Genomic DNA, 288,358 nt, shown 5'->3' on the forward strand with positions numbered 1-288,358 from the left:
ACTTCAATCTTGAGACCCTGACCCTGTTTTAAAACCCTCATTTAAAAGACTTACCCTGTCTTGAATCCCCAACACTGTCTTAAAGCTCAATTTTGAAACCCCAACCCAGACTTCAAACCTTAATTTGAAACCCTAACCCTGACGTTGAACCTAAACTTGAAACGCATTCTAATACCCGTCTTGAAACCCTAACCCAGACCTAAAACCCTAATTTGAAAGACTAACCTTGTCTTGAAACCCTCACACTGTCTTAAACTTCCATTTTGAAACACTAAACCCATCTTAAAACCCACATTTTTAAACCCTAACCCTGGCTTCAAACCTTAATTTGAAACTTAACCCTGCCTTAAAACCAAAACTTGAAACTCTAGTTCTTGTTTGTCCCCTTTAACCAGGCTTGAATCCCTACTTTGATTTCTTCTCCCTGGCTGGAAACATTCGTCGTTTCTTTGAAATTCACTTCAATCATTTGACATTTTCTCTCTCGCATATATCGACCTGCAGCTGCGTTACACATTTTTTAACAAATGGCCCAAAGTTGCCGAGGAATGTCAAATGCGTGCCGCGTTGTTCCGTGTGTCATTTTCGTTATCTGTCACCGAGGAGCTCATCTTGAACCCGCGTTTGAGCATTCTGGCTCGGCTCCATCTCCAAATCCGCTGGTGAAACTCAATCGGCAAGATCGCAGATGCTCCGTCTGGTGTTGTGAGGCAAGCATCTGCGCTGTCAGTTATCCCGAGCTTGGATGACTCGATGGAGACCGCGGGGAGGATTCGCGTTCTCCTCAGACACTTTTATGAGTCCGGCAAACAGACGCTGTCCGACTATTTGCTTGACTGCAGCAAGTAGGCCGTTTTGTCCATTGTTAAATTCCTCCACATGTGGAATAACAATAATCACATTATTTTGAAAATAGTCGTGCGTTTCAGGGTATTCAGTTGTAATGTTGACAGTTAAGTAGAAATTCTCTACTAGGAGAATAAAATTGAAATCCAAAGTCCTTGTTTGAATTTAAATCCCAAACCCTGCGTTAAAGCCGATACCAGCTTTGTTTTAAGGTATCAGGTAGGAGAAGGCAAATAATCTGACATTGAGTAAGTCCTCCTCAGCAGTAGATGGCGCTATTCTGCAGCAGTTTGACATATCAGTGAATCTTCATCTGCATCAGAAAGAAAAAGATTTCACAACTTTTTGTCATTCCGTTACGTCTAATTTTAGGTATCGGGAGTATTCAGAGATCGGTATCAGTCTGGGGGGAAAAAAGTGGTATTGAACACACCTAAATAAAACCCAAATTCAAAACTAAGCTGAGGGAGTTTCATCATTATTTCCAAACTGGGGAAAAGAGCTTGTTGCAACATGGCCCTGATTGATCTCTTATACTCTGCTGTCACCTGCTGGCCGTTTTTGTGATAACTACTATTGCTTTAAGCAACCTCCTCAGGTCAGAGCCTGCATCAAAGCCTTTTTATGCTATAGTATAAAAAAAAAAAACATAAAAAAACAACAACGTATTAATATGTTTTTGGGACCATGGCAATATTTAAAATATAATGTTGTTATACATTTTGGGGAGCAAATGAGTTAAATGTGATTAAAAAATAAAGTAAATGTTTTGTGAAAGTTACTCATTTTAACTCATTCACTGCCTTTTGACGTCGAAAATTCATTTGAACTATTTCTATTAGTTTAGCATTTTTTTCCACTTTTGTTAACAAAAGTATGAAAACCTAGAATTTTTTAATTGTACATTTAGAACAGATATACAATTTTAAAATTATGCGATTAATTAAAAAAATTTATCTTTTTTTTTTTAAATGAATTTATGGCAGTGAATGAGTTAATGTCTTATAAAATGACTTCATTTGTGTAAATTGTGACTTTATTGCTTTCCCCCCCTCGTATTCCATTTCAGCGTGAACGGCACACAACTTTTGATTTCAGCGAACATTTGACTACAAAGGAAGCAAGTCCCTCTAATCACACGACATCTCCAAATTGACGCCATGGTTCTCGCCAATTGGGTGCGTGTGTTTTTGGGATTCCCCCGCTTTGAAGTCAAAGGTAAAGTGATTATGTCGTCAGTTAGCAGTCAGGTGACAGCTTCTTGTAACCTGCTTTTGATGATGTCACGGCCGAGGTGGGAACAAGGATGTTTGATGTGTGCTTGTCAAACACAATTTTATTGTGCAAAAAGTACTAAAACATTAAGGCGTGTGCCTTCAAAAGTTTAGAGAAGGTCAAATTAAGATGACCTGTAAAGGTTACAGTTCATTTAAGGTGTATTCTTAAAATATACTCAAAATTGTTTGTGAGCAGTAAATACAATTACAAGGTCTAAATTAACGGTGAAATTGAAAGAATTTGGGTTGTTTTTGCAAAACCACACATGACCATCACATATTTCACATGTTTAGTGTTTCTCCCGAGGGGGAAAAAATAGAACATGAAGCTGAGAAAAAGATGAATTTCACGACAGCGGTTTGTTTGTTTGGCATAAACAAAACAACAATTGTGTTGCCGGAATGAGATGTTAGCGATGCCAAAAAGCAACAAGTTTGATTGACAGATGGTTTCTTCTTCAGAGTGTAAAAAAAAAAAAAAAAAAAAAGCAGGAAGGAATGAGAGCAGTGGTACGCCGCCCCCTATGGTCAGGATGAAGAATTTCATTTAGGAGATAATTAATTTGACTAAATGTATTTATTTCAGGCCAGAAGCTCATGTAAAAATGGTACAGCAAAAAACAAGGAGAGAATAAAAATAGTAAAAAATAGAAATATGCTACGCCATATAATGGCATATAATCATTATCAAATGGCGGATTTCATATTATACAGGGTACTTAGTGATTATGGTTAGTACGGTAATAAGATGCATTGCAACTGATTTGTATGTTTTTAGTACAATTGCATGTCATTAAAATACTATTAAAATAAATAAAATATCTTCTGGATAATTATAACTTACACTTTTTTTCCCTGCAGAGGACATCATCCAAAACTGAAAATAAAGAAGACGGGGGGCAAAGTTGCAAGTCAGTGGTTCTCAACCCCAGTCCTGGAGTACCCCTATCCAGTCTGTTTTCCAGGTCTCACTCAGCCAACACAGCTGAGGATCGTTATCAGGCTTCATGCAGACCTGGCTGATTAGTTGATTGTTTGAAACACCTGTGTTGGCTGAGGGAGACGTGGAAAACAGGCTGGATAGGGGTACTCGAAGACCGGGGTTGAGAACCACTGTTTTAAGTCATAAGGGTAAAACTAAGAAACCTTTAATGATAAAAGATACAAATGTAAAAAATGAGCAAGCTTTATAATTTGATTTTATTAACTTCTTTTTTTTGTTGCATTCATTTAGTATTTTCACCCCTAATTTAGTGTTTTCCCCATTTATATCAATTTATTAATTAAATCTGTGGCTTGATTTATTTCACATAATAAAAAATGTAAAACAAATAATTGTACAAAAACTTTTTATTATTATTTTTTTATATTATTACAATATAATTAATGTATTACTTCTAATGATTAAATTATAATTAATAAACATTGTTGTTTATTATTTAACTTATCTATTTTACGTGCCTTACCTACGCATTTGAATTTTGTTATTACCTCATCGATGAACGAACCTGTCACTTAAAAAAAAAAAAAGAATCATATTTTAAATACTCATTGAACTCAAGTCTTGAATGAAATGCATCTTGGCAGTCTTGTATAGTAGATGGTCATTTTTGGGCTGCTTTTATACAACGTTAGAAGTTTCAGAAATGTTTTACTTTGAGAGACTCAAATTCAGTGTCTGTGTTGCTTGAGGTATTTGCTGTCAATCACTGGAGCCAAATATTTAACCACCCACGGCGTGAGTGTGACACTCGATACCTTCCTCCCTTGTTAGGAATGACTCACGTTGCACAGTCCTTGTGACAGTGAACCCTCGTTCCTTGCAGGGGATACGTTACACGCCCATCTGCTATAGTTGAAAATCATAAAAACCCTTTTATGCAACTCCAACATGTGTTAAATGCTACTTTATTTATATAGCGCTTTTCCACCATTTGCCATTTTGACTACTCGTTCATCTGCTGATGACGCAGCATCAGGAGCAGCTGAGAGTTCAGCATCTCGCTCGAGGAAACTTCAACAAGGTCACAATGGGCTGGGATCGAACCCACAACCTCAGTGTTGCAAGATGACCACTCTACCACTGAGCCGTGCCACCCATTTAAACGCAGATAAACTTAACACGTCTTAAACACATCGTAAATATATTTGAACAAAGAAAATACTACAAGTACTGTAGGGTTAGGGCTATGGCTTTAAGGGGCGGGGCCTGCTGGGATGGTGTATGACATCAGCAAGGGCTATAGCGGTTGCTGCCTGCATTTAGTCATTGTGTTGTGGTGTTTTGCTTTTTTTTGTTCTCACAGCTTTTATTATGGCTGAAAATTGTATTTAACTCGTTCGCTGCCATTGACGGCTATAGACGTCAAAAATTCATTTAAACTATTTCTATTAGTTTAACATTTTTTTCCACTTTTGTTAACAAGAGTGTGAAAACCTAGATTTTTTTATTGAACATTTAGAACAGATATAAAATTATTGATTAATTGTGAGTTAACTTGTGAAGTCATGCAATTAATTCCATTTAAAATTGTAATTGCCTGACACCTATAATTTTTAATAATCTTTTCTTCTTTTTTTTGATTGCATCATGCGATTAATTTTTTTTAATTATAATTTATCTCATGACTTCAATAATTAACTCACAATTAATCAATAATTTTATATTTGTTCTAAATGTAAAATATATATGTTTTAGGTTTTCATACTCTTATTAACAAAAGTGGAAAAAGTGTTAAACTAATAGAAATTGTTAAAATGACTTTTTGACGTCTATAGCCGTCAATGGCAGTGAATGAGTTAAGTACTGTAAAAAAAAGAAAATAAAAAACCACGAGACAGAATTTCTAGATATGTTGCGCATAGAAATCTACAATATAGGTGGGGAACGCTGGAGCACTTTTATGATGACGGTCACTTGTCGGCATGTAAGGGGAGCAGCCTGACCCCTCCCGATCTCCCTGCGGGGAGTAGCAACTACAGAATAACAGGGAGCGTTTGTTTTGCGTCAGTTTGACGGCTGCACTCTAAAGGGCTGCAGGCGTCAGGTATCGAGTGATAAAACGGGGCCCCGTGTCCCATTAGTCAGCACTTATGCATTGACATACAGGAGCCACGCAGCGCTCCTGCTTTGTCTCAGCACTGTTAGTGGTCTAGGTCAGAAGACTTCAAATTGCCACGTGACAAAGAGAAAGTGACAAAGAAACCCCCTAGGATGCAGAAAACAAAGCGATGTTGGTGTTTGTGCTCAGCTCAAGTCTAGCGCAGCGAGCAGTCTTACATTGAAATCGTGTTGCACCATCTGCACCACAACTTAGACCTGCTTTTATCTGGCGTAAGGTCTAGGCGACTTTCTGTTACCAAATTGTCAGGGTGCCGGCGGCGTGTAAATGAAGACGCCACGCCCAGAGTCACGCAAACGCGGGCTTCCAAATTCCCAAACACGGTAAACTAGACTTGTCCCGGCACGAAAAGGAATATGCACCGGAATATGAAAATAGAGCCTGGCCTGGGGTACTTGTGTTGACCAGCTGTGCTTCCTGGGTTGACCCAAGGTACACAGCAAAAATGTCCAGTTTTCAAGTTGTTGGGGTGGCGTGGCTCAGTGATAAAGTGCTTGTCTTGCAACCCTGAGATCATGGGTTCAATCCCAGGCCAGTGTGACTATGTAAAAGTATCCTTGAGCAAGATATTGACCCTGCTGATGCCGTGTCATCAGTAGTCAAAATGTGAAGCACTTTCACGGCCCGTTAAGGAGGAAAAATGCTATATAAAGGAAGTACCAAGTGTACTTTGAGTTCAATTTTTAACACTGACGCTAGTGCAATACACACATAAGTGTTTTAACACTAGAGTTAAGTGTAGTTTGGCATAATTAAAGGTTTAACACTGACACTAGCGTAGAGTACTTTCAACACTACTGAGTGTTTACCAGTGTATATTTTTAACACTATACAGTGTTGGAGTAACACTGGTGAAGTGTGGAAAAAGTGTAAGATGAATGCTGAATTCGAGGATGGTCAGAAGTCAGGTATATCCGAGTTGGTTTTCCCCAACTGAAAGCGTTCGAGGCCAAAGGAACCAACCAAAATGGTGGATAGTAGGGGGGTGCCAAAAAATAAATTCTTATAAGAATCGTGATTCTCATTTAGTAAGATTCAAAATCGATTTTAAATGTCCCCAAATCGATTTTATTAAAATTATTTTATACTTCCCTTTGTTTGTGTGTGCCTTTTTTGGGAGCGCTGTTCATGTTGTACCCGATTTGGCTACTTAGGGGCAGTGTGGTTCCACGCGGTCTGATACACTTTTAAGTTGTAGCCACGTTAGAGAGTAGAAGGAAAAAGTCACGATCAAGTTATTCCAATAAAAGTTAGTTCGTTTTTTTGCAGCGTGGAGACGTTCTTTTGAGAGCTGAAAGTGCAGCGAGTAAAGCACTAATTAGCATTAGCGAGTCAGACTGGAGTAAATCATTACGATTCCTTGAACATCTATAAATTGAAGCAAAAATCATTGTCAATCAAATCATTTTGAATCAAAAATCATTCTTAATCGAAAATCGATTCTGAATCGAATCGCAGACCCAAAAACCGAAATCGGATCAAATCGTGAGACATTCAAAGATTCCCACCCCTAGTGGATAGTGATAAATAGTTTTTTATTTTGGTCCTCAAAACTCGTTTTGACCTCCAGCAAACTTGCCTTCTCGCAATTTTGCTTCATTTATTGCTTTTTACTTATTTCATAAGCATTCCATACAGTTCAGTAGTTCACCGTATAATTTCATGTACGTTGTGTTACGTGAATTTATGTCTAATATTTACGAATGAAGAAAGCTATCTAGTTTTATACTCGAGTAAATTGTGTCGATGAAGTCGCGCGTTCTTTTTTTTCGACTTGTGGAATTTCTGAGTTTGAACTCGGAAAAGTCCAACTTCCGGCCATCCTCAAATGCAGCATTCCACTCATTGGTGTGGACACATTTAAACACTTTCCTAGGTGTTAATCTAACACTGGCGATTTTGCTGTGTATTTGGTGGTGAGCTTCATGTTGCTTTTAAGGTTTGACCTAAGGTGCTTTTGAACCATGACCCTATATGGGTTTTGACTTCATGGGTTGACACATGATGCTTTTGACCCATGTTGCTTTGAGGGTTGACCCATCAGGGTTTTAGCCTCGGATCCTTTCTGGGTTGACCTGTGGGAAACTTGACCCGTCGTGCTTGTGTATTGACTCATGGGGATTTTGACATTAGGTGCTTAATGGGTTGATTCATGACGTTTTGTGAGTTGACCAATGTTGATTTGACCCATGATGCCTTGTTGCTTGATTGAACCATAGTTCTCCATGTATTGACCTCTCGTAATTGGTTGGTTGAGCAATGGCGAATTTGACCCCTAATCCAATTGTGGTCGACCAATGGTGATTTTTCAGTTGGCCAAAGTTGATTAAGACTCATGATGCTTCATTTGTTGTACCCGTGATGCCTCGTATGTTGACCAAAAAAGTCCAAAATGGCGTGCCGCGCTTCCCCTGGACCCACCGCCTCGCTCGCTTAACATCTCGTGCTCTGATTCACTCAATCAGATCAGATGCTAGATTTTTCTCACCGACGGAACCGATCGGCCATTCAGCGAGATCGATGGTCCGCGAAAAGTTGTCGATGCAGCCCAACGAAAGACCCCGTCGCCCGCCTACCTCCACTCGGACCGGGCCTCAGTGACTCACTTCAGAGGTGATGAGATAATGAGGGCCGATCCAGGTCTTGTGTTCTTCACCACGCCACAAACACAACTGAGTACTCAGCGCCTGCCAAAGCACCCCCAAATCGCACCCTCCACATATCTGTTGGCTGGATCGCAGCCGTGGGAGGGATTTCCCGACTTCTTTCCCCCACAGATCCCACCCACATCCTTGGGGGGACGTGACTGAGTGCAGGTCCCCGTGGTGGCAGCGCTTAATTGAGGCTTGTTCTGCCTCTTTTGTCCCATGGCGCCATCTAATTGAGATGATTGGCTCGACCTAAAAGCGATATTTGAATGATGGATTTATTCTTGGGCAGCACGGTGGTCCAGTGGTTGGCACGTCTGCCTCACACTTCTGAGTTTTGTGGGTCAACTTTCAGCTTCGGTCTACTTGTTTGCATTTTGCTTGGTCTCTGGATTTCTCCCACATTTCAAACTTATTTTCATTTAAGACTCAAAATGGTGCAATGGTGTGAATGTGATTTATTTTAATGTTTTTACTTTTTAAAAAAAAGTGGAAATGATTACTGATCGGGCCAATACACCCATTTTGAACCCGCAAATAGGGTGTGGCAGAAAGGTAAGGACCAACCAGTGACCTATGTCAGTCGAGGTGAAGGTGTCAAACATTTCTAATATATAAAATGTTACAGTAAAAAATATATATAGTTCCCGTGCCTACTCTTGTTGGAATTAACCCTGACAACAAATTTAGACCAAAACCTAACCTAACCCCAAACACTACCTAACCCTAAACCCTACGCTCTAAAATCAGTTGGGTCAAAAATAAATAGCCTAATTATGGATCAAAAATGGACCGATCCACTTTATAGGTCAATTTGATGCAAATTTCTGGGTTGTTTTATACAAAATGACCCAATTTTTTGACCCAATTAAAGGATCTGACAAATATTTCTGAGTTGTTATATGCTGAAAGACCCATTTCTTGACTCAAAGTAGAGGATCTGTCCTTTTTTTACCCATAGTACCCACTGTGTTTAGAGTGTACCACCACACCCCAAAAACCCTGAAACTGTGGAAACAGATGGGTTCATCAATGTCAATCCCAAAAATAACTCATTCACTGCCATTGACGGCTATAGACGTCAAAAATTCATTTGAACTATTTCTATTAGTTTAACTCCCCCCCCCACACACACTTGTTAACAAGAGTATGAAAACCTAGAGTTTTTTTTATTGTACATTTAGAACAGATATAACATTTGTGATTAATCCTGAGTTAACTAGTGAAGTCAGACGCTCCTAATTTTTAATAATCTTTTCTTTCTTTTTTTAAATCACGTCAGGCGATTAAAATTCTTAATTGTAATTAATTGCATGACTTCAATAATTAACTCACGATTAATCACAAATTTTACATCTGTTCTAAATGTACACTCATTTTTGTCTAGGTTTTCATACTCTTAACAAAAGTGGAAAAAAAATTTAAACTAATAGAAATAGTTAAAATGAATCACCCACATACAAAAAATATATATATATATATATATATATATATATATATAAAAAAAGAAAAGAAAAAAAAAGAAATAAAGAGCAATGATGATGACATTTCCGAATGAACAATACTGAGCTCTTTATAGAAAATAAAATAAAAAAAAATAGTTAAAATGAATTTGTTGACGTCTATAGCCGTCAATGGCAGTGAACGAGATAAAAAAATGTTCACCTCAGATGCTTTAGGCCAGCGGTTCTCTAATGGAGGTTCCAGAACTCCTGGAGGCCCGTGAGCCATAGCTTGCGAGTCTGCAAAAAAAGAGTTTACAGTTAGATCATTTTATAACGTGCATACCTGTGATGTATCATCACTTAAACTTGACTTCGCATGAACTGTCAGGCTATTTTTCTTCCAAGAACAAAATGCATATTTAAGTCCTTTTTTTCTCTTTGAAATATGACTTGAACCACTATGACCTTGTCTAACAAAAATGAAACTTTATTCTGGTATTATTCCATCTTTTTTTTTTCTCGGAAAATATGACATTATTGTCATAACTTTACATCTTGCAGGGACAAACAAGCCTCTGAGAGTTCTTAGGCGACCCATCACCAAATCCGACATCTCCGTCGGTGAAATATCGCGCGGTCGGGGCATTCGCAGAATCCCCGTGGCGGTGGTCGGCCGCCGCATGCTCTCTCATTCTCGCTCTTTCTCTCTCTTGCTCTTTTTCCTCCCTCCAGACGGACGGGCAGTGAGACGGACAGACGAGGCCAAATTACAGGATGGAGGATAAACATGTCGTGTAAAAATACACGCGGCAGCCAGCAGGTTCATCAGGCCGCGACGGGGGTGAGGCTGTTTATAGAACGTATCTTCTCGCGGATAATCTCATCCTCTTCATTTGTGGCTCCTCTGGAAGGGAAGGGCCATACTTTGATGCGTATATATATATTTAAATATAAATACGCATCACTTGTTTTTGGGAAATGCACCGTGAAGTAGAGGGCAAGCTGAAAGAATGAGAAAGATATGTATTTTTGTGTATTTCTGAGATCACGAGACGGCTGGAGAAAAGAAGGAACATTCAAAATGTTGCGTTAGGAACAATGGGAGAGTCGAGAACATTCACAAAGAGAGCTTTGGTGTCACCATTCTTCATTTTTTTCGACATTTACCCCGATATTCCTACGGGTGACATCGACAGACCCGCAGCATTTGATATAAATAGAAAATCCAGCAGGATTATGTCGAAAAACGTTTCTGCCAAACTTGCAAAAATGACGACGCTTAGAAATGAGTGAAGGATGAAGTACACGGTTTTTTTTACAGTGTTTGTTTGTTTTTTCATCCATTGGTTGAATAGTTAGCTCGTTAGCTACTAAAAACTGCTGAACTCAGCTTCCACCAAACTTGTCACAAAAATAATTGAAGATGGGCGGGGAACGTCAACGACGAAGTTTATTAAAGTTTTTGTCATAATTTTGTCATCTGATTGTATTTTATGTCTAATCCAATTTTAGTCAACGAAAATAAAGAGCAATTGTAGTCGACTAAATTGACAGTTTAGTCGGTATTTTCCTTCAGGATACATTTCAACTTTTATGCAGAAAATGATAACACCTATTTGTAACTGTAGTTTAATATTTAAGACACTTCAAATACAATGTTGTCTTTATTCATTGTTTCAATGAAACATGTTGAACTGATAATATAATTTAGTTTTCACCTAAAAAAAAAAAAAAGCATAATTGCTTGAGATTAATTTTACAGCTGCACAATGAATTTTTCAACATTAAAATAAAGTGTTTAAACAGTTTCTGTTCTCCAACCCGTGTTTCATTCCTTCTGATTGCATTGTGTGAATTTTCGTCACTGTGTTGTTTTCATTTTCGTTTTAGTCATTGACCAAATTGTCAGTCAATTTTAGTTACGTTATCGTTATCAATAAATGGCCTCTATTGTAGTTTTCGTTTCATTTTCGTCTGACAAAAAGTCTTCGTGACGAAAAAATGTACAAAAATTTTTGGCCGACGAAATTATCACTGGTCTCAACTGTCATCGGTCCGACAACATCAAAAAAAGAGTATTGATCACGTAATATAAATCACTAAATTCTTGTCAGTTCTCATTCCCAACTTTAGCGAGAGCCCTTCATTTACAGTCTGGATCGAAAGGGAGCCAACATCGGCTCTTAAGTTTTAATGGCGCCACAAAAAGCCAATCGATTTCTTGCAAGTCCTATTTTGGGGGCGGAATAGCCGACAAGTTGCTAAATAGAGCAACAAAGTTGCCAAGTTGCCAACATAGAGTCGCCCTCGCTTCCACCTCGCCAAGTCGCTCTCTGCTCTGCGGAAAACGACTGATTGATTGATTGTTTTTTTAAAGTAATGTGAACCACGGTACATTAACAACGATAAAGTAAAAGAATCGGAAGAGCAATATATTCCCAATCCATGGCCTTATTTAAGAAAATTTACTTCAACTGATCCCCAAATGTCTGATTGATTGCATGGTGACAAAAAAAAAAAAAAAAAAAAAAAAAAAAACACCATCCTCCGCGACCCATGTTGACTTTTCTTGTCATTGCTTTCTTCTCCCCACACAAAGGTGACAAAAAAGAATGGAGGACGGGAGGTCAGTGGACACAAATGTCCATTGTCCCGGCGGAGCAGGACATTGCAGCGGCATACAAGCAAATATGCTGAGCAGCTTAAAGCTCACGGCCAACATTGGAAGCTTCTCAAAGCTTGTATTGAAGCAAAGTCAAACAGTCTTTGGGGGTCCTTCCCACTTACGGACAAAAGTGTGTGTGTGTGTGTGGGGGGGGGGGGGGGGTTTGGGGGGGGGGGGGGTTGTTTGGTTTTTGTATGTTACTTCCTGGTTCACGGAGGAGCAGGTGTTCTATCATGACGCGAATGGCAAGAAAAAATGATCTTTAAAAAAAAAAAAAGTGCTAAAAACGATAGTATGTATTTTCTTGATGGTGGACCTTCAGTCTTCATTGCGGTGCGAGTGTGTGCGTGCTGTACATCAGCGGGCATGAAAGCACTTCGCGTGTGATTTGGGCCTTGAATGTAAAACCTTTTTGTGTGTATGTAAGACAGAAGATGATATGTTCGGTATGCGCTTTTCACCGCGTAGGTTGAATGTTTTAAAACAAAGTCAAAGTATCTCTTTCCGCGCCATAAATCCCAATCAGCCATGCTGTTTTTTTTTTTGTTTTTTTTTTTAACGGTGGGAGACGACCTCAACGCGCCCTAACGAGAGCAGGCATCGTCTTTGATGTTTATAAAAGTACGTCCGTTGCGTTTGTTGAAGATTAAATTGTCTTTGATGTTGCTGAAACAAACGCGTACGTTAGGTTTGTCGAGGATTCAATTTTCTTTTCTTTCTCTGATACTTAACGATGACGTTTTCTTTGACGGTTACTTAACCAACGACTAAATGTGTCTTTGATGTCTACAAAAATTAATTTCACTTTATTTATTGATGATTCTACATTATCTTTGATCTTTACAAAACATACACTGGGTTCACTGACCATACAACATATTTTTTTGTTTGTACATCTAATTTGGCCTGCTACGTGCGTCACTGAAGATCAAAGACAATTGTGTCTTCGATTAACTGATTCTTATTTTTAATAAACATCAAAGACAATTTTATACAAAATGGTCACTAATGTGCTTTTCCTTGTTATTTGAGCGACTGACCACGCAAATGAGCCTTTATTAGATCCTTGTCACGGTCGCGCCGTGCTGTTTTGGCGACGACGATTATGATCTGTATGTTATGACGAACAATGGCGGCCTCTGACTTGTCAACGTGACGTTAATGGCGTGTGACGGCGGCACCGCTTTTGATTTTTTTCGCACGCGTTCTCATGGCCACAAAAGGGGGGCTGCATGTCAGCGCGACCAAACACCGGCGGCGCTAAATAATGACAGCCAGGGCCATTGCACATGAGCTCATCAAAGACCCCCCCACCCCACCCCACAACACCCCCCCCCCCCTCCACGCGGGCTGCTTCAAAGCCAACAATGGAGGCCCGACTTGTTTCGTCTGATGCCACCGACCACTTTCAAGCGCCGCCGGGCCCACAGGAAGCCAGTCATCCGGGCAGTAGAGTGCGAGGGAGTGCGGAGCGGGGCCGGGCGGCGGTAAATGGGTTGGGGGGAGTGGGGGGGGGGGGTGTTACTCCCGGGTGTACGTGGGGTGGGGCGGCGGTGGCTCTTGTCTTGCAATTTTCCGCCCTGATTGGACTGAATGAGCGGGCATTCTGTGGCTCAGCTGAGCGGCTGCCTCAGCGGCTTGCGAAGACTCTCACACAGCCGGAGACGTGACATCACCTTGACACGCGGTGGCAAAAAAATGGCTTTTGTATTACGACTTATTTCACTCACTCTCTTTCCTGGCAGCTCCAGCCTCATCGCCCTTACTTCACTATCTCTCCTCTGGATGTGGCCAAAGCATCGAAGTCTGCTTCGTCTGATTTATTTCTCCCAAAGCATCTCACCTTGGCTGTCCCTCCGATGAGCTCATTTCTAATCCTATCCAACCTTGGCCACTCCTAAAGTAAACATCAACCACCTCCACATCGACTTCTGTCATCTCTTCGGTGCCTCTGTCTGTAATCTGCACATCGTCGCTGTTTTATAAAATGTTCCCTTCTTTGCAGACGTTCTTTAATCACACAACACACGTCCACCCTTCTTTCTACGTGTGCCTCCACTGACTGTTTTCACGACAATCCAATCCACTTTATTTATATAGCACATTTCCAAAGTGCTACTATCATACACATAAAATCTAGTAAAACTATAAAAATAAAAATAAACAGTCAGTAAAATACTAAAATACAATAAGTAAAATAAAAAATAAATACATTAAAAATATTTTTTTAAATATAGTAATAATAAAATTAAAAAACATAAAAAGACCCCGTAAACCCCATTTTAAAAAAAGTCAGTAAAATACTGAAATACTAGGGGTCTTAGAAAAAAATCGATTCTGCAATATATCGCGATATTACAGCGCGCAATTCTCGAATCGATTCGATATGCGGCCAAATCAATTAAAAAAAAATAATTTATGGTAATATTCAACTAAACGTCTTACTTAGGGTTAGGATTCACACATTAAGCATGGAAGAATGTTATATTAATGGAACATTAAGCCTTAATATTTTATTTCAGTGCTGTTCAAACATGAAACAGAGTGTGGCTCAGTTATAAGCCTGAATTTTCAGATAAATAAATACATTTTCATACAAATCTTGCAGTGTACAAGTTTACTGATTAGTATTTTCTAAATTTGAGTAAAAATAAATAAATCGCAATAATCAATTAATAGATTTGTATCGGGATTAATCGATTCGTGACCTATGAATCGTGATACGAATTGAATCGCCAGGTAGGCAATCCCCACCCCTATAAAATACTATAAGTAAAATAAAAATAAAAACATTAGAAATAATTTCCAAATAATTTAAAAACAAATAAAAAAATAAATACAAAAAAAAATACTAATAATACAATTTAAAAAAAAAACATGAAAAGACCCCGAGGACCACACAACTCACGCTGAACTAAAAGCCAAAGAATAAAAGAAGGTCTCAAGACAAGACTTAAAAGGAACCCCGACTGTAATGACAAGTTTGCTCTATATGATTTATTTGGTTGTTACTAACATAACTATGAGATTCATTTTTCAAAAATCATTTCCAGTTGAATATATTTTGTTGCAACTTTATTTGGACATACGCCGCCATTATTTACGTCGCAACGCATTCAGTGCGTAGTGACATATAGAATGGCGGCTGGCTCTCTGCCGAGCAATGTCAAACGCATATAAAAAAAAAAAAAAGCAAGGCTTGTAGCGTTCCTAAAGAAACAACATGCGATCGGGAGAGTCACCCTCCCACACGCCGTGCTCTCGGCATTCACCAGTCGCATTCAAGAGTTTTGATCTTCCCTTTAGGAACGCTACGGAGGCTTACCTTTCTTTCTTGATATGCGTTTCACATTGCTCGGCAGAGAACCAGCCGTAACGTAAATAACAATGGCGGCGTACGTCCAAATAACGTTTCTACAAAATATAGTAAACTGGAAATGATTTTTGAAAAATTTATCTCATAGTTATGTTAGTAACAACCAAATAAATCATATAGAGCAAACTTGTCATGACAGTTGGGGTTCCTTTTAAAAGATGATCACATCCTAGGGCCACAGTGAGGGCCCTCTACCCCCCCCCCCCCCCCCCCCTAGTTTTAAGTCTCGTCTTAGGTGCGTGCGTGCGCTGGCGCGTACTTCTGGAAGAGGTCTGACAAAACTCTGGACAACCAGTATAGACATTTCTCTTCCTCTTTACTGTCCAATTGTTTGTTTGGCTTTTTACCTCGATTGTCTTTTTTTTTTTTTTCTTCAGCAGTCTCATTAAATAAACTTTAAACAAGAACACTTGTGTTAATCACTTAGAATCCTGTAAAGATGTCTTTCGATAACAAACAATTACTTTGTATACAAGGCCATGGCTAAAGATGATTGTTTACATGTTTTTTTTTTTTTGTACTCCTGCTCACATCCTGCCACACGGGCCCCGCCAAAACATCAAAAACATGCAATTTTCATCATGGAGTCCACCCTAGCGATACCGCATCCATCGTCTGGTATGCGGGACGCAACATTTAGGACGCGTCGACATATGAGGAAAGCTTCATTTTGTTTATGGACGAATGCGGTCGGTGATTCAGACTTTCTCAGTGGGCAAAATCTGGAAAAACATCAGTGAAAAGTGATGAAATGGAAGACAATAAATTATACTGTCTTTGATGTTTAGGAAAAAGGCGGATGCGGAGTTCATTGAAGGCAAAATTGTCTTCACACAAAGTTTAGCTCAGTTGAGAGCTAAATTGTCTGATATTCCTCAAAACGAATATGTTAGGGTCAGTGGAGGTTTTTTGTTTCTTCTTTTCACTACCCGTGGACGAAAAGGTGTGTGTCACGCACCAACTCCAACCTTGTCTTTGATATTAATCAAAACTTGCTTGGTCCGTTGAAGACAAAATGTTTCTTGCCGTTCACCAAACATGTTTAGCTTTAATCAAACTTCTAAATGGTCTATGAGGTTAACATACGCACGTACATCGGTCTTATTGAAAAAACAAAAAAAACACTGAATTGTTTGATGTTTCCGGTGGCTCACCTTCTCCAGCAGGTTTTGCAGAATCGCTGAACGGATTGAGTGGACCTCATCAATTGTTGCTGTCTGCCACCACCTGGTGGTTGAATGTGGTACTACAAAAATTGCAATCCTTACACAACATGATTATTATCGTTGCATTATCTTACAAACATATGATTTAAAAAAAAATAACACAGATAAATATAGCAACTAAATTGTAATTCCCTTCATAAATTGTATCTGAAAATCACCAACAGAATCAAACCATCATTCTGCAGTATGCAGTTCGAATTTATTTTTTATTTATTTGTTGTTGTTTTTTTAAACACATTGTCTGGTCAAAAAAAAACATGACAATTTATTATTGTGCAGGCAGTTTACAACTGCACTGAATTGTCTTTTTTTAATATAAATAATAAATATTTTGGATATAATTGCAGCATATCTTTTATTATTTACTTTTAAAATAATAATTAATTTAATAGTTGGAAAACGACCTCAGAAAACTTTTAGTTATTTATTTCATGAGTAATTATAATTATTATTATAAATTAAAAGAAATGGACTACTTAATTTGATTTTGGGATGCTTTGCTACTTTTTTTTATATATAGTTACAGAATATCAGAAAAAAAATCTAATATATATTAAGCTAAAAAAAACATTTTATTTAAAAAAACGTGCACACGCATTTCATTGCTTTCGCTTACAATATATTCATTCAACGTTTGTTTTAGTTTTGCAAAACATATTGCATTATAACGCAATAGTATTGCGTTATATTGCAAAGTATTGCGTTATAATACAATCGTAAATATTTTCGTGATGTCACCTACCGGGCTCCGTAGTTTATAATTGTGGACAACAGCATACATTTTTTTTTTTTTTTTTTTTTAACTTAACTGTATTTTTGGACACAGTTGCAACCACAACTGTTTTCATGTACGAGTACTATGCTTTCAATATTGTCTGCTGCCGTTACTTACAAAAAATTAGACATCCATCCATCCATTTCCCGAACCGCTTATTCCTCAAGGCAGTTATTTAAAAAAAAATAAAAAATAAAAATTTTGTCGCACTTCCATACTTTGCCTGTAGATGCCACTAGACTGTTTCCTCTATTTAACATGGAGTTAAAAGTCCTTGCAGTTAAATCAATGTTTAATAGCTGATGGATGTGTTGTTGCCATGGCAACACAATGATCCTCCTTTGTCATCGTCACGTAAGAAAACAAGTTGAAACAAGGTCGAAAGCTCTAAACAGCTGCGTCGCTAAGTGATCCGCCTTTATCGTCCCGGGTGGCGATGCTATTCAGCCGTGGTTCACGACCTTCCCAAATTTGGTCCTGCTTATTAATATGACATCTTGATTCATGGGTGTCACCTTGGACCGGATGCGGAGTTGCAATGCTGAGACGGAAAGCATCCCTTTAGGGCGTAGGACTGGACGAGGCATTCATGCCTTTGAGAAGGATCGAGGCCCTGATAACTTGTTGGTGTATCCAATTGGGATGGGAGTCATAGATTGGGGTCCCCAAAGCACTTGTCAATTTTTTTATTTTTTTTTTTGGGAATGATTGCTTTCACTAATCCAAACATCTCCACCAAGCCGTCCGTCAGATTGCTACCCAACCATTGGGATTTGTCTCATCAATGTTGGCATCTTGATTTGACCCACTCGTTAATCAATCCATGACAACTCCATTGAACTGATATAATGATATGTAAAATTGCCAACCAACCGTTTGGCAAAAAATAAAAAATAAAAACACACCCATCGCAGCCCCCAAATGATGGTTAATTTTCTGCGGCTTAACAGCGTTCAACATTATGGATCCCCGCTGTTTGCCAGGAGGCGTCTTTGCCTCTAAAAATAACATTATCTTTGTTTCAAGGTGCACAGCCCATTAGCGACAAGAAGAAAAGACAATTAAAGCGCTGATTAAAAATTCCCTCCAGGATGTCAGGCGCGGGCGACGTCTTATTTTGTAGCTTGGTCTGACTAAATACTTTTTTTTTTTTTTTTTTTTTACAAATTAACTGCTTTTTGGGGGTTTTGGGTTTTAGCTTGTGTATCTTTTCTTGCCAACATGTTGTCGATTATGAGTAGACCCACAGAAAAGTCTCAAAAGCCTGTCAGAAAAGACACGGCAAGTCAGCCATTGTGATGAGAAGCAGACATTTTAGCCATTTAAATGACTCACCACCACCAATAAAAGACAAAACTCTAATAGCAGTTCTGACAATATGCAATAACACTTTTAAATAAGTCTTTACTTGAATTACTGCCATTGAGCAGACAAAAAGAAAAATAAACTGTGCATGCAAACATGACACATTAAACATTTAGCATGTATCCAAACACGATGACGCAATTCACATTCAAAGTGGGTGATTGCTAAAAAAATCACTTTGTACTGGATTAGCAGCAAAACATGCTTCTGACAGTCGTAGGCACCATTATAAGCAGGATGTTGTGATGATGATTTAACTGCTTCATTTCAGCTCGCTTCAGATTAGCATGACACTGGCGGCTAATAGCTAGCGTTGCTCGGGAAAATCAGAGGATGTGGTTCGGTCAAAAATGTCTCAAGAAACCACGATGTACCGTCTCTAAAAATTAGTTTTTTTTAAATACAGCCAGTTTTAATTCGCAAGATGGAATTTGTTAGGCATGATTAGATCCATAAAAATAAAAAAGTAGTCAATAGATGAATGCTAAATTAGTCATTTTAGCCATTTCTAGGCATCTTTCAAAAATGAATTTGGCTCAAAGAGCTTGTCCGATTGATACCAAATTGGAATTACATATACTAGACAGATGGATGTTGCAAAGATGAAATTTAGTTGGAATTTCTATCATGTTCAGACCCACAAAAAAGTCTTAAGAACCAAACTGGACGTCAGCTATTTTAGTTTGAAGAGGCCATTTGCCTTTTTAGGCTGATGTTGACCATTTCCAGGCATCTTCCAAAAGTGATTTTGTCTGATTATAACCAGCAAATTGGATGTGGGGTTCGTAAACGTTTGTTGTTTGCCAAATTAGCTACTACCAAAAGTGTCTAGGCATAGCTTAGCTTACTTTAGCTTAGCACAAAATGCCAATTGAAGAGCAATCGCTTCGAAGCTCATCTTGCTAAGCGGCCCATAGCGTTTCTGAGACATCTGCCGAGTGTTGAGTAGAAGGACTAAAAAAAAAATTTAGTAGCTGCCTTTAATTGCAAGTTTCTCAGTCTTACGCTAAGTTAGGATTGAAAGACAACAAACAAAATGACTAACTCATAAGCTATGATGCCCTCGCGTTTAGGCTGCCATCAGCCACGTGGTATTTCTCCACGACTAAAATCCGCTCAGAGTGGAGTGCGCGTGCTAATATTAGCAAAGCGGCTAATCTAGTGACGGAGCGCCGGCATCTGCGCTTCTAGCTAACAGAACACGGGTCATCCTTGCAGGGCTTGACGTCCCCCTGAAGCAAAAGGGTCATGACGGCCTTCGTCAGGTAGCTGGAGGTGCCTCCCCGGCCCACGGGTGGCGTGTTGTAGAAGGCCTGCATGTCGTCCTGGAAAGACGTCGTGGAGGAACACGGTGACTTTTCACCACGTCGACGGAGGGCAGAAGGCTTCATACCTGCTTCTCGCCGCCTTCTGAGCGACTGCGATCCCGTTGGAAGTCGGCAAAGGAATCCTTGACGACACTGTCCAGGTCCACCTTGTCAGCAAAGTCCACTTCCGGGTTTCTCTCCAGCACGATGGACACCACCATCAGCAGCTGCTCGCACAGAGACAGAAAATATGATGCTAATTTGTCCATGAATTTTGCTTAATTTGATTTGACGTAGTATTTTCTTTCTTTTTTTTAATGTCACCTGAATAATTGTTTATTATAATGTTTCTTTCTTTTAATCACAGTAGTTTTATTTTCTAATTAATATACTTTTATTTATTTGACAATAGCAAATATTTGCACTTGTTTCATTTTATTTGACCAAAAATTAGACACATTTTAAAATAATCTGAATAAATGGTTGAATGGGAATTAATCGAATATTCCCCATTTATTAACTTAAATAAAATGTAAAATTTTAATTAATTATTATTCCTTTTTTTATTTTCCATTTGGCGGCTATGAATTCTTACAATTCTTCAATACCATTAAACAAAAATACTATCTATAAAAATATAAATTGTAAAAAATAAATAATGGTGTTTTAATATAACACTGTATGAAAATACAGTCATTTTGTTTAATAACATATTTCATTTTTGTGACAACTGCAAATCTATGTATTATTCATTTAACATTGTAAAAAACAAAACTCAATAACTATAAAGTCACATAAATACATAAAAAAGGGGAATAAATAGAAACATTTCTTGAAAATTAATTATAAATTAATTATTATATTATAATAATTGCAAATTATAATCAGAAAAGCTCTAATCTTTTCAAATGTATTTTTCTGAAGTATTTCATTTGACTATTGAAAATGTTTGCAAAATTCTAAAAATAATAATAGAAGTCACCTAAATTAAAAAAAGGGAATTAAAATACAAAATTATTTTACTTTATTTTTATTATAAATCATTTTCAATACAATTATTTTATTTATTTATACATTTATTTTTCATTTATGTCACAGCTAGGATTTGACAAATGAAATAAATATAAAAACATTTAAATAAAAAAGGTAAACGAATGTAGAAAACATCAACAATAACCACACCGAACGCAGTTGTTTACCTCCACGATGGTCTGTCTGTATTCGGGCAGGACGATGCTCTTCAGCGTGTCCTCAACCAGCAGAGAGAAATTCATCTCGTACATGGTCATATCAGACAGCGTAGGTTGCTACAAAAAAAAGATGGAAAGAAATATAAGAAACGATCAACCTTTGGTCCAAGTACTCCACCACAATGAAGTCCCCTGCAGGCGGCACCTGCGGCAGGTGTGTCCCGCCGACCAGAAACCCGTTGGGGGTCCTCTCCAGGATCTGCCAAACCCGGTCGTAAAACCCCAGAGGGGTTCGGTTCAGCGAGCCGTCGATCTGGCGGCGGTGGAGCCAGGACCTGCGGAAGGTGAGAGCAGACCGAGCTGAGGAAATTGTCTTCCCGAGTTGATGCGCATTCCAAGAGATAAGATAAATAGAAGAAAAAAAACGTTAATGAAATCCCCAGAAGTGTTGAAGCAGATAGTGGAAGATGGATGCGGACAAGTTAGAAATAATTAAAAGTGGAGCGGATTACACAATAAGGCTTGAGATAAGGAACGCATTTGAGTACCTGCCCGTGTGCTGAGGCTGCAGCACGTCCAGTAGGAGCTGCTTGATATCACTGGGAGAAAGCTGGTAGATGTCCTGGGGGGGCATGTCTCCCGCACGGATTCTCAACTCCTGTTTCATCGCCTGGACAATCCACCTGCAGACACCACGCGTGACGATCAAGCTCACCAAGACAATTTCGCTTGGACTCAGAGGTCCAAAGTGTTGCTACTTACACTCTAAAAACAGTAGTGTCGAAAATAACCCAACTATGGGTCAAAAATAGGCCGATCCTCTACTTGGGTCAATTTGACCCAACTTTGAGTCAAGAAATGGGTCTTTCAGTGCAAAACAACTCATAAGCATTGGTCAAATCCTTTACTTGGGTCAAAAATTGGGTCATTTTGTATAAAACAACCCAGAAAAGTTGACCCAATTTAACCCAATTTGACCCAACTTTGAGATCAAGAAATGTGTCTTTCAGTGTAAAAACAACATATAAATATTGGTCAGATCCTTTAATTTGGGTCAAAAAATATTGTGTCATTTTGTATAAAACAACCCAGAAAGTTGGGTCAAATTGACCCATAAAGTGGATCGGTCCATTTTTGATTCATAATTGGATTACTTTTGGCCCAACTGTTTTTAAAGTGTAGTAGCAGAAGAAGAAGTACACTCTAAAAACAGTTGGGTCAAAAATAACCCAACTATGGGTCAAAAATAGGCTGATCCTCTACTTGGGTCAATTTGACCCAACTTTGAGTCAAGAAATGGGTCTTTCAGTGTAAAACAACTCATAAGCATTGGTCAAATCCTTTACTTGGGTCAAAAATTGGGTCATTCTGTATAAAACAACCCAGAAAAGTTGACCCAATTTGACCCAACTTTGAGATCAAGAAATGTGTCTTTCAGTGTAAAACAACTCATAAATATTGATCAGATCCTTTAATTTGGGTCAAAAAATATTGTGTCATTTTGTATAAAACAACCCAGAAAGTTGGGTCAAATTGACCCATAAAGTGGATCGGTCCATTTTTGATTCATAATTGGATTACTTTTGGCCCAACTGTTTTTAAAGTGTAGTAGCAGAAGAAGAAGTACAGTAATGTAGTGTAATAGCAGAAGAAGTACACTCTAAAAACAGTTGGGTAAAAAATAACCCAACTATGGGTCAAAAATAGGCTGATCCTCTACTTGGGCCAATTTGACCCAACTTTGAGTCAAGAAATGGGTCTTTCAGTGCAAAACAACTCATAAGCATTGGTCAAATCCTTTACTTGGGTCAAAAAATTGTGTCATTTTATATAAAACAACCCAGAAAGTTGGGTCAAATTGACCCATAAAGTGGATCGGTCCATTTTTTATCCATAATTGGCTTGCTTTTGACCCAACTGTTTTCAGAGTGTAGAAGTAGAAGAGATCATTGTTTTCTGTCATGTCCCTGCAGCTATTCGAGTCCTGACTAGAACTAAGAGAAGAGCTCCTAGAACCAACCCAACTCGGATCTTGAGCATGCCGCTGAAGAGCTCCGGGCTGTTGGAGATAATCCATCCGATGTGGATGACCAGCTCCTGCTGCAGGACCGCCTCGCGCTCGCCCCCTTGTGGGCAGCACTTGCTGTAGATGATGCCCTGGATAACGCTGGGAGACAGCGGGTTGGAAATCACTTCCTCCTCGTGGCCGAACACGCCCAGGGTCACCTGGGAAAAGAAATGCAGAGAATTAGAAAGTTCTACGGATATCCCATGGGGGGGGGGGGGGCGTTGTGGATGGTTTGTTCATGCCACGTACATGCAGCTATTTCCATTCTCCATACATTGTGCATTTAGTCCCTAAAGCAGGGGTGTCCAAACTTTTTCGTCTGAGGGCCACATACAGAAAAATCATATGATGCAAGGGCCACGTTGGAACTTTTTGACTTGAGATTTATTTTATAAATGTAGAGGGCATTACAAATAAAATCTATTACTATTATTATTATTATTATTATTTTTATTATAAAACAAATGTATTAGTGGCAGATGCCATTTTTAATAAATGCTGCAGGCTGCTTAAAAATAAAGGGCGGGCCACAAACGGCCCCCAGGCAGATAGTTTGGACACGCCGCTGCCTTAAAAGACTCTCCAAATGGTCTAAAAAATTGTGCTGCCCAAGCACTGACTCAAAGTAGGAGGAGTGATCATAGTTCTTTAGCACTGCACTTGCTCTTTAATGATCTCCATTACCAGAAAGTCCCTAGAGAGTCTCCAGCTGAACCAAAAATGCTCCTGCCTGAGAAGAAATTATAGTCACGCAGTCAGGTGCGCAGATGGGATTTTTCAATTGGGGGACCAAGTGTCAACAAATGATCGTAACTCAATCAAGTATTTTTGTCTATTTTGAGCTTTGTGTTAAAAATTGTAACCTGAAGCTCGGGCCTAACGACTGGAACGTTACCATTCAGTTTTACCGGATATGTTTGTTGCTTCATGTTGGGACGGGAGGGGGAACACAATCTGAGTCACTTTCAGTCTGAGGGAGTCATATCTTCCCTCGTGGCTTCTGCGCTCATGAATGCAGCATTACATTCATATTTGTCTTGAATGCTATTCTATTTACAGCAATTTCCAATGATTCCATCGCTGGCCCAAAATCCTGCTACCCGAGTACTGACTACTAGACTACTGACTAGTACTGACTAAGAGAAGAGATTACAGTTTTCTAGTACGAGCTGCACTGCACTACATTTGGTCATCACTGTCTCTATTAAGAGCAAGAGTCTAAATACTCTGAAGCTGGTCCAAAATGCTGCTAACTGAGTACCGAAAAGAGTTAGGTTAAAAGAACAAAGTTATAGTAGTTAGTTAGTTAGCATAGCTAGTCTCCGGCGCTTCTTGTCAACAATGCATTTGGCTCTTCAATGCTCTGCGTGAACAGTTCGTCTTAACAGACTTGAGTTGGTCAAAAAAAAAAAAGTTGCTGCTCGAGTACCGAGTAGAACTACGAAGAAGAGATCATCATTTTTAAGCATTAGCTTCACTACCATGCATTTGTTTCGACATGTTGTCAATAGAGAACACTTAATGCAGTGCTGCCAAGCCCGTCGAGAAGAACAACAAACAATCTGTTCGTCAAGTTCTCGTCAGTACTTAGGTAGCAGCATTTTAGACCAGCTGGATAAAGAATATTGAATAGCAAATTTGGTCTGGTAAAACTTTTACTGGAGTTCTAGCTGGTGCTCAGAGAGCAGCATTTTGGACCCCCTGCGTCATGCAACTGACATTTTGGGCCAGCAGGAGAGACTTCAGGAAGTTTTTGTATTAATAGTGAATATTGAAATTCTATTGCCGGAGTACCGATCAGAACTAAGAGAAGAGAGCGCCAAATTTGCAAGTAGCTTGTGTTGGGGCAATCTATATGCAGATGCACACCTTGAGCTACTTGAGCATAATGAAAGGCTAAAAGTGCTCACACGGGTATGAAAAAAAAAAAAAAAAGAAGAAAAATGAGGCGAGATAAGCGAGGCTCTCGGAAGGAGGAGGCTAATCTGCAAGAAACACTTGTGACGCCAGACGATGGCCACGGCAGACGCACTCGATGGGGGCCACGAGAGGATCGGGCGGGCACGTACACGGCGATGACGCGATGCAAAGCGAGCGCGGATGAGGCGACCAGACGTTCCCGCAAGAGGAAGCGGCACGAGGAGCTCCAACGTGATTTTTACTATCTTTTCTTTTTTTTCCCTCAGTGAACATTAAAATGAACAATACGATAATCAGAGAGCAAATCAGTCGTTGTTGTTTTATTGAGGCCACACTGGGGGGGGGGGGGGGGGGGGGGATTATGACAACAAAATCAGACAAAAATAAAAAATAAAATAAAAACAGCTAAGAATAAAATGTAAACAAAATAAATGGAAAATTGGAAAAACATAATAAAATGTAATGAATCAAAGAAAAAATACTGATAAAATGTAAAAATGCAGTATATATATATATATATATATATTTTTTTTTTTTTTAAGTATTTTGAAACATCTACTTTCCACTCATTTGTCAGCATTATAAGTAGTTTGATGCACATGCACTGCATGTCATTATCTCGTCTGATGTGTTGTCAACCAATTGTGTGTTTAACAAATAAAATATACAACGGCTGACTTAGGGCCACATTCTATGTGCGTAAAAGGGAAAAAGTGCACAACTGTGCGTTTTTTCTACTATAAATGTATTGCAAGTCTCAAAAGAAAGATGCCATGATAAATCCCCCCCCAGTGTCTCCTCTGTGTCTGTGTGTCCACTTACCTGCTTGCCATGCACTAAAACACTAGTAATACTGGGGGCAAGGCTGTCCACCAGCTTAGTTAACAGACTGGCGGCAAGACGGACAACGGACCTAGTGGGCGAAAAGACATTGGACGTCAGACAGACAAAACAGCTCCCACTGTTGCTTTAGAGGCGATTAACTGTGAGGGCCTAACAATTTGCATGTTTAAGGCCACAAATAGATGTCTGGAAAAATATTTCTTCAACCTCGCGAGATCGAAGTTCATACTCCAAACCAACAGGGGGCAGCATATCAACGAAGCCAATTTTAACACATGCTGTAGGACCTTTTCAATGTTCACTCGTGTGGCAACAATGTTCAAAATGTTGTCCGGTGTCCTTATTTACCTCGTGAAAATTTAAAATCAAACTAAAGACAAATGATTTAGCCTAGCTGGAAACATGAACAACACAGTCAACCAAACCAGCCTTCTCCAATTATTCATGTGAAGCGGATCACAAGTTTATACGTGATATTTTAATGTTCACTCATTATATTTGTTAAATTGGTCATCAGAGTGCCTCGTCTTGCCTGCCTCCGAGGGCGAAAAGCAGCACGCGTTGCCATTGGCAACCGTGGAGCCGAAGCCATCCTCACTGAAGAAATTAAATCATTTCAATAATAAGCCAGGATGAATGATGAGCGCGTGTGTGCGTGTTTGTGTGTCGGTATTCAGCGCGGGAACACAAAAAAGCAACACAGATGAATAAAAAGCAACAGAGCCACGGCGGCGTTTATGAGGCATGATGTGGTGTCAATCCGCCGACACTTTGTTGGCCAACCTATTTCAAGCTTCACTTGCTGGCCAATGTTAGGGAAATGAGAAAGTAAATTGAACCCGAAGCGCTGATACCATTTCCAAGCGGGGCTAGAGAAAGGAAAAAAGAAAAAAAAGAAAAAAAACAACAGCCTGGGGGCTGTCTCCTGCCTTTCTCTCTTTGGCATAATCACATCTCGCTGCTGTGTGTGCAAATACGCCTTCAGCCAATTAATACAAACAGCGTACAGGGCAAAGTTGTCGCTGTCAGTCAGGCTAGAACACAGACACACACACTACGACACTTACACACACACACATATTGATGCACACATCTACTGGGTTTGGTCCAGAGTGAGTCGGGTCAGTATGATTTCGAATTGAATGAATATGAAAGACAGCGGAACCTCTGAGGAAGAACGCAGGTCACGCTCATACGATGGGAAAGGAATTCTGACATTTCCAGATGAGGTAATAATGAGAAATAAAGGAAGTAGGAAATACAAGGAGGAGATGAAAGCGATGCTGAGACCTTTACTGATCTCCTCAAAAGAGAAAATTTACTTGGAAATACCACTCCTTACTTAGTAAAGTCTACGAACGGTGAACTGGATCTTCTGCATTTACTATTAAATTACTCTTACATCGACATCCCGAAAGGAGATCACCAGACTATTCTACTTGCGCTAATCTCGAGATGAACTGGAAAATTAAGCAACAACGAGGCTATAGGGTCATCGTGCTAGCGCGGCTAAAGAGGCCACCATCAAAACTTAGCTAAAAGCAGGTCTAAGTTGTGGCGCAGCAACAGAACCTGCAGGACCGTACATCTGTGTCCCCTTATACTAATTTCTGTGTTGACGTGGACAAACGTCTCTTGGCGTGTTCCAACCAGAAACCATGGATGTCTGTCCATGCCACACAACATGACGTCACGTTCAAATCCAGTTCAAGTAGCCTTGAATTTGTTGTATTCTTGTATTGCTCATCTCCATGCAGCTCAAGGGAGTGCTCCTTTAGTAGACTGCAATTGCTCAACTTGGCATTGCAAATCGTGCAGTTTGGATGCTGACTCCCATCATTCAACTCAACTCTATATTTATAGAGCACTTTAAAACAGCCACCAGATACAGATACAATGAAAACAGCAGAGGCCCCAGAATTGAACCCTGTGGAACACCATACTTCCCATTTTACATGTTGCTGTAATTCATATTGCACATTTTTGTCTGACCACTTTGTTTTTGCTCGACATAGAATGAAGGGATTTCAGTCAGATGTGCCGACCCCCTGAGATGAACTCACCAAACCCCTCGATCAAATTCAGGTTAAGTCCCACTATTAAACATTCTAACATTCTTAACTCATATAAGAACTCAACTGTCAAAAGTGTCAAAATAACTCTACAATCTTGAGGGATGACGGTGGATTAACTTTAGAGGTTCCCCTGTACATGTTCCAAAAGTCTTGTCGTCGGAGTGCACAGCCAGCCAACAAGGTTCGCCGCGTGTGATACTCAATGAAATGAAAGCAAGCTAACCAGCTAGCTAGCAAGCTCACACGTGGGCATGATGTTTACTCTCACAACATGGTGAATTTGTCTTGACGGATGTTTTGAGCTTAGCTTGTTAGCGCGGCGCCAACCGAGCCGCTAACGGCTAGCATGCAGACGCCGCCTTTTCCGGCGGGACCCGTTACCTGCTTGCCCTTCACGAGTATGGACGTAATGTGAGGCGCGATAGAGCTGGCCAACTTCTTGGTGAAGGCGGCGGCATCGCGCACTGCCAGCCTGCGCGTCGTTGAACACAACAAACTGTTAACTGTGTGTACGTGTGTGTGCGGGTTTTTGGAGGTGTGTTTGTGCCTCTGTGTGTGTGTGTGTGTGTTCTTGTTTTTGGTACATAGTGGGGCCAACATTTCGGGATTTCCCAGAATTGTGGGGCCCACCCGTCCATGTGGGGCCTTTTTGCTTGGTTTCAGAGTTTAGGTTCGAATTGGGTTATGGTTGAGGTTAGGGTAAGGAATAGGGGTAGGCAATAAATTTTTGATGGTTGGGGTTAGGGGGAGGGGCTAGGAAATGCAATGTCAATGAGATGGCCCCACAAAGATGGTAAAACAAACTTTGTGTGTGTGCGTGCGTGCGTGTGTGTGTGTGTGTGTGAGTGTGTGTATAAACATCAGACCAAAGTTTTCGGCTTCCAGCTTGTCGGTAGATCCTCTCCAGCTCTTCCATCAGGTTTTCTGCAAGTAGATCAAGCCGTCGTCCATTGAAGGGAAAAAAATAAACGCTTCCCTCAAAAATATTCATGACTAATATGAATAATAATAATTAATTATTATTATTATTATTATTATAAGTGCTGTGTAAGTTTTTATTTTTATATACATGTTTGAAATAAATTCATTCATTATAATAATAATAATAATAATAATAATAATAATAATAATAAAAGAGAAAAATGTGTTCTGATCTTGGCATTCATCGGCTCCATCTTACCGTCCTTGGTGATGAAGTGCGATCCTTCCCTCCTCAGCAGGAATCCGGCGAGTTGAGCCTGGCTGGCCAAGCAGTCGCAATCCTGGATGGTGACAAACACAAGATGCAGTTAATCCATATTGTGTATACAAGAATACAAAAAACAAACACGCGCGTTTTCACCCACTCGTGAGAAGCTGCCATGAAATTGTAATGAGGCGACTCGGTGCCTCGCATGACGATAATGCATAATAGCGCGTATCGCCTCATTTCCATGGGAATTAAATGAGGAATATGCATGAAATGGGGGAGATAAACAAGGCATTCTCATGCACGACGGCAACAAAGTTGCTGTCAACTTTTTACTCGCTTCCACTTGCACAGGACATTTCATTAGGTACTGTTACATGGTATCTAATACGATCCATTATGCCAATGTAAAAATGTGATATAATCGTATTTTTCCCCATTTTAAATGAGTCAGCCTTTTACAACCGTTTCAGGCTAAAAATGCCTTATAACTCTTTATTATTGAATAAAATGCAATGTGGGCTTCGAAGAGAAAGAAAAGACACTTTCTTTTTACATATACACTACACCATTATCCGACAACAATTATTTTTATGTATACCACTGCACATCATTGCGCATCATTATGGTAGGAATGTAGCAAAAACATACCATTATTCTTTTTGGAATCTTGACAATGCTTGTAAAATGAGTTTTCATCTCTAAAATAACTAACCTATGTTTTACCTCGGAAAAATGTGAGCTTGTAAAATGAAGTTTTCAAAAAATATTAAATTTTGAATGATGGTTAATGAGGCGAAAGCAGGCTAACTAGCTAGCTAGCAAGCTCACTGATTTCCTGATGTTACTACTTTTGATGGGGAAAAAAAATCTCAAAATATTCTCATAATTTCTTTTTATTGTTATTATTTTTAAGAAAATACTTTGGCCTTTTCATTTTGGTAGCAAGGCCTGTAAAATATTGCTGCAAGTGTTGAATGGGGGGAAAAAATAGCATATATCTGGTGGACATACCGTATACACAAATTACAAATTGAAAGCCAACAGTCAGAATGGAAATCTTACCATAAGGGAGGGCAACAACGTATTACCGATAACATGAATGTGGTGTCAGATATAACAACAAAATGATCTTTACAATAATATGTTTTATGCGGCCCCACTACTCCAAACACGACATTCAGATGAATGCTGTATTTGTGGAACTTGCCCAAGGGCACCTCTTTCCTGAGGTTTGGTCATGTGACTTTACCAAACTGAGCCATGAGGCGCTGTAATGTCATTTTCAGTCGACAGCAAGTGCCAAAATGGAGATCAAAACGGGTGAATTTTGCTGCTTCATTCATATTCCACAAACAAAATAATAATCAGAATGCGTGGCTTGATTTAATAACGCAAATGGTGACGCAATTTGTGTATCTTAGGTTGTACAGGTGCCCCCAGGGTTGCAGACTCACATGGAACTTCTGGAGGATCTCGTCGGTGGGTTTGTGCATCCACTCGTCCAGGCTGATCTCGGGCTGTTGTTCCAAATTGGAGGCGTTGGGCGTGCTCGTCTGTCGCTTGACTTTGGAGTGTTTGGGAAGTTCCAGCTCCTCGAAGCTCTTGAATTCCGGGATCCTTTTTTTAAGAAATGTACGCATAAATTGGGTGTACATAATATAGTGGTCGGTGTTAGTTATGGTTCTTACTCGGCCTCGTTGACACGCAGGAAGTCCAATTGTTCCACCACGGCGCCAGAGATCAGTGTCTGGGTGGCACATGCTCGACATCGTTAACATCAATATCAATTTCACCTTTGTCCACTTAATATTGCCACTTTTTTCTCAGAAAATAGTTGATACCAAAATATATCATTTTATTTTCTTATTTATATATATATTTTATCCTGAAAATAGACTATTAAAACCAAACCAAACACATTTTTATAAAGAAAAAATATATGACTGTTCTCATAACTTTATATATATATATATATATATATATATATATATAAAAAGGCACAATTATATATTTTTAACATTACAGCTTTTCTCCTCATTAACAAATGAGTTTTTATCTGGGAAGAAAATACAGCCTCCAAAAATTTGTTCATCCGCCTTCTCATCACATGCTGGAAGAAAATGCACAAACCTGAAGTCTGTCCACATGAACTTTGACCCCTCCGATGTGACCCTTCTTGAAGGACGCCAGCATGTCCAACACCGGATTGAAGCGACTTCCCCTGAACACACAAGTCCAATCATTGCAGTATCGTAAACAAACAGTCTTTGCATCGCCGCAAATCCGCAATCAATAATCAGTAATCAACTATCCTGATGTTGTTTCTTCATTATGATTTGTTATCTCTTGCTCTCTTTAAAAAATAAATAAATAAATAAAATTCAGCTTGAAAACATACAACTATTTAACCATTACCTTAATAACTCATTCACTGCCATTGACGGCTATAGACGTCAAAAATTAATTTGAACTATTTCTATTAGTTTAACATTTTTTCCCACTTTTGTTAAGAGTATGAAAATATAAGGGGGGGGGGGGAATTATTGTACATTTAGAACAGATATAAAAATTTTGAATAATCGTGAGTTAACTAGTAAAGTCATGTGATTAATTATGAAACATTTTAATCGCCTGATGCCCCTAATTTTTAATAATCTTTTCTTCTTCGTCTTTAAAAAAAGAAAAAAAGAGTAATTTTTATTAAAAAAACTTTTTTTAATATTCTTCTTTTTTTTTTTTTAAGAAAAGAAAAGTTTATTAAAAATTAGGGGCATCAGGCGATACATTTTTAAAATCATAATTAATCGCATGACTTCACTAGTTAACTCACGATTAATCATAAATTTTAGATCTGATCTAAATGTACAATAATTCTCCCCCCCCCCCCACCCCCCCTAGCTTTTCATACTCTTGTAAACAAAAGTGGGAAAAAATGTTAAACTAATAGAAATAGTTAAAATGAATTTTGGACGTATACAGCCGTCAATGGCAGTGAATGAGTTAAATGACTTCATTCTTATAATATTCAAATTGTCTTTGGAGAAAAAAAAAAATTCTCCCAATATTACCATTTTTACTTGGATCGTCATATTACGACGACTTCTCTTATAATCTCATAAAAAATACTTCATTCTCGTCGTGATTACAACTTTTTCCCTCAAATATCTAAGACATTTTCTGTCACAAAAATACGCCCCGAAAAGTCAAACATGCATCGAGAAATTAAACACACAAAAAAACATTTATACGGCATCTTTAGATGAGGTGAAGCAGCACGTCGCTCACAGTCTAAAGTAATTTTCGTCAACAATCAGATGTCTGTTTGTTGCAAGAAATGAAGTGAAAACCCTTCTAGGAGATTGTGGATGATATTTTACTTGATGTTGTCCTCGTGGATGAGCACCAAGAAGAGAGGTCGTCCCTGCATCTTCCAACACTGCTTGATGAACTGGAGGGCATTCTGCAACACCAAATAGCATTTGGAAGAACCTTTGATTTCCAATTTTTTTTGAGAATGAGATAGTAAACAATACTTTTTAGCGCACACAATTTTCAGTCAAGCAAACAAACTTTATTCACGTCATGCTTTTGTCTTCTAAAAATACACAATAACATATGCATATTGTCATATTATTACTTTTTCAATTGATGGTATTTGACTTAATTCCCACAATATTTTTCTTTTTGTTTTCCTAACTTGAAAAAAAGATTTTTGTTTTTTTTTCTTAAAAATATACGTAGATCTTTTTTTCTGAAATAACAAATTTCAACCATTTGTCTCAAAAATATTGCTTATTATTAAAAAAATACCTTTGTAAATATCAGAACCCTTTTTCACAGTTGTACTTTATTTTGGCAAGTGCATTCTTTTTTCTTAAAAACAAATTTTTTATTCTAGTTATATCTGATTTAAAAAAAAATTACAGCATAGCTTCCATAATTTTGCCCCTCATATCTAAAAAAAACAACATACAACTAGATTTTGATATTCAGACTGTTTTTTACTTTATTCCTGTCATTTCTCGATTTTTTTTCTCTCCCTCTCGTCTTAAAACGTACTTATTTCGTACGTTTTTTCCATCCATTTTGTCTTAAAAAATAAATGATTAAAAAACAAACTTTTGATCGTTTATAGAGAATATTATATTGGTTGTCATTTTCTTTAAATGTTAAGTGTCCAAGAAAGAAGGTTTAGAATAATGTCCGATCATGACCGATAATTTGATGAACGACACCAAAGCCACCACATTATTTTAGTCAGCATTCTACAATGAGCTGTTAATCAGAGATGCATTTGCTGTCATCAGGTTATTTGACGATTTGATGTGCGCCTTTATAAGGGCTCATTTGCACATTGTATAGTTTTATTCCTCTTGCGATCATAACAATTTTATGGCCAGCCTGTCGATGAAATAAAGGTTTAAGCCGAGTTAGCAGACTGTAAACCTTCCGACATTTTGACCTTCAATCGGAGCCGGGAAGAAGGCCACCAATGTCAGCTTGTCAGAATATATCGACGACGGGCGCGTGGCCGTTTTATCAATCAGCAATGTGCGCGCGCGTACCTTAATGTCGTCAATCAGCAGCATGACATCCTGAGAAAGGTAAAAGTCGCTCAGATCAAAGACAATCGGGTAGCACACCACCGTCTTGCCCAGGATGCGGTAAATCTGCAACACACACACACACAATAAGATGGCTGCTCACAAGGAATCACATGTACACCCACACACACAAAAAAAAAAAAATATATATATATATATATATATTAAAAAAAAAAAAAAAAAAAAAAGCAATGATGATGACATTTCCGAATGAACAATACTGAGCTCTTAAAGAAAAGAAAGAAAAAAAAAAAAAAAGGAATCACATGTACATTATTGTGGGCCACGTATAAAACCAGCCATCAAGCTTACCATAGAGCAAACCCGTGGGATAACACATTCGCACCCATGGAACAAAACACCTGCTTTACCATGCACACACACACACACACACATGCATACAGACGCAAACTGATGATGAGAATGCCCTCTGGCAGGCAGCCATCTTGCCGCCATAAATGTTTCATCATAATATTGTCTTTGTGATGAGTTGTTGGCGGTTGTGGTTGGGGTCCTGATTCGTTGCTCGGGCAGCGGGCAGCGGTCTCCGCTGTTCTAGCCTCATTTTCAGGCAGAAACAACATCAGCGGAAATGTGTGTAAGGAAATACACAAACAAGTTCATAAAAGTGTCTTAACCTTGTAGAATAATATGTAAAATTCGGAGGCAGCTATCACCTCCCAACTTCAGGCTGCCTCCAGTTCTGGAAGTTATTCTTATGACTGTCAAACAAAAGAGAGCTGTGAATATCTCATCACCGCGAAAGCCCTCTGCTGCAATTGCCTCTTAGTAAAGTATGACTTTGCATCTAAGAACAAATATAATAATAATAACAACAACAACAACAACAACAACAACAAACTTTATTTGTATAGCGCCTTTAAAAACAAGTGTTTATAAGGTGCTTTGGCACCCCCCCCCCAAAAAAAAAAATCCAGATCCTAAAATGCAAACAACTATAAAAGCAAATAGGCAAATCTTACATACATACATTCGCACATAAACACATAAGAAGTAGGAAACAATACAGGAATCCCACCACCCACCTGAGACCAGGAGGTGGTATATGAAACGAGTCATTCCAAAAATAAAATTATGTCCATAAAATAAAATATATTATTTAAAGGATGAAATAAAGTAAAATAAATAAAAGAAAAAGAAAAGTTAATTAAGAACCTTGTGATTAAGAAAGCATTAACAATTAAAAGCCAATTTATAAAAATGGGACTTAAAAGAGGGAACAGAATTAGCACGTCTCTGATCCAGAGGCAAGTTGTTCCAAAGTCGAGGCGCTCTGACTGAAAAAGCTAACTCATTCACTCCCAGCCATTTTCACTGAAGCAATCCCCTTCACTCCTTTCTGGATTTTGACAGATTTTGCAAGGCCCACAGAATATTGTGTTCTATTGCTATAAAAACATGAAATCTACCAAAAGAAAGATTAAAGTCTCTTCTTTCATCAGGGAAAAAAAAAAAAAATTCTATCTGTTTCTGTTTTGCAGCAATTAGCATTGGAATATAGCCAAGTTTTATCATTATTCACTAATCTATTTAGAGTTCTGAGTAATTTAGTTTTTTTTTTCAACATGGTCCTGGTCCTCTGTTGCCACCTGCTGGCCGTTTGTGTAATAACTACAATTTCTTCAACTGTTGTTTGCAGTTGAGAGGTTGCATCAAAGCCTTCTGTATGCTCTAGCATAAATAAAATAAAATAAAAAAATCATAAAAACGTATAATTACGTCTTTGGGACACTTAAGCTAATCTTTAACATGAAGTAACTTTGCACTTACAAATACAAATTGACCCCAGTCTCCACAAATATATGCATTATTACTGAATTTATTATGACTAAATTTTGACGTGGGATGTGTCAGCTGCTTTGTGACTGGAATTCAGTACAGGCTTTCAAAGTAAGGGAAGGTAATTCATTGCACGTTAAAAAAAAATGGTGGCGTTAAAGGAACTTCAAATTAACTCAAAATTAACGCACTCATTTTGACACGCCTAATTTGAATGAATGTATTAAACAGATAATACATAAGTGGCTATTTACCACTCTGAAGCCAAGACTTTTAAATGCTTTTTTTAGGTGATGTGTCTTTCCTTACATCAAGCACATTTTGAGTTGTTCATTCATCATTCATCATGCACCAACGTCGGCACTTGAAAATGGATTAATATTGCGGGCCGCGTGGATTCACTCAGCTGCAGCCTCCGAGCGCTTGTCGACACTTTGACACGTGGGAGGCAGCTGATAAAATACAAGCGAGCGTGTGTTTGCACGTGTGTACCTTGGAGGTCCCGATGCAGCCCACGGGTCGATCCGGACGCCCACTCAGGCCCAGCTTGTTGTTGACGGCAAGGAAGCGGTACGCCTGTAGGAAGACACGCAAAACCCGTATTAATAAGAACACGTGGCGGTAGCGGGAAGTAATTCGGTCCCCAGCCGAGACGTTTCCCGCTGCTGCAGAAATTACCTTCATACAGCAGCGCGGCCCACCCACCGGAATTGTTATTATCATTAGCGCTTATGAGATGTGGCGCTAATGAAAAGGTCCCCGCCACGCCATTAGCGGTGTCCTTAGTGGACCCCCATGGGGCTTAAGGAGCAGCAGCAGCAAATGACACACTGTTGATAGGTAATACGTGGAATGGTGGATGCATTGAAAAACGGACTCAAACACTCATTGTTCCGATTCATTTGCGTCCCCTTCCATATTCTAAAACAGATCTTCCATTTATGATGATGGTCTTCCGGTACTATGATACTTAGCGATACTGTTTCAATTGGTAGTCAAGTTTGGACAACTTTTCATGGTATGATTTGCACATGTGGACACAATTGTCTGTTCATGAAAGAAAACAACAATAATGAAAATTAACCAATGAAAATAAGACAGAATTGCGGTTTTACCAATTTTTATTTTTTTTTTTAAACAAACTCATGAGGCTCACAGGCCTGGACGAAAATGTACCCTCGACTTCATATTTTGAAATTTCAGGGCCCCAGGTATTGTGGTTGTTTGCCAAAGGGCAAGTCTGCTTGTGAGGCAGAGTACTGTCAGCCTCACTTCCAGGAACAGAGCCTGGGGTGGCCGCGGCAACCCGAGACTAAACTCAGCCAACTCAAAAGGCCACGTCAATTGCAAGTGCATTTTTGCGATCAGAGTTGTATTTCTGCGCCTTGTCATGGTGTAGGAATCAAAAGTTATAATTCCGGTATTTTCCACTGGCCGGTACGACTACAGAATGGAGCATGTACAAAGGCAACGTTAACTGTCATTTCGTGGGTCCGATGTCATGGCGGGGGGCCAGCGCCAAAAGAGAGGGAGTGGTTGTTATCGAGTAGTTAGTTGCCTTGCACAGTTGAGAGTGCGGCGAAGTCAGTGTACGTTACAGACTCGCAAGTGCGCCACGTCTTGCCAAACGAGGTGTATATATTTGCCCAACGTGTGAATCACCAGTATATAAATCAAAATCGCCATTTGTGTTCGCAAAGTGTTAAGTTGGTGAAGTACAGTCCCTCATCCGGCTGACTTGTGTACGATAATGTTAGCTTGCTATGCTAAATTAGCTGATGCTACGTTAGCTTGGCAAGAGCTCCAATTTGTGCCTGTATTTATGCTTGTAAACGTGCCTTATCCACTAGATGTGTATTCTGCCTTTTTTTCTGCAATAGTATAGTCTTTAGTTAGTTAGTTTTAGTTTAGTTAGTTAATCACAATACATATTATGTTACAACTTAGCTAAGCTGGTTCATGATGACATTTTTCGCCTCTTGTTCTTTTTTCTTTTTTTTATATATATATATATATATATATATATATATAAATAAAGATCTCAGTATTGTTCATTCGGAAATGTCATCATCATTGCTCTTTATTTTATTTTATTTATTTATTTATTTATTTATTTTATTTATTTTTTTATTTTATTTTATTTTTTTATTTTTTTTGTGTGTGTGTGGGTGAGGATGTGTATGTGCGTGCGTGCGTGTGTGCACCGACCAGACACCACCCACCAGAACTCCTCCCCAACCCAAGAGCTCCAATTTGTGCCTGTATTTATGCTTGTAAACGTGCCTTATCCACTAGATGTGTATTCTGCCTTTTTTTCTGCAATAGTATAGTCTTTAGTTAGTTCGTTTTAGTTTAGTTAGTTAATCACAATACATATTATGTTACAACTTAGCTAAGCTGGTTCATGATGACATTTTTCGCCTCTTATTCTGAATACTACACACACACACACAACTATTTACTTGTGAAATCAAAGCTAAAATCAAGATACACTTTCAGAACTCGACCTAAAGCCCGTACAACTCAATTGAGAAATAAAAAAACAAAAAAACAAAAAAAAAACATTTTAACTTAAAATACTAATTAACCAATACTCATCTAAAACAAATTATTATCTCTGAATTGTATATAAAAGGCCCCAGACTCAAAATTTTGCTTCGGTTCCCAAAGCAAGCACAGCCAGCTCTGGCAGTCAACACACGTTTTAAACAAACATAACCCCTCCGCTAAGTGCATCAGCAATTACGAGGCTGTTGTGCGAAAGGGCGAAGCAGGGGGAAAAGGTGGTGAGCTTCTATTTTTGAACGTGTCTCTGAAGCATTTAAAGACGCCGTCGAGTTGAGCAAAGACTCGTGTTTCCGCTCTGCTGCTAAAAGCCTCTTCTGTGTCACCGGCGGTCTGAATGCACCACATTGGAAGATGCAAAGAGAATCGAGTCGGACATTGATTCCAACCTACACCCCCCCCCCCCCCCCCCCGCTACCTTCAGCTCAGAGGTGTGAAATCCTCAACTGCGACGTGAGCAGAATACATTGGACGAGCAGCTTTGGTGCCCTTGAGATCGACTTGGAATGTTGCGCTTAAAGGAGACGCAGTGTGATCTTTTGTTCTTTTAATTGAAACGGTCTCAGGTGTCTTTTGTATGAGTATGTTGGTGAGTGGGCAACGTTCTTTTTTTCTTTTTCTTTTTTTAAACATTATATACCTTTCGCTTATCAGTAGTCAACACGAATCCATGTATCCAAAAAAAACGACACAGCTCTGCTCAGATTTTAGCATTGACACGATGCCGCTTCTTCGTAGACCAGCCGTTGAAACACGGATAGGTATGTTGATAGAGTTATAGTACAGGTACATTCGCCAACAGGGGGGGGGTTGGTGTAAATTATTGATGATTATCACAACTGCACATGTTTTTAAATTGTCCGTTTTAAAGCATCTGAACAGAAAACTCATGTAATTAGAGAGTACTGTAAGATTTGAAGAACATGGGGATGCTATCCATCTTCAGGACCTGGATGACTTGTTGTAATTGAAGGAACCGTGAATTTTGATCTTTACCAGAAAAATCCTGAGGGAGAATGTTAGACTACCAGTTTGTGACTTCAAGCTGAAGAGCACAATTTGAGAAGAAGGCTAATACCTTTTCACAACTCTGTATACAGTATGCACAGCGGATATAAAAAGTCTACACACCCCTGTTTTTTTTTTTTTTTAAGATAAAACCAAGATAAATAATTCAAAACTTTCTCTGCCAATGTGACCTACAACATGTACAACTCAATTGTAAAAAAGAAAAAAAAATGATTGCACAAGTAAGCACACCCTCTTATAAATGGACATTTGACTGCGTTCAGAATTAGCCACCATGAATATGTTCCCATAGAGTTAGTCCTTCATTCTCAAAAGAGCTGCAGTTCACCAAGTTGGTCAAAGGGTGGTACTGTGCTCCTCCGTTGCCAATCCTCTGCAAAACCCACAGCGACTAAAAGGTTGTTCCAATTAAAATAAAACACACTTACAAGTAAGTAAAGAGCAGGGCACTGTATTAACAGAAGAAAAAAAAAGAGGCATCTGTTCATTGAGGATGAAGCAGAATTGCAAATGCATGCACACGGCACACACACAGGGAGGTGAGAACAACCTCTGCACCCGACTCGGCTCCCATGTGGAGAATGCCAATGAGGCAGCTGGTCAGCACGGATTTTTAATTCACGCGAGTGCTTGACATTACAAGAGTGTCCCAAGTATGAGCGATTTGAAGTTGTTGTATGGTGAAATATTTTCTATATGACGATGTTATTAAAACCATTGGGTTGTTTTTTTGAGTTTTATTCTTGCAAGGAAGAGGTTATTAGATTGGTAGCAAAGACAAAAAAATCTTCAAACTCTCACCTTTTTAAGTTGGTCTTAACATGATTCCATTAGTGCTTATTCCAGAGTGGATGAGAGAAAAGAAAACAAATGAAAGCATATTTCCATATAAAAAGAGCATACATAACTATCAGAGCTGAATATTTGATCATGACCTGCAGGGTTAAACATTTATGAAGTCTTGAGTTGCGTGTGCACAGGGGCCAATTTATTTGTATTTTTTTTTAAATCGTAAACCGAGTTCAAGTCAACTTTAGCATGCAATAGTCAGCTTTAATCAACTCATTCACTGCCAGGAATTCATTTAAAAAAAAAAGAGAGATTATTAAAAATTAGGGGAGACAGGCGATTAACATGTAATTAATCACATGACTTTACTAGTTAACTCACGATTAATCACAAATTATATATCTGTTCCAAATGTACAATCAAACAAATTGTAGGTTTTCATACTCTTGTTAAGAAAAGTGAAAGAAAAAAAAAAGTTAAACTAATAGAAATAGTTCAAATGAATTTTTGACATCTATAGCCGTCAATGACAATGAATGGATTAAAAAGAAAAGAAGAAAACATTATTAAAAATTTGGGGCATCAGGCGATTAGAATTTGTAATCATAATTAATCGCACGACTTATCACAAATTTTATATCTGTTCTAAATGTACAATAAAAACTCTTGTTAACAAAAGTGGAAAAAAAAATTAAACTAATAGAAATAGTTCAACTTAATTTTTGACGTCTATAGCCGTCAATGGCAGTAAATGAGTTAAACAGAATTATCCAACAACAAAATTGTGTTGACGGAAAATTCTGTGTGCTTAGTAAACTCTTGGAAACTGTAAATGAGTACAATACAGGCCAAAAGTTTGGAGACACTCACACACACACACATCTCATTCAATGTGTTTGCTTTATTCGCATTACTCACTCAAAAATAAGAACGAACACGTGGAGTTACGTACTTAACAAAAAAAGTGAAATAACATGTTTTATATTCTAGTTTCTTCACAATAGCCACCCTTTGCCCTGATTACTGCTTTGCACATTCTTGGCATTCTCACCTCTGGGAACTCCTGTTGGAAAACCATTTCAGGTGACTAATGTTGAAGCTCATCGAGGGAATGCCAAGAGTGTGCAAAAAGTCATCAGAGCAATGAGTGACTATTTTGAAGAAACTAGAATATAAAACACGTTTTTCATTATTTCACCTTCACGGCAAAAACTGAATTCTTAAGTAATAAATAATTTCTTAAATGTAACCAAAATTTACTCATTTTGCTTTGACAAGTTATTTTTACTTAAAATAAGATTGTCAGACAAAATCATTCTGCTTATTAATTAATTAACTTAGGTGATTAAATGTTTTTAATTGTAATTAATCACATGACTTCACTCGTTAACTCACGATTAATCACAAATTCTATATGTTCTAAACGTACAATAAAAAAAATCTAGGTTTTCAAACTCTTGTTAACAAAAGTGGAAAAAATGTAAAACTAATAGAAATAGTTCAAATGAATTTTTGACGTCTATAGCCGTCAATGGCAGTGAATGAATAAAAAAAAAAAAGAAAGAAAGAAAATATTATTAAAAATTCGGGGCGTCAGGCGGTTAAAGTTTTTAATCATAATTAATCGCATGACTTCACTAGTTGACTCGCAATTAATCCCAAATTTTAGGTACAAAACTAAATGTACAATAAAAAAAATCTAGATTTTCAACAAAAGTGGGAAAAAAATGTTAAACTAATAGAAATAGTTACAAAAAAAAATTATAGCCGTCAATGGCAGTTAATGAGTAAGGTAAGGTAAGGTATAGGTAGTTTCCCACTGTACCACTTTGAAACAGAAAGAAAAGGAGGTGAGTCAAGTCTCGGTTTGACTCTGGATGTTCTCCGGCGTGTTCCACTGTTTGCTCCAGCGATGCATACAGTGTGCTTGCGCGGTCGCCTTTCATCCGTTCAGAAGGATTACGCAAGCGGCAGGCTGAAGCTCAGGAAAAGTCCATTAAGCGGCAGGCAGAAAATCGAAACGTGTCTTTACAGTTATCCACTCTACAAAGTGCTCTTTTAATTTGTAGTCCGTACTAAATCCCGCCGCTTGCTCCGCGATTCCCGCTCTGACCCCCAGGCGGGTAAACAACGCGCAGAGTGAATTTTGCACTAAAAGGCGTTGAAGGATGCAGAAGAAATGTGACAAAGTGGCAATGACATCCGCCGAGTTCCCCCCCCCGACGCTTTTCTTCATCATCATCATTGGATCGTTAACTTCACTTTCTGCTGAATCATCTCTGAACGTTTTGCCTCCAAGTAACGACTGCGAGTGATTATTGATCATACGCCCGCAGAAGACGTATGGATCCAAACGCAGCCTTCTTCGTACCGAGTATATCCCGTATGAGCGCGCACAGCAAACAAGCAATTGGTGATGCAGAGGTAAAGCCGGGCCAGGCAACATTCGCAAGATGGCTGACGGGCGCGTCGGGGAGAACATTTCTCAAAAAGCTCTCCATTCTCAGCCAAGACGGATTCTGGTTTGTAAGGAAGGTAAGGTAAGTTTTCGAGAGATGAAGTAAAAATAAACAACTAAGATCAAGTGGTTGCACAAGTGTGCACACCCTCTTATGTGCTGTGCTCGGGATTTACCAGTCACATTCAAACTCATGTCAAATGGTCAGGCCCGCCAAGGGGTTTTAGCCGGCCCGCGACATGATCGTGTAAAGTAAAAAAAAAATTGTAATGTCAGACAATTTAGATTAGATTAGATATAACAATATATTTACAGTTGAGATCCGCTATTTAGGGCTGGCTTGCACATCTTTGTATAAATGACACAGTGATGCCAATTGTTTTGAAGTTATATACCACGATTTTACCGGTCCGGCCCACTTGGTAATATATTTTCCTCCATGTGTCCTCTCAGCTAATATGAGTTTGACACCCCTGGTTTAGCTGTTTGAGTGTCTTTTTCTGACATTGTTGTAGTCACGTCTTACAGTGCAACATCTCATCATTCTTTTTTTTTTTTCTTTTTTTTTTTTTTTAATATATATTTTTTTTAATTTTTAATTTTAATTTTTATTTATTTTTTATTTTATTTTTTTTATTTTATTTTTTTTATTATTTTTTTTTATTTTATTTTTTATTATTTTTTATTTTTTAAGAGCTCAGTATTGTTCATTCGGAAATGTCATCATCATTCAAAGGTGTCAGTCAGCAGAAGCAATACTTTTCCAAGAAATGAATATACCACGGAAAGACAGTAATCATCAGGTGGAGAAAATAAGGCACTTATCAAAAACTGGACATCGCTTTAAAATGGATGAAAAGACGAGGAGATAATTGGTCTGAGAGGCTGCCAAGATCAATAAGCTGACCACTATTTGGCTTCATGTAGAATATGAACATATCTTTTTTTTTTTAAGTGAAATATTTGCTACTTGAGCATTCACTAAGATGATCAGTCAGGGTTTCATTCAATAAAATGTACACGTATAGATATCTTACCCGACACACTTAAAAACACAAGCAGGACTAAATCGTAAATGTTAAAAAGTGTGAAGAATTTGATTGTTGAGTGCGTCTTGGATATGATTGTAACAAATGAGCCGTCGATCAACGGTAGGCAAAATGGCGTCGGCAAGTCAGCGACGATTGATCATTCTGATTGACTGGCAGCGAATCAGATAGAAGTTGACTCTAAGAAACGGTAAAACGTCGCTTTTGACATCGATTTGTATTATAGGTTCTGTATATATGTGCATTTTAATCATTCTAATCAACAAAATCTTCTCTGCCATTTGCGATATGATGTTACAGAAATGCGAATGTGCGTGTTTGTTGTCTGTACTCGAGTGTTGCCAATTCACGCTTAACATTTCTAGCGGAGCATCAAAGTATGACGTTCTCCAGGAGGGGAAAAACGGCAACCGGTCGCGGCCATTATGCTGATCAATAGTGGCTAAGTACGGCAGCGCTGAGGGGATCAATGGCGTGGAAGCCGACAGCGTGTCTTTGATGAATGTGACAATCAAGACGAGGAAAGGCTGCTGACATGCAATCTGACTGATTGCAACATTGATTAGAACTGCGGCGGTTTCGATGCTATTTTTTCCAGAACTCCTCCAATTACTGTAAACACAAAGGGTAGGGGAAGTAGCTTAGCGATGCTAACTTGCTAGTGCCACTTGGCAACAGACGGGCAATCACTTGCACAATGTTTACCACTCATGGACTGAAGACATGTTTGTCTCGATTTGTTTCTACGCGAATGAAACCATTTAACTCGTTAACTGCCATTGACGGCTTTAGACGTCAAAAATTAATTTGAACTATTTCTATTAGTTTAACATTTTTCCCAATTTTGTTAACAAGAGTATGAAAACCTAGAAAAAAAGTTTTTATTGTATATTTAGAACAGATAATTTTTTTTATTAATTTTAACTATTGAAGTCATGCAATTAATTACAATTAAAACTTTTTATGACTTGACAACCAAATTTTTTATAATCTTCTTTTTTTTTTTTTTTTAATATAAAAAGAAAAACAGAAAAAAACGTCAGGCAATTAATTTTTTTTATTGTAACTAATCACATGACTTCAATAGTTAACTCACGATTAATCACAAATTTTATATCTGGTCTAAATGTACAATATTTTTTTCCCTAGGTTTTCATACTCTTGTTAACAAAAGTGGAAAAAAATGTTAAACTAATAGAAATAGTTCAAATAAATGTTTGACGTCTATAGCCGTCAATGGCAGTGAATGAGTTATTAGCAAGCGACACAAAGCAAAAACGTCAGTTTCGATGAAATGGCGATTAATAGACCAACAACTATTTACTTTTTAGAGCCAAGAAAGGAAAAAGGCTGTTGGCTTTTGGGCCAGATAAACATTTAATTGAATGTTTTTTTCCTAAAGAAGGCTAAATCTTGAAACTTCATCACACACAAGATGTTTGGTCAAGGCCTGACCTTGTCAAGTTAAGGTCCTTTGCAAGCTTCTTACGGGTCTAATCGTGATAAAAAGCCTATCAAATTTCATGTTGCCCAGGCTGAACTCTCAAGTTTGATGTGAGGATTCCATGAAATCCGATGTCTTGGCCATTACCTCTCAAATCTGCTGCTTTCACGAATACGTGTGCATCTGTGTGTGTCTGTGTGTGTGTGTGTGTGTGTGTGTGTGTGTGTGTGCGTGTATTACCTTGACCAATTCCTTCTGAGGCCAGATTTGGATGGGTTCCACCTGCTGCGGCGTCTGCGTCTGAATACCGTATGTGTTCAGGAACACCTGCAGTCTACACACAAATACACAAAATGTGTATAAACAAATCTTTCTTTCTTTCTTGCTCACTTAAAATGTAGTATTTCTGTTTATTCCTTTACTGTCACCTCTTTGATCACAAACATAAAGTTTATTACTACGGACTGAATGTAGGGAATCATACATGCACAACGTACCTCTGGCTTTCAGCTATCAGTGACACGTGGACCACAACATCATTCTCTATAGGGCCCTGTGAGGGACACAAAAAAAAAAGCCTATGAGGATCATGTCAACATTAAATTTAGCTTCTCCATTGATCATTGAAAGGTAGCTTGTTGATTAGGCCGGTAGCTAAGTTTCATCATTATTCCCAAATGTGTTTAAAACTGTGGGGAAAAGAGCTTTTTGCACCTAGTTGGTCTCTTATACTCTGCTGCCACCTGCTGGCCGTTTTTGTAATAACTACCCATTGCTTCAAGCGTTCTTTTCAGTTGCTGGAGTCTGCATCAAAGCCTTCTGTATCCTCTAGCATAAAAAACCACAACATAAAAAAACTTATAAATATGTTTTTGGAAGCATGGTAATATTTAAAATAGAGCTGTCAAACGATGAATTTTTTAATCAGATGAATCACATTTTAGAATTTTGATTAATCACGATTAATCGCTTCATTAAAAAGGCTTTTTTTCATCAAAATGTTTTGCCTGCCAAATTTGAAGACAATCTTCTTCAGATTTTTGGGGTCTGCGATTCGATTCAGAATCGATTTTCGATTAGGAACGATTTTTTTTCAAAATGATTTGATTGACAATGATTTTTGCTCCAATCTATAGAGGTGCAAGGAATTGTAATGATCTACTCCAGTCTGACTCGTTAATGCTTAGCGCGCTACTCGCGGCACTTTTATCACTTAAAAGAACGGCTCCACGCTGCAAAAAAAATAAAATAAAATTGGAATAACTTGATCGTGACTTTTTGCTTCTACTTTCTAATGTGGCTACAACTTAACAGTGTATTAGACCGCGTGAAACCACACTGCCCCTCAGTGGCCAAACCGGGTACAACATGAACAGCGCTCCAAATAAAGGCACACACAGACAAAGGCAAGACAGTAAATAAAATCGATTTGGGGACATTTAAAATCGATTCTGAATCGTACGAAATGAGAATCGCAATTCTTATGAGAATCGATTTTTTGGCAGACCCCTAGTAAGTAAGTTAATCGGTTGGGTAGGTGGGTTGATTGGGTGGAGTGGGATTATGTTTACCCATGTGGCCGCAGTTGTCGCTTGGTTAGTATAATTATCGCATTAATCTATTTTTTTTTGGTCCAGCAGATTATTACACTTTCTTTGTTGTCCATATGGGCTGCATCCCAACAAAAGTGCACCAAAAAGTGCACTGATGCAACGGAAGTGGAAGATGAAGTGATGTGAGCTGAAATCAGAATTCGAGCCACCGAAATAACAGCGGATGGAGGTATAGTGCAAGCTCCACGCTGGTGGAATTGAAATGAGATGTAAATCCTCAACAAGCAACGGCGGATGATGTAGTAAGACATTCTGTTCTGCTTTGTAATGCTGCCCTGCGCCACCGAAAGCATCAATGAGCCATTTATCGCTAAACCGGCATGACGTTGCATCTTATTAGTGGGAAATGATACGGAATGGGGGTCGGTCGCTAGATAGGAAGGAGGTCAGCAGAACGTGTCGGCTCACGCGACAGGATTCAGATTGTAAGTCAACTGTTAGTCCTGTAACCGGCCTTATTCACTTCTTGTATATTTCATGCACATTCTTTGTAAAAAAAAAGTCACTTCAGCAACTCATTAAAGGAGTGCTACATGGCTTGACGCAAGTAGAGTGGAAGCAGTCGAGGTCGGCTGCGGGCTGCGGGAGGAGTTTGAGCCAGCAGCCATGAAAAATGAATACGCGGCACTCGGCGTGGCAACGCTGACACTTTCACATGCAAGTCACACTCAATCTCCTGCTCGAAACATCCATCCATCCATCCATCCATCATCTATCGCTCGGGTCGCGGGGGCAGCAGCTTTAGCAGGGAAGCCCAGACTTCCGTCTCCCCCAGCCACTTCAGCCAGCTCCTCCGACGGGATTCCAAGGCGTTCCCAGGCCAGCCGAGAGACATAGTCTCTCCAGCGTGTCCTGGGTCGTCCCCGGGGCCTCCCGGGGAGGCGGTCCAGGAGGCATCCGAACCAGATGCCCGAGCCACCTCAACGGGTTCCTCTCAACGCGGATTCAGATTGTAAGTCAACTGTTAGTCTGCTCGAAACAAAAACTAATTAAATTCCAATTTGAAAAAACTTTCTACAACAAGAAAAGTTGATTTATTATTTATTTTAAAGCTTTCTGGTCGCCTTCTACCTGTCCTTGTCTTCTCTTCCCTTGGATTTGGGCCTAATTATCTAGTTTTCTGCTTTTTCCACCTTTTCTTATCCGCTCCCATTCTTCTTTTTAACCTTAATCTTTCTGTCCTTCCTCATTTCCTTACACCTCGCTTTTGCTTCTTCCCTAGAGGTGTGTGTGTGTGTGTGTGGGGGGGGGGGGGGGGCATTCTGATTCTGCCTTTCTCCTTTCTGACGATCAATCTGCGGCACCTGAGCCCCAAAAGCCAGCCCGACATAAGTCACAGTCATTCCACTTTTTTTCTCCTAACTTTCATATTGGACGACAAGAGGCAAGACTCTGCGTGAGAATTTCTATTTTCTAGGATGCGTAATTTGACGGTGAAAAATTGGACTAAAGAATCTGTGACCATTGTTTAAAAGTGTGGGGGGAAATTTAAAAAAGGAATACAAAAGTAAAAATGTAAGAAAAAAGAAAAAATCCTATTTGAACAAAAAGTATGATGTTAAAAAAATGTGACAAAGTTAAAGGTTTTAAAAAGCGTACAACATGAAAAAAAAAAAGAGTTAAATTGGTTAAAAAATATATATATAATTACAACACGAGTACATGGGAAAAAACTAATCAGTGAAATTGGTTTAAAAAAATGTAATCTGTGAACATTGTAAAAAAGTAAACCCAAGGCTTGAAACCCCAGTTTCAAACCCTAACTAACCCTTTTATGAAACCTTACTATGAAACTCTAACCCTGGTTTTGAAACCCATATACAAGAAAAAATAAATCTGTAAAAATGGTTTGGAAAAACCCCCCCACATTGTTTTAACAAAAAAGTAAGATGCAAATTTCTTTTTAACAACGTGCAAGAAAATATAAAAAAAAGTGTAGAAGATGAGAAAAAATGGTGAACATTGTAAAAACACACCATTGTTTTGAAACCCAAATATATATATATATATATATATAAAAACAGAATAATGGTTTAAAAAAAATCAAATTTTTTTAACAAAAAAAAGTAAGATGATAAAAAATTTATATAACCAAGTGGATGGATTTTTTTTTAAGTACAACATAAGGAACATTTTTCAAAAATTGCTTGAAAGTGTTTACAATAAAAAAAATACATACAATCTGAAAAGATTGTAAAAAAGTAAAACCCAAGGCTTGAAACGTTCATTTAAAACCCAAATTCTTGTTTGAAACCCAAATACAGGCTTGAAAACAATGCATTTGCTTTGCCATGAAATTCCAATTTGTAACCCCAAACCTTCTTTGAAACTCGAACCCTTGGACCTGTAAACCTTATTTGAAAGCCCAACTGAACGAGAATGTTGCGCTAGCAGACATCACACTTGTTTTGTCGCATTTCCTGCCGTGTGTGGCGTTCGTCGACAGCCAGTCACGCAGCCCAACTTATTGGCAGAAATCTTCAATCGCCAAAAGATTTGAAACAGAAAAGTCTGCAGTGAGCGCGTCTCTGTTCCAAGGTCACGTTGCCTCCCAGTGTGTGAGCGTGGCATCACAAAGGAATAAAAAAAAAGACTTTGGCACAAAGTTGAAGCAGCAAAACGCACCCCCTTTTCCTCCCATCTCCCGCACCCACTCTCCTCCTTTTCCGTGTGAAATGAAAAATAATCCCCTTCCTTTCATGCCCCCGGCGGCTGCACAGAGATTCGTATTTTTGATGAGGGCATTTGAACGTGTCACAGGTTTAACATCAAAGAAATGATAAGTCGCGGTGGGCGGGGACGGCGGGACGGGCGGATCGGGGCGTCGAGGGGTCGTAGGATGAGATTGTGTCGCTGTAGAGTCGGTAAAAGACGGAGGAGGAATATTATCCCGCCCTTGAGAAAGCTTTAAGGGTGAGGCAACAACAGAGAAAGCACACTATGTATTCATAGAAAAAATATCCATGTAGTCATAGAATATCCTGCAGTGAGACAAAAAAAAAAAAAAGGTATCAAGTCTAAACTTTGAAATTCTAACTCTTGCTTGATACGACTACGGTTCGGGGCACGGTTTAGGGCCTAAGATGTGCTTGAAACCTTAATTTAGAACTAAAACACTGGCCTGTAGTTGTAACCCTAATATAAATAAAAAAATAATTGATTAATCGACATCCAATCGATTATCAAATGAATCGACAGTTATTATAAATCATTCACTGCCATCGTCGCGATAAACGAAATAATTTGAACTATTTCTATTAGTTAAAAAAAAAATCCACTTTTGTTAACAAGAGTATGAAAACCTAGAATTTTTTAATTGTACATTTAGAACCAATATTAAATTTGTTCTTAATCGTGAGTTACCTAGTGAAGTCAGGCGATTAATTACAATAAAACATTTTAATCGCCTCTTGCCCCTAATTTTTAATAATCTTTTCTTTCTTTTTTTATGAATTTATGAGTTAATAATCGAGTAATCGTTTGGAGCCATTTTTAAATCCTCTGATTTCAGCATATCAACAGTAATTGTTCACTGATTTTTGTAGTCCTTCATGAAAGAAGACTGATTATCTTCTGTGTTTAATCGAAATAAGACATTTGCAATTGACATTTGTGTTTTTACTTTGGAAAACAATGATAGTAACGTAGTACAACATTAATCCCCCTTTTTCTAATCCCTATACAAATATGAAGTACAAAATAAACACCAATCATTGGTTAAAAAACAGCAATCAAGAAATAAATTAAGGATAGACCGATAATCATAGCCGATTATCGGCACCGATATTGGGCATTTTGACGAATATCGGTATCTGCCTTTTTTTTCTTTATAAGAGAAACTGCTGAACCTTCTAAACCAACATTAAAACAAAGAAATGTGTTTCCAGTTTCCATTTCACTTTTTAAGACGTACTGTCGTACTTGGGAGCTGTCTGAACTTTTTTTTTATTTTTTTGAAATTCAAAATGAAGTATAGTGTCTAAGATTAAAAAAAAACTTCTACATTTTGAAAAATCTGAAAAAAATGTTCAATAAGCATGAATGCTTTAAAACATTACAACAAAGTCAAGATTGGCATTCGTATCTTAGAAAATGTTGACGAAAATATTTCCCCCCCTTTTTACTAAAAATGAATATCGGCTTCAAATATCGGTTATCGGCCTACTTGACTACTAATAATCGGCATCGGCCCTGAATAAAAACATATCGGTCTATCTCTAAAATAAATGCTTTTGTAATAACGTTAATGCAAAATTTAAATGAATCCGATTAGTCGAATAATCGAAAGATGAATCGATTCTAAAAATATTCAATAATGACAGCACTAAATTCTAATTTAAAACCTTACCCTTTGGATACTGTAATTGTAAAACCAAACACTGTCTTACGAATAGGCTTGAAATACTTTTTAAAACACCAAGCCTTGTTTGAAACCTTAACCCAAACCCAAACCCTGCTTTGAAATCTTAACAGTGGCTTTTTGTTTCATTTCCATTATTTGGTTTGGGTAATCAATTCTGTTCCACCATTAAGATCTTACTGTATATGTACGTGAATGGCTACATCCCATAATCATCTGCCATTGACGCCCCTCCATGCAGGAGGGCAAGAACCAAGTCCAGCAGGTTGAAATAATTTCTCCGTGCCGAGGTGTTTTCGGCCCCCCCCCCGCCCGCGTCACTGCGACGGCTGGCCGGTAACCATGGCGACGTTGCGGGCAGTCTCAGGTGCGTGACGGAAAGGAAGCAGGGAGGGCCAAAATCTATCATGGCGCGCACCGTGGCTTGGAAGCAAACAAATGCAGTAGGTGACCCCCCCCCCCACCCCGTGAATGCCAAATCATGTGACGCGGTCAAGAGCGTCTGGCGACCTTGACAACACGTGGATGGAAAACATGAACAAGTAGGACACGACTCGGATTTTGTCTGTTTTGAGTGTTGCTAACGTATGCTAATACAAGACAGCTTTTTGCTTTAAAAAAAACCCCAAGAAAACAGACGTATATAAGTATAAAGAGACTTTGCTCAATACTTTGGAATAAGGCTATAAAACAAAATGTGGAAAAAGGCACAGTGTTTCCTTCCTGAGGGATAAATAAAAAGGAGGCATTTATTTGAGGTATGGGGTATAAAACTGGCAAAGCCACAATTGGAGAATAGAGAGAGTGTTATGTTGTCTGGCATCTCAAAATAAAATTGGCCGTCCAATTGAATCGGTAATCATCGCTGGCGAGGACGCGCTATCGCTCGTTTTACAGCGCTATTATTTTCAATGGCTTATCTGCCATTTATGTGATGCGACGTGGCAGCGCTCTCCGCGTCTTATTTACAAGGCGCGGCGGCACACGGACAAATGAAGACGGCGTCACGTGTCGTCGCTTCATTTCCCCGCGGCGGCCTTTTTATGCGCCACTCCGCGAGATGCATCGACGCCCCTCAGGCTAAATGGACTGGAACGCCTCGCGCGCAGTGCGCGCGCGCCGTGCGCGCGCAGTCGTCGCTAGTGCGGATGCGTCCGGCATGTTGTAGAACAAGATACAAAGACACCGACTGGGGAATATTAATGCGGATACACTGAAATGCAACATTTTTTTATCAGAGATTTGGTGGAAAGGGACAAAAATATTCTAAAATGGTGGCTTTTTACAAAATAGCCAGCTTTTTCATGCATCCTGGCATTCTTAACTCATTCACTCCCAGCCATTTTCACTGAAGCAACCCCCTTCGCTCCCGGCTGTTTTACTGGATTTTGACTGATTTTGCAAGGCACACGGAATATTGTGTTGAAAACTACCAAAAGAAAGATTCAAGTCTCTTTTTTCATCAGGATATTTGTGTCTGTGTCTGTATTTGCAGCAATTAGCATTAGAATAGAGCTTCATAAGTTCCATCATTGTTCACAAACCTGTTGATCTGGCTGATCTCTTATACTCCGCTGCCACCTACTGGCCGCTTTTTTTGTGTGATAACTACCACTGCTTTAAGGGACCTCTTCAGTTCAGAGGCTGCATCAAAGCCTTCTGTATGCTAAAGCAAAAAATAAACATGAACAAAAAACATATAAATACGTTTTGGGGAGTGCAGGACAAAGTATTAAAAACTGATTTGTATGTTTTTGAGTTTAAATGAGTTTTTAATGAGTCTACCAAATTTCATGTCGATGCAATGTTTTTCACATTTTGATGTGTTTACGAGTATGTTGAAGCTCTTTAAAAAAGGTGATTTAGTTGCCGGAATAAGAACTAAAGTTGCAAATCTATCGATCTGTACATTATTGCCTCTCGTGTGTCATATCTTGAAGAAAATGTCCATTGAATTTTGTGTTGATTGGTGAGCTCACCCCCCCCCCCCCCACCCCACACTCAGTCAAATCTGTGACCCGTGACCGCCAAAATAAGCACATTTTGCCCATATATATAAATAAATATATATATATATATATATATAATTATTATTATTTATTTATTTTTTTTAATGGTAGAAATCTGACAATTTTTTGCAGATTATTATTATTATTTTTACACAAAACATCACAAACAACAGATTATGTATTATTTTCAAAGTTAAGGGACAAAAGAAAACTCCCAGCCATTTTCACTGAAGCAACCCCCTTCGCTCCCGGCTGTTTTGCTGGCTTTTGACTGGCTTTGCAAGGCCCACAGAATATTGTGTTCTATTGTTATAAAACCATGCCAAAAGAAAGATTAGAGTCTCTTCTTTCATCAGCAAAAATATATAAGTATAAAAGTATATTTGTATCTGTCTCCGTTTTGCAGCATTATTAGCATTAGAACATAGCTAAGTTTCATCATTATCACATTTCACAAATGTGTTTAAAACAGTGGGGAAAAGAGCTTTTTGCAACATGGGCCTGGTTGGTCTCTTATACTCTGCTGCCACCTACTGGCCGTTTTTGTTTGCTTCATGCGTTCTCGGCAGTTCAGAGGCTGCTTCAAAGCCTTCTGTATGCTAAAGCATAAAATAAAATAAAAAAACAACATATAAATACGTCTTTGGGAGCATGGTAAGATTTAAAATAGAACGTTTTTATATGTTTTTGGGAGCAAATTAATCAGTTATCAGAATTTTATTCTGCCAAATATTGGAATTGGCATTTGCCTCAAAAAATCCATTTAAGTCGGGCCATGAAATGAATACTTTACGTGTTGCTAGTATTTGGTGACATTCTGAAAACCCTAATTAAGATGACTAACGTGCAGAAATAAAAATAATGACACCTGGAAATAGGCAAAATCATGGATTTCAATTTCATTTAAAAAAAAAAGTTTCAATGTGGAGTTGTGCACATTCTGGGACTCGTAAAAAACGTAAAACATACGTAAAGCTCCTGAAATCGTTACATTTCCACCAAAACAGTAACCGCAGTTTGCCAAATCTTAAACTGAATTTATAAAAATGGAAGCAATTTCAAATTTAGATCCATTTATCTCACTCCGATAATTCATGGAGCCAATTATATATGCGAGCTGTCGCATGTGTGTGTGTGTGCGTGTGTGTGTGTGTGTGTGTGTGTGTGTGTGTGTGTGTGTGTGTGTGTGTGTGTGTGTGTGTGTGGTGCTGCTGCTTCTTCATGCGGAGGAATTTAACGCCATCCAATTAATACTGCATGAGCACTTCCAGTGGACCCACGGGATTCAGGCGTCAATCCTCCAATATGAGAGTTTTGCCTATGTATGTTATGGATATACAGTATGTGCCATGTCAAGTCTATAAAAAAAAAAAAATCCATATTTTCATGTTGGTTGCAGCTCTAACGCAACTTAGTCTTCACAAGCTCGTCAAACTCTGAAATGTGATTGTGGGAAACGGCGCATTGGACAGTGAAAGTAGTGAGGCCGACCTGGTTGGAGTAGCGCATGCTGACGTTGCGCTGGTCCTGGCGAGGAACGTAGCGATGGATGGGGTCAATGTCCTTTGGGCTGATCAGTTCGTCAACTGCAAATACGGAGACACGTGACGTTATTGCGATGTAGGCTGCCATATCAGTTCAGCAAAAATATGCCATAGGTTTCTATACCAGAGGTCATGAACCCCACCAGTTTCCGATGCGCATTCACCAAACCTCTTCTTTATTACTATTATTATGATTTATTTATTTTTTATTTAAGAAGAAGTTATTTACTGGTGAACAAAATGAACAACGATTCATCGATTCTGGCTTCTCTTCACCTCACATTCAGAAAGTGTCACTCTCTCATAATCAACTCAACTTTTTCTTTATAGACCACTTTAAAACAACCACCACTCATTTCTTAAGATGGAACCCAGGGACAGAAGATACAATAAAAACAGCAGAGGCCCCAGATTTGAACCCTGTGGAACACCATATGTTCCGTTATACATGCGAATTTATATTGCACATATTTGTTCGGCCACTATTTGTTTTGTTTTGACAGTTAGTATGAAGGGATTAGAATAACAAATAAAGCATGTGACCTGCAGCCAATGAGGGGCAAATTGGATGCATCGTCACTAATCAATTGTGTCTTGGCCTCCGTCGAAACCCTGAGACTGACTCACCGAACCCGTGGAGTTTGTTCGAACTCTAGGTTAAGAACCACTGTTCTATACTATACACTTAATACTCCTGTACCGGGTTCAACGGAAACAATTAAAGACCTTGGACCTTATGACTAGAGATAGACCGAAATGTTATTTTTCAAGGCTGATACCGATACTGATTATTAGTAGCGAAGGAGGTTGATAACAGATATGTGTAACCGATATTTATTTTCAGTAAAAGGGAAACAAAACATTTGAAAAAAGTACAAATTCCAGTTCTTAGCTTGAATTTATTGAACAACTTTTCAAATTTGCAAAATGTTAATGTTTTTTTTTTTATTCTTTAATTTAAAAAAAAAAAAAAACATTAAAATTCTAACAAAAAGTACAGAGAGTTCCCAGGGTCATCAGCGCATCTTTAAAAACATAAATGAAACCTTAAGTAAATAGCTCTGTATAAATTTCTACATTTTCCAAAATTTTGAAATGTCAAATTTTTACTTATCTTTGTTATAATTTCAAACAATCACAAATGGTGCAGAGCATTCCCAGGCTCAGCAGCATCTCTGATAAAGTTAACTGAAAATTTATCTCCTGAAGTTAACACAGTTTTAAACACATCTTTTATCGGCCGTCACATTTTTTAACTCATTCACTCCCAGCCATTTTCACTGAAGCAACCCCCTTCGCTCCCGGCTGTTTTACTGGATTTTGACTGATTTTGCAAGGCCCACAAAAATATGATGTTCTATTGCTATAAAAACATGGAACGTACCAAAATAAAGATTAGAGTTTCTTCTTTCATCAGGATTTTTTTTTCAGGATTTTTTTTTTTTATATTTCTATCTGTTTCCGTTTTGCAGCAATTAGCATTAGAATATAGCTAAGTTTTTATCATTATTCACAAATCTGTTTAAAACTGTGGGGAAAAGAGCTTGTTTGGTTTTTTTGCAACATGGCCCTGGTTGATCTCTTATACACTGCTGCCACCTGCCTGGCAGTTTTTTGTAATAACTACCATTGCTTCACGCGTTCTCTTCAGTTCAGAGGCTGCATCTAAGCCTTCTGTATGCTCTACCATAAAAAATAAAAAAAACATAGAAATGTTTTTGGGACCATAGCAATATTTAAAATAGAACGTATTTCTACGTTTTTGAGAGCAAAATGGCAACTATCAGTGCCGATCATGGGCCCGGCCGATAACCGGTCTATTTATGACACCCCACCAGTCCCCATCCATCTACTGCATCTTACCTAGCAGCTTGGCAATGTTGTAGAGGGCTTGGCCCCACAGAAAGAGTTTGCCGTCGCGCCCGGAGTTGCTCGGGAAGCGCTTCTGGCTGCCGTGCTTGCTTTGCTCGGCCTCCACAAAGTCCGCGGGCACGTAGTAGTACTTGGGGACGACGGCGTGACCTGGAGCGAGAGACCAAATCGCTTAGTCATCATCCACCCTGCAAAAAAGATTCCGTCCGAGCAATTGTGCCACTCAATGATGGCGGTGCGAGCGCTTGCCCTCATAAGACTGAAAGATGATCGGCTGCAGAAGGTCCTGGTACTCTTTCACCTGAGCCCGGTTCCCCCTGAACACCCCTGTAACAAACGCACGCAAATATTTGGATTTGAGTGGTGCTTTTCCTACCAACAAGATAAAATGTCAGCGTCTAAATACCAGATTATTTATCAGCTCGATTAAAAAACGAAATGCCAGCGGAGACGAGAAAGCGAATAATGATCCTTAAAATGACATTTCTTTCGACAACTTTCTAAATGACTGCATTTCACACCTTGTTAAGTCCTCCAAATTCCAGGGCATACAAAAGAACATCAGTCGGCTCAAGCTCAGGCTCCCCTTGCCAAGCCAATCGAGGTGCGGATGTGAGGGGGGGCTTACCGTCAATCATCATGAAGATGAAGAAGATGGGAAACTCGCACTCGATCCCATCAAAGAGCTGTCGGCAGACAGGAAAGGAAAAGGATGGGCGTAAGCTTTCATTGCTTTTCCGTTTCAACCGGGGCGAGAGGGTCCGCTTTTGAGCAGCTGAACTTTTGTAGGATGAGACGAGTATTCAACCGAAAAGGATCATGGTCGAACACATAACGCATATTATAGGCGGGTAATAGTACATGTGTTTGTACTCACATTTTCTTGTTTGGCTGCTTTGTTCTTATTAGAGAAGCGACAAGCAAAATGTCTACAATAAACAATAGTAAACAATCACAGTGCAGCTCAGCCTGTGGATATTTAACATCGAAACTAGTGTTAAGCCTTTACGTTTGATTTTAAATGTCAATATATATATATATATATATATATATATATACACGATATTGCGATACGATAATTATCACGATATGGTGATGGTGTTGGCAATATTAAAAAAAGCTCATAATACAATATATATGATCGCTGCCCTCCGCCATACTTTGTCAACAATGCACAGCAGAAGCGTAAAGTATGATAGTCTATGTAGTTCGCAATGCTATGTTTAGCTGAAGCCGGCGAAAAGTGACGTTTTTTGATGGAGATGTGGTGCTTTTAATGTCATTATCGCGATATCACGATATTGCGGTTATTGTTACATCCCTACCAGACTATATTTCTGCAAATACAAATCAGGCTCATTTGAAGGCTTTTAATACATCTTAATCAGGCTTGCAAATACTGATAGAGGAGGGCACTGCAACGCCACCATTTTGCTTGAGAAAAATGCAGATTTTTTTTTCTTTCATTTAAGAAAATCAAAGAAACGGATACGCTTCCTGGAAATTAAGTGGGGGGAAAACAACAACACATTAGCATCACCATCTTTGTAAAATTGTAAAGCAGCCTTTTTTCAGCCACCTGAACTGCTTTGACGGAAACAAGTTGGCAACTTGATTTTTTTCCAATGGCGTGGTATCAGTACAATAATGGCACAGCCGGGTATCGAAAGCCAAAAAGTGGTATCGGATTAACACTAGTATGTACAGACCGACATAAATATCGCAAAAATATATATTATTGGTCCGTCCACAATTGTGTGGGTGTTATGTTTTACAAATTCACCAATCTAAGGCGTTGAAAGTGGCTTGCTGTCTTTGATAATGTCATTTTAATGGTTGAGCAAAAATGCCGTTTTTGGGATCTCCATTTTGGAGGTACACAGTTTTGGCCCGACGCCAGCAATGTATACATTTATAAATACCTACAAATAGACATACACATCTATTACATATATGCGTACATATTCAATGAATGCATTCATTTCCCTTCACAATTCTACGCACACTGTCAGCGTATAATGACAATGTGAACAGAAGTATGTCCTAATGCAATAACACAGCGAGCTGCATTCATGTCTTCAAGGCGCCGACTCTCTTCCTCTAATGTGACTTCCTGGCGTGAAGGTGCAGCCATGCGTGTCTTTTAAATGTGTTTGCGTGGCGATAAGCGGCCATCGAGGATGTAGGAGGATGCAAGAGGAGACGGAAAAAGATGACTGAGAAGGTGACGGGAAGAGAGAGAAGAGCCCAGCTCCGGACCGACGTCCGAGGAGGTCTTCGGGGTTTTTTTTTGCGCTTCAGTCACTCGCCTGATTGGTTACACTGCGGATCATACGAGCTGCTGCTCTCTGTCAGTGCTGACAACTTAACTTCTTAAGCGCGGCAGCTTTGGGACTACCTTGTCTCTCGTAGGGTTGCAATTATTTTTGCAGAAAAGGTTGAATACTGAATAAATTGTATAGACCTGGATATGGAGGAGCAAAACTGCCAAAATGTTAAATAAAAAATGGATATAAAAAAATAGAATTCAAAAATTTAATACAAAAAATAAATATAAATGGAAATAAAAACAATAAATAATATAATAATAATACAAATAAAAAATAAAAATGAAAACGAGATTAAAAAATAAAAATTAACATAAAAATAAATGTCAAAATAAAAAAAATTAAAAATATATGAATAGAAATAAATATCAATCAATAAATAAAAAGGTTCTGCTCTCACATTTATTTATTTCATGCTGCAGACGCTCTGTCAGGTCGAAATGTTATTCAAATGAAGGGGCGGTCCTAAGCTTGTCTTGGGTTGGGCTCTGCTGTTGCAAACTGCCTTTCAATATTTTTATATTTATTTGTATTTTTTTGTATCTTTATTTTATTTTATTTAGGGATATATACATTTGTTGTTTTTGTCTTCCATTTATACTTATTTTTTTGTATTGTATTTTTTATATCCGTTCTTATTTTCACTTTTATTCATTTATTTATTTATTTTGTCATTTATTTATTTTTAATTTTGGCAGTTTTGGTCCCCCATACCTGTAATGGGGAATAAGGACCAAGCCCTGCCACAAACAACCCAAAACTGTTAATTGGATTTTTTAAGGATTTTTTTTTCTTCTGTTGTGTACTACCTTCATTTCAGCAGGTTTGTAGTATCCGCGCTCCTTGTCCTCGTTGGCGGTGCGGTGTCCGTCGCGGAGGAAGCGTTTGAAGCCGTATTTTCCACGCAGCTTGCGGACGATTTTGTCCAGCGTCTGACTGTAGAGGGCGTCGTCGTCCACGGCGAAAGCAGGGTAGCTGATGGTCGGCAGTAAGGCTGCATCTGTGTTCTAGCAAACAAAACGTATTTTTAAATTGTTTTTGTTCAAATGTCCAAGTGTTGCCAAATTATTAAACTACAAATTGAAGATTTTTTTTCCTTTCTTTTTTTAACCCTACAAAGATTATTTATCGTCCTTGATTTGTGATGGATGAAGTTATGATCACAAATGAAGACCCCATATTGAAACCGCAATTTAATTTAAACACTGAATTTATATGACACGTACTTGAATGCACTTGGGCAGGTAACCACCACCTTGCATAATAGAAATAAACAAAGTGACTTGAAACAATCCACAGAGTAAAAAAAACAACAATAATTTCTAGGAACATGCAATGCACGTGTCCTATGAATATGATTAGGTGTGATCAATCTCGATCACACGGGGACAGGTGAGCATGCAATATATGTGTCATATCATTAACTCATTCACTGGCAGTGATTTTCACTGAAGCAACCCCCTTTGCTCCCGGCTGTTTTACTGGATTTTGACTGATTTTGCAAAGCCCACAGAATCTTCTGTTCTACTGCTATAAAAACATGGAGCCTATCAAAAGAAAGATTAGTCTCTTCTTTCATCAGGGAAAAAAAAAGTATATTTGTATCTGTTTGTTTTGCAGCAATTAGAATTAGAATATAGCTAAGTTTCATCATTATTCCCAAACCTGTTGAAAACACTGGGAAAAAGAGCTTGTTGCAACATGGCCCAGGCTGATCTCTTATACTCTGTTGCTACCTGCTGGCCATTTTTTGTCAAAACTACCAATGCTTTAAGCAAGTTCTTTAGGTCAGAAGATGCATCAAAGCCTTCTGTATGCTCTAGCATAAAAAAAATGTAGAAATACATTTTTGGGAGTAAAGGACAAAGTATTGAAAACCTATTTATAAGTGTTTGGGTTTGAATGAGTTAATGAGATTGTTCCTCTTTTATTATCATAATGCCACCTTGCTTAACAGAAATAAACGTAATGACTATGAATAAACATTCAAGTAAAAAAAAACAAAAAAAAACGTGCACGGCTTTCCATGTCGGGTTGTGTCTTTCCGCACCCGAGGCGGGTGGTGGACTGTCGCCAAATGGAATATTGAATTCCAATCCTCCGTCACAGGCTAAGGGTTGCCGATGTCGCATTGATATTTTCGCTATTTTGTGCCTTGCTTCTTCTTCAACCTTCATTTTGCAACGCTGAGGCAGGGTGCTGAGTTCCAAAAACCCGCTGACACCTTGACGTTTGTCTGATGTGTGCAATTAACCTCTTACAGCTGTCGTCACGAGGCTTCTATTTCCAAGTCTGACGGGAGCGAAGAGGATGAGGAGGAGGAAGATGAAGAGGGGATTAAGATCACAGCTGCTCCGAAAAAGGGAAGTGAGGACGCCTCCGAGAGGAAGCACTTCAGCTTTTTTAGAATCCATTCAGTGCTCAAATGCACCAGGATTCATCTCGGGGAAAAAGTCCATCAGCTCAGTTGAACATCTGCTAATTAATAGCCCCCCGGAGACCACCCGTATTTTCGCAAAGTCCATTTAGTTGTTCAATCCTCCCACATTGGCTGCTGCCATACATGTTTCCTTATCAGTGCTCCTCCACACTCACACTTTGCTATGACTCTAGTATTAAGAACCCTTTTCATATGAAACAGGCACAAGTCATTTTCTTTCCCTTGTAATTTATAATGAATACACATTTAAAGGTTCAATTGTAAGACTGATGTAAGAATATATGTGTCCTAATTCTTGTGTAAATAGAACAACATTAAATAATCTACAGAGTCAAAAAAAGAATACAAAGAAAATGTATGTCATATTTGTGATCCACAGTGGGGGTGGGAATCTTTTGACTGTCTCACGATTCGATTTAATTTGAATTTTTTGGGTCTGCGATTCGATTCGGAATCTATTTTCGATTTAGAACAATGTTTGATTCAAAACGATTTTAATGATAATTATTTCTGTTTCAATTTATAGATGTGCAAAGAATCGTCATGACTCGCTAATACTAATTAGCGTGCTACTCGCGACACTTTTATCACTCAAAAGAACGGCTATTCATACAAAACGCTTCAGGAATGTATACAGAGAAGCATTTTAACATTACTAGCCAGCATATGCTCTTCCTACGCTGCAAACTTTTATTGGAATAACTTGATCGTGACTTTTTCCTTCTAATGTGGCGACAACTTAACAGTGTATCAGAACGCGCGGAACCACACTGCCCCTAAGTGGCCAAACCGTGTACAACATGAACAGCGGCACACACAAACAAGCGCAAAACAGTATGAAATAATTTACATAAAAACGATTTTGGGACATTTAAAATGGATTCTGAATTATACTAAATGAGAATGTTGATTCTTATAAGAATACATTTTTGGCACACCCCTAATCCACATAGATAATTATGACTAGAAATAAATACAAAAAATAGTCCACAGCACATTTGGGCACATGTGATTACGCCTCCTCTCACCAGTTTTTCATAATAAACACCACCTTGTAAAATAGAAAATTAAAATGACTACTAGAAATAATCCACATCTGTTTTCCCTCCCACGCGAACCTCAGTGGGTGGTTGGCGTAACAGTGTGTGCGCACTCACGTGAGAGCGTGATTCTCGGGGAAGCAGGGAGCACAATGTTTGTCTGTTTCGGTTGTGGGCGTCCAGATCCACGAAGATCACCGACCAGGAGCAGCCCTAAACGCACACGCACGCACGCACACACTTGTTTAAATACTAACCAACATGAAGTGCAGCGTGGGAGTGCTCCAACAACAGCCAGTGAAGAGTCATCCCAACCCATCATTCCAAAACATCCCATGCACTTAAACACCTCACCATTGGTGCTTTTTACTTAGCGAGTGGTCAAACGTTTGGAACAACTACAAAAAAAAAACACACACACACACACATACAGCTCTGCTCCCTCCACCTGCTAAGCACTTTCTAATGTAAGCACAGATGCATTATGGATGATTATTGCCTACACGGTCTATTTTCTACCACACTCCCCAAAAAAAAGTGTTGGACAGAGAGGGCTTTTAGTCAAATCAGCAAGGTATGCAAAGTGCAAGGGATTGTGGGTCAGCGCTGTTGATTGAGGGGGGGAAAAAAAAGAAGTGCTGGAGGCCAGTCGTTTAAACCAGGGGTGGGCAAAGTGGAGCTTAAAATTGGTTAGATTGAATGGTGACTTAAAATATATTAATATTATGAAATAACTGTTGCTTTATTGTAAAAACTAAAATGTAAAAATGTATTATAAAATAAAAATACAGTATGAATATAGATTTGAAAAGTATGTATTGGTTTATTGAATAAAACCTCAAAAAATATAATAAAAAAATAATAATAATAATAATATTTTTTTAATTGATTGTATGAAATCATGATTACATTAACAATAAATAATACTAATTAAAACATTAGAATGATTTATTGTAATTTTATTATTAACTCATTCACTGCCATTGACGGCTATAGACAACAAAAATGAATTGTAACTATTTCTATTAGTTTAAAAAAAATCCACTTTTGTTAACAAAAGTATGAAAACCTAGATTTTTTTATTGTACATTTAGAACAAATATAACATTTGTGATTAATCATGAGTGAGTGAAGTCATGCGATTAATTACAATTCAAAATTTAAATTGCCTGACGCCCCTAATTTTTAATAATCTTTTCTTTATTTATTTTTTTAAATCGCATCAGGTGATTATTATTTTTTTTAAATTGTAACTAATTGCATGACTTCAATAGTTAACTCACGATTAATCACAAATTTTATATCTGTTCTAAATGTACAATAATTTTGGGAATTTCTTGTTAACAAAAGTGGAAAAGAATGTTAAACTAATAAAAAAGTCTATAGCCGTCAATGGCAGTGAATGAGTTAAGCAAACGCTTATATATTTTATTTATTTATTTAAATTTGTATAACTGATTAAAAAAAACACATCAACTTTTGTCCCCACCTACAGAAATTTTGACTCAACTCTGACTGTGCTCCATTTTGTGGGTGACGAGTTCAGCTACAAGTATAAAATAAAATAATAAGAAAAAAAAAAGAATAAAACTGCAAAATCCACGCTGCTTGGAACGCATCAGTTGGAAACATACAATTTAAATGAACAAGGGAGTAGAATGATGCTCCCCTTTACCTCTTGGCAAACTGGCATAGGTAAGGAGGCACAAATTATCCAAGGAAAGATTCAGGTCAGATTGCAGATTGCAGCCTGGTGGACACTCTGGGATAGTTGGCTAGGCTAATGCTAGCATATGTGTGTTTATTTTACGGCATGCTCTATTTTTCAAGTCTGGTCTTTTTGATTAAAATAAGCCTTAAATAAAACCAAAAAAAAAAAATAATCAAATAAATACAACATAAAAATACTAAAGGATTGAGTTCTCGAGTAATAATAAGTAAAAACGATGACTTGGCACTTAAAAATAAAAAGAGGAAATGTGTGCCGTTCCGTTGCGCTCACAGCTCAGTAGATTAAATGACATGACAGGAAGAAGCTTTTCGCACTCTTGCCTCAGATCAATTCTTATCATGATGGGAAAACCAAAAGTTCACCAAGAAAAAAAAAATTGAACACCTCGCCTCACACAAAGACGGCGGGAAAATGACAAATTCACACGCCGCAGTATAACGTGATGAGAGCGTCGGCTGCTGCGAGCCAGTCGACTGGGAAATCAGCATTGATAGAACACGGAAGCCATTAATGGAGTCTTTTTTTTGTGTGCATGTGCAGAATAAAATATGGTACATTAGTGGTGTATATACCAGTAAATATGATGAGATACATTACAGACACACACATAAAATCAGACATAAATATGATACATTAGGTGTGCCGACTCAAACATATTCAATATGATGTAAACATGGTACTGATTGTACATGAGCAGTAAATATGGCATACAGGTCATTAAATATATAAATATGGTATATTAAAGTTGTATAGTCCATTATATACAGACATGGTACAACAGAGGTGTACAGTATAGACATTAAACATGATTGTGTGTATACCTGGTTTCCAAACAGGTTAAATCCATTGATGGCCTCTAGAGCAGCCTTGGCCAAGCCCACGGAGCTGCACAACAACATTAGAATTGTATTTTCATTCACCCACATTAAACTCTTTTTGCACTTGCATGACAATGTCGTTTTTTTTTAAGTATTACTTTTCAAATTAAACATTTTAAATTTTAATTTCTTTTTACACTCGTATGATTTTTTTTATTACATCCATTATGGTGGTTACATTCCAGGCATGTTCCGCGACATTTAAACTTTTTTTTTTTCATTACATTTATGTTAATTAACAGTGATTAACTTGTTTTCCAACTGACCTCGAATGCAGCTCGGTGCTGCCGTTGTTGTACTTGCTGCCTCGCTCCCACATGCCGTAGTCAGGAACCCTGTAGGCTCTCTCCACGCAGAACACCAGGTTCTGGATGAAGGACACCTGTAAAATATCAGAGGAGATAAAAGTTGTGGTCGACCAACACAAGAATCTCCTACGTTGATCGCGTCACAAATGAGAAGGTCCTTCAGCGTATAAACATAACCAATATGACCATTCAGAAATGAGAACTTAATTCGAAAAGGAAAAATAGATAGTTGAGCCTTAGCAGAAAGATAGCAGGAACAACAGTACGACACAGGCAGAGAAAAATATTGTTGCCAAATTTCTAGCAATTCAGGTCAAAATGAGAATTAACTCATTCATTGCCATTAACGGCTGTAGACGTCAAAAATTCATTTGAACTATTTCTTTTATTTTCACTTTTTTTCCCCACTTTTGTTAACAAGAGTATGAAAACCTAGAATTTTGTATCTGCTTTAAAATGTACAAAAAAAAAAATAAATAAAAAAAAAATCTCGGTTTTCATACTCTTGTTAACAAAAGTGGAAAAAAATGTGAAACTAATAGAAATAGTTCAAATTAATTTTTGACAGTCAATGGCAGTGAATGAGTTAAGGGACGCTGCCTGAGATCGGGAAATCTGGTATCAAATACATGCACAAAATGCTAATAGTTTGTCTAAACCTGACCCGAAAAAGATCCCCCAAAAAATCCATGAGGGTTCAATCCCTGGCCAGGTCATAGCAAAGACTATAAAAACGGGACCCATTGCCGCCCTGCTTGACACTCAGCATTAAGGGTTGGAACTGGGGGGGTTCGATCACCAAATGATTCCCGAGCGCGGCCCCTGCTGCTGCTCACCACTCCCTCAAGGGTCAAATGCGGAGAACGAATTTCGCCCCACTTAGATGGGTGTGACACCAGTGGGTACTTTAACTTTAAATGCTGGAGGGAACTAACATTTTTCATTAGTGGTACTCAGAGGGTCACACACTGGACCACGGACTTGCTAACCAGATGTATGAAAAAATATATATATTTTGGATATGGACAAAATTAAGCATATGTGAAAACGTGCTCTTAAAATTAAATTGCATTAACTTTTGTTCAGAAATTTCAGATTTAAATTCATATGATTTGAAAAAAGATACTAATACCAGGAAATAAATGTAAATATTTTCCAAATGTACTTCCAACTTTCCAAATGTAATTATTTGCACCAAAAAACATTGAATTGAATTGTCCACAATTGTCATTATAAACATTTTGTGGTGTAGATAAACAGTGCTAAATAAGTGCACTCCGCTTACCATTTAAGCCACAAATATTCTGGTCGGAGCCCACAACTGAAATGAATTTGACACCCTTAACACCACCTTTCATGTCAGTAAAAATAAACAGAACAATTACCGATAATCCAGAGTTGAAAGAGTCCATGGCACTCACTGTCGCATGAATGTGTGCAATGTATGTCGTATAATTACCCTGACCGCTCCGCTGGCTAGCTATTGATGATTGACACCGTGCACAATAGAATAAAATAATCACAGATTGTAAGATAATGCTCCACGGCACTCACAGTCATGAACGGGCACATGCGCGCACAATCTAAGTGGCACATGATGAATTGCAGACCGTTATTCATGATAACCACTAGCTTGCACTGTAGGAATAAACAACAAGCAATAATCCAAAACTGTTTGAAATCTTATATGATGCCTAAATGTGTTAGCATATGATGGGTAGACTTTGTTTCTTCTTCTTTTTTTTTTCTTACACTCTCGATCTTATTTCTAGGATCTGAGGAGGTGTTTTGTCTTCCGGTTTGGACTTTGCCAATAAGATGGACAGATAAAGAGGATTAAGTGTTAAGTATCTTAATGGCATCTTAATGGCGGCGCACACGCACGCACGCACACGCACACAGCATCCGGCAGAAAGTGTATGAATGCATCTTCAGAGGACACGCAGCAGCTTTCATGGCAGCTTTTTTGCACACGCTCAAAAAACAAAAAAATAAACAAAATGAAAGAAAAACTCCGCATTGCAGCTTCCACTTCGAGCATGAAACCCAACCAATTGGGAAAAAGTATTTTATAGTTCAGTTATTATTTTATGTATATTTAGATTTAATTTAGAACACAATTAGCATAAATTAACCTTCATCTACCACATGTAACGAAGGCCCTTTGATGCCAACACTGTGCACAACTGACTGTTTTAAGTTTTACTATGAACAACTAGCTGATGCAACAAAGGGCAACTAGTTCAGCTCATTGTAGGGCTTGTTATGACATGCTGCGAAGCCAGAAGTAAAACTCGGCCCAGCATCACACCGAGCACACAATTTCCTGAGGTAATCACGAGTTGTATCAATTTCCAGTTATGAGAATGTGACATGATCATGTTTGACATATTGTTAGACATGCACTGTATACATTGTATGTGCTGTGCTACCAGCTCGAGAATGATGATGTAAATATATCACATGACACTGAGAAGGCGTCCGCATCAAGTATGCATTGAGGAAAAAAATAAATAAAAAAAATAAAAAATAAAATAAAGTATGCATTGAGGAGAATGCACAAGCAGGTGGGAAACACGGTTGGTCGGTTTGTGTGGACAGTATTGGAATGTCAGGAGATAAAGTGTAAATGTCATATCAGCAACAAGGTATACTATAATAGCGGGGGTGTGGGGGGGCGGGGGTATGTGTGTGTGGGGAGGGGGTCAATCATTTCTGGCAATTGTATGCAACTAATGTGAATACATTTGAATCATTTAGTTATATATGAATATTTTAAAATATTAGAGCATTGTTTTGAGGGGTTAAAATAATTCCCTTTCTAATCTAATGTGTATCTTAATAAGATTCATATTTAACTCATTCACTCCCAGCCATTTTCGCTGAAGCAACACCCTTCGCTCCCGGCTGTTTTGCTATATTTTGACGGATTTTGCAAGGATTTTGTGATCTATTGCTATAAAAACATGGAACCTACCAAAAGAAAGATTAGTGTCTCTTTTTTCATCAGGAAAATAAAGTATATTTCTGTTTTCATTTTGCAGCAATTAGCAAGTTTCAGCATTATTCACAAATCTGTTTAAAATTGTGGGGGAAATGGCTTTTTTCAACATGGCCCTGGTTGATCAATTTTACTCTGCTGCCACTTGCTGGCCGTTTTTGTGATAACTCCCATTGCTTTAAGCAACCTCTTCAGGTCAGAGGCTGCATTAAAGCCTTCTGTATGCTCTAGCATAAAAAAAACATATAACTATAAATACGTTTTTGGGACCATGGCACTATTTAAAATAGAACATATTTATACTTTTTTAGGAGCAAATAGTTAAGTTCCCAAAAGACACTTCAATAGCAATAACAAAAATGTTGAATTGATACCCGCACCACAGTGTCAATCAAAAGTTCTTGTGTCACTCGCCTGAAGGTTGGCAGTTTCTTTTTACGCCGGATGCCCGTCATGACATGAACTTTATTTATTTATTTATTTATTTATTTATTAAGCATGTTTCACCCGGCAGGGATAAGGAATAACGTTATTGATCAAAAATCGTGATAATCAAAAGTGCACACACACATCAATGTCATATTGGCTCTTGTCTTTTTACCTCCTTAGCAGTCAGTGCATTTTAAGTGAAGGCTCCTTATATAAAGCGCAGGCCCATTAAGTCTGCTCGTGTGCTGCCCAAAAGTAAATAAGCGTCACATCAGTGGCGAGGCTTTGCCTTGTTTTCATGCCCAAAGTCGTTTTGAACGTCGCCTCTGCTGCATGCCAAGTGCGAGCACCGTAGCCGCAGCAAAAAGGACAATTACTGACAAAGAAACAACTCGTAACTTTGCAAACTCTGTTGTTTTAAACGGTAACCAAAACAGCAGCACCGACTAATGTACATTTAAGACTAATAAAAACATAAAAATTAGTAAATGTAATTATTTCAGTTTAAACATACAATAGATGACTGTAAATAGTGACTTGCTTGAGGGCATTACAACACTATTGCTAACCAGACCGGCAGCAACAAAGGATGCATATGTGCTTATTGGTTTGAAGATAAATAAACACCTTCCCTCAAAAAGACACATCCCCAGTGGTGTACATAAATATCTCACTTCAACTTCATAGTTTGTAGTGCTCACTTGAATCACTGTAGTTAACTGTTGAGTGCATTTGAACTTTGATAGCAAACAAAAACAGCGCTACGAAAATCAAACCAAAAAAATCTAACCGCTCCCTCAAATGGAGAGCTTGTATGTGTAATTAGCTCGCTTCATCGACCCTACATACTATTGTTGAAACTCAGGAACATAAATAAATAAATAATAAAATAGTCAAATGCTGAGCACATTTCAATTTTGAAATAGCAGCACCATTGGGTGTTAACTTAACATGAGACATCTCTTCTACGGGTAGAAAGTGTAATTATATCACTTTCGTAGAAAATAGTGTCCATGTGAAATAGTTAACTGCAGAGTGAATATGAACACTGTTGCTAACCAAACCATCAGCACCAAATAATCTACATGAAGTCCTCCCTCAAATAGACACTTCTAGGATAAATATAAATATGGCACTTCATATGTAGATGCTATTATTCACACATGGACATCAAAGGTTAGTTGCTGAGCACATTTAAAATCTGTTGCTGACCAAAACAGCAGCATGGCATCAGGTAAACAGAATGTGGCTAGTGCGTACCTCGTCGGTGTTGTAGATAATCTGCAGGCCAGAGCAGATCATCTCCACCAGGTAGAGCAGGAACAGGGAAACGGCGTCGATCTGCGGCAAGCACACAAGCGCAGCCACTTAAATTTTCTGCTGATTTTGAGTTTGCGATGCAAACGCAAGGCTCCTCGTTTTGCTAAAAATAAAAAAATAAAAAATAAAAGGAGTGGCACAAAGTAACGCTTAGTAATGCTAGCGTGGAACCACCAAGCATCGTGAGCAGATAAGTGACCCCGAAAGCTTCACTGTCCCATTAAACAAGCAGGGAAGCTCCAGTCCTGGATTTGGAACTTTTATTGTTGCTATGTGTCTTTACTGAACTGACCTGCAGGTGGTGGTATTGGTCGTAGGTGTGGATCTCATCGCCCGTGTCCACGTTGAACATGGAGTGCAGACATTTGGAGGGGCTGGGGTCCTGCTTAAACTGCTCCACCTACACAAACACACAAGATATCTCTGTGTAAAACAAATCTCTATGTGAAAAGATCTACAGTACCACCCGTGTGTAAGGGATCTCAGAGTCAACAGGATTGCCAAGGGAAAGACATGCAAGGGACCTCAGTGTGAAAAAGATCTCAGCATCAAGGACGTCTGCGGAAAAAGGACCTCTGAGTGAAATCAATCAGTGTGCTTTTGAAAGCGATCCCCGCATGGATCTCGAAATCAAATGAATCGAAATTGATCTGTGTGAAAATGATCGTGGAGTGAAATGGATCCGTGCGTGAAAGGGACCCCCCCCTGGTCCGAGTGATCTCTGAATGAAAGTGATCTTAGTGAAAGGGATCTCTCAGGGAAAGGGATCTCCAGGAGAAACCGATCTCGCAAAGAAAATAATCTATTTGTGAAACACATCTCAATTTGAAAGGGATCGCTGTGTGTCAGTTACCAACGAGCATAAGGAATTTCTCAGTGAGAAGCGTTCGCATATCAAGGACATTCTGCTGTGTTTTCATTTTGTGAAATAACGTGACCACGCGAGAGGGCTTTGTGTTTCATACCAGCAAGCGACGAAGGCTAAAGTGTTGACAGCCCAAACAAATATAATATAATGATTCCATTTTTTAGCGTGGATACCAGCGAATTGGGGGAGCATACATACATGAATACAAAGAAGAAAAATGTAATACATGAGTGTGAGTGAGGCTTGGTTTCATGTTATTTTCAAGAAATAACAGTAAGTCCACCCAATTTCATCTCATACAGTCTTTATGGCTCCTCATCTGTCAACCTGGTGAAAAGGGCTCATACTTGTAGCAAAATTCCAGGGGGCGCTACTGTGTGACATTTCTTTTCTTGTGTGTGTGTGTGTTTTTTTGGGGGGGGGGGGGGTTGTGTGGTGGCGACATGAAATCACAGCTGGGCCCCCAGCCGTTCCCTCTGTCACACAGAGTTATAAATAATTGGGCCTTTGTCCCACTTTTACCTCATTTGTTTCCACCCTTGCTGGCTCGCGCCATCATCAGAGCAGCCACTTTCTCATCCTCAATCTTTTTTTCTCTCCAAGTGCCACCGTACGTCCTCCTTCTGCACCAACTCCAACTGTTAACTAATATTCTACCTGCCTGCTCCTCTTTTTTTCCGCTCCAAATTTTGCGTGAAAATGTTTCCCTGAGGCAAAGTTTTTTTTTAACCTAACTTCTTTTGCATTATGTTTCCATATTTGTATTTATAATTATATTGTTATTCATTGTTACTCATGTTTTTATTTTATTTGCATTTTTATGATTTTATTGTTCAGACTATCTTTTAATATTACCGCAATCACATATTTTTTACATCTGCATTAAATAGATTTTAAGAAATATTTTTTTTATTTTCTATGATCTTTATTAATTACAAAATTATTAGCACTGCATTCCAAGATTGTCTTCCAATTTATATTTACATTGCCCAAAAAATTCTGCATGATTTTTGAAAATGTATTTTTTTTTAATTATGATTTTATTATTATCCTTATTTTTTTTTTATAATGTTATTATTGTTATTATTATTATTACATTATTATTATTATTGTTGGTGTTGTGTACATTTTCCTTAAATGTAAAAAAAAATTATCCAAATCTGGATTGTATTGGCATTGGTGGAGACCAGAAGACGTAAAGCCACACCCTCAAAAGGCAGCCTGACCAATCATGGTACAGCACAGAACAGATGTCTGACACATTGAATTCAGTCAAACTACATTTAAGCGCCTAAAAATATCTAATGTAGCTATGATTGGCACAAAGGATTGACAGAGTGCTGACAGTCAAACATAACAAATATGTAACACCGCTGACCTTATGAGCCTGCCTCATGTAGCAGTAGAGGATTCCTCTCATGCACTTGATGGCCGAGTGCTCCAGTTCGTGGGTGCGTCCCATGTCATCGTCAATGCGTCTGTAACCCAGAAACAGAGTACATGTTTAATTTGGATTCTTTGAAAGCCCAAATTCCCACTGAATAAGAAATAACTGTTCATAAAATCATTCTACTTCCTGCTTGTCAAGGCCAAAAAAAAAAAGAAGTATCATCAGAATCCCTACTGGATGACGTCAACGCAGTATTGCTAAGTATCTCTACCAAGAACATCACGAAGACCAATCAATTTCAATTTCAATTCTGCATGTGCCTAATGTTGTGGTCAGTGAGAATATACAAGCCGAAAACTCATTAATCAGATATGGTTGGCGGTTCTGAGATTTGGACGACAGGAGAACATGGCGTATGTTCATTATAATGCAATTGAACTGAGTGAATGAAGTTAAGTTATTGTGTGATACGCTCACACACAAGCACACGGCATCGAGCAGCAGAGAAAGTAACGCCACTCCGTGAGGCCGTCAGATGAGAATCATCTTAATTAAATCCCAGTGACAGTTCTAATAGGAGGCGGCCGTGACTGATGGCTCTGATCCGCCGCCGGTCACATCGCAACGCAGAGCTCTATTTTTAACGTCCCTCCTCTTCCATCTCCCTTTATTTTTTTTCCCCGCTTCCTTTTCTCCATCACGTCTTCACTCACTCCCGTACAGTCCTCGTGGCTCTTTTAGTTTGTTGTCCTCCTCATCTGTTCTAACTAAAATAGCCAATCTAAGAGGAGTGCAGGTGAAGAGGGCATGAACGCTTGGTAAAGTGCCTTCGTGGGGAGGGAAGAAAAACACAAAGTGTATTGTGTGCAAAGGCGGTGCGATGTGGCCTTCAAAAATAGAATAATCAATCTTTTTTTTATATTTATTTATTAAGCAAAAATCTGAATTCCTTCATGAAATAAATGACAACGACCTGGTTCAAAGTTTTGATCAGAAATAATTGATTTTTTTTTTCCTGAACAGAAAACAAGTGCCTTAAAATGAAAAAAACAAATCTCTGTTCAAAAGCTTTGGGTCCGCATTACAATTTTATGTGTTTTCCACTCAAAGGTTTTTGGGTCCTTTCAAATATCAAAATTTTAAATAAATACAATAGTCTATGGGGAAAAAAAACATCACATGAGCCACATGCTGCTTAACCCAAACATTTTCATCTATCGATATACTGTGATACTGACCGGTACGCTATGGCCAGCGCCCAAGCTCCCGCCGCACAATACAGGGAGTCCCGCACCTTGGCCTCTTTACATGTGGAGCAGGTCTTGACGGGGAAAAGGCCGGTGGTGGGACTCTGGTAGTCCAGTATGGTGGTTTTGACTGGCAAGAGATAGAGAAAAAAAATAAAGGCATGCTAAGAGGCACATCTTTTGTTGTAACCTGCATGAAGGTGTTCTGTATTTAAATACACATTTGAACTTGTTTTTTTTCATACATGAATGACCTGGTCAATCCATTTTGAAAATGTTGGCCCTTGTGCTCACAAATTTGCCCACCACTCTACTAATAAGTAGATACTAGATACCAAACATTAGGTACACCTGTAATCTAATAAGGTCCCCAACAAATCCTGATCTGCGGCCTTTAGAGCGTCATCCAATATATAAACTGCCACTTGCCACAATATAGTCCAACAAATGCAAATAGAGCATTTTTAGAGCACTATGAATGATTTTTTTTATCAAAGTGATTTATGTAAAATAAATACGAGAAATGTTACTCAACTGTAGGATTTGAATTTGCATCGCAGTGCTTGCATGACAATATGACACCCTCCACCAACAAAATATGCAGAAATATGTCCCCATCCAAGCTTCTGACATAGCCATTAATATATTTTACACACACACACACACACGGCTAGCAGTCGTACTGCTGCAGAGGTGACTAATCTAACTGGGGGGATCACGCCATTTTTCATCAGCATAGGCACCACAAATGGCAGGCGACATCCATTCTGCTGGTCGTTTGTTATACAGTCAGCGATAGTGAAGAATTTGGTCCAGCTGAGACACTTGACAGATGAACATATGGTCTCACAAAAGGTATAGAAGGCATTTATATTCACCCCCTACGCATGCATTAACTGTTGGAAATACATGTGCACATCCATCATCCAAACGGTTTGTGCTGTGGAGAACTCGTGGGAGGCAGACGTATTAAAATAATGCCACAGCAATAACAAAAAGGGTCAACGGCAAAATAAAACACGACTACCACATTAACAAGTACAAATAAATGTACTGTAAATCAAGCCAAAATTCTACAGGTAAAAAAAAAAAACATTTCTCAAAAGCTTCGCAATTCCAAAAAATTCAAAATACCACAAATTTGCAAAAAATTGCATAGTTTAAAACAAATAAAAAAATGCAAAATATTGCACAGGTAAATATATGAGCCCAAAAGTGATGAAAGTTCAAATAAATGAACCGTAAATGCCCCAAAAGTCGTCAGGTGGTAAAAAAAAAATCAGAAATCGCTCAAATGTAGTGCAAAATAAGACTATTTACCAAAATTGTACCAAATGTTAAAGAGATACTTGACTCATTGAACCATTTTCAGCAGTATATTTAATTAACTTTAATAATTGTTTGAGAAAAATAATATAGACAAGATATTACAGTAATTTCTGGACTATGAAGGCGCACCTGACTATAAGCCGCGCTAGCTAAATTTTAGGAATACTCGGGATTGTTACACATATAAGCCGCAGGTGTTTTAATGTTACCACACTGGTATATAAGCGTTTCCGCTATTTTTTTTCTACAGTGAGGGCACAAATTGTCTCGCTCTCATTCTGTCTCTTCTACTGTATTTGGGCTCATTTGGTTTGTTTTGCTCTGCCTGACGCTCTTGCGCTTCTTTTATAGCGCGCCCCCTTGTGATCTGATGGATAAGCCGCACCTTTGTATTAGCCGCAAGGTCGAATGCAAGTGAAAAAAGTAACGGCTTATAGTCCAGAAATGACTGGATCTTCTTACTGTTGAAAATGGCTCAATGAGTCAAGTATCCCTTTAAAATTAGACTACCGTAGATCTCCGAAAAGAAAGGATACAGACGTATAGAATGGATAAGTAACCTCACTATCAATCCTTTTATCCATCAAAGCAATTTCAATGAAAATGTCATCAAAGCACTACTTTTTCCCCCCTCAGTTGTCATCTTTAGTTTGGCTCCCCATCGTTCTCCCACCCATCCCATCGTCTTTCCTCATCAGTCCCCCGTGCAGCCGACGAGTCCGTTCTAAACCAGCCGACAGATGATTTAGTGCAACATTATCTTGATGGATGTCAAAATACCCTCCCCAAAAATCCCCTTAATTAGCATTTGGAAGAAGTCTTCAGAGCAAACTACTGTTGTGTGTGTGTGTGTGTGAGTTTCCTAATGCTGCTCATTTACACGCCAAGATGACTTGGTTGATGCGTGCGTCTCGGATCATTCTCAAGATCAAGACGACATTATTGCATTTTGGTTCTCAGGGGACACGCTGAGCTGGACTCAATTCCGTGCTCACACATCTTAAAGCGGACATATTATGGAGAATTAACTTTTAAATGTTTGTACACAAGGGCGGCGCGGTGGTTGACTGGTTAGCGCGTCCGCCTCCCAGTGCAGAGGACGTGAGATCGAGTCCGGGCTTCGGCCTTCCTGGGTGGGGTTTGCATGTTCTCCAAATTGTCCATAGGTGTGATTGTGAGTGTGGATGGTTGTTTGTCTCTGTGTGCCCTGCGATTGGCTGGCAACCAGTTCAGGGTGTACCCCGCCTACTGCCAGAAGCCAGCTGGGATAGGCTCCAGCAACCCCCGCGACCCTTGTGAGGACAAGCGGTTACGAAAATGGATGGATGGATGGATGGATGGATGTTTGTTCACAAACAGCAGAGGTCGCTGGAATGCTCAATTTCCCATCAAGTAGCAATGTACCAACCAAATTCATCTTGAGTTTACTGCCTATTTCTGAAAATGTGTATTGTTGTGACATCACAATATGGCTAATTTATATAATATAATAATCCTGCAGAGAAAAAAACACACAAAAAAAAGGTAACTTTTTTTGCAAGTCATGTTAGAATATCTACTGCGGGTCCCCCTAAATCCACAATTACTAAAAATTTTAACTACACATGACGAGTCAATCACAGTGGTGGCATTGTGGACAATTTTGCCGCAAAGCATCAAAGGCACGCACACACAAAAAAAAGGGGAAAATACAACAGGTTTGATTTGTCACTGTCTTCCTGCCTTGCCGCCGACACCGTGAGCAAGAGCAGGTAGCATATATTGGCAGAAGGGGCCTGGCTGCTGGCGATAACAACGTTGGCTTTGTTCCCCCGCTGGAATTGGACAGGCACTTCCTATAACAGCCACCCCACAAAACAATTAAATAAGCCTGACGGCGAGACTTATTTCCGTGCATCGCATCACCTGTTGGACTCCAAGTTACGATAATTGCCACCCGTTGTTTCACCAAGTGTGCGCAATGCGGCAGCTATCAGGCAAAACGCAGAAAGCGCACACACACACAAACCCACAAACCCACAATGAAATCCTTTATTTCTTACTTCCAAGAAATAGTCTGAAATGAAGTTCACCTCGATTTCCACACTTTTCCTTTCCATTTGTATAGCAGCCCGTCGAGGCAGGATAATCAGTCTGGCCAAATTGCACTCACAACATAATCAGCCTAATGACAAATGCCATATTGCTACCTTCGTAATATCAACATCCGACCAATCACATTTAACATGATCAAAGAAATTCTCATATTATTTTATTCATACTTGGCCCTACCTCTGTTGGAATACATACTGTGTATCCTGCAGTCAATAAACAACATATAACCTTAAAGATTGTGACCAAGCAAATTCCACACAAAGAGAGTCTTAGGAAATTTGAGTTGAAAACTATTGTACATACTGTATGTACAGTCCACCCTCAAATAAGTTACTTGCACAATTGTTGTGAACGCCACACCAAACAACATTCCACGTCATCAAAGACATTTCGACATTCATATGCGGTTTAATCATACCCCGTTCTCTACCAACGGCTAACTAAGCTAGGTGCGGTACTATCCATCAAATAAGTTACTTGCACAGTCACCATGTAACACCCCCGCCATCCCTGGGGAACATAAAACCAATGCTGTGTTTCATGGAACACCAGGACAGGAAAAAGCACTTTGGCCGGGAAATTGCCTTTAATCGATGCTGTTCCTGCTGAGGACGTGTTTTCTCTGCTGTAGCAAATACGAACACACTTACCTGAAACACTCCCAAACACACACACACACACAGCTCTTAACAATAGGAAAGTGTCAGATGGAATCATAAACTCAATAGTTGGGCTGTACTTTGTAGGGCTATTGTGTGCTTTGTGGAGCCCCCACTTGGCTGTCGTTGTACACCACTTAGGCGGCGTCGCTTCGCAATGCGGATAGAAGATAAGAGTACTTACCAGCATTGTAGTAGCGGTCCAGCTTCTCCCACAGGGGCTCATCCTCGCGGTGGAGGATGGACAGCTTGAGAGGCTCATAGATGGATCCTTAGATAGGACGCAAGTGTTACTCTTTAAACAGTGACGGACAAAGTTTTTGTCCAGATGATACAGAAGGCTGGTTGACCTTGGTTAAAATTGAGATTACATTTCCCCCGTAGGATTTACAGTGGAACTTAAAAGGGTGTCCAATTTTGGAATTTCACCAAAGATTTTGCCTTTTCATTTGCACTTTACATGAATCACGTTACACAAGAGTCAAACAAAAACCAAAATGCTACATGAGATGTTAGCATGACTACCGTATGTATTAAAGTAGCTCGGTACAAAACAACCCCGCCCTCCCAAAAAAGCCATAAAGGACAGCTTGAGAGGCTCATAGATGGATCCTTAGATAGGACGCAAGTGTTACTCTTTAAATAGTGACGGACAAAGTTTTTGTCCAGATGATACAGAAGGCTGGTTGACCTTGGTTAAAATTGAGATTACATTTTCCCCCGTAGGATTTACAGTGGAACTTAAAAGGGTGTCCAATTTTGGAATTTCACCAAAGATTTTGCCTTTTCATTTGCACTTTACATGAATCACGTTACACAAGAGTCAAACAAACAAAAATGCTACATGAGATGTTAGCATAACTACCGTATGTATTAAAGTAGCTCGGTACAAAACAACCCCGCCCTCCCAAAAAAGCCATAAAGGACAGCTTGAGAGGCTCATAGATGGATCCTTAGATAGGACGCAAGTGTTACTCTTTAAATAGTGACGGACAAAGTTTTTGTCCAGATGATACAGAAGGCTGGTTGACCTTGGTTACAATTTAGATTACATTTTCCCCGTAGGATTTACAGTGGAACTTAAAAGGGTGTCCAATTTTGGAATTTCACCAAAGATGTTGCCTTTTCATTTGCACTTTACATGAATCACGTTACACAAGAGTCAAAGAAAAACAAAAATGCTACATGAGATGTTAGCATAACTACCGTATGTATTAAAGTAGCTCGGTACAAAACAACCCCGCCCTCCCAAAAAAGCCATAAAGGACAGCTTGAGAGGCTCATAGATGGATCCTTAGATAGGACGCAAGTGTTACTCTTTAAATAGTGACGGACAAAGTTTTTGTCCAGATGATACAGAAGGCTGGTTGACCTTGGTTAAAATTGAGATTACATTTTTCCCCGTAGGATTTACAGTGGAACTTAAAAGGGTGTCCAATTTTGGAATTTCACCAAAGATGTTGCCTTTTCATTTGCACTTTACATGAATCACGTTACACAAGAGTCAAAGAAAAACAAAAATGCTACATGAGATGTTAGCATAACTACCGTATGTATTAAAGTAGCTCGGTACAAAACAACCCCGCCCTCCCAAAAAAGCCATAAAGGACAGCTTGAGAGGCTCATAGATGGATCCCTAGATAGGACGCAAGTGTTACTCTTTAAATAGTGACGGACAAAGTTTTTGTCCAGATGATACAGAAGGCTGGTTGACCTTGGTTAAAATTGAGATTACATTTTCCCCGTAGGATTTACAGTGGAACTTAAAAGGGTGTCCAATTTTGGAATTTCACCAAAGATGTTGCCTTTTCATTTGCACTTTACATGAATCACGTTACACAAGAGTCAAAGAAAAACAAAAATGCTACATGAGATGTTAGCATAACTACCGTATGTATTAAAGTAGCTCGGTACAAAACAACCCCGCCCTCCCAAAAAAGCCATAAAGGACAGCTTGAGAGGCTCATAGATGGATCCCTAGATAGGACGCAAGTGTTACTCTTTAAATAGTGACGGACAAAGTTTTTGTCCAGATGATACAGAAGGCTGGTTGACCTTGGTTAAAATTGAGATTACATTTTTCCCGTAGGATTTACAGTGGAACTTAAAAGGGTGTCCAATTTTGGAATTTCACCAAAGATTTTGCCTTTTCATTTGCACTTTACATGAATCACGTTACACAAGAGTCAAACAAAAAAATATGCTACATGAGATGTTAGCATAACTACCGTATGTATTAAAGTAGCTCGGTACAAAACAACCCCGCCCTCCCAAAAAAGCCATAAAAAAAAAAAAAGAAGAAGCACAAGCAACCCCAAAAAAAAGTTTTGAGTTGTATGTGAAAGTCCCTCTGATCCACTGGGGTAAACCTCAACGTACAAGCACCAAGTTGGGAGGCAATAAGTACGCTGACACCTGCTCGGCACCTTTCAATGCGGGCAAAACCAGATCGTAAGAGAGTCCAACCTCTCTCAAAATGAGCGGAACCAGAGCCTAAGCTGTGTGTCAAGCAGAGTCTGACTACATGACAGTTAAGAATGAGTGCTATGCTGCTCTGATTTTCACACTTGTGTGACACGTAAGAGAATATTACTTTTGCTATTGCCAGCACAGCCTCAGACAACGTAATTTGCTTTCTCTTTCCATTATTTCCTACGGGAAAATTGAATTCTCTCTTCGGAAGTAGATGATTTATTTTTTCCTAATTATAAATTTTCACTTCCATTGACCACAAAAGGAAAAAAGTAAGGTAAGACATTGGTTGGTACCGTATGTGGCCCGCCAGCAGATTTTTTTTTTTGAGGGAATCCCCTCAAGTCTCTGACTTTTTTTTTCTCACCATCTTCAGACTCGTCTCGCTGTCCCGGTGATTTGCATTTTAATAGACCTGACCTCAGGTCAACACCACAAGGTAGTGAACATTTCACATTCCCACTGAAATTAGCATAATTTCCATCATATTAAAAATTTCAGGGGATGGGGACAAAGGGGACAGATAAAGCTCTTTTGAAGAGTGTAGATGTGAAGTTCAACAGTCAAATTGTACTTTCTAACATGGAATCATTCTGGTGTACGTGTGCTACTATAATCCCATGACTAAATTCACTATATTGCCTCTTTATGCATTTTAAAGACATTTGAGTCCAATATTACAGTGATTTACTGACTGTTCGGTAAATATGGCTTTTATTAGTGGTAAAACATTATGTGTATTTAAATTCAGATTTTTTTTTTCCCGGTATGGAGCTTATTGGGTAAGGGCAGGAACTGTAACAAAACACAAACAGTGTAGCTATGCTTCCATCATAATTTGTTTTTATATGTACACAAAAAAAGGCATACACAAACTACAGTTTTATTTTCCTAAAAAAAAAAAAAAAAAAACATTCACTCATATGTTATTGTGTTTATTTATGGGATAATTTTATACTTAACACTAAAGATATGCTGCTTTGCTTCAATGTTAAATGACAAAAAACGGCTGCTGTTGCACTTGCATTCAAAGACAAGTTTTAGGCTATTACATTTAGTTACATGTATGTATATATTTTTTTTTGGATGAATGTTGACAATCAAAAATCTCTCAGGATAACCATAAAGGGGCTTTGAAATATGCTGCTTTGCTATGACATTAAATGAGGGAAAACTATTGATGTTTCACTATCCAAAATTATGTAATCTGATAGATATTAAAAAATAGGTCATTATACATTGAATTGTGTAAATTAATTGGTTTTCTTTTAATTTAAAAATTCATTAAACATACATTCACATTAAAAACTGTATTGGTTCTCACACTGTACCCAATGTGAACATAATAGTCATCTTAAAACCAAGTCATTGGTAAGCATGCTGCTTGTTACACATGCAGCATTTTCACAAATGCAGGCCAAGGGCAATTAATTATTCAAGAACGTGACAAGTATTTGTATACATTTTTTAAACCATTTCTCTCTCATCATTTCCCCAAAAATGACAAAAATAATTAAATTAAATAGTAATAATCACAACTAGTGTAATATATTTTATTCTATATTGCCACCAGACATGTGGCTATTATCTAATTTCATTTCATTCCCTATGCCTAATTATTTCTGATTAATGTTGAAATGGAATCTGATTTTTTTTTAATTTAAATATCAGCTTTACAGATGCCGCATCTGCTCTGCAGGGAATCTGTGTTGTAGTAGTAAGGACAACAACTCTAAAGGCCTTTTCACCGCACTTGATTTTCTTAAGTGTTGACTGTGGGGCAGGGCGCAGGGACGACGGCGGTACGATGCAAACTTACCCATATTTAAAACTGGTTGCTTTGTGGCCTACCAGGAACTAGCATGAATTGTTTTCCCACTAGGTGATCTATAGATTTTAGCACTCTGAATTCACTCTGCCAACCATTCACCTACTGGATTCGCCGACACCGCTCCCGAGTTGACTTTTTTTTTACTTGAGGCACGGCGCCACGATGACAAACGTCCACCCTGTGCCCTGTTAAGTACCAAGTGTTAAAAGGCCTGAACACATGCTATTTGTGCTATCATAGTTCACCTATTGGTAGCACACGTGTTTTTTTTCCTGAGGGATAATTTATTTGAGGTCAGGTGTTTATTGGTTCAATCGAGGCACAGCCTTTACACAATTCTACCACATCACCACTTCAAACGTATATAGTGTAATTAGCTATTGCACCAACACTGTATGGACAAGAGTATTAGGACACACCTCCTGGTCAATTCATTTCAATCAGTCAATAAAAGAGAATTTGTATGTTGTTTTCATTATAAAGACAGCAAAATCATTTTCAGTCGTGGAGGAAACACTTCATTCACGACACTGAACACTCAGTGCAGCTCTGCTTACCTTTTGGCTTTAACATGATGGTCAGAGAGTGTATGTTCAGCTGACATAATGACAAATGGTTGCCCAGCCACGCTGGCAAATCACGGGTTAAATTTAATGTGGTGGCAGGCTTATGCAAATTAGCTATACTATTATATTAGAAACCAGCAAAATGCAAGACCGCTCGCTTTTGAGGAATACTGTAGTCAAATAACAAACGCTTTAGTGTACTTGGGTGTTGATTTTGACACTTTCATTTTCACGCATAAGCACTCCAGGGACCCAACTATTTCTACACAAGCGACTCAAAGTCCATTTACCGTAATATTTCTTCTTTAATAATAGACCAATAGGGTAACAACTGCACTTTTTCTTTCACGTTTCACTTTCGGAGGTGGAATGTGTCCCAATACTTTTGTCAACATGACATATTTGCTGTTCCCCCATTGAACCATGCCATATTTTCCTGAATTATTTAATTGTATTTGCTCCTTTTCACCTGCTGCTACTTACCCAGTCTTTGGACTTTCTGATGAGGCCGCTTTATCCCAGCCATTTTCAAAAGGTGAAATTAAGGCCAATCGTCTCTCTCTCTCTCAGCTAAATCACAAATCTACAGCAAGAGGCAGTTAGTAGCACACGTTAGGATTTTGAACACATGCATGAATTAACATTGAATTACATGATTATGATGTTATCAAACAGAAGGCATGCAACAAATTTGAGTTATGGAGTGATAATGGGAAACATGTTACATTAATACCAAACTGCAATTTTAGAAGAATGTGTGTTAAAAAGTTTTTTAATTCAAAAGTTACAATGCAACAGCACTGCAATATGTCGTCACAATTATGACTAATTTGATATGCTAATTCCAATAAATAAAACATATTTACTTCTTGAAAAGCTGTTGGATTGTCTTGTCATGTTTTTAATACTCTGTCAACCACAATTCGAGCCCAACAGATGGAATATGCACAGATTTAGGGAAAACTTGAGTAAAAAATGAAGACGTCTTGGATGGACTGCAGGGTGTTGTACATTGAATCAATGATGTATGTTTTATTTTATTTTATTGTTTTTATTTCTTGTGAGGTAAACAGGTGGCGCACTGGCCTGAAACAGATTCTGCAGCTTTCTACTTTCTGATGAGTTGTATTGCAAAATCTTCCTGTTCCTCAAGATGCACAACATGCAAGACATCACTAGTACTACTGCCACCATATTTCATTTATAGAGGAATTGGTGTTAAAAGTGTTACAATCTGCTTCTTATAAACTGTATCGTCTGGGGGTGCTGATTTATTGAGATTTTTTTTTGCTTCTTCTTCTTTTAAAAAGAACATCCGAGACTGTCTGAAAAGTCCAGCAAACAGGTGGGACAGTAACCTGATATGTGTCTGCTTGCTGGTGGTTTTGTTGCGAAATCTTCCTGTTCTTCAAGATGCATCAACATGCACCACACACGAATTTGAAGCCAGGCTTTTATAACTACTGCAGAAGTGAGAGGGTCTCAAAATAGCCCGCCCCCAAATGCTGCACATTAAAACCTCTGACCTTTCACGCTTGGACCAGTCAGCGTATCCACTGCAAATGCAACCACCCCGCGTTAAAAACATTTCACAGGCACGCACACAAAGACAAGAAAAAGGAAAGTCGTAATACGAGGATGAGGTGAAAAGGGTAAATCTGACCTGATCTTTTTGATCGGGCTTTAAATTCCAGCAGTTTCCAACCGACATCAGCCAAACTCGCCATGGTTGCTAAAGTACTCAAATAAAACAAACCAATGTGTGTACAAGAAGCTTCTGGTATATACTTTCAAAATAAATAACACAGTCCCGTTGTCTCTGTAAAAATAGACATTTTTAATTAATGCAACAAGTCATTTTAATTAAAATAATTTAATTATTGTGTTTAATTAGGACTTTACCCGTGGTTTTTAATATAATTGAATTATGATAAAGGCTCTAAATCTTTATTTTGAAACAAAACAAACTACATCCGGCTGGCTGATATTAATACCGTTGCTTTGCTGCTGCTGTCAACTGTCAAACTAGCCGAGCACGACACTGTCAAAAACCCGGAAGTGAATATATAGCACAGTTTTACCTAATTACAGGCATTTTATGTATATATTTTGAATCCTTACTAAAATAAAACAAATTAAAAAAGTAATATATCCCAATATTTTCTATTTAATTGCTCGTTCAACGTAAAAACGCTGTTATTTCCTGCTTGCCGTAAAGCTTCGCATCGGATGACGACCGGTGTTGTTGTCAAACGGCAAACTGCTCGCTGCTCGCTGCGAGATGTTCCCATCAAATTGGACTGTTTTGGGTTTTTTGTTCCAATTTATCGCCAGGCATCACACGCTTGCCCTTCAGGATGTCACGAACGACCTGTTCGGCGCCGAAAACAATGGCACGGTGGCGGCTTTCGGTGACTTTAACGCCGACAAGCAGACAGACATCTTCATCATCAGGGAGCGTATGTTCACTACCTGTCATAATGACATACAGTCGCGCAGTATGATGCTTAATGTTTTTGCTTATTCACCTACTTATCATTTATTATTGTTTTGTTTTAGAGTCCGAGCTGTTAATCTTCTTGGCTGACTCCAAGGCACCTTACTTCAAGCCCAAGGTGCACATCTCAAAAGGCATCTTGCCAAGGTAACTTAGTTTTCATTGAGTTACATTTTAAACACTCCATTGATAATACAGTGAAGCCTTGGCTGGTCCTGGTCAAATCAATTGACCGTAATATTTCCCTGTTAATGTGTTTTGTACAGTGACACAGTCCTTACCAGTGTGGTCCCCGGCGACTATGATGGAGATTCCCAGATGGATGTTCTTCTCACGGCTCAGATGAACCCAATGTTGTCTTCGGTTTTCATCTTTTGGGGGGACAACCAGACGTTAGGTACGTTGTGTATGCAAAAGTCATGGGCCAAGGAAGAGTGCTTTGCATGTAGATGAGGGAGACGATAAAGGTGTGTTTGGCTCTCTGCAGATATGACAAGTTGGCTTAGGCTGAATAAGACCTTCAGGGATCAACCTCTGGTGATGGAGTAAGAATGACTTTTATTAAGGCATATTTCCATTTGCATTATTCTCATTCATGCTGTTTTTAATGCTGTCAATTTGATCTTTTCTTGCAGTTTCAACGGTGACATGATACCGGATATATTTGGAGTCACGAGTCAGTCGACCACTGAATTTTGCTCTCTGACTAATAGGTGATTTATATTTACATCAGCTTAATAGGTTATTCCATTTAATAATGATTGGGAATTTTGTAATATTTTATATAAAGTAATATTTTGAAAATTTTTAATAAGTGTGTTAAAGAAGAAGGAATTTCCTATTTTAATGGTGACTCCTCGAAAATATCCATCCAACTTTGACATCATGCTCCACCCACAAAAAATGGTGTCAGCAGTAAAACTGCAAAGCTGTAAAGCAATTTGGCATTGCCAATCTGTCTAGTACACTGACTCCACCAGGGCGCCAAAGATCAGGGGTGCTGTGGGAAATTTTCCAGTCTGACTGAATTTGTCAATAATTAATTTGAAGTTTGTATAAACATCTGAGATAAGATCATAATCATTTCAGTCTTTCATCTTTTTGTGCCTTTTTTTGGTGATATGCAATATTTTTCTAACATACAATGGGTGCCTTGGAAAACACTCTTAGACTCTTTGGCACTTTTCCACCGGACCAGTTCCACACCGAAGCGGCATTTTTTGACCCCGGATGTCCGCGTCCCCATTGGACTTTTTCGGTGGCCCAGCAGTTCCAACAGAACCGCTTTTTAGAACCATCTCGGAGGTGGTTCTGCAGCGCCGGTCGTCTAGGCAATGGAGGCCGCGTAGTGTCATTGTGGTGTGGAAGCGTGTCGTGCGGGCCTAATGGAAAAGCGGCATAAGATACCCTCCTCCGATTGGGTCTTATTTGGGTAAATTCCCTTGTAGAAGTTCATTAAAGTACAAACTTTGGAATTAATCCAAAATGGCTGCTTCAAACCAAAATGACAAACTTCCTTTTCAGTTTTCAGTTCAGGTCCTTGTGACTTTTTTGTAGGTCCTGTTATGACAGACACGCACACAAATAGCAGAATTTTCGGGTATGCTGGAGAGTATTGCTTTGTTTGAAATAAAAGTAAATACCGTAATTTACGATCCTATTAATATGTTTGTATTTTGGAATTTGGAGACACCAACAAAAAAACAACAACTCAGTAGTAAAATTGACATTTCTATCAATAACAAGACCAATTCCAGGGATTTGAAGAACTTTTTAAACTACATAATACTTCTTTGGCTTTTTGCCTTTAATTGATAGGACAGTTTGATGAACACCTGCTCGAGATTTTGCCCAACTGAGCCCTGATCTTCAAAAGATATCCTAGTAGACTGATGACTGAGGCTAATTGGTGAAGCTCTTTTTTTGCCTACGCCACCTGAGTGATTCTGAGAATTTGTCATGAAAAAGAGACATGTTTTCTTCCAGAAAATGTTGGTGAGCATCCACATTTTTAAGCTTTCTTTTCCCTACTTTTTTAGGGATCCTGCGTGTCAGAGCGCTCTGAGTTCACCCGTCAACATGCGCATGCCTCATTCGAACGCCTTCATCGACCTCAACAAGGACTTAACCGCCGGTAAGTTTCAGACAAGACGTCTGTTACCAGAGGAGGTGACTGAATGATTAAGTTCAGATTCCTTCGGTGCTTGTGTAAAGTGATATTCAAACGGCAGGATTACGTTGTACCCTTGTTGGAAAGAGCAGGTTTTGCTACTTAATCCGCATCACTGCCGGATTTACTGCATGCGCGTATTTGTGTTTGTGTCGGGCTGAACGTTCGATGAACTACGTGAGTCTGTTGATAAGTTGTCAGTCTGCAGTACACTATTTAAATTAAATTAAATAATAAATGGTATCTACCCAATAAATGCTGGGTTACAATTTTCAGCCACCTTAATTGGGTAGATTTTTGGAGTAAAGAGTACCTTAAACATGCATTGAGTAAAGTTTACCTCACATTTTGCTATCACATTCCACAATTCAGTTACTCATTACATACACAGAATTATTATACTATAAAAACAACAATGGTCTAAAAAAAAAAATCAATATAACATTGTTTTGTTTTTAGGAAAATGTAACATCAATTGCTTGGTTTCTTTTTTGGAAACAATAATGACTTTTTATCAGTCTGATTTATTTATGTTTCTTTTTTACCGGGTTAAAATATCCCTTAACTGGAGGCTGAGTGCTACTGTTTTTTGTTATTACTTTTTTTCCATGTGGCTAGAACTGCATTTCTTGTCCCTTACCCAATATGTTCCATGTGGCAACTAATAAACCTGGCTGACTGCATAGACTATTAAACTCATAATATTTGGTTTAACTTATTTAGCTCCATGCTGCTTGAGTAATTATTTGTGGAGGCAGAAGAATACACCAAAATGAGGAAACTATTTATTTTGTTGCATATCGCAGCATGAAAATGGGATCTGACACAAGCGCTGACTCACTGCAATCGTACTACAGAACCATGAATCAGCATCCCGGTTCTTGTGTTCGAGGAGGAAAAAAAAAAACAATAGCCTTGGGCTAATTGCTATAGTCTCATTTGAATGTGTGCTTATTTAGATGATTGCGTCCGAGGGAAAATATTCTACATGCGGCTAAAAAGTGTGCTTATTTGACTCATTCATCACAAAATGACAATATGACTGTCAGAAGACATTATTTAAAACATTTTCAACAGAATGATAGTTTGTAAAACTTTCAAGCTATTTACTCCAGTAGGATTATTCCAAACAAAACATTCACATATGAAATGATGGAAGACATTTGTCCTAGAGGTTCATCTTAAAACGTTTTAAGTTCTGTACATGTGCACAGGAACGTTTTTAAGTTAACATTTCATTTAAAACAAAATGCATCAATTTATATACATCAATAATCACTATTAGTGTTTTGAATTGGTGCTTTATTCTTTCTCCCTCATACAATTACACAATAAATGTGTGTGTGTATATAAAACCATATGCATTCACAGTGCTTATTTGTGTTTGTCTAAGAAGTGGCACTGTCCGTCTTTACTATCAGAACGATACCAAAATAGTATTGCATGCTAAAAAGCTTCAGTCTCGCCTCTGTCCTGACTGGCCTGTATCAGCACATCCTCATCATTCACAATGTGACTATCTTGAACTAAAAACAGGTCCTCTTTAAAGTGCCAGCTATTCAGACAAGATGCCATCGTAGTAGTGGCATTCAGTAGACCATACACATACAGGACTCGAGACTCACAGTAGGAATCAATCAGGAGGCCCAAAAACGAATGTAATGCTCTTGTTTACTAAGAGAGAACGAAATTTGCCATTTTCCCTACCATTGAATGGAGAAATCACTTTGCTTTCGTTCTGCTCGCCCGTCTCTCGGCCAGCTAAGTGCGACACTGTCACTCATGCTTAGTGGGGTTTTTTAAACACTCTGGAAACTAATCCCCATGTTTTAGGTAATCACGGGGGATTTAGCAGTGTCATATGCACCGCGGGTATCGTTTTGAGGCGCATGGTTTTTAGTCCCAGGGCAGCACGTTTTAATTCATTTCTAATCTGTTTTAGGAATTAATGGAAAGTCGATAAAGGTATTTTTTTTCGTTGCTGGCTTCGAACCTTCCAGCGAAGGTTTGTGGTTAATATTTAATGCGCTTCCGCACAGATTGTGTTTTTGCACCAATTAGTTTGTTTTATTAAGTGCCACAGCCCAGAAGAAGTAGTTTGTGAATAAGTAAAACTTGCATGCTGCTTTTGGGAGTCAAAACATTATCTAGGTGAACCAGTGTGTCAAGTCTAGATGGTCGCAAATACAAAAAATGATGTTGAGGAAAGATGAAAAAAAAACATTGTTGTTAGAACGTTAATTTACCGTTACCAGGCTGACAGATGAAAACAAATGAAGGCAGGCTTGGCACTTAGCCATTGAAGTCCTTGTGACTGTTCAGACTGCAAAAGAGCCATCCGCATTTAATCTGGATGGGCTAAAAATCGGATTTGGGCTGCCAGTCTGAACAAGGCTTTAGCCACACTTCACTGTAGCCACAACATCGTGTGTTTGTTTTTCCACCACCTACAGGTCTGGGGTGGAACAACAGTTGGTTTAAATAAAATAAAAAATAGATTTTTTTTCTTCTTTTCTTTCACGAAAATTTTATTATAATTGAGCTTGTCATTATGGACACGCATCATGAGTTGTAAATTAACTCTCTGGTACAGAGAGCTTATTTTTAGAGGCCATTTGTAAGTCACATTTCTGTCGTTAAGTCTATTGGCTGTTTCTGCTGTCATTGGTCTTGCGGCTTTTTGGCTGCACCAGTGGTGCAAAAGTATTGGACTCTGGGTCTGACCTGGCGGATTTAAGCCCAAAATGCTACGAAGCACACAGACTTTTGTAGTTGTTCTGCTTCCAATTAACAGTGACTGTCTGAAGGTTGATGTTCACATCACATAAACGTTTGATGCTAGCCCATATTACAGTAAAGCAACAAAAGACGGGGAGGTCCTTATTGTGGCAGTAATCCCACCACAGCCATTTTGGAGGAGCAGCAGCTTGCAGGGAGCCATCAGGAACCACCTGTACAAAAGTGGGGAATACTTGTAATTGCTGTTTGTAGATTACATTTTATTTTCGAGGGTAGAAGGGGGAAAAGACAATTTATGATTTTCAGCGTAATGATTCATTGCTAGGCAACGGGCACAGTGCTGCAATGTGTAGTATCCAATGACGGTAAATAGTTATCTGTAGCTACAATTGGGGTGGCTTGGGGATATTTAAGTTTACATGGATATCAAATAGAATTGATAACCTTACTGAAGCCTTTTGAATAGCAGGTTGTGTAAGTTTAGTGTGGTTGCAACCATGGTTCCCTTAGTTTGGTTCATAAATCCCCTGTGCATTGTTAACTGTTATTATTTGTACTAGTCTGCTGTTTTTATTATTATTTTATTTTATAATGAGTGTTGATTCACGGCGCTACATCAGGAGTTCATTGACTTTTACAAGCCGCCAAACAAAGAGGCATTTTTTTTGAACAGGTACTTTTTTTTTCTTTTTTCTTTTTTTTTGACCTCATCACCGGACAGCAGTCTACACATAACAATACAAACACCTCTGCCAGGCTGTCAGTTTCCACTGCTAGTATTGAACTCTTCGGCTAACTCGAGGCAAACAGCGTTGTCAAAAAGATCATTTGAATATGTGCTGTGGAGTCCCAACAAAAGTGATGGTAGTGGATGAGAGTACAATGAGGGGAATAAAAAAAAAAAAATATATATATATATATATATATATAACGTTACCTCTAATGTATCACTCTGTGCTGTTGTTAGGGCCCAAGCATGACTCATCTGTTTTGGACGACTCCGTCTCTCAAGAGTCCAGACATTTAGTAGTTTGCTTGCTATTTTGCTGGTCAATATTGGATATGCTTTAATGTGGTTCCAGACAGACCTATATGAAAAGTGTACTCGATCACCCAAGCGCTTGATTCTAGTGTTGATGATTACTGTCTCAGGAGCGACTCACTATGTTTAGCCACTCTTGTAGCCAGCCAAAGCTCATTGCTAGCTAGCCACACCGGCTATTTTATTTCAAGTCTTGAAAACATATAAATACTTGCAAAATCTTCAGTGCAGAATTTTTTTTTTATGTGCAGAATTTAAGGCCTTGCGCCTTTAGTCAGTTGGGATAGGCTCCAGCTCACCCACAACATGAAAGAGGAGGAGCAGTACAGAAAATGGATAGTCCATCCAGCGTGTAAAATGTGGCTTTGCAGTGTTTTTTTTTCAGTATCTGTGAGCACTTGTGTTTACACGCAAACATATGCACCAAAGTGATTTTGTGTGTGTGCGCGTGTGTGTGAGCGCCTGAATGCGGCCCATAATCCTTCCCCTGTTGCTATACACCTTTATGCTGATCCCCAGTAATGGTTTTAGGAGATTATGTCTGACGGGAATATCACTGCTTTGTTTTCCTTGTTTTTGCCATGTTTCAAACAAGCCATTTTGCATAAAGCTGTTTTGATCACCTACAACCAATCTAAAAAATATATAAAAAATGAAGAATCATTTTAAAAATTTGTATCATGTCATTGCATTAAATCTGGATCTCCAACAGACCTTTCTGCCTGTTCTCCACACTACAGCCCACAGACGTGGCTTTAAAACACGACAAGCCTTTATTACTTCTATTAATTATTTTTCTTGATTTCTGATTGGCTGCTGGTAGCACTTATCGAAGCTTCAATTGTGAAGGGAGTATAACTTAAACTCATGGTGTGCTGAATGAAAGTATGAAGTCAAATCAATGTGCAAGCAGCACATACACATCAAGGAGCTCGGCTGTTTGTATACAAAATACATCGCCTTCTCATGAACAGACAATGTTACACAGTTCATCACGTCAGACAGGCGTGAAGAAATTTCCAATTCTCTGAAATACATTTTATTAGCCCTCTCAAGCTGTGGGCTGGGCGGAAATGGAAGTTATATTCAGCATTAATATAAGGACGCCATTGTCAGCTGGCAAGCAAATACATTTTTAAAAAGTTTCTCCTTTGCCCCCGCTGACCCCAAAGTAACTCCGCTTTGTGGGCCATGGCCAAATTTTTGAAAATCTTGTTTCACAGTCTGCTGCTTCCCTTAGCAGAAGGACAGAACCACATATCATTGGGCCAAGCCTGTACAAGTGCACACCTCCTGGGCAGGACGTCGTGCCTGCCACTGCAAGATTTCAGCAAAAAAGTGTTCCCATTCATGTAAAGAAGCATTAATCTATTAAACCTATCCGAAGAGACTGTTAAGTGTTTTTTTTTAACCATTAGAGAACCACAATGAGATTTTAATCAACTGCAGGGTCAGACTGCGTCTTACAAATTGCTTCTACACCTTTGCGTTCGCTTACTCTGGTTGACTCTGGGGGGGAAAAAAGTAGCACAGCCTGAAAGTGTGACAGCAGTATGCTACATAAAGGTCTGAAAAAGAATGGCTGATTTGAGTGTGGCAGCTATGTGCTACACATAAGTCTAAAAATTGAGCACAGACAGTAACAGTGTAATCATAAAATACGAACCGCGCTAAAATGAACTAAAACTACAGCTTGGTATAAATAATGCAAAAATAGTCAAACCAGATTCAATGTATTGTACTTTAATGTTGTGGATGCAGAGTATAACGTACTGTATGTTTGAATCAGCCTTAAAAGCCTCATTCCACTTCCTGCCGTGAGACACTCCTCGTGACGCCTGCTCCATTCAAAGTTTCATCTCACTGGCGAAGGCTGTGACATTTCCTCCAGAATGCCAGAGGCCGACCCCCACCATGCATTAGCCTGGCGGGCAGGGGAAAAGGCTTAAAGACGAGCCAGTCGATGCAGACAGATGAGCACAGAGGACGTGACGGATAGCATCACACAAAATGTACGCCATCTTGGCGCTTTCGGCCGGCTCCCGCGGTCTCGTTACTGTCAGCCTCACTCAGACGCACAAAGGCAACATGCCAAGGTGACATTTGTACTGTAATGGAGCAAGGAGATCAGGCGACAGGGGCGTTCTTTGAGTTTGTCTCCAGAGCAAACTCAAAGGGGCTGCAGTGTGTTTGAGTTTAAACTATTATTCTAGGATAAAATAATAATAATCATAATAATACAGCAGGGATTGGGGCGTTACTTAATGACAACCCTAACCCTAACCCATATTATTACAACGATTTTGGCTTCCATTTTGCTTTTTTGTTTTCTCATCCACTGTATAGTTTCAAAGCAACATGAAGTCACAGCGAGTCAGCAAAATCGGACATGAACAAATATCCAAGTCATGGGTATTAAAGATCCAGAAAGTATTACCTTGTCCTTGTTTTTTCCCCACTTCTACACCTACCTCTCGATTCACCACTCTCTGACGCTGGACTTCAAAGCCCCTTTCTTTTCGCATAAACCTGTATGCTTACAATGGGTAATAGCTTGGAGCTGTGGTGACGAATAGCGAGGCGACAGCACACATGTAGAAGCGTGGGGGAAACATCAGGCACTAATGCGGCAGTCACAGTGCCGACTGTCAGCTCCGGTCTGCACCGCCGCTTCTGTTTTTCTCTGCCACTGCTGCAAGGCCTTTTTACAGGTAGTATGTAACGCTGCCCGTGTTTTCACTTCTTGCCTTCAGATTGCTTTTGTTTATTCAGTTGTATTTTATACATTGCATAGACCAGGGTTCTCAAACCTTTTAAATCCATTTTGGGGGGTAAAGAACCTCATATCATCCCAATGGCAATCAACTCATTCAATGCCATTGACGGCTATAGACGTCACGGCGCTAGTTTACAAAAGTTCAGGCCGTGCTCACAATTTAGTCATTGTTTAGTGACTTTTTTGGACCATTAAAGCAACTGTTTTACTAGTAATTTAATTCAAGATAAGAAACAGACATTGTTGACATTGACATTACTTGTGGATTGCATGCACAAGTCATTTCTGTTGTTGACATTTTGTGAGCTTCATTTTCTATCTATTGCAATTTTCTTTAAAAGTTTGACCGCATAATCTAAAGCGTAATCTTGTAGCCATCCTCATTCCCGGCAAAGAGCAAAGGTGAAGTTCAAAACATGGACCCTAAATTGAGCTTTTGAAAGTCAGCTCACCATGTCGCCCAATTAAGACGTATCGTCCTGATGCCTGCCCAGACTATCACATGAGAACCAAGCTGACTTTTACTTGTGAATCGGTGCTGAACCCTAACTGAAATCCTCCCGCTTCCTTAAGAGCTCGGCAGTACTTGTGATAAGCTGCTAATTGGAAGCTTTGAAAGCACAAGCTTGGCAGAATAAAATGACTGCTCATTTTAGTGCGTTAGCTTGTGCGCGCGCGCGCGTGTGTGTGTGTGTGTACAGGCTAGCGGTGTGAAACAAATAATTATCCACATTTCACCACATTGTGTGTCTTACCTCCCACACTGTTGTGCCTTTCTAGCACTTCTGTTTGTGTCATTATTGCTTTGTAGTGTTTACTGTGGGTGTGTTGCTGTTGTTTTACATGTTGGTGATGTTCATGCATAATTACACTCACAGAGGAAAAAGTGAGCATATTGACTGTACTTGTACGCCATTAAATGAATTCATTTACCTTCAAAAGGCAGTTTATGAAAAGGAGTCTGAGGTGGGGGCTTTGTGATGAAATTATATTTTAGTCTTGCAAACAGGGACTGCATACAGTTTTGATTCACCTGCACAATTCCAAAATATCTAATACAAGTGCTGTAACACAAATTCTGCTCTGACTCGGTAAAGTCCCAAATTTGGCCAAGGACAAACAATCCACAGCATGTCCGTCTGTGTCATTTCATAGACTATTTCTGATGGATCTGAAAAAGAGAAAAACATAAAATATTTTTTGAGCTTTTAACAATAATCACATTGAAACTCTCCGACTGCTCCAACCAACTGGGCTGGATTTGAATGAGGACCCACTTCCCTGACGTCTTCTTGCTGTGCTTCAATTTCTTCAATGGACTTCGCACTATTTTAGTTAATAATGTTAAGTATAACAAGTTATGTAAATTTTTGCCCATTCGGCATCCATTGCAGCCTGATCATCCTGGAAGGGGGTTTACCACTTTTGCAGTCCCTTCTCAAGGTTTCTCTTTTTTTGCCTGTTGTTGTGGGTTTTTTTTTCTTGCCCTCTTGTGGTTCGATTAGGGGATGTCGTTGATATGTGTCAACTACGGGCATGTGAAGCCTTTTGGGACTCTTGTGTGATTAAGGGCTATATAAATAAACTTGACTTTAACCATTACCATAACTTCAACATTAATCTGCTGAAGTCTGCTTCCTTATTTAATCAGGGACCTGCAACCAATAAATCATATTTACATCATATTTAACAAGGCAAGAAAACAAACATTTGTGAACCATTTAAAAAGAAAAAAAATTGTGACAAATCTCATACATACCAATAAAAATGGAGTGTTTTCACGATGACCAATACTCCACACCACAAACTTGATTTTGCCACCAAAAATCAGGAGTCTTGATCAGTTTCACATTGTAATTAGGGAGGGGAAAAAAATATATTTATTAGTGTACCCCTCACCACACTCAAGATAATCTTTAGAGACATCAGATAATCAGGCTTTTGACGACTTTGATTGGAATGCATAGAAAAAAATGCTCAAAATTAGCATGAGTATTGGTATGCGTCTACTCCGCTTTAGTTTTCCAGATAAGCATAATTAAAGAGAAATAAGGAGGTTGTTCCACGTTATTAATCCACACTTTTTCTGCATAATTGGTCAGATGAAGGCTATCGCTGCTTATAATGAGAAATACCTCTGAACATACCCACATAATCACTCAGGATAATCTTTTGAGACATCCGTTAATCCTAGCCCTTATTTGGTTAAAACCAACAAAGACTAAAATGTCCTTTTCTGCAGCAAAGTTGAGTGGAAATCCAGTGAGCCATCTTCCTGTTAACTAACCAAGAAATGGTAACAAAAAAAAAACGTTGGGTGTTTGTTGAACATTATATTTGTTATAGTGGTGTGTAACTGCACTGCCGCGTATTCAGGACTTCGTCTACTTTACATATTTTTCACTTAACATGCTTACGCAGTGATCTGCCCCCCGCACATGCGTGACGCATCCCCCGGATAAGTCTTTCCACGCCTTGATCCACAGCCTCAATGCTTATAGACCAGAGGTGGGCATCGAGGGCCACAGTCCTGCAGGTTTAGCATGTTGCCCTTCTCCAACACAGCTGATATATGATCAGCTCATCAGCAAGCTCTGCATAAGCCTGATAACGATCCTGTTGATTGAAATCAGCTTGTGTTGGAAGTGAAAAACCTCCAAAACCTGCAGGATTCCGGCCCTCGAGGACCAAGATTGCCCACCTCTGTTATAGACTGTCCTGGCCTCTAGTAATGTGTGTATGCTTAACGCAACCAAGACGGTGATACCTGGTCAAAGAACTGTGCTGGTTTTGGCCAACTTAAGTTCTCCTTCTTCACTGAAGCTTGTTATCTGTTACGAAAGGGGCTAAATAGCAAGCCTGGTCTTTATCCCACTCAGTGCTCCTGCATGGGCAAAATGGAATACAGAGACATAAGGCCGCCTGAGTCAAACAGTCAACGGAGGCCCCTTAAATTGCTTCCAATCCCCTTAACAAATCTGATGGAGAGGCTATGAATAACTCAAGGACCGCTCGTCTGCCATGATTCCCTGCCTCTCCTCTGCTTCCTGAGAAGTCAAAACCTCTGTATCAACTTGAATTACCTCACCATGTGCCACCTTTGCAGCTCTTGTAATATTTGGAACATGCTGGCTGCTTTTCTATCAACACAATGCGGATAACTGACAGCCTGCTATCACATGGATGCAGAATAGAAGGCTATGTTGACAAAGCGATTTCTCTGCTTAATGTGATGTATACTGTTGTGGCTAGTTGAATAGAGATTGTCTGGTATAGACTTTGGCCCGAGAGTGAGGCAATGGATGGGGCTGAGAGAATCAATGTGTGACATCAATTTCTACTTTCCAGTGTTTTCCTCTGTAGAGCATCCGTTTTTTAAAATCGATTTCAGCACCACAACTTTTCTTTAGCCATATTTCTTATTTGTGAAGGAAGTAAACAGTGGCTTTTACCAGTGACATTACAACCGGTGGGTATACTGTTTCAATGGAGAGAGTAAGAGAGGTCTGTTAACATGAAAAGATGATACAAATTGTGCATTGTATGAATGAAAATCTTATGATATGCATATTAATATGTAGCATAATAGTTGGATTGCACATTGAAACTTGAGAGTAATGAAAGACGTTAAAATAGCGAAAGCTAAAAATGTTGTCACATACTCTGTAAATGGGATCTTGACGTATCGGAACCCTGACAGACAAATAGAACAACCGTGACAGTTCATTAATGCGTACCACGTGGCTGTGTGGCGCGGAGGCGGCTGTGTGCAGTATGTTTGTGCGTGCGCCCTCTTATGTGGGCGGAACAGTTTATCCTTTCAAGTTTCACGAGACAAAAGAGATGCATCGCAGAGCTGAAATAATTAAGCAGTTGTAGATTGCCTTTTGTTGTAATTAAGAGATTTCCTTCGCTATGTTGTGACTTGTTTTGCAAGGCCATTCTTTTTTCCAAAGGAGAACGGCTGTGATGCCTCTACCTCTTCCCGCGTGACTCCTTTTGTATATGTCCTTCGGCTCCATCCTTCGCACCGAGTGTGCCTTTAATTACCCTGCGACACGACATACCACTTAGCACTCAGAATCCTTGTCGCTGCCGTTACACAAGGAGCGCCTCCCCTCCCACACAAACACATTTTTAAACTCTGGTATGTATGCGACTTTCCCTGAGTGTCGGAGTGTGACAGCTCACCGCGCTCGCTCTGGCCGCTAATGCTCGCGGGAGTGCTCGGATCAGCTGTGGCATCCAATTTTGTCTGCAGCTTACTTGTCAACTCAAAGCCGATATATGACACGAAATATGTAACAGAATGCCCAGTCCAAGTTAGAAGAAAAGATTAGATATACTCAAATTACCAATAAAGTAGGTGGTATAAAATGTAGAAGCATCATGTATACCAGGGGTGTCAAAGTCCGGTCCTTGAGGGCCTGAGTCCTGCATGCTTTAGAGATGTCCCACGTTCAACACAGTTGATTCATATTTAAGCTCATCAGCAAGCTCTGCAGGATTCTGATCATTGAATCAGGTGTGTTGGAGTAGAGAAACCTCGAAAACATGCAGGTCTCAGGCGACTTGACGACCGGACTCTGACACCTGTGATGTATACAAAGAACAGAACTGTGCAATATTTTATACAAGCATTACTACACAACTACAACTTTTCAGTCTGTTCATCTTGATGGTAGCAGGGCACTTCCTGGTTCACGGGGGAGTGACATAATTGGAACTTCCAGACGGGTCAACCATTTGATGAATTTCTGGTGTCATAAATCTGGCAACAATGATCTCGTACAGTGGAAGCTGAATTAGTTAACTGGATTTCTTTGCGTTTTTAGCAGATTAAGGCACACGTGGTTAAAAAGAGAGTCATAAACCTACGGTGGATGTCCACCTTTACAAGCTAACCGTCAAACCTTTGAAAAAACGGTTGCGCTTTTTTATGCTTAGCAGAGAAGAAAGAAGGTACATTCAGTGACCCCTTCACACTGTAGCTTTTGTCATGAAAAGTCGATACCAATACAAATAGAGCCACCAACTCAAGTAGTGAACCGATGATTCATCTGAGTTTGTGGTGTTTCTAGCGAATTTGCTAACTCCCATCTTAACCTTAGTTAATTTGAGTTTTTTATACCAATTGTGGTATTGCATTTTCCACAAACATTATTTTGCCTTTTTACAGCATGTACTGGAATATTGTGGGGCCAACTTCAGTTGGCTGTCATCTGTAAGCCTTTCATATTTAAGGATAATGTTTTAAGATGAACAACATTCTTAGTGTTGTGTTTTGATATGTATGCTGATGGTTTAAACTAGTATCAGGCAACTACAAACATTTTTAGGGGGAACTTTTCGCGCCATTCCTATCCCCTGTGACTAGTGGGTGTTTACTGTAATCCATTATTCAGGCTGAGGGGTTAATGTTTTCACTGAAGAGTCATTGAATAGCACCTGTACAAAAATTTAATGGATTCCGACACAAAAGCCGCGCAAGTAATGGACCCTGAGTTGGTCTAAGTAGCCATGTCTCTAGGGAAAAGCATCTTTCTAACAACCAGGTCCTTGCCTTTGAGCAAATCTTCTTATTTATGCCTCTGTACAATGACGTTAACTCAAATGAGTCTCTGGAATGAAAGTAAACGTCTGGAGTGAACTGTAAAACCTGCGTACAAGTGAGTGATGGCGGCGGCAGATGGGTTTATATGGCTTGCTAACAGCTCCTTCCAAGGCTGACATGGGATATAAGTGGGTGAAAGAGACAAACACTGGGACGGAGAAGGATCGTTTGTGAAAAAGAGCTCATTTTCTCAGTTAATCAAATAGATACTCCAAATCTTTTCCTTAAACAGAAAACCTTTTTGTGGGTGTCAGGAAGAATATGGTGGTCTGAATGGCTATACATAGGTTTTAAGTTAAATACAAATTAAGAGTTTATATTTTCTGGGAATAGATAAAATGAAATCATCTGAGTCTGCAATGTTTCGGCTGAGTCAAAAAAAAAATACAGTTTTCATATCGATGTTTTTATTCAATGAAGCAAAGATTATTTTTGAAGTTCATGTGAATTAATTGCTGATTATAAAAAAAATCTTACTAAATATTCACTTTAAATATTATGGACTATTTAGTAGGGGTGTAACGGTTCACGGAAATCACGGTTCGGTACGTACCTCAGTTGTGGGGTCACAGTTCAGTACGAGTTTGGTATAAAAGGAAAAAGCAACAAAAAGTCCAAAAAGCTGAATTCTTGTTTTCTTTTCATTTATTTTTAGCAGACAGTTGTGCAAATAACAGCATGTCCAACATAGTGCCATTTGGAAGCTAGGATGACTTGGTACAAGATACCAATTAAAAGTATGTTCGTCGTCTGAGTGTGTGCACCGAACCGTGTCATCCGAACCGAGACGAATACATAAACCGTTACACTCCTACAATTGAGCAAAGTTAACAAAAACTGCCTTTGCCTACTCACTGTCAGCTCAGACTCGGAAGTCCTCATCATTCTGCACCTGATGGCGAGACTGAAGCCCGCAAAAGTGTCGTAATGATTGATATTTTAGTGAAAGAAGTTGTGGAGTGGAGGCTAGAGTTTCCCAGAGATAAAACTTGACGAGATGATGCCCCGCAGCGGGAATGTGGAATGTTTACCGAATGATCTGCACTCTCCACTGAAGCTAATCAGCCAATCACGGCTGGATCCTGCCTAAGAGGCTTGATTGGCTGATTAAGGCGAAACTCATCAACACGCCACCCGGCGCGCGTCTCTAATGCCTTCTCATAGTTTTCTTTTTTTCAGCATGTCAGGATGCCATACATCCCTTTTATTATCTTTGCAAATTCTATCAAATGCTGCTCTTGTATTTGTTTTGTTTTTACTTTGTTGGTTGCTCCTGTATTAGTGTATATTCTATTGCTGCTCTTTGATTCAACACAAATATGATCAGTCTGCTTTCATTAAAGACTACAGAAAACTGAGAATATTTACTGTTCAGAAGCTGAAATTACAAGCATTGGGACAATCTAAAATGATGATCGTTTCAAATCCAAGTATTGATTAATTAGATAATTACTTGTTGATTAATCGATACATTTTTACACCTCTAGTATATCGTAAATATTGCTGTTGTGACAATCTAATTTCCGTCACGGGATGAATAAAGCATCTGAGCCTTGCCCTGTCCTCACCTTCACTGCATGTCTTTAGCGATGGTTGTGAGCATCACATGGAGAATGCAGGCAGATCAATGCCGGTATGTATTTCATGTCCAATTAGCCATGCTGGACCGGGAAATCCTGTCGGACTCGCTGGTTGATTCCCTCCACTTCCCAATTTCCGTTCCACAGCTTAAGCGAGTTGCATTTACCTCCCAATGTGGTCAGGGGGCCCAGCATTGATGTGGATTTTTAGAAAGCATTGACGTGCAGGCCTTTTCCTGGTTCAAAATGGGGCAGAGATGATACCATTCTGTTGCCATGTCCCTGAACTTGCTCATACACTGTTAGCATGCATCAAATTCAATGAAGTGAATAGTTGCGTAAAAACAGCAAGAAAAGAAGTTCATCAGTTTGAACATAGTGTGTAAAGTGTTTTCATTTGAATATAGCTTCAAAGGGATTTGCATATCATTGTGTTCTGTTTTTATTTACATTGTACATCGTCGTAACTTCATTGGAATTGGGGTTTGGATATCCAGACTTTTTTTTTTCTTTTCTTTTTTTTTTTACTTGAATGTCGTACAATACATAATGTATCTCGCTAATAAATGTCTCCCTGAATGTCTTAAAACTCATCATGAAATTAAGTCAGTTGCCGCAATTATTCCAAGTTCCAAACATTCACTGTCTCCTCTTTTACAGTCAGGAGTTACTCGAGGGGGGAAAATGTATTTAAAATACTAACACTAAAGAGGGAAAACACAGTGTGCGATTGCGTCGTCCCTGGTGTGAAGCTGCTGCATCGTTATTGTTGCTTGTGAATTTAATATGCTTTGCCTGACTTATAACCAGTCACTTTTCTGCCTTTTAGATTTGTTCCTGACAACCGAAGGGCCGAAGTTTGAGACCTGGATTAGCAAGGTACATTTTATTTTATTTTTAGCGCACCTCCATTTAGTTCCACAGATGTTTAGGACACTGAACAACTTTACCTAGAATTGATGTTTATATTAGGCATATATTTCACAAAGTATGCTTGTAGTATAGGCATCATTGTGGCTAGTGGTTAGCATGTTTTAAGGTTTGAGGTTTGAATCTCTTCTCCGGCTTTCCTGTGTGGAGTTTGCATGTTCTATGCATCTTTTCAATGAATAATAGCTGTGAATATTTTCTAATGGAGGGAAAATGCAAATTGATTTGTGAATAGTGAACCGATAATAGGGGAGGATTTACTGTAGGTGTGTTTCTCAGCAAATAGTTTGAGTTACAGCATTTGCTATAGAATAATGTGCAAGTCAGTGAGGGTTTTTGTTATTCAGCAGGATAGCTTGTGTGCTCTCAAACATAAGGAAGATGCATTTAATAGTGTGTTTATTATTGTCCATTATTTTTGGAGCACTAACAACACTTTTTGGGTTGTTCTTCCCCAACCAACTCCACGACCTGAAGGTGTTAACCCACTGATCAGAGACGATGAGTCATGAAGCACCCACACCTCTGTTCATTTGTGATCTGTGAAGCTTCAGTGGGCTGCTGGATTGTCGGCTGCTGCTGCAGGACTAGTTAATATTCCGCCGGTGCAGAGCCAGCGGAGACTGTGTGGCTGTTTTGTGTGCGTGTGACTCTGTTTGTCTGTTGTGGGAGACTGTACGTGCGTGCGCACATATAAGTGTGTGCCGCACGCACATATATGTGTGTGTGTGTGTGTGTGCATGTGTCTCTGTCTAGTCTCTGTGTTGTGTGTGTGTGTAGTGCGGACGGGGGCCCTGCTTGAAATTCAGCAGGTTGAGGCACAAGGCGAGCAGCAGTGTATCTTATCGCGGCGAGAGGGAATGGGAGGCGGCCCGGCAAGAAGAAACAGGATGGGGGTTGACAGTGAAATACTGACAACCCAGGGATGAAAAAAAAAGGAAGAAGAGTGTTTAGAATCTTCAACCATCTTAACAGGCCCAATACCCCCCTACCCTCCTTAATTTATGCTCACTAAGGATGTTTTCCTGTTTAGCACTTCGAGGATGTCTTCGTTGAGCTTGTTTTCTGGGAATTTTGTCCCAAGGGCTGAAGGCAGAGGAGGGGAGACTATTACTGTTCTTTTTTTAAATGTGTGATGCTAATTAAGAGGACACAGCCTGGTTGAACATGTAGCTATGGTCAAATTATTTTCAAAGCTTTCGAGGGGTTCCATCAGTTTTGTCCACACGGATTTTTGTCATTTTAAAATAATTCTGTTCAACCACAATTCAAAATAATTGTCTGATTTTCATTAGCTAAATTTTCATCCATCCATCCATTTCCTGAACCGCTTATTGCTCACAAGGGTTGCGGGGGTGCGGGAGCCTATCACAGCTGGTTTCGGGCAGGTAGGCGGGGTACAGCCTAAACTGGTTGACAGCCAATCCAGGGCAAAATCTTCGTTTTATATAAAAAATTTATTCATCTGTACATTCCTACTGTACATAAATACATACAGTACATACATACTAGGGCTGTGTACAAATCGGTAGGTCTGGGTATTGATTCTAATTTCCTCAATCAATTCAATTTTGATTCACAAGAGTTCCGTTTCTTCTTCTTCTTCTTAAATGTCAAGGACATGATCAAAACTCCACAGTAAATTTTAACACGTTTATTATCACCTGTGTCACACAAACATTGATATCAGCAAAAAACAACAACAAAAACATTCTGAATTGTCTAAAAGTGTAATAAATCAGGTCTTTTATAAATGTAAGAAAATACTTTTCAATTCATGTGAACAGCATTTTCAAGAAAACTAAGATAAAAAAAAAGCCTTTTTATTTATTTTTTTCTTTTCTATTTTCTTAAGAATTTATGGGGAAAAATTAATCAAAATAATCAATTCATGGTTTTATGAATCGATATCAGGCTTGAAAAGGAAAATTGATTCAATATTGATTATTCGATTTTTTTATTTTTTTGTAATCCAGCCCTACAAATCGGTGGTGACTCAAATTCACCAACTCACACTCACAATGACTAGCTGTCAACCCGACTCCAGCTCCTGATGTCACAAGTCCATGTACCATTAATGGGACCAACACACAAATACTATCATTTAATTATGATTTCATGAAAGCAGTTTATTTCTTTACATTCTTTTATTATATTTCGGCCAGCTAAATGGATTAATGAAACTCAATCCAATGGAGAAAACTGATTTATTTTGTAGTAATAATGAGTATTTATGAGCTTAGTTACAAAGTGCAATAAACTCCTCAGTCAAGCTACCGCTGTATTATTTTCCTCCTTAAGTCCTCTTCCTGCATCCTGCCCTCCTTGTGTTGTAATGTCATTATCTAAAAGAAGTCAGGCGCTGAGAAGGACGAGGCAAAGGTCAACAAGCTGTAGTGAGGAGAGGTGTTTGTTAAAGGTCAACTCCACGTCGGCTATTATAATGTGGGAGTACTGTACTTGCCGAATGACAAAGCTGTGCGCTTATTGAGCCGCTTTCAGTGTGCAAAACGGCGAGCGGTGCTGGCTGCATAGCACAACCCTGGAATGTTAATCAGTCACGTTACTTATGTTCTCTGCATCTCAATTTTGAATGTATGTATGTGCACTGTGTTGTCAATAGTGACACAGGACAGGTGCGCTATGATGTAGAGTGGTTCTCTATAGCGTGTCTGTGTGCATGTGGCTTAGAGTAATGTGAAGAGAAGGTGGACTAATAAGATGATGTGTTATCCTTTCATCTTTGCTCATTAAATCCACTGACACACACAGGCAGACACACACGTGCACGCACCGTTTTAATCATGACATTTAGCAATCAGCAGCCTGCGCCAGTCAATCACACTGGCTAAGATCAGATCTTCAATTAGTTAACACCCTTCTCTGTGTGTGCGTGTGCGCGTGTGTGCTTTTGTGCAAATGTGTGTCCTCTTTTGACAGGATGCTTAAAAAAAATGAAACGTGTGTCTGGAAGAAATCTTTATTAGTAATGAAATAATAATATGTATCTTTAAGTCTTCTTCACTTTTATAAGGTGCCTCATTTGTAAGGAACATGCATATCACTGGCATCAGGCCAAAACCTCATAAGTCACAATTTGTCAAATTTCCTTTTTTTTTCTTTTCTTCCAAAATCTATACTATTGGTCAGTCCACACACATGTGGATGTAATTTTTACGAATTATTGACCAATCTAAAGTTCTGAAAATGGCATTATCTCTGTGATGATGCAACGTTAATGGTTGAACAAACATGCCACTTATGGAGGTACAAGGTTTTGGCCCGACGCCAGCGATATGTAGAATAAGTAGAAAAGCTGAGCATATGGGCTGAGGTAAAATTTACCAAATCTTTTCTGCCATTGGCATACTGCTTATTTTTCTGTTGCCATTGATTCTTGATGTGAGCTTCTGTTGTCAACAGCATAAGGATGAGCCTTGCTACAGTGGTCAGAAGGTGACTGCTCCATTAATTGTCATGTCACATTTGACCGATATGGATAGGCTCCATGCGATAGGACATCTTCAAGATGGTGTTTTGCAAAACTGAGTTGTGGCATTGTTTGGAATAGGATTTTTGAGAAAATGTTATTTTCAGGGTTATAGTTGAATCTTCTTGTATAAAAAGAGCAGAGGCTAAATGATTGTGTTTTTTGTTCATAATTGTGTACTGTACTTTATTGAAGTGCTATTCATGTTTCATTTTTTCTCTTCCACATGATGGCAGGATGGCAACTTCAGCCGGGCAACTGTTCTACCTGAAGACCCTCCCTTCCCCAACGTGGGTCAATCATCCTTTGCTGATTTTGGTGAGTACAACGCACACATAGAATTCATAGAAGTTAAGTTTCTCATGTGCGGCCAACCGTATTGTTCTCTGGCCCACCTCTGGGGCCCACCTCTGGGGCCCACCTCTGGCCCACCTCTCACAATCGTGCTAAACTGGGAATCCGAACCGTACTCAGGCGCGGATCGATTGCGCTCATACTACCGGACTTTAGCAGCAAGCGTGCTTGGATACGGTACAATGGCCCTAGTGTAAGTGCACCCTAATTTCATTCTAAAGACTAGAAAATACACTTTTACCCCCAAGATCTACTCATCGCCAACACCAGCGACGTCTATCACACTGCCAACAATACTACCGCACCTTCTACCAAACCTGCTTTCACCATTCAAAAGCAGGATATGAGTTGCCTCTTGAGTGACATGAAAAAATCTAGATGGCTCCAAACCTGGATGGTGTCTGATCCCTTGAAAATATGCACTGATCAGCTGGCTTCAATCTTCACTCAGATCTTTGACAAGTCTCTGGAATCCCATCCTGCTTCAAATGCTCCACTGTCATCCAAATCCGCAAGAAACCTGCATTTTTGGTACGGAACAACTGCAGGCCTGTAGCCCTGACATCAATAGTCATAAAGTCCTTTGAACACCTCATGTTGGATCACCTGAAGAAAATCACAGAACCACTGCCGGACCCACTGCAGTTTGGCTATGAGCAGTGAGGTTCAGGAAGAACCACGTCATCCATGCCCACCATCAATACCACCTCCCAAAGATATTTCCTCTCTTCACTGCTCTTTTTACGCTACATAAACCACTGCACCGCAAGGCACACAGCTGTAAAATCCCTGAAGGCCGCAGAACACACCACAGTCATCTGCTTAATCAGCACTGGTACGAGTCTGCATTTTGACAAAAACTGGAGCATCTGGTATTCTGGTGCTGCAGCATCAACTGTAGAGTAGATCTGTGTGCATCCATTACAGTCTGGTTTTATGCAGGTACAAATGAGAACATTTGACTGCAACGGACAGTTAAAGCTGCCGAGACTACTTACCATAACCACCTTCCCAGTTCCCTCTCTTGAGGACTTGCACGCTGCAAGAACTAAGATAAGGGCAGGAAATAATATCCTCTTGGATTTCCCTCAACCTGGACACCACCTTTTCCAATTCCGTCTCTCTGGTAGGCTTTTTAGAATAATACACACTAAAACCAGCAGACATTCCAATAGTTTTTTTCCCCTTCCCATTAATTTTTAATATTACATATTTCAGTGTCACTTTGACAATTTTCCCATCTGTGTACTGTTCTTGATGTATTCATCATTGTAGCGTTATTGCTCTTCTTTATTTGGACATTTGGTGCTAATTGGTACTACCGTACTCCTGGACACCTTACAATATCCAATATTCTACGTTGTTGTTGACTAGTATTACCACACTGCTAGTCACTTAGAGTATAGGTAGACTTGGAGCTCTGTAATAGTAAATAGCTTGCTAACCGGCTTTACAGGAATTGTAACTGAGTTGGACAACTCCTACCGGGAGGCCAATTGGACAGAAAATGGTTAAAGTAAACACCTAAAAAGCCGCATCTTGTGCAGGACAGGATTTAACTCCATTTGGTCCTGGTTGGTGTGTGAGAGGCCCCCTGGCTAAGTCCCTTAAGCCTCCTCTGCATTTGAAGCAGGCTCATCCTGTAACTTTCTCCTGCCGTCACCATTGCCAGACGAGGCTAATCTACACAACGCACAAAACACACACGCACACATACAATCTTGCACACACAAATTTTGGGCCTGTGTGAGTCATTATTCGTCTCGGCTTTACACATTTCTTCACCACAAATCTCTGCAGGCTCACTTTAATCTCCGCGCTGGCGCAAAAGTGGCCTGTGGGGTGCTCTTGACTGGGTTTGCCTCGGACAGTCACAGTGGTGCTTTGTTATTAAGGTGCCATGCAAAAGATGGGGAATTAGAAATGACCAGCGTGTCGGTAACGTCATGCTCATTCATTTCCAGTTTCTGGTTTGGGTTTTTGGTTTCTTCTTCAGAAAAAGTTGGTTACTCTCCACTTGTCATACACTTCCAACCAGACTTGTGTGAAAAGTGTACTGTAGCAAGTAACTGCAAGTCTCGATAGCTTAGCAGTTAGCATGACTTCCCCATCGTCATCCCTTTGTGATAATGATAGGCCTACTTGTTAAAAGTGTAGCTTTTTCACCACCTTGGAGGCGGTGAGTAGTGACTTAAGAGTAGTTCTGCACTGCTAATGTTTAGCTAGCTAACTAGCTACCTGAAGCTCATTGCTAGCAAGCTGGTATGGCGAAGATAGCGCATAGCACAGTTTGCCACTGTGAATATCGGGCCCTGCTAATATGTAATATGTAGTAATGCTTCACATCCGTGTTGCATTTTTGTGTATTTTGCCTTGGTTCCCAAAATAGTTATTGCATTACTCACATGCACACACAAAGCTGGCATCAACAAAGAACTCTTTCTCACCGCGCTTCGGTTCTGGAAGTGCCACTTGAGCGACGCTGCCCTTGTTAGCTGATGATGGAGGCCTAGGAGGGTCACGCTTCTTCTAATCTGACAATTCAGTGAGAAGACAGAGAACTGCCTCCCTAGATGAAACATGCTGTTATCTTTCATTCTGCTTGACCCGTCTCCTTCTCAACCTCTGTTATCCTCATCAATGTTTCCTCTCTCATCACAAGACAGGTATCTCTCTGGCCTGAAGAGTGACTCACTCATTTTGCTTAAAAACTGCATTAAAACTAGTCATAGCGAGTGTAAAAGCACTGCAGAAACAATTATCAACCACGTGTGTATGGAAACACTGGCTTGTGACGTAAATTCCTAATTAACGTGCAGCCTGTGCAAGGAACAAAACATGCCCCTTTGCCTTGTGGTTGAGGTAATTGCGGTATTCACAGCGACAATGGTCCTGCTGCATCATTCATCATTAGGCGACGCACCGCTCCTATGGCCGTGTCCACCAATGATGCAGGTAGGGAGGTAGGCGGGAAGGAGGACAGTCACATTATGAGACAGGAACTAGGGAGACAGGGCAATAGGACAGGAGGCCAATATGAAGGAAGATGGTAGGGGGAGGATACAAAACCCCCCCACAAATGTTTAATGAGACAAGAAGTTGGTGGTTAAGAAGGAAGCTGGTTTATATTAGGTAGTTCGGAAGAAAGCAGGTAGGATGAAGGCAAGGAGTATGGACGTACATCTTCCCAATTTCCATGAGGTGGGGAGGATGAAGAATGGTAGGGAAGGGGGGGGGGGGTAGTCAGGTACGGAAGAGGGGAGTTGGAAATAGGCAGGTAGGATGGAAACAGGACTCAAGAAAAACAGCCTTTTCAGATCGGGGGCAGATAGAATTGAGGCTATGTTGGAAGTGAGAAGGCTCCGAAGGCTGCTGCGTGACCTCAGACTTCCACAGATATGGAGACTTTTCATACAGCGAGACACAAATGTGTTCTGATGTGATATTTAAACTCTGTGTGTGTGTTCAGGTAAGCCGGCGTGTGAACAGGCTAGCCTAGTTCCGCCCAGCTCCCCCTCTGCTGCTCCCTTTCCACTCATCTTATTATATCGTGTTACAAGCAACCTCTCCACCTCTCTTCCTCTCTGTCTTCCTCTCCGTCTGCCTCGTTCCGTTATCGCCTTCCACACCCCTCTTCCTCCCTCATTTTACCTATCTTGTCAACCTTTCATCCCCCGACGAGACTGACTACACTGCGGCACATCTTGATGTGGAAAAGTGTTTAGACTTTGTTTTTTGTGCAAAAACACTCAAAAACAGATCTATGCACAGGATCTATGCACAGGACATTTTTCCTGTCCTGTGCATAGATCTGCTTCAGATCACCTCACAGACGTTTGACAAGATTCGGGTCTGGACTTTGGCTGGGCCGCCTTAAAAGGTCCTATTCAATCAAAAATATTTTCCTCCTACTGTTCTATGCATAACATACTGTAGGTAAAAATGAGTCCGTGGTGTGGTTTCAGTTTGATATCGATGTAGTTGTCACTTGTTTGCAATAGGCTATGAAAGGAGAAAGGCTTGCAAAGCGAGCAGATCAGATGTTGGCATTGTCGTGATGTAGATTTGCTGCTCGTTTTGTCCTCCAGAACAAATAAGTAAAAGACTTACAGATTGTTGCCGCCACAAAGTTCAAAGGCCAGCATCTGTGATAGTATGAGGGAGTGTTAGTGCCAATGGAATGGGTAACTTGCACATCTGTGAAGGCCCCAGTAATGCTGAAAATCCCTGCTTATTTCAGCAAGACAATGCCAAGCCACATTCTGCATGTGTTACAACGGAGCGGCTTTGTAATAAAAGAGTGAAAGTACTACACTGGCATGCCAGCAGTTCAGATTGAAAATGTGTAGTGCATTATCTAGGTGATAAGCTTTTGGTGATGAGCATGTGTTGTGTTGGCATCAAAAATACCTTGGGAATTATAGCCCCAAAAATTTCAATACTGGTTTTATCGGACCATGACACATTTTCTCACTCGTGTTTAGAAGATTTCAAGTGTATGTTTGAAAAATGTAGCATACCCCATATCCCAGACATTAAGAAGAAGAAGAAAAAAATGGGAGATAGCTGTTACATGCTTGCCCAAAAATACCCCAGCTCCTTCAGTATTGCCTCAGCCTCCATGACCCATTTTTTTCTCATCTGTGCATCAATTCTGGAAGGAAGTCCAGTTGTTTGGAATGTCACTACTCACTATAATTTACTCCACGTGATGCCTGTCTACACTGTGTCCAATGGTATATTTAATCCCTTGGAAATGATTGTGTGCCTTTTACCTGACTGATACTTTTAAACACTGAGATCCCTCTGATTCTGTGGAAGCTGTCTGCGGACCATGGCTGGAAATGTCTGAACTTTTTTTGCTGTTAGTCCGACGCACTTTAAGTAGTGGCAGGTGTGTACTGGCTCCAATTTAACAAAGAAGATGCAAAGATGGTGTTAGGGTGCCATCGAAATCAAAACGAGTTTCTACTGACTTCATCTTAAAAAGAAAAAACAACTTGTTATAAATTATTCTTTACGGTGCACATCAATAAGTTGAGGCCAGACATTGATACCTGCTTGTATCCTCTCTGCTTTCCTGGAACCTGGTTCCATACCTGCTGCTACTTCTCCTCCGCCGCCAATCACCTTGTCACCTCGGGGGCTGCTATAGATGAAAAGCTCTCGGGAGGAGGAGGCACGCAGTGAACAAAGAGTGGCAAAGATGGACGGAGACACTCGCCAAGGAGCCGCCTCGACGGGAAGGAGTGAAAGTGACAGACGAGAGTGAGGAAGGGGAATAGTGGGAATGATAGCATTATGGATAAAAGATAGATGAAAGACTAGTGAAAGGTATTCATGGAGGAATGGGCAGGTGGGACTGCATTAGTTTGTGGGTGGGTGTAGTAGACTGTAAACACTGAATGGTGAATGTCAGCCTCTGAAGGACTACATTTGTTCTCATTGTGTATTTTTTTCCCTCTCTTAACATTATGTCACCCTGTATCCATCTTATGTTATGCTTTTGCTTCAGGTTCCTGTCGGACTGGGCAATTAAGCCTTAAAATAATGTCACCTACCCCACGCCCCGCTTATAGAAAACACAAATGACAGAAAAAACTATTTTGCCCTTCTGGGAAATTGCTTTATTTCTCTTCATACCAAGCACGGCACATTTTTGTTGTTGTTTTGTTCTTATTTATTTCTTATTGCTTAATGCTGTTATTGTAATTCTGGCAGATGGCGACGGCTACCAGGACCACCTCCTGCCGGTGTGCTTGGACGATGCCTGCCAACGCAGCAAGATCTACCTGGCCACGTCAGGCTCCAAAGAGGTGCAGGCACACACACACTAACTGAAACGCCCTTACTGTGATTCTGACGACATCTCTGCTTTTTAAATATTCTCTATTTTTGTTTCTTTCACTGCAGTGTTTTTTTGTTTTGTTTTGTTTTGTTTTTATAATTTGCACTTCATGATCTTTTTGGAAGGTTATTTTTCTCATTTTAGCACTTCCAGCCCAGCGTGCATATCAAGCAGTTAAAAGTTTCTCTCTTCATCACAAAACAAGTAGAACAAATAATTACAAATTTAGCTCTCCTTGCTCCCACAAATTATTTTTAGCACATTTTTTTTTTCAAACCCAATTATTTACTTAAAAAAATATTTAAGATAAAATAGTTGAAATACTTTCTTTTTTCTAAAGTGTAACATCATTAGGTTTTTTTTTGTAACAAACTAAATAGTACTTAATTGCCACCAGTAAATTTTCCAATGAGTTAAACTTTCTTATTATTTGTGAAAACTGCTTATTCATGTTTTTTTTTTTACCTAAACCACATCTTATTTGCTCTTTTTTTAAACATTTCCCCGAATTATTCGCACAATCGCATTTTGTATTTATTTTTTTGAGGAAAATTATGACGAGCATCAGTTATTTGCAGATTTTTGCAATTTGAGCTTGTGGTATCACTCGTGAATAATCGGGATCCATTGTATAATAGTTTAAATATTTTCCATTTGGGAAACTGCATCAGTAGCTTGTCTTCTTTTTGAAAAGCAAACGATGCACTCAAGTGCAGCGGTAACATATTTCAAGTAGTGAATTATACAATAAATGCTTGGGGGTGGGGGTTAAGGAACATCAGTGATTGTACCATTTTATTTCAAACAGCAAACGGTGCCTTCACTGCAGGGAAACCTGGCTTTTCTTGGATATTTTCCTGAGTTTGCAAGTCGCTTATGTAAGAAATGATTTACAGCAGATGCGGGTGTCATTTGTCCCAAAAAATAAACGTAGCTGGAAATTCAGGCGAGGCAAAATGAAAAACGTCTGTTTGTTTTTTTTGCGGGGGCAGAGACTTTTTAATCTACACTTTCCCTCCACAAAAAAACAACCCTAGTGAGCACTTTCACAACGTTCCCGTGCTTACTTAGGAACTGCGGAATGAGGCTGATGATCATGTTACGGAATCATGAGTGTCATCTTAGCAGGTGAAAACATTGCCCTCTAATTGCTGTGTTACTTGTTTTGTGTATGCATTCTCACTGTGGTCCACACTCTTTTTTTTTTTTTTTTTATGTATGTATGTTTCATGACTCTATTTTGCACCATATCAGCAGAACCCAACCTCACGCAAACACTAAAAGCCAATGTAAAAAAAATGTATTGGGGGGGGTTTGGCCACTCAGTCGCAGGGCGCGTACAGAGAAATAAGCAATCACATTCACACCCCTGGACAATTTTGAGTCTTAAATCAACCTAACATGCATGATGGTTTTGGAACATTTGGGGGAATCCGAAGTACCTGGAGAAAACCCACATCACAAGTTTTTAATCACAAAACCTCTCAAATGTGGCACAGACATCCCAACCTCGGAGACCATTGTGATCCCATATTATTTAGCATGAGGTAACATTTTGTTAACAAATCGAACAGATCAGACTTTTAAAATCCTACTCGATCCACACTCAGGAATGCCGATGCTTAAACAATACACACAAACGCACACACACCAACGCCCACATTTGGTCTTTTCAGTTTACATCCTACCAGTTGGCAGGACGCCTGACTCCCTTTCATTCCATCCTCTGCCACCATAGAACCAGCTTCCACTTGCTTATTTCCCCCCACCCCTTCCCAATCCAAAATAGAAATGTTATCGGCTTATCCGGCATGTCCGCCCACACACACAAACACACGCGCGCTCATGCACAGTCGAGAATTCCATTTTAGACACGCATTTTTCTCGTCTTTCTTGTGTCACATTTCACTGTCAGTATCAAAAACCAATTGCATAGAAAGATGTGGTTAAGGACAAGGGTAACATAAACCAAAGGGTTGTTGCTTAGAGGAAGACGAAGAGAAGGAGGAGGTGTTATCATCGCTGATGGATGAAGAACACGTGGTTACATGGTTGAGATGGAAGCTATGATGAAGGCTCCACAGAAGAAAACGTCAAATCCATTCAAAATAAGTGAAAAGGCTGTAATACGCATGCCAGGTGACAATGTCAATCAATGAGAAACACTGCAACCGCTTGTCTTCTTGTGTGTAGACCAACAATATCTTTTGAGCTACAAGTTAGCACATACATTATTTATTCTTCAAAAATATAGTCAGCCTTCATTTATTAGGATTGCAAATAATGCCAGTTTGAACGATTGAATGATGTTCCTGATTACGGTTACAAACGATTCTGATTCTTTTAGAGGGCAGCGACGTACCCCCTTTGAAATATTTTTTTCAGCCAAGTACCCCCTAACCAGCGCAAAGCATTTCTGATTGGGGAAAAAAAAATACTTAAAACCCAGGGCTGCACCATCATTGTCTGATTTATTAAACTTTGGAACTCTATTTGTATTTATGTGGTCCCTTGATTTATTTGCAAATAAAAATATAAAACAAAAAAAACGAAAGATATAATTAATTGAATTATAAATAAATATTTGTGCACATAAAAAGTATGATCAACATTAAGTGTCCTCCTTTGGGATCATAATAAAGCTCTGTTCTCAAAATGAAATAATTAACTGAATTTTAAATAAAGTTTTCAAGTGATTGACAGGTTATTCTATGTGGTATATGACAAGTTGGGTTGAACCATTCTGGTATGGGAGAGATGTTGGGTTTTTAGGATACTGAAATTGAATAACCTACTAAATATAAAATTAATTTGTGAACATACATTTTTCTGAAATATTTACATATGCTTTCATTTCAAAACCACTTATTTAAATCAAAGTCAAAACTACAAACATCCATGTTTTTCAGCAACCTTTATCATAGATTAATGTCAAAGTGCACCTTGCTTCCTTCATATGTATTTAACACTTGCAAGAAAAAGTTTGACCAAGCCTGGTAAAAAAGCTATCCAGTTATTTTGGATGGTAAAAAAAAAAACCTCAACACTGCGGTCTAGGTTACAGTTTCACAAGAGAGTTTTGTTTTTGAAAGCCTCTTGAAAATATGCCTGGGCAGTAGTTGACTCTGTGTGTGTGTGTGTGTGTGTGGAGGGGGGGGGGTGTAAATGGGTATGGGGATGAGTTATTTCTGTTGCCTTCATTTCCTCTTGAAGATGAACATGTCATCAGAGAGTAGCAGGAGGAAGATGAGAGTGTTGGTGAGGGGAGGAGAAAAGAAAAATGAAAATACAAGACTTGATGAGATACCCTCGGGCTGGCAAGGGCTCCCCGCTGAGTCCAAACCAGCTTGTGTTGTATTTACATGCACACCGGCTTCTTGTTCAGCCCCAGAACATTAATCGGCATACACCCCCTTGTGTGTCTTTAACATCCTGCAGACCTTAAGTTCACCTCGCTAGAATAAAATAACGACAGGATAGCTTCTACCAATTTCTGCTTTATAATATTTATTCTGACACAACCTTGCATGGTTATAAAGATCCAACTGTGGACTTTGGCTCATGGGACATTGAATGTTTAGCCTGCCATGAAAATGAGTTTTACTTTACGATCGTAGTAATGGTTGAGAACCCTGGCCAATGAATGAAAATAAATCCGTTAGTGTCTTTATTTACATTCTGCAATCCAGTGATTCTGCTGCGAAAATTTGTTAATTTAAATTAATAGGTCTGAAAAAGAAAGAAAGAAGAAAAGAGTACGTACCACAATAGATAATACTACTACATCTTTCCATGCTAGTGATGAATAGTGACAGACAGAACAATGAAATTATATTCCACTAGATGGCAGAAGGTATAATGAACCTGTGTATGTATCATTCATACAAAATAATTATAGCTATGTATTCACTAACCTCACGTTTAGTCAATTTGTAAGTAAACTGAGAAGTTAATCATGGTCGAAAAGCCAGGCTTACTTCAACCCCACCATTTTGCATCCGTGCCTTAGCAGTACAGCACTGGTAAAAATGCAGGGGTAAAAAATGGCTTTCACTCAGCCCACCGAAGCAGTTCCGAGTGAAAATTCACAACACGGAACGGGAGGACGAAAGAAACGCTCAATTTTCCAGCTTAGAGTTAGTATCAGAGGCATTGCAGCACATGCGTGTAAGGGAATAGCAGAGAATGGAAACGGGGGTGTGGTGTTTTACACCTGACACTCTCTTCCACCGCCACGCATTTAATTACCTAAACGCAAACAGCCATGTGCCTGTGTAAAGCACACACCAATGTCACATTTAGGACCCGTCCACATGAAAGCCAGTTTCAATGTATCCTGACAAGTTCCTTACCGTTTAGGCCGTTCGTCCACACGATGGAGCGATTTCGGCGCTTGAAATCGATCACTTTTGAAACCGGGCTTCAGAGTGGAAAGATTTCAAAACATTGACACCATATGCAGGATACTCCTCCAGTGATGACGTAATGGTCGCAGCTCGATGACGACGCGTTGTCGCAGATTGATGACGTATGGGCCGATTCTCGCATCAGTCTGTCTGGGGGCTTGGCTGTGTGGCGGCTGATTAATAAAAGGCTACAACAACAACAAATCCACTTTGTATGCTTAAATACCTCTACTAGCAGCACAAACAAGGGTAACAACAATGCTTTAATATGGCGAGGTCACTATGGTAATGCTTATGAATGATACAAGCAACACAAAAACTGGGGTATTTTGTAGATATATTAATAAATGTAAAGCCATTTGTATGTAACTATTAGCAGCGCCCTCCTTAAATGTGCCAAGTTGGCGCATTTAAGAGATAGGTAGATTTAAGAGAACCCGGTCACTTTTCAAAATAAAATATTTTTAAGCCTCGGCTAATCAATTAACCGGAAGTATAGTACGTTTTTTATTCTTTCAACTGTGCTGCCCGGTCCAAAGTTGCCTACGGCCCAGTACCGGACCACGGCCTGGTGGTTGGGGACCACTGGCCTATTTTAATAATCTTTCATTGTGCTATTTATATAAAATTACATCACAACAATTTTAAGGGGTCCACCTAATAGGTGTGGATAGTTTTTACTGAAACTAGTCACCTAATCAAAGCAGTAGCATAGAAAATTATAGGATTGGTTGCAGTTGTGGACATCCGTAGAACGACACCAACATTTTGAAAACGTGGCCTTCTCAGTGAGTACAGTGTTCCCTCGTTTATCACCGGGATTGCATTCCAAACAATAATCGTAGGAGGTGAAATCCATGAAGTAGTCAACTTTATTTTTTTACATTTATTATGTGTTTTAAGGCTATAAAACCACACACTTCATACACTTTTTCAGACATGCATTAACATATATTTGTTTCCACATATATCGCTCGTTTAAGCACTCTCAATGTTAAAATCTTCATAGATAAAAAAAAATAAAAATACCGACACTACTGTAAAAAAATACTCCAATCTAATATGATGAAAGACTTTCTGTCTCAACTGCTTTTGGATTGTATCTTCTTTATTATAAAGAGGCTTCATAGACACCCCGTATATTGTTATATTCGTAGTTTGCATGGAAGCACAAGTCACCCCCACAGGCCTTGGCAGGGGTCACATCCACTTGGCCTTGTGCAACTCACACGTCAGCGCTCGATTAGCTTCTGCTCTCTGAACACAAAAGAATTTGCGAGACACTGCACACAAGTGGAGGCCCAGACAAGTTTGGTTTGAAAACTCATCACCCGAGTGTAAAAGCTCCTTTTAGTGTGCATCCGTCAACAGCAGCAAAGCAGCCCCTGCCCAAACCCAGAGCCAGCTGGCCAGACAGCCGAAGTGCCACGCCCAGTCCGCCCCGCTTAGCCGGTCGGTGGTCTTGGACATGCGATATCGACATATGGTCTCACTCCATCTCTGACACCGGCTATGACCTCATTAACACCCACAAATGAAGTCCTAGCCACCCGTCAACCTTTTGCTACGTCAACTTTAATCTCTTGGGTATGACATGCTTTCAACGTTATGAACAGTATTGAAAAGGCATGTTTTAATGTTTCTAAAGTGATTATTAAGATGAAATGACATATTTTGAAAAACTCATTCGTCCATTTTTCTATAGCGGTTTTCCTCATTGTCAGTGAGCTGAAGCCTGTCACAGAAAGGTGACAATTACAGTCAGAGAATTGCTGTACTGTACTGCACTGCACTTCTTGAATGTCAAACGAACTGGGCCCGTTCAATAGGTCTACTCTACAAAATAACTGAAAAATTAAATTCCTTTTTGGAGTAACCCAGTTCCCAAATACAGTACATTTCGATTCTGGTGCCAATTTGCGCTCTGGGACACTCCAGACATTGTAAGCAACTTTAATAAGTTTACAACAAAGTGTATGTAGTTAAGCAAACGTAAAAAAACAAAAACAAAAAACTTCAGATTGATTAATATGACGAATGGAGGGGGAAAAAAGCGAAGTCATGGAAAACACTTCTGACGTGGTGAGAGATCAATGACATGCTCACTCAAAGTCAAACATTGACTCTTGGGCCTACCTTGAAAGTTACCCGTGATTTGCATTTCAACCACTTCCTCCACATTTGCATTTCTTTTTCTGCATTTGGGGGATTCGCGTCCCCTTTTTTTTTTCTCGATTCATCCCATTTCAAATAAATCTCTCTATATTTTAATAAGGGAATTGAGGACAGCCGAGTATCCTTTTCCTTATCACGTTACCGTCAGCTTGGCCCACTGCGGGAGAATTAAGAGGTGGGGGACTTATGTCAAGTCCCATGACTTGTCTCGAGTCCAAATTGATTCAATTTAGGGCTTGCTTGGCTTAAACGTATAACATTTTGAACTACACGACTTGCCTGCTTACATTTGGCATTATTTACAAGACAGTGATCCTCTTCTTCTGTTTTTGAGAAAATAGGTTTTTTGGGGGGGGGGGGGGGTTGTGCATTCGGATCAAACTTGGCAATCCGCCAGGATGCTCCAAAGCGGAGTGCAGAAGCTTTCTCTGAAAGCAACACTACTACTGTATGTATCTTGTATCTTGTTATTCTGCAAAGAATTTTCCTATGCAATATTATTAATTGCCTTTTAACATCATCCTTCTCCAGCCTCTGAATTGAGACATATCACTGATCGCACGCATTAGTCTAAATTGTCATTTAGAAGGAAATGTTGTGCTATCATCCAAACCTTTCCCATTCACTCGCCCCATCTCCGGGATGCTCCTGATGCGATGAACATTTCCCTTGTCGTTATGTCTGCGGCATCAGAAAAAGCCATTACTTGGTCACACAGCTGCTTTTAAAAGTAATTCAATTGCCTTGTTGTCTGTCTATCTTACACCAGCTCCCCAGCGTTAACCCTGAAACTCCAGTGCTGCCACCCGTGTTTTAATTTCTTGGCCTAATGAAGCGACAGCCGCTCTCCGACAAGTCGACGGGAGTCCACCAGCCTTTTTGTGTGTGTGTTTGCTTGCCACATTCGGATTTGAATCTTGATGTTCCATGCAATGCAAAACATATGTAGCCCAAGTGTTTTTCGGTTCTTTGCTTAAAAAAAAATATATATATATTTATTGGAAGAAAAAGCCCACTCTCCCCACGAACAGTTATTGCAAGGTTCTCGAGAGGAGAGATGTTTTTGCAAGGACCCTCTCATAATTAACACCTTCAAGTAAATGACATAGGAATAATTATTTTAACTTTACACATAAAGATTATTGACCTGTTTGATAGAACATAACCCAATTAAATAGAAATAAATTCAGTTTTATACATTGCCACCAGTGCGCTGCTTCCAGTAACATCGTGGCTGTGAACAAAAACACAATGATTAACGATTTGGTTTATTTCGCTAATTTTTAGTCCATTCCAGTGACATAATGAAAAATTTTGTTTCCGCTAAGAAACCGACAATATGAGCAGGATTATTTTCACATTGTTTTCCATATTGCAAGAAAGTACACCGGTGGAAAACAGTAACAGTCAGTCAGTAAAAAATATTTGACCAAGGTCCCCTTTTCTCACCTGTACAACTCTAAAAGAAAAAAATGAGAGAGCTAGAATTTCTGCATGCATGCACGGATGTCAGATTTATAGTGCATGATAACTATCATCGCTTAATTGGCCCTAATCAATGGTTAGGAGGAGTAATTGGTGCAGTATATTTTTTTAAGCACACCTACCATAGATTATTTAGATAGGTCTATGCACTTTTTTTAAATGAAATCCGTAATTTATGGCGAATTATTTTGCGGCCACACAAATTACAGCTTGCGGAGCCGAGTTTGAAAACCATTGCATTAAAGGCATGGAATTACTACTGCCAGTGCAAATTCCATCAGTGTCTTCATCTCCATTAACTGGGTCATTTGGATCTTAACACTCACATGTTCATATACTGGCAGATATACAGCCACTTCTTTCGCCTTAACATCATGCTGTTTTAATAGGAATAGCTGCGTCAGGGTCTGCTGTCAGATTGGATTCATTTTCCATCCATCGGGTTTCGGGTGTGACTACGCTAATCGGATAACAGTGCAAAATAGATGAGCGATAATACACAAGGACCAAAGAGATCTTTTTACTTTGTGATATTTTCTGCCTCAATTCAGGCCATCATTTTGTCCGCCTCGTGTGTTCAGGCAATAAAGTAAAGAATGATAATAACAACTCATCTCACTTTTATCCAAGGATAATTACTACATACACTGGTAGTGTATATATGGATCAAAAAAATATTATTTTTTTTATCCAAAAAAATATTATTATTTTTATCCAAATCTTAAGTAAAAAGTAGAATGTGTTTGCAAGATTTTTTTTTCCACCTACCCCTGTGGCATCCCACAAGGATCTCTCTTAGCCTCTGTTCTCTTTTCTATGTTATGCCAACAAAAATGACTAAACGGTCCAAAAAGTCTATGAAGAGAAAAGTTCTTTTTATTTTGCTGAAATTTATCGCCTGCCTCTGTGGCATCCCACAAGGCTGTCTGTCCTAGGCAGCTATTCTTCTTTTTTGGTTTTGTCTTTACTGCATAAAATAATTCTGAAACACATTGATGCCATTTCATGGAACTCTGTATAAAGTTTTACTGAGAGTGCCTCTTTGAGACACAGCATAAACTTCAACTTGGAGCCTCAAAGTTAACTTAATTCTTCCAACATCAGTTTGTAAATGTGCCCAGGTGGACTGCCTAACATTGTGCTAACAGACCATGTTCATTTCAAGCACTCCAGGGCATGAGTATTAAACGCAGCAAATTTTTTTGCAGCTATAAGGTTGCCGAGTCATCCTCTTAGAGCTCAATGTAAGCCATCAGTGGACAATCGTTTAATGAGCGAGCCGGAAACACTTTTAAGCTGCGAGTTCAGTTTTATCTTCAGAAAAACACAAGCCAGGTTCTGGGTTTCTTATTTCCTTTATTTGGAGGTTGAAGAGTTAAAATGTATCACCCACATGTACATATGAATTGTAACTATTGTTAAAGTGGAAGTAAACCATAAACATTTCTTGGCAATAATATGTTATATGTGACCTTACTAGTCTAAACGTGACATTCTGATTAATACTACATTTGTGGAATATGAGTTATGAAGCAAAATTCAGCTGTTTTTATCCATCTCAGGGGGCGGCCATTTTGCCACTTGCTGTCGACTGAAGATGGATGACATCAATGTTGCTCAGGGCTCAGACAACGACCAATCACAGCTCACCTGTTTTCTGAAGCTGCGCTGTGATTGGTTGTCACCTGAGACCTGAGCAACGTTGATGTCATCTTCAGTCAACGGCTGGATTTTGCTGCTTGACTCATATTCCACTAACACAATATTAAACAGAATAACATATTTAGACTAGTGGGGCTGCATAGAACATATTATTGTCATAAAATATTTGGGGGGTTGACTAATCCTTTAAGTATTGTTATAAAACACAATTTGTGTGTACTGTATATACAGTACTATATTTTTATGACTTTCTGGTTTTGAGGAACAGTTCCACTGTAATCACCCGGCCTCAAAAGTGTAAGGGAATAGCGACTGCACAGGGCGGAACCAAGGGCAATTGACCATAAACCTAAACTTTGTCCAAAACTCTAAACCCTAACATAAATCTAACCTTTACCCCTCATCCTACCCCTATTAGATATTTTGAGTCCCAGTACTTTATAGAAGTGTTTTGCCTTGATTGAGTTGATATCAAAGCTGGTTAAAGTCCCTCAAGGGTAAACTCAAAATGTGTTCATTAGAATGACGCCTCCCTAAATGTGTCAGACTGGTTTTCTAGCCTTTTATCTTTTTGGGAGGGAATTGCCAACGACATCAGTATGATTTACATGCCTTCTTTATAGATGTTAGCAGCTGTTAACGTAATCGCTAATCAGTCTGCGGTCCTCAGACGTTCTGCTGCTAGTTAGCGTTATTGGCTGCACTTAAAGGTGAGCATCTCCGCAGTGGATCCCACCGCACCTGCTCTCTGTTTAACGTTCATGAATAGTTTATGTCTACCGGCATCTGCTAGGGCACACACATACACACACACACACACAGATCATTGTCGCTTTAAGTCTCATTAAATACGTGCTAAATCTAGAGAGTTCAACGTTGAGTGTTTGATTTATCGGTGATCATCACATAAGTGTGCCGTTGTTTTGGACGCCAAGTCGTGTACATTCACCTCAACAGTAAATATCCTCATTTCTGTCATCATCCATGAAAGTAGACTGATTGTCTTTGTGTTTAATTGAAAGAAGACATTTGCATTTACTTTGAAAAAGAATGATCAAAAATTTTGCCTTTTTTCTGACATATTATGGGCCAGTGACTGAAACAATTAGCATTTTCCGCACCGTCAATTCGAAATAATATCCTATTTTGAAAACGGATGGAACTTAAAAAGTTTTTTTCTTAATCGGATTCATCAATTAGTCAAAGAAATAACCTATTATTAAAATAATTGTTAGTTGACGCTGGACTGGAAGCCTATGCAGAACAATGCTGGGATATAAATATGGTCCTGCAATGGTGTTAGGGGGATAACAAGGGACGCTACTTTATAGTTTCCCTTTCCCCGTACCAGCATGAATCCTATTCAATCTGTCAGCCATCGGCTAATTGTAACACTCGCCACGACAGTTCGTCACTTGCTGAGCGCTATTAACGTGAAACTTTCATCCGCTGCTTGAAATGGCTTCACGTACTTTTCAAATGTATTTCCGTTAGCCTGAAGGAGAAAGACGGCAGCTTCCCTTGCGCTCGGTGAAACGGAAATCATAGGAAGCGAGAGGTGGTAATGGTACCACAGAGGTGTCATAAAGGGACATTTAAGCTGTTACTTTTTCTGTACCCACTAATGCCATCAGTCAGATTCTGTAATGCAGAACTGGAGCACCTTGTTGACTATATTACCGTCTGCAACAAAAAAGACTCACTGTTTCTCCTTGGAGAGTTTGACCAACCGAGACAATATTCAATGGACAGATCTATCAAAAGAGGGTGTGCAAAAAAGACTTATGGAGTCATGCAGGAAGTGAACCATGTTGGTTGGAAGCAGGCGTTTTGGGCAAATTCCAGACTTCTTACTCACTCCGATGAGGGAATTTGCTCAAATGAGACCCTGGAATGTATCCTAAACAGATGGGTGATGCCAGATTGTGAAGCTTTTCTTTCTGCACCATCTAATACGAGCAGAGTATGGTATCAAGGTTTCTTAATCATTTCCCTGAAAGGGGGCCTATTCTTGAAAGAAAATTAACCCTGACACAATTATCAGCAATCTACATCAAATTGAAATTGAAAAGGTCTTGAGGATTCATACTTTAAATTGAATCACAAGTTTGGCCATTTTTTATTTAAAGCAGCCATTTAGGAAAAATTCCAGGACTTTGGCAAACTCCGACTGGGAAATTTGCCCAAATAAGACCCAGACAGATGAGTGACTATGAATTTTACCTTGTGATGTTTAGTAAAGCATGGCATTTTGAGAATAATTTTTGAAGATTTGCCATCAAGTACTCCCAGTTCTTGAGAAAAGAAAAATTGTGCTTGACACAAAATAGAGTGGACATCATGTTGGTTATGAGAAACACTTCTTCTTTTTTTTTGCTAATTTAAAGGCTCACTATACAAGCAAACCTATTTCATTACTGCTGGCCATTTAATATTCTTCCACCTAATCGATAAATTGTCACTTTCAGGGACCTCAAAATGCCTGAACATAGTATGATTTTTATTTATTTTTTACTTATTACCATGTATTGAATTGCTAACTGTATTGTTTGTTTGTTTTCTTTCAAAAAGTGGGTCCCCGTGTTGTCCGACTTCGAGCAGAGGGGGACAGTGTGGAGCTTTGTGCCTGGGAAGCCCAGCCAGCCTTTGCACGTGGGGGACTACAACCTGGACGGCTTCCCCGACGCCCTGGTGGTCCTCCGCAACACCAGCGGCAGGTAGGGCTGCTTTGAAAATGTACCACCAGATAACATCGCTTGATGTATCATTATTCTTCATGAACCATAATACACAGCTTCTCTTGACAAATATGTCCAGTAATAGGATTACATTGAGATTTGGCGCATTTGCAGATAATCGTGTCATCTGTGTTCCTGTAGATGTAACGTGACCTTAGCCACAACGTTTAGTACACCTAATGGAATCCCAATTCAGAGGTGGCATATTTTATTGTCACGGGCACTACATATTTTAGCAACACTTTGAAAGTTCAGACTATAAACACAACACAGATCCCAAAAATGTTGTATTAAAATGAATTAAATTGTGTATTTTTCTTTTTTATCCTTACTATAATAACAATTAGTGCTACTGCCTAGACATTTTTAATTAATTTTTTGATTAATATTTTTGTTTTTGGAATCAACACAATTCTCTCATCTACATATATTTTTTGTTTTTTTTATCTTTTTCATTTTAATAAAAGTTGTCATTTATAATTTATTTTGTAATAATCTTTTTTTTTTTTCAATTGCTTTTCCATTGCAATTTACCCCACTCACTCTTTTCCTGATGCATTTCATGGACGTAAGTAGCGAGGTATCAACAATAATTCAGTCAGTCTGAGCACGGCCCTGCACCAGTGAAAGAAGGCAGCTAAGGTGAGCGTGATCTTCAGCATGCAGACAGACCGCTGATAAGAAAGCCCTTTTAAAAGTCATTACGCCATGTGCCGAGACGTACACATGGTAGACACCAGTGTGTGTGTGTGGGGGGGGGGGGGGGGTGCGTGCGTGCGTGTATTGAAGGACCTATATGGATTATTCTAAGAGATGAAGATAAGATAGTTGAAGAGGTCAGAACTGTGACCATTGATGCATACTGATTGATGTGTGTGTGTGTGTGCGCATGTATGTATGTGTGCATGCTGTGGCCATTGTCAGAGACTGCAGGATAGTCGGTAAGAGCCTCAAAAGACATATACACACGCACATATTTGAACCCTACATTCTGGGCAAAGCCACATATAATCATCGCTAAATCCCACCGGGCTTAACCCTTGAAGGACACCACACCCCTGCCATGGAGAAATGACTGCGCTCTCACCGACACTAATCACACGAGCTGCTAGAGCTTCCTATTCCATTTCCTCCGCGTTTGTAAGCCCGTGGCGTCGTAATCCGCCACAAGCAGCAAACATACCCTACTAGCATAAAGCGAGGGTTGTCGGTGTTTCTGGAGAAATTTCAGGATTAACCTCAATATGGTCTTAAAATGTGAATAGCAGGATCAAGAGGACTCTTTAAATGGCAATTTTAATTGAATCACTAAATGTCTTGGTCCATGAATTTTGCCATTCAGCTCCTTCATAATTGCCTATGTTAACAGTTTAAATCATACATATGCCTTTACCATAATTTCAAACTCATTTTACTGCATTACCCTGTATCTTGTTAGGACTGAAGATCTTTCATCCTAGAGAAGGTCGTCAGGTGGTAAAAAATAAAAATAAAAATACCAGACTTAGTCACAGGTTTAAAGTGACTTTTGAAATCTAGGTTGGACTCTATAATCACACCAAGATTTAAGTCCATAGATGGAAATAAACGCTTGGAAGAAATGAGCCAGAAAACATTTCAAAGCCGAGCAGAGCCTTAGAAACTCAGACGATGAATCTTTTGGGACTATATGGTGACATTAACCGCTTTGGATATCGCAATAAATGTGCTGATGGTAGTCACCAAAGCTAACCCTAGCATAATTTATGTTGGAGATTGTATTAGTGTGCCCTGTCGCACAATCTATGATTTCCTCCCAAGCAAATATTTAGACAGCAAACACTTAAATCCAAGCTCTCTTGCTCCCTCAGCCTTTTCATCCTCCCGCTGGGTTATTTTTAGCAGCTTTCACAAGCGCTTGCCATCTTAAGGGAAAGGCTGCTTTTTAAATGATCACATTTGGAAAGAGCGATATGCTTGAAATCTCCATGTGTGCTTGATAGTATCACGACTGTTCACCAAAAGTCCGGTTCAATGTTGGATTTCCACAGTTTCTAGTACCAAAATGACCATCATGACATGAGTTTGAAACTATGCATTGTAGTAGTGGTATAGTAGATTCATGTTATGGACTTGTGTGACTCAGAGACACTTTCTTTCTTAAGTTAATTATAAATAAGCTGATAAAAGTGAATCGACTGAGCCCGCTCATTTCAGTCAGTGAACCGATGTCGACTCATTTGAGTTTGCAGTGTTCCAACTCCATTGAGTTGGCTAAGTTAAGTCAAGTTAGTGAACCAATATTGTCCAATCATCCGAGTCCGCTTTCTTCTGTGACGCAAGTAATTGAGCCGGTATGTCAGAATCACTACACTTCGAGATTTTTCTGGTGGAGCTCCACTGGCTTGAGTATAAGAGAACGGATACAACTGAATTAAATGTCTTCAGTGTTTCTGGTGAATTTGCTAACTTGATTAAACCAAACCGACTAAGGCTGGGGTGGTTCCATTGATTCGGCTAACTTCGTGTCTTCTCTGTCTCCGGTGAGTCCACTAACTCAAGTCAGTAAACCAAAACAACCAAAACTGAGGCTTCTGTGTTTCTGGTCAGCCACATTTAATACATTTGAGTTTTATAGGCATCAAAATTCCTCCAAATAGAATATTTCTATCTAATAAACAAATGTTTTAACAGGCAGTTCATAAGACTCTTCTTAACTTTATAAAGAATCACTTCATATGTAGTAAATTACCTTTAATTTCTGTACACCTCCCTTAAGTAATTGCCATTTGATTTTCCCCAGTCAGCTTACCTCAGCTCATTTACTCATTAGCAACGCAGATATTTATTCAACTTATGGATTTGCTGATTCTGGCTAATGCATCCTACATGAGCATTACCCCGAAATTATGGTAAATAAAAGCCCTTTCACACTGGCTCTCAGGTCAAATTGGGACATCGGACGTAGAACTAGCATTCATTGGCCTGTCATGTCTGTCAAACAGAAATCCTCGAAGCAAGTCCAAGTATGTATTTGCACAGCTGATTTGGCTTTGTGTATTTTGATAATTAAGATGCATGGCATTGTTGTCAACATAACCACATCCTGCATTGGTACCTTACACAGGACAGAAATCGAAGGAAAAAAAACACATTCAGATAATTGGATGGAAGATGACAGTTGCTTTCAAAACAAAGGAGCCAGGCCAGTAAGTCTTGGGTATTAAACTTCACAATCTGATTGCCGCTTACACAAAAAGGCCTGTTAGACCTTTGTTACTATTTTGTAAGTTGGCTTCAATCCCCCATTGCACATTGGTACCTTTCACCTGTGGTTCTCAAACTAGACTCTTTGCTATAAAATAGTGTCCAATCTATTGGTTTTTTTTTTTTTTTTTGGCTGATTTTGATGCATATTAAAAAATTCCAACAACAAATTATTTGGTCAGACGTCTCCCCTGTAAGAGTAAGAGTACCCAAAAAGTTTCCGAGTGAAGGACAGACAGCGAGCCAGGAGGAAAACGGGCCAAGATGGTCTGTGTGCAATCTAGCTCTGAGTAAATAAAATACAACATCTAGAGAGAAACCATGTTGACTTCAGTGTCGGTCATCCAAGTCTGTTTGTGTTAGCATCGTCCTCTTTTTTTTTTTTTTTGAGCCTGGGTGTCATTTCCACCGGCAGCTCCTAAAAGCAGCAAGCATTAAATCCAGGTCACGGGACAGACGATGCCTCCAGACGCTGTCTCATCCCTTGAGTGTGTGTTGAGCATTGTTGCAGCACAAGATCACAGACTGCGCACAAGCTAATCATTTGGGATTAAGAGGAACAACGGAGAGCGGCTCGCCACGTTTTTTTCCCCAGGTGTTTCCGCGTGTCATCTATGTTGTCTTGTCCCCCCTTCTGATGTAATCAAAATTGAACAGCTGTGTGATTAAAGATGACAAAACAAAAGTCCATTAATTAATGGTAGGTAGGTAGGTAGTACGGGTGGGAATCTTTGAATGTCTCACGATTCGATTCGATTCTGATTTTTGGGGGCCTGCGATTCGATTCAGAATCGATTTTCGATTATGAATGATTTTTTTATTCAAAATGATTTCATTGACAATGATTTTTGCTTCAATTTATAGATGTGCAAGGAATCGTAATGATCTACTCCAGTCTGACTCGCTAATTAGCGAGCTACTCACGGCACTTTGATCACTCAAAAGAACGGCTCCACGCTGCAAAAAAACAATTTTTATTGTAATAACTTGATTGTGACTTTTTCCTCTCTAATGTGGCTACAACTGTAGACCGCGTGGAACAACACTGCCCCTAAGTGGCCAAATCGAGTACAACATGAACAGCGCTCCCAATAAATGCACACACAAACAAAGGCAAGACAGTATAAAATTATTTAAATAAAATAGATTTTGGGACATTAAAAATCGATTCTGAATCGGACTAAATGAGAATTGCGATTCTTATGAGAATCGATTTTTGGGGCACACCCCTAGTAGGTAGGTAGGTAGGTAGATACAATACGTAGATGCAGGTAGGTCAGTAGGTAGATTTTTTTTTACAAGTATATCAATTTTGTAAGCTTCTGTTATATTATGTAGTTGGTCCGTTCATTAATTAAATTGTTTCGTTAAATATTTCAATTAATTTGGGGTTAACCATTTAGTTTGTGAACGAATAGAATTAGAAAAAGGATGTCCATCGTTACTCTGATTTCGCATAATCAGCGTGGCTATGCTAGCCGCCATCATGGTACCCTCATGGTCAAACATATAATTTCTGTAGAAATTTTCTGTTTGTTTTAGCAGTGACATGTTTGCCTATAGATAGGAGATTATGCTGAGCAGCAATCACGTTGTTTCTTCTTGTTCACACATGACAATATGGCATCTTGATTAAATGCCACAAAGGTCATCGGACTTAGACCGCAGCGGATGATTCGGGTCAGAAAAGATTACATGCAAAAGAGGAGCGTGATTGACCCCCCCCCCCCCGAAATCCTGGCATCTTTGCATTTCACGAGAGGCAGTTGGGAATGCTCATTACCGCCATCTACAGGAGTGGAGGTCCTGAGAATATCTTAACACGCTTAAATCCACAATGGTTTACTTTAACTACACATGCAATCCTCGAGTGAATATTGTGTCTATTCATAAATTGTCTGTGTAACATTTGGAATACTCGGAGGGTGTCTCAGATAGCATTAGGGGGAGCAACCCTCGCTGAAGTACCCTCTGAGCAAGTATATAAACACACAGGAGAGCAATTATCTCATACATTATTTTATTTTTGTACTTTTTCCTGTCATAGATACTCTGCGGGGGGGAAAGGATAAAGATAATGGCTCCCTCTTCGACTCACCCATTTAACATTGAAAATTAATTGTCTTCCTCGTTACGCTTTCGTGGCTCTCAGAGGGACTTGTAGAGTCTGTGTACTTACAGTAGATATGTGTCAGTGCGCCAAGTATACATGTATCATGTCGGTGTCATGAAGGTGGGAATAAAGATATTTACTTCATTTTCTACTGCGAGGACCAATCAGTTTTCTCTATGAATGTAAAAATTCAAACACAAGTTTAAGATGTGTGAAATTAATGCTCTCGCTAGAAACTATATCAAGCTAAGTAACCTATGTAAAACTACTACGAACTTTCAGAGGGAAATTGCTGCAAGGGGGCCTGAGAGTCAAGTCTCACAGCTGTCCATTTTTTTTTTCATCATTGACGTAGACTGATACCTGCGAGAAGCCAGGAAATGACATTTATTCTCCGTCATCACTAGTAACGCACAGCGCATAAAAGCCAGTTTATTAGTGCGAGTTGAAGTCTCACGGGATTTGAAGAGGTTCCGTTTGAAATTGTTTAGAATATTATATTTTGTTTTAAGATGCACAATTAGCTGAAGTCACGAGATGTTCTGTACATTTTTAGAATTCATTATTTAATTATTATTATTATTATTATTATATTGATTAATCAAAAAATCGGATAAAAAAAACTTTATTTAGCATTAAAGTGTTTTAAAAAAAAAAATTCTCGATGACTGTTTATTATCCAATTTCAGTATTGTTATTTATTTGGTATTGTTTAGTGATTAAAACAACTAAGCAGCAATTATGCAATATCACATGAGAGGGGTTGATAGAGAATCAGTTTAATTGCTGTTGAAAGGCTGAACTCGGGACAATTTGGACAATTTTGTTTAACGATGGCTCTAAGTCAATACTAAATTACATTACATAAATAGTTGTTGATTAATTGATTAATTTTAGCAACTTAAATGAAAATTATTTCATTAAAATATTTTGTTCCTTTTTGCTGAGCATAATGATTTTTTATTTTTTTTAAATTAAGGATATGGTACAAATAAAAGCCAAATTAAAAGCCAAATGGGGAAAAATGCCAATTTTTTCACAAAGCCCATTGTTCTCTTTTTGAAATCCTACAAAATGTATTGAAAGCAGGCTACTTGACAGCAATGTCAGCATTGCTGTGTCGAGAGAAGCGAAGGCAATTTGAGCTGAGTTTCAAAAATGACTTTGATCCACGCTGATGGAGATCAGCTCGGAATGTTACCATGGCGACGCACACGGAAAGCGTATGTGTGTGCGTATGTCCTCTATGTGTGTGTGTGTGTGTGTGTGTGTTTTATTTAGCACAGACAAAACACTTGACAATAGAGTCAAGGTCCTGCTGGCGGTAAGCGTTCACCCAGGGCCAATAGAAAATGTGTTCCATTGTTCTCTCAACGTGTAATTCAAGTGCTTTTAAATGTGACTGCTGGATTAGGTTACAAAATCATTAAATCACAATTTAAGCACGAATGGCAGCAGAGTACAGACCTCCCCAAGGCCAAATAATCCTAATTCAGCCAATTGCAGAATGTACACCTCTATGGAACCCACCTCCTGTTTAAACAGTTTAAACATATAACCTGAATGTTGTTATTTGTAGGTTTTTGCCTTTTTTTCAGTTTGTGTCATGTTTGGATAATTGTAAAATAGAGGTCACTTTGAGGGATGTGTATCCTTATTCATTCATTACATTCTTTTTATGTGCTCGAGTGATCAAGTTAGAAACAGATTTTGGAGTAGACTGCACTTAAAATGTGACTTGCGAGTATTTATGGTAATTTTAACTCCTATTGCTCATCGCAGTGAGTCAGAATGGGAGCACTTAGGCTGAATTATAGGCTCTAATGCTACCACCACAAATCATCATTAGTAAAACAGCACAGCCTGGAATGAGAGAGGAAAACTTCTATTGTGAATGCAGAGCGAGCCATTTACACACAGACACAACTCGGGGTCTCCCCGGTGGACTCCCGCGTCCACTTCACACTTCCATTTCCTTCCAACTCCGGGGAGGCCGAGCATCACGCTGCCTCCCAGCATTTAATGCAAAATGGGCCCGCCCGGCTTTCATCAGACCACCAGGAGAGAAGGGGGGGGGGGGGGGTCTAAATGTCACCCGCCGACCTCGCGACGCACACGTTGAGCTATTTTGGGAAGGCGAAATGAGGTCACAGATGGAAAATGGCTGAACCGGAGCAACTCCTAGCGCAGCACCTGACACCGAGGGATGCGTTTAGATCGTCATTTAATGTCACGCTTTTCATCAGACGGGTTTTTGACCGCGAATCAACAAGATAAGCCTTAGGGAGGTGAAGACAACAATGTGACGTGCGCAGCTCCGAACTGTGGGTCAACGCCAGCCAAATAATAAGAGAAAATATTTAACCTATGATGGGGATCGTTCCAACATCAAATCACAATGGTCTTCTGTGTGCACAAATGTTTTTTCATGGAAGATGAACGCTTTACTTTCTTTAGTTTCTCCTGTAGGCGAATAATGGGAATACAGTCGTGCCTCAAGATAGGGGTGACATAAGTGTGTGTGGGGTGGGGGGGGCAACAGTGCACATTCACAATGGACACCATTCGGACATGTCAAGGAAGCTGAAAAATACTCAACGTAACCCGCTAAACCTAACTTTAAAATAAAGTTGACCAAATACAGTAATACATTGACGGCAATGCAAATAGCTTTAGTAGACTTTTACGTGGAAATTAGCCCACGTCGTGACGTGATGGCTAGCTTGACTTCCCTTTTAGACTTTTAGGCTTTCTTTATCGTAGTTTTGATAGAAATTATAGTTGCGACCAACATCAACACAACGCTATTCCCAACTCATAATAAATCGCTAATCTAGAATGCTATGAAACCGCTAATTAATTACACCGTCATTGTATGATACGGTATAAATCTCCGACGTAAGCGGCTAAAGACTAACTGTTAGCATTACCAACAAGTGTCTAGCTGCCAGCTGGTAAGTAAGTTTAACAACTGGTACCTGGCTTGCTTTAATCCTTTTTCAATATTCTGGACCAAGGCTACTTTGTAATTCATTCTCCATGTTTAAAGGAAGGAAATGTGCCATAAATTGCGCTTTGAGGTCTTTTCATAATTATTTAATAAATAAATAGAACTTCCTCACGTATTTTATAAAACATTTTTGCTGATTTAAAAAAAACAACAACATTCAAGTCAAAATGTCAAACATAGCGGTTTAGAGTTTAGGAACACAACTTTTGAGCCATTAATACTTTACGTACGTTATTTTACACATGGACCATGTATAAAATAAGAATGTTTCTGCCTCATATTGCACTTAAAGTTGCGTTCCTAAATCCTAAAGAGCTTTATTAGAAATTTTGAAGAAAAAAATTATTTAATGGGAAAAAGTGTTTTGTGACTTTTGTGATCCGTTGCACCAATATTTAGGGTTTCAACTTTTAGTATAGCTGATTATTAACAATATTTGGCCATTCATTGTTGCCGTTTGTGGTGGGTCTTGGTCCCTAACCTGTGCATATAACCAGAGTTCACTGTACTGTACATTTAGTTTTGATAGCCGACTTTATTTTTTGAGTCAAAGTGGTGGACCCAAGTTTGTGCGCCCGAACTTCAGCGTAACTAATCTCAGTGTGTCTGTCTTCTGTTTGTCTCGCCATTTATCTGTATGCAGCCCAACCAAGCATCTGCCAAGATCTTAGCGGGCTGTTGCTAGGCAATGCCATTTCAAATCAGTCCTTCTCTGGATGTCAGAGACGTCTTGTTGTTGTCTCCAGTTTTGTTTAGTTTTTTTATAGCGAAAACTAATGTCTGCCTCGTGAGTCAACTGCACCGTTTTCTTTGTCCACTGGGCCTCGCAGATCGTGTGTCAATGGATAATCTATTTATTACTGCTGCAATAATATTTGTATAATCTTGTCTTTTTTTTTTCTCAAGTAGTGTGATCATGACAGTAACAGGAACCTCCCGTGAGGTGTTTTGACTCCATCAGAACCTTTAATCCCACCGATGCAGCGACAGCGTGTCGACACTGTGCTGCGCTCAACTAATCGCGGGCATATAAAAGGATCGCCGTTTGGGATTATGACGGATAATCCAGTTTTTCCCGAGTCGGCCCCGCGCTTTTTAGGACTCAAACGAACAATGCACACTTAGTCGCTTAGTCGTGGATGTTACTCACAGAAACATCTGCAGGCAGGCGGCCTGCAGGTATGTTATCGCTAAGACAAAGCTTCTTTATATGTGGAACCTATCCCAAACTATTTGCTGAAAATTTCTATTCAGTTTTCCTGCTCTTTCTGAAATGCCCTAAAATGCAGCCCAAAGCCCTGTCTAAATAAGAATCGTGTCAATGTACGTTGAAAACTATATTTAGCCTGTTTTTTATATTTAGTATAAATCACCGCAAATCTCTTCATGCGCATTACCAGTGCAGTTTTTTCTAAATCAAATAGTCTGTACAGTAAACCTTTTATTTATTTTTATTTATTTTATTTTGAGATGAAACAGATCTAGTTTGTGGTAAATGTATGCCTTAGGCTTTAATGTAGGCAATTTGAAACATTTTAAAAGGGGGTGTCAGTTTTTAATTATTATTATTTATTTATTTTTGCTTCTCGTGTCAGGGTTGGGCCCCTGACTATTAGGGATGTAACGATATCCAAACTTCACGATATGACAATTACCATGATATCGTGGGGAGGTTGGTCATTTAAAACAGCTTACGATACTGTATAAAAACTCATAATATTGACTTTCTTTAAAATTATCTCTCATTGCTTTAATATAAATGTTATCAGTGTGGGAATTGTGAATGTTCCGTACCTAAAACATAGTGTTAAAATTTGTTGCTCGTGTCCAACGATGTGACAGCAAAGAGTGAAAGGGGTTCAGATCAAGGAGCAGATGGTCGGGTTAATGTAGCCTGCGAACCCGAGCGTGGGTTGGCAGATCACAGCTAAGCATGCGCTCGACGTGGCCCTGGTAGCGCTTTCTCGGTATGATCATCTGTCTGCGCTCCCGCCATCCGACCGCCCCTCCAGAGACCAATTAGATGGGTGGAAGGAAACGCTAGAAATAGGAGACTCCCTGCAGACACGCAGTTGATGCCGTAATTGATGCCCCAAAGGTACAAACACACACCTTGGCATACAATGGCCAGAAACTCAAGATGGCATTTTATTTGAAAATTGCTCATTTGCTCATAGTTAAGGTCAGCTATGATTATTACTTTAACACCATGGATGGATTTCAGAGAAGAGGCTAGGTGGCTAAATGAATAGCATGTTAACCTATAGTGTTGAAGAATCAGTTGCTCCCTGTAGGAAGTGATTGAAATAGAAATATTTCCCCCCCTGGATCATTTGAAAATATTATCATCCAGCACACGTGTTCGTCATGACAGGACACACAAAAATCAGGAACGAACTCGGCTTTGAAATGGGAGTCAGCCATCTTGGCTTAAGAGCAGTGTGGTAGTGGTCCTTGGCAAAGTGGGTATACTCTAAATGTTCATCTTTTTTTTTTTAAGTAGTCCAGAAAAACGTCCTGTTTTAAAAACAGTGACATAAGAATCAATTGTACTTGCTCACAATAATAAAATTATCATTACTTGGTTAAGAACAGTTTATAGTTATTAATGGTAACACAAGTGGCCTGAATTAATGTAAAATGTATTTACCATGAGACAAATGCAGTATGAAAAATGTAATAAAATAATATTTAGTGAACAATTAACAAAAATAGTGGTAAAACAATCCATATTATACCTCAATATGTCATCACTGCTATGTAAAAAACACTTATGTCCATTTTTCTCATTTTTACATTTTTATGTTTTGGGGATGAAACTGAATGCAGACATCCCAAAAATGAAAAAAATTTACAAGTGTTTTTTCACATAGCAACGATATTTTAAAGTACAATTTAATGATTTAATGTTAAAATATTGGTCCCCATTCTTGTGTTTTAACTTAATTTATAATCAACTCCCAGCCTAGCTACTATAAAACTAAACTAGATCATGTAGGTTAGTGTGTAACCGACAGGGAGATTGAACCCACCCCGCCAGCAAGTCTCTACTGTATTAGCGCAAAGTGCTTCCGTTGAGCTAAAATTCCGGCTCAAGACCCTATTTGAAGGCTTTCCCCAGTGTAACCCGTCCTCGTGCCTAAAGTTAGCCATTCTAACCAGCGAAGGCGAAGGGTACCAGCCAATTAGAGGAAGCGCCGGGTGGGTAATGCCTTCACCAACCTCGAGTAAAAAAAAATAGGTAACCTCGCTCACATATATTACTAAACGGTGCCCATCAGGGGGAATTTAGAAGTAGATATAACAGTTGCGTCATATTACATACTATAGGGCAAAACAATTGTGTTGCATTTGAAAGGTGACTTGGCTGAACGGTAGGATACAAATCATGATGGTATTTGTGTGTATTTGTGTGTGTGTATGTTCTCCGCCTCATGACTTTGAGTTCACCTCCACCTCTGCAGTGCTGAGAGGGGCTCCTTTGAAGCCCAACAATCCCAGACAGGACACACAAACACACAACATGGTGAAAGGGATTCAAACAGCTTCTAAAGTTCAGTTGCACACACACACACACACACACACACACAAACACGCACACACTCCAAACTGTCACCGTAATGAGAAAGTGCAGTACACAGCAAATGCGTATGGATTAAACAGCAGCAGACATGATCTAAACCTCCAGCTCTCAACATATACACTTTGTATATAATCCAACTCAAGCCCCCCCCCCAGCCCCCAAGTTGCTTCCACGACCCAGCTCAAGGCGAATCTGATTCGCTGAGCTCTTCTGTCGACAAACTTGACATTTGACATGACCCAAACTCGCGGTTTGTTGTTTTTTAATCAGCGAGCCCGAAGCATTACTAAGCATTGGACGCTTGAAGAAGGAATTAATTCCTCCACGTCCTTGTGAAATCTAAAGAATTGTTAGTGTGAATTTAAGGCATAGCCACCTGATCTTATAACAAATGCAAATCACCTGCTCGAAAGATTATTCTCTATATCCAAGGTGTGCTCCAATTAGTTTATTAAAACAAAATAAGAATAAGGACGATTGGCTCATGACTCTGAATGGCTGATTTTATACCTAAACTGCTCACACCATTACGCTAATTATCCATGGTAGAGTTGCGCAATATAAGGATTAATATCGTAGATACAATATAAAACATCCATCATACAATATAATTTATATTGTTTATATCACAGATTTTTGCGTGTGGATGTTTTCCATTTATCAGTGTCAAAAGACCAGAGGAGATGTTTGCACCACATTTAGCAGAAAGATCATTTTCATCTGTGGCCCATCTGACGGTAGATTTCCCTCATGCATACTAAGGGAATGCTGTAGTTTACTTTCCGCTAAATAATATACTTACACCGATCGGGATTTCTGCTTTCATTTACTTCATTTACAGCTCAGCACACAGTCAACAAGCATCCATCTATGCATTTGTAAACAGTATCCAGCCACACCACTATATTCTTCTTCATATCTTACCTACATTTTTCTTTTACATGGTGCCCCGTAATTTTCTGACTGACACTCACAGTCAGGACTGCAGAACAAACTGACAAACTTGTTTTCCTAAAACTCAACCTGCGAAGCAGTTTTTTGGCATCTCTTACTGGATAAATGGTAGGAATACTTCAATAAACTGACAAAATATCCATGAAACTTGCCTTTGATTTCATGTAATTTATTTCAAGGGAACAACACTATCGCGATCTATATCATTTCTGGGATATAAACTTTCCGGTATCAGGATCTAAAATAAAAAGTAATACAAAAATAACTGTTGCCTGTAAGGTAACAATCTGCACACAACATTGCATTAAAAGTGTTACACCTATGATATGTCGCTTCCCCGCTTTACAACTGCATCTGGTTTCCTTTCTTTTTTTTTTCTTTTTTTTTCTTTTTTCTGTGTGCAGAGCTCAGCGGTGTTTATGTCAACCCCTTAAACTGCATCAGTCAACATTTTACCCTGGTAAACATTCCAACACTTAGCATGGCGTGCGATGTTGTCTCAGCAGACGTCTGCAACGGCAGAAACGAACTGCCAGCCAAACAGTCGTCTCAAAACCTTTCACCGTTATGTTCTATATTTAAAGTGTTGTTGTGCTTTTTTTTTGCGTTTACTCCCACCGAGATGTGAGAGCAGAGAGAGAACTCGTCTCAAAAGACACCAGGATGGAGTTTGGAAGGGGGGGCGGTTCAAAGTCCCGTGAGAATTAAAGCGAAACAGCGACAGAAACAAGTGGAGAGTAAGACAGAGTGGAATTAAGAGTTTTGCGTTTATTTATCACCGTAGAACTCTGCCGGGGTAGGACTGTTGACAAAAGTGACACGAAAATACCTTATTTATGCTCCAAAATGACATTCAAAAGTCTTAAATGTATGCAACTCATGATAAACCATTCCCATATTAAATTTGGATTTGAAATGTGACAATCACATTAATCATCAATCACTAACAAACATGATATTTGGTAAGTTATGCCTATCACAGGTAGATGCACCAAAAAAAAAAAAAAGACTGCAAAAACCTTATAATGAACAAAAAGTGTGCCATTTTGGTTCAAAGCTGCCATTCAATGTCATTTTGACCATTTCCGGTTAACCTTCAAAGATAATCTCAGACTAGCGATTTAGTCTTCTGAACTGCTAATGAAACTTTTGTGTTTCTCTACTGGTTCCAGTGCTCAGCAGGCCTTCCTGTTGGAGAACGTTCCTTGCACCGCTCTGCCCTGCCAGAGCGTTGGCCGAATGTTCCGCATCCACTGGGACCAATCAGACCTCAGCGCCATCCCCAACGCCATCATGGCCACCTTCTTCGACATCTACGAGGATGTGAGTAGATTCTTACTCTTCAGCTTAGTTGCCTGTTTTCTTTTTTGTATGAGGAGGTCTGTTATTAGAGAATCTGATGGCAGATGGGGCATAAGAACAAGAAGGAATCCAACATCGCGCACAGAATATGAGCTTCCTTTCTAAAGCAGAAAAGTGGATTAGGTCTTAAGCCTTTCCAACACTCATGTCAACAAAAATGACTTTCTTGTCTGCTTAAAAGTAGGACTTGAGCTCTGTGCGTGCGTGAGTGTGTATGTTTGTGTGTATATCTCTGTGTGAGCGGGTTCCGCCGTGTGTGGGTCTTTGTGTTTGTCTCAGTGTGTGTGTGTCTGTGTCTGGGGCATTACAATTGCAGTTAAAGGCACATTCAACTCCATGAGGCGACTTTCAGCCAGCTGTTGTTTGTGCAAGACGAGACATCCATTTTTTGTCATTGTGCTCCCGGGCTACACACATACACACAGTTTTATCACTCCAGCTCTCTATCAATATGCCTCATGTGCTTTTTACAGAATTCATTATTACTGAGGATATGTAAATGTTAATATCTGCACCCGCTGGACACTTCATTTGATAAACAGTCTAATTACTGCAAGAACTGTGTGCTGTCCCACGTAAAATAAACATTAAGCTGCCCAGTAATTATAAACATTTATTTGTTAACCGGTTAACAAGCACAAGTATACTGTTGTTTGCGGCTAATGATCAAACGCATGCAATGGTTTACAATTAGTCGGAATAAGATGATGTAATAAGCTGCATGCTGCGTCCCCATGTGTAAAGCCTTAATTTCCGCGGAAATTTTTCTAGTTTAATTATTTTCCTCAAAATTCTGCATGCAAATCCACATAACAGCATAAATGACATTTTTATTTGTAATTCATTTGCAAAAAAAATTTTTTTTAAATACAAACATTAAATTGTTTTTGTTTATCATAGTTTTGCAAATACAGCAAAAAAAACTATTTATGTAAAATATAAATATAGAATTTTGAGGGAGAAAATGAATTTAATCAGTTTTGGAGTAAGGCTATAACATAATGTGAAAAACTTTTTCCAGCTGCACTGAAAATATTGGCAAGTTTGTTTCTTTCCAAATCGTGTTCAAGCAATTCAATTTACCACAGGTGACGACCCATGCTGTAGAAACATCTGAAGGATGTTCAGTGGAAAAAGTGGAAATGCAGCAAAACTCCATTTTAAACTACTGTATAGGTCATAACATCGTATTACTGAATTACATCTACTTTGTAGAATTTTATGGAGGACGAAAACTTCCAAAATTATTATTTTTTTATTATATTTGCATTTATTTTGACATTTATTTGTACTTGTATTTATTTATTGATGGATGGATATTTTGTTTTTTTATTCCCATTTATAATTAATTTTTAATTATATTTTTCGTTTTGATTTTCACTTTGATTTTCTTTCTCTCAAAAGGAATACATTTAAGTTGATGATGCTGTAAACGTAAGATGTCCAATTGAGTGTTTGGTGTGCAGGGCATATTGGACATGCTGGTGGTGAAGCAGGTGGAGGGCAAGCGAGACTTGGTCATCCACGCCTTGAAGAACAACTTTGAAGCTGATGCCTACTTTGTGAAAGTCATGGGTGAGTCACCTCCTTGGCACTGTCACCTCTCCACTCCCTTCGCACTCTTCGCCTTTCCCCCCAGGAAAATCTCCTCTCTGTCGTCTCGAGGAGAGAGTGAGAGATTCACAGTCTAATTTGAATATTTTATCATCTTGCATATTTTTTTGTCTTTGTTCCTCTGCCGGACTCATTAGAGTAAGTCAACGCAAGCAACTATTTTCTCCCCACACACACACACACACACACAAAGTGGCGAGCAGATGGCGGTGACTATTATCTGCCGTCTGTAATTTAGATTCTCACCCCCAAGCTCCTTAACGCTGCCGTCTTCATGTGAGCTGACGAAGACACTAGGCATGGGGCTTCTAATAAATGCATTGGGGGGCCATTACATTGCATTTAATTTGCATCCCATTCACATTTAGTGTGTTTGTAGTCATGTTGAGATGTCAACATTGGCCAATGATATATAATGATGTTTTGCTAATTTGATGCGAAACTTTTTTTGAAACAGATTCACACCAATGCAAAATAGGAATCTTGTGTTTGTAGTTTTTTTTATTTTATTATGAACAATTGCAATTTTTAAACCATCTTCCCCAAACTTTCAGCAACTGAACCAAAATGCGCAAAGTAGTTCAAGTCAAAAGTTGGATGAGCACAGCTTCAGTGTTCTCATTCTGGTGTACAACAGATATTTTTTGACAGGCGTAACGGCTCAATTTGCATTGCATTTAATAAGTGTGTGACAATAGCTTTCATACTTGCTTTGAACCAGAAGACCCCAATAAAAACCCTCTTTCTAGCTTTTCTGCACCATATTTTTAAGTCTTTTTATTCCACAAACAGCATCAAGACAGCTTCTTTTCAAGTCAAATTGTCGGTACCTGGGAACATGTGAGGAGAGCAAAAAATAGTCCCAAAGAAGGAGGAAGGGTAGTGGTTACGGGGGGAGGCATGCTTGGTGTAATCTGTCACTCCGTGCAGCTCATTAGTAGGTAGGAAAAGAGCATCGTTCATCCTTTTTTTCTGCAGCACAGTTGGCGAACAGTTGTTCCCTTGTCTTTTGGGAGGGGCAGGAGATGTGTCTGTGTGTTTGTAAGTTGCTCATCTTCTGCCTGCAAGAACACACACACACACATATCATTAGTGCACACTTGTAAATAAAACACTTTAGTACACACCATATTTAACAGAATCTCCAGACGGGAAGCAGTTTAACACCTACCAGATAAAAATACTTTCATCGACTACCATGCATTGAAATGCGCCCATATGATCAAACGCATACAGCGTACACAGTAATATATAATTAGTTTTATTATTTTTACCTTTATAGGCAGCCATAGTTTATTTGAGATACTTTGTAAATGTGAGGTTCAAAATTGTGTATGCAAAAAATCTGTTGAATGTCACAGTGGGTAAAAGAAACATAGCTAAGTGCCAAGACAGACAGATCTATCAAATGTAATGTTGATAAGTAAAAATGACTAGCCATTGAAAAGAAACATATTGAAAATATCCAGAATTATCTTGAACATTTATAGATGGTTGCTTCGAACCAAAATGGCAGACTTCTCCTGGGCTGTTGAGAATTTTTTGTGCTTTGATTAGTGATACTTAATTCGCAAATGTCATCAAAGGGCTTTGAAATTCCAGGTGGCACTGCTCTACGCAATTGTTGTGGCCACTAAAGAGAATGAAGAAGTCCTAACAGTATATTAGGACAAAATTTATTGGACCAAGTCTCAAGGAGCAGTTTGTCTTTGAAAGACCCCTGTAAATGGACAAAATGACTCGTTCAATGACTTTGATGCAATGGCGGCAACGATCCTTCATGTGGTGACTGATGAAGGCCACTCGCGTTAAGGCGACGCCGCTGTGAGAGACGCTAAAGGACACGCCACTGTCCTCAGACAGCAACGCCAACGTGGATGGATGACGCCGCCGCCATTTTAATAATGGGTCTTGATATAGAGGAGGACTGCTGTAAGTGATAAGAGAACATCTCCTGTCAGGCCACATTGAGCACGTGTGTATTTTTAGAACATGATTCCATCAAGCGGTCCGCTTTTGTTCATCTCAACACACTTGGAATGTGTGGGTAACTGCAGATTGGCTTTATTCTGACGTAGTAACAGAGGTGTAACTACCTACTTGCCCTGCCATACTTTATGTTTACTTTTGCTTTAGCTTATTTTACCTTATCTTAGATCATCTTGCCTTACCATGTCCTCCTGATCCTAGCCTAGCTGACTCACCCTACATATCCTACTTTGCCTAATCTACTCTAACCTACATACCCTACCTTACCTTACATACCCTAGATACCTGAATATGTTACCTACTCACCTACTCTACATACATAATTACCGATCCAACAAACTATACCCAACTACATTATCGTACTTAACTTTCCTTATTTTAGCTTACTTTGCCTACCTTACATATCCTCCTATCCAACCTATCGATGTACTTTCCCTATCTTACCAAACCTACAAACCAAAACCCTACCTTACTCTACCCAAATGTACCTACCCCGCCCTACCTAACCTACTTACCTACCTATCTAATCTACCCACTTACGTACAATTTCTAGCTACCTTCTGTGGCCTCGAAATCCAGACTCCAGCAGTTGAGTCTAGTCACTGTCGTTGCCAAGCACATTTCTGAGGCGTGGCAAACCTGAGCAAACAGACAGTGGAATTAACCAATCAGTGAAGAGAGGACGTTACGTAAGAAAAGTGACTTATGGAAGTACACATCTTCTTTTGAAATAAATGCTTCCAATGCCATCAGCTAACTAGGATTTTAATGACTCTTTGTGTTTTTGGTCATTTAAAACTGAGCCTGCGCCATTTTGAATATTATGAGAATGCACTTCTGCCGCCAAAGAGCGATGTTGCTCATGAAGAATATGTCACAGCAAATAGACAAATTTGCTTGCACGGTTCATTTTGAACCGAGTCGTGGTCGACGGCGGCCTGTCCAGACCCATCTATTTCATACAGAAAGAAAGTTGGTTTGGCTTTCCAGGCTAATGTTTTTTGTCCCTCCCCCACATACTCACGTTTCATTTGTAATCATTGATTCCGCATCAAAGCCTGCACATTACTGTACAACGCGTCGCCTCGCATTTTCCTCCGCCACACATCCACGCTCACACACTAAAAGATAGATAGCTATTTTCTTAAGATGCCGTCCCTCAGCATTCCCCAGAGCACTACTGAATTCGCGGTCAAGGATCGACTTTGTGTCCAACCATGTCACATTTGCCAAGTGTATGTATACACAAACACACATTTCTGTACTACTCTATGAAAGCAGACTGATTTTCTATCTATCTGTATAGATGCTGTATGTACGGTATACTGTTTGTATGTGTGTGATGTAAATGAGGTAAGGTACAATCACACGACACTTGCCAAGATCAATCCATCACACTTTGCTGTCTGAGCACCCCCCGACTTAACGTGCTCGCCTCTGACAATACTGACTCAGATGTGACCGGACCAACAACGTAGAGGTCCTCAAAGAGGATCACCTCATTGGACCACACGATGTTTACGACAGATGAAAAACCTTTTAAAGAAGAGTGCACATAAGTTATATGTGGCTTAACATTTTACACACTTGTGTAGTCAAAACAGTCACTCTCAGAGTTATGTGTGGCATAAAAATCACATGCGCGAGAGTATGTGGACTCGTGCAATGCTTTGCCAATAATTCCGTTCCGTTCCGTTCCGTCTTCAATTCCGCTTATCCGGGGTCGGGTCGCGGGGGCAGCAGCTTTAGCAGGGAAGCCCAGACTTCTCTCTCCCTAGCCACTTCAGCCAGCTCCTCCGATGGGATCCCAAGGCGTTCCCAGGCCAGCCGTGAGACGTAGTCTCTCCAGCGTGTCCTGGGTCGTCCCCGGGGCCTCCTGCCGGTAGGACATGCCCGGAACACCTCCCCAGGGAGGCGCCCAGGAGGCATTCGAACCAGATGCCTTAGCCACCTCAACTGGTTCCTCTCAACGTGGAGGAGTAGCGGACGCTGTATCGGTCCGTTGTGGTGAAGAAGGAGCTGAGCCGAAAGGCAAAGCTCTCGATTTACCGGTCGATCTACGTTCCTGCCCTCACATATGGTCACGAGCTGTGGGTCGTGACCGAAAGAACCAGATCCCGGATACAAGCGGCCAAAATGAGTTTCCTCCGCAGGGTAGCCGGGCTCTCCCTTAGAGATAGGGTGAGAAGCTCTGTCATTCGGGAGGGACTCAGCGTCGAGCTTTGCCAATAATTACAGTATTGAAAGAAGCTAATATGAATAAGAACGTTACTCACCCGTTGTCGAATAAGCGGTTCGGAAAATGAATGAATATAATCAAAACAGTCACTCCCGGAGCAATGTTTGCGAGCCTCAAGGTTGGAATATATAACTAATGTTAGATAATCATAAAGGTTCAAATAAGTGCAAAGGTAGAATAATGAATTGAGCTGTCACTCAGTAACAGAATTTTCTATAGCAGGTTTTGAATCACACTTCTTCACGGTCCTCTCAATTAATGAAGCTGATGTAAGTAATTAATGTAGCAAATTGCTGTATTCTAATTCCATTTTAACTGTGAAGTCATGTGAGGAAGGCTTTGGCAAAACAATTACACACTCGTGTTGTCAAAATCTCCCTCAGAGCTACGTGTGGCATAACAATCACACTTCTGAACCTCCAGGTTGGAACATGGAACGAATATTAAGAAAAAAATCATAGAATAATGAATAATGATGATAGGAGTCAGTCAATAAGATTGTAAATAATGAAATTCTCCTTTACAACTCTTAAAACATCCTGAAAGACTGTTTCGTTTGTTAGCACAAAGTCAAACACTCTCTGTAATCATTAAGAATTAAATAGCTCTCCATCATGGCTGCCCAGTCACCATATTTGTATGAGACAGACGTCTTTGTCAGAGGACCGCCAGCACCCCCCACCCCTCGAGCCCAACAACAACAACAACAAAAACTGTCAAACGGCTATGAAGTAAGCTACAAAGCAGAGTGGTGCTCCACTTTAAAAACACAAAATGGACGCAGCATGGACAGATGGAGCCGACGACTCATTACTGCCGAGAAGTCTTTAACTCCAAAATTAGAATGATAGATGCAGAATCTCTTCAAGAGTGTGTATACTCTGTGTGTGTGTGTGGGACGTAGAAAGAGAGTGACAGGCAGAACTGTAGCACTTGATTAGTTTCCTGCTCACTTATTAGTATGCAGATTAGCCGTATTGAAGAACATCTGTGAGCATCTCTCTGTCTGTCTCTCTGTCTCTGTCTCTCTCTCTCTCTCGTCAATCATCCTACTCCTCCGTTGTCTTCACCTCTCTGGCCAACGTCCTCTTCTTCATCCTTCATCCTTTCAGTCTGTCAGTCAGGGTTGTCATTCTGTCTGAGCATGTTTACATGAAGCCTTTCAGTGCATGCGTCCGGGGGAGGATTGGAATCGCCGCTGAGCGTGGTGACAAGACTGACAGCTGATACAATAATGATACAGTGGATCAAAAAACACTGTTTACAAGGAGTTGTCATTCACATAGTGCCCTTTATTTTGCCAAGCTGCCAGACATTTTGATCATTTTTTCCCATTGGAAGTAAAATAAGTAATGTGTTCCGGGTCACAACCATTCTAAAACCTTTATTAAAAAATAATTCAATGCCAATCCAACTGAGAATGCACATTTGCCATCTAAAGCAGTCAGTGGCAGTGAATAAACAAACTGTACAATCGTTTTGCTTTGTTTTCAAGAGACAGGTTGGTATTCAAAACAATGAAATACTTTTGAAAGAAATGTTACATGACTGAGCTAAATTTCATGCATCAATTATCCGAACCGCTTATCCTCTTCTAGGTGATACGAAATTGAGCAAGTTCATACTTTGTGACGAGAGTGGATTTAAGCTGATGTTACAATTTTAGGCTCTATGAAAGGACTGAACAATACTTTATTATACTGCACTGTACACAGTTTTAGGTTATACGAGAACTGGGCTACATTGGACGATAAAAAAAACTGACTATGTGATCTAGGCTTAACTAGTCCATAATGGAAAGGACTAGAATGGGTTGGACAATAGCAGACTGGACTAGACTATTCTAGGCTTTATAAGACTGAGTTATTCTACACTGAATATGATTAGAATGGACTGTAGCAGACTATCCGAGGCTATACGAGTCCATATTTAAGTTTATATGACTATTCTAGTCTATATGAAAAGAGTCGACTATCCTAAACCAGACTAGGTTGGACTATACTGTAGCTCATTACCCCGTAGGCATTAGCACACGTTGCAAAGCAGAGGTTTAAAGCGAAAGCTAAATGACAGATGGGGGGGACCGTGAACACCGCTTTCTTTCTCTCTCTGCTTGTTACACTCAAGTCGCCCCGATGAAGTGCAGCGTTACGTCTTACTTGCAGTTTGGCCGAACAAGACACGGCCACTTGAAGTTTGTCTAATGGAGTCAGACTAGGACACGGCCGCCCGCCTCTTTGTCTCACTCAACATCAGTAAAATGAAAATCTTTCTGGAGGGCATCAAACGCTGATACTGGTCTAGAGCAGACTGAACTGGATTATACTGCATTGTGTTACTCTAAATCATACTACATTGGAGTATACAGTACTACATTATTCTAAGGTATGCAAAACTGAACTGGACTACATTTAACAATACTAGACTGGATTAGTCGTGTATATATATATATTATGAACATGACTATGCTTTAGATGTCTGTAGTGAAATATACTTGACTGAACTAGACTATTCGAGACTACAAGAGACTGAAGTAGTCCGTACTTGACATGACAAGAATGGACTACTAAACCAGATTGGAGTTAGACTATATTAGAGTGGACTAGACTATTCTAGGCTATACTAAACTAGTCCACAGAGTGTACTACATCAGCATAAACTATCATCTGCGAACAGAGCCCAGCTGCTCCATTGTACAGTAGTATGTGTGTGTGCGCGCCTGTGTACGTGTACGTGTACGTGTGCGTGTGTATGCATGCACCCGTGCGTTTGTTGCCGTGCAAGCTTGTAGCCATTAGTGCTGATACCGCACGTCATGGCCCTCCGTCAAGGTCTGCTCCTCAAATTTAGTTTGTGTTTATGTGCGTGTGTGATGTCATGTGACCTGACAGCGTTGCCCAGCCGACGCGCAGGTGAGGTCCGAGTGCAAAAAAAGCCAAGCTCGGCGATGTTAAAAAAAGAGATGCACGGAGACTGAGGGATGCGCATTTTAGATGGCACGCTTTGACCAAGAGCTAATTTTAGTATGATTACATAAGCACACAGAGAGAACAGAAGCCCATTGGAACACCCTTGCTAACCAAAACAGCAGCATCTCGCTATGCATGTCAATAGTTTTTCAATTAAATTACACTGCTGTTTTAATCATATATGCATTATTGATACAACTAGATCAAATAATGTTACCGTCGATCTTATTACCTTGCAATACATAATCAATATGACCGTATCAAATATCAATATCAGTGTCCTTCTCACTTAGAATCCATTATGTTTTGGTGATTGTCTTTATACGTCTCAATCCTGCATCAATACTTTACACACAGGGTGGGAAAAGCCTTTGTTGAACCAAATTTGGGCTTTTGTTCCTGACACGCCAACCCAAACGGACTCCCTGATTCCCACCATAATGCTCATAGCATTCCCTCCCCCCTTGCCAGCTGAGTCCCGCCACGGATGGTGCACGAGCAAGACAGGATGTGCATTTGATCACACGAGACACCGACGAGGTGCTCGGCGCAAGAACACATCGAGTTATTTCCAGGAGCACTCGCTTGTTTTGTGTCATCTCGGGGCAGAAGCGTGTACAACAAAAGCAGGCTGGCACAAGAAAAAAAAGGAGCACGCGTTTTTAGCTCCCTCGCTGTTCTGTGTCAGTCATGCCTGAACACATTTTAAGCTCAGTGACCTGTGATCTCAAGTCTTCAAAATGTTGGTCTTTGACTTGACTCCTCAAAGATTAGAGTTTTTCATGAATCTAAAGTCTAAGGCTGTGTTCAAACCCTTGTCCCCTAACTTCTCATTCAGTATCTACAGTAGTCCTGCAATATATTGTATCCTAATATATCGTTCCCTCATTCTGCTACTTGCTCTTTGTGACCACCACTTTGCATCGCTTGCACCATTTTTTTTTCATCCTCGCAATGCATTGTGGGTTCACAATAACCTGTTGGAGTGACCGTCGACGCTCACTACTTTTCCAAGTGCATTGTGGGTCTTTTTGAGTGCACTGTATTTTTTTCTCTGTGGACATTCAGACACCTCTACAAAATGGCGTGACCCCTATATAATACACTATATAGGAAAGTGTGTGGACATTCGGACACAGTCTTGGTCTCGACTGCTCAAAGACTTGATCTTGGCTTTTCAAAGTCTTGGTCTTGACACTTGACTTGACTCCTTAAAGTGTTGGACTTTTCAATACGTTGTTCTTTGTCCTGACTTGGTCTTGAAGTGTATCATTATCAAAGACCAAGACTTTTAGGAGTGCAGACCAGAATTGGGAGAGTCAAGACCAAGACTTTCAGGAGGCAAAACCAAATTATTACCAAGTCTTTGAGGGGTCCAGACCAAGTCAATACCAAGTCATTGAGGACCTGAATGGCACAAAATGCCCTGGGAGGTTTATGCTTTATGCCGCCTCTTAATTATAACAGACCTTAAAAAGAGGGCTAATGAATTAGTCACCCTTGGTTAACATTAACACTGCTTGCCACTTAACTGTACTTTACAAAGCAGAGTAGCACTTTGATCAGACCAGAGCAGAGTTGAACAAAGACAGAATAAAGCATTATGGACTGAGAGTGAACAACAATCAACAGCGTTTTGCAGCTTCTTCGCTTTAAAGAGATCAAAGCCGACTGTGGCGCACTCAAGGGCCACCCAAATGGACAAAATGACATAGCATTATAGTGATTTGGACCACAAAGATGATGTGATCTTTACCGTTGTTTCACACATATTTTGTATCCAGAAAGTATTCACAGTACTTCACACGTGAAAGTCAACGAAAGTTTTATTATATTTGCAAGTATTGTCAAATATGATTTTCATGTTGTCATTATGCAGGGTTGTGCATAGAAATGTGACGGGGGGGATTAATTGCACACAGGGAATACAGTAATCTCCATCACGGGGAATTTCATGCCAGATCACACCAATAATAAGTGAAATCCACGACAATACAGAAATACTCTCGGCATGTTTTGATAGTAAACATTTTAGCTTAGATGGTGTTTGGGCCAGCAGCATTTCGGGTTAATCTTGTGCATGGACCTCCTCACAGTTCCCTGAGTAACTCTCGGGGCATTTCATCTGGTTTAGCAGTGATTCTGGATCTGTAAAACAGTTCTTGTGAACATCAAATCGGGGCAAAGTTGTTCATTTCATTATGTTTCTCATAGCAGCCCATATGACTAAATTCTAATGTCAGCAACAGGAGGCCGGGATACACATAATAGAAATGTAATTAGAGAGACTGATGGCTCGAGTCCTCTCCAGTTGGGTGTACATTTGGTCCTAAGTGTTTATGGTCAAGACGGGGCTAGCTGTCTGTCAGCATTACGTGGTTAAAGTCACCAGAGTTCCCATAAACATACATCTGGGTGTTTCTTTTAGAGCAAGCTGATGCTGTCATGGAGCTCTCCTAGTACATTATTAGTTTTAGTATTCAGCGCAATGTAAACAGCTACAATGAGCACGGCCACAAAGCTGCGAGACAAAAAGTGTGGCTTGCACTTGGTATTAATTAGCAGTTCAATTGCCTCAAAGCAGTGAGTGTTTACCAGCTTGCAAATTGCGTACCGACCTTTTTCTTATATGCATGCTTGCCTCGTTTTTATTTTCTTTCACAGCATTTTCTCTCGCTGCCGAACGTCCTCGCTCTGTGCCGCCAGTCCGATATTGGCCCAGTTCTGACTTCCGATCCAATCAGACACTTATCATCACATGATTTCAGAGGTCTATATTTAGATTTTTGAATTTTGAATCACAATGTGAAATGATCCTCGCCATGCCAGAATCAAAATTAGTACGCCCCAGTCATGTACATCGTCCTTTGTGAACCTCAGAGCCCGGCCCGGGAATCAAAAGTTGGACGGTCCATTTTAGATTTTAATGAGTAAAATCCATTGGTTCGTCTGCCGCGATCCAGAAGCCCTTTTTTGACCGGGAGTAACTTTTTCAGACCTGATTAATCAAATGCGGAACTTCATTAAGCACAACTGCAACGCTCCAATCAAAGCGACCTCGACACAGGACCTCATTAGCATGCTAATAAAGTCACCTCGCCTCTAATGACTGATTAGCAATTCAGATGATATTGTGCCACAAGCACATACGCACACGCAGTAGTATGTCATGTAAGTAAATTATTTTCATTTGTGCTTGTCACTTTCCCTGTTTGTGTTTATTACGCCCATCCATCACACGCACATGTCGGCTACATGTATACGCTACACTTAAGTAGACTGTGTTCTTTTAAATTGCTTTTTAAAGTATTCGTGTGCTGTCTGTCCTCTCCAGTGCTCAGCGGCCTCTGCTCCAACGCCTGCCCTGGAAACATTAAGGTAAGCGGCATTCAATACGTTGTCACTGCCGGCATTCTACGTGACTGCGCACGGAATGCGTTGCGACGTAATTGATAATGGCGGCATATGTCCAAATAAAATGTATTAAACTGGAAATGATTTTTTTTAAATGAATCTCATAGTTATGTTAATAAAAACCAAATCAATAATATAGAGCAAACTTGTCACTGTGCATAAATTAGTTCTTCCATATGCTAGGTAAGTGTGTACAGTCATACTGCAATTGAATATTTAGGTCATGATATGATCATTAAAAAATTCCATTTCAGTGTCTTTTTGCATAGGAAGCATTTCTGTGTGTGGCCTCAGGTGTTGACGGTACACACATGCATTTTTATAATCCTCCAGAGAGACAGACGCATGCACAGAAATAGCGACGAGTATCCTCATTGTGTCCAAACTTTCAAATGAATGTTTTGTTCTTATCGAGGCTGCTTAGTTTGTCTTAAAGGGATACTTGACTCATTGAGCCATGTTCAGCAATAAAAAAGTTAATATTTTGTCTAGAATTAATTTGATAATGTCATTATTTTTCATGTACAATTAACTAATCCCTATGAAAAACGCATTTTGCTACTTGCTGTCACCTGAAAAAGGCCTCACAGGTAGCTCAGGTAACGACCGATCATGACTCACCTGTTTTATGGGTTTGGTCATGTGATGTTAGCAAACTGATTGGTTTTTACCTGTGGCCTGAGCACACGTGATGTCATTTTCAGTCGCTAGTTAGTGACAAAATGTGTTTTTAAAGGTATTAATTGTACATGAAAAAATTAAATTATCAAGCACTAAACTCAATTCACTCGTATATCAAAAAATAAAAAATATTTTTGTTACTTTTGAATAAGGAAAAATACAGTGAAGGGAAGCAACTGGCTTCATAACGTATAATTACAGTACATACTCATAGTGTACAGTATTACGAAGTATTTGTGTGTTGCATTTTTGCCTGCAAGTGGCCCAGGTTAAGTATATCGATACATTTTGATATCTGAGCTTTCCGTACGAGCCGCTAACTAGCCCCCAGCTAACAGTTGACTGGTGATGACATAACGACAGATTCCAAATCTAATGCCAAACATACATCACAAAGTTTGTTTTTCTATCCTGAAACGATTTCTTAGCTTTTCAAGCTAGCCGCCAGCTAGCTTTCCACTCGCCAAACATTGCCGCCGCTTCTTGCGGCATTTGTTTTGCTTTCCCTGTCAGTCGAATTGTCAAGGTGGCAAGCGGGCTGCCGTCGGCTATTTGTGCTCCATGCCGCCGCCATCCATCACCTCCTCCGTCTTTTTTATTTTCCTCTTAGTCACACCTCCTCCTCTTTTTCTTCTTGTTTGTGGCATTTTGACAAAATTTTGCTGAGTCATCATGTCATGAAACTCTTCTTTCGATGTTTTGTTTTGTTTTTGCATGCAGCCGTTCGGTGTTAACCAGCCGGGGCCATATGTCATGTACACCACGGTGGACTCCAACGGCTACCTGAAGAACGCCTCAGGTAAGAAGCTTATGTATGTTTCGGGTGTGGGTGAGTAGCTATTGATTTAGTTTTCCTACTATGGGGAAAGTATAAAGTAGTTATGGCAAATAAAATGGCTCCTCAAGCCATGAGTCGAGAATCATAATTCTGAAGTTTGCAGTCGACTCAAATGATTCAGTAGTAGCAGTTTACTGACTCGAGTTGGAGGATTCACTGTAAATGTTGCTGACGATGATGATTCGGTCCACTGGCTCGTGTTAGTACCTCATCAGAAACACAGCGGACGCTGATGATTCTTTAATTCGGCCCACGAACTCTAGTTAGCGGTCTCACCTGAAACAGCACAGACTCTGATTCGGATGACTGACTCAAACTGTACAAACTGTGCATACTCACCAAAAACACTTGGATTCAGATGATTCCGTTTTATCAGCTCACTGACTGAAGTTAGAGGACTCACCGCGGAATCTAATGATACAGCTGAATCGGTTAATTAGCTAACTGGAAACACTCGACTCGGATGATTCTGTTCTCAAAGTAGAGTGTGCAGACTCACTAGAAGAAAATCCGGATGTATTGGTTCACCGGCTGATGTTACCGTACTCACCACAGAGTCAGTTGACAATGTTGTACCAGATCAGTTAGCGGACTCACAAAAACACACCAGATTCGGATCAGGTCAGATTTGGTTTTATCGGTTCACTGACTGGAGTTGACAGACTCAGCTGCAATACCACAGATTGCTCTGCCGACTCACTGGAACCACAGCAGACTCAGATGCTTATTTTTTTTATATATAGGTTCTCTGACTTGAGTTAGGGGACTCGCCTTGGACTCGAGTGATTTGGTTGTTTCGGACCGCTGACTTAAGTTAGCAGACTCACTGGAAACGCCACAGACTCCGTTAATTCAGCCTTATCGGCTCACTGACTCAATTTAAACTCATTGAACCTTTACTTCCATTTTATTTGTAAGTGGCTTTAGAGGACAGTTTCCACTTACAATGACGATTTTTTTCACTAAAAGTTCCCTTCTGCAGTTAATTCAATGCTCTAAATTGGCAACGGAAACATTAGCCATCTTTTGTCTTCATTGGACTTGACTTAGAGCAGTCACATAAGGACCCTGCAGGCAGCCTCGGTGTGATAAAAGGCATTTTTACTTCCCGCTGGGCTATGTTGAAAACATTGTATTGAGCCTCCTCTGAAGTCTCTAAAGCTTCTTTTTTTATTATTATTATTATTATTTTTCCTCTTTCCTCAAAGTCATCCTCTTTCGAGACAGCACCTGCACATTGCGTCAGGGGGAAGACAGCGGCCAGGAGAACAGCCGATTTTCTCCGCCTCGTGATTGTTTCCTTTATGTTCTTACCAAGGCTTACTTCCACAAGGAATGTAGGCTACCATCTTTTAAACTATGATGTAAACTGTGCAGTGACCCGCTGTCACAAGAAGCCACGTTTAAAAAAAGCCCAAGACATAATGACAGGATGTACGTATGATGGGGTGAGACGTTAGCGTTAGTTGCAGTAAACTGATGTTGCACTACAGTGGCAAGCCATTGGGGTCAGAGATAAATATAGCCTGTGTATTGTTAATGTTTCTGTAGTGCTCCTGTTGTTGTGTTTACACTCACTTTTTGATGTACAAATGGTTGCCGCAGAAGTGTGCTTTTAAACCTGCTGCCGATGCCATTACATGTATCATCAACAATAATGGTCATATTTGTTGTGGTAACATTAACAGTACAGTGAACCTTAGATTAGGGACCAAGACCTGCTATGACTAGGAAAAAAAATACAGGAATAGTTGAGTATAGTATTTTCCTATGGTAATAGTGTAAACCTTAAACCTGATCTTTTTTTATTTTTTGTAAAGCAAAACCGTAATTGCTGAAAGTCTGCAAATACTGAGAACTATCAAGTACCGAACTGTGGAAATATTTGCTTTTTTCCTGAAATTTCTCGGTGTGGCTTGAGCCCCTGGCCTCTAAGTTGTCATTCCCCCACCATGTAAGTACTTAACCAGTGACATAGTTGGACGACTGGTCAGCAATCACGTTGTTAATCGTTGTCCCATGGCTGAAGGTGGAACCTGGGTAGGCTTTCAACTGTCTTGGTGCAGTAAACTCTTGCTGGCTTTTTGTGCCAGCTAGTTAGGCACTCGAATCGCCCGCTAGCTGTCATCTACCTCCATCATGATGACATGATGACCCCAAACCATGCTATGGTTATCCTGCTCAAATCTTTGACTATTCCAAATCCACAAAAAAACTATACTAAGTGCAATTTCTGCAGAAATTGCGTGGGAATGCTGGAAGCTGAATGCTAATAGCTGAATGCTATGTTGAATGCTTATGAAGGAAATTGAAAGATACATGATGTGAAAATGAAAATGTTTTAATTGTAGTTAAATGACAAATGATTACAAAGAAAACTTGAACTGCAATCTGTCTAAAGTGGGATTTAAACATTTCGCTGGTTATGCTTAAATTTTGGCTAATGCTCATTGCTATCTTGGTTCACAATTTAACAGCTGTAAACAAGAATATACACTTACCATATACACTAACTTCCTCACCCCCCATTCATCAAACCTGCTCCTTTTTGTCTCGTCCCAGCCATATTGGAATCTGATTCAGTTGTAAAGCTCCTGGTGTCCACAATAATTATTTTGTCCTACATTTTTTCTCTATGCTACCTGCACAGCACACCATGTATATGTTTTGTGTGCATGCTCAACAGCGATTGGCTGACACGACACAATGTGCATCTTCCAGTTGAAATTTACTAGTTTTAGCGAATGTGCTATCCCCCAATCGCCTCGCCACAAATGCATCAATCATGCCACCCAACATGGATTTGAACCTATCTGCGCAAACTGCATTGACTTAAATATTTAATCATGTCATGAGGATATCTCAACTTGTGTTTGGTCTGACTGGTTGTTTGTTAGTTTGGTTGCTTCCTTGCTTGTTTGTTTAGCAGTAGCATATACTGCTATGGTTGTATTTAGACAAGAAATATCTTCTATTGAGATCTAGACTGAAGACAGATCCTCTAATGAAGCATCTATGAAGACAGCAATCTTATGTCTCTCTGTCGCATCTCAAGCAGAACGCCAAACTGTTTAGCATCGGAACATTCCGGATGATTGCTGTCTGGCTCATTGTAATTCAGCCTCCTCTACTTTTTTTCCCCACTGCGTTTCCACTGGAGTGCACATGGCGAAGGAGAAGCGGAGTAGCCCAAGGCCTCGCCAGCACTATTCCCCTGACTCCTCATTTAACAGCAGCAAAATGCTGCCAGGGAACTGCTACTTGTTTGTGTGTGTGTGTGTGTGTGTGTGTGTGTTAGCTTGTGTGTGGCGTTTTCAAGTGTGTTCATTTTGTAGTTTGTCGCTTTAGGGACTGTAAGAGATGAGCACTCGCTGCATGAGGCCATGCTGTGAACTTCATTCGCTTTAGCCTCCATGAGAGAGAGCAAGAGAGCAGAGAGCAAGGCAGATGATCACCTGGAGTGGGTAGTTGTGTAGTGAGTGTGCATCTGTGTGTGTGTGTTCATATACGGGTGGGCATCTGCTTGCTAACATGCTAAGCAGGTAGAATTGATGAGCGTGGCAAGCAGCACACTCATCAGTGCCTTACCGCTGAGATTGGGTGTGTGATAAATGCTTGCCTTCACACCCAGATGCTGATTTTTTTTATTATTTTTTGCAAGTTAGTACCTCACGATAATGGTGAGCCATCAGTTTTTTGTGTGTTTGTGTTTGTTTTGTGTTTAGTTTGGTTGGTTGTTTATAGGGCTGCCACTAATGATCATTTTAATAATAAATTCATCTGACGATCATTTTGTCGAGTAATCGGATAAGAAAAATTCATTTTTTTATTTCATCCCTTTATTAAAAAAAACGTGAAATTGTGAAGTGGTCTTTCAGTTAGTTACCTTTTGTCAAGTGCTTGGTTTGTTTGTTGTTGTCTTCTTTGAATGGTTGCCTGCTTGGTTTTGCAGCTGGTTGCTAGGTAGGTACACTCTAAAAACAGTTGGGTCAAAAGTAACCCAATTATGGATCACAATTGGACCATAAAGTGTTATGGGTCAATTTGACCCAACTTTGAGTCAAGAAATTGGTCTTTTATTGCAACAATTTTGACCCGTATTAGGGGTATTTTGAGCCAACTGTTTTTAAAATGTAGGTAGGTAGGTAGGTAGGTAGGTAGGCACAATACATAGATAGATGCAGGTAGGTAAGTAGGTAGGTAAGTCAGTCGGCTAGTTAGGTGTTAGTTTGTTCACATTAAACTTGCTGACCTGTTTCTCAAGGTCTGTGGATGAATAATACTTAGCTGTTGCACTTGTACGCATTCAGACATCTATCTGCATGTGGTGTGTGTCTCGGAAGGAATTTGTTGCTGATTCAAATGAGGATTGTGCTGCGGATGTCTGCTGACTACCAATGTAGTTTGTTCATTGGGTTTATACAATATTGTTATGGGCTGGGTTCTATTGTAAGAGTCCTCTTCTAAAATCACCAGGAAAATGCTGGTCTGGTTTTAACACTGATGGAGACGAGTGTGCTCGTGGGGCGGAGAATCAATGTTGAACTTTCTTCACTCTGTCCAATTAGCCTAATGACTTGTGGGGATTAGTAACTCACAAAATCACACAGCACGCACTCTCTCTGCTCATTCTACATGCATGCGTGACCTTTTGGAAATGAAACGGTAGTCACGCTGCATGCATATGGATTATGTTTTAGTATTTAGAAAGATTCAAAACAACTTGAAGGCTAAGTCAAGTAAAAGCCTGGATTGTGTCCACCTGCAGATTCAGTGCATGAGTCATGCTGGATTATAGTCACATTTACACCACGTAGGAGATTTACATGACACCGTTTTTAATCCCATTCCATTCTTATGTTCTACTATAAAATGGTAACAAGTGTTTATTATAAACCAATGGAAATACTGAAAAATGTATATCTAACTAAAGTGATCCAATCTGCTTGGTGGAAACAATGCTGGGTGGTTGGGTGTCAGTCCAGTTGGTCAGCTCTGGTTAGTTGGGTGGCAGTCCGGTTGGATGGTTGGTCAGCTATTTGGTTGGTTGGTTTGACTGAGGTTGGTTCATCAGTTCTCAGTCGGAATTGTTTTTTGGGTTTGTTAGATGATTGTTTAATAGACAGTGGGTCGGTTTTTAGTTTGTTGGTTTGTCTGTCTTGTTTAGTTGTTTGTTTGTTTGTTTGTTTGTTTGTTTGTTTGTTTGTAGGTTGTTATTTTATCTGGTAGTTGGTTGGCCAGTTGTTAGTGAAGTTGGTTGGTTGATTGGTTTGTTGTGCTACCTTGGTCAATTGTTAATTTGGTTGGTTGTCAGTTGTTTAAGCAGTTGGTTGGTCGGTTGGTCGGTCAGTTGTTGCACATTTTCAATAAAAACTTCGAAGATAAACTTACTAATAAACTATAGGGAGTTAGAGGACGTAGTCTATAAACTAAAGACATAGAGATGCAGAGTAACTCATCTTCTGCATGGAAAATATGAAAAAGGATGACCTTTACAGTGAGAGAGAGGGCGAATCAGAGTCTGTGTGTGAGAGAGATGTAAAGTTGTTATTGATCAGCCCCCTCGTCCTTGTTTTTATGTCCTTCATGATGGTGAGGTGCCCTCCTCTTAACTCATGCCTGTCTTGTTTCTTCGCTTTCATGCATGACCCTGTAATCTCGCAGCCCCACCTCACGTCCACGTTGCCATTGCCACTTTATGAATGCCATAAATCACTGCAACGCGACTCGCCACCTTTGTTGTCTTGTCTGTGTCTTGATGTCCTGGGAAGAAGTTACTTGTTTCTTACATCATCCTGTTGAGGTTGTTGGAGGTCATAAAACGGTACTTCTTCTCTACTGCTACCCCCCAAAAATTGTGACTTTCAATCAGATTTCTACACCTCTCCGCTGATGTTTTGTCCCCATTCTTCATGAGCAAACTGGCCAAGGTTTGAAGGGTGCTTTCTGCAGACTGCATGTTTCTGCACCTTCCACAGATGCTCAATTGGTTTTAGAGCAAGTTTCATAGAAAGCCACTTCACAATAGTCCGTAATTTTGCTCTTCACCATTCTTGGGTGCTTTTATCTGTGTTTCGGGTAATAACCCATGAACTGCGACTGAGAGGTAGCTTTCTGACAGAATATCTTGAGTCTTGAGATTTCATTGTACCCTGCATAGATTCAAGATACCTTGTGGTGCCAGATGTAGAAAAGCAGCCCCAGAACAAAACAGAGCCTTCTTCTTGTTTCGTGTTCTTTCCTTGGTATGCTTCATTTTTGCATCTGAGAGCACAGATCTGACGGGCCTTGACACAAAGTTCCAATTTTGTCTCTTCCGGAAGCTTTTGTGGCTTGCCAACATGCAGTTTTACAAATTCTAGTCTTGCTTACTTTGATTTATATTCATCAGTGTCGTCTCCCATGAAGTACGCTTTGGCTGAACCGACGAGGATGGTGCAATCTGACACTGATGTACCTTGACTTTTCCTTCACAGTTTGTTGTGTTGACACCACACCTAGAATGATACATGGTTGCCCCCCCCCTCCCCTGTTTATCTCATCCTCTGCAATTTGCTCCTTTTATTGCCATCAGAAACCGTTTCTATAGCAACCAGCGCATGGAATGGGAATTACTGTGGAAACCCTACTTTGAAGTTATGTGTTTGCTTCGTTAATGAATCCCTTGCTTTCACTAGTTTTTCTATTTGCCAAGCAATCCTCTTGGAATCACTGAACTCTACGGAACTATTCATGGAGCACTTTAAAAAAGAAGATAACAGTGAACACAATCATCAATAATAATAGCAGTTCCTCAACATAGCTGGAGACACGAGTTTCCACAAATGCATCAAAGCTTGATGATAATTTCGATGATGCTCTATAAAAAATAAAAAATAAAGGGGCAAGTGATATGTATTCATCTAGCCCTTAATCACAGAAGAGTCTCAGGGGGCTTCATTGACCCACAGATGACAAATATTAACAAAATACCCTGATTTAAACCCCCAAGAGGGCCAGGAAAAACTCAAAAAACCCAACTGAGAAAAAAAGGGGAAACCTTGAGAAGGGACCACGGATGGGTGATAATCCCCTTCCAGGATGACCACGCACCTGGTCACGGCATCCTGAGCATCTGACAGTTCCTCGCCAAGAAGGAGTAACCTCACTACTCACCCTTACTGGCTCTGTGTGACTTTTCCCACTTTCCCAAGCTCAAGGGGTTCAGCAAAGGGGACCCATTTTGAATCACATCAGAATGACCACGATGACGGCGCTGTGACGATGCCGGAAAATAATTCTTCACTGAGTGCATGAAGGTGTGGCAGAGAAGACTGTGAAAAGTGTGTTAGACTCCAAGGGGATTACTAATACTTTGAAGGAGAAAACTTGCTTGGGTTTAAAATATATATTTTTCGTGACACAAGTCTTGGAGCTTCTCAAGCACGCCACGTATATTTTTCCTGTCGGCATGCATAAATGAGCATGTTCTACTCAATATGTTATGCTGTGAGCTGATTCAAGACATCATACTCCTTATGGAATGCAGATTCTAGTTATTCATTTTCTGTTTCACTGTCGGGTTGACCTAGTAAGCTTTGGGAAACATTTGCTCTCAAGGGTGCGCTCTAGAACCTTAGTATACACACAAACCCTGCACACTTAGCAATGCATTGAATACATGCAGACTTTAACATCAACACTGAAGGGCACATCACATCTAAGAGATCCATTGTTGACTATCAGTCCTGTGTGCTGGCTGGAATTCCCTGCCAAGTCCTGGCTGACTTGCCAGCATCCTCATGTTGTGAGATGGCTTTTCCCCAGCCATTGCCACATTTCCTGTATTCTTTTAACCAATACACACACACACACACATCCGACTCTAAAGCCAGCCTCCAGCCTTGCTTGATCAACACACAAATACGCACACACAATCCACTGAGGCCAAGCCACATGAAGCAGCTAAAAAAAACATCCCAAACAAAATAGCCTTGGACACTTTAGAGCTCATACACTGTGAGAGCCAAGTATTTGTACAGTTTTTCTTTTATTCATCACCACAATGGTTTTGTAAAAAAAAAGTTGCGTGTGTCGTCGAGGGACGCCGTCATGCGCCGTCTGATAAAATCATAAACTTTTTGCAATTTACCTTTGTTCGTCGGTCTAGTATACGTGGGTCATAGTATAGTCGTGATTTGATCAAATCCGTAGATTCTTTAATAGTTTGGCAGCCTTAAACTTTTTGTGGGTCTACACATGGTAGATTTGACATGCTAATTTTATGAGGTTAAGTGAAACTTAATGTTGAAAAGTAAAATTGTTTCTTGTGCTGTCAAAGTTAGCGTTCACTCATTGATTAATAAAAAATAATAATAATAATCGTGTATTAACGCAGATTAATCTCACTATTAATTTTGAACACAGATTATTTTTTATCGTTACGTTAAAGATAGCACAGGTTGTGTTTGAGCAATAAACATAACTACATGCATTAAATTAAAGCATTTAATAAATGTTTGCGTATGACATTTGGAATATTTGTTCATGTCAAACTACTGGGGTGCTTTTTTTTTATTTTAAATTATGAAAGTAATTAACTGATTCGAAAAAGAGGAGGATGAGTGTGCAGTGGATAAAAAAATGTTGAAGACGTCCTCATAATATTAAATGTCGAAAGAATTAACACATAACAGGTGCTCTTCAAATTTGGCGGGCAAAATGTTTTTGATAAAAAGCCTTTTTTTTTTAATAAAGTGATCAATCGTGATGAATCAAAATTCTAAATTGTGATGAATCTGATTGAAAAAGTAATTGTTTCACAATTTAACATCATTTGTCTGTGTAGTTTAAGGGGCGTAAAACCTGGTAACACTTGGACAAAATCTGGAAGACCGATTTGCCTTTGGCCGCTTCTAATTAAAATGGCAAACTTTGTCTTTTCAGCATGAATTCTTGAGACTTTTTTGAGCATGCCCTCCCAGTTTCCTGTCGCTTGGTGAAACTAGCATTTTGGGCATCTTTTTAAAATTGAAATATTTGCATCTTTTACAGCAAGTCATCAAATTTTACACAGCATCTGGTCAAGTACGAGTTTGTCGATGAAGGAACCCTGGGAATGGGCAACGTTAGCCTAAAATGGTAGATACGAGCCAAAATGTCATGCTCACAAGGTCTTTTCAAGCATGGATTATTGAGATGATTGATTTTATGGGTCTGCTCATGATTGATGCATACATGTGAATTGAGTATCATCTTTAAGGTCAAGTCCTCAAACGTTGCCTTCATCTTACACCCCAAAATGTTGAAAGTCAAACTTTTTTGCATTTTTGCGTCGCAGCCTCACATAATGGTTTTACCCTCAGTGCGTTTTGTTCGTTTGTGACCCGACCCTCCAGAGGTTCCTCGGACTGGAAGGAAGCGGCCAATGTCGAGGTTTAAGCGAGGCGGAGGCAGAGCTTTGCCATGTGCAGTCCATCCACATTAGTTCTGATCACTGGCTGCCTCCAGGCTCCCTCGCTCTCGCTTGCTCGTTTGCTCTCTCTCTCCTCCCATCTTTGTTTACCGCGTAGATGTTGATTTATGTCGGCTGCACTTGGAAGAGTTGGGCAGCGTGGGCGAGACCCAGCAGCTGATGGGGGTGGTGTAGAAGGTGTGAAGGGTGGGCGGGGGACGTGAAACAAGGAAGGCCAGAGAGGTAATAGATTTGTATTGGGCGCTACTCATAAAAGAGCATTTGAATTTGATGTTTAATTTCATTTAAGTAGCCATTGAGGTCGTAATGTTTAAGAGTCCATAACAAGGTAGTTTTTTACTTGTCCATCCATCTTATAGTAAGTGCATGATGAGACATGCATTTGGCATTTCCTGGTTGCAACATGGAGAGCATCCGAGAAATGTGTCTGTATAATTTAAATGCTTATCTGCTGATTTATTTTTATTTTATTTTATTTTATTTTATTTTATTTTATTTTATTTTATTTTATTTATTTTTTAACAACACCCATTTTTTGTTGGATTTTTGGGGGGTTTAAAAAAACGTTTTTCTTAATACATTTATAACGGTCGTCATTTATAAGCGGATTTTTGCTATTCACGGCCTGGCGCATTGATCCACTGTATAAGTTTTACTTTTTTTTTATGTGGACGGGTTAATATTAAAAAATAATAACACTTATAATTAATTTGTGGTTTTGCTTAGCAATTTTGGTTTTTAATTTTGAAAACAAGATGAAAACATTATATTAGGTGTTTTAGATTAATTCTGTTATATTAATTTTTTATGTAAATATATAGTTAATCTTCAACATAAATTATGACTAATTAAATTGAAAATGAATATATTATTTCGTTTTTTTATCGGATTGCCTCATTTCAACTTCTTTTATTTAGCTTTTTTTTTTATTTCAGTTTTCATCAGGAATTATTTGATTTTAAAAATTGCCTAATGTAGATGCGCTCATTTTATGCTTTGTGTTTGTTTCGTATTCATTAAAGTTTTTCTTCTTCCTGCAGCGGGTCAGTTGAGCCAGTCGGCGCACTTCTCCCTGCAGCTGCCCTACACTGTGCTGGGCCTTGGACGCAGCGCCAACTTCCTGGACCACTTGGTCGTCGGCATCCCGCACCGGCCCGGAGAATCGGTGAGTGGAAGTTAGCCGTTCGCGGACGTGATAGTGTGTGGGCTGCGTTAAATAAACAATGGCGGAACGCAGCCTTGTGTAGTCTGCCTACTGAGACAAGCTCCAATCACTGCAACTCTCTTTTTTTTCAAAGGGGTTAGGGTTTAAAATTACCCAGTCGAGGTTTCGAGTTTGGGTTTTAAAATGGTGTTTGGGGTCTCATAGTAGGGTTTCAAGCCAAGGTTTGTTTATAGATACAGCTTCAAATACACAATAGGGTTTCAAAAGGGTTTTTTTTCCTCCTCATTCTCTTCTTCCTCCTGCTTGCATCCACTCGATGGCATCCCTGTGGGCCCCGAGTAAGTCTGCGCGCCTTTATTAAGCGAGGAAAGAGGGTGACAACAAAGCAGCTCATTTCTCCGCCGTCTGCGAGGCTAATCAACTCACGACAATGAAGAGGAGGAAGTGGAGAGCTGACGTGCGGCCATGTTGTGCTGATGAAGACTTTATTAGCGCCTCAATGATTTGCCAACAAGTATAAAGGCGCAGGAACGGGCGGGGGCGGTGTATTATACACCGGTGTGTGTTATGAGTGCGGGTTTTACGGTGCATTTGAGTACTCGCCAATACCGAGTGCCATCACTTTAAAATGTCATTATGTCTTGAAAATGTGATTAAAAATGAGTTTTCAATTCAAATCATAACATTTTTTTCAAACAAAATAACACTATGATGGTGAATCATATTCCACTTGCTCAAGAGGTACACGTGATGCTGTTGTTCACCTTAGCGTCCAGGCTTACATTGAGGTCCAGACTCCAGGCATACAGATAGCACACACACACACACACACACACACACACAAAAATGTGAAGAACACAAAGAAGAAGGTCGCGGCAAAGCTTGTTTTTCCCAGAGCAGTAAGATGTTATGCCTGTGAGTATCGTTATATTGTTTTTCTGTATAGCTTGCTGCATCGTTCATTATTTTACAGGTCTTGCGGGAAAATCAATGCAATTTGTGAACCCGTCTGTGTTAGCATAAAGCTAGTGCGCTTTCGCAAGGCAAAGCCTGGCTTGAAACCCAAACCCTGACTTCGAAATCTTAACTCTGTCTGAAATTATACTTTTAAACCTTACTTATAAACCAATAACCTTTGCTTTAAATCCGACATTGAAACCTTGAAACCCAAATTTGAAATTGTTGTTTCCTCCCTCATGATGCCACAATTTGATCATTGAATCTTTAGTTGTATTTTCCAACTCTATCAAAGGTAGCAAAATGCGATGAGCTTATTGATTGTTTTTTTTTTATTATTCTTCAATGCTTATAGCGGTATTATAATTTTTCCTATGCAATAGACGGTGTCTCAATACCATTATAGTTCATATTGCCATGGTCATATTACAACTGTATGGCCTGTATCACAATACATGGCAATAATAGAATAATATTTTCAACAATATCAAAGGTATCACGATACAGCACTATAATCAGTATTGCCACAATTTTCTACAACAGTATCAACTGTCACATACAATCAATCACAATACATTGCAATAATTCTATTATCATTATATTTTTCAACAATATCAATTGGTATCAGTATACAGTGCGATAATTGACAATAAAATGGTCTATTTCCTGTTCAAATATAACTATGGGTCCTTTAATCTTTTTCATGCTTTGTGTTCTTGTTGGTCAAAAAATTTGTGTGGTACGCATGCGTGGGCGTGTGTGTGTGTGTGTGTTCTTAATGACAGCTGTTTCAACTGGATGGTTTTTTTTACCCCAAGGCAGGATGGGAGAAAATATTGCCAACAGTGTTGAACATTTAGCTGCAGGCTAATCATCCTATTTCATTTGTATTTATTTTTCTGATTCTTGAGTGCTGACCCAGTGGAAATGTTCAACTTGTAGTAGAGCAGTATGATGATACGAGGAACAATTGACGTGTGTCCCCCTGCAGGAGTCCAGGAAGCAGGAATGGACAGCCATCATCCCCAATTCTCAGCTCATTGTCATCCCCTACCCGCACAATCAGCCCAGCAGGTACACGCACACGCACACGCACACACACACACACACACACCATGGGACACTCAGGGTGCTCGTTGCCATGGACACCATTGGCTTAGCGGCAGCACCTCATCTGCCGCCACTTAGCGACAGCACACTTAAGTTAGCGGCACAGATTTTCTGGTGTTGGGTAAACACACATACATACACATGGGCGCGCGCGCACACACACACACGCAGCATGTGATCCCGTGTGTGTGTGTGTGTGTGTGGTCTCACAATTGACGATACAGATGGCAGCACACAAGCGCACACAACATGGATGCCGCAAACTATACCTTAATGATCTTCCAGCAGCAGATGGTTTCTTGATGTCACAATATTTTCCAACGCTTCGGAGGATATCACGTTACGGCGTAATAAACAAGATCGGAATCATCGTTTTCAACGCTTTCATGTGTACCACAATACGGCAAATAATTAATGTCACTATTTTGCCAAGCTTTCGGTGGTATCATGATACAGCGATTGATATTATCGCAAATTTTTCCCAATTAAATCAGGAATATGACAATAGTGTTCTTATAAACAATGTCAATGTTTTTTACAACACAATCGGTTGTGTGTTTTTATCAATAATATAATACCTTAGTGGGGATTTATTACATTATTCATGTTTTTTTTTCATCATATTTTTTTCTCAAAACTGATCATGTAAAACAGACAATACAACATACAGTATACCGGTATGTTCATTTTCTAAAGTTCTATATTTTGTGTTTTGAGAATCTAAGACTGTTACATACATTTACAGCAAAGATGGAGGCGTTAAAATGTTGCTGTTAAATGTTGATTTCTAAGTGTATTTTAACACCGTCTCATTTAAATTATTTTGGAGTTATCTTGACAGAGTTGATTTATTTAGTGGTAAATCAACTCTGCAGAGTTCATCAAAATAGACTCCGCCCACTTGATTAAAACCGCTCTGCCACAAAGACTTTTTGGGATATGATATAATATGCACTGTAAAAATGGTATTACAATATCAGTCAGGATTTGTTATTATTACATTATTGGTGAAATTATTACATCTTTGATCGGGTTATATGCAAATCTGATGATATTTTCAGGAAATTATGACATTATAGGGTGCTACAAGGCCTCCAAACGTGATATCACATTGTGAAAGCGACGGTCGTTTTCATGTATACGTTGATATCTACTGTTGCTGTTTGATTGGCAAGTAACAATTGACTGACGTGAAGGTGCACACGCACACACATTCGTAAACAAGCTGATCATAGCCAGGCCTGCTACGGTGCTAGCATGACTTATTCAGTGTGTGTTGCAAAACGTTCAATCTTAGCGGTTTGTTGTTGTATATTTGGGGAACGTACGGTGGAAACCAAGGATGTTGGAGGCCCGTGTGGCTGCAGCGTGTGCCGGTAAATGATTGACAAGACAACTCAGTCAAGCCTTGCTGTCTCTACAGTCTCCGATGTCTCTTGTTTTAAAACACTGTAAAAAAATGGGGAGTGATATTTACTTGAAAAAACCCTAGTAAAGGTTGTACTCAGAAATTCTCAATAAATTCTACGAGGACTTCTAGAATTTCTGATGTTAAAAAACCTTACTAGATTTTTTTTGTTATAAGTAAATATCAATGCCAATTTTTTTCAGTGAATGCTCATTAAAATTAAATTACAGGCCCAACTGTTCTATATTTCTGTAACAAATTCATAAAATCAAGGTAAGCAAACTTGGGGGGTTTTCAGTTCCTATTATTCATTTTGGAAAAATTACTTCATAAACATGGGTCTCAGAAAGAATTAACTTGAATTAAGGATTAATTAATTCCAAAAAAAAACAATTTTGTTCAATGTAATTTATTGATTTTTAATATTTATGCCATTATGAGGTATGTGTGTAAACTTTAAGGACCAAAAAAGAATTAGTTTCATTTTGGTTTAAGGCCATAACATAATACAGTGTCCCCTCGTTTTCCGCTGGGGTTAGGTTCCAAAAAATACCCGCAATAAATGTAATCTGCGAAGTTGTTTGCTTTATGTTTTACATTTATCATAAATATTTTAAGGCTCTAAAACCCGTCTCCACACAATTTATACATTTTTCTCATCAAGGCATTTATATTTTCTCACATTTCTCTCATTTAAACATTCTCAATGTTCAAACCTTCATTAATGTTATAAAATAGGTACATTACTGTAAAAAATTAAAAAAAAATGCATGCAAAATTGCACTAAAAAAAATCTGCGGTATAGCGAGGGAACACTTATTTTGCCACCTTGCAGCAACTTTTAGACCCAAAATGGCAACATTAAAACGAGTCTAACCAATCAAAACGCCGACTTTTCTGTCTCTTTTCGTGTGCAGCTGGAGCGCCAAACTGTACCTGACACCCAGTAACAGCGTGCTGCTGACCGCCATTGCCCTCATCGGCGTGTGCGTCTTCATCCTCGTCATCATCGGCATCCTCCACTGGCAGGAGAAGGTCGGGCACACACACACACACACACACACACACACACTGACACCGAGCTAATATATCCCTCTGTAAAAAGCCGGAAAGACTCATTTATTGGCGTCTTCCGTCCTTTGAGGATGGCGGATCTGCTCTTTCATTAGTCACACAAATACGCCCTCCGGGGAGCCTCCGCCACCGTTTATTTTCTCAATTTTCCTGCTCACGCCGCGGCGGTCGCACTCGCACTCGCACATCACATATACACGAGAACGTGCAACTTTTTGGTTGTTTTTGTCCCGTTTTTTTTTTTCTTCCTTTCTTCGCGCCGCACAGCGTGAACGCCGACTGCTGAGCGCAGTTGTCGCTGGCATCCTTGCCCAGCCATCTGCTGTGTGTGCGTGCGTGCGTGCGCGCGCGTGTGTGTGTGACCCTGAGCTTTTTTGTGTTTTTATGGGCAGTCACCAAATTTCACCCACATACAGAGGCAAAATCTGATTCTTCACATTCTAATGTCATCCATCTGCTACTATACGTACAAAATCTCGAGGACACTTTTTTCTTAAAAGGAACTGGAGATAATTGCAAAATAGCCACTTTAACTACTAAATTGCAGCCTTTCAGTATCTTTTGGAACATTTTTTTTTTTAGGACTTTTGAATTTTATCTGCTCATTATAGACATTGCTAAAAAAAATTATAATGCTGGGTTTTCAAGCTCAGACCTTGCGGAGTTATTTTCATGTTTTATGGCAAGTGTTCAAACTCAAATCCTTCACAATTTAATGTCACTCTTCTGTCTCGTAGCTACAATTTGACAGCAGTTGAGGAAAATCTCTAATGGATCTCTGAAAAAGCTTAAAATGGACTCTTAACAGGGTTGCTTTCAAAATGAAATGGCTCACTTCCTGTCTTCTTTGGACGTACGTCCTTGAGGATTTTTGGTGGGTGTACTCGTGATCAACAGTGCTACAATATGTCATGTTGATAAATGAAACTGGCTTCGTTGGCTGGATTTTCAAGCAATTTGTCAAGCTATAACCTCATGGGAGAGTCAAGTGAAATTTCGTAGCCACGCTCCACCCACACGTAACTACAAAAACCCAGATTCTTTCCATTCTACTGAAAATGGCTAATATGGGCCATAAAATGGCTGCTTTGAACCAAAATGGCAGACTTTCTGTTTCTTTTAAGACATGACTTGTTGAGACTTATTTGTGGGTCTGCTCATGATAGACAATGCTATTACATTTAATGTTGCAAAGTGAAAATGGCGTTTGGGGGAAGAACGGACAAGTTTGGCTTTGAAGGACCCGAGACCAACTACACCCAAAAATGGTTGCTTTGGACCAAAATGGCAGATTTTCTGTTTCTCTTAAGACATGACTTGTTGAGACTTTTTTTGTGGGTCTACTTGTGATAGACAGTGCTATTACGTTTAATGTTGCTCAGTGAAACTGGCTTTGAAGGAGTGAAGGACAAGCTTTTTGAAGGACTGTAGACAAACTACACCCAAAAATGGTAGCTTTGGACCAAAATGGCAGACTTTCTGTTTCTTTTAAGGCATGACTTCTTGAGACTTTGTTCTCGGTCTACTCATGATAGACAATGCTATTCCATTTAAAGTTGTTTAGTGAAACTGGCTTTGGGCGAGGAACGCACAAGTTTGTCTTTGAAGGACACCGAGACAAATTACACCCAAAAACGGTTGCATTGAGACAAAATGGCAGACTTACTGTGTCTTCTCAGGCATGACTTCTTGAGACTTTTTTGTGAGTCTTCCCGTGATCAACAGTGCTGTAAAATGTAATGTTACTCAGTCAAACTGGCTTCAGGGGCTGTATTTTCCCCAAAACTGTTGTTTAGTAGTGCCTTTACTTAAGGTCAGCACCGAGAAGGCTGACTGGCATTTTGCATTTGGCTGTGTGGCATTTGCTCTCCTCACAACAAAGTCAGGTGGAGGACAGACGTGAAGATGAGCCCGTCGCTAACGGCCGTAGCGCGGCAAACATCCATATGGAGCAAAGCGGAGGAATATTTAAGGAGGCCAATCAATCACTCCAAAGGAAGCGTCTTCCCACCTGAGGCGCAGCGTCCGACTTAATTAATCCACATCAGAGACGACGGCGTCATTAAAAGCGTCGGACGGACACAAATCAATGCGCCGCTGCTTAATGATGATTCACGGGTCCCGGATGACGGATGCCGTCCCCCAGATGCCCGATTAGAGCGTCCGCGTCGATGGCGGAGTGCATTCATCGCCAAAGTAAAGAACGTCCCAGCTTTTCATCTTTACCGCAGAAAAAAAGAGAGAGAGAAAAACAAGAGGCAGGACCATCAGTCAATAGCTGGCAAGATGAATCAGCTATTGATTTGTGTGGAAAAAAACACAAGCGGACAGACTGACAAATTATGCCTCATCTTTCGGGTGGAAGGATTCAACACCGGAAATAATTTTGACATCTTATAAAAAAAAAAATAACTTTTTGTATGATGGGAGGATAAAGACTCAAGTTATTCTGGTCCACAAATACTTCTACAACGTTGCAATGTTTTCTTCGTTTTGCACACGGTAACTCTCAAATTGTGCCCTGGGCTCCCTCTAGTGGTACGCAAAAGAATCACTGAATTCAATGTTCAAACTCCGCGTGGAATGGAATCGAATCAAATGTATTGTTATTGCACGTCACAAGTACTGAGCTGCAAAATTCACTGAGCAGTTGCAATCCAGCCGAGAGACATAAAAAGAATGACCAGCAGAGGGAGACACAACCGGAAGCCTGACAGGTCGCCAAGCTATGCTCCTCCTGTAAGTATGCACGTTCACAGTATGTCTGCCATTTTGGTTTGAATCTGCTATTATCAGGACGTTTGCCATTTCCGGGGTTTTTTCAAAGATAACCCCAATCTTAACAATTTTGTTTGAACAGATGGGAAATGCTAAATTAGAATTTTCATGATTTTGTTTGTGACCACAAATATTGTGTTATTTTGGCCCCTTTGGCACCAAAAAAAGTGGTACAGGGCTGTTAGTTGTTGGTTCTTAAGAAAAACATGTTTAGTTGTGATAGATAAGGTGCATAAAAAACACAAGGACGAGAAGCTTTGTGCGAGCGTGCGTGCGATTTCAATAAGACGTCAGCTGTCACTTCAAAGAAAGTCGACGGCGCGGTGAGAAATTGCTGCTGTCGGCGAAAACCTTTTTGGCCGCGATGAATGTTCTTGGCTTGTCATGTGAAGGGGATGGGACGGGGGATGGGGGACGGCGAGTCAAGGGAGGAGGTTTGATCATTTCCTAACGTTGTCCTGTTGCCTTTGTGTCATCCTGATCCTTTTTTTTTTGTGTTTTGCAGAAAGCAGACGACCGGGAGAAGAGACAGGAAGCCCATCGCTTCCATTTTGATGCCATGTGACCAGCCAGTGTCCACCTCAACCGCCCCCCCCCCCCTCACCCATGTTACCTGCTGTTCCCCTTACCTGGCCCTGCACGTTACCTGACCTCCTTTTAGCCTGCCCAACCCTTCACCCGTTAACTTAATCTGCCCCATCTGACTTTCGCACCCACACACCTCAATCGTTTATCCATTTGAAAAAAAAAAAATTCTCTGGCTCATTTTCTTATCTGAAAACTATCCATGTTCTGAAATGACGTTTTTAATGCTGACTTTGCCAAGATGTTAATCTGTTTTGAAAAAAAAATGGCTGCTGTGGGAGCATGCACGGTGTTCCATTCCGTTTTTGGTTCCTGTTATCTGTGTCTTTAAGCCCGTTTGTCTTTTTGAGCTACTTGCGGGCCCGGCGCGACGGTTGGCCGTATTTTACATGGTTTGGGATTTGCACTTTCTTTCCTTTTTTTTATCTAACAATTACGCGTGTAATTTATTTGGTTTTGCAAACGCCGCAGCAACTTAATGTGAATAATAAAAGTTATTGACTGAGAGCTGAGGAGTTTGTGTGCTTTCTGCTTCAGCCTGAATACACGCTCTGGGCTGCAGTCTGGCCCCCACCCCTCCCCCCAAAGCTCTTTTCTTGAATTGATTGCAGTGAAATGAAACGGCTTTTTATTTTGCTGAGAAGAATCCCCCCTCATCCCCCCCCCCCCTGCTGCATAAAACATGCAGAGCAGGGACACGAGTGCAGGATTGTAAGCATTTTTGTACTCGCATCAACGCCATGCAGAAATGCCTGCGAGATGATCCATTTACGCATGGCAGAGCACAACCGGAAATCATCTCAGTTTCAACGTAATAGTGCCAAATTGAACAAACAAGTCAATCTTTAATTATCTCAATAGTTCTGCGAAAATGCGTCGGTGAGTGAGCAGTCCAGAATTTTGCCAGATTATGATGCGACAGTTTGGCTCATTTACATAATGACCGCCCCCATGCTAAATTTTTCTGACCATGTCACATTCGGCAGGGTGAGAGAACATCCAAAGACACTTTCAAGCGGGAAACCCCCGTGCACCCCATTTATCATGCCAAAAGGTAAGCAGAGCTGCAGTGAGTTTTATTGAATGCACAGATTAGCTTCAGCCGTCAGCGTTAGCTCCTGATTAGCGACACACGCTTGATTGCTCTGGGAATTTGTCAACACTGAAAATCTTTAATGTATGCCTCCTTTAAATAAGCCATCGCCCGATCACGGCGATCACAAACACGTGGTTAATTATGCAAAAACATGCGAAATTGACTGTACTGAAAACTGCACAATTTGTATAAAAAAATTAATATAAATATTGCTTTGTGTTTTTATGTAGTGATAAGTGCCTTATTAACTTTGATGTAGACAAAAGGAGATTTCATTAATGTACTAAAAATAAAAAGCAATATGTGTAATACTGTAGTTTATTTTAATATGATAGATTGTCATTTTAATTGATTTTTTAATATCATATGTTACCATTTGATTAGTGTACTTTCATTAGACAAAATTGCACGGTTTTATTTAACAAGTTAGTCTTTAAAATATAAAATGTTTAATTTTCTTTTGTTTGTTTTATGTCAGATTTACAGTCAACTTAAAGTCAGAATGACAGTTTGAAGCAAGAATGCTGTGCCTCTGCAAGCAAGAGAAGAGTATTATTATTATTATTAGCATTACTATAAAATTCATGTAGGCTATTTTCGAGAAAACCACAGTCTATTGATGACATGTACACAATATTTCATAATAAAAATTGTATACCTATTTTTGCACCACCCTATCATTAACTCTTTGACTGCCATAAACGTTATAAAACGTTTAGCATAAACCTAGGGAAGGGCGCCGAGGACGTTAAAAGACGTCCCCTATGTTTTTGTTTTTTTTTTTTCAAAAACGGGTGCAGGAAAGCCTTGGGCAGCTGTGCTGAAAGTATCAGGCAGATCTGATTAGTCAAAGACTCGTTTTGGCCCCTAGAGGGCAGCGATGACTCTCTTTGCACAAGGTTGGATGGGCCGCCCACCGTGGGCGTCAGTAGAAGACGTGAGGCGGAGCTAGAGTGTTGAGGAGACATGGCTGAATAAGCCCACAATGGCTGCCCAAGCAACCGGTTGCAAGCAGCTCACGCTTGAGCATTTTTTTCAAAGACGGAAAGCATCAATCAATACTAAAAAGCGCATTGATGTCAACGATGATGATGACTCCTCTACGCCAAAGTTGGAAGCTTTGGCGTGACTGTTATGAACACGTAGTAAGCCTCACCGGCTAAGCGCGGCTAGCGCGGCTAGCGCTGCTAAGGCCGGAAAACGCGCACAATAGCCGGCCGGGTACTTCTACACAATCGGACATTCGATCGGGCGATGGAGAGTTGGCATCGACCAATGCAGATTGATGATGATGATGATGATGACAACGAGCTCTACGCCAAAGTTGGAAGCTTTGGCGTGACTGTTATGAACACGTAGTAAGCCTCACCGGCTTAGCGCGGCTAGCGCTGCTAAGGCCGGAAAACGCGCACAATAGCCGGCCGGGTACTTCTGCACAAGCGGACATTCGATCGGACGATGGAGAGTAGTCGAAAAGCATCGACCAATGCACATTGATGATGATGATGATGGTCACTCCCGAGGTTGACGCCGGAGTTGGAAGCTATACGCGGCCGTTATTCTCTCGTCATAAAGCCTCACCGGCTAGCGCTGCTAACGCCGGAAAACGCGGAGCTGCACAAGCGGACATTCGATCGGACAATGAAGAGTACCCCGAGTCCAATGCATATTCATCGGAGGAGCGGGTACAGTCTGATCACGGAGAAGACACTGTTTCTGGACTACGATGCCACCATGAATGGAGTGGATGAAATGGATCAGAACATCTACCACTCGGTATAGCAACTGAAGGACACGGGGAAGCGAGACGTAACGAAACCGTAGCATGATCCTGATATTAGACTTGATGACACACTGCAGTATATACTTGCTATTCCCCGGAAAAAAACGGCCGGCAAGAAAGTGGCGCACGCGAAGAGGCAATCTGTTGTGCAAATGCTGTTGCGTCTCTTTGCACGCAGGAGAGTGTTACAAAAAGAAAAACTGTCGTTGAAACATCCACATATTTGTAAATAGCACCACAGTTGCACACATTTGTAAATAGTTTGCCAAATTGTTGTCAAATTGTTACACTGTTGAATGTAAATAAACGTATTTTGCTATCAAAAAACACTTTTTCATTCTTGGTGGTAGTGTTTTATAGAAGTAAAGCACTATTTAGGTGTTTGTGGCATCATTCATGGACAAAAAGAAGTGTCAAATTCACTAGAATGCATGAAATAATATCGTTTCACTAAAAGCTTGATTTCTCCGTATTTTGGTCCAACACAGGCGAAATTGGGTCAAACTAACCATTTTCTATTGTTGATTACTAAAGAACGGAATAAGGTAGAAACAAACTCTTGATGAAAGTCCAATCTTTCATTTGGTAGTACGTGTGTTTCCATAGTCCAAACAGAACATTTTCTGTGGACCTTGAAAATCAGTCAAAATGCTTAAATCGGCTGGCACTGACGGCATCCCTTTTCTGAAAACGTCTGGCAGTCAAAGAGTTAAAAATGTGACTTTTTCCTCACAAATGTATAACTTAATTCTGTATTTTAAAAAGTAACTACTATAATGTAAACGACTGCTTATACTTAAACTACTTATAAAACTATTCATTTGTGCTGTGGCCCAAACACTTAACATTTCTTGTCTTACTGTATTCACTTAGTAGTATTTTATTTTTAAAGGCGCCAACCGGAAACTTGTCCGTGTCCGTGTGGTCCGCCTTGACGACGCTGGTGACGACTCACGCTCGATGTCAGCGACGCCAGCGGCTTTAAATGCTCCTCATGCGGGCGCAGCTCCTCATCAGTGCGCCCACGGAATTGGAAGCGGAGCAGACCATATCCTACTCCTCCTCCTCCTCCTCTTCTTCATCATCATCATCATCCTCCTCCTACTCCACCTCCTCTTGTTCTTCATCTATTGTTTCTCTCTCCATCTCTCTCGCTGTCTGTCCGTCTCTTTGGATATCTACCTGCATGGAACATCTCAGTGGGGTTTGAGTCCCAGCTGGAGTCGGAGCTTGGGGGGGGGTTGACATGAGAAGCTCCACTGGACTTTCATTGCGCACACAAGCCGCGGAGGAGCCCCCGGGTGCGGGACACGCGTGATGGATGTACCCCCTTGTAGATGTTTAGGCGCTCCGATGAAGATTGACGCGACGGGAGGCTTCTAGTAGGAAAAAAAGGGAGCGTTTCTGCAGAGGAAATAATGCACATGGGTGAGAATTTTTTTTTTTCTCTTCCCCCCTCATTTGATTTTCAAATAATTCCCATTGAAACTTTATTATAAATAATTAGCTCCATCCTAATGAAGCAACAGTCATCTCGGGACCAGACTCCATTGGGAGATCGGATTAAAAAAAATAACTAAACCACTCCCCTGGAATGATCCGCGAAGTAATGTTGCGTGCGAGTTCGGAGGCGTTTGTGCGTGTCGTTAACATCGTTTCGGCTTGTGTGTCAGTGTCGTTAACTGCGCCCCGCGGAACGGTTGGGTGGCCGTCAAAAGGGATTTCGTGCGTAAAAATCACGAATTGATGTCCACGATCGTGTACGCGGTGCTAATTTGCATATTCAAATGGCTTAAAAGTAACAGCCAGGTCACAGTGCGTGCATACTTGCATTCTGATCCAATTCAAATGCCGCCACTTCATTCCATGCAACCTGAACGCCACCACCGGCCAAGCGAGTTCAATTATCGGACGCCGCGCGGCCGGGCAAAGGGATCGTGTCAACGGTGCGCTTCGCTGGGCTTCACCGGTCTCGCGGAGCTGAGTGTCCAACGACTTCTAGTTCCATTATCGGACGAAACGCGGTCGATTGTTGCGTGGTGTCCACGGCGTGCTGCACCGGGTTTCACCGGTCTCACACCTGGATGTCCCAAAAATATGGATGGAGAGACAGATGGACAAACAGACTGATAATAAATGAATAGATGGATGGAGCGGTAGATGGATTGTTTATTTGAAGGAGGCATTTATTTAAACTAAGAAATAAACATTCATAAACTACCTGCAGGTGATAGAAGCTGATGTTCACTGATTGGTCGCTTACTTTCAAAGGGAAATGGTATGCGAACCCCTTTCACACTGCCTCTCAAATCCGGCTCTCTCCCAGCTTTTCTGTGTAATGGCAATGACGGAGGGCCAAAGCCAACCCGAAATATTCTGCCTTTAGAGCCGTAATAAGGCAGGATAGCATTTCACAACTGCTCTTGCTCTTAAAGAATCTTATTGAATGTGTTCCTTTAGCACATTAGGTCATTTACTACTTTTCAGTTATCCGGGGCTTTGGCGCCATCTTTTAGCATCTTTCAGTGTAGAGCAAAAAATAATAATAATAATAATGTTTCGACAATTATCAGGATACATTTTTAAAATTCATAATAATGACTATTGTAGGGGATTAGTGTAACCAGTGGTGTAGTCCAGGGTATACGCTGATATACGGAGTATACCCACTTTTTAATCTGCCCAGATACCCACCATTCAGCCATTCACTATGTTTATTCATTGTTCACTAAATATTGTGATTTGTTTTATGACATATACTTCGTTTGCCTCATGATAAGTATTTGGGTTTTTAGTAAATAAGTCAGGGTTGGGCAACTTCAATGCTGGAGAGGCAATAATTATTTTTAGCAATGCTACTGGGGGGCCACATGGGACCAAGCATTTCCTAACTAGACAAAAACAACAAAAATGCCATTTTACTGTAAATATGGACAAAATGTGTGCAAAATAAATGCTCTTAATATATATATATATATATATTTTATATGCATTTCTCAATGCATGTATAAAAGTTCCACTATCCTAACCCAGCAAATGGTTTGAAGCAAACAACAAAATAACCAAATAACGTGGGACACCCCCCCCCCCCCCCAGTGCACAAAAATAACAAAACTACTGAACAGCAAATTAACATTAAGTTTGTTCAGAATCAACCCACTCAATATTTTTTATATTATTGCGGTACTATTTTTGTCCTGCATATCATTCCAAATGTGAAAAAAAAAAAATCTGTAAAAACCTGGTGTAAATGCTAACGAATCCATGTCTGCCATCTAGTGGTGAATGATGATATTACAACTTAAAACTACAACAACAAAAATTTAAACCTGTTGAAAATTGCTGTTGGTTGCAGCAGAGAGACGATTTAAGGATGCTTTTGTTTCTAATTTTCATCACTGTTGAATTGACTGGCACGAGCATCACGCAGCTCGACCCCCCCCCCCCCCCCCCCCCGATCAAAATGTTAAACAAATCCGGATGCAGTGACCCATAACTCTCCCATTTGGTGTGAACGAAAAGAAAAGTCATCATCAAATTAATCGTCAATTTAATCAGGCCACCATTTGAGTACTCAAACCATGCTATAAACCATTCTTGATTTGGTAACATATTCAAAATGGATGTCAGTCATCATGTGACTCATATAAGGCAGCAGAACCATGTGACCTCGACCGGCCAATCGCCAAAAAGATTTGCTTGTATTTATATAGCCTTACTTAAAAATCGATATACTCTATGTATGTGAATCGTGTCTATCTATAATTAATTTACAAAAATACAGTAGTATGATAAGTAACATAAAAGTATTATAGACTTATTACATCATTTTATTTTATTTTTCCCAGCATGGATCCTCCTCGTTCTCATAGAAGAGGGCCTCGCTCTGGCGCAGCGAACGAAAGGTAAGCACGACAAAAGAAAATAGGATTTGAAATAACGTAATAATGGAAATACTAAAAAACATTTTCTTTTTCAAAGACTCCCTGAGCGACAATGGCGTCCAGAGCCCCAACCAGAATGATTGCGGCACGTGGGTGCGCAACATCAACGGCGGCGTGTTCACGTCGCCAAAGTACCCCGACACGTACCCGCCCAACAAGGAGTGCGTCTACATCCTGGAAGGTGAGCCCGGTGCATTGTGGGTATCCGAGAGAGTGCTCGGTTACCAAGGCTGTTTCGGAGGGGTAAAGAAAGAAGCCGTTTTAAAAATATTTGTTTCTTACTTTCTTTAACATTGCCAGGAGATGTTATGAAATCATTTTCATTTTGAAAATAAAAACATCATTCAAATACCCATTTAGAGAATCAAAAAGTCCACTTGTTCACAATGTTGCATCCAGCAGCTCAACTTTGCCACTCATGTTTCCTTGCACGAAATGATGACGTCACGCTACACCTGGAGGGGGTTCCCATCCAAACGTGGCTCAATTGCTCCCCCTGTAGAACAAAGTAGGCATTGCAGCTACTCAACTTGGCTTCTTGCAGCCCACCACACAGACAGATGGAGACTCCCAGTGCTGTTATTTTTTGGCAAATATAATGATTCATACCGAAGACCAACCAATGGATTTGTTATTATGTTATGTTATTTTATTTTATTTATAGAAGAGAAAACAGATCCAGTTTATAAGCATTTTTTGTAAGCGTTTTAGCCAATTATTTAAATTAGGAAGTTAAATGTACATGTTTTATTATTTATTTGACTAAACATTTATTTTTTAAAGTATTTAATGGAATGGATGAACACAAAATAGATATGATTTTAAATTCACCAATTTTAAGGAGGAAATGCCCAAATAAGTGCATATACAGAAAGTCCCCATGTTGTGAATGTACTACTTTCCAGAATGATGTTCATCATGTCTTGAATTCAACTCTTAACACCCCCACTTTCATGTAGTAATTATTGAAGCCATCACTACTGTACAAAAATGCAGTATAACATCATGCTACTGTGCCACATCCATTAGATTGTCAGATTTGTTATTTTTCTAATAACGTGACAAAAATGTTTTTAAAAAGACGAATTATCACGCCATATATCTTTTGCGAGGCGAACTGAACTCGGTATTCTTGCTTAGATGGTTACTCTGACCAACCAATGAAAAGACGGAAAAATGCTGCTGATGATTGAGGCTGAAATATGATTGGTCAGCTGAAATATGATTGGTCAGCTGAAATATGATTGGTCAGCTGAAATATGATTGGTCAGCCATGAGAAATGTTACAAAATGAAGGAAATAGACTGTTGGGAATAAATTAATGCAGCTTCAAAGCGGATGAATACATGTCGACTGTCCAAAAAGTGACGAATGTTGTCTGACGTGACCTTCCGTGCCTGTGACTAAACAGCGCTGCCCAGGCAGAGGATCCAGCTGGCGTTTGACAAGAACTACTACATCGAGCCGTCCTTCGAGTGCCGCTTCGACCACATCGAGATCCGCGACGGGCCCTTCGGCTTCTCGCCGCTCATCGACCGGGTGTGCGGAGCCAAGAACCCGGGACTGCTCACCTCCACCGGGCGCTTCATGTGGATCAAGTTCACCAGCGACGAGGAGCTGGAGGGCCTCGGGTTCCGCATCAAGTACACGTTCGTTGCAGGTACGGGCACGCAACGACTGCGACTTTTCAATGCAACATGGCGGGGAAAATCTCGATGTCATACGCAGTCCATTTTGGAGAGTAAACTTTACTCTGAAAAAGACTATATTCGGTCCCAGTCTAAACAGAGTCAACTTTATACTCTGAAGCGAATCAAATATTCAACAACTCAACAGTTGAGGAACGATCACAGAACATTCAGGTTGGGAGACAACCGATCGAACCACTGACCCATGCCGCTCCTGCTCTGTGTCAATATATCGCAGGTGTCAGGTGGAATCCTCGTACCTCCATTTTTGGTCTCGTTTTGGACACGCCAGCAACATGTTAGCTAACAATAAGTGTTGCATAGCTCAAGTGGTGAAGGTTGTACGATCATTCCTAAATCCTTGAGTGTTTGTTTTTAGTATTTTACTCTCTTCTAAGTGAAACGTTTGCTCTGTTTAGAGTGGGACCGAATATAGTCTTTTTAGAATAAAATTTCCTCTACGAAATAGAAATAATTAAATAAATTACATTTAAAAAAAGATTAAATAAATCTCATTTAACATATTTTAGCTATAGCACCCTTTAGCTGCCCCCCGAGCCTCTGTTTAAAAACGCCTCCTTAGTTTTAGTATTAGTTTTAGTTTTTTTAAATATAAGGAGTATTTGTTGAGTGCAAGATTAAAAAAAAATACAAATTAAATAAGAATAGTGTAATAAACTAAACTACAATTTTCCAATGACTGTTTGAATAATCATCTTCCGTATATCGATGAAGTAGTACCAATTACCAAAATATTTAATATCATTTCAAAATCAAAATAAACCCCGAAAACTTTTATGAAATTAACTGACAAAGAGAAAATGAAGGACATTTTTGCTATAATTACAGTATAAATGTAGAATGTAGTTTGTTAGTTTTTAAAAACCACTCTAGTTTTAATTTTAGCTTTTATTTATTTATTTTTTTATAGGTATTTTGTTCATTTTATTGTGGGAATACTGAAGCATTCCCACATATGTTATTGTGATTTTTATTCTCCACACTTTTTTGCCGTGTAAAAACTCCCACATAATCCTTCCGATTTACACTGTTCGAATTTCAACTTGCTTCAAAAATGTACGCCTCCCGGGGTATATATCGCCTGATTCCACATTGCTTACAATATATATCAACTTTTCCCCATTAATTTTCAATGGGACAGACATTATCACTTTCCACGCCCACTGCCATACATATAACTCATCATCGTTACCAGGTGTCTCATACTGCTCGGCGGAGCATTTGTTAAAGTGCATTGTTCAGTAACCACGAGGTCATAATTTCATAATTTATCTCTCAATTTACTTCACAAGCATTCCAAATGCATTTAAATCTTAGCATTCAGCTTTTAGCATTCCCTCGCAATTTTTCCAGAAATTGCACTTAGTCTAGTTAACTATAATAACCTACTGAATCTGTGCCCTGTGATTGGCTGGCGACCAGTCCAATGCGGGGCTGAACTAGCACAAAGAAATCGGCCCTGGCATTTTGACATTTGTATCGTGAATGCGTTGAGTAAGATTCGGGATTTGTATGCGTTTTATCTCATGAAATCATGACTGTAAATGTACAGTAAACAATGACTTCTCAGCCATATTGTTTGCTTGCTACGGTGTGAAAATAATGTGGCTATAGTTGATATTGATCGTAAACATCAAATGTTCTATTTTAACTCTTTTACTGCCACACGTTATCCAAGAAACAACCCCAACAGTGCCAGCCGATTTCGAGCATTTTTACTCATCTTTCAAGGCAAACAGAATATGTTTCTACCGTGTTCCGTTCTTTAGTAATCACCATTTGAAAATAGGTAATTTGAATGACATTGAGCGAAAATTTAAAATTGTTTAGTGACTCTCTGTGTATTAGATTTAACAAAAGCTTTGACCATTGACATCATCCTTGAAAATGTTCAATTTCATCAGATTCGTCATGTTTCAGTGTAATTCCATACTAACGCGAGCCCATTGAAAAGAGATACAATGCTGCCATCTGCTGGCCATAGTTAGTGGGTGTTTTGGGATTTTACAACCCCAATGACAAGGCAGCGCTGCACAGACATTCCACTGCCCTTTTAAGTCAATTAACGTTTTTGGCGGCATTCATTTGGATTTTAGTAAACGTCATTAAACGTGTTTGGCGGTAAAAGAGTTTTAAAGACACATTTATATAAAAACATTAAGATTATTCTGTCCTTGCTTTTTCAGACCCTGACTTCCATCTGCATGTGGGTGGACTGCTAAACCCGATCCCGGGTAAGCTCCTCGTTGCTTTTATTTTGAAAATCAAAGGTCATTCTCATCTCATCATCCTCTGCTGTTGTTTGTCCTCTAGACTGTCAGTTTGAGTTGAGCGGCTTCGACGGGGTCATTCGCTCCAGTCAGGTGGACGAAGCCAAGCGGGTCAAGCCGGGAGATGCCCTGGACTGCATCTGGACCATCAGGGCCCCACCTCAGTCCAAGGTCTGTACGCACGGGAGTAGTGCTGCTTCCATGAACGTCAGGCTGCGTTTGCTTCAAGTCTTCTCGGTTTAGCATCTCCTGTCCTACATTTGATCATTTCTTCATGTATTTAATCCACTTTTAAGTGAGTTGACGTGTAAAAAAATGACTGCCGTGATTCACAGGCAGGCGAGCGTCGCCACGCCTGGAGAGTAAATGAATCACGGGCACGGTCCAGCATGGCTCACACAACGACGACACAAATTCATGCACATCTGATTAAGTTACATGAGTGGTCCCACGCCATGCTTGCCGTGTTTATGTGTGGGCTACAGAAGCCTGCTGGCATGTCATTGCAAGTAACTTCATTTAAGTACAGTCATTAAAATGGAATGACAAACATTGTCATTATATAAGGCAAGATAATTGACAGTGAATGAAATATGATGAGGTGGGAGAAATGTTTTTATTTTTTTTGAAATGGCCAAAAATTCTTAAAAAAAAAAAAAAACACTGTTGAACATTCGCTATACATTTCCCATGAAATTTGTTGGGTAAATTGGGGGTGGGAGGATCCTTCTAAAAACAAAAAAAAATTGTATATATATATTTTTTTAATTCCTTGAAAAATGTAAAAAGAAAAAATGAAAATCTGAATATGCGAAAGTGCTGGCCTGAATGTATAATTGATGTGCAGTGAAATGTCTTGGGAGGGAATTATCCCAAAACAATCTTCAAAAAAGACTGAAAAACATTTCATATACGTTTTCTATGAAAATCAGAGTAAATAGGGGAGAAAAATACAAAAAAATATTACAAAATATTTTAAAAAAATTAAGATTGAAAAAAAATCTGTGAATATAAAAAAAAACACAAGTGTTGAACTGCAAGTACGCCAACAGTATAATTGGTGCCCATTAAAATTCACTGAAAATATTGTAACTGCAAAAATTCTTCAAAAACAAAACAAAACAATGAGAAACATTGTGTATACATTTCCCACAAAAAAATCATATGGAAATTGGGAGGGGAGGACAAGCAAACAAAAAAAGACCAAAATATTACAAAATATTGGAGAAAATAAATTAATTGAAAATAATTGAGACTACACAAAACAAACAAAAAAAGCCCCAAAATATTGAAAAATAAAACATTGTAATTGAAAAAAGTCTAACAACAACAACACTGATAAACATGCAATACGTTTTCTACAAAAATAGGAAGGGACATGGGGTGAACCCTCTCCCCCCAAAAATACTACAAAATATTTCTAAAAATACAAAAAAATGTTCGATTTTAAATTTTTTACGAAAATGTCAAACTTGTGTGTGATGTGTCCAGATCTACCTGCGCTTCATGGAGTACCAGATGGAGCACTCCAACGAGTGCAAGAAGAACTTTGTGGCCATCTACGACGGCAGCAGCGCCATCGAGAACCTGAAAGCCAAGTTCTGCAGCACGGTGGCCAACGACGTCATGCTGGAGAACGGCGTGGGCGTCGTGCGCATGTGGGCCGACGAGAAGAGCCGACTCAGCCGCTTCCGCATGCTCTTCACCTCCTTCGTGGACCGTGAGTCGACAAGACAGAGACAGCCTGCCTCCTGTTTTCTATGCTTACTGAAAACTGCAGCGTGGTGAACCAGCTCAGTCATGTTAGCCTGGCATCTGCTTGATGGCTGCTGGTGTGCTCGCCATTAGCGCTCCTGTGTTTGCTATTGTTGTTTTTATTACCGTCAAAATGGCTTCCGGCCCTTTTCGCACCGTGCGCAGGTTATTTTTAATCATGTTTGTGTCTCTCGCCTGCAGCCCCGTGCTCGGCCAACACCTTCTTCTGTCACAGCAATATGTGCATCAACAACTCGCTGGTGTGCAATGGTGTCCAGAACTGTGTCTACCCGTGGGATGAAAATCACTGCAAGGGTAAGAATATTTGCCGACAATTACCCGGTAATCACTTGGGACATGTTTGTCTAAAACTTATGAAAGACTCAACTTGTCTTGCCGGTTATTGCTGCCCCCCCCCCCTACATACACATTTAGAGAGGAGATCCAGGGGTCTCTTCCACCAAATCACCAAGACCCACGGCACGGTTATCGGTGTCTCATCCGGGATCGTTCTGGTTCTTCTCATCATTTCCATCCTCGTCCAGATGAAGCAGCCCCGGAAAAAGGTAAGTGGGACAAGCAGGTTTCCCAAAGTCGAGTGATGAGGCTGCAGTGTGCATGCCGTACCAATAGTGGGCACTGTAGCCCTGTAACACAAAAATAATTAACGTGGTGTATATACTTCTTTTTTTTTTTTACATGTAAAAGATGGCTCACTAGAGAACCTGATGATTGGGCTAAATAGACAGACTTGATCAGAAACACATTGGACTCAGATGAGTCCGGTGAATCACCACAGATTGGATATCTTCACTTAAATCAGGTGCCTGACTCAAGTTAATGGATTCATCAACCACACGGCAGACTGAGATATTTAGTGCAGAGATTCAAGTTGGTCACCAGAAGCACCGTGGATTCTGATCATTCAGTCATATCAATGTATTGATTTAAGTTAGCAGGTGCTAGCGAGCAAGCTCCCTAGCTAGCTCCCAGGGTGCTCGTTTACCTGCTAGGGAGCTAGCGAGCTAGCACAAGGGGCTAAAGCCAAACTGTGGCAGGGAATTTACTTTCTGGACCTGGATTCGCCACCTGTGGTCTGCATGTTTATGGCGAGTTCTCTAACTTGAGTCGGTGAACTGATACAAGCTAACCATCTGATTCTGTGATGTTTTCCTTGACTCCAACGACCTTGGGTCAGTCACCCGATTGAATGCAATCATTTCAGTCGGCTAACTTGAATCAGTGCAACGGAATCATCTGAATCTTCAATGTTGAGTCCAATTAGTGGAATCAGTCATGTAACTCACTTAAATCATCTGAGTGTTCTAACTTGAATCAGGAGACTCAAGAGACTCAGCAGAAACTACAGATTTTGAGTGACTCGTGTTTGTGGACTGGCCAGAAACATTGTGGGCTCAGATGATGAATTTGCAACTGGCTTGAGTTAGATTCACCAGAAACACTGGACTATCTGATAGTGAATCCTTTCACTGACACAAGTTACTGAACAGAACTCACTGGAAAAACTCAGATGATTCGGTTTTGTCCGTTCACTGACTCAAGTTAGAAGACCTACAAGAAACGCTGCGAGCGCAGATGATTCATTTGAATCAGGTGCCTGTGACGAGTTAGAAGATTCAGTTTTATCAGCTGACTTACCCAAATGTTACTGGAATCTCTGCAGAATCCAATGATTCAGATTCTCTGGCTCAAGTTTACAGTCTATTCGAACTCACACACGTCCCTGAACAGGAGATGTTCAGTGCTCAAACACGGGTATGTGTTTTTCCCCAGGTGGTCGCCCGCCGTCCCGGTGTCTTCAACAAAGCGGGTCTCCAAGAGGTCTTCGACCCACCACACTACGAGCTCTTCTCTCTGCGCGACAAGGAGATGTCGTCGGACCTGGCCGACTTGTCCGAGGAGCTGGACAGTTTCCACAAGGTGCGGCGCTCGTCCACCATGTCGCGCTGCGTACACGAGCACCACTGCGGCTCGCAGGGGTCTGTGGGGACGGGCGGAGGCGGCGGCGGCGGCGGCGGAGGCAGCATGAAGCACAGCCGCACCACGCTGAGCTCCATGGAGCTGTCCTACCACAACGACTTCTCCAAGCCACCACCCATGAAGACCTTCAACTCCACCGGCACCTATAAGAAGAGCTGCTACGGCTACAAGCAGCACGCGCAGACTCACGACTGTGACCAGCAGGTCATCGAGGACCGCGTCACCGAGGAGATACCCTGCGAGATCTACAACCGAGGTGGAGGGGCCACGGGCGGCGTGGGCATCGGAGGGGCGATGGGCATCACTGGGGGAGTGGCCATGGCTGGAGGTATGGGTATGGCGGGGGGAGTGGCCATGGCCGGGCCCAGCGGCATCGCCGGTGGAATCGGCGGTGGGATGGGAGGAGCCTGCGGCACGCTCACCATCCGTGGCACCAGCGCCCGGAACAGCACCTCAGTGGTGGACCCACAACAGCGCTCCATGTCTATGGACTTCTAGAAGAAGAATCTTCCATGCGTGGGTTGGAAAGCTGCAATGAAGGAACCAGAACAGAATCCAACAGTGCTCCATGCCCATGGACTTCGAGAAAAGGAATCCTCTCTCTGTGGAGTTGGAAAACAGGGTTCAAGGAAGCAGAACAGAACCTGAGTGGTCAACCACCAACGGCGCTCCATGTCCATGGACTTCTTGCAGGAGAATTTTCTCAACTTTGGATGGCAAAACCTGATTTCAAGGGATCGGAACTGGAACAACCAAGATGGTCTGAGTTCAGAGCTGCATGCAGACACTCGATTGGACCAAGTAAGAGAAGAACCCATCAAGAGACTTTCAGAACTTTTTACATCAGTTCACCTGCCATTCACAGATATAAGAGATATAAAAATGTATATATAAATATATAGTGTGTCTTCAAATAATTTATTTGATTTTTTCTTTTTCTTTTTCTTTTCTTTTTTGGTGCGTGTTCCTTCACCATCACAGCAAGGATTTGTTGGCCTTGTGTCACGGTGGGATTTGATTGGACCCCCAAATTTGTCCACCAGGTCTGTCTTTTTGTTTTACCCAAGTAGATTAGTCCAAAGACTCTTTCATACACCAACCAGTTCAAGTTGTCTGGTCCCAATCACAATCACCTGGTCCGTATCTCTTCTCAAGTTGGGTTGCATCACAACAAACCATGTGACGCCGCTCTTTTCACTTATTGGTCGCAGGAATGTAACCAGAATGTAGTTCTGGTCATAGGGTACTGCTGGGCAATCTAGTACACGGGCAAATAGGGAAGTGCACTTTAAGGTGGTTAAAGCAAAGACTTGACCAGTAAGTAAAGGCAGTCACCTCTGTCACATTATGATATTCTCCAAACCTAATTGGTCCTCAACCAAACCGCGCTAGAGTTCATTCCGAAACGTTCATTTTTTTTACCCGGACGTCTCGGACCGATTGGTTTGGTTGGTTCATAACCGGACCATGCAAGAGTTTATTTACAACAGTTCCGTTTGTTCTCGGTAGTGTTGGTTTTGTCCACACTCCATTTCCATTAGTGTGTCACACATCTCAGAACAATTACCACACGAATGTGGAACACAATCTAAAGTTCTAATAAAAGGGACCAAAGTGTGAACGCTCCCCGAGTGTGTGGCCAAGTGTGATGTGGTTGGTTTGGTCCACACCAGAATCCAGTTAAAGTGTTCATGACTGACCAAACTAGTTATTTAAAATGGACCAAAGTGTGAAAGAACCCCAAGAAGTGGTAATCTGTTTAGTTTGATCCACACCTGAATTTGTTTTTAGTGTGTCCAAACGAACCGCAGCAGGGGGTCAACGAACTGGAGTACGATCAACAATTTACAAGGTGCTGGTGTCGAAGCACTCTTAAACTGTCTGTTTTGGCTGGTTTTGCAGTGCTATGACTCACTGGTGCCTCCTAAGGAACACAGCGGCATTACAAGACATGTCTGAGTATCCTTCTTGTACCTTTTAGCAGCGTTGCACTGGACTCGCTGAATCCGTTGAGGTCATGACAGTACTTGTTGATGGAGTATGACATGCTTTGGCCTTTGTTGACGTAGCAGCCCTGCTTACCTCACACGCACACATGCAGACATAACGCCTATTAGCTCCGTCTCGCCACGGGAAGAGCACACCAAGAGACTCTTATTTTGGTAAGAGGAAAGTGTTTTTATTTTTGAATTCTCCTTGTGAAATGTAAAACAAGCACAACTTCCCTTAAAAAGACAACGACGACGATGATGATGATGATGATGATGATGACGACGAGTTAACCACTATGTATGATTTCATTCTGTTGGATTAAAAGAGAATCTACTCACCAGCCTGGGGAGCTTCATTGTACAGTGTTATAAGAAGTGGAAAATAAATACCTCACCCCAAATAGGACCCTTATTTTTCCCTTCAGAATATGTGTCATCTCACCAGAGGGGGCAAATCTAGGTCCAGAAAGTAAAAACCCTGCCACAGTTTGGCTTTAGCCCCAGGTGCTAGCTAGCTAGATAGCTTCCATGGTGCTTGTTTACCTTTTAGGGAGCTAGCTAGCTAGCATCAGGGGCTAAAGCCAAACTGTGGCAGGGTTTTTACTTTCTGGACCTAGATTTGCCACGTCTAGATCTCACCATTTATCACTAAATTGTGTTTTGAACAAACAAAAAACCAGCCTATTTCCTTTGTGTATGTATTAAAGACAGTCTACCACCTCAGTAGGTGCTGCTGTTTTGGTTAGCAATCAAGTTCAGACAGGCTCAGCAGTTAACAATTGAACGCCCTCATCTAGTAATCAAGATCATTACAATTACAAGGCATGCATCTATTTGAGGGTAACGTTTATTTTTAGTGGTGAAATATATTAGTGGAGTTCTTTATTATGGGAAAGTTATACATGATATACCATAGATTCTCGGACACTATGATAAAAACTTGTTTATACAAGTAAAGGCCCGTGTGAGCCCTAATAGATGCCTGATACTCTTTGAGTAAATCAACGCCCCTCGCCAAAACAATATGGCATTTAAAAAAAAACAATTTCAAAGGAAAAAATAAAAAACAAATTTCCATTTTTTGGTTCAGATCAAAATATGACATTAAGAATGGGCCACAGAACTGAATTAGATTTTAATATTTAATTGGTAGATTTTAAAATGATTCACAGACTACAAATACCTTATGTGAAAATACATTTGACAAAATATGTATTTATTTTCTTCAATGTTGACGTGAATTAAGGGCAATGGGCAGGAAGTTTACAGCACACACACACACACACACACACACACAGCTGCATTAGTCAGACTGCTGCTCGCTGACAAATTTGCACTCTGCCTTCCCTTCGCCGCCTGCCATCATGCATTTGTCCTCTCTTGCGCTCCGGGCACATCTCTTAAACATGTCACCTTCACAAACACGTTAGTCTTTGCTCAGATGTGCTGCCTCTCTTGTTTTGACGCACATGCGGCCCTAAATAGAACAACCGTCCTGCTTGCCCAGACATGAAAGATCATCATCTCAGTGACTTGTTGGCTTTGGATGGTTTAATGTAAATATTAGGTTTTTGTAGCACTAACAATCTTAAATGACGATTTCATTTGCAAGCGGTGCTAAACTGGTCATCCAACACACTTTTGCATTATGTTGAGCTGAAACCTCATACCTTTGATGATGCAATGGTTACGGCTGAACAAGCATGCCATTTTGGAGGGTGTCCTTTAAAGTCACTATTTTGGAGGTACAGTACAAGATTTCGGCCTAACTCCATAAGGTATACTTTATTGACCCGAAGTGAAACTTGTCTTGCAGAGACAGTTAGGACCTAGACAAAACCAGGACAGTTGATGGATGAAAACAAAATGATACACCATGTTATACTTTAACTGTTTATGGCATTGTACAAATTTAGTAGGCTAATTGTATTGCCCTGGCGACAAAGAAGTCTCCGGTCCTATTTGTATTGTATAAGGAGATTTGTACTCTCCAGCTAGATGGAAAGGACCCTAAAGCAGTGGTGAAGAGGATTTTCGGGAAGTACAGACGTTAGTCTCCCTTACTGTAGGCCTATAGCCTCAGTTTGCTGTAAATCTCAATTTACTGTCAAATACTGTTCATCGACTACTGGTTCATTTACAACATGCCCACTTTTGTGTATGCTTCTACTAGTGATAGTTCTAGCTTGACTGCACCCTTCCCGAAGCGAGACAAAGCAAAAAAAACACACACAAATCTTGTATTTCACAAATAAAATGCTTGTTGTCATTCCTAGTTTTTCAATTCCCTAATCTTGGTGGGATACTCCATCCTCCTACAGACTATGTACAGTTACGTCTCGTGGCTGTAATGCCAGTCATCCGACTGAAGGCGGCGACAACGGACGCACAGCGCTGTTGACCCAGCCGGAAGTGGAGGCGCGGAAGCAAGCGAAACATTTTCCACCCGGCGCCGTCTCTTTGTCCGTCCACCTCCGCGCTGAGAGCAACATCTGCAGCCACAGCCATGGCCAATGTTGCCGACACCAAGCTCTACGACATCCTCGGCGTGTCGCCGTCGTCCTCCGAAAACGAACTGAAGAAGGTAAAGCGCGCCGGGGAAGGGCGACCGGCAAACGGCATCCGACGCCCCGGCTTCCTTTGACGAGCCGGGGCGCTTGGAAAATAATGTAAGCAGGAAGTGCGTCTTTAGCATGGCGTGCTAACGTTAGCTCCACATCATGCTAACCGGCCTGGATGATCGTGTATGTGACGATGCGGGTGGAAAAGTGATCAAATGGTCATAGGCGGCGGGTCGGCCTCGCAAACGTTTACTCTAATAAACCTTTAAACACTACAGTTTGACGATTTCTTGACTTTATATTTAAGCTATGCTTGAGTTATTTAGCGGCTGACCTCCCCCGTAGTAACCGTACAGGTGTTAGTCGTGAAGCAAAGCCAGTCAAGAGTTCGACATGGCTCTGTTGATTAAAACATCATATTCTCGACAAAAAAGACACATGATCGAGACGTTAGGAAATACGATGAATAAATCGAGTTAAAAGGGGGCCCTGTCGTTACGTGCTTTTGGACCAAATGACAATTCACTCGTAATGAGCCATTTCAAGTCTCGTAAATGCAGCAAAAATGTACATCTTTTATGACATAAAAGTATAAAAGTTGCTTAGTAATTGGCTGCAACATTATTTTGTCAATTTCATATTTGGTATGAGTTTATTTATCAGTCGTGCCTATATCTAGCTGTTTTCTTCATCTCAACGTTTTCATACACGTTAAGCCGCCATTTTGTACCGAAAGCAAAGTGTGCGTAAACTAACTGAAATACTTTTTTTTTGTAAACATCGTCTTATGTAAACCTGCGATACTAATCTCTCGTGTCTGTCACGTGCGTTGCGTCATCAGCAGATACCGTGACGTCAGTGCGGGCGAAGCACACGTGCTGCTGGCGTGATAGTGATTGGCGTTGTGTTATCTCCTCAGGCATACAGGAAGCTGGCCAAAGAGTATCACCCGGACAAGAACCCCAACGCTGGCGACAAGGTAAAAGATCGGAACCGTCTGAATGTAATCCCTTTACAGCGGTAAGGTACTTCTATTCAAGTTACCAAACAATATGCTTGTTTGTATTCCTGTAATCTCATGAGACGTTCATGAGGTTGTTGGTTTTTTTTGTTTTTTTATGGTCTACATATTGAGTTCTTACATGGAACAAATTAGGTAAGAAACTGTCCTAAAAAGAAGAGGTCAGTGCCAAGAAATAATTGACATTCTGTGTCTTTATTTTGTGCGGTTGTGATATTTGAATTTACTCCATTCCATTCTGTGTGCGTAATTGCCTCATTCATCCTCGGTCCCTTCTATGAAAGGCACTTTTGAGTATGGAATGAGGTGTGGTTATGTTGAAAATTGTAATCTGCATACAATGAGGAAAAAAAGGAATTCAACATTTGGAAAATTATATTTACATTTCTGAATATCAAATAAAAAAATATCATTAAACATAAATATCAGTGATATCTCCAGGCTCGGTACCCATCAATAATTTTCCTCTCCCCAGACCATAATTTGTAAACCTCTGTTTTGGAGGCGGGGTTGTCTTATTGATTTCCCTTCTCAAACATCCCGTTACTGCTTCAGTTCAAGGAAATCAGCTTCGCCTATGAGGTGCTGACCAACCCCGAGAAGAAGGATCTTTATGACCGCTATGGCGAGCAGGGCTTGCGGGAGGGCGGCGGCGGCGGCCCCGGCATGGACGACATCTTCTCGCACATCTTCGACGGCGGCCTTTTCGGCTTCATGGGCGGCCAGGGTGGACGCTCCCGCAACGGCGGCCGGCGGAGAGGCGAGGACATGGTGCACCCGCTCAAGTAAGACCAAAAGAGTTGGGAGAAACGGAGGCCTTAAATGTTGATATTTGCACGTCGTTGAGTGCAGCCATGTTGGATTTTGTCAACAACTACTTTCAAATGTCAAATAAGAGGTCTTATGTTCAAATGTAATTGGGCCTGTCTAAATGATTTTTAATTGAAATAGATTCTCATTGAATACAATCTTCCAATGATGTAAATTAAAAAATAAATTATTTTCAGTTGTTTATAAACTATAAAATGTCTTGAAATTGGAGGTTTGTTTGAAAACGTTTAAATTATTCTCTAAGCAGGTGATGACTTTAAAATTATGCTGAATCCCATTTGCATAGACTATTGATAAAAATCTTGAGAAAAACATTTGCATAACAGTGTATGCTGCCGTTAACGCATCTTCCCTCCCTCCCTCCCTCCCTCCCTCCCTCCCTCCCTCCCTCCCTCCCTCCCTCTCCCTCCCTGTGTGTGCTCTGCCTAAACTTTTGTTTTTCCCTTGCAGAGTATCCCTGGAGGACCTTTACAATGGCAAGACGACCAAACTACAACTTAGCAAAAATGTACTGTGCAGCACTTGTAACGGGTACGTTTTTAACCCGCCTCCGTTGTCTTGCCCGTTGCGTCTCGAACGGTCTTTTGAATGTGTCACGGCGGTGCGTTGCAGGCAAGGCGGCAAGTCTGGCGCGGTACAGAAGTGCACCGCCTGCCGAGGACGCGGCATGCGCATCATGATCAGACAGCTGGCGCCGGGCATGGTGCAACAGATGCAGTCGGTGTGCACGGACTGCAATGGAGAAGGTGGCTTTTCCATTTCTCGCCCGTTCTTGCCCGTTCGGATTGTGCAAGTTTTGAATTTGTTTATCAGTTTTCCTACTGTGGCATCTCCAAGAAGGCTGGCGTCTTAAATTTCAGAACAATATGTGCAGCTGTAGTCACAAGATCGTCAAGCTGCTTGGAGATGGTCATATAGCCTTTTTCTTTAATGTGCTTGTCTATAATTTAATTTCTAATCTCCTCGCCATGTTTAGCGTGCGATGACATACCACCAAACGACAACAATTTGTCTATGTTTCTTGCTACTTTGGACTAAACGTGCTTAATAGTCGCCGAGGACGAAATCTTCCTCTGCATTTGGTTAGTTTTTAACCCGACGATTCTGCGCTTCCAGGCGAAGTGATCAGCGAGAAGGACCGCTGTAAAAAGTGCGAGGGCAAGAAGGTGGTGAAGGAGGTGAAGATCCTGGAGGTGCACGTGGACAAGGGCATGAAGCACAGCCAGAAGATCACCTTCGGCGGGGAAGCGGATCAGGCGCCAGGGGTGGAGCCGGGCGACATCGTGCTGGTGCTGCAGGAGAAAGAGCACGAGGTGGGCGGACATCTTCGGGATTTTCATCTCTCTTTTTTCTACAGCAGGACACCTTTAAAAAAAAAAATTTTTTTTTTTTAATTACCACTGTGATTTGCATTGCAAAGTTGGTGGGCATTCGAGAGCCGTCGTCACCCGCAGGTGCTGCTTTAGACGTCTCGTGTTGAGCAGCGGCACGTTGTCCTGACAGCTCGCTTTTCATCCCAACCGGAGTCGCTATGGAAGCTCAGATGGGACAATAGTTTCCGTCATAGTCTGTTGCGCGAGATGAGTGATTGCTGCTAACCACTGTGCCACGAGAGCTCATCACCGGCTGGACTGTGAGGAAATTGTTCTAAGCTCACGTAATTGGTCCAAAAATGGATTCATTTACTACAGATAAGACATTTAGAGTTCCAAATGTCAAATCATAATTTGGGGGGGGGAGTTTATTTGAATACAGGGCAAATTAGTGGATCTGCAAAGCTTTGCTGAAAATATACAGAATTTTACACAAATGCTCATTTCAATGTAGTCCCATGCAGGAAATGGATGTAACTGCAAACTAGAGCAAGAGCAATACCGGTTTGAGTCTTCCTCCAATAAACCAAGATTTTCCTCATTACAACATGTGTTTGAAAATGGAGCAATACGTGCGCATTCCATCGCAAGCGTTGTGCTTAAGGCACTTAGTTCCCAGCTCGTCGTTTTTGTCACCTTCAACAAGACAAAAGCTGCCCGACGAGAACAGCAGTCCGAGCCAATACCAGCTTTCGTACCAAATAGTGCAGGTTCGTGCCACAAGCACAGTTTGGTGTCTATTTAGGATAATTCCTCTACATTTTATGAATGCGGCAGTTAAGGAACGTGAATCATTTTTGGTCCTTACTCGTAAAGTACGTCAAAGTATTTCTTCGTTTTAGGAAAATGCTCTCGCGATAGTATCGATTTAGTAGCATTTGTCTTCTTGTTGGGTAAGTGCATCATTTGCACCTTTTTTCCTTTTTTGTTGCGCGCAGACATTCCGGCGAGACGGCAACGACCTGTTCATGAACCACAAGATCGGCCTGGTGGAGGCGCTGTGCGGCTTCCAGTTCATGCTGAAACATTTAGACGGCAGACAGATCGTGGTCAAGCATCCCGCCGGCAAGGTCATCGAGCCGGGTAGCGCCCCTCCGCTCTCTGCACCAAAGCCGTCCGGCAGCGTCAAAGGAGTCGCCTTTAAATGTGGTTTGCCGTTTGCTTTCAGGCTCGGTGAGGGTGGTGCGAGGGGAGGGCATGCCGCAGTACCGCAACCCCTTTGAGAAGGGAGACTTGTACGTCAAGTTTGACGTGCAGTTCCCCACCAGCAACTGGATCAGCCCCGAGAAACTGACGGTACTGATATTTATTTTGTTTTCTGGGGGGGGGGGGGGGGACACGTACACGCCACGTCAGAATTGCCAGGCGATCGCAATATGTATTTAATATATTAAAAAAATTAACTTTAACTTAACTTTTTTCTTATTTTTACAATATATTTTTCTGTTCTCTATCTTTTTCTTTTTTGGTTTTAAGAAGAAAGGAAATATTTATTTTTAATGGACATTTTTCAAAAGAAATGCCTTATTTTTAAAAATGATTTAAAAAACTTGTCAATTGGTTTACTTGTTTTAAAAAATATATATTTTAAGTTTCAATGTATATATGCATGAATTTATAACATTACAAAAATACTTATGAGTTATGAAATTGTTAAAAGTTTTATTCTAAAAAAATATACCTTTATAATTGCATATAATTTAAAGTTTCTTTATGTATGCTTTTTAAAAAAAAGAAATTTTTCAAAATAAATCCAAACTTAATGCATTTTAAAAGTTTAAAATTGTAATTCCTTTTTTTTTCTTTTTATATATTTAGAAAATGTTGTTCTTAGATTTTATTTGATAAAATATTTAAAATACTTTGTTTACCTTTGTTTTTTATATATTGGCATTTTTAAAACATATTGTATGTTCTTAAATATTTAGACCTTTTTTTCTTTTATATCGGTTTTTTTATTCACACTTTAAAATTAAAAGCTTACTTTGTTCTTTTTATGTAATTTTTTTTAACTAACATTGTTCTTTTTATTATATTCTAGAAATCTTCTAAATGACTTTGTCTTCTTGATTGTAGACAGTAGACTCTCATTTCGTCACCCATAGATTCTCCTTTTCATTGATATTGCAATCAATATTCCTATGAATTTTTTCCATGTTTAATTTAAAAAAAATCTTAAATAACTGTATTGCTGTATTTAATTTATTGTGCATTAATAATGGGTATCAATTATTTATAAATGTTGCCAATAGTCTACATTGATTGCCACGTCAACAAACACTTGATGATGCGAACGTGTCACGCAGGAGCTGGAGGACATGCTCCCGTCGCGGTCGGAAGCGCCGCTCATCACGGGCGAAACGGAGGAGGTGGACCTTCACGACTACGACGTGAGCCAGGGCTCGTCGTCGGGGGGCCGCCGGGAGGCCTACAACGACAGCTCGGACGAGGAGGGGGGCCACCACGGCCCGGGCGTCCAGTGCGCCCACCAGTAGCCCCCGACCGAGGCAGTGAGGCGGGCGGAGGTGGCAAAAATAGACTTTGTTCTTTGTTTATTTAAGAGGCGGCTGCAGACATCCCGCCGTTACCTCCTCTGTGGCAGAGAATGTCTCTTGTTTGAGTGTTGCTCTTGTTTTGTTTTTTCATAGAATTTACAATAATTTAACAAATGGACACATTCACATGAGCTGTTTTCTCGTAGGATGTTTCTGATTTTATACAGCTTTTGTTTTTCCTAGTAGCTGTTAACTTGTTTTTCCCCTCTTCATCCACCTCTTCCTTTTCTTTATATTTTTAATCCCAGATTGTGTACATCATTCAACTGGTGTCGCCTTGTATTCAAAAGCCGTGTGTGATTTAAAAAAAAAAACGTATATAACGAGATATATGACGTGCGCGCACACAAATGGAATAAAGATGATAGCCTGCATCTATGCTGAGGCTATGTGCATGTACAAAAAAAAAAAAACTATTAAAAATGAAAAAGCTTTTGGTTCCGGCACTTGTACCACAGTCACGTGAAAAATGTTTAAGTTGTTGAATAAATTGTTGAATCAATGCTACCGCCTCTTTATTCTAAGTGGAACAGAATGCATTATTACTATTATTACCATTACTACAGTCATCTTTCAGTTCCTTAAAGCAAATAAATTGGAGCATGACAGTGTAGTCTTGGCTGCAGTATCAAAATATCTGCTTACCTATTGAAATGTTTTCCCTTTAAGAGATTTAGTTTTCAGGTTTTGGTTAAAAGCAAAAGTTCTTTGTAATTATTTTTTTGACGCAAAGTGAACTTGTTTTTATTTTTTACATAAAATGAGTTATGGTTTATTGTTTTTTACAGTGTTTTTACTATATTTTTGCTGGAATAAGTTTTTAGTTTTTATAAATTGAGCAAAATGTTGCAGGATCTCGAAGGCGTGAGACGTTTTTCCCAAGAGATTTACTTTTATCTTTTTTTTTTAAACTAATTTGTAATTTTGAAAAAATCTAACTAACATTTTATTTATATAGCACTTTTAATGCGTGAAAATGCAACTCAAATGCTGTGCAATTGAAATATTAACGTCGTTGGCGGTTCTGAACCCAATGAACTGCGATTAAAACTCACAATTTTCTCCTTTGTAAGTACCTGGCGCCGTGGCTTAGTTGGTTAAAGCGCCTGTCTAGTAAACAGGAGATCCTGGGTTCGAATCCCAGCGGTGCCTTTTGATTTCATTTTATATTGCTTTCTTTGTTTAATACCTAAATTAATTTCTGTGGTCAAACGTCACAATATCACACGTAATGTCCCAGAGAGGCGGCAATGTTCCGATGTTAATATACACGTATTATTATAACTAAGCGGAGAGAAAGAAATTCTGAAGAACGTCGCCGTTCTTCTAAAAAATTCCGTCGTCAGTATACATTGTGCGAACCGGGTGTCGTAATAATATTTCAGATACATTTTGGCACAGTTTGGACAATTATGGACAATTTTTTTGCTCACTTTGATTGCGGAATACTTAACATAAAAAGCCACACGATTGTAGCGGAAATTAGACGGTGTTGTTTTCAAAATAAAACCTATTGAGAATCTCTGTCCTAAAAACACCCGAATGAATCCAATCTGGGACTGAATCCAGTATTCGCTGAAGTGTTCACTTAATTTACTATTGCTATTTCACATAATGGTTGCAATCCCGTCCAACCTCCCAACAGTAGACCTTTACTTTGAAGTTATAAATCGGATATTTGCTTTGTTGCATTTAGCGTCACCCGGGTTCTGTAGTCTTGCTAAAGGGCACACAATGCATTTTTAAAACCACTTTAACATGTCGGCTTCGCTCGGCTGAAAACCGATGGAAGTCACGCCGGTGGGAATGTGGCGGTCGTGTCCGAGATAGAAGGCCAAATCTCGGCAAAAGAGGAGTGATGGGGGCGACGGTGCGGCTCGGGATGCTGCTGCTGGGGCTCTGCACTGCTGTGCTGCGTTCAGGTGAGACAAACAATTCATCCGTCAACGTAATTATCAACCTATGATGAATATGAAGACACTAGTGATTTCTTAGTCATTCATAATAATCATTAATTGTCATGCCTGCTGTGGTGGTCGTTTTATCTAGCCCTGGGGGGTGCTCACAATAAAACGATGTGGGCTTTTGTTTTGGTGACGTCATCACACACACTTACAGACACACACACACGCCGCTGTATCGATCTGCGGTGGCTAAATGATCAGTCAGAGTGTGGAAACACGGGATGGCCTTTCACCGCGAGGATGCAGATACAGTATATCAGCATTACATCATTGCAGAGCGCGCGCACGCGCGCACACACGTAGGCACGCACACCACACAGTGTTGCCAACTTGCCATTAACCTTTATTTTGTTTTGTTTTTAAATAAATAAAGTACCTGAAATTGTGGGGGGGATAGGCCTCGTTTTAGTGTTGGAAAAAAAAATGTTAGGGGAAAAAAGGCTCAACATTTTTGGGTGATAACTGGGAAGGAGGTTCCATGCCTAAGCCTCCCCCCCCCCCCCCGAAAAGAAATGCGTTAAAAAAATTGGAAAAGTTTTGTTTTTGTTTTTATAATTTTTAAAGGATTTTTTAAAAATCAGGATTTCATTTTATTCCAACTTTTTTGTTTAATATGAAAAAAAACTATCAAGTAAAAAAACTTTTATTTTATTTTAAAACAAGAACAAATCCTTATAGAAAATATAGTTTTAAAATAAAACAAAGGTAAAAAAATTGTTTTTAGTTAAGTCATATTTTGAACGTTTTGTGTGCGTGTGCGTGCATGCAGCAGGGTGCGGTGATCGGGTGGAGGTCCACATGGAACGCAGGGGTGTGATCTTCAGCCCCTCCTGGCCTTTAAATTACCCCGCCGGACTCAACTGCAGCTGGAACATCCAAGCAGGCCATGGAGAGATTATTACTATCAGGTAACGTATGCACATGTACACGCACACGCACACGCACACACGCACACACTCACACCAATGGTGTCCCGTGTTTCAGTTTCCGTGTGTTTGACGTTGGCGAGCCGGGGAGTTGCGAGTCTGGTGATTGGCTGCTGATGACGTCATCCGGGTGGGGCGGTGGGGTCCCGGACCCGCAGCGTCTGTGCGGTTCCATGCGGCCGCCACCCTTCATCACCAGCAGGGGGCGCGTTTGGCTCTACTTCCACTCAAACGTTAACGGCACGGGACAAGCTCAAGGTTTCCACATGTCCTACATCAAAGGTAAACGATCATATGAACACATGCATGTCAATCATACACTATGCAGTGATGCCTTGAGATAAGAGTGACCTAACTTACAAGTTGTTGTTTTTAAATACGGACTGTTGTTCGGTAAGGGCAGATCATTTCACACAATCGTAAGGCGAAGCGTTATTATGAATCCCACTTTGAGTTTTAGGGATGACACTCCCCCTGCAATATGATTGGCCGCTGCATCCAGGCAGGAGCATGGGATGTATGATTAGGGTTTTATACTGCCCCCACGTGGCCAAAGTGTGCATACCAGAATCAGCAGGATAATGTGCGTTGCAGGAGAAAACGACAACTGATTAATTCTTTGAAATTACATTTGAGTTTGAGTTTAGTATTTTATAAGGACAGTGTGCAGTAACATTAAGAAGATGGCTGCACCAGATTTAGCACAATGCTAGTTTCCATCTGTAGTCCCACAGATTTAACTACGTCATTACGCTATGTTTTGATACAGTATAATATTAGCAAGTGCTATTAATCTCATTTAAAAACACATGGCAAAAGTTGTTAGGGGTTTTTTTTGCGGGGAAACTGGAACGGATTAATGGCAAATTCATTCATTTCAATTGGGAAAGATGATTTGATATATGAATGTTTTGAGTTAGGCGCATTGCTATGAAATTGATCAAATTGTATCTCAAGGCAGAACAGTAAATGTATATCAGCAAGCCAAAAATAACAAAAAATAAAGCAATAACTTTGTAGGGAATTTAATTATATATATATTTTTTTACATCTTATGATGTATTTGGAAAAAATATGGCTAAAAAACTCTATTGGGGAAAAAGTATGGCTAAAAAAAATCTGATTATTTTTGTGGAACCTCCCAGTGATATGCCTCAAAACTGATTTGTATTTAAAAAAAAAAAAAAAAAAAAAGAGAGAGAGAGCGAGAGAGAGAAAAAGAGAGAAATACTGTATACAATTTAAAAAACAAGCTTAAAATTATTAATGGAAAATACAGCTTAAAATTGTATTTTTCTTTCTGGGAAACAATCAGATCAAAATTATTTAAGGGGTTTGGGAATGTGCCTAAAAATTGGTGTTAGGTTGGTACAGGAAAAAAATGACATGGCAAATAAGTATGCGTGAAACTTTTTGTTGCACTTTTTGTTGCACAGGTCACTTGGGTCAGAGCAGCTGTCAACCAGACGAATTCCTGTGCGGGAACGGCAAATGCGTGCCGCACTCTTGGAAGTGTAACGATCAGGACGAGTGCGGCGACGCCAGCGACGAGCGCGGCTGCTCGCCGCTGCCCACCGTCACCCCGCCGGGACCGTGCCCCCGCGGGACGCTCCCCTGCGCCGCGGGCCGGTCCACCCGCTGCCTGGCCGCCACCCTGCGCTGCGACCTCTCCCGGGACTGCCCGGACGGCAGCGACGAGCTCGGCTGCCCCGACACGGCCTGCGGGAAACGTCTGGGCCACTTCTACGGCTCCTTCGCGTCGCCCGATTTCTTCCGCCCGGCTCCAGCTGCGACGGCTGAGCTGCGGTGCTCGTGGGTGGTTGACACGCGGGACCCCAAACCCATCCTGTTACGGCTTGACCTGCGGCTGGGACCCGGGGACGCGCTGCACGTGTACGACGGCGCCTTCCACCGGGCTGAAAACCTCCTGCAGGTGCTGTCCTACCATAACAATCGTCGGCCCACCTTGCTGGAGTCTAGCAGGGGACAGATGAGCGTCCTCTACACGGCAAAACCGCAAAGTCCCGGACACGGGTTCAACGCCACTTACCAGGTATTTGGTGGGTTGCGTGTGCCTAAAGAATTGAGGGAAAATTATACCTGGAAAAAAGGTGGGCGGGGGCAAAAAATAATTTTGGGAAAGAAATATGTCTTTTAAAAAATGTTTAAATTATTGTAATTAATTATTTAATGTCGGGGAAAATAACTAATATCAGGTATAAAAATGTTAGTACATACAGTATTTGCTGAAAAAAAATCTTGAGAAGAGAAAAGAGTCGGATGAAAAATGATGGCTTTGGAATTCATTCATTGGTTTTAGTTGTTTCTATGTGCCAAAAAATACATACTTCAAAAAAGTGTTTGAAGAAAAATTTGAGAGATTTAGGATTAAAGATTTGCATTAAAAAAAATTATTTTGGTGTTAGAAAACAATTTAATTTTATTTATATTTATTTTGGGGCGGGGGCCAAAATGTTTTATAATACGCAAATGTTTTTTTGAAGAAAAAAAGTGGTAACATTTTGTGAAAAAAATATGTGCCTAAAACGATTGCGAAAGTGTTTTTTCCATTCACGTGGCTGGCAAATTCTCATGCATTGCCATATCTTGTGGGTGTGACCCTGCAGGTGAAAGGTTACTGCTTCCCCGGTGAGCGTCCTTGCGGCAGCGAGCAGGGCTGCTACTCGGAACGTCAGCGCTGCGACGGCTACTGGCACTGCCCGTCCGGTCGGGATGAGGCGTCCTGCCCGGCGTGTCCCGATGGCGAGTTCCCGTGCGGTGGCGATGTGACGGCTGCCTGCTATCCGCCGTCAGAGCGCTGCAACAACCAGAAGAGGTAGTGAGGTAGTCTACTATATAACCGAGGTGACGTTAGTTTGAAGTTGGATCTTCAAGACACATTCAGAGTCAAGCCAAAAACATTTTAGTTCTATTGCAGAAGGTATGGTTTAACCCCCCAAAAAAGAGTGAATCCACACTGATTTTGAGTAAAGAGGTCACATGACCTTGCTGCACGAGATACACCTCTTGTTTTTCCATTTCACCTCAATATTTTCTATCAATTTTTACATGTAGAAATTAGCATTTTAGCTCAGTAACTTCCAGGTCATGTGACCCGTGGAGTTAAAACTGTGTGTGGGTTACCAGTTCTGGGCTTACCGCATGAGAGACGCCTCTTGGTTTTCCATTTCACCTCTCTCAATATATTATTTAATAAATTTTTATACATAAAAAAAAAAAATAGATTTTAGCTCAATAGCTTCCACAACTCAAAATCTGCCACATGAGATACGCCTCTTGTTTTTCCATTTCACATTTCTCAATATTTTCTATGAATTTTTATATGTCAAAATTAGTATTTGAGCTCAATAGCTTCTATATTATGTAACCTGTGGACTCCAAACCAGTGGATGGCGCTGCTGAGCCTGCCGCATGAGATACGCCTCTTGTCTTTCCATTTCATTTCACATTTCTCAATATATTTTTTTCTACACATTGTCAAAATTAGCATTTTAGCTCAATGGCTTCCAGGTCATGTGACCTGTGGCTTGTTTACCCATTTCACATTTCTCAATTGCATCTATACGTTTCTACATTGAAATCGCAGCATTTTAGCTAAATGCATTGTCCTAAAACTAACTTCACCTGGCCACATAATATATATATTTGCGTTTGCCCAAATAGGTGGGGAAATTCTGTACTTGTCCAATAAATTGGATTGTGTTTGTAATTTGTTACTGTCCCTCCACTGAAATGGCGAAGGTGCCCGGACGGTTCCGACGAGAGCAACTGCTACGACTGCCAGCCGGGCAACTTCCACTGCGGCGACAACCTGTGCATTTTCGAGACGTGGCGCTGCGACGGCCAGGAGGACTGCCCGGACGGCAGCGACGAGCGCGAATGCCCCACGGCGGTGCCGCGCAAAGTGATCACGGCGGCGCTGATCGGCAGCCTGGTGTGCGGCCTGCTGTTGGTGGTGGCGCTCGGCTGCGCCCTCAAGCTGCACGCCCTGCGCGGCCGCGACTACAGAGCCTTCGAGACGCAGATGTCGCGCATGGAAGCCGAGTTTGTACAGAGGGAGGCGCCGCCGTCTTACGGGCAGCTCATAGCGCAGGGACTCATTCCGCCCGTGGAGGATTTCCCCGCCTACAACCCGACACAGGTTAGGCTAACGCTCAGATACACGAATACTACGGATGGGCTCAATTGATTCCCTTCACTGATTCGGTTTAGCAGACACACCAGAAAACACCAGAGTCAAATGATTCCATTGAATCGGGTGATGATGCTGATTCAAGTTAGCGGATTCTTCGGAAGCGCTGCAGACTCGGATAATTCAGTTGGGTGACTGGTGCGAGTTAGCGCACTTAGCTGAAGCACAGTTGACTCAAAAGATTCGCTTCTCGCGGCTCACTAACTCGTGTTATCAGACTCAAGTGACTCCGTGTAACTCGAGTCCATACAATGAACTGAGTTTACCAACTATGCAGAAGCTCATTTGAAATTCTCACTATTTACTAAACACTTCTGCTTAAATTACTTGCATGTTATCTCTTGATTATTTCGAGTTGTGGGTTTGACCTAAACGGTCAGTGACTAAGTATCGGCACATAAAAATGTCCTCACTAATCTTCTGGTTGTTTCTCCCGCCTCCTTTTCAGGCCTCCGTGTTGCAGAACCTTCGCTTAGCCATGAGTCGACAACTCAGGCGTCACACAAGCCGCCGCTCTTCCGCTTCCTCGTCGTCATCGCGCCGTCGCTTCGGGCACCTGTGGCGGCGCCTGTTCCGTCGAGGAGGTCGCCCCAGAGGTCACGTCCCCCTTCTGGACCCGCCGGCCAGCAGCCACGTCAATCTGGGGCTCCACAGCTACCAAACTGCGGGGGGCGACGAGGACACTCAGCCTGCCCGGGGCCACTCGGAGGGCACCGAACCACTGGAGAGTCCCGCCTCTCCTCTATCCTACCAATCAGGTGACAGCCCAGAGGGGGCCGCGCTATCTCCGGGGACGCCCGGTCCAAGTGAAGCATCTGGGCCGCCCCTACTTACTGGGCCCCACCCTCGCTCCTCAAGAAAACTAGTTCTGGATCTGGCGCTGAACATGAAGGGGGTCTCGCTTAGACGCTACTCCCCACTTGGACCTCTCTCGCCAGCCAATTCCCTAGCGGCTAGCGCCCCGCCCCACCCCCTGGTGAGTGTGCCGTCATCGTCGTCATCGTCGGAAGGTGACGGTGGCAGCCAGACGTCGGAGATGAGATGCAGGGCGAAGAGGAAGAAGAGGAGGAGGAAGAGGAGGGAGGGCGGCGACCCTTTGAGTCGACAAACGACGCCTTGCTGACAAGCGACGCCCGCTGATCCGCCCGGCAACAAGTGTCCTTGAGCGCCACGCCCCCTTAACTGATTGCAAACACCCAGGAGTTCAACAGAACAAAAATGCAAACAATTATAACAAGCTAAACGCTAAAAGGTTGAGATGCCATGGCCGCCTTTCAGTCACTACCTTGTGCCAATACGCTTTGCTAGCAAGCCATAAATGGACAGTTATATTTATTACTCGCTTGCTTGTTTTATACAGAAGTTGGGGAACTGGAAGCACCTGCGGCTAAAGCCAAACTGTGGTGAGGTTTTTACTTTCTGGGTCTTGATTTGACACCTACTGGACTGGTGAAAGACCAATGGTAGAGGATTAGGGTTAATGGTAGAGCATACTATTTTTTTATTTGTAGAGTACGTTTGTTAGCTAGCAGGCTACTTCCTGGTTGTACCATTTGCATTCTGTAGCATAGGGAACTGTTATGTTATAAGTTGTAACTGAAATGTCAACAAGAAGGAAAAGAGTCACATTTTTGTTTGTACGTTTGTTTGTTAGCTCGTAGGTCATATTTCCTGTTTTTGCCGGGACTATTTCAGAGCGAGTGGGGAGACAATTTCGTCAAGATTCAACTGTCAAAAAGAGAAAATTAATTCAAAACATGTAGTGCTTCATATATTTTTTTTAAAATAATTTTTAATAGGAGACAACTTCCTGGTTCATGAAACTAGATGGACAAACTCAATTCTACCATTTTAAAAAGAAGGCAAAGTATCGGTAGTAGAGTCTCTTTGAGAGAGGTTACTTGGAAGTATCCCCCTTATCGTGCTACCAAACAAACAAAACACACTTATGATGTTTTGAAGTTTAGGCCGTGATGGAACTGGCCATTCGCTCCAGAATAGTGAGAATACAAATTGTAGAGCGACATTTGTCCAATCATCCACGAATCATAAATTAGCCTGCTTTTACTAGCAAAATTTAATAAATTATGTTGGTAAAAAAAAATCACATAGAGGAGGACACTATCTTGTAAATAAGAAAAACAGATATTTTTTTTTTAAGGCTTTACAGGCTGCTTTTTGTTTGTGGAATTTCTCTTTCTGACAGTCATATGGAACGGCCACCTCCATTCAAGAGTAAGCTACAAATGGTAGGGACTGATTCATCTTATCATCCATGAACCAGCATTTAGCCTACTTACTACTTATTAAGGAACTGTTTTTATTTTTTATTTTTATACATGTAACCAGGGTTAGGGAATCCCCGTTCAGAAAATAAAAAAACCTGCCACAGGATTGACTTTAGCTACGGAAGGCTGCAATTTAACTGACAGGTAAAAGAGCTCATCTCCACCTGTTGAGTAGAAGCACCTGTGGCTAAAGCCAAACTTCTTTCAGAGTTTTTACTTTCTGGACTTGGATTCCCCAACCCTGCATATAAGCTACTGTAAGTGTGCTTGTGCTGTGTATTTTTGTAGCTTAAATTAGCATTAGCGTCAAGGGATATTTTACGCACTGTGCCACCATTAGAGATGCCTACCATGTGCCATGCTTTCTTACATTTTGCTCTTTGCCATGGGAAGCCATTTGAATTGCAAACCTTAGTACGCTGGTCGATGTTCTGCTGGTTTGCAAGGGTTCCGAATGAACTATCAAACAGCTCTCCGCGCATTGCCTCGTCTTTTGATGTTTGTGTTGCTCGTAGAGTATTTAAGTGATCCCGAAAATGCCTTAAATGCTTCTTTTCCATTCTGTTGTCACCGTAAAAACGGGTAGCAGAGGTGCCATCTCCGCTCAGGGGGATGTTTGCTCCATACAGCAGCAACAAGAGGCAAATTATGCTTCATTCAATTAAACTGGTAATTTATGCAACTTTCTTAATGTCGCAGTTGTCATTTTCATAGCCCAGAGGCAAACATCGCCAACAAAAATAACCGTAAATATATGCCCTCCAAAATAGAGGTAACTCGCTCTGTGAATATGTTTTGAAGCTCAAAAGCACTTTGCCCCAAATGACTTTTCCGATTCCCCAGTTTCATGGAATGCAGCACAAATGAACAGACTCTGGATTGTTTAGCAATGTTAGCACGCAGGTAAATAAATACACTGGAACGGTGTAGTGAGACTATATAAAACAATATATTTATATATTTCAGCAGAAAGAGTTCATTTTCTTTCATGACTTTGTTGGATTGTTGTAAAAGAAAAGAAAAGAAAACATGATTGGTTAGTGGTTGTTTCTGTGCCTGCGGTCAATAAAGTTTAAGCATTTTCAACTTTTTTTGATATCACAATGTTTTAAACTAAAATACTTTTATATTTGTATTATCACCTAATATAACAGAGGTGACTTTGGGTTGGTTGTATTTTTTTTTTAGCAAAATATGCTGGCATTTTGCCTTCCATCAACCGTGTATTAGCAATTTAGCATGTTAGCATGCTGGCTTTCAGGAGGTACAATTAACTGATAACTGTTTTAATACTCACATGAGTTGAGTGTGTACTGCTGATGCCTTTGTGCTGATAGGACTCGAACCATTTTCACCACAATAGTTCAGTGTTAAGGATGTTGGCTTCATTTCAGCTGGAGCCTGGAAGCGAATGCTATTAGCGTTCTTGTGAAGCGAATTGTATCGTTGTCACTATACATTTCACAGTTGAGACACAATTTATTCGGTAGACATTATACACCTGGAAAGTTGGTATATTTAATGAGATATGATTTTTTGTTACATATTTAAACACATTTACAAAAGAAATGATGCATGCTTAGCGTTCCATTTTCAAGACTGCCAGCTGTTAAATCAGCACATCATTTTGTAAACACTTGTCTCAACTATTACAGGCATTAGCATTCCAACATTGTATCATATTGTGCATCCGAAAATAATTCTCAGTGGTTCACTTTTTCCCGCATTTTGTTCTATTACACCAATATACTAAAATGGATTGTTTTCCCCTCAAAATTCTTCACACGATATCAATGACACTTGAGCTCAATTTTGTAGCTGTGAGTACCCGTTGCATGTACATGGTTTTAATTTTTAATAAATTGCCAAACAAAAAAAATTACTTTGAGGGAGAAATACATTTTATGCATTTTTGGAATAAGGCTGTGACACAATGTGGAAAAAGTGAAGCACTGTGAATAGATTCCAGGTGCACTTGTGCATTTGTTTGACTCACACTACCAACATTTTTCGAGACACAACTATTAGCATTTGTTTTTAACTAAGTCTGCAGACAGCAGAAATGTATTTTTCTTCGTCATTTGTTTCAACAGTTTGACACTTAACAGTATTGGGACGCACAACTTCGTGTGACTTCAAAACCGCACAATACAAATTCTGTTTTGTTAAATTTTGCACTTTTTAGCCTTTCCCGTTCTTCTGCAAAATACATTTCCGACATTATGATAAACAACTTAAGATTCAAGTGTTTATAAAAGGTTGAGAATGAGAAAAAAAATCCAATAATTATGAGAATATATGAGTGTTGGGTGTACTGTGTTAAAAGAGTCCATATTATATCAAACATTTGCATATATAAAAAAGTAGGAAGTGTATCTTTGGGTTACTACCATTATTATTATTGTTATTATTATTATTATTTAACAAACCAGGAAGTAACGTATATATATCTGAGCACAAAGTAGTGGCAGAATAATAGCAATTAATATGTATTTACCATATATAAATATATAGAGAGGTGCACCGTTTGTTGTTTGTTCCCCTGGCATCAATACAAATATGACACAAAAATATGACAATACACACACAGTAAACAAATGCTCGTCAATAAGGCACATTCGCATACATATAGCATAAAAGAGCTTGGAAGTCAACCAGGATTGAACTTTAAAAACAAAAAAAACACCCCCCCCCCCTTCTCACAGTCAGGCCAGTTAAGCCAATGGAAATCTTCATGAAAGTCATTTAACGGAAAAGGCACATTGAATACATAAGAAACTGATAGTGTCGTAAAATTCTCAAGTTGACAAAATAAAAAGCCCAAAAAAGTATTTGCATTGATAATTATTGACCCCCCCCCCCCCAAAAAAAACTTCATAATACGTCTTCACCTTGTCTTGGATCTGCTTCCTGCGAGTTAGAACCGTTTTAATGTAGAAAAAAAAAAGAGGCCAAATTGCATAGAAAAAGTTATTTAAACAATTATGGTAAAAACCGCCCCCAGTCCTCTGGGGGGCGCCATTTGTGCATCAGACAAACAGGAAGCACTGGATTGTGACTTGAGATCCGCAGCTGCTCGTGTTTGAGTCCTGTTGCAAACACTTTTGACCAGCGGGCGGCACCGTACCCCAAAATGTGTTTGCGTGTGTGTTTACAGTGTCTCCGGAAATATACTCGGTGCTTCACTTTTACCGCGTTTTCTGCTGCAGATGCATTCCAACATTTTCCCCTCTCAAAATCCTACACACGACATCCCATAATGATATGAATAATGCTTTTGTTTTGTTTTTATTGTAGTTTCTAGGGTATTCAGAGCCATGAAGCTCAAAATTGAGCTCAGGCTGCACCCTGATTGATCAGCCTTGACTTTGGTGTTTTTATTTTGGGATGTGTGTGTATAATTTTTTAGGGGGGAAAAAAAACATGGATTCGATTTCGGAATTCAACTTTTATGTAAAATGTGGAGAAACAAAGCACTGAATAATTTGCGGATGCACTGCGTTTGTCCTGAGTGTGTCTTGTGTTTCTGAAATCTGATTTCAAGAAGGGTGTATGTGTGGATCAGGCCAACAGGGGGCGACAAAGGCTCAGTCGCTGTCTTTGGACGACGTGAGGGGTTGGGCCTCGGCCGGGTCCTCCTGTGGGAACATCACGTAACACGCCTTCTGGCCCACGTAGGTCAGTTTCTCTGCGGGAGATGAACAACATGAAGCACACACAGGTACGGACGGACTTGATGTACGAGGCGAGCAGTCACCCGTGAACTTGTAAATCCACTTGGGTTTGTTCTTCCACCAGACGCCCACAAAGTAGACGGGCACGCCGGTGAGCATGATGACCATGCCCAGGCCGCACACCACCGGCTCCGAGTACAGGCTGAAGCACAGCAGCACCACCCAGAACAGCATGTAAGTGATGGGGATCAGCAGGTTCACCTGCAAACCGCACACACACACACACAAATATCTGTGACATATTCACACCTATGGATAATGCAAATGCGTTGTTTACACGCCGTAAACAAACGGCGTATGGTATTGCTTTTGCCTGTGACTAGCATACAAACTAGGCAGAATGTTATAGTAAATGGCTTCTTATCACATTTTTGATGTCAAAATAATCCTCACAAATCAAATTACAACGATCCAAAGAGTGGAGAGGTTTCGTTCACCGAGTTGACCGCCATTTTGACTTAGACGTAAGCTCGGAGTTGTTAGAGACCATATAAAACATTTTCTAAAATGGTCAGCCCCCCCCCCCCCCACACACACAATTTTAAACTTATGAAAACGGGATTCTTTTTTTATATATATATTTTTAGCACATTATAAATGCATTTTAAACACACACAAACACTAAACAGTTGCTAGCATAAGATGTATAGAACATTTTGTGCATATATAGTCAGTTATTAAGTAACATTTACGCAAGTATTGGTTACATGACGTCCTGGGGGGGGAAGAAAAACCTTTAAACAATGATAAATGTAGCCTCACTGATGCTCCTCATTATTTTTAATAAGTACCTGACAGACAAGAACTTAGTGGCATATTTTTCACTATAATTTTTGCTGCACTTCAAATGGTAAATCATTTAGTTCATTTGTACTTCAAAATACTTTTCTCGAATACCTGAACGTCATTACAATATTTTCACTTTACTTCTGAGCTCAAGTTATACATTAATTTGATGGTGAAATGTGGATATTAATTGAATGTAGGGTCCATCATCACGTATGAGGAGTTACCACATTCATAAAGTAGAGTTTCATAGTTGCAACTAGTCCGCTGAGGGCAAGCGTAAAACTGATGTGGTTATAGTTTAACAACCCTTGTTTAAGTGTCTTCAAAAAGCTGAAATGTGTTTTTTGGAATGTGAGAGGAAACAGACATGCCAAGAGAAAACCCATGCTGTATTTATTTGTACGAAATTGATACCTTTTATTTAACGTGTCGCTAATATAATGTAATTCCCCTTTTAAGACACCAGATGGCGCCCAATATCAACAGTAAATCTGACATTGGGCAGTTGCCAGTAAAAACTGTGAAAAATTGACACTGCAAGCCTAATAAACGGCCCTTGCACTGCATTCCAAACGATAAAAAAAAAAAATGGAATTCACAAAAAATTGTTGCATCAACCAAAAATGGTTGACTCCCAGCTCATTTTGGATTTCTCACTTTTTTTGCGCACGCTGTTATGACAGACACCACATTTTGTTTGGTGGATGAAATTAGCTACTGGGGGTGAATTTTCACAAAATCCACCCCCTTTTTATTTGCCAGTCCTTGAAATGTTCTCCACCAACATTAGATGGCCAACTTCCTCTTCAATTTAGGTTTGCTGATACATATTTTTTTCTTGCATCCTGTTCTATAACCACTTCAAAAAACACAGTGTATGTTGGAATGTAACATTTTATAAAAGATAAAGACGCCTTGACTTGACATGCCCGCCCAGTTATCAGTCAAACTTGTGTCAGGCGGTCATTTTTTCCCCCAACTTTTTGAGTTTTCGGGAGTACCTTGATTGGGCGCATCATGTCTGGCTTCTTCTTGCGGAGGTAGAGCAGGCCAGCGATGGTGACGCCGTACGACAGATAATTGATGAAGGACACGTAGTTGATCAGGTTGTGCGTCTCACCGATGCACAGGATGACGATGGTGGCGAAGCACTGCGGGACGCCGGGGAAGATGTTGCGTATTCGCATGCGGGTGTGCCTAATGTTGTGTCCTGTGTTTGACTGCGGCGGGAAGTGCAGTTACTCACGCAGACCAGCAGGGCGGGAATGGGGGTGCAGTTTTTTAAGTGGATCATGGCCAGCAAGTAAGGCAGGTGACCCTCCCTGGCCCCCGAGAAACATAACCTACACATGGATTTTATGCACACACAGATTATATGCATATAGACCTCCACCAAGGCCAAAAATGGCTAATTATTTTTTTGTTTTGTTTTTGTTTTTTGGTGGTGTTGTGTGAGTGTTTGTGTGCAAGTATGTCACCTGGAGGAGGTAAAGAGATAGCCATTGATGCCTCCAAAGGTGGAGAGGGCCACGGAAATGGGCATTGCCCAAGAGAACATGCCCAGCAACTTGTCACCAAAAGTCTGCAATGTGACATGATAGCAACACCAACATCATTAATACTATTGATAAAAAAAATATTATATATATATATATATGTAAATAATTCTCAAAAGTCTCAGAAAAATCCAAAATGTGAAAAAATATGGGGGGGGGGGGGGGGTAAATAAAATAAAATAAAAATATTCAATGAATGCCGAACTGCGAATATGCAGGGTCGAATGGTATCTTAAGTTGTAATATTACCAATCACCACGAGATGGCAGAAATGTTTTAGTTGCCATTACACCAGGTCTTATATTAACTTGTGCTATGCAAGTAGGCCTGATACATTTTGGAAGATTTGTAATTATATGCAGGACACACACAGTACCTCAATAATACTAAATTGTTACGTTGATTTTTGTTTAGGAGTTTTGTTCCGTCCTTCAATGCTAATTTTTAAGAAAGAGAACCTTTTGAAAAACAAATTACAGTATGTGGTAATTTTGTTGTTTGCGTTAGCATAGTTGATCTTTTATACAGGCATTGAAAAACGTATTATCAAAAAAGAGATATGTTAAGAGCACATTTTGCATGTATTTTGTTCATAAAAAAAAAAAAACTTTTATGTCGTACATCTGGTTAGGACTACACTAGCACTGTTGAAAAATTGTGGCCCCGGTCCAGCAGTTGGCTGCTTGCAAGTTTGTTGTTATCTTTTGCATTGAATAAAACTGAGCGCTGCTCCTACTAATCGGAACTTCGCCGACTCAACAACAGTAAAATGAGCACAGCTCTCTTGACTGCTACGCTTGCGCTTCCCATTAGCGCAAAGCCAACTCGTGTGACTGTCACTGTAAACGCTTACCACTGCCACGGCATTGGACGCCAGCAGCTCCTCGGGGGTCATAGAGGAGAAGTAGGCGATGTTGGTCATGGTGTACACCACCGTCACCAACGGGATGGAGATGTAAATGGCACGGGGCAGGTTCCTAATTCAACAAAAGGAAGTCACAGGGACGATGGTGGTAAAACTCAAATCGAACCTAGATTAAATATCTCAAATCAAGGCAAAATATGCTTGTTCTTTGTCTGCCAAGATATCTCTTTATGCTGGGCAGTGAGCACTTCACTTGCTTCCAGCATTTTCATTTTTTTTTTTTATCTCAATGAGATTTAGAATCTCTATTATAAGTTGTTAATGAGAATTAAAAAAAAAAAAAAAAGGAAATAAAATAATTCTGTAGCCGACTATATCGTGGTTCAACCTTTGTGGTAACACTGTATTGTGGATTTTTTTTGTATTTAAAAATAATAATATTTTTTTACAGTTGTCACTCTTTTTTTTATGACAACGTTTTTACTGTTATACTATAATCATATGGGTAGATAATTTTGCTTCAATTAAGTAATACAACTTTTTTTTTTTGTCCTTGTTTATATGTCCAGATTTTGCAGTGTCGTTAGCGGGGATTAAAAGTAGAGGTGGGAATTTTTGACTGTCTCACGAATCACGATTCAATTCGATTAAAATTTTTTGGTCTGTAATTCGATTCAGAATCGATTTTTATCACTCAAAAAAAAACCGGCTTGTCATACAAAATGCTTCACGAATGTATACGAGAAGCATGTTAACATTACTCACCAGCATATGCTATTCCTACGCTGCAAAAAAACTACTTTTATTGGAATAACTTGATCGTGACTTTTTCCTTCTACTCTCTAATGTGGCTACAACTTAACAGTGTCTCAGCACACGTGGAACCACACTGCAAATGGCCAAATCATGTACAACATGAACAGCACTCCCAATAAAGGCACACAAACAAGGGCAAGACAATATAAAATAATTGAAATAAAATCGATTTGGGGACATTAAAAATCGATTCTGAATCGCACTAAATCAGAATCGAAATTCTTATGAGAATCTTTTTTTTTTTTAACACACCCCTAATTAAAACCTCAGAAAAGACATACTTGCGCGGTTCAACCACCTCCTCTGTGACATAGTTCAGGAAGTTCCAGCCACTGTAAGCGAAAGACGCCTGCAGAAAGGCCAGCGCGATCTGGCCAACGGACGGTTCCTGACTGAACTCGAAGGCCGCACTGGGCACCAGAGCGTCATAGTAGCCTGGAAAACACGGGGCGAGAACAATCCTCAACAGGGTTCTTCTGTACTAAATTTACCCAAAACAACTCTTTGAACTATAAAGACAGACAACTACCTGTCTTTAAAAGAATAGCTCAAATTTGGTGGCAATTCTGTGAATTCCCTTGCAAGACTTAATTTTTTTATGTCAGTTAGACACAATGATGGCAGAAAAAGGTACCAAAACAAGGCTTTAAAAGTTAGCACGGTTACCTCGGCCAATTTGAACCAGTCCCACAATGATGATGAGGCCCAGAGCCAGCAGTTTGCCCACCGTGAACACATCCTGGATCCTCGTGGCCCAGCGCACACTGGAGCAGTTCACCCATGTCAGGAACACTACAACACAACAAAACGTCATTAGTCAACGGGTTTATCCGAGAAGCTGAGCTCAAAGTCATGTTTGTGTAGTTGTGTCAAACGAGTGCAACTTTGAGGAGATTATCTGCATCTAGCGTTAAGACATTATTAGCCCACAAGATAAGTGTGCAACTTTTTTGATTTTGTAGCCTTTTAAACGCTCTTTCTCACAGGGGGGGCGTTCTCGAGCATCCATCACTGGGCACAACTTTTCCTCCCACCACTCAAACTGCTTCCGCTTTGAATGTTTGGCTGCAGCTTTTCTGTGGGACCAAGTAGCCGATGCCACCCCCCTACTAACACGCTGCCCCCCTCTTTTTCCTCTTCAGTATTGCTGGAGTATCCCCCTCCCCCTCAGGCACCCAACATGCCAAGTGTCCGTCTTGGCACTGACAGGAGGGAGGCGCCAGGCGTCCAGGAAAGTGACAGCGCAGGTAAATCTGTGTGCCAGTGAGAGCTGAAAGCTCGGTAGCGGAATACTAAAGTTTATTGGGTTGGGCAGGGGGGGGGGGTTCCTAAGAATAAATGAAAAGCCCACATCTTGACCTATCTGGTTCGCTCATAAACACATACTTTCTTTTAAATACTGTCTGTACATAGTTTGCCTCAGCCAGCTAAAAGGACTTGCAGCACACCCAAGGACAAAATGGAACAGGAAATTCAGTAAATGTTTAGAAAAAATTGGAAAAACAAACCATGAATAATTAAATTATAGGAATAAATAACAAAACAAAAAACTTTATAAACCCCATAAAGTATTTTTTTTTACACTACATTTTCTAAAAATAAATAAAATTAAATCTCTCGGCTGTTTTATAAAAACATGGAACCTACCAAATCAAAGATGAAAGTCTCTTCTTTCATCAGGAAAAAAAAGTAGATTTGTATCTGTTTCCGTTTTGCAGCAATTAGCATCAGAATATAGCTAAGTCTCATCATTATTCACAAACCTGTTGAAAACACTGTCAAAAAGAGCTAGTTGCAACATGGCTGGCTGATCTCTTATACTCTGCTGCCACCTGCTGGCCATTTTTTGTAATAACTACCATTGCTTTAAGTAACCTCTCCATGTCAGAAGTTGTATCAATGCCTTCTGTATGTTCTAGCATTTAAAAAATATATATATTTTTATTTTTTTTTAAACGTAGAAATACGTTTTTGGGAGTACAGTTTATTTAAAACGTATTTATGTTTTTGGGTTTGAATGAGCTATACGTGGACTTTCTCTATTCACTGGCCGGCCCGATCAGTATGCCCCGCAAATAGCCGGGATCAATTGTACTTTTTTTCCCCTATGGACTGAAACCAGCCAGTACTCCAGTCAAGCTCTGATGATTTAGAGTTTAGTATTGGGACACACTTCAGCAGGTCACATGACCACCTAATATGGGCGTCAAACAGAAAATTGCCCACATTTGCACAAATTCAATGAATGGTACATCCCCAACTCCAATGCTACACATGAAGGCAAATTTCTTCCATGGAATGTGGTCATTAAAGTCAGCGCTGCAGGAAAATAGCTTCTGACATTTTTTTCACGTAGTGCCTAAGACTTGTAAGAGCAATTCCCTTGAAAGACTTCACATGCACTGCATTCCTGCAGTCAAAGCTGACATATGTGCAGCTGCCCGATTTCATGCACGGCAGCGTAACACCTTGAAATCATCCCCAAGCCAACGCTATGACAATATCAATGCAAGAGCGGATTGTCTCAAAATACCAAATATATGAAAGAAGAAAATTTAACAAAAATATCACAACAAAAACACATTATTAGAAGAAGCTGACAGGAAACTAGTATACACTCAATGCTGCTGGTGCTAAATATGCTTGTAAGTAACGCTAATGAAAATTTGACACTGTAACACAAAGTATCTGAAACGGATAAACTGTTTTATCTGCGGCCACAGCTGCCTAAAATTGTGATTGGTGGTGGGCATGCATGTGGGCTACTCACGGACGCAGGTAGCGGCCAGCAGCCGGGTGGCTGCGTATGGCGGCAGGCAGTTCTGGAAGGCGGGCTGCAGCACGTAGTTGGCGAAGGTGAGCGCGATAACGGCCATCGTGGTTGGATACATGATGAGCACGGCGCTCCATAGCAACAGGAAGCTAAGGCACACAAAACAAACTGCATTTAGAAACATCTTCACGTGTTTAAAAAAAAACCTCTTGAATAATAATAAAAAATGGGTTGTTAAAAATCACCAGGGGTCATTTTCAGCAACACGATATTTTTTTATAACCCAATCAGTGTTATTTTTAACCCGTATTGTTGTTGTTTTTTAATGGGTAACAACCCAATGTTTTTAATAACCCAATCAGGGTTATTTTTCATCCCTATTGGGTTATTTTTGTTTAATTGGGTAACAACCCAATATTTTCATTTTATAAAAAAATATTTTTAATAACCCAATCAGGGTTATTAATTTTAACCCCTATTGGGTTATTTAAAAAAATAAAAATATTAGGTTGTTGTTACCCATTTGTTTTAAACAACCCAATAGGGGTTAAAATAACCCGGCTTGGATTATTAAAAAAATATTTGGTTGCTGAAAATAACCCCTAGTTGTTTTTAACAACCCAATATTTGGGTTGGGAAAAAAGGAAAATATTGGGTTGTTACACATTTTGTTTTTAAAATAATTCAATGAGAGTTAAAAAATAACCCTGAGTTAAATATTTTTTAATAACCCAATCAGGGTTATTATTAATCCCTTTTGGGTTATTTAAAAAAAATGAAAATATTAAGTTGTTGTTACCCATTTTTTTAAACGACCCAATAGGGGTTAAAAATAACCCGGCTTGGGTTGCTGAAAATAACCCCTAGTTTTTAACAACCCAATATTTGGGTTGAAAAAAAGGAACATATTGGGTTGTTACCCATTTTCTTAAAATAACCCAATAGGGGTTAAAAATATTGGGTAAAAAAATATTGGGTTATAAAATTTAAAATAGTTTGCAGGAAGTAAGCAGCCATGCAGCGTTGTCATTTGTATAGCAATTACAGTAAGAATGCAATTTTTTTTGAATATATATATATATATAATATATATAAATATTATAATGAAAAACTAAAATGGCCACCACAAATAACACAAACCCCAAAATAATTGGGTAAGAATTTTTATTTATTTATATTTCATATGTATATATTAACAGTTTGCGGCAATACACAATGTGAATTTAAGGAATAAAAACTGTTGAATATATAAAAAAGAAAAACAATTGTTATATTGTCATATATTTATTGTTTAGTAAAACCTTTGCTCCAAGTCACTGGCATGAACCTTCAAAAAAAGTTCTCCCTATAATAAGAAAGTTGCTCCTCAAACAAAGTCATAAATGAGCAAAACTGTTATTTCGAGCCTTGTCAAATTCTTACCCGACAAGCCCACCAAAGATCTCCGTCACGTATGAGTAGTCTCCCCCCGACTTGGGGATGGCGACGCCCAGCTCGGCGTAGCACATGGAACCCAGCACGCAGATCCCGCCTCCACACACCCACACAATGAGCGACAGTCCAACTGAGCCCGCATGCTCCAAGACGCCTTTGGGGGACACGAAGATGCCCGAGCCGATGATGTTGCCTGAGCACAGGAAAGAGACATGCTAACATAAACAGCAGCAAAGACGGTTAACTTGATAGGAAAGCCCAGTGAGCCGCCAGGCTAATAAAACACTGTGGAAAAAGCCTGTTTTCCAGCTAATTTAGCTTAGCATAGCTTACTGCTTTTGTCTCTCATATCAATATCAACACATCGTTATGCAGCAAGTGACCTGACTATTGTGGGAAATGTCAACATAAAATAAATAAAAAAGAATGCCAGCGCAACAGTTGCAGCTGGGTCTTTTATTTACGTGTTTTTAAAATGTCTATAAATAATGTTAGGGGGAAAAAACAACTAAATACAGGAGACTTTAAATGCTTGGTGGGCCGGATTAAGCATCAGGTGCCAGTTGATGGAGTTCCTGAGTCTAAATGGGAGTCGGAAAGCCATGTTTTGCTTTCAGCATAGTAATGGCGTTCTCTCTGATTCAAGTTCACAACCAATGGGGAACGGGGGGGGGGGGGGGGGGGGGTGTTTCGATTTATGACCTTCCCTTTCTTTGGCTCCCTCCCATCCTTCTTGAAGCCTCGGAAATCCAGTTCACCGTCACTTGCTCCACCTACTGGACACTTTTAAAGCTTTATTTCCCGTCCCACCAGTCGTCCACCCGTGACACTTTCTCACGCCCCTTTCATTGACCGCAACTTTGTGCTGGTGATGTCGATGTATCACGGCAAAGTGTTAAGGTGGGCGTGACCAACAAATTAGTACTCGATACCGCCATTGTGACGCCGGCGAACGCAATTCTTTCTGTGCCGATTACTCTCATGGTAAATCATGTAAAATCATAGGTTGTGTTTTCATTACTATGACGATAGGGGTGGAGCAACCTGTCAAGACAATAGAAGCATTTTCACTCATCGGGGCGCACTTCGTATATTACACTGTGTATATGTGGCACACGAACATGTCCCCAAACACAAAAATCTCACCCCCCGCTGCCACTGCGTCGATAACTTCACCAAACAATCAGAGGAATGCTGCTAACCAGATATTGACACTGTTAGCTCATGTTCATCTGTGTGCCCGGCAAAACTCGATGCAGCTCTGCTTACCCTTTGGCTTTGATAGAAGGGGCATTGTACCTGTGGGGTAATATGGGCATTTCTGTATGACGTGTGCCTCAAAATGTAGTTTTGGATCTCTGCCAAGCCTTGCTGTTCAAGTCATGGGTAGAAAAATGCAGAAATTATGCAAATGAGCCCCGCTGCGACACATTTCAGAAATAGATGAAATATTTACTTAGTTGTGTAGTTTCACACAACTATTTGTGCATAATACATTACCAAGTCAATTATCATAACATGGCCTTTTCGTGTATTTCATACTGTTCGGCGTAACCAGACATCCCTCTGCAGCCAATTCCATTTCCTGTCCTATGGTTATCATCACTTTGTATCTGGTTACCACCTTGGCGGCAGCCTCCAAGGTACTGCTTTTGTTCCGTTGACGTTTACAGCTTTCTCAATGGAAGTGCTGCCATGGTAACAGTCACCAGTGTTTGTCCCTATGGGGTCCATTATAGTGCAGCTTGTAGGGACGGTTAGGTACAATTTACAAAATGCCTACTTTTAAAACATTTTTCAAACGTGAGGCATCATCAACTGGAATGCTTGTTGAGAACCACACCAACATTCTAACCTCAATTGTGAACCTTATTAATGAAATGTCATTCATACGCCTTGAACTTTTTCATATTTTGTGACCTTGCTTACAATCACAAACTAGAGTTACTTTGTTGAGGTTTTATGTGATAGACCAAAACAGTGGAACGAAAATTATGTATGGTTTTCAAAAATTTCAGCAAATATAAATCTGAAAAGTGACGTTTGCATTTGTAATCAGCCCCTGTATGCAATCAATTGCCTTTAAATGTCACCTAATTAGTAAATATAGTCCACGCGTGTGTAATTTATAAATATATCTGTTCTGGGAAAGCCTCCGCAGTTTGTTAAGAGAACTAGCCCGGTTGGGTTAACAGTTTTTTAAAAGTGTGTATAGAACGAACTTGAACATGTTGGCAGCGGTTGAGGACTCGATCTGAAGAGTAGGTGCGTACAAGTTTTCTCCTAGCTGGGATCGCTGTTAGCTTTAGCTCCTAGTGTTAGCATGCCGTGCTGCGACGCAATGGACAGATCTATGACTATTTATGAAATATGATATTTACTTGTTTCTCATTCTTAGCTAAATATATGAGTAATAGCAAACAGTGTAAGAGAAACATTTCACTTTATTCATTGTTTATATTTGCAGTATTCATCAGTTACTGAGAGAATGTCTTAATGCTAAGGCGAAGAACAAGTGTGAACGTTTATGTAGCAACATGAAGTAAGCGCTGTTCGTGTTAAAATATTTTTGAATCTTGAATCTGCGGGTGCCTGACCAACCATCCAGACTGAAATTACACAACCAAATTAGGGCATCAAAATTTTTCACATTTCATCTTTAAAGACACGCAATAGCAGCCTCATTATCATACATCAGAGACCCCCCAGCTCCACAAACCACTTCCGTTGCATTCTTAGCATCTCCGAGGGTCCGCTAATGATGCTGCGAGAGCAGAGAGACGAGCATTCATGGCTGTCACGTTCACTTGTGGAGGCCGTGTGAGATGTTGCGTAACGGTCGTGTTGTCTTTGTTATGTCATAAACTACCACCAACATTCAGTGCCCCCCCCCCCCTCCACAACATCCACCACCAGTCATCCTACTCAAAAAGAACCAGCCTGACTCACTGTATCGTTATTTTAGCGAGCCCACCCGCAGTCTCGAGCGCTCATCGCATTTCGTTTTGGTGTTTGTGCATGTTAGAGCGTTTGTGAAGTCACCAAATCAGTACTGATAAGATCCAGGCATAAACCTAAGCCCACCCGCACCCAATCCCACACCGGCCTCACATAAACCGTGATGGCCCCCTGAAAGTGGACTCATTTTAAATCCATTTCCTATTACTTTGAATGAGTCCGACTCCTAAACTGTTGAGTTACAGTGGAACCGGATTTGGGTTAGTGTTTAGAGTTTTAGGGTAAGTCTATCCCACATGACTTTGGCGAGCAGTAACTGGCATTACAGCAGAACCAAGGTTAAAGGAAATGGAATGGAAGTCAAATTTCATTTTCATTGCATGCAGTATGTCACAAATACAGAGCAATGGAATTTGTTTTACAATTTTAACACATCTAAGGAACATAAAGAGACAATGACGCCTAAGGTTGACGTCTCGCCAGGTGGCAACTCAATTTCTTAGATGACAAATGGAGAAATGGGGAATGAAAGAGGGGAAAATTCCAAAGAAAAAAAAACGGGTTTCAAAAGTATTCCCAAACTATGCTCCTATGGGGGAGCACAGTGTGTGTGTGTGGGGGGGGGGGGGGGGGGGCTCAGCACATAGCAAGGCGGGCAAAAAGTAATGTTTTTTTACTAAGATGTTGAAAAAGATTTGATGTTATGACTGATCAGACCAGGTTTTCTCTTTGGACTGATTACTTTCGTTGTGTTGGGTGTGTATGTTTTCTGTACAGCCAACAATACAAATAAAAGCAACATGAGCAATTGAATTTAAAAAGTCTTATCTCATCTATACAATACTAATTAGTCAAGGTCATAATTATACATATAATTCAAAAATAATACAGGTGACATTATCCTTAATGTATTGTACATAAATGACCTAAAGTTGTGCTTGTCAGTTTACATGCCCTCGGTGTATGTAAACTTATGAGCACTAACTGTACAATCACCAACAACACTTAATATTGATACGCTTAACTTGCTAATGCGCACACACACACATTCGTAATCAAGTCAATTTGTGGAGGAACTCACGCATATTACGTTTCACATCTAGCAATTAGCGTGGGTTTTAAACATGGGTGGCCAAAACATGCCTAATTAAAATTAAACGGCGCTAATAATAAACTAACCAGCAGAGGGCGCCGGAGCTGCACAAATGGAACAACATCTGGCTTTTATAACAGATGTGCTGCTGTTAATATTGTGACATGAGGACGATGATATTGCGGCAGTTTTAATATTGCGATATTGTCGTTATCGTTACATCCCTAATGACATACTAATAAAAGACATTAAAGGAGTTGTGGTTCTAGGTTTAGGGTAGGGTAGTTTGGGGTTTAACGGTATTTTGTGTTAATTTGTAACTTTTTTTAGACTATATTATGAAAAAAATAAACAAAACTCCCCTGCGACTTAATGTAAAACCTGACAGGAGCGCATGCCTTATTGGCCGAGTGGCGGGTTAAAACAACAATCAAGCGTCACGCCTTTCAGCGCCTGATCATAAATAGCCGCGGCTGCTTGAGCGTCAAACCGACGCCGATGCTAACAGGCCTGGCTAGCACGTGAGCCAGTGGTTGCGTGCAAGTTCTCCTCACAAGAAAACTGACACTATTGTTCCAGCTCCCTGCAGCCGGGATAACACGACGCGGCGGCCCCCGCCAAAGGCCTCCCCCATTCCAGCAGCTAGCCTTGCAGCTAAAAGGGAACTCGTGGAATGGAGTCATGTGAGCGCGCTGGAACGCCGACGTATTGACAGTTGTCAGTTGTCCCGAGTGGCAGTAAAGGCAGCACGGGTGAAGAACCCCAATGTTTAGGTTATACTCTTCGGGCCGTCTCTGGATACCCGCCGCTAAATATATCCACAAGTTTGTTGTTTTGCCAACATTAATGCAGATCAGAGTTGTCCCCAGATTAATGTTCTGTATGAGCGTGCCCTTGCACGAGTGTTAGTTTTGTTGTAGTGTTGTTTGTATGACAGTTAAGACTGATAGTTATATTGTTTTTATGCTATTATGCTTACTATCCTACATTTTTCTATTTGCAGTGGTTCATTGATTGGTACACTTTTATCACAGATACTTTGCTATAATATTAGTATAGGTTATTTTTTTTACACGCAGTAAAAGCTAAAAGACTGAGTGGGGTCCTTTTGTTGTTTATCACATTGTCACTGTTAACGTCAGTTACTTTTGATTACAATTGAATGCAAGTTTTACGCTGGATTTATTTTATTTTACATTTGAATGAGTCGAGCGTGCTGACATGCAACTTGAACTCTTGCTTGTACAATTCATAGTTGTATTTTTTTTTTCTTCTTTGTGGGCCATGAGTCCTGCATGGACTAAATGAAATACTATTTCCATTAGGTCCCTCTGTTGATGAAGTTCCAATCCGAACAGCGGTCCATCTTATCTTCGCGCCAAAGTCACATTGGCGGATATCTCCTTTCATACACTCGAGTCGTTTCATCCTCATATGATGGCACTTTATGTTTATATAGGCTGGATAACAAGTACCCTTTGCTTATGTTGGATCCGATTACCTGCTTTATATAGGCATCAATCAAAGTAAAGGAGGCTCACCGAAATAACTGCGGCGTGCCAAAGTCAAGTCTGGACGCACACGCGCACACAAGCACGCACGGTAAGCGCGCGCACATAGTGACACATACTGTAATGCAGTATATATGCAGTGTAACACGACCCCGAGGAAGCCTGCCACTTCCTGCACTTAAAGCATCCACCCCTCTGGTGTATAAAACCTCCTGCAGATGAAGCCAGCCCAAAAACAGCTCAATTATCTCTACTACTCTAAAGTCGTGGCGCGCACGTCTTTGGAGTTCAACATAAGCCGGCCACGTAGGCAGGCACTGATGCAACAGTTTCCGCCCAAAAAGCCAGAGAGAGAGAGAGAAAAAAATGTATAGTAGTAGTAACAGCATCCCGCCTGACATCACGAGTGAAAGTCAGATTGCGCGAATTGCTGCGTAAAAATGGACCAATTGTGCAAGTAAGCGCTGATTTGAATCCCAAACATGGGCTAATGTAACTTTAATGCTCAAAAACAAACGGAACGTTTCATTATTCACGTTTTGCAGACGAACTACTGAACTAGTAGTGTCAAACACTCACCGATGATGATGGCGCACGCGCTCAAAAGTCCAATTTCCTTCTTCAATGTCACCCTGTCGTCCTTATTTTTGTCCTTCTTCTTCCTCTTCCCCTCGTCCGCCATCGTCTCTGGTGCCGCTCGGCTCCGCGTCCAGCGGGGGCCTGGAGAGTGTCGACTTCCCAAGCGAGTAGCAGCGAGGAGCGCTCCCGTGCCGGTGGAGGAGGAGGACAGCCTTTATTAATATGACAGGCGCGCGCGCGCGCACGCTCACACAGCGATGTGTGATGCGTGCGCATGCGCAGCGCACAACTTCTTCCCCCTCGACAGGTGGGTGCGTCACGTGACCTTGACTTTGCCGCGTCAACTAGCTTAAAATATTTTAATATCATTTTTTTTGTGTAATGTGACATTAATTTAAAATTGTATCCTTATTAGTATTATAAGTAAACTTTTTAAAACAATAAAATAATCATTAAAACATTTATATTAAACATAATAATAATAATAATGTTGATTATTATGATAAGTTATTTAATATATTGTTTATATATTTGTAATTGTAGGATTTCTGAGAGCAATGCTTCCTTGAGAATATAAAACTAAAAACTGATGTTGTTGTTGTTGTTTTTTATATAACCAACACTTCCAGACTCATCATATTTGGAATTAAGGTTGTCTGATTTAGGACTCCCATTAGCTAGCATTACTTTTTTCCTTATGCAGAAATTCAGGTCATTCCAAAGGGATCACATACTTTTTCTTGCAGGTGTATAGGCCTATACATGCGGTATTTAGACAAAGACAACACTAATGTAACATCTTTAATATCGCGCAGCAAAGTCGTTAAATCACTATTAATTCATCCAAGAGACTGACTTGAGGCACCTGGGTTGGTGCTCCTGTTTTGGTTCGCAAGTTCGAATAGGGCACAGTAGTTAACACTCAGGAGATGCGCAAACCACTATTCTCTACCTTGCTTTCATGTGACAGTATGTGTGAATAATAAAGCTTCTGTTGATATTAGTTTGCCAAAGGAGGTCACACGACGGGACGAGTGGAGGAACAGGTCCTTCAGTTTGTGCTGTGTCATCATTTTGGACACACAGCAACCACTTCCTGTTGTTTTAGCTAAAGTCACACAATAAGGACTTCTATAGAGGAACATTTCCAAAAGCTGTGTTTGTGTAACACAAACGCACACACACTCCAGTTCAAGGAGTTAAATGGCTAAGTTGCATCTGGCGAATGCTAACTAAGCGCACAATTAACTTGCGGCTTCTGAATGTATTTCCCTTTCACGTTGAGCAGCAAAGGTGTGACTGGCTATTTTAGGTATGCTTATTCTCGACTGTGGAGAATTCTCCTGCCTAATCCCACACATATACACACTCACCAAACATTGGATTTGTTAAATAAATAGTCTACTCTAATATTTTGCAGGGCTTATTTACAAAGTAACTATGTGTGTTTGTGTGTGTGCGTGCATGCGTGCCACTGTTGCGTTTCTAGCTGTTTTTTCTCTTGTCTTTCGAGAACATGCAATTTTGATTTGATATTGATTTCCCACCTTCCAAAAAGAAAACTTACTGATGTTGTTTCTAACATACAGACATCCTATTTATTGATGTTGCATTTTAGCTAAGAAGCAAGCATGCTATTGCTGTTGCACTTTCCTAAAAAGAAGACAAACTTTTGATATTACACTTTCAAGAAAAGATGAGAAACTATTAATGTTACACTTTACTCTTAAAAGAAGACACTATTGATTCTTGCTTTCCTAAAAAAAAAAAGCTATTGATTTTGCACTTTACTAAATAGAAGACAAGCCACTGATGTCGCAATTTCCTCAGACGAAGACAAGCTATTGGTTTGAAAAGAAAATATGCTATTGATGTTGCACTTTTTAAAAAGACATTCGATTGAAGTTGCACTTTCCTAAAACAAAGACAAGGTTTTGACGATACAATGTCATAAAAGAGAAACTATATATGTTGCATTTTCTAAAATAAAGAAGTTATTGATGGAACACTTTTAAGAAGCGCTATTGATCTGGCACTTTCCCAAAAAGAAGACAAACATTTGATGTTGCATTTTCATCAAAAGAAGAGCTGCTTCTCGATGCTGCACTTTCTGAAAATGAAGACAAACTTGTTATTTCACTTCATTAAAAAGAAGACACGTCATTGATATTTCACTTTCCTAAAAAGAAGACAAGCACTTCACTAAAAACAAGACATATGAATATACTTTCAGAAAAAAAGAGACAAGGTATTGATGTTGAACTTTATTAAAAAGAAGAGCTCGGTGCATCGACAGCAGTGCAATCTTGAGCAGCTAATGTGTTGGTTAATTTGAATCAATTTGTTGTCATGTTTATCCTCAGTTTCAATTTCATATTAGCATATATAATTATCATTAAAAAAAAAATGTTATACTGCGCGTGTCCAGTACAGTATCTTCAAAAGGTGAGTAGTTTTACTTTATTTGACTTTTACCATGTATGTTTTAGCATCCACGTTGTTCGCACATTCTGTATAAGCTCTTCAGAGTAGGCGGGGGAGAAAGGAGGCCATCATTCCCGACTCTCCGTCATCCTTTCATCCGCCTCTTGATGCATTCTCACTGTGCCGCCTCCATGGATTTGTTGTGGTTTGCTACCACACGGGGAGCTGGAGTTCTTGCGGCCCGTGAGCGGGGGCGGCATGGCAACGCCACCTCCGCCGCCGTGCTTCCTGTCGGAGGGTCTAACGCCGGTTGTTCGCCTGCCCCGTGCCCCCCACTTGTGCTTGGAGGGGCGATGCACTCACAGCCGTCTCTGTGCGGCTATTGTGCCAAGACAAATGAGCGGAAAAGGCAAAAGCGGCCTCAGTTTACGGAGCTCACAACACCACAAGCTCTAGTCTACACTAATATAGAAGAAATATCAAATACATCAAAAGCACATAAATTATTGATCGCAAAACCGGATGAGTTACTTCAACTCATCTGTGTATCCCTTCAGCATTTTATTTGCCCGCCTTTAGGCCTGGGAGAAGAATAAAGAATTAGAGCACCTTTCGTCTTCAATCTCTTACAAACAGTATTTGTAAATGTAAAACGCAAAGAAATGAGTTATTGGAACAAATTGTAATGATATTTAAAAAAAACAAAAAAACAAAAACATTCACAGTACTCAGAATAACAGAGTTGCAACTTGCTATGACAACAATTATTTGTTTAGTCAGGTGTGTGTGGTTTTTTTTTTTTTTTTTACTGATTCCATCTAGTTTACTGATTAATTTATGTTATCTTGCTTATTTTTATTAAAATGTAGGCTACTGTTTTACTGTGTATAAATGCCAAAGTAGATTAACATTTGATAGCCGCTATACAATTTAGTGGACATTGTCATGTTTGGGTTCTGTTTTTCCTTGTGTGTCTCTCTTGGTCTTGTTAAGTTTAATCCTGCCCTTCCTCGTGTCAACCAATCAGTGCCCTCAGCTACTTGTGTCTTGCCCCAGGTGTGTCTTGTTGTGTCATTAGCGTGTGTGTATTTAGTCTCCTGTCTCCCCTTTGGCTGTGTCGGTTCATTGTCATTTTCACATGTCAATGCACTGAGGTTATGGCAAAAAGTCAAGGTTAGAGTATATACAACTAAAGTACATGTAACAAAGCCAAAAATGTAATTGTATATAGGTCATTATTTCATCAGAGTGTCTTCGCATGATATTCAATGACAAAAAAATACGTTTGGCCTGAGGTGTGGGTGTGACCGAGTTATTTTTGCATTGAGTAAGTGTAGCAAAAGTCAAGGACGTCAAGTCATGCAAATCATGCAAATTGAAAACCACAGGTTTAAGTTTAAATATTAGTATAATTTAGATGTCACAAATGATATATTGTCAGTTAAAAGCAAATTTAAGCAAATATTCTTGCTGGGATAATAATCACATTTATGATTAATGAAAGTATGTTACAATATTAAGTCATCAGACTATATGCACCATTAACTTCTTTATTCATTTATGTTGCAAAGTGTACATGTAAACAATGATTTTTACACGAGAACAAAAGCGATGTTAAAAAAAAGAAAGGGGAAAGTATTTCATGACAGCTTGGAGAATTCTATGAGGTTGCTCAAAATTGCGTCATCACTTTTTTTGCAGATGAGAAAGTGGAAGCAGGCGTTGTTGGCAAACCGTGAATGTCTACTTCCCTCTAGTGGTCAACCAGGTTCAGTGCACGTTTTACTTTCTTGAAGTTGAAAGAAGTGTCCTTTTGTGTTCCCACCGCACAAAACAAGATGAGTGCTGTGTGAAGGAACAAATAGCCTGTCAAACGTGACAGAGCCTCTCTCCAAAAAGTGCCCAAATGCACATACAGGAATTAAGGTAAGGATTGTTTGCGACATAGCCCATTGACTCGAACGTCATTTTTAAGTCATGTGAATAGAAATGTTAATTATAGTGCAGCCTCCACATCAATACTGACCCGGCAGGTTGAACACGTTGCCGACACACTCACACACGCACACCCACGCGCACATGCACACCCACACACACACACACACACACACACTGGCTGAGTGTGTTGGGGCTTCCCTGACTGACTAGTGTGGGAAAAGAGCAGGCAGGTGTTAAAGGACCTTGGAAATGAATGCTTTCCTGCACTCTCTATCCTATTGAGAGAGAGAGAGAGTGAGCGAGAGAGAGAGAGACCCATTTTCTTTATCCTTTATGTGTACTGCTACAAAGAACACACGATTTAATTTCTGCATGACTTCAAATGACTATTCAAAATAATTGCATAGTAGAATATTTCTTTTGACTGGTTAATTAGATTTCTGCTTCTGAACCTTAGCAAACAGCATCAGTTCATCCAGACTGTAGACGTCAGTCACGTGACGTCACCTTCATTTCCACACACGCTTGTAAACTGTCTTCTGTAAGACGTGAGCGATGCTTGTTTTTCTATAGATCATGTAGCATAAAGCATAATTAAAAATTAAAATTAAACTTTCTGTTTTCTTCACAAATTTTTCACCGACTTAGGTTTGCTTACCGGTAGTCAAATAGTGTTGAACATCGGCTCTTGGGATGCATACCTTAAGCGATTAAAAAAAAGAAGTTTTATTTTAATGTTACAAGAGGATTGGCTGGCCCCGAGTTCAGGGTGTACCCCCGCCTACTGCCCGAAGCCAGCTGGGATAGGCACCAGCACCCCCGCAACCCTTGTGAGGAACAAGCAATTAGTAAAATGGATGGATGGATGTTACAAGAGCACAATAGAAAATTCGTTTTTTTTTTTAGAATTTCATTAAAAAAGTAGTACTTTTAATAAAATACTCAAAGTCACTGAAACCCCCAGCAGAAAGATGAAAGAGCCATACGCGGCACAGGAGCTTCAGGTTGTAGACTAACCCATGCACACGTGTTAATTTAATGTAATGAGTAACAATAACAGGACACCCTTATAGAAAACTAAAGCACAGTACAGTATTTATATTTATTTTTTATTTTATTTTGACAACGGTTTCTGCTCAGGTTTATTTGGCCGTAATTTGATTTGACCTACTTTGTGCAGCGCTGGTGTTGCGTTTGCGCATGCGTATCACGGAACGGCTAGTGGCCATTTTGTGTCAACAGTTGCCTGCCAGAAGACGAAAAATGAAGCGGATTGGGTAAAAAAGGTGCTGTCGACGTCATACTGGCTCTAACGTCACCAGTGGGCGGGGCTTACACCAGAAAGGACTGTGCGAGTGTGTGGTTTTGAGAGGCGAGTTTCTCACAGCACTTGTTTGGAGGTGAGCGGAGACTCACCTGTTGACAAAGCAGCAGAAGACTGCTCTTAATTCAAATTTATATCAAACTGATTGGATTTTTTTCAACATGACGGACGCGCTTTTACCAAACGGCCTCAAGGAAGGTCGAGGTGACGGTCAGTACTTCAGAAAGGTGAGTTTTTTTCTCCCCCTCTTCGTTTTTTTTTTTAAACGAAAACCCCAAACGTGTTGTTTGTTCCCCCTCGCGATGCTTTCGTCGTTTTAAATAGCTATTTTACTTACAACAAATGATGTTGTGTGTTGAAAAAAAGACAATGTTTTATTGAGACGTTCGCTGCAGGACTTGAGACGCGGTGCGTTCACTGACCGTCAGCGTCCAGTTAGGCTTTGAACGCATCTCGTTCAAGCAAAGAGAAATGGTTAAAACAAGATTTTTAGAGCTGACTATTGACAATGACTAACTACAATTCAGCAATAGTTTGTTTCTAAGACGATTAGTTTGTAAAGACGGTAAGAAACAAGTTACAGAGAAAAGAACATCTAAAAGTTGTTTGTTGATGAGCAGCATCATGGAATTCAAAAGAATCCATTGCAGTGTCAGCGTCAAGTGTGTGTGTGTGTGTGTGTGTGTGTGCGCGCGCGCATGTGTGTGTCTCACGGGTTCAAGAATAGAATGTGTGTGTGGAGGGAGTGGGCTGCACTGGATGATAAGATGCATGATGTGATTGGCAGGAAACGGGAAGTGGATAGGAATTCCTGTTAAAGCTAGGTGGAGATGATTTAAAAAAAATATTTCCACTATATAATATACACTGTTAAGTAGGAATATGGCCAAACTATGGTGTGCGGGCCCAGTGGGGGTCTGCCATAGTCTTTGTTTTGGCCCGCGGTGTAATTCTAGAAGAAAATAAAACATTGAAGAAACTGTTACCAAAACTTCATCTACAATAAACAAACATTCTCATAATATATATTTACAGTATTAGGAAAATATGCCACGATGAACTTTGGAAAAGTAATGAAATTTAGCAATAAGTCCAACCTTTATAATGTTTGTTCTACCATTACATCATAGTTTGTATGCATACAACGCCAGTTTTGAGCACCTGATGTATATTTTTTCACAAATTTAGTATTTCCCAGACGGGATTCAATAAAAGCTAAAGTAACTGCAACAGCTCGCTTAGAAACTGGATTTGTGAAACTTATTTTCTGGACTACTCTGCCATACAACCCCCCCCCCCCCTTCCCCAATCTCTCTTGTCTATGTCTTTAATATTTAGCAGAACTTCTTTTATCACGCTTTAAAAAAAAAGTTGTTTTGTACATTTTTCACAAGCACCTGTTGCACATTTGTAGCCTACAGTAAATAAATTAAAAAAAACACCGTGTTGAAGTCCATTTAGTTATTTCTCCACTGAAAGCTGATCATCTGCATTGCATTGTTTTCTTTTGAAGTGCCTCCCAATGTAAAACACTATTTTTGGCTTTGCTTGGCGGACTCAATCACCTCCGTGGTGTCCACCCTTATTGTCACACGATTGCGCAAGTAACTCATGACTCACACACACACACACACATACTCCACACACTCACTAGACACTACATTAAGCACGCCTTCCTGCACATTCACAATATAATGACATCCAATACAAAGCCCATTTTGGATTTCCAAATGAAGGTCTACGTTTATCATGGCTGCTTGGGGCCATTGTTAAAGTTTTTGAGGGCTGTGACCGTTGAATAGTTTGATGACACAAAAAGCAAGGTGCTGCAGTGGACAACACAGGATGAGCTAAACAAACGGGACATTGTGTTATCTTTAGGACAGCTTGTGTTGTGTTGTCAGGGACATTTTGTCATGCGGTCGTTGCGATGCTGCAAATGTTGCCAAGTCAGTACCAAGTAAACCAGTCAGTATCGCAGATATGATACAGATTTTTGTTTATTCATTAATTTTTTATGTAATGTAGGATAGGTTGAATGCCAGCAGAGTGTAGTGTGTGCGATTCCTGCAAGATTTGATACACCAAGTAATTGCAAGAGCCGACATCTCCGATACAATATCAGAAGCGCTTTTACTGAGGGTTACTGTTGGCCCTTTTCTTAGTTTCTGGATCTCGGAGAGCACGCCGGCTCTCGCAGACCTTCCTGTAGGTTGTGGATTCGTTTTTCCAGTTTTGCCATGCGATTGTTGTGACAGGCTCGCTCCATCCCAACATTCCCCTTTTGTGTCTGTCAATCCCCTTCGGAACGCCGTCTGGATTGAGGCTCTCGCGGCACTTCCTGTGTCTGCGAGAGAGCGCAGCCTGGCACCACCACCACCACCACCACCACCACCACCACCTCCTCCTCCTCCTTTACTGGAACCCCCACCCCAACTGCACACTCACGCAGTGTGAATGCTGGGAGACAAGGCTTCACCCTATGATGCTGTTGTTCTTGTATCTGAATTTTAATTTTGCATTTGATGAAATATCATAAAAAATGACTAGGCGTAATAATACATTTCAAAATCAATATATTTTGATGAGTAAATAAATGTGTTTAACATGTTAAGATACACCTTGCGATTGGCTAGCAACCAGTTCAGGGTGTACCCCGCCTACTGCCCGAAGCTAGCTGGGATAGGTTCCAACACCCCCCCCCCTCCCCCCGCACGACCCTTGTGAGGACAAGCACTTAAGAAAATGGATGGATGGATGTTAAGATACACAATTTGTGTGAATAGATCCCAATGATATAAAATACAGATTAAATAAAAATAATTATAAATACTGTAAACATACTCATACATCAAATGTATGTAAATACATATGAATATAATAAAATATTAATGAAAACAAATAATTTACTCAAATAAAATTAACATAGCTATAATTTATATTTATAAATAAATGTTAAAAAGATAATTACATTTATATAATATATAAAAATAAGAATACAGTGCATTTTTAATACCAGTACAGTATGTAAAATTTATTTAATTATATTTGAAAAATAATTTAAAATGTACTGTAAAACGTAGATACTACTAATATTAATGCATTTCTTTCTTTATTAGTTCATTTTAACGTCAGCATTTAAACACAATTTCAGCTTGTGTTGTAGAAAATGTGCTGAGTGTTTGCCGAAAACCTCCGCAGTCGTGTTGTCACTTTGTTGAGAAAAAAAAAAGCTTCGGAAAAGATTTCTGGTCAAACCCAACCCGTTCGGCTTTTGCTCGCGCTCGTTCTGAATGATTTACAAGCTTTGCGCTGGCTTTGGGCCTTTTGCCTGCAGGGAGCTACTGCGGTTCCTCTCGGAAAGATGGCACGAAGAGAAAGCCAAATCGTCAGCTTTTCTCCTCCTGCTGACGTCACAGCAGCTGGCCCACCGCCGGCCGGCAGCCAGAACCTCAAATTGACAACACGTGTGCGACACGGGCATCTTCAACTAATTCTTGTGGGAAATGAGCAAACCGTTCAATAAGGTGACAAAACATTTGCAGAACGTGCATATTTATGAAACAAAAAAAAGTCCGTCGTGTAGTGGTTCTCAAACTGTAGTTGCCGGAGTACAAGAGGTCCACAAACTAATTTGTACTTCTACTTCATCATGTTTATTTAAAAAATATATACTTTATTCCCATACCATATCTACATATGAGGACATATTAAACCAATTACTCCTCCATATTGTAGTTTTGAGCCAAATAAAAGTCAACCTTTGACCCGGTTAATTAAAGGCACTTTATGGTGGCAGGTGTGTGCTGACTGACTCCCAATTAACGAACGAGTTGGTTAATTTTCAACACGGCCAAGTTATGAGGGCGTGCACACTTGTGCAGCCACATGATAACATTTTTGAAATGACTAACAGTATATTGGTAGAACCTGACATTTGAAAAAGGGGTGTGTAGACTTTGTATATCCACTGCTGGAATTCACGTAGTTATGTTCAATTAGCGTTAGCATTATGGTTGATCATTTCATAATGAATCCAGTATGAAGCCTCTGAATGAGTCCACCGCTCATGACAACAGACTGGACTCGTTGTGTTGCGCCCTAATTGTTTGGGAGAAAGGCTGCACTTTGTGAGTGTGCCAGCAGTGATGGGTTATGCTCCTTGTGTGGCCCAATGGGTGTCCTCCCACCCGCCGGTCGCCCCCCCCCCCCCACCAGTTCCAGTTTGGACCACTCATAATAATTGTTAACTGCTGATGGAAGGTATTCTAGGTGAGGAAGTGACACCTATGACTCGTTTCCTTTTTTTATTTTTATTTTTTTAATCATCACCAGTGCCAACTGGGTTGAGTAGTTTGGAAATCATACAGTCTAAAGTTATTCAAGCACAGGAGTTACAGTGCCAACCTTTTGTGAAACTGCGAGCTACTTCTTGGCTACTGATTAGTGCAAAAGGCTACGAGTTTGATGCACACTTTTGAAACAACAACCTTTAATCATGATTAAGAGTTCATGATATGCGATGACACTGATCATGTTGACGATTTTTCACAATAATGAGAAAATACATATCAATATCAATAAGTAACACTTAAAAAAAAATCTCTGCTTGTTTACATTTTTAAATTATCTTGTGCACTGGACAACATTCTTAAACAATAACAATTGTCCCATCATTGGTGAGCTATTTTTGGAGCAGGCCGGCAAGCACCACATTGGTGAGAACCAGTAGAACTCTCATGTTGAAAGCAAATAATATATACTTTAAAATTATACAGATTTTTGGGGAACTTCTTAAAAAATACTTTGCAGAGATTGGATTTAAATGGAGGATTTTATTCCTACTTGGACAGAATAGACATTGCTGGGATATCCCAGCAATGATGTTGTTTCTTGGGATGTCCTCGATCTGTAGTTCACAGCCACTGGAGCACATATTTGGCATGATAGTTCCAAGCATGTATGAGATGCTGAGATTTATTCTCCGGCGCTCTTGTCCTCAGTTGATCAGTTTTTAAGTAACAGAAAAGATCAAAATAGAAAGTAAAAAAATACATATTTAAAAGAAGAACATAATTTTTGAGCACCGTTGCGTGTTCAGAATGGAGTCGGACGAAGTGGAAAATTAATCTCGTCCTACCGCTTATTCTTAGTCTCAGCGTTCCGTTGTCAGTTCGAAGTGGAAAAAGCCAACGAAAAAGCATAAACGCACACCGATTGGATTTATTTTGCCCAATTGTACATTATTAGTTGCTTCCTGCCGGGATCATCATCTTGGAATGTTCTCCCTATGATCTGATAACGTAGCTCCAGAACATGGAGAAATGGAACAGAATGATGTTTACCAACCACTCCTTGCTCTCACGTGCACACCGAGTCTCGATAAGGCCGTGACGCCTCTCGACCGAGAGTTGCTTTGCCGTTAATGGTTAATGGCGCTGAGGGTTCTTTTGATTGTGTGTGTGTGTGTGTGCGTGTTATGGGTGGCAACCATCTGGCTTCCAGCCTTTGAAACACAGGAAGGATGTCGCAGGTGGTTCCGGGGGAAACCCTTAAAATACAACATGACACTTACGCTAGCCTTTTTATGCACCAGCTGTATTTTTCCTTGTGTGCGTATGAATGTGCACGCGTGTTTTCTCATGAAGCTAAAAAGACGAGTAAAATATCATAAATGTTATTTGTGCAGTTCTGTAGACGCATTTTAGCAGTCAATTGTTTCAAAGCAAGGTATTGTGGTTTCAAACTAAGGTCAGGTTTTCAGGAGATCTGAGAGTAGGAGTTCAAGCCAAGATTAAGACATCAAATTGAGGTATCAGTTTGGGTTTTGTCTTCGAGACAGTGTTAGTCCTTTATTTCAGGTTTGAAATAAGGTTTTTAAACAATTTTAGGGTTTGAAGCTCGAGTTAGTGTTTCAAATCTGGGTTAGGATTTCAAGCAAAGTTTGTGGTTTTAAATTGGTGTTTGAAGCTAGTCAGGGTAAAGGTTCGGGTTTTAATGTTGAGTTGCAAGAAAGTGTTTTGGTTTCAAGCCTGCATTAGGGTTTCCATCAAAAACTGGTGTTTTTAAATTGGGGTTTGAAGGCAGTTTTAGGGTTTTAAACTAGGGTGAGGGTTTCAAACCCAGGTTAGGATTTCTAGCAAACGTTAGGGATAAATTAAGGTTTCAAGACAGGGTTTGATTTTCAAGACAGGATTAAGGTTTTAAGAGAGATCATGCGATAATTTAGAGTTCCAGGCCACGATTATGGTTTCAAAAGAGGGGCATAAAGTCTAGGTAGAATTTCAGGGATACAAGAGAGGTAATGCTTTAATTTAGGTTTTCAAACTGGGATTAGGAGTTCTATGTAGGATTTCAAGACAAGATTTGGGTTATAAATTTGGGATTCAAGACAGCATTAAGATTTAAATTTTAAGGTTTTCAAAACAATCAATCCAGTGTTTTCATTTGGGTTTGTTTTGGCTCACTTTCGCATGGTCTTAAGGTGACGGTATGGTGGCCCTATTGGATTAAAAGACCACAAGTCAACTGAACGACGTGTTTTTTTATTATTGTCCACCAGGGTTGTAGCCCGTTCGCCCAAACCGGACGAAGCAAACTGCAGAACAAGCGAGCCAATCTGAACCAGCAGATCATCAAGGAGATGAGGATGCGAGCAGGAGCCGAGAACCTTCTCAAGTAAGCAGACGAATCACAACCGCTACTTTGCACGCATTCGCACCGCTCTACATCCGCACATTGGCACGCCGTCACTCATGCTTGTGTCGGATTCCGCCGCCCTTCAAAATTCATCAGTCATTCGAAAAGGACAAAGGTGAGCCAGTGCAAGATTCCAGGTAGCAACAATCCTGAACAGGAGCATGCCTAGAAAACAAAGAAGCCAGTGTATATGGACAGGAAAATGGCGTTGAGCTTTAAATGAGGGTGTCAAGCCCATTTTAGGGTTTTAAACCTGTGATAGAATTTCAAATAGAAATTTGGGTTTGAAATAGGGCTACAATCCAAGAATAGCATTTCAACACAGGTTTATATTATTATCAATATTATATAGATGACATCTCTATATTATCGCTATATTTATCTATCATTGCTTAAAATAGCATCTGAGCATGAAAAATGTCCTGCATGTTCACACCTAAGCAGTTTGACCAAAACTTTAAAGTCACGCCACTCTCATGACAAGTCCACGGGACAGCTTCTTCATCCTGCTTCACGCTTGAAGCTTCAGCACAATGGACAAGCCCACGCCTCTTCCTCCTCTTCCTCCTCTTCCTCCTCTTCCTCTGTGCTGCCCTCAATGCAAAAGACTGGGATGACCTAGCAAATAAAATCAAATGAAAGCATAGCACAAAACATCAAAGTAGGAGGACTTTTTAATAAAAGTAGTGTGTGCGTGCATTGGTGTTTGTGTGTGTGTGTCGTCCTGTCTGGCGTCTGGCATTCCTGCAGTGCTTCACATAGTCTGCCGTGTTTACGAAAAAAGCAAATGTTTTTGCATTCGCGTAGTCTTTTGTAAAGAATACAACATACTGTTGATGTCTGTGTGTTTGTGCGTGTCTATCAGCAGCTGGAGAAATCCGTCTGGTCCGACCAGTTTGTCCTTCTTGTTATCTTGTCGAAGGAAAAAAGACACGCCGTCTTGTGTAATGTCTCTCCAGTCAGTATCGTGGTTTGTGCTGGCCAACAAATACCGAACATATTGTGTTACCTGTTCTATTGAGTTGTGACATTTTCTAAATTTCTCCGCATGGCTTTATTTGTCTTTTGTGGGCATCTATTGGGCTACCAAAGGCGGTGTGACTTTTAAGGTCGCAGTCATGTTGTGACAAGTTTACCACTGGCCTGGCTTGCAAATTGTACCGTTTTCAAGACAAGATTTGGGATTACGAAGGAATCACACAAGTATTGTAGCGTGTAAACACCTACAGCCAAGGATGGCCAAGCGGGGCGGAACGAATCATTTGAGTCGGGTGTGTGTCTTGACCTCCACAAAACCCCTGAGACTGACTCACTGAACCCTTGGGGTTCCATCAAACCCAGGTTTAGAACCACCGCGTTTTAGTGTATTACATTAGGCTTTCAAATGAAAGCTTGGCTTTAACAGTAAGTAGGGGTTCAATACATGGTCATGGTTTCTAATTGGGGTTAGTTTCACACCAATATTAGTTTACGTTGTTAGGTCATTGGTTATAGGGATAGACCGTTTATCGGCCGGGCGGATTTTCGGTGCCGCTATTGACAAATATCGGTATTGGCTTTTTTATAAATCCGAAGGCCAATAAAGCTGGTATCTCACTGAGCAGTGAATGCTTGCGAACGTAGCGAATTGAGGGTTTTCATCATGATTTATAAGATGTTCACAGACAGTTTTTTCTTGTCGCGAAGACATTTCGAACATATTCAGACAATTTTTCATTGTCTGCGAAGATCTTCTGAAACTTTTTACAAACACTGACGAGAACCCCAAATGAGCTACATTTGCATGTATTTGTTGCTCAGTGAGATACAGGGAACCTTTCATTTATGGATTTATATAAATTTCCATTTTATAAAAATGATGCTGACACTGGGAACTCAATACACTTTTTATTTAGAAAAATTTAACAAAATAATAATACAATTGGAGAATTATGTTGAAATTTTAGAAAACTTTGTTTACAGTAGAAAACTTTAGGGAACTCCATATTATAACAAGCTCCCTGCAGTTTAAAACAAATTAAATTTGAACAACGCTGTCAAATTCTTCATATGTTTAAAATTAAAATAATTTATATCTCTATATACCGGTGTGTGTATATATATTTTTTTATTTTGACGCTAATATTTTCTCTTTTACTGCAAATTAATATCGTCTTGAAATATCGGTTATCGTTCTCCTCGACTACTAATAATCACTATCAGTATTAGCCTTGAAAAACCCATATCGGTCTTTCACTAATTGGTTGGTTAGTTGGCGGGAAAAAAATGAAATCAAATGTCCGGATTGATGAATTAATTTTCTCAGGACTGGAGTGGAACAGCATCACTGAGTCCTACAGTGCACCTTGCTCGAAGGTGTTTATATTCAATCGGTTGCCATATTAGCCGCAACACTGCGCGGAAACCTCAATGTGCAACTCAGTTTCAGGCTTCATTCTTAAACACAGCGATCTCTCTAAATAGAGGGTGAGCGAGGTGACGACACGACGACAGGCTTTGATTGACAACGGCCAAGCAACATGCCATCCTCCTTTTACAAAGAACGGCAGATAACGACGACGCGGTGCATCCTATCAGCCTGATGCACACAAAGCATCCAGAAGCTAACGTGTCAGCAACCTTATCTAGGCAGTCCAGACGCACGCTAATTTGGAGACCTTTTGATTCGCCAGTAATAGACGCCCCCCCCCCCCCCTCCCCAGAAATATTTCTAATTTCCTATACTAATAGCTTAAACCATAAATATACAACCTAGCATGACGCAGGCGTGTGGTCTGGCGGCATTACAGCATATAATAACAAGGCTGACGTTGGTGTTTTTGTGTGTGTGCGCAGGGCTACCTCCAATGGCAAGGTGAAGGAGATGGTCTTGCTGGAGCTGAGCTACGTCAACTCCAACCTGCAGCTCCTCATGGGCCAGCTGGAAGGACTCAACAGCTCCGTGGAGGTCTACCAGAGCAGCCAGTGAGTACGGGTGGCGGCGGCCATCTTCTCCGTCACCATGTGTGCGCTGGCGGCGGTTAAGTTGGCTGTTTTTCAAAGACGCATTAGGGAAAAACATCTGCTGCTGCTTGTGGTTCGGACCGGTCATTATTGGTCTGTAATGGCAGGCTAGTGCTGCCCCCTGTGGTCATTTAAACACGCCTGTGTGCCGCAGCCTGTAGCCTGATGCACGGGGTCGTCAGTCAGTCAGCGCAACTGTATCGCATTTGTGTCACTTTGCATGTCTGGCCTCTTACATCCACACAGAATGTGAAGTGCTACTTTTATATGGGGAGAGATTTGTCTCAAAATTATTCACACAAATACATTTGCAATTTCAACGTGTTTTTCAGGTCCACAAAAATAACCGCTACTTTCACCTGTTATTTTTTTATTTGTATCTGCATTTTTCCTTGCTTATTTGTAAATATCAAAATTCTGCTTGCGAGTTGTCAAATGTGCGTTTGTGCATCGTCGTGCGTGTGCATTTATTTTTAAGAAAATCACACACACTAAAGTCCTCGGATATTCCAGCCCCGTTCCTCCTCCGTCCACAAAGAGGCAGTGTTGCTGTCTCCATTTAACGTGAACGAGCCATCTCCCGTTTCTCGTTTAAAATTGGAAATTGAAAAATGGGAAACAAGCTTTTGTTTGACCTTCCATTTTGTGTTTATTTTACACAAGTCGGGAAACAAAATACATCTTAATTTGTTTCCCTCGAGCTTTGCCTTCACTCGGAAGACACTCTTCTTCTATTGTCACCTCTTTGGCCGCTGCGGCATTAGCAGAGTAGAAGAAGAAAATTTAGCAGTAGAATAATAATGTGTTGTTAAGGCAGCGTTAGCTCGAGGGAAACAAATTAGGGTCAGATTTCGTTTCTGACTTGTGTAAAACATAATAGAGGATCGAATAAAGGCTCCATTTTCGTTTTTTAAATTTTATTTCTAATTTTAAACGATAAATGGGAGACAGAAACAGGCATTCACTGGAAACACAGGAGGCTTTGATGATTAAATTTGATTTGACTGGAGTTGGCAAATTTACCGGAAACGCTACTTTATCATTCTGTTGTATTGATTCATTGACCCATTTAAGTGGATTTGCCGGAAACGGTTGACGGACTTGAGTGAGACCGGTGTGCGTTCGCATAGACACACAATAATGGAACAAGGGGCAGTCAAATGCATTTGCATAGAAGCTGCTAGCTATCGCGATGCAAAGCAGTCATTGCTTTCAACAATTGATACCTTTATTTTGAAACAATGTTGTCACCGTGAATACACGTTAAAAAGGAACTCTCCATGACAAAATTCCGATGACAAACGCGCTCTGATATGTTTTCTGTGGCGCTGATTGACAATTAATGACAGACACGCTCACAAATTGTGAAGCACTGCTGTTATTTGTTGTTTTGAAACCAGACCAGTTGGTTTCTGGGTGCCAAAGGTGCTGCGATGAAACTCGTTATTGTGGTTCCGTTTGGTTCTTGAACGTCTACCTGTTAAGTGGGTTGCAACTGTCTTTAAGGTGGTTGGCAGCACCAGTGAGCTTTCAATACAACGCTCTAATGATGTTAATTAAGGAAGTGATTCTTAGTTTCTATTACATACGACTTGGGAACATACACAGGAAGTTAGAAGTTGAACTGCCCAGGTTGATTTGAGTCCCCATTTACCCGAAACATTGGACTCAGATGAGTTGGTTGTACTGCTAAACTCACTCAAGTTAGACTCACCAAACACACTGCACCCTATTGATTTTGCTCGACTTAGTAGACTTACCGGAAACAATGTGGGTTATTTCTCTTTCCATTATTTCCAATGGCAGGAAAGCCATTTCGCTGTCACCCAGCTGGTAAAAGTATTAACTTAATAAGCCAACAGGAGACAATAATGTGGTTTTGTGGATACTTGAGTTGTGAGGTCGATGGTCTCTCTCTGACACGCACGCATGCACGCACACACATGTACCCCTACTCGTCTCGTCTATTAAAGGCGCTTATAAAGCCTCCCGGTCATGAAAGCACAGAGGCTTGGCACACAAAAAGACTAATGAGGGCTTGTTATGAGGCCAAGTCGAGTTTTTAAAGTCATCAGCGGGCCCGTGTCACAATCTAGAGGAAAAACGAAGAAACCATTAAGTAGATGACGTCCAATTTTTTTTATTTAATGATACTTTGTATGGTTACCATGGTTAGTGTCGCACAACAATCTGTTATTGTAAATCTCATAGGATGAGTTAATGCGATGATGTCATGTAGCAAATAAACTGACGTTAACTGTCAGTCCTGCTCTTTGGGTGCATTTCAATCAAGTTGCTTGCATTCATCCGTGTGTGGACAGATGGTTTCAAGTGGTTTCAAGTGGAGACGCGTGATGAGGAGCTGAAGGCGCTTGGGGAAAAATTGTTTAAAAAAAAAAAACTTAAAAAAGACTTCTTGAAGCTCTGCTCTTGCTCTTTTTCTCTGTCTTAGTCTTCTCGTGAGCCCAAACAAGAGGGTGAGAATTCACTCGTCCTCCATTTTATCCTATCCCTTATTCGTTCTCCCCTCCGAACAGCGTTAGCGTCGTCATACTGAGCTACAATAGATGGCTTTCTCTGTCAGGTAACGTGAAGACTGCATGGGAATCCTTTTAGGTTTTTCCCCACAGAGTCCACATGAATAGGTCCCACTGTACCTGATTGTAGCTCACTTTGGTTGGATTCAGCTGGTTTTAGTGTGTGTGTGTGTGTGTGTGTGTGTGTGTGTGTGTGTGTGTGTGTGTGTGTGTGTGTGTGTGTGTGTGTGTGTGTGTGTGTGTGTGTGTGTGTGTGTGTGTGTGTGTGTGTGAATCGCACAGGAAAGTAAATGTAGCTCTCGTTACTGTGCTGCTTTCAACTTTCATCCAATATGACAACAAAAAGGAAGTCAATAAAAATATCCGTGTTATTTTTTATTTTTTTTCGAGTGTCCACTAAATCAAGTCAGTGAGCAGATACAACCAAGTTATCGGAGACCGAGTTGTTTCCACTAAGGCCTGGTGCAAACATAAGGATTTTTCAAATTTAGAAGATATTTATCTGTGACAGACCCCACACATTCAGGTAGAAATTAGTAATAAAAAAAATCCCGAAGAAAACGACATCGGATAGGACGTATTTTGTTTTATTTACCACTGCTTCCTTGTTTGTCTGTTAGAGGACTTCTTTGATTGGCTGAATTCCGTTCACATCACAGTTGGCTGTGTCCCATGACTCGAGAGTCGTAAATATTGAACGCGTTTAATATTTAAGATTGTCATCCCCAACCTGTTTGGGACCATATTATCGTGACAAAGCCGCTCTTAACACACCCTAGACATCAGGATAGTCTTAAAGGACAACCTTAGAAGACATAAGAAAGTCGAGGGTTTTATCGGGAAAGGGGGCAAATCGGGACGAGTCTGCAGTGTTTCCGCTAAGTTCGCTAACTGTAGTCAGTGAACCGATGCAACCAAATCTTCTGAATGTCATCTCTGTTTCTGGGGTTGGCTACCTCAAACCTTTCAGGTACTGTGAAAACCTCAACAGTATTTTTCCCCCTTTTTTTTTAAAAATGTAGTTCAGGGTTCATGTGGTGCACTTTGAGATGTAAACAAGATCCTTCAGGGTCTGTTCCATGTCTTGAACACTTCAGTGAATTGTGAGAGGGGGTGTGCATACATCTGTGTGTTTCAAGGTTTTTCAGAGCAGATACTTGTACACTCCATTGGTTGAGAAACTTCAGCCAAACCATAAAGTGGTGAGCTCATCCTCTTAATAGAGGAAAGCGCCTGAAATTCACAAGAGTCAGCAGGAACAGGAACCCGATCCCCTCGAGCTTGTTTGCCAGCCAGAAGCAGTAGCAGCTCTTTGTCAAGTCTGCATATCGTCCACCTTGATCTCAAGCTCAACCTGCGTTCCATCTGTCAGCAGTTCCCGCTAACCACCGCGGCTCGTTATGATCACTGAGCAACACGGTGCTTTATGAGCGCCTGTTTGGCGTTAGCGGCGTCTAAACGAGGAAAAAAAAGAAAAACACCCTAGGAAGTTTCATTAACACACAAGCGCGCAGACTTTGTTTTACATTAAAGGCCCTCCCTTAACTTTTTAAATCCAAAACACCTGCTGCGTTTGTGTAGCGTCGCCATCTGCCTAATCCGCATGTCCGTCTGCGCTCAGGATTGGATGGAAAATAGCAACTTTCACGCTTTCTCTAAATGAAAATAATCACTATCAGCTCTCTAGCTAGTTTACTACACATTTAAATTTTGTGTTAATTGCTCTATATTGGACTTTAAATTTACAGTGGCTGATTAACAAGCATTTGCTTTCATCCTCAAGGAAAGTAGCCAGTCTTAAGTTGGTACAAATAATTCTCTGCATGATGCAGCCCACTACATGACAATATTATTGAGCGATTCATAACCAGCAATGATTTCAAATTCTGTATTTCTTGCTCTGTATCAGACCTTAGCCAAATTAGCCTTAGCTAGTTAGCCGCAATGTGCTAATAGCTAGGTAGGGATGCTTCTTGCTCAAATGATGCTAGAAGCTAAAATGACAACTGACAGTCTGATGACAGTGCATCTTGAAAGTATTCAGAGCTCTTCACTTTTTCAAATTTTTGGAAAAAAAATGGATGGAACGCGGTTTTAAAAAATTGACTTAATACATTTTTGAGTTCATGTTGAATCCAATTATAAGTCTCTGGAGAGATCTGAAAATGGCTGTACAAAGATGCTCCCTACCAACGTAGATGTTTTTTTTGTGTGTTTTTTTATGGGATGTGGCGTGTAGAATTTTGTGGAAAGAATCTAATTTGATCCATTTTGAATAATAAAAAAATGTGGAAAAGTAAAGCACTGAAAACGTTCCATGTGTACTGTATCTTATCACATTCCTTGTTTGTTAGCTTTACTAGTTTGTATTTGCTTTTATGATAGACTGTACATTTTGTAATCTATTTGTTTCTGCAAATTGCAAAACAAAATGCCTGCCAGCCTATTATTGTGGTCATTAGGCTGAAATTTGAATGATTTAAAGAAACAATGTTATACAAAAACCTTATCTGTGCTTGTCTTTTTGTGTGTGTTTTTCTCTCTCCAGTGAAACTGCCAACATCCCACTTATTGCCTTGGGCCTGAAGGAGACCAAAGAAGTTGACTTCTCCACGCCCTTTAAGGTAAAATACACTATTATAGATGCTTCACTGGTTGGATTAATGAGCTAAAAGTCTAAAGTGCTAATTTAGCATCGTACTTTAGCATCGTTTTTTCCTGTTAAATATTTACTCACCAAGGAACAAAACAATACTGAAACTCAACGAGCTTTAATGAGAGGGTGAAGTTTCCTTTTGTAAATGCTGGAATGTACAAATATGAGAAAAAGACATTGTGTTTTCAAGACGAATCATTTTGATCATTTTGTCATGATTGTTTGTTTGTTTCCTTCCAACAGGATTACATTGCTTCACATTACAACGAAGATGCCGCCAACTACGAAGAGGAGCTTGCCGACCTGATGGACCTGCGGCAGGTAGACGAACACACATGGCCTTCCCACAGAAGTCTGAAAATTGCCGAGGCTAAATTGCCACAAATTGTTGTTTTCATCATCGTGTGTGAGAACAGTATGGCGGTGAAGTTTAATGACTCACTCCTCTGAAACTTGGCTTGGTAGCATTCCCCAGATTTGAAAAATAGCCCGGCGTATCCAGTTTCTCATAGCAGCAATACATTTGATCATCAAAAAGTCTCACGAATACGTGCCAGAAAAGCAACATGAAATTTGCAATTTTGTTTTACAGCTGACATTTTCAGCTCATTTCCAGCGGTCTGCCAAAAGCCAGCTACTCCTAGATATTTTGTCCAATCACTACCCAATTTGTACTATGTGTACTAAACTGATGGATGACACTAAATCTGAATTGGTCTTTTATGGTCATTGCGCGTACCGGTAGTTGCAGCATGAGGGTGAAGTTTAATGACTCTTTGTGAAAACTCAAGGGCTACGATGGCCTGATGAGTCACTGTATCATGACAAAACCTGCGGAACAACGTTGTCCGTATTAATCCAAAATTTATTTTAGTTTATTTATTACATAAAGGTGTACAACAGTACCAGACTGAAGTATTGAGCCACCATGACTTTGGTTGTTTTAAATGACCTAACATCAAATAAACAAATAATGCAAAATGGATTCAAAACAAAAAAAATTAACATTTGGAACCCAAATATTATAATTTTTGTTTTTACAATAATATGTTCTAAGCAGCCCCACTAGTCTAAATATTATATTCGAGTTGATATTGTGTTAGTGAAATACGAATTAAGCAACAAAATCCAGCGAGCAACATTGATGTCATCTTCAGTCAACAGCACGTGGCAAAATGGCCGCCCCCTGAGATGGATACAAATGGCTGGATTTTGCTTCATAACTCATATTCCACAAATGTAATATTAATCAGAATGTCATGTTTAAACTAGTGAGGTCACATATAACATATTATTGTCAAGAAATGTTTAAGGTTAACTTCCACTTTAAGTGAACCAATACAAACCAATCGTTCGAGTTCATGGTGCTTCCAGTGACTCGACTAACTCAAGTCAGTGAACTGATAGAACCAACTCATCTGAGTCAGTGAAATTTGTACGTTGTTAGCTGTTGTATAACTGTACGTTTAGGTGGGGGGGGGGGGGCTAACCACGTTAAGTATCATTGGTGTTGACTGAGATTTGCGGTAGTCTTGCGTGTTTTGCTGATGTGTATAAAATCAATGACCAGCTTTATACCATTTTGTCTTCCAGTCGTGCAGGACACCAAGTCGGAGCGAAGCTGGCGTGGAGCTGCTGACAAAGTACTTCAGCCATCTTCCGCTCGTGGAGAGTCGATTCTTCTCACCCACGCACCACAGTAGCATCTTCTTCACCTGGTACAATGAAACAATGTCGCTAGCTGATCTCCAATGTCAAATTTTTGCGACCGACAAGTAACACCCTTCTCATCTTTGCCCTCAGGTACGACTCCTTCACAGGTGTCCCTGTGTGCCAGCAGAACCTGTCACTGGAGAAGGCCAGCACGCTTTTCAATATGGGCGCCCTCTACTCGCAGATCGGCACCCGCAGCGACCGGCAGACATCGGCCGGCTTGAGGGAGGCCATTTCGTCCTTCCAGAAGGCGGCAGGTATGAAGATTATGTTAGAGATTTCACAGTTGTATCATTTTGGTGACTTGAATTACCGTTTATACTAGGGGTAGACCGATATTGGGCATTTTGACAAATGTCGGTATCGGTCTTTTTAAAAAATCTGACGGCCGATAAAAGGTAAATCCAAACCCAACTCAGGGAACTATTTAAAATTTTCAGTTGACTTTAAGAGATGCTGCGGACCCTGGGAACCTTTTGTTTTTGGTTGACATCAAAACAAAGAAATGTGAACGTTTAAGATTACCGGTATTTTTACAATAATTTACAACAATTGTTCAATAAACATTCTTTAAGACATTACAACAAAGTAAAGATTGGCATTTGTATTTTTTTTTTTTTAATTGACGCCAATGCCCCCCCCCCCCTTTTTTTACTAAAAAGGAATATCAGCTTCAAATATCAGTTATCAGCCTCCTTGACTACTAATAATCGGCATCGGCCTTGAAAAAAACATATCGGTCTATCTCTAGTATATACCAGCAACAGAGAGTAAAAACCCTGCCACAGTTTGGCTTTAGCCCCTGATGCTAGCTAGCTATCTCCCTATAAGGTAAACACCATGAGAGCTAGCTAACTAGCTCCTGGGGCTAAAGGCCAACTGTGGCAGGGTATTTACGTTCTGGACCTGGATTTGCCACTTCTGAGTCCAGCAATCTGATGATTTGCTTGTATTGTTGCACTGACTGGTATGGGTTCTTTGACTTGAGGTGCGAGTGATCAATATTTTGTGTTCCTCTTCTTTCAGGCGTCCTGAACCACCTTAAGGAGACGTTCACACACACACCCAGCTACGACATGAGTCCCGCCATGTTGGCAATGCTCATCCGCATGATGCTGGCGCAGGCGCAAGAGTGTCTCTTCGAGCAGCTTGCCCTGCCCGGCATCCGCAACGAGGTCGTGACCCTGCTCAGGATGGCGCAAGAGGCCGCCAAGGTGTCGGAACTCTACGACCACGTCCACCAGTGCATGATCCAGACACCAGTGAAAGACAACGTGCCCTTTTTCTGGTCCACGATGTCTCAAGTGAAGACCAACCACTACCGCTCCATGGCACACTACTTTATGGCTTCCGCCCTGCTGGACCACCACAGTAAGTCCGCTGATGTTTATTGTTAAGAGCTGCCGCAAAAATACAGTGGTGAGTCATCAGGGCTAACATGGCCTTCTCTGCTTGCCTCAAACACTATCAGTAGCAAACATGACAAGATTTGCCAAAAATGTACAGTCTTTCAAAATGTTCATTCTGCTTGGAATTGTTCCTTCAACCAGAGTACAAGGCACCGAGAATTACGATGATCGTTTGTGGAGGAATTTAGTTTTTTTTGAGGGGTTGCTCTTTGAGGAATGTTTTTGTGTGGTATAAAAAAAATGCTTTCAAATTAAACATTAACATTATAACTTTATTATTTGGTAACATATCTCTTTAACTCTTTAGTTTTGTCCGCTAATCTGAGAACACCCCCAGCCATTTTCACTGAAGCAACCCCCTCATCGCTCCCGGCTGTTTTACTAGATTTTGACTGATTTTGCAAGGCCCACAGAATGTTCTATTGCTATAAAAACATGGAACATACCAAAAGAAAGATTAGAGTATTTTCTTTCATCATGAAAAATCTGTTTCCATTTTGCAACAATTAACATCAGAATATAGCTAAGTTTCATCATTATTCACAAATCTGTTTTAAATAGTGGGGAAAATAACTTTTTTCAACATGGCCCTGGTTGATCTCTTATTCTCTGCTGCCACCTGCTGGCCGCTCCTGTAATAACTACCATTGCTTCAAGCGTTCTCTTCAGTTCAGAGGCTGCATCAAAGCCTTCTGTATGCTCTAGCAAAAAATATATATATAAATAAGTTTTTGAGACCATGGTAATATTTAACGTAGAACGTATTTATACGTTTTTGGGAGCAAGTAAATTAATTGGCTGACAAATTTCAGTTAAAAATATTCGCCACTAAGCTTGTGCACGCCAAAATTCCGAGAGGTTCTTCAAGTCGATGCAGACTGTGACGTTTGAAACGTGCATGCATTTATAACCTGGATTCTAATTTTAGCAATTTATTTCCAACACTCTTCATTTTGTAGAAATTCCCCTGGCTGCGCTATTTTCAGTTTTTCACTATCTGGATGGTATTTTATTTGCCCAACCTGATTTCAGCCTCAACATGTCATGTTAATCTAGTCTGCCCAGTTGAGCCTTAGAATCAGTAGTGGTAGGCCAAAGTAACGCAGGGGAATTAGATGAAATTTATTTTCCTTTTATTGTATTTATTTATTTACAAATTTTAGTCTGATCATCCTTTCAGCATGTCACTTCATCCACTATCGTCGACAACTATGTCCCTTAACAAAGTGTGGATGCCCCGTCCCCGTTGACCACGTCCTCTAGACACCCCTAATGTAACGTAAACTGTATTAGCAATGGGACTGTTTCTGTAACCAATCAGATTTCATATTCACCATGCCATATCAGTATTTTTATGTCTGCTGATTGAGTGATCAGAGCAAGCAAAATTAGACTAGCAAAACATGTTTGTAGTGATCTGCACACATAAATACACGCAATAATCCCTTTTGTTTGCTGCTGTGCTGAGAAATTTTGCTAACATGAAATATGTGCCTTGGTTCAGTGAAGGTTGGGAGATGCTGTTCCAAAAATACAAGTCTGATACTGAGGTTATAGATAAAGGGCTGTTTTGTTTATCTCTTAGATCCAAAATATGTCCACTATCTATTTGTATCTTCTAATTTTCATTCTCCCGTGACTCATGGAGCTGATCTGTGCGTGTGATAATACTGTATATGCTTTCCAGCCGTTTTATGAGATACACCTGCACACTCGATTGAGATCCTAAACAGGCTGGCGACGTATTGCCCACGAGCCATGTACGGCCTTTTGCGTTCTTTAATGCTGCCCATGACTAGTTACATTATCAAGAGTTATGTTATATTTATTGCATTAATTGTCTGTTTTTTTCACCTAAAATTGATTGAGTAAATGACATTTATTTAGTCTTTTTTTAGACTATTCTATTGAATAAGAAGTTAAATCCTTATATATAATGTTTGTAATGTTTTTTTTTAAAGGATAATTATTATTTTAACAACCCCTGCGTGTTATTGTGACCCGTTTTTTTGTTTTTGTTTATGTTTCTGATCAGGCTATTTCAAAAATTAAATACCACCCACGGGTTGAAAAAATGTCTGATGTACTTTACATACATAAGTTTGCCTCCCTAGCAAATAATGTAAACTGAATTATCATTAGTAAGTAACCATTTGGCAATAACAGTATTGTAAATGCTTGGGGTGTCGGAGCAGGACCTATGTGGCCCACGGGTCATACTTGGCCCAACTCTTGATTGGATACAGTTCAGTTTATAGTTCAGGTTTATGTACCCGTAATTATTGTCTATAACAGAGATTGGATGCATACAGTGCATACTGTCAGTCGGGATGTGAATAGTTGCTGCTACTGGATGGAATCACTTTTCTCAACTCACTTTAGGCCCCAATGCTGTTACATAAAGGGCTATTTAGAGACACACACAACCGCACGCACGCTTGCGAGCACACATTCACACACTCACGCACTGTGGTTAAAAAAAGAGTTTTGTCTCCAAGAGTTTTGTCTCCAAGAGTTTTGTCTCCAAGAATTGCCCAATAAGAGAGAAGAAGGAAGCCTGTTTCTTCTGTGATTGTGATGACATATTTTAGCCTCTAATGACTTTAGCATGCTGTGAGACTAAGTGTGGGGAAGAAGAGTATTTTGTGTTATGAATGTGACGGGGGGGGCTGAGTAGTGTACCGGTAGGGTGGGGGGCTGCTCATTATGGGATTCCTGTGCAAAAGAATGAATGGACCTATTAATTGCACGACTACAGAGTCCCAGAAGGGGCAAAATGTGTTGTTTTACATTGTAACATGTCTCTTTTTATAATAATTAAAAAAAAAAAAAAAAAAACTTGTGTGTGTTCTGTTTGTGTCCAGTGGGTCCGAGCGACGACGAGGACCAGCAGGAAAAGACTTTGTCCCAAGTGTATGATCACCTCCCTGACGGTTGTTCTCCTCTGGACATTTTGAAGAAGACAGCTGAGCGAGAACGAGTTGGTAAGTTCAGTATCACGTGACCCTATAGGCTCTTGTTTCTTGATAGCATTTTATTATTTTTTATTTTTTTGCCATGCCTTCATTATTGAGTACAGTAATTTCTGGACTATAAGCCACTATTTTTTTCACTTCCATTCGACCCTGCGGCTAATACAAAGGTGCAACTTATCCATCAGCTCTTTTGGGGGGGGGGGGTTCTACTCTAAAGGAAGCGCAAGAGCGTCAGGCAGAGCACAACAAACAAAGTGAGCCCAAATACAGTAGGAAAGACAGAACGAGAGCGAAAGCTATGGTTGCATGGAATTCATTACCTGGATTGTTGTTATTAGAAAATAAGAGAAGTATTAAAAAGAAGCTGTAACTTATTTTGCTTACACAGTAATTAATATGACTTGAGACTATATATATATTATGTGAGCATTGTAACAATGAGCTTAAGTGTTGGATTTGTAAATTAATTTATATTGGGGACCATATTTATTTATTTATTTTGATTGTATTACAATTATGTATGTATTATTTAATGTTATTTGACGACATTGACCTTTCATTTACTTTTATTTATTTTTGTTGTTGTTTAATGTATTATTTGTGAGTGTAGGTGTAGATATGTTTATATGTTTATTTGAAATGATTGTAATGAATTTGAAAAGACCCCAGGAAGATTAGCTCCTGAGATGTGTCAAGAGCTAATGGCGCTCTTAATAAACAAAACAAATTAAAACAACATAATCCTCATTATGGAAAAGAAAGTAGCAGGAACCCGGTGCGGTAACATTAAAAGACCTGCAGTTTATATGTAACAAACTCAAGTATTCCCCAATTTTAGCTAGCGCGGCTTATAGTCAGGTGCGCCTTATAGTCCAGAAATTACTGTAGGTATATATACTTTTTTGTCTCTGATTTATTACGTACTGGAATTGTTTACTATAATTGGGACTTTATGTTATTAAATGCATTGAGCCACATTAAGGGAATATATATATATATTTTTTTAAGTGAAAGTCAACTTTAAACATTTCTTGACAACCAATCACAGCTCACCTGTTTTCTGAAGTTGAGCTGTGATTGGTTGTTACCTGAGCCCTAAGCAACATTGATATCACCTTGATGATGATGCGATGGAAAAAAAACGGCTGGATTTTGCTGGATTAACTTGTATTCCACTAACGCAATATTAACCAGAAAACCATATTTAAACCATCAGGCTGCATAGAACATAGTATTGTATGTATTGTAAAAAAATAAAATAAAATTGGGGGTTAAAATGATTTTGTACTTATTTTAATCGTTATGCCGAAATTGTTGTGTAATTTGTTTGTGCGAGTCCTAATACAGTAAATCAACATATTCCTTTCTTCTTTTTTTTTCTGCGCACAAGGCTCAATCGCTATCCGTCCACAAATATAATAGCATCAATAGTTTAAGCGACCATTTCCTGTCCCCCAACAGGAAGAGCCCACATCCGTCGCGCCATCGCGGGCCACGAGGAGGCACTAAGGATCTACAGCTTGTGCCATCACCTCAACAAGTTGGAGGTGCTGCAGGATATCCTGAAGGCCAGCCACCAGCGCTCCCTGCACAAGGCCAGCGACAACCACACAGACGAGGAGTTCACCGACTACCTGGTCGCCCCCGATATTATCTGTGAGCGCACCCTGAGCTAATCTGGCAGTTTCTTTTTTTTTGGGGGGGGGGGGGGATGAGTAGAGTGTAGTAATAATGACTGTTCAAATGTCACACTCTTTGTTTTTATTTATTTATTTATTTATTTTAATATAGCAAAAACCGATCAACCAGCAGAGATGGAGATTCCCACAATCTTAAAGGTGAAAGGCAACGACTTTTTCCAGAGGCTGGTATGTGGATTACTAATCTACTACTCAAAATGTTTGTGTGTTAAAATGTGTGTATATGTACGGTACGTTTTGTCGTCATCATAAAAGCTAAACATTAACACTAATGGTGGACAATGGTGCTTGGGTCACATACTGCTATTAAGTGGAACAGAAAATTGTTTCCCACTTAATAGCAGTAGTTTGGTGAAAGTTTTTTTTTGGGGGGGAATTTTGTGTCATCTTTATGAAAAAAAAACAACAACCAACAACTACACAAGCGATTTCTACTAAATTTGGTGGTGGTGACGTGGTGCCTGTACCAAAGAAGAACAGAACCCATTAATAGATAACCTCCACCAAGCACAAAAAGAGTAAGAGGTATTGTTTTTGCTGGAAGTTTGTTTATTGTTTATTTAGCTGGATTATGCAAAATCAATACAATTTTCATCAGGCTTTGTAAAAGGGTAGCACGTGTAATCAGGGCACAGTGCAATGTTGGGGGGAGGGGTGTTACCTCTGCAAACCTTTTTTTTTTTTGTCGTACTAGAATAAACTGTAATTGCATATTCACCACAGTAGGTGGCAGAAACAAAAACATAGTACATTAGTTGTTTTTGTTTGAAAGTAGAAGACTAATTTAATTTCCTTTTTGTGTAAGGGTGTGGTGCAAGTACTCAACAAGAAGTTGTGATGTTATTTATTTTAGTTACTACTCTTTGATGTACTTCTTCTGATGAATTAAAGTAACTTATTTTTTGGGGGGACCTTAACATGCATGAACCCATTCATGGAATTTGAGATTTTAGTTAGGACTGTTCCGGCCTTTGTTTGGCCGACTTCAAAAATCCAAAAAGCGTGTCATCCCTTCATATAATGACAGACTGATAGGATTTAGCGTAGTAGAGATTTTCCCAGCAGATAGAAGTGTATCCAGAAGAAAGCAAGTACAGAATGTTTACAAATCAGATCCATTTGGGATGAATGAAATGAGCTATAGAGTTGTAATAAACCACACGTCTGATGTATGTGTGTCCACTCAGGGTCCTCTGTCGGTGTTCTCTGCTAAGCAGCGTTGGACGGCACCCCGAAAAGTGCGTCTGCGCACAGAGGACAAAGACCTGGGCTTCACCCTAAAGGGGGACGCACCTGTCCAAATTGTCTCGCTGGATCCCCTTTGCCCTTCTGCTGTAAGTGCTATTGTAGTACTTGCCGTCAATTTGAAATAAGACACTTTATAAAACGTGGCGATGCCAAATGCGAATTTGATTCGCTGACTCAAGTTAGTGGAAACACCAAAGACTCAGCTGTGTTGCTTTGCTGACTCCGCAGAAACTGGCGAATTTGGTTGTATCAGTTCTCTGACTTGACATACTGAAAACGAGGGCAGACTCTGATGAGTTGCGTCTGTTGTTTTCGCTGACCTAAGTGAGCGGAAACGCGTATGATTTGGTCATATTCGGTTCACATAAGCACCATGATTTGTTCGTATCGATTCACGGGCTCAAGTTAGTGGAAACACCACAAACTCGTATGATTTGGTCATCTTGGTTCATTGACTAAAGTCAACACAAGAGACAGACAGTGTGTATGAAGTTGAAAGCAGTATTATGGTTCTAAAGAGGTTTATGACCTCGTTTGAGTGGCTTTATGTAACACCACTAATCTGTTTCGTAGCTCGCAAGGCTTTTAATTAGAGTCAGCGACCATTAATGAGCCCAACTGACTCGTAATTAAATTAAAATCAGGCGCTTTATTCTGGTCCAGTTTGTTTAACGTAAAGGTAGAGCGAGTCAATAAAGTTATTTGATATTCAAAGTGTGCTGCAGGGGAGTTGGTGTCAAGCATCTGGCTTCAGTTAAGGTTTGACTTAAAATAACACGTCTTGTAAAGAAATCTTCAACCCCTAAATGACTCCTCCGCTTTCCCTGGAGTGTTATACTGCAGATGACCTGAATGGTGATTCAAAGCAGCAAGTAAAACCTGAGCTCGAGACTTAAAGGAGCTAAACATCATCATCGGGTTGGATTAGCATTGTTCTTGCCTTCTTAACTCATTCACTGCCATTGACGGCTATAAACGTCAAAAATTCATTTGAACTATTTCTATTAGTTTATCATTTTTTCCTACTTTTGTTAACAAGAGTATGAGAACCTAGAATTTTTTTTATTGTACATTTAGAACAGATATGAAATTTGTGAATAATCGCGAGTTAACTAGTGAAGTCATGCGATTAATTACAATTAAAAACAAATCGCCTGATGCCCCGAATTTTTAATAATATATATATTTTTAATTCATTCACTGCCATTGATGGCTATAAATGTCAAAAATTAATTTTAACTATTTCTATTAGTTTATCATTTTTTCCCACTTTTGTTAACAAAAGTATGAAAACCTAGATTTTTTTTATTGTACATTTCGAACAGATATAAAATGTGTGATTAATCGTGAGTTAACTAGTGAAGTCATGCGATTAATTACAATAAAAAATTGTAATCGCCTCTTGCCCCTAATTTTTAATAATGTTTAAAAAAAAAAGAAGAATTTATGGCAGTGAATGAGTTAATATAGATAGGATTCAACTTGGACATAGTATTAGCAAATTTATTTAATAAAACCTAATAGAAGATGTTTAAAACAGATCACGATTTGTGACTCAATCAGTTAACCAATAACACAGAATCATTTGAGTCTGCGGTGTTTCCTGTGAGTCCCCTTACTCAAATCAGTAAACACTACAACCAAATGATCTGAGTCTGCAATATTTCTGGTGAGTCTGCTATCTCGAGTCACAATTTCCCAAAACAAGTACTCCTCTCAGTCCGTTGGGTTTCTGCCAACTCGAGTTAATGAACCGATGCAACAGAATCATTTCGAGTAAGTAAACCTCTACAATTGAATCATCGGAGAACTCTCAATTCCTGAATATATTATTGTGAAGGTATAGAGAGTGCTTTGACTGATTACAAGTCAGTGTTTGCTGATCAAAGTAGTTGAAGCAGACCTGGTGTGTGAATGTTGACACTGCGGTGTCAGGAGGTCTGACGCTGTCGTTGGTCAATGGCAGGCCGACGGGCTGAAAGAGGGCGACTACATCGTGGCCGTGGGCGTGGCGGAATGCAAGTGGATGGGCGTGGGTGAGGTGATGAGGCTGCTGAAGGACGTGGATCAGCAGGGCGTCGACATCACGGTGGTCAGCGTGCTGGACGGCAACCCGACCATGGTGAGGCCCGTCTTACACGACGTTTTCTGCTTCACTCAATTGAGGAGAATTGGCTCATTTTTACCACCGGTACCTTGCTAGAATAGTTGCATTTGAAAAAGCCATCATGAGAATAAAGTTGTACCTTTTGAGTGAAATATAAATAAAACGGAATTTAATAAGAAATATTGTTTCTCAACAATAGTCACATTATTTCAATTACAGTACAAAAAAAAAAGCAAATAATCTTCAAGAATAGTCTTAGTCATCTTGCGAGAATAAAGTTGTTTGAGTAAAAAAAGTAGTAGTTAGTTACACTTGCATCAAAAAAGTATTATTATTAAGTAAAGTAAAACCCCTAAGTCTTACAAGAATTAAATCAAACGTTTATAATTAATACATAAATAAATAATAAATAAATAAATAAATAAAGACAATTTTTGGGGGGCAGTAAAAAAAAAAATCTTACCAGAATGAATTTGCATCTCAGGCAACATAGAGGACGTAATAGGAAAATAGTCGTATGTTTTCAATTTGGAATAAAGTGAAAAATGACATAATTTCATGAGAAATCTCATTAACGTATTTTTTTTTTTTTTGCAGTTTCACATTATAAAAAATATAAATATTTTACCAGAATAAAGTGACTTTTTTTTTCTATACAAAAGACATAGCCGTATGTATGAAAATACAACTTTTTAAAGTTACATTATGACAAGTAAAAAAAATAACAACAACAAATACACACATAGAAAGATTTAATGTATGTGTGTCCAGCCGGCAAAGAGCGCCACCTTCTGCGGCAACCTCCCCAAGACGTACTCCATGATCTGTTTGGCCTACGACGACGACGACAAAAACGGCAAGTCGCGCAAACTCAGCAAGAAGTCGTCCTTCCTCAGCTGGGGCCTGAAGAACAAACTGAAGAGCGCCAGTACCGTCAGCCTGCCCACCGCAGAGCAGTCGTGGAACAAACCCTTCCCCAGCCCCGACAAGGACAACTACTGAGTACGAAGCAGCACTCCACGACACTTACAATGAATGTTTATACTGTACAAACACACACACTTATACCCTGTATACCAATTTAAAAACCGCTGATTGAAGAAATTGTCTTTTAAAATCCAGTGAATGAAATGTTTTAAGCTGCTAACCAGTTGTTTTTTGTCATACAGCCTTAAAAAGGGATCTTTGAGTAAAGTGCCTGACCAGCCAGCCAGTTGGTGACGTTAATAAGTGAGATTTGGAAAAGAGTGTAAACGAGTCGCTGTGCTGCGTTTGGGAAATATACAGGAAATTGGGAAATCTCGCTTTCCAACATAAACAAAAAACATGGCAGACGACCACGATACCCTACCGTTACTTTTAATCCTCACGCGATAATCTTGATAACAAACCACCGTGACACATTGGAAAAGTATTTTGAATGTTATAGTCATGTTAATTGGAGTTAAAAACGAGTCATCTTATGAAAATGGTCACATAAAAAGATCATAATCTAACAAAAATCAAGATTTATCACCCACCCTCAAAGTCACATTTATTCGAGTCATAAAGCTGCTATGTTACATGAATAAAGTCACACTTTTTTTTTCTTCAAGAAAAAAGGTCGGAATGTAAGGAGAATAAAGTTGCATATACGGGAGTATTTTTTTAATATATTTTTTAAGGATGATTATGGGGATGTCAGTTTATTTTGGAGGGACAACAATGTAACTATGAATATTATGAGAATGAAGTCAAATTAATTTAGAAAAAAAATGATTGCAGGATAATAAAATGCATTCTTTTTTTCCCATTTTTTAAAATTAAAAAAGCATGATCTTAAGAGAATCAAGTTTTACCCCCAAAATTGTAATAACATTACATGTACATTAATTCAAGGGGGGGGGGGGGGGGGAGTAACAGTAGTAAGTAAAAATAAGCGTGGTATTGTGAGAATTAGGTTCTATTTTTGAGAGGAAATAATTTTAGGACAATAAAAAAAGAATGTGAGTAAAAACCTAAATAATCTTATGAGAATGAAGTATTTTTTTTTTTATTAAAGAGTCACATTCACTGCAAGGATAAAAAGTGTCATCTTAAAAATATACAATTTTAATCAAATACAGTTACATTAATTTGAGGAGAAAAAAGTAATTCAGAAAAATAGTCACACAGAGTACAAAAAAAGGCGTAATTTAAAAAGGATGAAGTCTAACCGGTCAAAGTTCACGTCTGTTTGTCCTCGAGTTTACGAGTACAATAACTCCGCCTGCCACTTGTTAACTTTAGTTTTCGCAACTTTGTTTCTCAAAAGTGTGCACCGATTCCTAAGCTGAGCTAACCTGTCAGTTAGTGACCCGACCTACAAAGACTCCCTGTCATTAGATGAACACATTCAATTTATCCAAATATTTGCATGATTTTTTTTTTTTTTTGGAGTGCCTGAGACGCAATGTAAATACACAATATTGATTTAATGTTTGCCTCAAGTGTACCACTAAATGCCTCAAAGTTACTGAAGTACATTATATCTGTGCCACGTGAGTGTGAATTTCATGCGGGTGCTGGGATTTTTCTCTTTTTTTTTTTTTTCAAAGCTGAGATAAATGGAAGATTTAAAAACAGGTTATTTGAAATTCCAATTCCAACTCAAATGGCACAGAAACACTTCCATAGCACGTCCATAATAATCATAGAGCATCTTGTAATACGAATGTAGGAGCAGACTGATCACATCATCTTTAATTGAACATTCCACAGAAAAACTGCGGCCATTTTTGTTGACACTTTTGCAGTGTTGGACTCATCTCTTTTGTCTACAAAGTAGATTCTTATACATGTTTGATAATCAAATTTATTATTTATGTTATATGAAAAATATTATGTTCCTGTTGGGTTTTGTGTAGTTTATAAATGGAAAACATTTTTGCACGTTGAAAGAATGTATGTATTTTATTCCCTTTTGTATGTGTGTGTGTGTGTGTATGCTGGTACATTGTCATAAGAAAACACTCTGATGTGTTGTACTTGTGCCATGGCGTAAAAAGTGCTCATCATGATGATTAATAATTGTATTGTATCATCCTGAGATATATGCATATATTGTACACCCATGTCATATATTACAAACAAACAAAAAAATTACATTCTGTTGCTAACTGACTTCTAATCTGGGGCTGTTGTTGTATTCTTACCTTTTCCTGTGGTGTATGTAAATGTTTCTCTGGAAATTCTTTGTGTCTTGTGTTGAATCAAATCTTAATAAAACAAAGGGGACAAAAGCATTTCTATCTTTGTGTGTGTGTGTGTGGGGGGGGGGGGGGGATTGTATTTTACAAGCAGGTTGGCAATGACTGAAATGACTTTGGACACCCAGTGTGTCAACAGTGCTGTATTTCAACTCGCATGACATCTTACGAAATCATTTTACATGCCTTTCTTCACAATCACCTGATGTATTCAATTTAGTCAAAAACATATTTTTCCTAGGGTGATTATACGCGCTATAGAGGATTTGCATGTTTAATTTATTTTAATAAAAAATCTCGACTACAAATACATATTTTTACAAATAGTCTATTTGTATTTTTAAATGTTTTTCCCCCACTGGTAGAAACAATATTAATAAGTTGCTTTACGCAAAAGACAACCAAGTGCTATATTAAATAAAATACAAAAGATTTTTTCTACGTAGTAGTTTTAATTTTAAAGACAAATGTGTGCACATTATCTGATCTATTTTCCCCAACACGAGCAACTATAGCGTGTACGACAAGTGCATCATTACTTGATTGTAAGGGAAAAGTTTCTATTATTTAAAATTTATGATTAAAATAAACATGGACGAAATATATTGAGTGTCGTTAATGGAACCTTGTCGCCCTCTACAGGCAAAAATAATGACTAGGCATGCGGTTGCTAGGCAAAATCAAGCGCGCCTCCGATTGGACGTGGTAGAAAGTGCGAGCCAATCCGAGCTGCGGATGAAGCGAAGTGCCGCTGGTGAAGCGTCTAGAAACAAGGAAGCCACAAGTAGCAACCTCAAAGATTAGCATTGTCCATAGAAACTCCGCTAATAGATTGAATAAATTAACATTGAAACGATAACCATTGGTGCGTTACATTTTAGCGACGGAATGCGCGCCAGCCATCAGGGCGTTGCTTTAAATTAAAGAACTTGGACACACGCAACGTCCGCCATGTTGAAGCTGAACTTCTGGAGGGAGAAAGATAAACAATTCGTGAGTGTCCACTAATGTTCTTTTTTTTTTGGTATACTTTATTGACATGATTGCATATCTACTGGAAATGCAGTCGGTCGGAACAATGTTTGAGAGGAGACAGAAAACGGAGAGAAAGAGAACCGAACAAACGAAAAACAGGATTTAAGCAGTCAAACAAAGGGGCAATGTTACAAGTTACACAGGAGGTGGGTTTTATCTAATTGCATTGGTCATGACGAGATAGGACACATCAGGGCAGGATGTGGCAACTGGCAAGAATGGTTGGGATGGGACAGGGCAGGAGGGGACATATGAGTCACATGAATAGCGTGACATTTGTACACAGCTTCCTCGCTATAACGCGGTTTACCTTTCGCGGCCTCGCAAATTTTTTCCCCCCAGTAGTGTTCCTTTTTTTTTTTTTATCTATTAAGGTTTAAACATTGAATAAAAAAATAAAGCCATAAACGCCATCATTTTTGTGCCATCCCTTTCCCTCAACACTTTGTGCTATTGGTGTGTTGTTGTGTGTGATCTCCCACATGTATGTCTATGTGTAGAAACACATAGCCCATGGTTTGGTCCCCGCTGCCTCCATCGCCCCCAAGGCTGCGGTGCCTCGTACCCCACCCCCGCGCAGCCCCGCCCCCTCACCCGAGAGAACCAGGTACCCCGAGTCACTTCTCCTCTTCTTCCTACACTTCCTCTTATTGTTTCTCCTCTGTCTGCTTTCCCTCCATCCTATTGTTCATACAGTACTTTACAGGCGTTGGATGTAATGACGTCAGTGCAAACATCTGGTGTGATGTATTACATGTCAGGGCGGGGGAAGTGAGTGTCGGTCATTTTACGGCCTGTTCTATCACTATGGAATGCAGACAGCTTCCTGGCAATGATACTAACTTTGAAGGCAGAAATTTAGAAGCAGTTCATACAGAACAGGAACATGAGTGAGGGGTGGAAAAGTTGTATAATATACTTAAAACCCTTTTACAGTGGTTGAGTGGTGATTTATTTACAACCAGTAGCCTACCAGGTATCTATTTATTAATTGTATTTTTTTGTAGACATAAATTATGCAATGTCTATGTTTACTTATTAAAAAAATTAATTAGTAGAACATGGTCAATACTGTAGTGGAATATATTTTATATTATAAAAAACAACAACAACATGTGTATGATTGTATATTTTATTTTGTTATGGTCTCTGTCAGCAACGGAAGGGTCTGAAATTTCTGTTGTTTCCTTTCTTATCCTTTTACGTTTTGTTTCATACTGCAAATGTCAATGTGTTGGTTTGTAATGTATCAGTTTCTTGTTTCTTTTCTGAAATGTTATTTGGTTTCTTATTCTTTTTTTAAATTTTATCTTGCAGATATCAAAATTGTCCATCTTTTTTTTTCTTTTCAGAAACATCTAATAATTTCCTCCTTATCCTTTTTTAAAAATGTTTTTGTATTTTGTTTTATTTTATTTTAATCTGAAGATGTTCCGTCATTTAGTTTGTTTTGCTTGTGCGCAGATCGGCCTTAGCGGCTGCCATTTTGTCTTCATCGCTGACTGGACAGACATGGGCGCTGCCGCCAGCCCGTCCCCGCTCTTTCTTTGAGAGTGACCAATCGGAGTCCTTGCTTTCTGAGCGCAACATCAGCACCCCGCTCTCCACGCGGTGACTCACATGCTCCACCCATAGCTATTCATGCTATAAAGAGCGTTTGTAATGCTTTTCCCTACTCTAACTTGCATTGTCCATCCTCCTCAGTGATCGATGGTCAGAAGGCTTTGTCGCTCGTCCACGTCTGTCCTCCCCTGACCACTCTGAGGAGGAGCTGCAGCATCAGGCAGGTGAGGAGGAGGAGGAAGAGGAAGACGAAGGAGGAGGCGAGGAGGAGGAGGAGGAGGAGGAGGAGGAGGAACATGTCTACCATACTCTGGACAGACAGAAAAAGTGTTCAGATGCAGAAGCAGCAGTCTACTCTTTGCCATTGAAGAACTTGGTGAGGATCAACACAATTGACAAGTCAATTTACTGAATACAGATCGAATCCTTGGTATTAAATATAACATACATATTAGACATGACAGAAAAGCTCAGGAACAACAAGTTGGACAGACCCACTAAGAAAATAATGCCAAACACAAAACTAAGGATCAGGAGGCAAGTTTACTAATGCATTAATTTAACCCCATATCTCTTGAAATATTACAAAAGAAAACCTCAGAAGCAGGAAGTACCAGAAAAGAAAAAAAACATTAAAAAAGAAAAAAAACTCAACATATTGTGGTTCTTCAACATTGACATTTGTAGCACTTAGGAATGAAGTGAAACCAGACTTAGACACTGAGTGGTGCTGTTTTACATAGTATGACTCCAAAGGGATTCTGTACAAGTGCTGTATCAAAATAAATTTCAATTTGAAGTGACTAGTGGTAATATTATTGTAACAAAATGTTTCTCCTTGTCTTTCAGACATTTGGACCCCAATCAAGCCCAATGTTGGCCAGCAGAGAATCTTCTCCAGGTAGTAGTCACCTGTCACATAAGATCTCCAGTTAGATGATGTTTGTCATTCAAGATACATCCTGAAGGAAACATGCAAACTCACAACCAAACTATCATTGTGTGGGCCGCAAATGACCCCCTCGGACGCCAGTTTGAGTCCCTCACTGTTTGACAATACAGTAGCATGATTTTCATTAATAGTGTGATTTTGGTCTTTTTTTTTTTTTCAGAATTCCTGAGGGAAAACGTCATTGTACTTCCTCCAGCCAGCAGCAGAAAGAAAATGACAAAGAAAAAACACTCCACAAGTCATAAGGAAGACATGCCATGTAAGCATCTACAACCTCCACTTTGTTGTTCTTCTCATAACCCAAAGCATTTAATGTAATCTATTTCCTGTGCAGCCACCAGCCAATCCAAAGAGCCAAAAGCACTGAGTCAGCCATCTCGAAAGGCCAGTGTCCTGGTTGAGGACGGGGAAGCAGTGAAGGCCCTGAAGGACAAGAATGCCATGCTGGAGGAGAAGCTGCGACACCTCGAACAGGAAGTCAGTCGTGTGCGGGCCCAGCCAGTCAGGACCTCACCTACAGGTACAAGTTTCTTTCAACCTGAAATAGCTTCATTGTCCAAAAAAGGCTCAATTATGTCATCATGTTGGTCATGTAAAAAAATCGATATATTTAAAAAAAAATCTTATGTTGAGTTTGTGACCAAAACTGTATGATTCAATACAGTTAATAACAAGGAATTAAAACTGCAGTGTTTCAATTGATCAAAAGTGGCTGGATAGTGCTTAAAAGTACGATTTGATGTAAACTATATATTATGAACATTTAAAGAGCTTAAGTCGGAAATTACAAAATGAGACAAAAATCCCCGACCTTGTGAACACAATTCCATTTGCACCAACCAGCTACGACGTTTAAATGAAAACAAGCAAGGTGGCCCCAATTGGCCAGCATAAAGCCCAAAGGGTTAATTAATCCTGTAAAGTGTTTGTTTCTTTTTCCAGGCATTCAGGCAGATCTGCGGGACGTAAGGCAGCAGGCGCAGGAGCTTGTGGATGAAAATGACGCCCTCAAACGCAGCATCCATCGCCTCAGCGTGGAGTTGAGCGCCTACCAGACCAAATACAGGCCACTCAACAAGCAGGAGGTACAAACAACAACATGCTTACTCTGCTTTATTTTTTTTATTTTTTATTTTAATTATTTTATTTTATTTTTTATTTTTTTTATTGTAAAGAGCTCAGTATTGTTCATTCGGTAATGTCATCATCATTGCTCTTTTTATTTTTATTTATTTTTATTTTTTATATATATATTCTTTATTTTTTTGTATGTGTATGTATGTGCGTGTGTGTGTGTATTTGTTAGCTCACCAAAAACCTATTAGAAAAAATCCCATACCGTTCACCTAAGCCGAACACCGCCGTCAGGAGACCCGAGGGGACCAAAGAAAACAAACAACAACATGCTTACTCTGCTGAAAGCCACAACAATCATCCATCAGTCCGCTGATTTAGGGCGAGACGCGGGCTACAATCTGGATCGTTTACTAGCCAAGCCTAGGGCACATACAGATAGACAAACTATCATTCACATTTAAATCTATGAACAATTGAGAGTCTTCAGCATATGGAGAACATGCCAACTCCACACAGGAAGAACCCAAGCTATGATTTAAAATCCCCACCTCAAACTGTGAGGCAGATGTGCTAACCCCTTCTCTTCCGCACTGCCCTGCAAAAATCAATCAAACTTAATTTTTTATAAGACTTATACATGTAATGTTAAATAGAGCATAAAGCACATGATCTTCACACAGTCTCAGTCTTCTGCAATTTATTTGACCTTTATATGCCACTATAGAGGAGTACAAGTGATGTAGGGAATAAAAGACAAAAAACAAAATATGAGTTGATCCTTCGACGCTTGCTGTGCTGCTGCTTCTCGCAGATTTGCTTGGTATTATTCAAGTTTGACTAATTTGACTTGATTTTAGTTTTCCATTACAGTAAATAATTACACGCTATTTTGCTAGTTAAGAATAAAAAAACATGATATGACATTATGACAATATGACATTTCTTAGGGAAAATTAGTTCTTTGTGTGTTGGCTGCCTGCACTTTTCATCATAGCGGCCTCATGCTGTGTCCACACACTAGGATGTCCACATTTTCAACAAAGTACAGAGCGTTGGCCGTCATTACAGGAGGTTTTTAAATCATTATTATTCTCCTTATATTTTAGCCATTTATCCCTTTCACATATCTTATAGATTAATACCATGCCAGCAAAAGTTCACCTAACTGATTAAAAAGAGTTACCTCCTTTTTGCACTTTTTAGATTCTCAATTCAATTAATGCAAACCATTCCAATTTCAAATTTGAAGCTCATTCAGGACATTTTTGGAGCAGTTTTCAAATAAGACAAAATTCCCAAATGAAGAGACATTTGAAATATTTACCTCCTCTTTCCTCCTTTTTCCGCCAATTCAAACCATTTAACTTCAAAATGTTCACCTCGGTCAAAACTTAATTTGGATTTGTGCTTTCTTAACTCAGGTTGCTATCTTGCCATGTGTTAGACTAGCAATCGCATGTTAGCATTCTAGCAATTCTTATTGTAATAGTAATAAAATAAGTAACTTATTTTTTATTTCCAATATTCCCACATGATTCAGTATTTCTTCCATTTTAATTCATTCCACAGCATTTCATCTTAGCGTGAGATCTTCAACATTCACACGCAATTTCGACAGAAACTTCAGTCTCTTTTTAACTGTGTTGTTTTGATGTGTGTTGTAGAGCTCCAGATTAAGCAATCTACCAAAGACGGGTTCTCCTCCTCCTTGGCTGGTTAGTAACATATGAAAACCACCTGATGTAAGCTCAATGCAGTACTTTGTGTGGTAATTGTAAAGGTGTAAATCAGGAGATGTATCTTTAAAGATTTTATATGTGTTAGTGGTAGCATATCATTTGTAATCACATTATTTTTTTTCTTTCAAATATAAATAATAATTATAATATAAATTTGTAAATAATCCATTTACCGGTACTATATGTAAATATAATGATATCAATGTAGTCTAGTTGATTCCGATCTTAAATGTTGATCATTGTCGGCTTTACCCTGCTTTTCTTACCAAAAGTCATCTCAGGTTAAGATTCTTAATTGAGTTTTTTTTTTTCCCGTGAATCCTTATTTATCTTTATGTGCTCTGTAATTGGCCAGTCCGGGTGTGCCCTGTTGACATCACGCCTCTTGTGCTTGGTTGGTGTAGGTCGACATGAAGTATTTGTCTCCTCTGATGTTGGCCTACGACGACATGTTAAATGATAAAGACGCTCTTCTGCGCACTGCTGAAGTAAGACACATGTGAACACCACGGCAAAAACAATTGCTTTTATCACGGATGACAGCAGAATGTGATTGACTGCCGCAGGAGGAGGTGAAAAAGCTTTGGGTGCATGTGGAGCAGGTGGTGAAAGAAAATGAGATGTTTCACCGTCAAATGGCCAAGAAGACTGAAGGCCTCAGCCAGGAAGAATGGTGAATACAAGGCACAACTTCATGCATTTCACTTTTTTCATGACATTGTTTTATAATAGATTAGAAAATATCCAGTGACTTGACACATTTCTTATGAAATGTCATGGAAGAAGATCTGATGATGAGGAGAACGAAGGATGATGAAAAAAATGAGGTGGCATATGAAAGGTTGAGAGAAGTGTTATGATTATTATATTATGTGACCACATTTTAGATATGATATGAGAGTAGGATTTGAAATGGTAAATAAGATCAGAGTGTTTCAGTCAGTTGTGTGTGTGAGAGGTAATCATCTGTCCCTGACGGTCCCTCGCGTATGTGTGTGTGCAGCCATCAATTGCAGCAGCAGGCCATTCTGGTGCTGCAGGAGAATCAGCTGCTGATTGAGCAGCTGGAGGCTCTGAATGCGAAGAACGAGGCAGAGCACAGCAAACGCTTGTCTGAGGGTACATACAATATGTCTATCCATCCATTATCCATCCGCCATCCGTAATTCACCTGTTATCCATTCATCCATGCGTTCATTTATCCATTGTCCATCTATCTATCATCTAATCATCAATCCATCTAAATCCATCAGTAGTCATCCTTCCAGCCATACATACTTACATCATCATGGATCCATCCATGATCCAGCCATCTTGAATCCATCATCTAGTATATATTCATCCTACCACCTACCCATCCAGCCATACATCAGTCTCGCATCATCATCATCATCAATCCATCCATCATCCATCTATCTATCCTTCCATCCATCAATATCCCCATTCTTCCCACGTGCAGCGTCCCGAGCGTCCAAGAAACTGATGCTGCTTGAGGCAGAAAACCAGCATTTGCAGGAGGAAGTGGACAAGAGTAGGAGAGAGGCGCACCAAAGCCAAAGGGAGGTGCTCACTCTAAAGACCCGCCTCGAGGACGCCGTGACCTGGGAGGAGCACTGCAGCATCGCCGGGAAGCTAAGGCGGTACAAAGTTGTATTACCTCCGCCGGGGCGGGTTATGATGTCATCACCTTCACTGTCATACAGTGTATCCGGAAAGGAATCACAACTCTTCACGTTTCCCCATTTCGTGATGTTACAGCCTTATTTCAGAATTGAATAAATTAATTTCCCCTTCAAAATTCAACACCACAGCACTCTATCATAACAACATGAAATTAACTTTTTTTTTAAAAATCAAATGTACTTATAAAAAAAAAAAATCACATCAATAAGTGTTCACAGCCTTTGCTGTGACATTGTAAGTCAGGGATAGGGAACCCTGGTCCTCGAGAGCCACTGTCCTGCCTGTTTTCCATGTGTCGCTCCTCAAACACAGCTGTTTCAACTGATCAGCTAATCAGCAAGCTCTGCAGAAGCCTGATAACAATCGTGTTCATCAATCAGGTGTGTTGATAGAGGGAGACATGGAAAACAGGCAGGACAGCGGCTCTTGAGGACCAGGGTTCCCTACCACTGCTCTGAGTTGACCACAGGTGTGTCCTGTTTTCAACAGCTTAATTTCAGTCAACCTGTGTTAAATTCAATTGATTGGACTTGGAAAGGCAGATTCTTGCCTATATAAGGTCGTTGTTAACATCTTTGACAAAGGAATTGACATTTGGCCTCCAAGACAAGAATGTGAAAGAGTACCAAAAAAATGATGCTGCTCTAAGGTGAGCATTTTCCAGATGCACTGTAAAAGTGTAGTGCATAATAAGTGGACCCACATTACATAGATTTTTTATTAAATGTACATACTGTAAGTGTATTGCTTTAACAGCATATTAGGAGTGGGACGCTTTCCCATGCAGTAAGTTCCATTTCCTGGTTCTTATCACACTTGCAGGCAACTAGAGCAGGAGCAGAGCAGGAACAGAAGTGAGGTGGAGGAGGCGCATGTGCGCCGCCATCAAAATCAAAGTTTGCTAGCGGACAAAGCCGAACTGATTGTGGCTGTGGAGAGGGCGCAGGCGGAGCTGAGGAGCAGCAGACAAGCCAACAGGTGAACATGAGCGCAATTTAGTATTCAGCAGGATATCCATATCCATACATCTAGCCATCTTCTTTATATGATCCATGCAGCCATCTAGCTAACATCCATCCATCATCCGTCAGTGCATCCATTTATCCAACCTTTGTCCATCATAGATCAATCATCATTCATCTAGCCACAATTGTCCGTTCCTTTGTACGCCCACGAATTGCAGGAGGACGGAGAGGCGTCTAAGTGCACTGAAGCAGCAGAAGGACGAGTGTGTGCTGCAGGAGGGCGAGACACGCACTTACCTGGAAGCCCTTGTGTCCGTGGCGGATCGCATCTCACAGGAGCGTGACCAACTTGTACAAATGGTACGAGATGACTATGCACGACACGTGCGATGCAAACGGTATGCACTCAGTTTGTGGAGCCGAAAACCAATCGGGAAAAAAATGCACTGGTAAAGAAAACACAAAATGGTTGATGAGCTAGCAATACGCACCATCCAAAAAAATGACGGCCTAGGCTCTTGTCTCTGACCAGTCGCCTGCATGTCATGATGGTAGATGGCCAACTTATTACTCACTTTCAAGTTAGATTTTAAGATTTTAAGGTCCCATACTGGCAACCAAATACAGTAAGTGACAGAAAAAAGTGTGAACAGCCTTGTTGCCTGACCTGATGCAAGACCTAAACACATCATGTTTAGGTCAGTTCCCTGGGTGTATATTTAGTTTTTTTCTTTGACTTTTTTTTTGTGTAGTAGTGGCGGCCTCAATTTTTGAACACCAAAATAAGTGTTGCAAAAAACATCATCTTATTTTCATTATTGGGTGTTGTGAGCCGAAAAAATGACTGAAAATCAAAGTGAAGAGCAGCTACTATGTTTTACAGGACTCAGCAGAAAGAAAGTTGGAAAACGTGTGGCCACGGTGGATAGAAGCAGTGTAGCCTCAGAATTGGAACAAAGGTAGGGTTAATCAGCAGATGAGGTACAGCGAGTTCAAGAACACGTGCAGGCAGACTTTATATCATGTTAAAATGTAGCTACCTTAAGGATTTTATGACAGCGGCTGTGTGGAGGGTGAGTTAATGTGTTACATTAATCCACGAGGATGTCTCTCTACCATCTCTTAAGAGGATTCTGCATACTCGGGACAATGATTCCCACCTTTGCCCACTCTTAACGCAATTGCTTTGGTTTTCAAGGACACTCCACAACAGCGCGATTATATTGCTAAGAAGCTTGGAGGCAAGATGAGAGACTTGCTTGAGACAATTGACTACTGGCCCAGACAGGCTTCAAATGTAGATTTACATGAATTGTTATACCAAAGAAAGGTGGCAAAGCCCCATGAACATCTTGATGAGCAACAAACCCTTCTTCATCGTTATGACCTACTGCATTTCCTGTAGATATGCAAGCAGATTAGCTCAGGACAATATTTATGGATACGTCCCAATAATCTGGGCTTTTGCTTACTTTGATTGTGCAGGATGAGAAAATGAATTCAGCCTAATTGTCAGTGCTAGCCAACATGTAAACAACTCACGTTTCATACACAAATTTGGTCTGAAAATGTTTTCATTTGAGAATCACAACAACATACACTTTACTGCGCATAGCATTGTGGAGTCCCTGCTTTTGGGGACAAAACACTGGACTGTATTGTGTGCATGACCATGACACTTTTAAATGTCAACACATTCAGACTTTTAAAAAGCAGCAGAAGGTCAGACTGACACGCGCCGGCCCAGATGGAGCATAACAGGAGCCAATTTGTGTGTGTGCGCGCTGGCGCTAAAAGTGTGTTGTTGCTTGTTATCCGAGTTGTGCACACCGACGGCTTTGGGCCATTAGAGGCACAATTTTCGTAACATATGTCTTATCTTCAAAGTGCAAGTAGACAGCTTTAGTTTTACAGAAATTTACTGTACAGTGGTTTGTGGTTTACATTTGACATTTTTTTGCAGGAGTAAGAGACCGAGCATTTGGAACAGTCTTGTTTTGTGCTGGCATTTTGCAGGTGTGTGTAGAGAGAACATGTTATTAGGCTACTGTATGTTTTAATACAGTACAATAACATTAAGTGCAATTTTTCTTATGAAACAATTTTTTTTCTTTAAATTGAAAAAAAAAACACCAAAAGTGTAAGGACGCTGATGGGTATGTTGTTGCTTTGTAAGTTGTTACCCGAAAAAAATAGCAAGTACTACTTTCCTCTTACCAATGATAATGTGTTTTTTTTTACTCACTCATACTGTGCATATATTGCAAACATCTTTTGGCTTAGGACGTTACAGAAAAATTACAAAAATATGCGAATGGGCATGATTAGGTGCGGTCTTCAGCAGGTTCGTTAGGTTCCACAAGTAGTTGAGTTCACAAATGGTGATTCTAGACCCAGCGGCTGTCATTATCTCCTTCAAGCTTCTGTTGTTCCTCTCACAGTCCTGTCACGCCTCATTTCCCTCCTCAGGCCTCCCTACTCCAGCAGGAAAAAGAGGGATTTATCGGCAGCATCCTGAGCGGCACCGTCCGATTCGGGAAGCTACAGGAGCGCGTCAAGGTGAGTTGCTTGAACGCTATGGCCTGCAGACCAAGCTTTTACATTAGCAAGAATCTTTTCATATGTAGTATAAGAAATTTATATATTCATTTCTCTCATTAAATCATTTGTTAGTTGATTTATTTAGTGAAGTAAATAACATATTATTAATAAAAGAATCATTTGACATGCATTTAATTTGTGTATATATTTTATTAAATGAATTGTCAATTAGAATGTATTGATTTTTAATTTGTATTGATACCATTAGGTAATTGGTTAGTTGGTTTATTATAAATAAGCGAATAAGAATAAACAGTTTGCCACACACTTAAAAAAAAACATTAATAAGTAGTTAATTCAAATGGAATTAATTACAATTATTATAACTTAAACTATTCATGTATAACTCAATATTTTACATATTCTACCTACACATTTTCAATTTTTTAACCTCATCTTTATAACCTAGACCATATTTTGTCCATTTAAAAAAAATCGAATGTGATCATTGAGCACAAAAATTTGCTCATTCCTGCTCTGTTGCACCTCCACAAACAATAAAAAGGTAGCGCAAACATATTATTTTCATATTGATACATGTCATAGCCCCGTCTTTTGTTGTCGTTCACCACACGATTGACGCCGGCTGTCACCGAACAGCCATCTCTCGACAGGGTTCATTACGCCTCCGAGGTCCTCGTTGATTGTGCGGAGGCCAGATGAGCACAATCAGCGCAGGGAAAGGAAACATGAGCTGTTTATTATACAGGCTACTGACTCCAATTAAGCATCATTAGCATCCGCTTGCCAGTCATTACCGCGCTCGCACACCACGACTTTGCATTGAGGACCGCAATTTAGTTTATGTTCATCTCCCAATAAGTGTTACTTACATGAGGCCTATCATGCATTCAACAATTGAACTAGAGAGCATATTAGTGGAATATGTGGTTTAGAAAGCTGAGATTGGTTAGAAAGCAAAGCAATCAACGGCGCCTCACAAGACTTTTTCAAGAAAATCTAAGTGCCACTTAGTCACACAGACGTCATTATCGCCAGAGCCAAGACAGTGGTCAGTCTCTTGAAGTAGTAATGTGCTCTGGGACACATTAATCAAAATGACAAAATGTCAGAAACACTTGCAAGGCAAGTACAGAGTCCTAAGTTTGTTGTCAAAATGGTGGAACCTTTGTGCCGAAAATTCAAAGTTAGTCAGCTAATGAATTGTTCCGTTGGTTGTTAGTCAGTAAGTTGGCTGTTGTGTCTTATTTGTCAATGAATTGGTTCTTTGGTTAACTAATTTGAAAAAAATCTTCATCTTTTTTTTTATTTTTATTTTTTTTTAGAAAAACTATATATTTTGACACCTGTTTACAAATGTTGCCATGCTCCAAAATACACTCGACAAATAACAAACATTGCAACATGAAGCAATGATTCAATGACATGTATAGAAAAAAAATCCCCTATTTATTTAGTCACCAAGCTGTAGTTATTAGCAGGTCCACATAAACACGAGAAAATCAAATGAGTTAAAAAAAACAACAACAACAACTTGAAATTAACTTACAGGAGTGCTTTTACCACCACTGTGATTTTCCTAAAAAAGCAGCATCTTACTAAGGAATGTCACAACCATTCACTAAATCACAGGCCAGGGTCCTTGGTCATCCACACTGTCCCAGAAATGAATTTACATTTTCATTGTATATGCGTTTAACTATTGTCTGGAAATACACCTGTGGTTTATTAAGATGGACCTCTAAGACCTGCCTATAAATGCACAAACGCTAGTGATCAGTGGTATTTATGTCCATATTACCACTGCCAGTTTCGATTGGCTGGCATTCATCCTCTGGAGGAACAGTCGCACATTCCCTGGCACAAGCACTGGCAGAAGCCGTAGACCAGACACACCGTCAAGCTTGACGGCACCAAACTGACGCACACGATGCCAAGCGTCACCCTCTGGATCACCAACAAGTAAATCCCAAGAGGAAGGGAGCCAAAGTACAAGAAGCCCAGCAGCCACACCAGGATGCGTGGGACATGATTGCAGATCTTGGTCAGAGAGTCTTGGTCCGCCTGCCCATTGGAACCCGCTGACAGCGATTCCACGTTGTGCTCGGCGTCGGAGCTGCTGTTGCGACTCGGGAAACGCTGCGGCTCCCTCTGCACGTCCATGATGGTGATGAAGAGGCAGTTGGACGAGTCGTGGGATGGGCTGGAGGAGAAGAAACTCTTGGGGGAGAGGACCACCTCCTGGTTGCGGTCCAAGCTCCAGGATTTGTCACGTAGCGTTAGGCGGGACATGATGTTGGCGTCGTCAGGCAGGGACGATAGATCGTACTCGCCGATCTGCGTTTGGTGGCGACAAAACGGGCAACAAATGCAGCCCATGCCGTCAGCAATGTAGAGGATCTTGACCAGGCAGCGGGCGCACACCCGATGGAGGCAGTCCAGGAGTTTGGGTCGGCGGCTGTGTGCATTGTAGCGCTGGTAGCAGATTTTACATTCTAATTCCTCAAACGAAGGGCGCTCCTTTTCCTCCAATTCAGCCTGTGGGCAGCTCATCTTCCAGCCGCGCTCTGAAGCAGACAAACTGAGGATCAATGATAACAACTTATGTAGGGTTAGGGTCAGAGTTACTGCTTAGGTGTTAGGGTTATGTTTCAAGTCGTCAGTGTTATTGTTATGATTAAAGTTATTGATAAGGATTGGGCTAACCATTTTCACATCAAGGCATCTTTCGATGGACCAGCATAGAAACATAGATTATTTTTAAAGGGCTAGAGTTCAAGTTTGGAGGTTACAGTTATGGTTAGATTTAGCATTAGGAGGCCTACCTAAATACCAAGCCTGAGTCCTTTTGTTTGTGTCTTTCAAAAACTTTGAGACAAATGTTTGCGTTTTGATGGTTTTTTCACAACTTTTTCTAAGTTTTCGTCTGGAATAAGTCTTCTGTTTATGGGTCTGTATCATATTACGAAGAATTTTCCTCTCGCCAAGCCAAGTACTTATAGCCTACAATGTATTCACATAAAAACCATCATGTCATTTCATAATTCTATCACCCTAGTTGAATTAATTGACACTTTGGCATTCATTGCCTTTGCTACTTACCAAAGGAGCTTTTAAAAACCATAAGACTCCCAAGACATAATCTTATAGGTCCACTTTTCTTCCATCATCCAAAACCATGTGGACTCTTCAGCCCTTGCTCACTTCACTTACCAACCCAGACCACAGTTATCATTGTAACCTGCATCGATCCAAGCAAACTTGACCTGACCTGTAATGGGTTTTCCAGCACCACCTTATCTCCAATGGATCAATAGTCACGTCTTACTGCAAATACTTGCATGATTCCGCTCGTATGACTGTCATTTGCTATGCTCTTGAAAGTCATTACATATATATCACTGACGAGAAGAGTCACCGTGGAAGACAATGAAAACACTTAGCAAGTAACCACAGTGTTGGCTGTAAGAATCCTTTAGCATCCTGATTATTGCATGCGTGTGCGCCATTGTCTGGTTTCTCTCCAGAGTCTGCTGGTCTATGGAGGTTATTATAGTGAACGAAATAACTAAAACTAGAAATAGAAATAAAATAAAAATGCTTTGAAGGTGCATTGTGGAGTTTGTTACTTTTTTTTTTTTTTTTACTCGTGAGTGCCACCTCTGGCCTAATGCGTAACTGCAGCCTTTGTGTCAAGTGTATGCGCTCGAATAAGCTCTTTGTTTTTGTTTTGTTTTCTGTTTTCTTAGAGTCTGAGCTGGAGTTTGGTCTGTGCTTGAAGCCGGCTTCTTCTTGTTTTTGTTTTTTTAGTTTCCATCCCAGTTGTGTCATACGCTCACTAACACAGAACTTCATGTCCACGGGGACGAGCATGACGTCTTCCTCCACCACTTGCTGTCGGCACTCGGCAAAACACGACAGCTCTGTGCTGCGAACACAGTTTTTTTTCTTTTTTTTTTCTTTTTTTTCTTTCTTTCTCCCTTGTCACACAGACACACGATCAGACATTGGGGGCTTTGAATCTTCAGCCATCTCTCTAATTATGTTAAAGAGATTAAGAAACGCTGCTGTGCTTATGTAATAGATCAATGCATCACAGAGTGGAGCTGATCATATCAGCATAAATCCATTGAGCTTGTTTAACTAATTATGATCAACAGTGATAGTGACAAGTAGCTCAAGACTTCTTATTGTGCTGATATGGATTACTTTCAAAATGTTTAGACAATAATTATTATAATTCATAATGCAACGGGAACCGTAAAGTTCAAAGCCACCTAATGGAGTACGATTCGGAAATGTGTCTGGGGGAAATAATGCGGCAAAGTTTATGAAACTCCCGCGGAAAAGATTGCTCAAATATACATGTACCAAGCTTGCGGCATCATTTTCCAAAATATACACGGCTGTAATTGCCGCTGAAGGTGAATCAATGTGTAGTGTAGTGGATATGTGCATGTGGCGCATCACCAAACACAAATACAGTGGTGCATTGATATACGTGCGACCTGACTTAGTATTTCGCGATACGCAACATTTTTTTTTTCTTTCTTGAAATGTGAGCATCGTATTGCGGTAGTGAACTCAGTTCAACTAATGTCACACAATCCGTAGCAGTTTGGAAAATATTGAACAATCCTTTTTTTTTTATTAAGAAAGAAAGTTTCAGGCTATTTAATGACACTCCGAGCTGAAGTTTACTGTCATACTAAACATAAACAAATATAATTACAGCTTGTGTACCGATATTTAAAACAACAGCGTTGTTTTGCCTTTGGAAAGTCCGCTTAGCTCTATGCTAACAAACAATGCAAACAGCTGTTAACATAATACCGGTTAACATCGATAGTCGTGGTCTTGGAAGCAGCAGATATTTCAAGTCAAAACAGTGGACCAATGAATGATATTCCAGGTGCACCAAAAGGATTGAATTGGATTGCAGCATTAAATTATGATGCACAAGCTGTGTATTTCTTTACATTCTATTTCATTATCTATATGTTTTATAAAGTGTAATAATATAGTGTTATTTTCTTTATTTTAAAAAAACAGCCTATTTTGGGTGGGGGGGGGATGGGGCTTTTTGTTTTGTTTTGGGGTTGTTGTTTTTTTGGAGGTGGTAGTGTGGGAGCCGGAGTGGATTGATGGCATGTCCATTCATTTCAATGGGGAAAGATTTGAGATAAGAGTGTTTTGAATTACGAGCATAGTCATGAAATGGATTCAACTACTATTTCAAGGCACCACTGTACTGACTAATAGGCAGCTAATAAAATATTGACTTTGTTACTTAATTTCACACTTCAAATAACTGTAACTGCAGTACTGAGTGTTTTAAGTTATGAATGCAGTGTAAAATCAAATGTTATGTAACAAATACAAACAATCTCAGTAGTCATAAGATCATTGAGCAGAGTGAGCACAAAGAAACTCATATTTATGAGCTGTCATCCTGAGGAGAAAAGAAACAAAACAAAAAATTGACATTTTCTCCACTTTCATGGCAGGCAATTATCTTTTAATCTGGTGGGAAGCCGGCCTGAAGAACAGGATGGATATAAGCTCCGCTGTGAAACTCACAAGTGGTCGGCCATTTTGGTTTAAATGTGTAATTTTTTTTCTGAGATTTTGTACCAGAGCAAACTCCCCTTAGAGAATGGCCAACAAATTGTAACCAACGACACGAAAGTGACGGGAAGTTGTGACATTTCGTCTGTAGGGTCTGGGGGGGTTCACCTGTGTTTTTGCGCTCTTTCTATGACTCTTTAAGATACAAGATGGTGCTAATGCCCTGACTGTATTAACTGGTGTCTAGGGAAGTGCAGTGACACAAAAATCCATGCGTACAGTACATTTGACTGTATTTAGTGGGACCAAATAGACTCAGTTTGAGAGTAATATTTACACTTGGAAGAGAGTAAAATAAAGAATAAAAAAATAAAAGTCACTCAAGGGTTGAGGAACAAACTCACAACCTTCAGCTTGAGAGACTGACACACTACCACCTGAGCTATGCAACTCCTACTATTTGCTTATATCCAAGAGGAGACCAAAAATATTTTGGGGGGATCTTGGAGTTACGAAGATTCCAGCTGACGTGAGCGATATACTAACAGACAGCAGGAGCTACGTGGCTCAGGGAGTATGATCGTCTGTCTCCCAAGCTGAAGGTTGTTAGTTCGTCCCTCAACCCTTGAGTGACTTTTATTTTCATTCTTTATTTTACTCTCTCCAAGTGTAAATATTACTCTAAACCTGAGTCTATTTGGTCAGACTCTAAACAGAGTCAAATTTACTCTACAGAATTTACTGTGTACTTGATGGGGCCACTGCCAAAAGATTTATAATTTCACAAGACAGCACCAAAAGCAATACTTTGGTATTACACTGGGTTTTTGCCTGAGCACAAAAAATAGCAGGTAGCTAGTTTTTCAATAATTAACAGAGGATAGGTTCCTAAAAAAAAATCTGTGCCTATAGGTGAATCCCCGAGTAGCAAATTGGGAATATGCTAAATCAGCTGGAATAGGCTCCATCTCACCGCCGAGCCTGCCGTAATGAGGACAAGTTCTCTCGACAACGGATGGATGGATGGATACAATTCCAGCAGGCTGCTTGGTCCCTGACTCTCTAATTACCGCTTTAAGAAATATACAAAATACAAAATGTCTTGTTTAAAATAATCACTCCTTAAAGGCATCATCGTCGTCATCATGTCAACTTGTTTGAGACAGTTGGTCAGCATAACCTGTGTGTGCGCGCGCGTATGTGTGTGTGTGTGTGCGTGTGCCGCACATCTGTTGCTACTGTACATGTGCATATAACACCACACCACTCACCTCGCTTCAGTGCTGTTGCTGCTACGTCGTCCTCCTCCATGTGCATCCACCTGCCTCATGGCAACCCCTCTGTCTCTCTTGTTGTCTCGCTTTCTGTCTCAGGTGTACCGCAGGCTGGCGTCCAGCCGACTGGCGGCACTGGAGGAGGCGGCGGCAGGCAAGGCAGCTTCTCACCGCCGGGAGATGGTCCACCTGCAGAGGATGCTGGGAGAGAGGCAGCAGGCGGAGGAAAGGCTGCTGCAGTCCAAACGGTAGGAGGAGGAGGAGGAGGAAAGGCTACAAATGAAGAGAGGGAGGAGCGATTGATGCAGTGGAGAAAAGAGGAGACGGTTGCTGAGCGAGGAGGATGCAGGAGAGGGAGGTGGAGAGAGCGAGCTAAAGAGTGATGCATTTGACTGCTATGTGGGAGAAGCGGGAGCGGGTGGAGGAGAGAGGAAGAAAGGAGACAAGATAGTTCAAACAGTAGTAGGAGAGAGGAAGAAAGGGAGGAGAGGGATGAGAGGGAGAAGGGAATGGAAAAATATATAATAAAAAATGCATTCAATATTTCAGGGGAAAAGTCATCACAATATGATCGGAAATTATGAAAAAAAATTCATGGTTTAATTTAAATTAAAAGCAGCAAATGTCATTAAAAAGAGAAATAAATCATCATTAAATGTAATACACTTTTTTAATGTCATGGTCAATGGAAAAGGAAAGAAGAGTGAAGAGAAAAGGGATCTTAAGAAAAAAAGGGAGGCAAGGGAGAAAATGAAAAACGTGTACCTAAAAACAACATAATGAAAAGAAAAGTCTCATTTGTTATAAAATTGTAAAGTTATAATTAAAATATGTAATTTAGGGAAAGAAAGTCAATATGAGAAAAGTCAAAAATCATGTATGAAAATGTGTCATTGCTAAAAAAAGAAGAAAAAAAGTAGTTGTGAGGTGTACCTAATAATGTGACATTTTCTTATTCAGGGAGGTGGAAGAGGAGCTAGAGGTAGTGTGGCAGGCAGCCACCAGGGAGAACCAGCAAATCAAGCAGACTCTCTTTCACTCTGGGCCCACCGGCAATATCCTACAGCCGGCTTTTGCCGATGCCGTCTCCTTCGAGCATCTGTCAAGCTTCCTCAAACTGCAGGATTTTCATGAGAACACAACTCAAGACCTGGATTTCTACAGCTAGGAGATGGCATCACGCAAGCATCATTTCTATTTTTTATACATGATACAGAACAGAACCTTTGCAGGAACTCATCACTGTTCCATGTTGTGCCTGGACTTGTACACCAAATCCACGTTTGCATATTTCTTTACCATTTAGCCACCGAAAACATTTGAATAGGTCGCTAATTATATTTTTACCAAAACAATCACATCATAGTCCAGAGAATGACAAATCCAATTTAATGATCATAATAAATCGTAAACCGAGTGCAGTTATATATCACTTTTGTTACACCAAAGCGCTTTGCCAAGCCTCATATTCACACATATTCATATTCATACTCAAGCTATGAAAAGGTTTTCATTTTTCCTTTAAAATAACTTTATACGGTTCCACCGCAGCGTTCAAGTTTGCAAAGTGCTAGTACGGCTTTAGAGGCCAACAGCGAAGTAATGCCAAAGGCGTTGATTCACTGCCAAGGTGGGCTATATTGACTGATTGCCTAGCAGTTAAATATAATGCTCATCCCGTCTAAATATTAGCAAACAAAACTTTCCGCGTGTTGCTCTTAAAGTCACACGAGGCTGTGCACTGCACACCATTCAATTATTCCTGTGACATTCGTACACACAACAATATGCTACGATTCATTCTCACTTGAATCTGAAAATTCTGATTCAGCATTTGTTTTTAACGGCCAATTCGCAATTTTAATTACAGTCACCTCTAGTTACATAATACGTCATACGTAAATGCAAATCAGCAAAGCAGCTTCTCGTCTAACTTTTTGGCAGTTAGGTCATCTACTGGATGTCCACGCACCAACACAATAAAGCATCATTGTACAGCAATGACAGTAAAAGCAGTAATGCCATTACAGTAAAGACAAACTGATACGTTTCTTGTTTTTCCAATTATACATTTGACTGTTTTTTCTTTTTCTTTCTTTCCCTTTCTTTCTTTTTTTTTTTTGAGAAGATTTGACCAACAAGCATCTATCTGGTCCTCAGGAGCATGACATGTCGCCCGGGTCTCATTGAATTCACGTCATGAGGAGAGAAAAAAAGGAGTCTTTTAAAAAATATATTGTCAAGGTGTATTTTTAAAAGAATAAAATCTGAATATTAAGAGAAAAACAAATACATATTTTTGTATGTACAAGTATGTTTGTATGTAAATTTTCAAAGAAAAAAATCATCAAATTGATTAAAAAGAGGGGGGGGAGTATTTTAAGAATAAAATCATGCAACTATGAATGAAACAATGGCCAAGTTATCATTGTAAATGAGAAATGCTTCTCAACTGACCTACCTATTTAATTGAAGGATAAATAAAATAAAGAAAAGGTCATTGTAAAAAGTCATAATATAGTAGGGAGGGAGAGAGAGAGAGAGAGAGAGAGAGAGAGAGAGAGAGAGAGAGAGAGAGAGGGAGCGCGTGTGCTCATAAACATGCTTACACATGCTCACCTCTAGTCATTGTAACCTTTGAAGCTTCTTGTGCAACAAATGCAGAGGGGGAGAAATGCTGCTTCAGTCTTTGGATTAACTTGAATTGCGCCACACGCTCTCCTCCTCGTCCTTCACACATCTGCAGGTAACTGATTTTTAAGTACAATACTAATGTGATGTTATTTGTTCGTGCACCGCTCCATAATGAGACAACTCTGCTCTATAACATCATATCATAACCATCATAACTTTATATATCATTTTATACCGAAATATTTATGCATCAATCCATAATATAGTGTTCCACAAAGTATCAGTATCTAAACGTAACCTCGTTTTCCGAAGAGGTTAGGTTCCAAAAAATATCTTCAAAAAATGAAATCCGCAAAGTAGTTAGCTTTATGTTACACTTTTCTAATCAAGGCATTTCCCTCTTGTTTTAACATTCTCAATGTTCAAACCCTCGTACATTTTTATAAAATAGGTACATTACTGTAAAAAGTAAAAAATAAGCATGCAAAATTGCAAAAAAAAAAAATCCTCGAAACAGCGAGGCCGTGAAAAGTGAGCCGTGTTATAGCGAGGGAACACTGTATTTTGTACCATCAACAACAGCTCTCCCAATACTTTGTCAAAAGTGGGCAGAGCGCCGGCGCCCGGTGCATGTGTACATCAGAGAAATGTACAGACAACAGACACACAAGTGGAGAAACAAGACGCATTGCCATGTTACAGTATCAGGAATTATTTTTGTCTAAATAGCCAGCAGGCAAGGCGCGCCGGATTAGAATTGCATTTTGTCTTTTAAATTTCTTATAAAGCTACTTGCTACTAGCTAAACTTGTTACTGACTGATTAGTTGTATTGACGTAACACTGTTGGTTTATCGGTGAATACAGCACACAGCCCTGAGCAGTTGCATCGGGTCAGAGGTTGGATTAAGTTGAATATGTTCAAGTCTCAAGCCGTAACATTTAAATTTGAAGAAAATCCCAAATTACTGTGGCGAAATGAAATCATGCCAGTCAATTTGATTTGCGAATTTCTTAGCTCAAGGGAAACGTTCCTGTTGAATTGAGTGTCTTGAACCTTGACTTCCTGGCTCCATAAACATGCCTGTTATCTTCATTGAAGACTCAAAAATTTTGTGAACGTGATTGTGCAGGCTTTTTATGTTTATATGTAATATATAATTAGGTAAGTGTGCACATACACAAAGTCACCTGGGATAACATCTAGTCGTGTGATTTTTCTCATAATAAAATATTTCATTCCTCTCACAAATTTTGGAAAACAGTGATAAATTCTATATGTGTCTAACCACAGGACAAGATGAAGTCAGCGGATTCCGATCCAGAGAAAAACAAACAAGCCTTTTGTGTGAGTACACAGCAAATAAACACCGCCTTCATAAACAACCCCACACTTGTTTGGTCTTTTAGATCAAAGGAACCGACAATGCCGGCAACAAAACTACGCCGTCGCTGTTTGGGAAGTACAAGCAGAGCGTTCAGACCCTCAAACCTTTCCGCTGGACCTCGTCACAGTCAGTGTGCTTTCAGCAGTGCTTCATTTTAAAAAGTCGCTAACACATTGCTAACACAACCTCTGCTGGCTTTCTCTGTCTAGGCCCAACCCGTTGGACAATGCAGGGTTCATTTCCTTCACCACCTTCTCATGGATGACCTCTATGATGTGGGACATATTCCGGAACAGGCTGGACAGAAGCGCCCTCAAACTGTCGCCTTTGGATGAGGCTGGTGGAAGCACGGACAGGTCCAGAACTCTTCTCCATGATTTTTTAATTTTATTTGTTTTTTATGAGCTAGCTGATCCTTTCTGGGGAATGTTGAATTGAGGCATTGGGAATCGTCCTGTTTGATTGTTAAGGACATCTTAACTTTAATCCAATAGCAACCCTTATGTAACTACCCACAGGGGGGCAGACCCACCAGAAATATACATAGAGGAACTCCACACAAAATTTTGATCTGAAGAAACCTTTTGGATTAAAGGTGAACCATCTTGAACAACCAGGAAGAGTCCAGTCGCCTCCAATCAACTTTTGCGAATGACCTTGACTTTAATGACTGAGAATCTACTCAGACACCTTCCTGCAGAGATTTGGGCTTGAAACGCACCAAGTAGGACAGAAACCAAACCAGATTTTGAAAGGCTGAAATTTCTTGAAGACAATCCACAATCGCCCTAATTCTGTTTTGAAGTAGTGGTATACCCGGATGCATACTGTCGAGCCTGACAGACGAATGTGGGAATGATTCTGGAATAACAGACCATGTGCTCCCTTCAGGCTCCAGAGACTCTGGGAGGAGGAATTAGCAAAGTCTGGTCTGGAAAAGGCCTCTTTGGTCCGAACCATTCTTCGTTTCCAAAGAACCAGGCTTATTGTCTCCTCCATGATTGGGATGTTTGCCATGATGGCAGCCTTTGTGGGTCCGGTGAGTCTACTCCGTCTCGATAAAGTCACTGAAACAAGGGGTTCAGACAGATCTGAGGGCCCTGGTCTAGTAGGTTTGGACCTTGTACCATTGTAACAACCATTTCCGACCTCTCCCAGGCTATTCTGGTACGCCTGCTCCTGGATTATGTCGACGACCCTTCCAAGTCAACTCAGACGCATGGTATCGGCCTCTGCTTTGCTATGTTCACCTCTGAGTTCACCAAGAGTTTCTTCATCTCGCTGCTGTGGGCTGTCAACCTGCGCACCGCCATTCGACTGAAGGGAGCCTTCAGCCTCCTGGGCTACCAGAAGGTCATCTCACTGCGGGTGCACAGCGGCATCTCCATGGGAGAGGTATACCTTACAGCTTCCAGTTGGGTTTTAATATTATGACAATATAGTCTCCATTTTTTAGGACAAAAGCATACAATTGAGAGTCAAAAAATTACTTCATCCTACACCCCCACCACCCCCAAAGCATAAATTATTTTGGGCTAAATTAATACATTTAGGTGTATTTTTTTTCTACAACAAAAAACTGGAGATTTTTTTAGGCTGAAATTACAATATTATACAGTATATATCATCTACGATATGTCTATACTTGGCAATTTCTCAAGTATAAGTATTATAATTTACAGTATATTTATTAATCTTGCTATGCCAGTTATATATGCTGTCAGACAGAACAATGAATAGCTCTTCCACTAGATAGCAGAATGTACAATTTACCTGTTGCCATTTGTACAACAGAATATTATCTTAGTACTAAACAGGCCCAGATTTTACTGAATTTGTCAATACATTTAGACAAGAGCATCATTATTTTAATATACAGTGAAGCAAAAAAAAAGAAGTTGATAACAGCCCAGAGAGGCCATAAGATGACAGCAAAGCATTACTTTTGTTTAAATAAAGTACCTCATCTCACGCCAACATTGTTTCTTGGCACCAAGGTTGGGAAACGGTGCATTTGGGCAAGCCTTGACTTTAATGACTGTTCCATTTTCAAATAAACATGGCTTTCTCTCTCCCTCAAAGATCATTAACGTCCTGACTAACGACGGCCACAAGCTGTTCGAGGCCGTGCTGTTTGGCAGCTTCGTGATATCGACCCCGGTTCTCTTCTTTTTGTGCATCATCTACGCCTGCTACAACCTGGGCACCACGGCGCTGATAGGTGTCGCTACCTACTTGTTCTTCGTCCCATTGCAGGTCAGGAAACGAATGCACTGCCGCCATTTTTTTAAATTGATTTTTAAGATCCCTAATTGGTGTGTTTTTTTTCCCCGGTGGTCAGTTTTACATGGCCAAGGTCATCAACAAGTTCCGGCACAAAGCCATCTTGATGACGGACAGTCGCGTTCGCACCATGAACGAGATCCTCAACAGCATCAAGCTCATCAAGATGTACGCCTGGGAAGAGTCCTTTGAGAATAAGGTCGCAGGTATGGCTTTAGACGAATGACAAGCTTTACAGCATCAAAAACAATGTATTATGAAAAAAAGTGTCATGAAATCGTCTTAAAAATGTCATTTTTGGAAGTAAAAAGTCATAATATTATGAGAAAAAAAAGTTGTAGTTGTTTAGGGTAAAATCGGAAAATAAATGGTTAAAACATGATTTTTTTTCCCGTAAAAACATATTACAAGAAAGAAAATGTACCGTAATTCTTAAACAAAAAACATGTAATTAAACAATTAACGCTGCAAGAAATATGCATAAAAATATGTACTCTAAAAAAAATATATGATAATTTTTTGGGAGGGGAGGGTATTTTCAAGGATAAAATCATAGAATTGTATAGGTGTAGACTTCTCTGTTAATGAAAGAAAAAAAAACTGTGGTCACAGAAATAACTTGAATCTGAAAAAAGTTTAAAAAAAATAAAATACAATTATGACCATTAATATGTGAAAATCCCACGTTGATTTTCTTTTTATGGTGCACTTTTTAAAATGCAACACATTATGAAGATTATGAATGAAAAATTTATAAAATTTAAATAAAATAAATCACGATATTGGAGGAAAAACAGTTAACAAATTTTCAAGGATATAATCATGCAATTATGAGTAAAATCACCAACATTGTTTGGAGACTTTTGTGACATGAATGATGACAGCGACCTATTTTTTGGATTCTTCCAGAGTTGAGGCAAACTGAGAAAAGTCATCTGCGCATAGCCAGTTACATCCAGAACGTCAACACCAGCATCACTAGCATCATCCCCACCCTGGCCACCGTGCTCACCTTCATGCTGCACACCTTGTTGGGCTGGAAGCTCAACACCACCGAAGTGAGTACACCAAACCAGAGCCGCCAAGGAAGAAATAGCCGACTTGGTGACCAGTGATGCCAGTCACGCGCTACTAAGTAGTTAAAAAAAAAAAAAAAGTAATTCTAAGTAATTATTAAGTCCAAAAGGTTGTCTTTAAACTTGTTCTTAAATGTCACTGTTAAAAATGCACTTCCAAGTAAGTGGAAAAAAATGGACGTCATTTGCTGAATGTAACTATCAACGTAATTTGCCATCTAACTTAACTTAAAAGCAAGTAATCAGTAAAGTAACTAAATTGCTTTTTCAAGGTAACTGTAACAACACTGTTGATGACAGTTGTTAGAGAGATGCTAGTCTGCTCGTTTCAGTTACATCAAACAGCACTACAGTGATTCTGAAGACCCAGGGCAAAGTACATGGACATGGCAACATGCAGTGGCTGTAATCTGATTGGACAAAAAAAGCTAACATGCAATTAAATGAAGAGCATATACTGTTGGCATTATATTAGTTTTAATTTCACGTAACAACGATTCAAACTTTAGTCAGTGTTAGGATTAGCAGTCACATTTTAGATTTAGATTTTAGACTAGCATAGAGATTGATGATGATAATGATGTTTTGTCATCACCAGGCCTTCACGACCATCGCCATCTTCAACGCCTTGCGCTTCTGCCTGGCTCTGATGCCGATGTCCGTGAAGACTCTGGCCGAAGCCAACGTGTCCATGGCACGTCTCAAGGTAGGAAACTGGCGCGCTGGCCGATCTTGAAGTTTGGTGTGTGGACAGAAGACAAAAGTGCATAGGCTTCTGTAGTCTATCGTCTGACATTTATATTTCTCACCAAGAAGTAGACCAAGTACAGTTAATGTCCTGCATATTTGTGGTTCAATAGTAAATGTAAAAGTTAAAAATAAAAAATAAAAATACTTTTTTTCAAGCCACAACATTATGTCAAATACGTTGGGGAGTGTCTTTCGGTGGTCCTGAGGGACCGCTGAAACCCCAGTGAACCCCTCCTGGCCTGGGCCACCCAGTCCTCATATAACTTTACATCCTTGCCTCCAGAAATTATTGCAAATCCAGAATCCAGATCCCTATTTGGTGCAGAAGAAAGACAGCAACTTGGCCATTGAGATGATAAACGCTACCTTGTGCTGGCACAAACCAGACAGCCAGAGTGACGCCCCACAGTCCGGCGTGTTCAACGAGGGAATGGTGACAGACAACGGAGAAACTGGACTTAAGGCGGATGAAAAATCCGACTTCCTCCCCACTCTGAGGAACGTTTCCCTGGCGCTCCCCAAGGGCAAGTTACTGGGTGTCTGCGGGAATGTGGGAAGTGGGAAAAGCTCACTGATTTCTAGCATTTTGGAGCAGGTGAGTCGCATCACCCACAGTACCTCCGCCAAGGCACTCTCTCCCAACGCAAAGACTTTTATGTGGCTCCTTTTATTTTTTTAGATGCACCTCCTCGAGGGCTCGGTTTCGGCCGACGGGACTTTTGCGTACGTTTCTCAGCAGGCGTGGATCTTCCATGGAACCGTTCAAGAAAACATCCTGATGGGAAGCCCTATGGACAAGCAGAAGTAATGTGCACCATGAAAAACAGATTGCCACAAATGAATGACAGGAATAATGAAAAAAAAACAAAAAAACGGTCACAATACTTCTAAATACTTATTACTATAAATACTACTTGCCTTATTGCTACTCTCTCTGGTTTAGAGTGAAGTAAGGAGTCAGTTAAAATGTGCTAATATGTGAGTTTATGTGTGCAGATACGAAAGAGTTTTGGACGGCTGCAGCCTTCGACCCGATCTGAAGATACTCCCACATGCCGATCACACAGAGGTATATGCTACGTTGTTTTTATGTCTACTATAATTATGGGCCTGCTGAGCGGAGCAAGCAGCAGCAAAGCTATGTTTCTTAAAGGGGCAGTAAGATACTGTTGATTATGGTTAACTTCCACATTTCTTGAGCGATTTCAATGGTTTAAATTTTAAACTGTTCAGCTCATTGAAATGTTAGTTAAAATCAAATGTGTGTGCGTGAATGTGCATGTTTCTTAAAGGGGCAGTAATACTTTTAGTTGATTATGGTTAACTTCCACATTTCTTGAGCGATTTCAATGGTTGAAATTTTAAACTGTTCAGCTCATTTAAAAGAGTCAGCAGGCCCATTCAAAATTTCCGCGGAAATTTTTCTAGTTTCTGTTGTTGTTGGTTTCTCGTGTTGCTTTTGTTCTTTGAATTGACTTCTTTTCTTATTTGATTCATATTGTAACTGCTGATTTATATTATTGTGTTAATTGCTTTTGTTTTCATTTAAATTTTTATTGGTTGATCTCTAGTGTTGATTTCTATTGTTATTGGGGACTCATATTGTACTTGACAATAGAAATCATTTTTTATTATTTTGTTAATTTTGATTGCTATTGGATGTCCATCACTTTCCTCCAAGGCTTGAGTGCTTGTTATTGTGGTCAGATCGGCGAGCGCGGCCTGAACCTGTCGGGCGGCCAGAAGCAGAGGATCAGCCTGGCTCGGGCCGCCTACGCCAACAAGGACATCTTCCTTCTAGACGACCCTCTCTCGGCTGTGGACGCCCACGTGGGCAAGCACATCTTTGAGGAGTGCATCAAGCGCCAGCTGCGGGGAAAGTCCATCATCCTGGTCACGCACCAACTCCAGGTAGGCAGGCCACGGAGCAAAGTACTACTATTGCTACTGCAGTGTTTGCCCGTTACTTGTTTGTCACGGAAATCTATGCTATATTGTGGAAGCTGTGGTTTATAATTATTATCAGTATCTGGAGTTCTGTGATGACATTCTGGTGCTGGAGAACGGCGAGGTCCAGGAGTCTGGGAACCACCAGGCGCTCATCAGGGCCAACGGACGCTACGCTCAGCTCATCAGCAGCTACCAGGCAGAACAGGCCAAAGTCAGACTGGCGTCCACTTATCTTTCTTCTTCTTCTTCTTCTTTGTCTTCTTATCTGTCTTCGACTTCTGTTGTGTTCAGCCTGAGAAAAAAGAGGAGGCTCATCCCGTGAAGGCGACAGAAACTGAGCTGAGAGAACGAGCAGACAGCGGAATCGTCAACCCCGGTTACTACAATTACTACTTGCTCTATGAGTTCTACTACCATATTGCATTTTTCTACTACCAGCAATGGCGCTACACCAGGGCTAGGTGGTGCTATAGCACTGCCAGAAATCTGTGTAGACTACACCATTGTATCGTCAAGCCCGGCTTTAGCCCAGGGAGAGAACAAATCCTGGAGCCGTTTCTTTCTGCCTCTATTAGAAAAGGTTACGATCTGACTAAATGGAGCTCCTCCTTTCACATCAACATAGTTCCTTGGCCACAAGATGGCACCAAAGCAATCATTTTACAGTTACTAATACTAAGCATAATGTTGCTATTATTGTCACAGCCATCACTGGCCACTTGGCGTGTTTGAACTTGGAAGTGTATCAACCCAGGTACTAACAGCTGCTCTTCCTCACAGCGTTCGACATCATAGGCGAAGATGAGGCGGGAGACATAACCAGCCCAAAATGTGAGTCAGCACTTCTTTATTTCGCTAATTATTTTGATCAAATAATGTACACCTCAAAGAGGTCCACAATACTAAACGTTGTTTCCCATTAGTGGTCTCATATGGGATGTGATTCAATAATGCAAGTGTACTTAGAGTGTGTGTATATTTGAATATTTGTTTTATAGTGAGTCGGGCAAGTTCATTAGTGGATGGTGACCAGCTGGTGAGCAAGGAGACGTCCACAGAGGGCGCTGTATCCTGGAGGATTTACGGACAGTACTGCAAGGCGGCAGGAGGTTGAAAAACGCACACGCCCTCACACACATTAACAATACACACTGGACCCCTACATATTCAATATGTTTTTTGATTGATTGATTGATTGATTGATTGATTTTCGAAGGACAGCCAACCAGTTTTTTCGTGGAAACCGCATATTGGAGATTTTTCAGCGTGTTTTGGAGAATTTTTAGGTTTAATTCCCCCACTCAATGCATTTCACTGGCCTCATTTATACGCAGGTTTTCGTTATTTGCAAGCTAACCCTCACTATTACCCACAAATAACTGTGGCCCACTGTATATAAATAACATGCAATTACAAATGCACACACAGAGAAACAATGCATGTATTTGGGGTGCATTTCTTCAGGTTACATCATCACCTTCCTCGTCTTCCTGAATGTGTTTTTGATGATCGGCTGCACGGCCTTTTCCAACTGGTGGCTCAGCTATTGGCTTAACCAGGGCAGCGGGGTGAGAACACATGGACACACACACATATTACTACAACTATTTCCATTTTCATGTTATGCCCTGCCTTGCGGGTGTCCAAGATACAGGATGAAAAAGGGCCCTCATTTCCCCTGGTCCCAATCAGCCACCGAGAAACTTGTTTAAAATAAAAAATTACAAATAAAGGATTAATTCACAATATCTGTTGTTTTACCATCAATCTATAATCTAACAAAAACACGAAACAACATTTTACTCATTTGGAAAGTAATCAAAAATTGCTTACCTGGGGAGCAGAAAAATGAAAGGCAGAGATGGCAAGGAACAAATTCAGACCAAAGCACATTTGAGGCAAATGCATTGTAACTTCACGTTCACGTTGCTATGTCCAGTCGGCCAACGGGACCACGTCTGAGCAGGGCGACATTACCAAGAACCCGGACCTGCACTTCTACCAGCTGATCTACGGCATGATGTTGTTGGCCATGTTGGCCTTGGCTGGGGTGAA

At 40.1% G+C, this 288,358-nt stretch overlaps 10 protein-coding genes and 1 non-coding gene across 25 annotated transcripts in view; 8 read left to right on the forward strand and 3 right to left on the reverse strand.

Annotated features, from left to right (window-relative positions):
• Positions 1 to 18,767: 18,767 nt before the first annotated feature.
• phkb (phosphorylase kinase, beta) lies at positions 18,768 to 84,218 on the reverse strand. Of its 5 annotated transcripts, none has more exons than XM_086071028.1 (32): positions 84,071 to 84,218; positions 82,891 to 82,990; positions 77,723 to 77,809; positions 73,448 to 73,586; positions 72,198 to 72,297; positions 70,244 to 70,351; positions 69,892 to 69,972; positions 65,160 to 65,275; positions 64,837 to 64,900; positions 62,401 to 62,496; positions 59,613 to 59,810; positions 57,105 to 57,162; positions 56,726 to 56,803; positions 56,468 to 56,626; positions 54,552 to 54,646; positions 45,576 to 45,631; positions 45,319 to 45,412; positions 36,237 to 36,320; positions 33,906 to 34,010; positions 32,718 to 32,800; positions 31,471 to 31,561; positions 31,029 to 31,087; positions 30,795 to 30,957; positions 29,329 to 29,410; positions 29,015 to 29,072; positions 26,053 to 26,143; positions 23,263 to 23,468; positions 21,791 to 21,925; positions 21,448 to 21,577; positions 21,252 to 21,359; positions 20,139 to 20,279; positions 18,768 to 20,070 (listed from the first exon to the last, which is right to left on the reverse strand). In XM_086071028.1, the coding sequence occupies exons 2-32, from the start codon at positions 82,931 to 82,933 to the stop codon at positions 19,933 to 19,935; spliced, it is 3,246 nt and encodes a 1,081-aa protein (XP_085927154.1). In that variant the 5' UTR covers positions 82,934 to 82,990; positions 84,071 to 84,218; the 3' UTR covers positions 18,768 to 19,932. The 5 variants fall into 5 exon arrangements, with proteins under 5 accessions (XP_085927154.1, XP_085927150.1, XP_085927151.1 ...); XM_086071024.1 differs by lacking the exon at positions 82,891 to 82,990 and adding an exon at positions 83,934 to 83,963 and having other exon boundaries at positions 84,071 to 84,139; XM_086071025.1 differs by lacking the exons at positions 26,053 to 26,143; positions 82,891 to 82,990 and adding exons at positions 28,530 to 28,620; positions 83,934 to 83,963 and having other exon boundaries at positions 84,071 to 84,139.
• A 406-nt stretch (positions 84,219 to 84,624) lies between these two features.
• Positions 84,625 to 170,963, forward strand: itfg1 (integrin alpha FG-GAP repeat containing 1). The gene is made up of 18 exons (XM_086072213.1): positions 84,625 to 84,866; positions 84,967 to 85,051; positions 85,171 to 85,301; positions 85,392 to 85,449; positions 85,540 to 85,617; positions 86,944 to 87,038; positions 101,655 to 101,704; positions 105,482 to 105,563; positions 111,321 to 111,415; positions 123,747 to 123,892; positions 137,992 to 138,142; positions 139,648 to 139,756; positions 150,327 to 150,370; positions 151,808 to 151,886; positions 162,420 to 162,544; positions 164,493 to 164,575; positions 166,937 to 167,054; positions 170,377 to 170,963. The coding sequence occupies exons 1-18, from the start codon at positions 84,689 to 84,691 to the stop codon at positions 170,434 to 170,436; spliced, it is 1,767 nt and encodes a 588-aa protein (XP_085928339.1). The 5' UTR covers positions 84,625 to 84,688; the 3' UTR covers positions 170,437 to 170,963.
• Positions 170,964 to 174,264: 3,301 nt separating this feature from the next.
• On the forward strand, positions 174,265 to 187,346 carry neto2a (neuropilin (NRP) and tolloid (TLL)-like 2a). Its single transcript, XM_086071993.1, has 10 exons — positions 174,265 to 174,763; positions 177,184 to 177,240; positions 177,317 to 177,460; positions 178,691 to 178,939; positions 181,175 to 181,222; positions 181,302 to 181,429; positions 182,750 to 182,978; positions 183,215 to 183,328; positions 183,449 to 183,579; positions 184,808 to 187,346. Exons 1-10 carry the CDS (start codon positions 174,754 to 174,756, stop codon positions 185,510 to 185,512), a joined length of 1,815 nt encoding a protein of 604 aa, XP_085928119.1. The 5' UTR covers positions 174,265 to 174,753; the 3' UTR covers positions 185,513 to 187,346.
• Positions 187,347 to 189,418: 2,072 nt separating this feature from the next.
• On the forward strand, positions 189,419 to 195,848 carry dnaja2a (DnaJ heat shock protein family (Hsp40) member A2a). The gene is made up of 9 exons (XM_086072045.1): positions 189,419 to 189,589; positions 190,486 to 190,545; positions 191,143 to 191,372; positions 191,869 to 191,949; positions 192,031 to 192,164; positions 192,535 to 192,731; positions 193,730 to 193,874; positions 193,960 to 194,087; positions 195,098 to 195,848. Exons 1-9 carry the CDS (start codon positions 189,512 to 189,514, stop codon positions 195,284 to 195,286), a joined length of 1,242 nt encoding a protein of 413 aa, XP_085928171.1. The 5' UTR covers positions 189,419 to 189,511; the 3' UTR covers positions 195,287 to 195,848.
• A 576-nt stretch (positions 195,849 to 196,424) lies between these two features.
• On the forward strand, positions 196,425 to 196,498 carry trnat-agu (transfer RNA threonine (anticodon AGU)). The gene has a single exon. It is a non-coding gene; the product is annotated as a tRNA-Thr (tRNA).
• Positions 196,499 to 197,043: 545 nt separating this feature from the next.
• Positions 197,044 to 213,728, forward strand: lrp3 (low density lipoprotein receptor-related protein 3). Of its 2 annotated transcripts, XR_015094341.1 has the most exons (10): positions 197,061 to 197,268; positions 198,080 to 198,218; positions 198,295 to 198,518; positions 199,673 to 200,289; positions 200,864 to 201,072; positions 201,999 to 202,398; positions 202,898 to 204,994; positions 208,303 to 208,458; positions 208,536 to 208,645; positions 213,640 to 213,728. XR_015094341.1 is itself a non-coding variant. In XM_086070920.1 (7 exons), exons 1-7 carry the CDS (start codon positions 197,205 to 197,207, stop codon positions 203,570 to 203,572), a joined length of 2,328 nt encoding a protein of 775 aa, XP_085927046.1. In that variant the 5' UTR covers positions 197,044 to 197,204; the 3' UTR covers positions 203,573 to 205,827. The 2 variants fall into 2 exon arrangements, 1 of the variants encoding a protein (XP_085927046.1); XM_086070920.1 differs by lacking the exons at positions 208,303 to 208,458; positions 208,536 to 208,645; positions 213,640 to 213,728 and having other exon boundaries at positions 197,044 to 197,268; positions 202,898 to 205,827.
• slc7a10a (solute carrier family 7 member 10a) lies at positions 206,242 to 223,077 on the reverse strand. The gene is made up of 11 exons (XM_086070921.1): positions 222,846 to 223,077; positions 216,693 to 216,897; positions 215,268 to 215,419; positions 213,164 to 213,289; positions 212,779 to 212,932; positions 211,670 to 211,793; positions 210,739 to 210,842; positions 210,507 to 210,603; positions 210,262 to 210,411; positions 208,495 to 208,672; positions 206,242 to 208,425 (listed from the first exon to the last, which is right to left on the reverse strand). The coding sequence occupies exons 1-11, from the start codon at positions 222,946 to 222,948 to the stop codon at positions 208,325 to 208,327; spliced, it is 1,494 nt and encodes a 497-aa protein (XP_085927047.1). The 5' UTR covers positions 222,949 to 223,077; the 3' UTR covers positions 206,242 to 208,324.
• A 5,475-nt stretch (positions 223,078 to 228,552) lies between these two features.
• Positions 228,553 to 257,841, forward strand: rhpn2 (rhophilin, Rho GTPase binding protein 2). 2 transcript variants are annotated; one of them, XM_086071996.1, is made up of 14 exons: positions 228,553 to 228,758; positions 235,094 to 235,209; positions 238,066 to 238,194; positions 243,319 to 243,394; positions 243,670 to 243,747; positions 245,020 to 245,144; positions 245,230 to 245,396; positions 246,166 to 246,510; positions 249,413 to 249,532; positions 250,985 to 251,179; positions 251,315 to 251,391; positions 252,411 to 252,557; positions 254,438 to 254,593; positions 255,350 to 257,841. In XM_086071996.1, the coding sequence occupies exons 1-14, from the start codon at positions 228,693 to 228,695 to the stop codon at positions 255,578 to 255,580; spliced, it is 2,028 nt and encodes a 675-aa protein (XP_085928122.1). In that variant the 5' UTR covers positions 228,553 to 228,692; the 3' UTR covers positions 255,581 to 257,841. The 2 variants fall into 2 exon arrangements, with proteins under 2 accessions (XP_085928122.1, XP_085928123.1); XM_086071997.1 differs by having other exon boundaries at positions 251,315 to 251,361.
• Positions 257,842 to 258,550: 709 nt separating this feature from the next.
• On the forward strand, positions 258,551 to 277,391 carry cep89 (centrosomal protein 89). 7 transcript variants are annotated; one of them, XR_015094318.1, is made up of 19 exons: positions 258,551 to 258,798; positions 259,341 to 259,447; positions 260,305 to 260,451; positions 260,545 to 260,779; positions 261,253 to 261,307; positions 261,516 to 261,614; positions 261,690 to 261,875; positions 262,298 to 262,440; positions 264,097 to 264,147; positions 264,576 to 264,659; positions 264,738 to 264,844; positions 265,175 to 265,290; positions 265,631 to 265,811; positions 266,677 to 266,832; positions 267,038 to 267,217; positions 267,703 to 267,778; positions 268,783 to 268,835; positions 269,289 to 269,378; positions 276,323 to 276,378. XR_015094318.1 is itself a non-coding variant. In XM_086070675.1 (18 exons), the coding sequence occupies exons 1-18, from the start codon at positions 258,757 to 258,759 to the stop codon at positions 277,389 to 277,391; spliced, it is 2,298 nt and encodes a 765-aa protein (XP_085926801.1). In that variant the 5' UTR covers positions 258,551 to 258,756. The 7 variants fall into 7 exon arrangements, 2 of the variants coding, with proteins under 2 accessions (XP_085926801.1, XP_085926802.1); XR_015094320.1 differs by having other exon boundaries at positions 267,038 to 267,179; XR_015094322.1 differs by lacking the exon at positions 267,703 to 267,778 and having other exon boundaries at positions 267,038 to 267,179.
• LOC147176667 (E3 ubiquitin-protein ligase RNF182) lies at positions 270,704 to 276,564 on the reverse strand. 2 transcript variants are annotated; one of them, XM_086070678.1, is made up of 2 exons: positions 276,221 to 276,564; positions 270,704 to 271,948 (listed from the first exon to the last, which is right to left on the reverse strand). In XM_086070678.1, the coding sequence occupies exons 1-2, from the start codon at positions 276,264 to 276,266 to the stop codon at positions 271,209 to 271,211; spliced, it is 786 nt and encodes a 261-aa protein (XP_085926804.1). In that variant the 5' UTR covers positions 276,267 to 276,564; the 3' UTR covers positions 270,704 to 271,208. The 2 variants fall into 2 exon arrangements, with proteins under 2 accessions (XP_085926804.1, XP_085926805.1); XM_086070679.1 differs by having other exon boundaries at positions 270,704 to 271,962.
• Positions 277,392 to 278,837: 1,446 nt separating the features above from the next.
• abcc12 (ATP-binding cassette, sub-family C (CFTR/MRP), member 12) overlaps positions 278,838 to 288,358 on the forward strand; it is a 14,813-nt gene continuing 5,292 nt past the window's right edge. For both annotated transcript variants that reach the window (XM_086070673.1, XM_086070674.1), the window contains exons 1-20: positions 278,838 to 278,969; positions 280,151 to 280,204; positions 280,267 to 280,370; positions 280,454 to 280,600; positions 281,136 to 281,283; positions 281,403 to 281,639; positions 282,327 to 282,500; positions 282,586 to 282,733; positions 283,437 to 283,585; positions 284,202 to 284,309; positions 284,637 to 284,948; positions 285,033 to 285,157; positions 285,350 to 285,422; positions 286,061 to 286,264; positions 286,380 to 286,514; positions 286,595 to 286,679; positions 287,084 to 287,134; positions 287,302 to 287,412; positions 287,768 to 287,871; positions 288,243 to 288,358. The exon at positions 288,243 to 288,358 is cut by the window's right edge and continues 67 nt beyond it. In XM_086070673.1, the coding sequence (XP_085926799.1) occupies positions 280,157 to 280,204; positions 280,267 to 280,370; positions 280,454 to 280,600; positions 281,136 to 281,283; positions 281,403 to 281,639; positions 282,327 to 282,500; positions 282,586 to 282,733; positions 283,437 to 283,585; positions 284,202 to 284,309; positions 284,637 to 284,948; positions 285,033 to 285,157; positions 285,350 to 285,422; positions 286,061 to 286,264; positions 286,380 to 286,514; positions 286,595 to 286,679; positions 287,084 to 287,134; positions 287,302 to 287,412; positions 287,768 to 287,871; positions 288,243 to 288,358 (2,579 nt within the window). In that variant the 5' untranslated portion in view covers positions 278,838 to 278,969; positions 280,151 to 280,156. The remainder of the gene's footprint in view (positions 278,970 to 280,150; positions 280,205 to 280,266; positions 280,371 to 280,453; positions 280,601 to 281,135; positions 281,284 to 281,402; positions 281,640 to 282,326; positions 282,501 to 282,585; positions 282,734 to 283,436; positions 283,586 to 284,201; positions 284,310 to 284,636; positions 284,949 to 285,032; positions 285,158 to 285,349; positions 285,423 to 286,060; positions 286,265 to 286,379; positions 286,515 to 286,594; positions 286,680 to 287,083; positions 287,135 to 287,301; positions 287,413 to 287,767; positions 287,872 to 288,242) is intronic.

Source organism: Leptonotus elevatus, chromosome 3, assembly GCF_054856555.1.
Source record: "Leptonotus elevatus isolate MCC_2025b chromosome 3, RoL_Lele_1.0, whole genome shotgun sequence".
NCBI lineage: Eukaryota > Metazoa > Chordata > Actinopteri > Syngnathiformes > Syngnathidae > Leptonotus > Leptonotus elevatus.

Excerpts from the sequence above, each read along its gene's own strand:
- lrp3 (XM_086070920.1), top strand. The coding sequence starts at position 197,205 with ATGGGGGCGACGGTGCGGCTCGGGATGCTGCTGCTGGGGCTCTGCACT. Across the intron at positions 198,519-199,672 it reads CCACATGTCCTACATCAAAG|GTCACTTGGGTCAGAGCAGC; the intron begins GTAAACGATCAT and ends TTTGTTGCACAG. Across the intron at positions 202,399-202,897 it reads CCGCCTACAACCCGACACAG|GCCTCCGTGTTGCAGAACCT; the intron begins GTTAGGCTAACG and ends CCTCCTTTTCAG.
- cep89 (XM_086070675.1), top strand. The coding sequence starts at position 258,757 with ATGTTGAAGCTGAACTTCTGGAGGGAGAAAGATAAACAATTC. Across the intron at positions 260,452-260,544 it reads AGCACCCCGCTCTCCACGCG|TGATCGATGGTCAGAAGGCT; the intron begins GTGACTCACATG and ends CATCCTCCTCAG. Across the intron at positions 265,812-266,676 it reads ATCGCCGGGAAGCTAAGGCG|GCAACTAGAGCAGGAGCAGA; the intron begins GTACAAAGTTGT and ends TCACACTTGCAG.
- dnaja2a (XM_086072045.1), top strand. The coding sequence starts at position 189,512 with ATGGCCAATGTTGCCGACACCAAGCTCTACGACATCCTCGGCGTGTCG. Across the intron at positions 191,373-191,868 it reads GACATGGTGCACCCGCTCAA|AGTATCCCTGGAGGACCTTT; the intron begins GTAAGACCAAAA and ends TTTCCCTTGCAG. Across the intron at positions 191,950-192,030 it reads CTGTGCAGCACTTGTAACGG|GCAAGGCGGCAAGTCTGGCG; the intron begins GTACGTTTTTAA and ends GGTGCGTTGCAG.
- rhpn2 (XM_086071996.1), top strand. The coding sequence starts at position 228,693 with ATGACGGACGCGCTTTTACCAAACGGCCTCAAGGAAGGTCGAGGTGAC. Across the intron at positions 245,397-246,165 it reads GTCCTTCCAGAAGGCGGCAG|GCGTCCTGAACCACCTTAAG; the intron begins GTATGAAGATTA and ends CTCTTCTTTCAG. Across the intron at positions 252,558-254,437 it reads ATCCCCTTTGCCCTTCTGCT|GCCGACGGGCTGAAAGAGGG; the intron begins GTAAGTGCTATT and ends GGTCAATGGCAG.
- neto2a (XM_086071993.1), top strand. Across the intron at positions 181,223-181,301 it reads ACTGCTAAACCCGATCCCGG|ACTGTCAGTTTGAGTTGAGC; the intron begins GTAAGCTCCTCG and ends TTTGTCCTCTAG. Across the intron at positions 183,580-184,807 it reads TGAAGCAGCCCCGGAAAAAG|GTGGTCGCCCGCCGTCCCGG; the intron begins GTAAGTGGGACA and ends GTTTTTCCCCAG.
- slc7a10a (XM_086070921.1), bottom strand. The coding sequence starts at position 222,948 with ATGGCGGACGAGGGGAAGAGGAAGAAGAAGGACAAAAATAAGGACGAC. Across the intron at positions 213,290-215,267 it reads GCTGGCCGCTACCTGCGTCC|TGTTCCTGACATGGGTGAAC; the intron begins GTGAGTAGCCCA and ends GTTGTGTTGTAG. Across the intron at positions 210,604-210,738 it reads TATCTCTTTACCTCCTCCAG|GTTATGTTTCTCGGGGGCCA; the intron begins GTGACATACTTG and ends ATCCATGTGTAG.
- itfg1 (XM_086072213.1), top strand. The coding sequence starts at position 84,689 with ATGTTCCCATCAAATTGGACTGTTTTGGGTTTTTTGTTCCAATTTATC. Across the intron at positions 85,618-86,943 it reads TTTTGCTCTCTGACTAATAG|GGATCCTGCGTGTCAGAGCG; the intron begins GTGATTTATATT and ends CTACTTTTTTAG. Across the intron at positions 111,416-123,746 it reads CCACGTCAGGCTCCAAAGAG|TGGGTCCCCGTGTTGTCCGA; the intron begins GTGCAGGCACAC and ends TCTTTCAAAAAG.
- LOC147176667 (XM_086070679.1), bottom strand. The coding sequence starts at position 276,279 with ATGAGGCAGGTGGATGCACATGGAGGAGGACGACGTAGCAGCAACAGC. Across the intron at positions 271,963-276,220 it reads AGCAACAGCACTGAAGCGAG|TTTGTCTGCTTCAGAGCGCG; the intron begins GTGAGTGGTGTG and ends ATTGATCCTCAG.
- phkb (XM_086071024.1), bottom strand. The coding sequence starts at position 84,134 with ATGGCGAGTTTGGCTGATGTCGGTTGGAAACTGCTGGAATTTAAAGCC. Across the intron at positions 59,811-62,400 it reads CCCGAGAATCACGCTCTCAC|AACACAGATGCAGCCTTACT; the intron begins GTGAGTGCGCAC and ends TTTGTTTGCTAG. Across the intron at positions 32,801-33,905 it reads TGCTGATTGACGACATTAAG|AATGCCCTCCAGTTCATCAA; the intron begins GTACGCGCGCGC and ends TTGGTGTTGCAG.